Source organism: Phyllobates terribilis, unplaced genomic scaffold (assembly GCF_046119375.1).
Source record: "Phyllobates terribilis strain yellow unplaced genomic scaffold, ASM4611937v1 Scaffold_9__5_contigs__length_417890890, whole genome shotgun sequence".
Classification (NCBI taxonomy): Eukaryota; Metazoa; Chordata; class Amphibia; order Anura; family Dendrobatidae; genus Phyllobates; species Phyllobates terribilis.
In genome coordinates this window covers 82,461,005-82,749,362 of record NW_027362769.1, presented here as the reverse complement: position 1 = coordinate 82,749,362, position 288,358 = coordinate 82,461,005, and the positions used below count along the sequence as shown (strand labels likewise).

The window sequence follows — 288,358 nt, the reverse complement described above, 5'->3', positions numbered from 1 at the left end:
ATGCGCCCTATACATTCATTTGATGAGTGGGGAGGTGCCGCACAGCTGCTAATTTTCTTATTGGTTGACGAATCCTTTTTATATCACTTCCTTTCACTTCTCCTTATACTCCTTGACAAAGGCTGACCGCCAAAACGCGCGTCGGGGTTGGCGCGCACGTGGACAGACAATTAAGGTAATCTCCATTTAGAGGCAACATGCCTCTTTTAGACATGTTTTTCATGGTCGATCTATTGAATTAAGCTCCCATAAGCGACATATTTAATTAATGCACCTGCATACTAATGTTATAATAGGTGACTATATATACTATGTTAATTATGGTACTTATGGAGTGTTTTATTTCACTGTGCGCGCCATTTTAAGACACTGTGTGTCTTTCATGTATGTTTTTTCACCCCTAATTGTATTTATAAAATTTATACTATTTGCCCTCATATTTGTGATGGATCTTCTATTCAGAGCCTAGGCTCCTCCCCCTCTACCCCTCCTGTCCTGTAGGGGGCCTGGGTGCACCAGTGTGCTGCCCGGGCCCGGGATAGAGGAGACGGGGGGAACCAAAGATAGGGTGAACCATGTAGTGGGTGAGGGTGGAGGACACACTTTTAGGAAACTCTTATTGATTCATATTTACTCTACGGCCATCTTAAGTTCAAGGTCTTTGATTGTGATCTTCGTCTTCGATTGTGGTCTTCGTCTGTGATTGTGGTTTTCTGCCAGAGTCCAGCAAAAGTCTGCAGCTGACTGAAGATACACGGTCCTCGTACTCCGGCATTGAGACGAGGAGCGGGTCAGAGTTAACCACTGTCTCTACCCGGTCAAGGTCCTGACTTAAGAAAGCCTGGAGGGGAGCAGAAGAGATAGGCTCCACAGGCAAAAGGATCCCAGGGGATACGGACGGAGCGGAGTCGCCACCTGTATTCTTTATTCTGGCCTGGTCAGAGGGATTCCTGCTGCAAGAGGGGTGACCGGCCCCCGATATCTGACTTTGTCACTTCACGTCTAAGTCAGAAAAGCCCAGAGGCTTAGTGGATCCCAGGGGGATATGGACGGAGCGGCCGACGCCACCTGTATCTCTTACACTGCGTTTATCCAGTGGGACCCAGACTTACACCACGTTCTAACCACACACAGTCAGGAAAAGACTTAGTGGGAGAACTTACCAAGGAGAGGAACACACACACCAGAAGGGTCTCGACAGGTGCTCCTGATCTACCTGGAAAGTGCTGAACCCCCTTCCCGGTGGCCGCAGTACGCCGTGTGTAGCAGAGGGAAGCTTTGCGGCTAAAATTCATCAGAAAGTGAGTAAAAACCCTGGATGACTTCACACATCGCCTCAGCCTGTTATTTCCTGCATAGCACTGCACCCACCATTCCTTCTCACGCTGCCCTGAGGCCTGCTCCGCCTGCGGGGAGCCATCCCATCTTAGCTGCACGTAACACCGGCCTCAGTGGACTGAAGCAGCGCTGGTGTCCATCACCGGAAACCGCAGGTGGCGTAGTCAAAATACCACTCTTACTTGTAAGTCCAATATTTTTATGTGACGGCCCTGGGCATGGAACGGGTCCAGGCCACGACTGCCTCCCCCTACACCGACCCGGCTCTGAGTAACCCATTTCCCAGGGGGGGCTAGAGCGTCACACAGGGATTGCCAGCCAGTCACTGTAATGCCGCAGCCATGTTGTTTGTGGGCATTACAGTGATTGGCTGGCCGCACAGCATCACCTCGAGTATTTAAAACCGGGCGCCGCCATCTTGGACACAGTCGCTCCGGATCAGCCAGTGTAGGGTCAGTGCTGCTGAGCTAGGGAGAGATTTATACTCCGAAATAGTTAGTGTAGGGTCTCTAAAGCCTGCCAAATCAAACAAACAGTCCTTCTCAGGACTAATATTCATCCCAGATATCAGGGAGACAAGCTGTATAGGAGACGCAGTGGTTATACCAGCAAATGCTGCATTACAGTCCTGTGTGCTCCTGTTGGTCAAATTGCTAGACTTATCACCCCGGTCTCAGGGGCCAGGAAATTTTTTTTTTTTCATCTAAATCCTGTATTTTTTTTTTCCTCAGTCAGACTGTCCAAATACTCGTCTTATTAACTTTTTGGTATTCCCCCCCCCAAAAAAAAAAATTGAGTGTGTCTGTGACTGTTCAGACACCAATATATCTGTTTAAAAGAGTCTGGTGTAGGCCAGAAAAATATAACTGTGGTTTTGCAGTTCCACTGGTCAAATCTCTGTATTATCCTGTTTTTGGCATTTTTTGCCGTAACAAAAAACTGTAATAGTGTCTCCCTGACTGGTCAGACACCAATAAATCTGTTTAAAAGAGTCTGGTGTACGCCACATAACTATAACTGTGGTTTTGCAGTTCCACGGGTCAAATCTCTGTATTATCCTATTTTTGGCATTTTTTGTCGTAAAAAAAAAACGTAATAGTGTCTCCCTGATTGTTCAGACACAAATATAGCTGTTTGAAAGATTCTGGTGTAGGCCAGAAAAATATAACTGTGGTTTTGCAGTTCCACGGTTCAAATCTCTGTATTATCCAGCTTTTGGTATTTTTTCCGTAAAGAAAAACAATAATAGTGTCTCCCTGATTGTTCAGACAAAAATATACAGTACAGACGAAAAATTTGGACATACCTTCTCATTTAAAGATTTTTCTGTATTTTCATGACTTTGAAAATTGTACATTCACACTGAAGGCATCAAAACTATGAATTAACACATGTGGAATTATATACTTAACAAAAAAGTGTGAAACAACTGAAAATATGTCTTATATTCTAGGTTCTTCAAAGTAGCCACCTTTTGCTTTGATGACTGCTTTGCACACTCTTGGCATTCTCTTGATGAGCTTCAAGAGGTAGTCACCGGAAATGGATTTCACTTCACTGGTGTGCCCTGTCAGGTTTAATAAGTGGGATTTCTTGCCTTATAAATGGGGTTGGGACCATCAGTTGCGTTGTGCAGAAGTCAGGTGGATACAAAGCTGATAGTCCTACTGAATAGACTGTTAGAATTTGTATTATGGCAAGAAAAAAGCAGCTAAGTAAAGAAAAATGAGTGCCCATCATAACTTTAAGAAATGTAAGATAGGGAAAGGGGAAAGTAGGAAAAGTGTGGATATAAAGAAATATAAAATGCATAAACTTTATTGATTAATTAAAATCCTATAGATGTAAAATTGCTCATGCATCTATAGATGCATATAAGGTAACCACCTACTGATAGAAAAAGTGGTACCCACTAATAGATCTGGCTGGATGTAGTGTAGGGCAAATTATGGGACACCTCAGTCAAGTCCCTCTAATGTAGGACCGAGGTTGTATATATATATGTGATATCCCCATATATTGAAATAGCCTAAATATGAATGTCAGGTGGAACAATTAAAGTTGAAAATATATATTGCTATGTAGCAAAATGTACATGTATAAGTCTGCCTTAGGGCATTACTATTCAGCACCTGACGGACATATATATATATAGGCTTGCAAAAATCCAGTTGTTTTAAGTATTGTAACAGTGGGAGATATCAGACATCAGCACTCACTCTCTGCTCAATCACACAATTGCACAGTATATGTATTTAGACTGCTTATTAATGAGCCGGCACTGTTCAAAATCATTAGCAGGAGGAGATCACACTGTCAGTGTGGAGCAGTCCGCTGTCTCGTAGCTGCACACGTGTTTGATGCGTCCGACTCAGACAGCCGAACACTGCGGTTATACTCTTTATAATCCGCTACAGCTAAGAGTGCTGACACAGTGACACAGTATTCCTAGGGTTAATTCTCATTCCCCCCTACACTATCATGCAGCTGAGATAAGTTCCCTGACGCGCGTTTCGCCGGTATACCAGCTTTTTCCTAAGGGTATACCGGCGAAACGCGCGTCAGGGAACTTATCTGAGCTGCATGATAGTGTAGGGGGGAATGAGAATTAACCCTAGGAATATGCACATTATGGAAGGCATTTCAATAATAGGGAGAACTGTGTCAGCACTCTTAGCTGTAGCGGATTATAAAGAGTATAACCGCAGTGTTCGGCTGTCTGAGTCGGACGCATCAAACACGTGTGCAGCTACGAGACAGCGGACTGCTCCACACTGCAGCGATCAGCTGTTTGTGCTGGGCATGCCGACACGTGTGTGCAGGGAATGAGACAGGGGATAATAGATTATTCCTCACTCAGGCGATCAACCGTACAGCTAGACAGGCTGAATTACAGTGTGATCATTAACCTCTGACATGTGAGGAGTCTCTCGGGGCAGCGGACGGCTCTTCAGTGTAACAGAGGAGACGATCGCTTGACAGTGTGATCTCCTCCTGCTAATGATTTTGAACAGTGCCGGCTCATTAATAAGCAGTCTAAATACATATACTGTGCAATTGTGTGATTGAGCAGAGAGTGAGTGCTGATGTCTGATATCTCCCACTGTTACAATACTTAAAACAACTGGATTTTTGCAAGCCTATATATATATATATGTCCGTCAGGTGCTGAATAGTAATGCCCTAAGGCAGACTTATACATGTACATTTTGCTACATAGCAATATATATTTTCAACTTTAATTGTTCTACCTGACATTCATATTTAGGCTATTTCAATATATGGGGATATCACATATATATATACAACCTCGGTCCTACATTAGAGGGACTTGACTGAGGTGTCCCATAATTTGCCCTACACTACATCCAGCCAGATCTATTAGTGGGTACCACTTTTTCTATCAGTAGGTGGTTACCTTATATGCATCTATAGATGCATGAGCAATTTTACATCTATAGGATTTTAATTAATCAATAAAGTTTATGCATTTTATATTCCTTTATATCCACACTTTTCCTACTTTCCCCTTTCCCTATCTTACATGACTATTTTGGTGGTGCACACCTGTGGATATAGATCTGATGAGAATAGACCATTCTTTTGATTAACTTTAAGAAATGAAGGTCAGTCAGTGCGAAAAATTGGGCAAACTTTGAAAGTGTCCCCAAGTGCAGTTGCAAAAACCATCAAGCGCTACAAAGAAACTGGCTCACATGAGGACCGCCCCAGGAAAGGAAGACCAAGAGTCCCCTCTGCTACTGAGGATAAGTTTATCCGAGTCACCAGCCTCAGAAATCGCAGGTTAACAGCAGCTCAGATTAGAGGCCAGGTCAATGCCACACAGAGTTCTAGCAGCAGACACATCTCTTCAACAACTGTTAAGAGGAGACTTTGTGCAGCAGACCTTCATGGTAAAATAGCTGCTAGGAAACCACTGCTAAGGACAGGCAACAAGCAGAAGAGACTTGTTTGGGCTAAAGAACACAAGGAATGGACATTAGACCAGTGGAAATCTGTGCTTTGGTCTGATGAGTCCAAATTTGAGATCTTTGGTTCCAACCACCGTGTCTTTGTGCGACGCAGAAAAGGTGAACGGATGGATTCTACATGCCTGGTTCCCACCGTGAAGCATGGAGGAGGAGGTATGATGGTGTGGGGGTGCTTTGCTGGTAACACTGTTGGGGATTTATTCAAAATTGAAGACATACTGAACCAGCATGACTACCATAGCATCTTGCAGTGGCATGCTATTCCATCCAGTTTGCATTTAGTTGGACTATCATTTATTTTTCAACAGGACAATGACCCCAAACACACCTCCAGGCTGTGTAAGGGCTATTTGAACAAGAACGAGAGTGATGGGGTACTACGCCAGATGACCTGGACTCCACAGTCACCAAACCTGAACCCAATCGATATGGTTTGGGGTGAGCTGGACCGCAGAGCGAAGGCAAAAGGGCCAACAAGTGCTAAGCATCTCTGGGAACTTCTTCAAGATTGTTGGGAGACCATTTCCGGTGACTACCTCTTGAAGCTCATCAAGAGAATGCAAAGCAGTCATCAAAGCAAAAGGTGGCTACTTTGAAGAACCTAGAATATAAGACATATTTTCAGTTGTTTCACACTTTTTTGTTAAGTATATAATTCCCATGTGTTAATTCATAGTTTTGATGCCTTCAGTGTGAATGTACAATTTTCATACTCATGAAAATACAAAAAAATCTTTAAATGATAAGGTGTGTCCAAACTTTTGGTCTGTACTGTATCTGTTTAAAAGATTCTGGTGTAGGCCAGAAAAATATAATTGTGGTTTTGCCGTTCCACGGTTCAAATCTCTGTATTATCCAGCTTTTGGTATTTTTTCCGTAAAGAAAAACAGTAATAGTGTCTCCCTTATTGTTCAGACACAAATATATCTGTTTGAAAGATTCTGGTGTAGGCCAGAAAAATATAACTGTGGTTTTGCAGTTCCATGGTTCAAATCTTTGTATTATCCAGCTTTTGGTATTTTTCCGTAAAGAAAAAAAGTAATAGTGTCTACCTGATTGTTCAGACACAAATATATCTGTTTGAAAGATTCTGGTGTAGGCCAGAAAAATATAACTGTGGTTTTTCAGTTCCACGGTTCAAATCTCTGTATTATCCAGCATTTTGTATTTTTTCCGTAAAGAAAAACAGTAATAGTGTCTCCCTGATTGTTCAGACACAAATATATCTGTTTGAAAGATTTTGGCGTAGGCCAAAAAAATATAACTGTGGTTTTGCAGTTCCACAGTTCAAATCTCTGTATTATCCAGCTTTTGGTATTTTTTCCGTAAAGAAAAACAGTAATAGTGTCTCCCTGATTGTTCAGACACAAATATATCTGTTTGAAAGATTCTGGTGTAGGCCAGAAAAATATAACTGTGGTTTTGCAATTCACGGTTCAAATCTCTGTATTATCCAGCTTTTGGTATTTTTTCCATAAAGAAAAACAGTAATAGTGTCTCCCTGATTGTTCAGACACAAATATATCTGTTTGAAAGATTCTGGTGTAGGCCAGAAAAATATAACTGTGGTTTTGCAGTTCCATGGTTCAAATCTCTATATTATACAGCTTTTGGTATTTTTTCCGCAAAGAAAAACAGTAATAGTGTCTCCCTGATTGTTCAGACACAAATATATCTGTTTGAAAGATTCTGGTGTAGGCCAGAAAAATATAACTGTGGTTTTGCAGCTCCACGTTTCAAATCTTTGTATTATCCAGCTTTTGGTATTTTTTCCGTAAAGAAAAACAGTAATAGTGTCTCCCTGATTGTTCAGACACAAATTAATCTGTTTGAAAGATTCTGGTGTAGGCCAGAAAAATATAACTGTGGTTTTGCAGTTCCACGTTTCAAATCTCTGTATTATCCAGCTTTTTTTATTTTTTCCGTAAAGAAAAACAGTAATAGAGTCTCCCTGATTGTTCAGACACAAATATATCTGTTTGAAAGATTCTGGTGTAGGCCAGAAAAATATAACTGTGGTTTTGCAGTTCCACGATTCAAATCTCTGTATTATCCAGCTTTTGGTATTTTTTCAGTAAAGAAAAACAGTAATAGTGTCTCCCTGATTGTTCAAACACAAATATATCTGTTTGAAAGATTCTGGTGTAGGCAGGGGCGGACACAGACTGTAGTGGGCCCCTGTGCAAGAAATTTTGGGGGGCCCCCCCTGCCCTTCATAAGGCAACAAAGTTATGTAAACATAACCCCCCATGTGCATCTCTCACCCCCCCATGTGCAGCTCTCATCCCACCCATGTGCAGCTCTCACCCCCCGTGCATCTCTCATCCCCCCCATGTGCATCTCTCATCCCCCCCATGTGCATCTCTCATCCCCCCCATGTGCATCTCTCATTCCCCCATGTGCATCTCTCATCCCCGACATGTGCATCTCTCACCCCCCCATGTGCATCTCTCACCCCCCCATGTGCATCTCTCACCCCCCCATGTGCATCTCTCACCCCCCCATGTGCTTCTCTCACCCCCCCATGTGCATCTCTCACCCCCCCATGTGCATCTCTCACCCCCCCCATGTGCATCTCTCATCCCCCTGTGCATCTCTGATTCCCCCCACTCCTAGTTAATTAATTGTATTTAAAAAAAATAAAACTTGTTATACTTACCCCCATGCAATCCCTGCAGAATCCTGGCGCTCGTCCACGTCGCTGCCACCAGGTTCTCCTGATGTTCTGCCATGTGACGGCGCCACATACATAGCCATCAGCTTTTGTTTTGGCCAAAAGATTTTTAAAGCCGCCACCACGATAAGGTAGACTCTTCTGGGCGGGCCCTACTCTAACCTATTAAAATTTTCTTAAAATATCCAATACTCTTTTTAGATATATTTTTATTTAGTTTTCTTTAAGGGAATGTGTCATATACATTTTTTTTTAAATGACCAATAATACCACATACAGGGAATACCGCCACACCATGACCAGACCACATATTACCACAACATAGTGACCGAATAATACCACACAGAAGGGAGAAAAACTGCCACACCATGACCAGACCACATATTACCACTACATTACTAATATTACCACCACATTACTAATATTACCATAAGTGTCATTATACACGGGAGCTCTATACATGGTATGTATAACGTAAGTGTCCAGGTAATATAGTGATCACCAGTGACATTATACACAGGAGCTCTGTATATAGTGTCAGTGTACAGGTAATACAGTGATCATCAGTGACATTATACACAGGAGCTCTGTATATAGTGTCAGTGTACAGGTTATACAGTGATCACCAGTGACATTATACACAGTGTACATGTAATAGACTGACTCACCGGTGACGTCTCTAGGTGAAGTCCTTCATCTTCGCTTTTCTCCTTCATCCAGCACAGACCGCCATCACGTCTTCCAGCCAGGACTCGTCTCTGCATAAAATAACACAGTTATCTAGAGCACATTCCCCAACTTCTACATTACGCAGCTGAATACAGACGTGCATCCACCATCAATATATGGTTAGTTATTATGCAACCTACCATTCCAAATATAAATTGTAATCCACCACTGTGCCCCCATTAACTGTAAATAGGCACTTAATATATAATTTAATTAGAACCTCTACTCTTTCCGCCAATTTGTTACCAGTCACACTCCTGCATCCGCAACGCCCCCTACTCTATACTTCCTGCTCCCCGCATTCAATATTTACATGCACCCCCTGCCCCAATTCATTATATCATGTCCGTGCTCTCCCCACCCCATCATCATTTATCATTTACTCTCCCCCACCCCACATTCGTTATGTGCAGCTCATTATCCCCCTACTCCCAATTCCCCCATGTGCAGCTCTCAAACCCCCCCATGTGCAGCTCTCATCCCCCCCCATGTGCACATCTCTCACCCCCTCCCCCACATGTGCCCCTCTCGTCCCCCTCCCCCACATGTGCCCCTCTCTCATCCCCCTCCCCCACATGTGCCCCTCTCTCATCCCCCTCCACCACATGTGCACCTCTCTCACCCCCCCACATGTGCATCTCCCATCTCCCCCCCCACACATGTGCATCTCCCATCCCCCCCACCACATGTGCATCTCCCATCCCCCCCCACACATGTGCATCTCCCATCTCCCCCCCCCACACATGTGCATCTCCCATCTCCCCCCCCACACATGTGCATCTCCCATCTCCCCCCACACACACATGTGCATCTCCCATCTCCCCCCCACACACATGTGCATCTCCCATCTCCCCCCCCCATACACATGTGCATCTCCCATCCCCCCCCACACACATGTGCATCTCCCATCTCCCCCCCCACACACATGTGCATCTCCCATCTCCCCCCCCCCACACACACACATGTGCATCTCCCATCTCCCCCCCACACACACACACACGTGCATCTCCCATCTCTCCACTCCTAGTTAATTGTATTTTAAAAAAAATAAAACTTGTTATACTTACCCCCATGTGATCCCTGCAGAATCCTGGCGCTCGTCCAAATCGCTGACAGCAGGTTCTCCTGACTTCCGGCCATGTGACGGCACCGTCACATGACCGGAAGTCAGGGGAATCATGAAGGCGCTGCTGCAACAGCGCAGCTCAGCGCTGAAATGTCCCGGACCCGGCGCATAGCATGGGGCCGGGGGCCCCATGAGGAGAGAGACGCACAAGAGGGGGGGCCCCCGAGGGGGCCCCTACCGGCCGGACCCCATACTGGAGTCAGGGCAGTCATGCCCTGATGGCGGCCCTGCTGGAGGCTGGAGGGGCCCCCTCTCCCTCGGGGCCCCCGTTCAATGAACCGGCTGCACGGGCGGTAGTTCCGCCCCTGGGTGTAGGCCAGAAAAATATAACTGTGGTTTTGTAGTTCCACAGTTCAAATCTCTGTATTATCCTGTTTTTGGTATTTTTTCAGTAAAGAAAAACAGTATTAGTGTCTCCCTGATTGTTCAGATACAAATATATCTGTTTGAAAGATTCTGGTGTAGGCCAGAGAAATAGAACTGTGGTTTTCCTCTTCCACGGTTCTAATCTCCTTTTTATTTCCCTTTTTCCATTGATAGTGCGAGTGTAAGCTATTTTACTTAATTTACAATGGGCAAGGCGAGTGGCAAGGAACGTGGAACTGGACGTTTTGGTGATGGTGCGTGTAGAGGATGGGGCCGTGGCCAAGGTGAAAATGTGCCACAACCAACAGCCACATCTTCTCGCTCCCACTTCTTGACCTAATTACTAGGGAAGCACAGTACAACACCAGTATTGCGAACTGATCAGTGTGAACAGGTTATTAATTGGATAGCAGATAAAACTTCCAGTTACCTGGGCACCACCACCTCCGGTCTGTCTTCCACACGGTCAAGTTTTAGTAGCCGTGAGTCTCAACCGCATACTCCTCCTCACCCTGATGCTCCTTCCTCCCACCATGCCGAGTGTCGTCAGACAGCAACTGATCCCACACTTGGACACTCTGAAGAGCTGTTCACTGGTCCATTTCCATATTTGTGCCCCTCGCCTGCTCTGCTTGAAGTGGTGGAAGAGGAGATCCCATGTAGCGATGCCCAAATATTTGAACAGCCACGGCCAGAGGAAGTCGACGCTGGCAATTTGTCACAGGAGTTGGACGATGACGAGACACAATTGCCAGCGAAGTGAGGAGGAGGATCGTGGTGCGCAAGTGGAAGAGGAGGAGGTGGTGGATGATCTAGTAACTGACCCAACGTGGCAGGAGGACACATAGTGCAAGGCCAGCAGCACACAGGGGGAGGGAGGCAGAGTACCCCAACAGGCAGTAAGAAACAGTGTGGTGGCCGCACACAGAAGGCAGGCAACAGTTCCCCGTAACACCAACACGAGGGACATTGCCAGTACAACCGGTAGGTCTTCCAGAGTCTGGAATTTTTTTAAAGACTCAGCTGATAACCCCAAATAGGCCATTTGTACCACCTGCCATGCCAGCATCAGCAGGGGTGACAAAACTACCAGCCTGGCCACCACCAGCATGATCAGGCACATGGCAGCAAAGCACCCAACTTTGTGGGACGAACCCCAGGGTCCACGACCAGTGTCAGCGGGTGTCACCACTGCTTCTTCCGCTGTTGTGCGTGTAATAGAACCCCTGTTGTACGTGCAAGGCGATCCCGTGTCCATACTGCATGCAAAGATGCCCCCTCCTCTCAGTCTTCACTTGTTATGGGAGTTTCTCAAGAAACAGCATCAACGTCCACGTCCACATCCCACCGTAGCGCTCAATTGTCCATATCCCAGAACTTTGAACGAAAGCGGAAATTCGCAGCCAACGCCCCACAGGCCACAGTCCTAAATTCGCACATTTCACGACTGCTTGCGTTGGAAATGCTGCCTTTTAGGCTGGTGGAGATGGAATCCTTCCGCAACCTTATGGCGGTGGCCGTCCCTTGGTACTCTGTCCCCAGCCGACACTATTTTGCCCGGTGTGCCATCCCCGCACTACACAAGCACGTGTCCCAAAACATCTGCCGTGCCCTCAACAAAGCAGTTACTTGGAGAGTCAACCTGACAACGGACACGTGGACAAGTGCTTGTGGCCAGGGATGGTACATCTCGCTGACGGCACACTGGGTAAACATAGTGGAAGCCGGGACCCAGTTGGACATTGGGATGGAACACATCCTCCCCACACCGAGGATTGCGGGCCCTATGTCAGTCAGAGTTGCTCCCACAGTGTACAGCTCCTGCACCTCCTCCTCCTCCTCATGTTCAGCCTCCATCTCAGATATCACCACATCAGTTACAAGCTGGAAGCACTGCAGTACTGCCTCAGCCAAGCGGCAACAGGCTGTGCTGAATCTCATAAGCTTAGGTGATAAACCTCACAATGCTTGTGAGTTGTGGACAGCTGTGAAAGAGCAGGCAGATCTGTGGCTGAGACCGCTGAACCTACATCCAGGCATGGTCGTGTGTGACAATGGCCGTAACTTGGTGGCGGCTCTGAGGCGAAGCAAGATCAGACACGTACCATGCCTGGCTCATGTGCTTAACCTCGTGGTTCAGCGGTTTCTTAAATCGTACCCCGAGTTGCCAGCTTCCGCCGCCCTTGCTGTGTTGCAGCAGCGTTTGCAGCTTCTGGCACACCGACTGGTGTGTGATGTCCCCACACGTTGGAACTCTACCCTCCACATGTTGCAAAGTATTTGTGAGCAGAAGAGAGCAGTTGTGGAGTACCAGCTGCAACAATGCCGTCGATATTCAGGTCAGACTACACACATAAGACCTCAGGAGTGGACCTGGATGTCTGACATATGTACCATCCAGACAAACTTTGAGGAGTCCACCAAGATGGTGAGTGGCGATGATGCCATCATTAGCATCAGCATCCCACTTGTCTGTCTTTTGCAACGATTTCTGTAGAGAACTAAAGAGGAGGCATTGCAGCCAGAGTATGATGAGATGGATCAAGAAGCCGTAGCGGGCGATTACACACAGCCCAGCCTCATCTCATCCCAACGTGCACTGGGGGACAATGAGGGAGAGGAGGAGGAGGAGGAGGAGGAAGAACAGGAGCTGGTATCATGCACTGTAGACGGTAGTACCTGTACAACTGTCATACCGTCGGTTCAGCGTGGTTGGCCTGAGAACAGGGTGGAGGAGGAGGAGAGCATGATCAGTCGTCATCTTGGTGAGGACACGGAAGTCTTGCCCGTTACCAGTCTGGCACGCATGGCTGACTTTATGTTACGCTGCCTTAACCATGACCCTCGCGTTGCAAAAATGTTGGGTGACAGTCATTACTGGTTGGTGACACTTTTAGACCCCCGTTACAAGGAGAACTTTCACTCTCTTATTCCTGAGGTGGAGAGGTCTACAAAAATGGGGCAGTACCAGAAGGCCCTTGCTGCAGAACTGTTAAAAAAATTTCCATCTGAACACGCTAGCGGCAGAGGTCACAGTTCGTTGACCAACCAAGGCGTACAGGCGAGACAGACGCAATTCCAATCCAGCAGAGGCAGGGGAACACTGTCAACATTCTGGGACAGTTTTCTGAGACCCGCCCAGCTTACAGACGCGGCGTACTCTCACAAGGAGTGGAAAGTTTCAAAAGATGGTGAGGGAGTACCTTGCCGACCGTACCAGCGTCCTCCGTGATTCCTCTGTGCCTTTTAGTTATTGGGTATCCAAGCTGGACACTTGGAATGAACTCGCTCTGTACGCCTTGGAGGTCCTGTCCTGCCCTGCCGCTAGTGTGTTATTGGAGCGTGTTTTTAGTGCCGCTGGGGGAATTATAACTGATAAGCGCACGCGCCTGTCAACTGACAATGTTGACAAGCTGACCCTTATCAAAATCAACAAGGGCTGGATTGGGCCAGACTTCTCATCACCACCAAATGACAGCAGAGTAACATAAAGTCAAATCCACTGTGTTATTTTGGGATGTGTATTCTCATGCACCGCTTCACACCCACACATGGGTATATGTGGCACCCCAGGGGTCTGGTTGCCACAGTAATAGAAATATTACGTCTGAGAGCAGGTGGGAGGTTTCTCTGGTCAGGAGCCCTTAATCATCCAACACTTCCTGCCCAGACCTGGGAGGGGAGGAATCTGCCCTTATAAACTGGGTCTGGGGCGGGATTAGTGAGTTGAGTCAGAGCCTGGAGACAGTTTCAGACACAGGGAGAGTTACAGCAGGAGCTCTGTAGGAGCAGTAGCTGAAGACCAGTTGCTGGAGCTGAGCAGAGCTCGCCCTGGCAGAAGAATCTGATAACCGGACACCGGAGTCCGAGGCTGTGGGGACTGATATCCACCCAGCAGCAGAAACCAGCCGGCAGGGGATTCCAGGTCCTCTGGCCATAGAAGCCCGGAGGCTCAGTCACAAGGAAGGGACCAGCACCGCCATCCAGGAGCGGAGGCTAACAGAAGGCCCCAAGTCACCAGCCATACGGGTGAGCACCACACGGTATACTCAGGGACGTGGGCTACTTCTACCCGCTTACAGCAAGGTAGCCAGAAAGAGTGCAGATAGACGGGGAGGCCTACAACTCCACCTGGCCACGGGAACTCCTGTTTGCTCGCAGACTGACCAGGCCCCATATGCTAGCCAGTACACCCGGGAGGGTCTGCCTTAATATCACCAGTAAAGACCCTGAACTGCACTGCAAAGACTCTGAGTCGTTCCTGCTCATCGCCGCACCAGCACTACTAGTGCTGGGACGCCCGCGCACCATCACTCCCATCATCCACATTCCCTGCCCTGAGGCCATACTCCTCCCGTGGGGAGTTATCCCATCTTTTGCTGCGCACACCACACCAGCCTCAGCGGACTGCCTCGCAGCGGCGGTACACCCTGACCGCAATCCACGGGTGGCGTACTCGGACAATTAACCTAAAACCCCTAAAAGACTGCCATCGGCCTGACCACCCTGAGCCATGGGACCTGGTCGCCGCCACGGAGACTACAACCCCCAGAGACCCGGCTCCGGGTAACCCACACACGTCCACACTAGGCCCAGGGGGCGCGTCATATACGCTTCCTCATTTTGGCTGTATTTAGATCTTCTCCTTATCCTCAGCCTCCACCACCACTATACCACCAGGGTGACCTTGGTCCGTGTTGCCAGCATTACAAGTTTCTCCGTCCTAATTTTTGGCAGCTTTTGCTTGGAAGGCATAGGCAATGACTTTGGGAGACCCACTCCCCAATAATGGGAACAATGTTTTTAAGATGCTGTACTGCATGGCTCTTCCCAGGGGCATTTAAACCATCTTGTTAAGCTACTGCAACCTCCATGTATCTTCCAAGGGGCATTAAAACCGTCTTGTTAAGCTACTGCAACCTCCACGTCTCTTCCAAAGGGGATTAAAACCGTCTTGTTAAGCTACTGCGAACTCCACGTCTCTTCCAAGGGGCATTAAAACCGTCTTGTTAATCTACTGCGAACTCCACCACTTCTCCAAGGGGCATTAAAACCGTCTTGTTAAGCTACTGCGACCTCCACCACTTCTCCAAGGGGCATTACCATCTTTTTAAGCCACTGTCACCTCTACAACATTTTCAAGGGGCATTGATATTGTCTTTTTATTCCACTGCGACCTCCACGTCTCTACCAAGGGGCATTAAAACCATCTTGTTAAGCTACTGCGACCTCCACGTCTCTTCCAAGGGGCATTAAAACCGTCTTGTTAAGCTACTGCAACCTCCACGTCTCTTCCAAGGGGCATAAAAACCATCTTGTTAAGCTACTGCGATCTCCACCACTCTTCCAAGGGGCATTAAAACCGTCGTGTTAAGCTACTGCAACCTCCACCACTTCTCCAAGGGGCATTAAAACCGTCTTGTTAACCTACTGCGACCTCCACCACTTTTCCCAGGGGCATTGATATTGTCTTTTTATTCCATTGTGACCTCCACGTCTCTTCCAAGGGGCATTAAAACCATCTTGTTAAGCTACTGCGACCTCCATGTCTCTTCCAAGGGGCATTAAAACCGTCTTGTTAAGCTACTGCAACCTCCACATCTCTTCCAAGGGGCATAAAAACCATCTTGTTAAGCTACTGCGACCTCCACCACTTTTCCAAGGGGCATTAAAAATGTCTTAAGATACTGCGACCTCCATGTCTTTTCCAAGGGGCATTAAAACCGTCTTGTTAAGTTACTGCGACCTCCATGTCTCTTCCAAGGGGCATTAAAACCTTCTTGTTAAACCATTCTGAACTCCACAGCTCTTCCAAGGGCCACTGAAATGCTGTTTTTAATTAACTCTAACCTCCTTGACTCTTCCAACAGGCATTGCATTTCCTCCTAATTTTAGTCAGCTTTTGCTTTTCAATGCATAGGCGAACACTAAGGGAGACCCACTCCCCAATAATGGGTAGAAGGTTTAGTAGTATGCTGCAATCTACGTCTGTTTCAAGGGCCATTGCAGTTCCTCATAATTTTTGGAAAGCCTTCCATTCACTGCTTAGGCCAACAGTGCACAGGAGACCCAGTTGCTATAAATGGAAAAAACGGTTTAGTTAAGGCCCTCTGACATCCATGTCACTTCCAAGGGGCATTGGAGTGCCTCGAGATTTTTGGTAGGCATTGCACTCACTGTATGCCCTATAACAGTGTACCTGAACCACTCCTTTTGGTACAGAAACATATCCTAGAAGACATGTGTGGTTGACTGTCTTGATATTGATGTGAATGGTCCCTGTTCCTCCTGCTCTTTCTCCTTTGCCACCACCTCATCCATCATTCATCACCTGAAGCTTTGTTTTAACGGGAGTCATAGAACTGCGATAGTAGCAGGAAAACATCCAGCAATCCTCGGAGGAGGTAGGATATGCGCCAAAACGCTGACCACCTCAGGCCTAGCCGCTACTACATACATGCGCTTGCATTCCAAGGAACAGAAAGCTAAGGAGATGGATGGCCTCATGATCATGAATAATTTACTCGTTGTGTAGGATGCCGACCACTGCTGCGGTCTACCTTTTGAACTTTGTGTTGAAGCCTGATTGACCCAGGATCCGCAATCCTCTATGTCTGGAGGACGTGTTGCATCCCAGTGTCCAACTGTGTCCTGTCTTCCACAATATTAACCCAGTGTGAAGGCATAAGATGGACCATCCCTGGCCACATTCACTTGTCCACGTGTTTGTGGTTAGGCTGTCCTTCAAATAGGGGCGGTTGGGGACCGTTTATGGACACTCGGCCGCCCCCAGGCGGCTGGGGACCAAGCGTGGACACGCGGCCGCCGGGCGGCTGGGGACTGAATATGGATATCAGGCCACCGACGCAGCCATGATGTGGTGGCCAGATTCCGCCTCCACATGCCTAAAAGGCCCAATTTCATGTGCAAGCAAGCTAGCAGTATGGTATTGCAGCCTGGGGGTGGGTGGCTGGCATGTTGCACACTTACGCTTGCATTCCAAGAAAACAAAGCAGATGCTAACTTCTATCATCATCATGCTCCTCACTTTGGCACTCTCAACTCCCCTGATGGAGAAGCCAGGGCCCACGGGATGAGTCTGGTTCTCTGGTGGGCTCGTCCAATGCTGCCCTAAAGCTGGCCGGGCTAAGAAAAGTGTGTGGTGGGAAGTTGACAGGAGAAATAGGGGCGGCTGGGGACCGTTTATGGACACCCGGCCGCCCCCAGGCGGCTGGGGACCGTGTGTGGACACCAGGCCGCGGGGCGGCTAGGGACTGAGTATGGACACCCGGCCGCCCCCTGGTGGCTGGGGACCGAGCGTGGACACCCGGCCGCTGGGCAGCTGTGGACTGAGTATGTATACCAGGCCGCCTACGCAGCCATGACGTGGTGGCCAGATTCCGCCTCCACATGCATAAAAGACACAATTTCAAGTGCAAGCAAGCTAGCAGTATGGTATTTCAGCCTGGGGTGGGTGGGTGGCAGATTTTACACTTACGCTTGCATTCCAAGAAAACAAAGCAGATGCTAACTTCTATCATCATCATCATGCTCCTCACCTTGGCACTCTCAACTCCCCTGATGGAGAAGCCAGGGCCCACCAGAGGAGTCTGGTTCTCTGGTGGGCTCGTCCAATGCTGCCCTAAAGCAGGCCTGGCTAAGAAAAGTGTGGAGGGGGATGTTCCAAGGAGAAATAGGGCGGCTGGGGACTGTTTATGGACACCCGGCCGCCCCCAGGCAGCTGGGGACCGTGTGTGGACACCCGGCCGCGGGGCGGCTGGGGACCGAGTACGGACACCCGGCCGTCCCCTGGCGGCTGGGGACCGAGCGTGGACACCCGGCCGCTGGGCGGCTGGGGACTGAGTATGGATACCAGGCCACCGACGCAGCCATGACGTGGTGGCCAGATTCCGCCTCCACGTGCCTAAAAGGCTCAATTTCAAGTGCAAGCAAGCTAGCAGTATGGTATTGGAGCCTGGGGGTGGGTGGGTGGCAAGCTGCACACTTACGCTTGCATTCCAAGAAAACAAAGCAGATGCTAACTTCTATCATCATCATCATGCTCCTCACCTTGGCACTCTCAACTCCCCTGATGGAGAAGCCAGGGCCCACCAGAGGAGTCTGGTTCTCTGGTGGGCTCATCCAATGCTGCCCTAAAGAAGGCCAGGCTAAGAAAAGTGGGTGGGGGGATGTTCCAAGGAGAAATAGGGGTGGCTGGGGACCGTTTATGGACACCTGGCCGCCCCCAGGCGGCTGGGGACAGTGTGTGGACACCCGGCCATGGGGCGGCTGGGAACCGAGTATGGACTCCCCGCTGCCCCCTGGCGGCTAGGGACCGAGAGTGGACACCCGGCCGCAGGGCGGCTGGGGACTGAGTATGGATACCTCGCTGCCAAAGCAGCCATGAGGTAGTGGCCAGCTTAGGCCTCGTCCAAACTAAAAGGCCCCATTTCAAGTGCAAGCTAGCAGTACGGTATTACAGCCTGGGGGTGGGTGGGTGGCAGGCTGCATACTTGCGCTTGCATTGCAAGGAATGGGGGAGGTACAATTGAACACTGCCCTGGGACAAGAACTTGCACGGGGATAGTTGCAAGTCTGCATCTTCTGATGCGTCAAGGATCACTTCTGATGGGCACACTTTTAGGCAGTGACCTGGGTGTCAGAGATGCTTCCAGGGGTCTTCCCCATGCTGTTCCCATGTCTTTTCAGCACTGCATTTGACGCGCCCCCTGGGCCATGTTCAGGGGATACCCGGAGCCGGATCTGTATGGGGGTAGTAGTCCTTGTGGCGGTGACCCGGTCCGTGCCCAGGGTGTCAAACTAAGTGTGTGGCAGTCTTTGTAGATGTTGTTAAGTGTCGACTACGCCACCCGTTGAGTGCGGCTTTGAAGCCGCCGCTGCAGAGCAGTCCGCTGAGGCCGGTGGTATATGTGCAGCAGTGATGGTATAACCCCCAACGGGAGGGGTATGGCCTCAGGGCAGCAGGTGTGGATGATGGGGGTTGTGATGATGCAGGAAGGAGAGGCAGAGTCAGGAGATGCAGTTTCAGGGTTTTTTTACTCACTGATGTTGCTTTAGTCACTCTGGCCTTGAGTGACCACCCGAGCCGTGCTGCGTCCACCAGGTCCTGGACTCGGCCAACCTCCAGGCAGTCCGGAGCGTGGTCCTGAGCTTCCCTGTCTCTCTCTTCCTCCTGGCCGTTCCCACCAGGGATCCACCTTTGGCCGGCTCCCTCGGGTCTCTTGGTGGTCAAACCTCCTCTGGGTTCCCTGACCCTATGCTTGGTGTGCCTTTCTGGTGGATTTGGTGAGGGTCGTGGCAAATCTTGACCACGACCTCCGGTTCCTGGCTAAGGGTTACTTCTGCCTCTGCCAGCTTGGGTTCCGGTACCCGTGTCCGCCAACCCCTCACCCTTTCTGGTCTGTTTCTGGGTTCTTGGGGTTCCTTCTGTCTTTCTCTCTGGGTCCTTCTGACTCCTCTCTCTCTCTCTCTGCAGGCCTTGCTCTGGAGCTGGGCCCAGCCGGAGCCACAGCTCCCTGTCAGCCCTCCTGGCTGAGCTCCTCTGCTCTTCTCCTCCTGCCTGAACTGAACCCTGATCTAAGATGGTGCCCACCTTATATACTCCCTCTATGTGTGAGCCCAGGTGACCAGCACCCAATGGGCTCCTAGCTTTACCCAGACTACTCCCCCTATCTGCCCCTACACTACTGGGATGTTCCACCCCCCTCCCACTCCAGCCAGGGACAGACGCTGTCGTACCTGCACATTTACTGGTGGGAGTACCGTTGTTCTGTCCCCCGGAAATGGGATGTATGTAGTGCATGCAGCCTACTAAGCTCAGTTCCACACTCCATCCTTACCCGGGAGTGGAATGCCACACCTCTGGCTTGAGGTGTAATACCCCTGTAGCAGCCGAATCCTCAGGGTGCTACACATGCATGTGTCACACAGCACATGGCCAGATAAGGTTGTAAAATGTTAAAATGACATTTCCCAGTGAATGCATTTGCCACGGTTGAAAGCAATACAAAAGTGCAAAAACGCATGAAAACTGCTGCTTGTGAACATAGCGCAAGGTGTGGAGGAGTATTTTTGGTTTTGGTTATTTATTTTACCCTATACACAAGTCTTTACCCTGGAAAGGAAGTTCCTTAACATATTTCACAGGAAAACAGTTTCTGTTTAGTTTTTGAATGTTTTATTTTCAGCCCGTAAAAGTGGCTAAATACCTCTGACCACGTTGTTGACAGCAGTGACCTGGGGGTCAGAAATGCTTCCTGGGGCGATGCCCATGCTGTCCCCATGTCTTTTGAGCACTGTCACTATCGTTTTGGGCACTTTTTAGGCTTTCTACAGACTGCCGGGGGTGCTGCCGCAAAAATGCTCGGGTCTCCCATAGACTAACATTGGGCTCGTTGCTCGGGTCGAGCACCTGAGTATCACAGCGAGCTCGGCCTGAGCTTCGAGCACCCGAGCATTTGCGTGATATAACTATCTGGTTTAAGGGCATAAAAATTAGGAAATTGGGAAATTTTCAAAATTTTCACCAATGATAATTTCACATATAAACGCTAAAAATATTGACCTAAATTTACCACTACAATAAAGCACAATGTGTCATGAAAAAACAATCTCGGAATCACTGGGATAAGTTGAAACGTTCCAGATTTATTACCACATAAAGTGACACTCAGAATTGTGCAATTTGGCTTGGTCAGGAAAGTGAAAACAGGCTTGGGGTGAAGGGGTTAATGAAATTAAATAATGATATTTTTTTTAACCAAAATTTGTCAATTATTGTGAGTTTAGAATTGTGCCTTTTTTCCTTGTCTTTTGATGGAGTATTTATAAAACATAGGCCCTCAAAGCAATGTACCCATCCCTAAAACAAGTTTTTAAAAATTTCTTCAGGATATTTAACCCCTTTACCACCGAAGGTGGTTTGCACGTTAATGACCAGGCCAATTTTTACAATTCTGACCACTGTCACTTTATGAGGTAATTACTCTGGAACGCTTAAATGGATCCCATTGATTCTGAGATTGTTTTTCGTGACATATTGTACTTCATGATAGTGATAAAATTTCTTCGATATCACTTGCAATACTTTATGAAAAAATCTGTACTTTGGCAAAAATTTGGAAAATTTAGCAATTTTCAAACCTTGAATTTTCATGCCCTTAATTCAGAGACATACAGTACAGACCAAAAGTTTGGACACACCTTCTTATTTAAAGTTCTTATGTATTTTCATGAGTATGAAAATTGTACATTCACACTGAAGGCATCAAAACTATGAATTAACACATGTGAAATTATATACTTAATAGTGTTGAGCGAGCATTCTCGACACTGCTCGGTACTCGCCCGAGCATCTCACTACTTGGGATGTTCGGCGAGCACCGAGCATTTCCGGGTTTCTCGGGCGGGAGCTCGGGTCTCCGCCCTGCACGTTTGGCGCTCTTTACAGAGCCAATGAACATGCAGATGTGGTGCCCCTGAGGGTTCAGTCGCCACAGTGGTACTGCACCTCAGCTCGAGGTGTGGTATCTCCTCTTCCAGGTAAGGATGGAGCATCTCACAGGACCCCACTTTACCACTCATCACCACACCCCTCCTGCACCAATGTTGAGAAAGCTGACGATTTCTCCGACGCTAGTGGTCAGAAAATATATAAAATTAAGAAGCGCATTAACTGTCTTACCAAGAATGTAATATATCACGCTACATGTCCCTGTGGCCTTGTATATGTTGGTTTGACCACACGCCAATTTAAAATAAGAATCAGGGAACATGTACTTGGTATTTTCTCAGCATTGGAGCAGACAGACTTGTCCAGTCTAAAAACTATCCCTCGCCATTTTAAACAACATCACCAGTGCAATGGCAACTTACTAAGAGTTAAAGGGATTGATTGCATTGACATAGGGATATGCGGAGGTCAATACTCTAGACGCCTGGCCCAGCTGGAGGCCAGGTGGATTTGGACTCTAAACAACATCCACCCAAATGGACTCAACGAAAATTTAAGTTTCGTACCATTCCCCCCCCCCCTTCCCCCTCCTTCCCTCCCCCTCTCCCCCTTCCATCTTATCCCCTTCCTTCCTCATGCATACTGTTGACTCACTCAATTTTAATTATATATTTTTTATTAGGTACGTCTCCCATTATTTTTCTTGGTCTCTTTCATCCTTGTGCCTTTATGACGCCTTTATCCTCAAGAATTAATTTATCTATACATACAAGCAATACGTCTACATCTTCAATCAGCTATATTCTCCAATTATTGTCTACAATTAACTATTGACATGGTATATATGTATGTTGTGACAATCTTATGTGCACTATTGTTTTTTCTTGGGGAGCCTGTATATTTTGTGTCTATAAGGGGGCAAATATATAACAGATACTTATTATCCGATTAATATTATAATATACTACCATCTTTTATAACTATTTATAATGCTGGTTATTGTTACCCCCTATCAGTCACATAGATATTATGGTCCCTGTTCACACCCAAGTACATTGTCTATCCCCATACATTCTCCATGTCTCTAAAGTGTTCCTTGTTATGCATAGTAAGGTCGATTTCCCTCCCTCCCACCCCTCCTGGATGCATCGCTTACCTGCACGCGCGTGACCCATGGTCCCTGTGCGCCCCCCAGCTTGTGGCATCTTCCCTGATGCCGCTGCTGGTGTGCGTCCTGGTTACCGTGGGTACGGGTGCGTCACTTCCGGTTCGCGCTTTGCATCTCTGGGTTTACACTATGGTTTATGTCCTGCTTCTATGGTGATATGTTTCATCACTTCCTGTTGGCGCTTTGCATCTCTGGGTATTTCACAGCGCTACCATATATCCAATGAGCCCTATACATTCATTTGATGAGCGGGGAGGTGCCGCACAGCTGCTAATTTTCTTATTGGTTGACGTATCCTTTTTATATCACTTCCTTCCACTTCTCCTTATACCCCTTGACAAAGGCTGACCACCGAAACGCGAGTCGGGGTTGGCGCGCACGTGGACAGACATTTAAGGTAATCTCCATTTAGAGGCAACATGCCTCTTTTAGACATGTTTTTCATGGTCGATCTATTGAATTAAGCTCCTATAAGCGACATATTTAATTAATGCACCTGCATGCTAATGTTATAATAGGTGACTATATATACTATGTTAATTATGGTCCTTATGGAGTGTTTTATTCCAATGTGCGCGCCATTTTAAGACGCTGTGTGTCTTTCAAGTATGTTTTTTCACCCCTAATTGTATTTATAAAATTTATACTATTTGCCCTCATATTTGTGATGGATCTTCTATTCAGAGCCTAGGCTCCTCCCCCTCTACCCCTCCTGTCCTGTAGGGGGCCTGGGTGCACCAGGGTGCTGCCCGGGCCCGGGATAGAGGAGACGGAGGGAACCAAAGATAGGGGGAACCATGTAGTGGGTGAGGGTGGAGGACACACTTTTAGGAAACTCTTATTGATTCATATTTAATCTACGGCCATCTTAAGTTCAAGGTCTTTGATTGTGATCTTCGTCTTCGATTGTGGTCGTCGTCTGTAATTGTGGTTTTCTGCCAGAGTCCAGCAAAAGTCTGCAGCTGACTGAAGATACACGGTCCTCGTACTCCGGCCTTGAGACGAGGAGCGGGTCAGAGTTAACCACTGTCTCTACCCGGTCAAGGTCCTGACTTAAGAAGGCCTGGAGGGGAGCAGAAGAGATAAGCTCCACAGGCAAAAGGATCCCAGGGGATACGGACGGAGCGGAGTCGCCACCTGTATTCTTTATTCTGGCCTGGTCAGAGGGATTCCTGCTGCAAGAGGGGTGACCGGCCCCCGATATCTGACTTTGTCACTTCACGTCTAAGTCAGAAAAGCCCAGAGGCTTAGTGGATCCCAGGGGGATACGGACGGAGCGGCCTACGCCACCTGTATCTCTTACACTGCGTTTATCCAGTGGGACCCAGACTTACACCACGTTCTAACCACACACAGTCAGGAGAAGACTTAGTGGGAAAACTTACCAAGGAGAGGAACACACACACCAGAAGGGTCTCGACAGTAGAGATGAGCATTGTTCTACTCGAACTGTTCGCCAATCTCAAATTCGAGCTGTTTTGGGCGGTGTTCGAGCAGTTCGGCGAACACGAACAATTTGAGAAAAATTCGGCTGTTCGAGGTTATGTTCGATAACTGTTCGTGCACCAAAATCATATCTGGATTTTTTCTCAGTAATGATGAAAATTAATGTTAATACGCAGTTTGAGTGTACAGCGGGGTGGGGGGAGGGGCAGGGGATGGATCTCTGCAGGAACAATGAAGATCTCCATTTTTTTTTCTATTTCCCGCATTTACAGTGGGGAGGTGCAATCTGTCAGCCTATCAGCAGCGCACACACGGAGCGAAGTGCTTTTTTTCACACAAGCAAGGGCATGTGTCATTGGCAGTGTATGTCACATGTCCTTGCCCTATAAGACCAAGCCATTTTCCCCGTCGCCACCATTTTCTCACTGCTGCAGCTGCGTGTTAGACGGCACCGCTGTTGCTGTGTGCGCTATACCTTGTTAATTTCAAGCCAATTTTCGCACAAATATACAGATAGCTTGGGAGTAGGGAATAGTTGTGATTGCAGTCCTTTTAAGGACTAGGTTACAGCATTTCCTACGACTTTTATCAGGCAGGTCTGTGCTCTTAAATAGATAGGTTGTGGGAGTAAAGACTAATTGTAATTGGAGTCCTTTTCAGGACTAGGTTACATCAGTTCCTATCAGTTTTTGCCAGGCAGGTCTGTGCCAGTGCTGTGCAAGTTTTTTTCACAGCATTTGGCTGAATCTAGCAAAGCTAATCCTTTTTGGCCTATTGCAGAGTGTGTTAGTCAGTGGAGTAGCCTATCTGTGTTGCAAGATATACCACCTGTGTATAGAATACCAATTTTTTTACTGCACCTAGTGAAGTAAAATCTTTTGGGCATAGCATCATTCTATTAGTCCATCTATACTGACCTCCATCAGGTTGCAAACTGAATCTAATTTTTTTCTGCATCTAGCTCTGAAAAAATATTTGGCTTCTAGCTGTGTGTGGGTCTTGTTCTATTAATCCATCTATACTGACCTCCATCAGGTTGCAAACTGAATATAATTTTTTTCTGCATCTAGCTCTGAAAAAATATTGGGCTTCTAGCTGTGTGTGGGTCTTGTTCTATTAATCCATCTATACTGACCTCCATCAGGTTGCAAACTGAATATAATTTTTTTCTGCATCTACCTCTGAAAAAATATTGGGCTTCTAGCTGTGTGTGGGTCTTGTTCTATTAATCCATCTATACTGACCTCCATCAGGTTGCAAACTGAATATAATTTTTTTCTGCATCTAGCTCTGAAAAAATATTTGGCCTTCTAGCAGTGTGTGGGACTTGTTCTATTAGTCCACCTATACTGACCTCCATCAGGTTGCAAACTGAATATATTTTTTTCTGCATCTACCTCTGAAAAAATATTGGGCTTCTAGCTGTGTGTGGGACTTGTTGTATTAGTCCATCTATACTGACCTCCATCAGGTTGCAAACTGAATATATTTTTTTCTGCATCTACCTCTGAAAAAATATTGGGCTTCTAGCTGTGTGTGGGTCTTGTTCTATTAATCCATCTATACAGACCTCCATCAGGTTGCAAACTGAATATAATTTTTTTCTGCATCTAGCTCTGAAAAAATATTTGGCCTTCTAGTAGTGTGTGGGACTTTCTCTGTTAGTCCATCTATACTGACCTCCATCAGGTTGCAAACTGAATATATTTTTTTCTGCATCTACCTCTGAAAAAATATTGGGCTTCTAGCTGTGTGTGGGTCTTGTTCTATTAATCCATCTATACTGACCTCCATCAGGTTGCAAACTGAATATAATTTTTTTCTGCATCTAGCTCTGAAAAAATATTTGGCCTTCTAGTAGTGTGTGGGACTTTCTCTGTTAGTCCATCTATACTGACCTCCATCAGGTTGCAAACTGAATATATTTTTTTCTGCATCTACCTCTGAAAAAATATTGGGCTTCTAGCTGTGTGTGGGTCTTGTTCTATTAATCCATCTATACTGACCTCCATCAGGTTGCAAACTGAATATAATTTTTTTCTGCATCTAGCTCTGAAAAAATATTTGGCCTTCTAGTAGTGTGTCGGACTTTCTCTATTAGTCCATCTATACTGACCTCCATCAGGTTGCAAATTAAAAATAATTTTTATCTGCATCTACAGTACCTCTGAAAAAATATTTGGGCTTCTAGCTGTGTGTGGGACTTGTTGTATTAGTCCATCTATACTGACCTCCATCAGGTTGCAAACTGAATATATTTTTTTCTGCATCTACCTCTGAAAAAATATTTGGCCTTCTAGTAGTGTGTCGGACTTTCTCTATTAGTCCATCTATACTGACCTCCATCAGGTTGCAAATTAAAAATAATTTTTATCTGCATCTACAGTACCTCTGAAAAAATATTTGGGCTTCTAGCTGTGTGTGGGACTTGTTGTATTAGTCCATCTATACTGACCTCCATCAGGTTGCAAACTGAATATATTTTTTTCTGCATCTACCTCTGAAAAAATATTGGGCTTCTAGCTGTGTGTGGGACTTGTTGTATTAGTCCATCTATACTGACCTCCATCAGGTTGCAAACTGAATATATTTTTTTCTGCATCTACCTCTGAAAAAATATTGGGCTTCTAGCTGTGTGTGGGTCTTGTTCTATTAATCCATCTATACAGACCTCCATCAGGTTGCAAACTGAATATAATTTTTTTCTGCATCTAGCTCTGAAAAAATGTTTGGCCTTCTAGTAGTGTGTGGGACTTTCTCTGTTAGTCCATCTATACTGACCTCCATCAGGTTGCAAACTGAATATATTTTTTTCTGCATCTACCTCTGAAAAAATATTGGGCTTCTAGCTGTGTGTGGGACTTGTTGTATTAGTCCATCTATACTGACCTCCATCAGGTTGCAAATTGAATATAATTTTTTTCTGCATCTAACCCAGCCAATAGTTTTGGCCTAATACCACAGTTTGGCCACTCAGCTCTGCTCGGTTACCATCCATTGTTTTTTTGTGCAAACAACTCCAGAGTTGTGAATTAGTTAACCACCAAAATGAGTGGAAAAAGGCCTGCTGCTGGTGGAAAGGGGAATAGGCGTATTGGGAAGGGGAAAAAAGGTTGTGTCCGTGGGGTAGGTGTTAAAGCAACAGTAACATCTGCAGAAGAAAGACCATCTTCCAGCCAAACTAAAATGTCTACTTCTTTTAGCGGACAATGTGATAAGATCCCTTTCTTACGGCCACGCCAATCGCTACAAATTCCAGATGAGGCACAAAAACAGCAGGTGCTTCAACGGATATCAAGTGCTCCTTTAAGTGGGCTCTCCTCCACATCAACTTCAACATCACAAATACTCCAGTCCTCAAAGGTGTCACCCAAATCGCACTTGCTTCCTCACAGCTCCCAAATCTCCAGCTGCCCGTCTGAGTATGAGGTAGAACAGATGGTTGAGTCTGCAGAGCTGTTTACTCATACTATAGCCTGGGAATCAGAGGTCGACTCCAGCGCTTCTGTGAATCCAGACGAGGAAATGATCTGCACTGATGCCCAGAATCTTTATGAGTCGGATCCAGGACCAGACGCAGAAGGTTCTGACCATAATGTAGACCCTCATTCCCAAACTGTAACTCCTGTTGGTGGAGACAATGAGGAAGACGATGATAAGACTCAAATACCTGATTGGAGCGACAACTTTAGTTTTTTGTCAGGGCAGGAACAGGTTGGCTCTGAGGACGACGGGTGTGATAACACACAGGGTGATGATGATGAGGTTGGAGATCCCACTTACTGTCAACCCACAGTCAGCCAAGAGATGAGGTCAGCAGAGGAGGTGGAGGAAGATGCTAGTGACGACGAGGTCAGGTTGCACCTTCCTGGACAGAGACGTAGTACTGGAAGCACGTCAACAACTGCATCCTCAAACACAACTCTGCCTCTCACCACAAGTCGTGGTGGCTCTTCAGGTCGCATGGGTGCTAAGCCTTGCATAGCCTGGGCATTTTTTCAGATCGATAAAGATGACCCAACTCGTGTTATCTGTAACATTTGTCAGCAAAAACTAAGTAGAGGCCAAAAAATACATAGTTTGAGTACTTCATGCATGAACCGGCACATGGACATGAAGCATAAGTTGCAGTGGGAAGCTCAGTGTGCTACAATGCGGCCTAGCCGGCCGGGCCAACCACCGTCTGCCATATCTTGTGCATCCGCGGCCTCTTCATCCTCTGTGACTGGGGGGACAGCAGTCACACCTGTTTTGGGGCGCAGACCTGCCACCTCTTTACCCGCAACAGCCAGCGTGATTGGCAGGTCATCATTTTCTTTGGAGGTGGGAACACCAGCTGGTGTTGAGCGCTGTCCGACATCGATAGCACCACCTTTGGATCAAGGCAACCTAACATGTCCGCCTGCATCTTCCTCACAGACCGGCAGTTTGCCGGGGACACCCTTATCAACCCCGTCTAAGCACAATAGCCAGCCCTCGGTCCCTCAGATGTGGACAAGTAAAAGACCATTTCCTCCTAGCCATGAGAAAGCTAAGAGGTTGAATTTCACCATCTGCAAGCTCTTGGCTACAGAAATGCTGCCTTTCCGCCTGGTGGACACAGAGGATTTTCGAGACCTTATGTCCGTCGCAGTGCCCCAGTACCAGATGCCCAGTCGGCACTACTTCTCAAAGAAAGGTGTGCCTGCGCTCCACCAGCATGTCGCACACAACATCACCGCTTCTTTGAGAAACTCTGTGTGTGACAGGGTGCATTTCACCACAGACACTTGGACGAGTAGGCATGGACAGGGGCGTTACATGTCGCTGACTGGGCACTGGGTAACTATGGTGACAGCAGGACAAGGGGCTGCTGTCCAAGTCTTGCCGTCCCCACGAGTTGTGAGTCAATCCTCTTTATGTCAAAGTTCCTCCACTGCTTCTGCCTCCTCAACCTCCTCTCGGTCTTCCACCTGCACCCAAAGCCTGTCTGGTCATGCCACAAGCTTTCTAACTGCGCAGAAGGGATCCTGCACACCTCCTTACTATGCTGGCAGTAGGGCTCAACGTCATCAGGCGGTTTTTACATTGAAATGTCTGGGAAATGTGAGTCACACAGCTGAGGAGTTGTGGTCAGCTCTGGAGAACCAATTTCATGAATGGTTGTCTCCACTGGACCTGAAACCAGGGAAGGCCGTGTGCGACAATGCTGCAAACCTGGGTGCGGCCCTTCGCCGGGGCAATGTCACACACGTGCCTTGTATGGCTCACGTGTTGAACCTGGTTGTCCAGCAATTTTTAGCCCACTATCCCAGACTAGATGGCCTTCTGCAGAGGGCACGGTCGCTGTGTGCTCACTTCCGCCGTTCGCATCCCGCAGCTCAGCGACTTACATCTCTACAGAAGTCGTTGGGCCTGCCACTTCACCGGCTAAAATGCGATGTGCCTACCCGGTGGAATTCAACTCTGCACATGTTGCAGCGACTGTGGCAGCACCGACAAGCCCTGGTGCAATACGTTCTGACGTATAGCCTGGGCCAACGAGATTCAGAGGTGGGGCAAATCACGCTGGAGGAGTGGTCTCAGATCAGGGACCTATGCACCCTTCTGCACAGTTTTGAAATGGCGACGAAGATGTTTAGTGCTGACGATGCCATTATCAGCATGACTATTCCGGTGATTTACATGCTGGAGCACATGTTAAACAGAATTCGGAGTCAGGTGGTGGCACAAGAGGAGGTGGAGGAAGTAGAGGAGGAGGAGTTGTATGCGGAAGGGCTAACATCTGCAAGGTCCAGACGGTCGGCAGCACCAAGGCGGCAGGCATGTGAGGGTGGGGGAGATGGTTTTACCAGGGCGCATGGTAGCAGCCAAACTAGTGAGGAAGGTGCAGGAGCCCAGGAAGAAGTGGAGGACGAACTGATGGAAGACTCATCAGATGAGGGAGACCTTGATCACATTTCTGTTTTGCGAGGTTGGGGGGAGAGGACAGAGGAAGGAAGCATGATTGTTACCTCGCCACCAACACAACAGGGACTTGGTGCTCCTGGATGCGCAACACACATGAGTGCCTTCTTGCTGCACTACCTGCAACATGACCCTCGATTTGTGAGAATTAGAAATAATCCTGACTACTGGGTTGCCACACTGTTAGATCCCCGGTACAAAAGTAAATTTGCAGAAATTATTCCTGCCATAGAAAGGGATGCACGCATGCAGGAGTATCAGCAGAGACTGTTGCAGAATCTTACATGTGCTTTTCCACAAAATACCAGTGGTGCACGTAGTGAATCTCACAGTTCCAACTTGCCAACCGTGGGACCGTCAAGTGTTCAGCACTCAAACCGTAACAGAACCACAGTATCTGCTGGTAACATCAATTTTGCGGAATCATTTCACCACTTTTTTAGCCCATCCTTTGCAAGGCCACAGGAGACAAGAAGTCTGACACATAGTCAACGCCTAGAGACGATGGTACAGGAGTATCTCCAAGTAAACATTGAAGCCACGACTGTGTCACTGGACCCTTGCTCTTTTTGGGCTTCCAATCTGGATAAATGGCCGGAGCTAGCCACTTACGCCTTGGAGATCTTGTCATGCCCCGCAGCCAGCGTTCTGTCTGAACGTGTGTTCAGCGCTGCTGGTGGTGTGCTGACAGATAAGCGCACGCGGCTCTCCACTGATAATGTAGACAGACTCACGTTCATAAAGATGAACAAATCATGGATCCGAAACGACTTTTCTACCCCTGTGTCATCCTGGGGAGAGTAAAAGCTTGATGATTGGTTAAAATCACCCTACCAACCGTTTTAAGCTTTCAAATTACTAATCATGTTTATCTGTATCTTGACTGGAAAATAATTTGGGCTTTGTAGCAGTGTGCAGCACTGATCCTATTAGGCCATCTATACTAAAGCTTCACCAGATTTAAAATTAAAAATAATTTTTAGCTGCATCTAGCCCGGAAAATAATTTTGGGGCTCCGAGATGCGCAAGACACATAAGTGCCTTCTTGCTGCACTACCTGCAGCATGACCCTCATATTGTCAGAATTCGAAGTAATCATGACTACTGGGTTGCCACACTCTTAGATCCCCCAAACTTTTCGATCAACCTTTTCATTTTAATAAAGACCAAAAAAATGGTCATTTTTGAAATTATAAGCATTAGCAGGTTGTTAGAAACTGAAATCAAACAGTTTTCAACTCAAAACTTTATTCTAGGTGATGTTACATTTTCACATAGGACCCCTTGTTCGAAAGGAGCTTCTGAACTCTCTCGTCCATTGAATTTGTCAGGTTTTGGATGGTTTCTGCTTCAATTGTTTTGCATGAGGACAGAATACCCTCCCAGAGCTGTTGCTTAGATGTGAACTGCCTCCCGCCATCATAGACACTCCTTTTAATGATGCTCCAAAGGTTCTGAATGGGGTAGAGGTCAGGGGAGCATGGGGGTCACACCATAAGTTTGTCCCCTTTTATGCCCATATCAGCCAGAGATGCAGATGTTTTATGTGCAGCATGAGATGGTGCATTATCATGCAGAAAAATGATCTTGCTGTGAAATACACGGTTCTTCTTCTTGAACCATGGCAGGAAGTGCTGTTTGAGAAAATCCACATACATTATGGAGTTCATCTTTAGCGCCTTCAGGGATCCTAAAGGGGCCGACAATCTCTCTCCCCATGATTCCAGCCCAAAACATTACTCCACCTCCTCCTTGTTGGCGCTGTAGCCGTGTTTGCGTGGGGTGTCCATCAACCAGCCATCCTCCACTCCATCCATCTGGACCATCGAGCGCTGCACGGCACTCATCCGTGAACAAAACTGTTTTGAAATCAGTCTTCATGTAATGTTTGGCCCACTGGAGCCGTTTCTGCTTGTGTGAAGTGGATAGAGGAGGTCGACAGGATGGCGTATGCACAGCTGCAAACCTCTGAAGGACCCTGCATCTTGTTGTTCGGGGGACGTTGGAGGCACAAGCAGCTTCAAAAACTTGTCTGCTGCTATGACAAGGCTTTTTTGCCGCTGCTCTTTCAACCTGACGTAATTGCCTGTAGGAAAGAGTCCTCAATTTGCCCTTATCAGCACGCACACGTGTGTACTGTGAATCAGCTACATACTTCTTGATTGCCAAGACACTTCATCCTGATCATCGCACAATGTTGATTGTAGTCATGCCTTGACCTAAACACTCCACAATTTGTTGCTTCTCAGCAGCCGAAACATCCTTTTTCTTTCCCATTTTGGCAGAAAATGTAGGCTGCTTAATAATGTGAGAGAGCCTTCTTAAGTAGTCTTGCCTTTCATTGGACACACCTGCCAAACTAATTAGCACAGGTGTCTGCAATTGCTTACAGTGATATAAAGAGCCCTGACACACATCACCATCAATGAGTTTAACTGACAAACAAACAAATTCTTCCCTTATCACTCCTAAACACTTTTTGCATAATAATTTGGAACGCAGTGTACATGTGCTTTTCCACAAAACACCAGCGGTTCACGTAGTGAATCTTACAGTTCTAACTTGCCAACCGTGGTCTGTATGGAGTTGTTCAATAAAGGGCCCAAAATTAAGATAACATAGATGGGAGAGGTCTCTATGAATAGGAATTCCTAAGTATTTGATACCCTGTGAGGGCCAGGCAAAGGGAAAGTTGGACTGGATGGAATCCTATATGGATTTGGGGAGGGAGACATCGAGGGCCTCAGACTTCGCTGCATTGATTTTAAAATTTGACCATGTAACAAAGTGATCTATTTCAGCCATAACAGCAGGGATGGATATATGTGATTGAGTGATATATACTAGGACATCATCAGCAAATAGAGAGCACTTGTACTCGGTGCCTCCCACCTCAATTCACCTAATATTGGGGTTATGGCGAATTGATGAGAGCAGGTGCTCCGTCACTAGGATGTATAAGAGAGGGGACAGAGGACATCCCTGCCTTGTCCCATTGGTGATTGTGAAAGGTGATGAAAATGTTCTGACGCACCCCCTGGGCCTTGGGACACCCGGAGCCGGACCCTTTTTGGTGGATGCTGGTGGTTGTAGTCTTCGTGGCAGTGACCCGGTTCCGTGGCTCAGGGCGGTCAAACCAGTGGCGGAACAATTTATGTGGTTTTGATGTTTAAATGTACGACTACGCCACCCGTGGATTGCGGTCAGAGTGAACCGCAGCTACAGGGCAGACCGCTGAGGCTGGTGTTGTGGGTGCAGCAGAGCGTAGCATAACTCCCCACGGGAGGAGTATAGCCTCAGGGCAGTGTATGCGGAGGATGGGGGTGATGGTGCAGGGCAGCAGCAGTAACGACACGGAGTCAGTGATGCAGTTCAGGGCCTTTACTCACAGTTCTTATTATCCAAACCACGTCTGCAGGTAACGGCTGCCCACGTCGTACTGTGCTCACCAGGTGAGGGGCTCAGAGAACTCCCAGATAACTTTGGAGCACTTCACAGGACCCCCTTTGTGTGTCCTTTGTCTGGCCTTTCTTACCAACACTTCTGTCCGGCTGCCTCGGGCCTCCTCTTGGTAAACTTGGCGCCAGTTTCCCTGACCCTATGTGGTGCCTTCCTAGCGGGTTTAGTTCGGGGCTGCGCCACATAAAATGTCAGAGCCTCCGGTTTCTAGCTGAGGGTCGTTTCCTGCCTCCACTAGTTCGGGGACCGGTCTCCCCCTTTGGCCTGACCCCTCCACGCAGGTGGATTCGGGCGTGCGGTGGCGACTCGCCCGTCCGCACCCCTGGGATCCCTTCATTCCTCGTTCCTGGAGCCTTCTCCGCTCCTCTTCCTTCCTTCTCCCTCTTCCAGGCCTGGGCCTCTGTTACTAGGCCCGCCTCCGGAGCAGAGCTCATGCAGAGCCCCTGCTCCCTGCCACTTCTGCTCAGACTTCTCTGCACTGAACTAAGATGGTGCCCACCTTTTATACTCCCTTCTCAATGCACCCAGGAACTGCTTCCTCCCTGCTCCTGCACTACCGGGTTCCCCTTCCTCAGTATTCCCTCCCCCCACTCCAGCCAGGGACAGGGACTGTCGTGCCCATCTCAGGGGCATATTGGTCGCCCTGCCCCACGGCAATGTGGTGTAATGCATGCAGGTGTCGGGTCCTGATCCACACTCCATCCTTACCTGAGAGTGAGATATCACACCTCTGGGTGAGGTGAGGTGCAATACGTCTGTAGCAACCGAGCCCTCAGGGTGCTACAGTTCCATTTATCTTCAGCCTAGGTGACGTATTGCGATACAGGGCCGTGATTTTGGCTATAAAAGGGTCCCCTAGACCCCTACCCCAAGCTTTTTAAGAGAATCATATATGGCGTGCCAGGAGACTCTATGGAATGCTTTCTCAGCATCCAACGAGAGTATCTAATTACAAATTTTTAACTGCATCTAGCCCAGGAAATACTTTGTGCCTAGTAGCAGTGTCTGCTAGTCAGCGGATTATCCCGGCTGTTAAGCAAGCTACACCACCTGTAGTTTAGACACTTAATTTTTTCAAAGGAAATGCTTCGGGACCATGGGATACTTAGTGAAGAGCATCAGGAGGCACCCCAAGGCATAGGGGCTGGGACTGGCAGTAGGATGCCTTGCGGTGGACAGCTGAGCTCGATCCTTATAAAAGCTTTTTAACTGCAGCAGCTTTAGTGGACGCTACTGGAGCTGGAATTACGCGGCTGCTGGCATGAGACTTGCCCTCCAATAGATCCTTGTAAATGGATTTAAAGTGTATTCATTCAAATTAGAGAGACAATTTAAATTAAAAAGCTTAGAGCTGCCTCCACCACAGGGTGGCTCGCTCGACCCACCAGCGGACAGACACCAGTATTGGGAGAGGGGGGGTTGCCATCAGGGTTCACCGCGGCTCTGGCACAAACCCGGCGACACGGAGGTGGCACGGGCAGGAGCGGACTGGCCGTGTCGGCTTCTCACTTTTTGGATTTTAGAAGGGCATGACATGCCTATATCTGTGTCTCCTCCTCCTTTTACTCCTCCACCTCTTTTATTTTCGCATGACTATATGTACTTGTCACTTTTCCATGTGTTAGTTATGTCTTCTGAGCAGTTTGTCAGCTTTTGGACACCTTTGAAGGTGTTTTCTATGTGTTTCTATGTGTTTTTGTTTGCCTGCCATTGGTTTTAACGGTGTTCGAAGGTGTTCGACGAACAGTTCGACGAACAGTTCGGCGAACACACGGGTGTTCGACGAACCGAACCGAACTCGAACACTACGGGGGTGGCTCAACACTACTCGACAGGTGCTCCTGATCTACCTGGAAAGTGCTGAACCCCCTTCCCGGTGGCCGCAGTACGCCGTGTGTAGCAGAGGGAAGCTTTGCGGCTAAAGTTCATCAGAAAGTGAGTAAAAACCCTAGATGACTTCACACATCGCCTCAGCCTGTTATTTCCTGTGCGGCACTGCACCCGCCATTCCTTCTCACACTGCCCTGAGGCCGGCTCCGCCTGCGGGGAGTTGTCCCATCTTAGCTGCCCGTAACACCGGCCTCAGTGGACTGAAGCAGCGCTGGTGTCCATCACCGGAAACCGCAGGTGGCGTCGTCGAAATACCACTCTTACTTGTAAGTCCAATATTTTTATGTGACGGCCCTGGGTATATAACGGGTCCAGGCCACGACTGCCTCCCCCTACACCGACCCGGCTCTGAGTAACCCATTTCCCAGGGAGGGCTAGAGCGTCACGCAGGGATTGCCAGCCAGTCACTGTAATGCCGCAGCAATGTTGTTTGTGGGCATTACAATGATTGGCTGGCCGCACAGCATCACCTCGAGTATTTAAAACCGGGCGCCGCCATCTTGGACACAGTCGCTCCGGATCAGCCAGTGTAGGGTCAGTGCTGCTGAGCTAGGGAGAGATTTATACTCCGAAATAGTTAGTGTAGGGTCTCTAAAGCCTGCCAAATCAAACAAACAGTCCTTCTCAGGACTAATATCCATCCCAGATATCAGGGAGGCAGGCTGTATAGGAGATGCAGTGGTTATACAAGCAAATGCTGCATTACAGTCCTGTGTGCTCCTGTTGGTCAAATTGCTAGACTTATCACCCCGGTCTCAGGGGCCAGGAAAAAAATTTTTTTTGATCTATATCCTGTATTTTTTTTTCCTCAGTCAGACTGTCCAAATACGCGTCTTATTAACTTTTTGGTATCCCCCCCCCCCCCAAAAAAAAAAATTGAGTGTGTCTGTGACTGTTCAGACACCAATATATCTGTTTAAAAGAGTCTGGTGTAGGCCAGAAAAATATAACTGTGGTTTTGCAGTTCCACGGTTCAAATCTCTGTATTATTCTGTTTTTGGCATTTTTTGCTGTAACAAAAAACTGTAATAGTGTCTCCCTGACTGGTCAGACACCAATAAATCCGTTTAAAAGAGTCTGGTGTACGCCACATAACTATAACTGTGGTTTTGCAGTTCCACGGGTCAAATCTCTGTATTATCCTATTTTTGGCATTTTTTGTCGTAAAAAAAAAACGTAATAGTGTCTCCCTGATTGTTCAGACACAAATATATCTGTTTGAAAGATTCTGGTGTAGGCCAGAAAAATATAACTGTGGTTTTGCAGTTCCACGGTTCAAATCTCTGTATTATCCAGCTTTTGGTATTTTTTCCGTAAAGAAAAACAATAATAGTGTCTCCCTGATTGTTCAGACACAAATATATCTGTTTGAAAGATTCTGGTGTAGGCCAGAAAAATATAACTGTGGTTTTGCTGTTCCACGGTTCAAATCTCTGTATTATCCAGCTTTTGGTATTTTTTCCGTAAAGAAAAACAGTAATAGTGTCTCCCTTATTGTTCAGACACAAATATATCTGTTTGAAAGATTCTGGTGTAGGTCAGAAAAATATAACTGTGGTTTTGCAGTTCCACGGTTCAAATCTCTGTATTATCCAGCTTTTGGTATTTTTTCCGTAAAGAAAAAAAGTAATAGTGTCTCCCAGATTGTTCAGACACAAATATATCTGTTTGAAAGATTCTGGTGTAGGCCAGAAAAATATAACTGTGGTTTTTCAGTTCCACGGTTCAAATCTCTGTATTATCCAGCATTTTGTATTTTTTCCGTAACGAAAAACAGTAATAGTGTCTCCCTGATTGTTCAGACACAAATATATCTGTTTGAAAGATTTTGGTGTAGGCCAAAAAAATATAACTGTGGTTTTGCAGTTCCACGGTTCAAATCTCTGTATTATCCAGCGTTTGGTATTTTTTCCGTAAAGAAAAACAGTAATAGTGTCTCCCTGATTGTTCAGACACAAATATATCTGTTTGAAAGATTCTGGTGTAGGCCAGAAAAATATAACTGTGGTTTTGCAGCTCCACGTTTCAAATCTTTGTATTATCCAGCTTTTGGTATTTTTTCCGTAAAGAAAAACAGTAATAGTGTCTCCCTGATTGTTCAGACACAAATATATCTGTTTGAAAGATTCTGGTGTAGGCCAGAAAAATATAACTGTGGTTTTGCAGTTCCACAGTTCAAATCTCTGTATTATCCAGCTTTTGGTATTTTTTCAGTAAAGAAAAACAGTATTAGTGTCTCCCTGATTGTTCAGATACAAATATATCTGTTTGAAAGATTCTGGTGTAAGCCAGAGAAATAGAACTGTGGTTTTCCTCTTCCACGGTTCTAATCTCCTTTTTATTACCCTTTTTTCATTGATAGTGCGAGTGTAAGCTATTTTACTTAATTTACAATGGGCAAGGCGAGTGGCAAGGGACGTGGAACTGGACGTTCTGGTGATGGTGCGTGTAGAGGATGGGGCCGTGGCCAAGGTGAAAATGTGCCACAACCAACAGCCACATCTTCTCGCTCCCACTTCTTGACCTAATTACTAGGGAAGCACACTACAACACCAGTATTGCGAACTGATCAGTGTGAACAGTTTATTAATTGGATAGCAGATAAAACTTCCAGTTACCTGGGCACCACCACCTCCGGTCTGTCTTCCACACGGTCAAGTTTTAGTAGCCGTGAGTCTCAACCACATACTCCTCCTCACCCTGATGCTCCTTCCTCCCACCATGCCGAGTGTCGTCAGACAGCAACTGATCCCACACTTGGACACTCTGAAGAGCTGTTCACTGGTCCATTTCCATATTTGTGCCCCTCGCCTGCTCTGCTTGAAGTGGTAGAAGAGGAGATCCCATGTAGCGATGCCCAAATATTTGAACAGCCACGGCCAGAGGAAGTCGACACTGGCAATTTGTCACAGGAGGTGGACGATGATGAGACCCAATTGCCAGCGAAGTGAGGAGGAGGATCGTGGTGCGCAAGTGGAAGAGGAGGAGGTGGTGGATGATCTAGTAACTGACCCAACGTGGCAGGAGGACACATAGAGCAAGGCCAGCAGCACACAGGGGGAGGGAGGCAGAGTACCCCAACAGGCAGGAAGAAACAGTGTGGTGGCCGCTCACAGAAGGCAGGCAACAGTTCCCCGTAACACCAACACGAGGGACATTGCCAGTGCAACCGGTAGGTCTTCCAGAGTCTGGAATTTTTTTAAAGACTCTGCTGATAACCCCAAATAGGCCATTTGTACCACCTGCCATGCCAGCATCAGCAGGGGTGACAAAACTACCAGCCTGACCACCACCAGCATGATCAGGCACATGGCAGCAAAGCACCCAACTTTGTGGAACGAACCCCAGGGTCCACAACCAGTGTCAGCGGGTGTCACCACTGCTTCTTCCGCTGTTGTGCGTGTAATAGAACCCCCTGTTGTACGTCCAAGGCGATCCCGTGTCCATACTGCATGCAAAGATGCCCCCTCCTCTCAGTCTTCACTTGTTATGGGAGTTTCTCAAGAAACAGCATCAACGTCCACGTCCACGTCCCACCGCAGGGTTCAATTGTCCATATCCCAGACCTTTGAACGAAAGCGCAAATTCGCAGACAACGCCCCACAGGCCACAGTCCTAAATTCGCACATTTCACGACTGCTTGCGTTGGAAATGCTGCCTTTTAGGCTGGTGGAGATGGAATCCTTACGCAACCTTATGATGGTGGCCGTCCCTCGGTACTCTGTCCCCAGCCGACACTATTTTGCCCGGTGTGCCATCCCCGCACTACACAAGCACGTGTCCCAAAACATCTGCCGTGCCCTCAACAAAGCAGTTACTTGGAGAGTCCACCTGACAACGGACACGTGGACAAGTGCTTGTGGCCAGGGACGGTACATCTCGCTGACGGCACACTGGGTAAACATAGTGGAAGTCGGGACCCAGTCGGACCTTGGGACGGAACACATCCTCCTCACACCGAGGATTGCGGGCCCTATGTCAGTCAGAGTTGCCCCCACAGTGTACAGCACCTGCACCTCCTCCTCCTCCTCATGTTCAGCCTCCATCTCAGATATCACCACATCAGTTAAAAGCTGGAAGCACTGCAGTACTGCCTCAGCCAAGCGGCAACAGGCTGTGCTGAATCTCATAAGCTTAGGTGATAAACCTCACAATGCTTGTGAGTTGTGGACAGCTGTGAAAGAGTAGGCAGATCTGTGGCTGAGACCGCTGAACGTACATCCAGGCATGGTCGTATGTGACAATGGCCGTAACCTGGTGGCGGCTCTGAGGCGAAGCGAGATCAGACACGTACCATGCCTGGCTCATGTGCTTAACCTCGTGGTTCAGCGGTTTCTTAAATCGTACCCCGAGTTGCCAGCTTCCGCCGCCCTTGCTGTGTTGCAGCAGCGTTTGCAGCTTCTGGCACACCGACTGGTGTGTGATGTCCCCACACGTTGGAACTCTACCCTCCACATGTTGCAAAGGATTTGTGAGCAGAAGAGAGCAGTTGTGGAGTACCAGCTGCAACAATGCCGTCGATATTCAGGTCAGACTCCACACAGAAGACCTCAGGAGTGGACCTGGATGTCTGACATATGTACCATCCAAACAAACTTTGAGGAGTCCACCAAGATGGTGAGTGGCGATGATGCCATCATTAGCATCAGCATCCCACTTGTCTGTCTTTTGCAACGATCTCTGTAGAGAATTAAAGAGGAGGCATTGCAGCCAGAGTATGATGAGATGGATCAAGAAGCCGTAGCGGGCGATTACACACAGCCCAGCCTCATCTCATCCCAATGTGCACTGGGGGACAATGAGGCAGAGGAGGAGGAGGAGGAGGAGGAAGAACAGGAGCTGGTATCATGCGCTGTAGACGGTAGTACCTGTACAACTGTCATACCGTCGGTTCAGCGTGGGTGGCCTGAGGACAGGGGGGAGGAGGAGGAGGAGGAGAGCATGATCAGTCGTCATCTTGGTGAGGACACGGAAGTCTTGCCCGTTACCAGTCTGGCACGCATGGCTGACTTTATGTTACGCTGCCTTAACCATGACCCTCGCGTTGCAAAAATGTTGGGTGACAGTCATTACTGGTTGGTGACACTTTTAGACCCCCGTTACAAGGAGAACTTTCACTCTCTTATTCCTGAGGTGGAGAGGTCTACAAAAATGGGGCAGTACCAGAAGGCCCTTGCTGCAGAACTGTAAAAAAAATTTCCATCTGAACACGCTAGCGGCAGAGGTCACAGTTCGTTGACCAACCAAGGCGTACAGGCGAGACAGACGCAACTCCAATCCAGCAGAGGCAAGGGAACACTGTCAACATTCTGGGACAGTTTTCTGAGACCCGCCCAGCTTACAGACGCGGGGTACTCTCACAAGGAGTGGAAAGTTTCAAAAGATGGTGAGGGAGTACCTTGCCGACCGTACCAGCGTCCTCCGTGATTCCTCTGTGCCTTTTAATTATTGGGTATCCAAGCTGGACACTTGGAATGAACTCGCTCTGTACGCCTTGGAGGTCCTGTCCTGCCCTGCCGCTAGTGTGTTATCGGAGCGTGTTTTTAGTGCCGCTGGGGGAATTATAACTGATAAGCGCACTCGCCTGTCAACTGACAATGCTGACAAGCTGACCCTTATCAAAATCAACAAGGGCTGGATTGGGCCAGACTTCTCATCACCACCAAATGACAGCAGAGTAACATAAAGTCAAATCCACTGTGTTATTTTGGGAGGTGTATTCCCATGCACCGCTTCACACCCACACATGGGTATATGTGGCACCCCAGGGGTCTGGTTGCCACAGTAATAGAAATATTACGTCTGAGAGCAGGTGGGAGGTTTCTCTGGTCAGGAGCCCTTAATCATCCAACACTTCCTGCCCAGACCTGGGAGGGGAGGAATCTGCCCTTATAAACTGGGTCTGGGGCGGGATTAGTGAGTTGAGTCAGAGCCTGGAGACAGTTCCAGACACAGGGAGAGTTACAGCAGGAGCTCTGTAGGAGCAGTAGCTGAAGACCAGTTGCTGGAGCTGAGCAGAGCTCACCCTGGCAGAAGAATCTGATAACCGGACACCGGAGTCCGAGGCTGTGGGGACTGATATCCACCCAGCAGCAGAAACCAGCCGGCAGGGGATTCCAGGTCCTCTGGCCATAGAAGCCCGGAGGCTCAGTCACAAGGAAGGGACCAGCACCGCCATCCAGGAGCGGAGGCTAACAGAAGGCCCCAAGTCACCAGCCATACGGGTGAGCACCACACGGTATACTGAGGGACGTGGGCTACTTCTACCCGCTTACAGCAAGGTAGCCAGAAAGAGTGCAGATAGACGGGGAGGCCTACAACTCCACCTGGCCAGGGGAACTCCTGTTTGCTCGCAGACTGACCAGGCCCCTTATACTAGCCAGTACTCTCGGGAGGGTCTGCCTTAATATCACCAGTAAAGACCCTGAACTGCACTGCAAAGACTCTGAGTCGTTCCTGCTCATCGCCGCACCAGCACTACTAGTGCTGGGACGCCCGCGCACCATCACTCCCATCATCCACATTCCCTGCCCTGAGGCCATACTCCTCCCGTGGGGAGTTATCCCATCTTTTGCTGCGCACACCACACCAGCCTCAGCGGACTGCCTCGCAGCGGCGGTACACCCTGACCGCAATCCACGGGTGGCGTACTCGGACAATTAACCTAAAACCCCTAAAAGACTGCCATCGGCCTGACCACCCTGAGCCATGGGACCTGGTCGCCGCCACGGAGACTACAACCCCCAGAGACCCGGCTCTGGGTAACCCACACACGTCCACACTAGGCCCAGGGGGCGCGTCATATATGCTTCCTCATTTCGGCTGTATTTAGATCTTCTCCTTATCCTCAGCCTCCACCACCACTATACCACCAGGGTGACCTTGGTCCGTGTTGCCAGCATTGCAAGTTTCTCCGTCCTAATTTTTGGCAGCTTTTGCTTGGAAGGCATAGGCAAAGACTTTGGGAGACCCACTCCCCAATAATGGGAACAATGTTTTTAAGATACTGTACTGCATGCCTCTTCCCAGGGGCATTTAAACCATCTTGTTAAGCTACTGCAACCTCCATGTATCTTCCAAGGGGCATTAAAACCGTCTTGTTAAGCTACTGCAACCTCCACGTCTCTTCCAAAGGGCATTAAAACCGTCTAGCTAATCTACTGCGAACTCCACCACTTCTCCAAGGGGCATTAAAACCGTCTTGTTAAGCTACTGCAACCTCCACCACTTCTCCAAGGGTCATTACCATCTTTTTAAGCCACTGTCACCTCTACAACATTTTCAAGGGGCATTGATATTGTCTTTTTATTCCACTGCGACCTCCACGTCTCTACCAAGGGGCATTAAAACCGTCTTGTTAAGGTACTGCGACCTCCACCACTTTTCCCAGGGGCATTGATATTGTCTTTTTATTCCACTGTGACCTCCACGTCTCTTCCAAGGGGCATTAAAACAGTCTTGTTAAGTTACTGCGACCTCCACGTCTCTTCCAAGGGGCATTAAAACCATCTTGTTAAGCTACTGCAACCTCCACGTCTCTTCCATGGGGCAAAAAACCGTCTTGTTAAGCTACTGCGACCTCCACCACTTTTCCAGGGGGCATTAAAACCGTCTTGTTAAGATACTGCGACCTCCACGTCTTTTCCAAGTGGCATTAAAACCGTCTTGTTAAGTTACTGCGACCTCCATGTCTCTTCCAAGGGGCATTAAAACCGTCTTGTTAAACCATTCTGAACTCCACAGCTCTTCCAAGGGCCACTGAAATGTTGTTTTTAATTAACTCTAACCTCCTTGACTCTTCCAACGGGCATTGCATTTCCTCCTAATTTTAGTCAGCTTTTGCTTTTCAATGCATAGGCGAACACTAAGGGAGACCCACTCCCCAATAATGGGTAGAAGGTTTATTAGTATGCTGCAATCTACGTCTGTTTCAAGGGCCATTGCAGTCACTCATAATTTTTGGGAAGCCTTCCATTCACTGCTTAGGCCAACAGTGCACAGGAAACCCAGTTGCTATAAATGGAAAAAATGGTTTAGTTAAGGCCCTCTGACCTCCATGTCACTTCCAAGGGGCATTGGAGTGCCTCGAAATTTTTGGTAGGCATTGCACTCACTGTATGCCCTATAACAGTGTAGCTGAACCACTCCTTTCGGTACAGAAACATATCCTACAAGACATGTGTGGTTGACTGGCCTGATATTGATGTGAATGGTCCCTGTTCCTCCTGCTCTTTCTCCTTTGCCACCACCTCATCCATCATTCATCACCTGAAGCTTTGTTTTAATGGGAGTCATAGAACTGCGATAGTAGCAGGAAAACATCCAGCAATCCTCGGAGGAGGTAGGATATGCGCCAAAACGCTGACCACCTCAGGCCTAGCCGCTACTACATACATGCGCTTGCATTCCAAGGAACAGAAAGCTAAGGAGATGGATGGCCTCATGATCATGAATAATTTACTCGTTGTGTAGGATGCCGACCACTGCTGCGGTCTACCTTTTGAACTTTGTGTTGAAGCCTGATTGACCCAGGACCCGCAATCCTCTATGTCTGGAGGACGTGTTGCATCCCAGTGTCCAACTGTGTCCTGTCTTCCACAATATTAACCCAGTGTGAAGGCGTAAGATGGACCATCCCTGGCCACATTCAGGTTGCACACTTACGCTTGCATTCCAAGAAAACAAAGCAGATGCTAACTTCTATCAAAATCATGCTCCTCACCTTGGCACTCTCAACTCCCCTGATGGAGAAGCCAGGGCCCACGGGAGGAGTCTGGTTCTCTGGTGGGCTCGTCCAATGCTACCCTAAAGCAGGCCGGGCTAAGAAAAGTGTGGGGGGAAGTTGACAGGAGAAATAAGGGCAGCTGGGGACTGTTTATGGACACCCGGCCGATCCCAGGCGGCTGGGGACCGAGCGTGGACACCCGGCCGCCGAGCGGCTGGGGACTGAATATGGATACCAGGCCATCGACGCAGCCATGACGTGGTGGCCAGATTCCGCCTCCACATGCTTAAAAGGCCCAATTTCAAGTGCAAGCAAGCTAGCAGTATGGTATTGGAGCCTGGGGGTGGGTGGGTGGCAGGTTGCACACTTACACTTGCATTCCAAGAAAACAAAGCAGATGCTAACTTCTATCATCATCATCATGCTCCTCACCTTGCCACTCTCAACTCCCCTGATGGAGAAGCCAGGGCCACCAGAGGAGTCTGGTTCTCTGGTGGGCTCGTCCAATGCTGCCCTAAAGAAGGCCGGGCTAAGAAAAGTGGGTGGGGGGATGTTCCAAGGAGAAATAAGGGTGGCTGGGGACCGTTTATGGACACCTGGCCGCCCCCAGGCGGCTGGGGACAGTGTGTGGACACCCGGCCACGGGGCGGCTGGGGACCGAGTATGGACTCCCGGCTGCCCCCTGGCGGCTGGGGACCGAGAGTGGACACCCGGCCGCAGGGCGGCTGGGGACTGAGTATGGATACCTCGCTGCCAAAGCAGCCATGAGGTAGTGGCCAGCTTAGGCCTCGTCCAAACTAAAAGGCCCCATTTCAAGTGCAAGCTAGCAGTACGGTATTACAGCCTGGGGGTGGGTGGGTGGCAGGCTTCATACTTGCACTTGCATTGCAAGGAATGGGGGAGTTACAATTGAACACTGCCCTGGGACAAGGACTTGCACGGGGATAGTTGCAAGTCTGCATCTTCTGATGCGGCAAGGATCACTTCTGATGGGCACACTTTTAGGCAGTGACCTGGGTGTCAGAGATGCTTCCAGGGGTCTTCCCCATGCTGTTCCCATGTCTTTTCAGCACTGTATGCTTGTGTCACACAGCACATGGCCAGATAAGGTTGTAAAATGTTAAAATGACATTTCCCGGTGAATGCATTTGTCACGGTTGAAAGCAATACAAAAGTGCAAAAACGCATGAAAACTGCTACTTGAGAACATAGCGCAAGGTGTGGAGGAGTATTTTGGTTTTTGGTTATTTATTTTACCCTGTACACAAGTCTTTACCCTGGAAAGGAAGTTCCTTAACATATTTTACAGGAAAACCGTTTCAGTTTAGTTTTTGAATGTTTTATTTTGAGCCCGTAAAAGTGGCTAAATACCTCTGACCACGTTGTTGACAGCAGTGACCTGGGGGTCAGAAATGCTTCCTGGGGCGATGCCCATGCTGTCCCCATGTCTTTTGAGCACTGTCACTATCGTTTTGCGCACTTTTTAGGCTTTCTACAGACTGCCGGGGGTGCTGCCGCAAAAATGCTCGGGTCTCCCATAGACTAACATTGGGCTCGTTGCTTGGGTCGAGCACCCGAGTATCACGGCGAGCTCGGCCTGAGCTTCGAGCACCCGAGCATTTTAGTACTCGCTCAACACTAATACTTAACAAAAAAGTGTGAAACAACTGAAAATATGTCTTATATTCTAGGTTCTTCAAAGTAGCCACCTTTTGCTTTGATGACTGCTTTACATACTCTTGGCATTATCTTGATGAGCTTCAAGAGGTAGTCACCGGAAATGGTCTTCCAACAATCTTGAAGAAGTTCCCAGAGATGCTTAGCACTTGTTGGCCCTTTTGCCTTCACTCTGCGGTCCATCTCACCCTAAACCATCTCGATTGGGTTCAGGTCTGGTGACTGTGGAGGCCAGGTCATCTGGCGTAGCACCCCATCACTCTCCTTCTTGGTCAAATAGCCCTTACACAGCCTGGACGTGTGTTTGGGGTCATTGTCTTGTTGAAAAATAAATGATGGCCCAACTAAACGCAACCGGATGGAATAGCATGCCGCTGCAAGATGCTGTGGTAGCCATGCTGGTTCAGTATGCCTTCAATTTTGAATAAATCCCCAACAGTGTCACCAGCAAAGCACCCCCACACCATCACACCTCCTCCTTCATGCTTCATGGTGGGAACCAGGCATGTAGAGTTCATCTGTTCACCTTTTCTGCGTCGTACAAAGACACGGTAGTTGGAACCAAAGATCTCAAATTTGGACTCATCAGACTAAAGCACCGATTTCCACTGGTCTAATGTCCATTCCTTGTGTTCTTTAGCCCAAACAAGTCTGTTCTGCTTGTTGCCTGCCCTTAGCAGTGGTTTCCTAGCAGCTATTTTACCATGAAGGCCTGCTGTACAAAGTCTCCTCTTAACAGTTGTTGAAGAGATGTGTCTGCTGCTAGAACTCTGTGTAGCATTGACCTGGTCTCTAATCTGAGCTGCTGTTAACCTGCGATTTCTGAGGCTGGTGACTCGGATAAACTTATCCTCAGAAGCAGAGGTGACTCTTGGTCTTCCTTTCCTGGGGCGGTCCTCATGTGAGCCAGTTTCTTTGTAGCGCTTGCTGGTTTTTGCAACTGCACTTGGGGACACTTTCAAAGTTTTTCAAATTTTTCGGACTGACTGACCTTCATTTCTTAAAGCAATGATGGCCACTCGTTTTTCTTTGCTTAGAATTTGTATTATGGCAAGAAAAAAGCAGCTAACAGTCTATTCAGTAGGACTATCAGCTGTGCATCCACCTGACTTCTGCACAACACAACTGATGGTCCCAACCCCATTTATAAGGCAAGAAATCCCACTTATTAAACTTGACAGGGCACACCTGTGGAGTGAAAACCATTTCCGTTGACTACCCCTTGAAGCTCATCAAGAGAATGCCAAGAGTTTGCAAAGCAGTCATCAAAGCAAAAGGTGGCTACTTTGAAGAACCTAGAATATAAGACATATTTTCAGTTGTTTCACACTTTTTTGTTAAGTATATAATTCCACATGTGTTAATTCATAGTTTTGATGCCTTCAGTGTGAATGTACAATTTTCAAAGTCATGAAAATACAGAAATTTCTTTAAATGAGAAGGTGTGTCCAAACTTTTGGTCTGTACTGTATACAATTCCACATGTGTTAATTCATAGTTTTGATGCCTTCAGTGTGAATGTACAATTTTTAAAGTCATGAAAATACAGAAAAATCTTTAAATGAGAAGGTGTGTACAAACTTTTGGTCTGTACTGTATTTCACACAAAATAGTTGATAAATAACATTTCCCATATGTCTACTTTACATCAGCACAATTATGGAACCAAAATTTTGTGTTAGGAAACGCAAAAAATTTACAAAACCATTTTTTTAGGGACCACATCACATTTGAAGTGACTTTGAGGGGCCTTTATGACAGAAAATACCCAAAAGTGACACCATTCTAAAAATTGCACCCATCAAGGTGCTCAAAACCACATTCAAGAAGTTTATTAACCCTTCAGGTGCTTCGCAGGAATTTTTGGAATGTGGAAGAAAACAATGAACATTTAACATTTTCTCACAAAAATGTTACTTTGGACCCAAATTTTTTTATTTTTGTAGGGGTAACAGGAAAAAAAGGGCCACAAAATTTGTTTTGCAATTTCTCCTGAGCATGCTGATACCCCATATGTGGTGGAAAACCACTGTTTGGGCACATGGAAGGGCTCAGAAGGGAAGGTGTGCCATTTGTTTTTTTGAATGTAAAATTTGCTTAAATAATTAGCGGACGTGTTTGGAGAGCCCCTGATGTGCCTAAACAGTGGAAGCCCCCCACAATTGACACCATTTTGGAAACTAGATCCCTCAAGGAACTTATCTAGATGTGTGGTGAGCACCTTGAACCCCTAGGTGCTTGACAGAAGTTTATAACATTGTGCCGTAAAAATAAAATTTTCACATTTTTCCCACAAAAAAATTTTTCTGCCCCCAGTTTTGCATTTTTATAAGGGTAACAGGAGAAATTGCACCATACTATTGTTGTGCAATTTCTTCTGAGTAAGCCAATACCCCATATGTGTGGGAAAAACACTGTTTGGGCGCACTGCAGGGTTCAAATGGGAAGGAGTGCCATTTGACTTTTTGAATGTAAAATTTGCTTGAATAATTAGCGGATGCCATATCTCATTTGGGGAGCCCCTGATGCGTCTAAACAGTGGAAACCCCCCCACAAGTGACTAGACCCCTCAAGGAACTTCTCTAGATGTGTGGTGAGCACCCTGTGCCCCCATGTACTTCACTGACGTTTATAACTTAGAGCCGTGAAAATAAAAAAATCAAACTTTTTCCACAAAAATGATCTTTTCGCTCCAAATTTTTTATTTTCACAAGTGTAAGAGGAGAAAACTGTTGTGAAATTTCTCCTGAGTACGCCAATACCACATATGTGGGGAAAATACACTGTTTGGGTGCACGGCAGGGTTCAGAAGGGAAGGAGCACTGTGTGACTTTTTGAACGAAAAATTGGCTGCAATCGAGAGCGGACGCCATGTCGCGTTTGGAGAGTTCCTGATGCGCCTAAACAGTGGAATCCCCCACAAATGACCCCATTTTGGAAACTAGACCCCTCAAAGATTTTATCAAGGGGTATATTGTACATTTTGAACCCAGAGGTACGACACAGAATTTGATAATATTAGGTCATCATATTGAATAAGTTGTCATTAGTCTTGAGCGAAAGTGCTCGCTACTTGACTTTTCATCGGGTACTCGGGTATGCACCATGTATCGTGGGTGCTCAAGTGACATGCTCGAGTCCCTGCCCTGCATGTTTCACGGTTGTTAGATACCCAAAAAAAAACATGCGTGGATTACTCGTGCATGGCATGCAATCCCCGTAAGGTTTTTTTGGCTGTATAACAGTCGCGAAACATATGGGGCGGAGACTCGAGCATGTCACTCGAGCACCCGTGATACTCTGTGCACACTCAAGCACCCGATGCAAACTCAAGTAGTGAGCACTTGCGCTCAACACTAGTCGCCATATTGTCATCATTTTTAATTCTTTAACTTTTGAAAATATCCCAACCCCAACATAACTCTAACCCAAACCCTAATACAACCCCAACCCTAGCACAACCCTAACCCTAGCACAACCCTAACCCTAGAGTTTATTTTTTACAACGTTCCTCGTGCCGTATAAGTGATTATACAACTTTATTCTTCGGGTCGGTGTGATTACAGCAATACCAGATTCATATCGGTGGATTTTTATGTTTGGCAGCTGTCACACACTATAAAACGTCATGTAAGGGCTTGTTTATTGCGGGACAAGTTGACGTTTTTATTGGTACCATTTTCAGGGCAAATTACAGTTTTTGATTGCTTTCTATTCAGATTTTTGGGAGGCGGAATAAACAGAAACCAACAATTCAGGAATTGTTTTTTTTTGTTTTTTTTCTAATGCCATTTCCAGTGTGGTAAAATTTATAAGGCAGCATTATTCTTTGGGTCAGTACATTTACTATTACTACATTTATATTGTTTTTTAATTTTTTGGCGCTTTTACACAATAAAAACTATTTTATAGAAAAAATATTTTTTTTGCATGGCTTTATGCTGAGAGCTATAACTTTTTTTACTTTTTGACTGATGTATCTGTATGGCAGCTTGTTTTTTGCAGGACAAGATGACTTTTTCAGCAGTACCATTTTTATTTACATTCGTCTTTTTTATTGCGTTTTGTTCCATTTTTTGTTTGGCAGTATGATGATAAAGAATCGTTTTTTGCTTCGTTTATTTTTCTTATTATTTATTTATTCATGGGTACAGTATATTTTTATTATTTTGGATTATTTTGTCATTTTTTTTAAATATTTTTACAATTTTTAATTTTTTTTTCACTTTAACACTTTTTTTTAACATTTACACTTTGTTCCAACTATGGGATGTTCATTTTTTGCAGGCTGATCGCTTGCATAGCATGGGGATGCAGCAGCATCCCCTATGCTATGCAGGCTGTCAGCCCTGCAGACACAAGTAAGATAGATCGTGCACTGAGCACGATCTACCTAACTTCCTGATGCCTGGTGACCCGGATGTCACCATGGCAACGATTGGGACCCCGTGCTCACAACACGGGATCGCCTATCCAAGGTAAGAGGGGCGCTCTTACCTCTGCTTGCCCCGGAAATGCGGCAATCGACTTCGATCGCAGCATTTCCGGCGGGGTTAATATGATGGCGGGGCGGGACTGCTCCTGGCACATAGTACCGGGTGTCAGCTGTAAGAATCAGCTGACACCCGGCAGCAATCAAGTCCGCACAGCCTCTGTACCTGGTCATTAAGGCTCAGTCCACAGGTACATATTATTACGCCCTGCGTCAGAAAGGGGTTAAAAAACTAATTATGCCAGCATTAATTTTTCACTTGATATCACTATTGCGAGGGCAGGGAAATTACAATAAGTTTCAAATTTACAGAATGTGTATTTTTTCTCTCTAAATAAATTCTAAACATATCAGAGTAAAATTTACCCCAAATCCAATCTACAAAAAAAAAGTGCCATGAAAGGAATGCTAATAGTAGATGTGGCAGGATTGTGTTAAAAGTCTACCTATAGCATGTAAATGTTAGTGTCCAGGAGTTGCAAAGACACTTTTTGCAGAAATTATAAGAAAAAACAACACAACGCTCTACTCTGAATATTTGCATCTAACAGGTCTCCATGTTATTGCTTGCAAGCAAGGACACAGTAATGTTTCATGGTCATGTTCATTTGGGCAGAATCAGCCTCTTCTCCAAGTACCTCTCGAAATCTGTAACAAGAAGGTAAATTCAGCAACATCATAGAAATGTAGTAATTGCTTTATAAGAATTATGTGTGCTTAGTAAACTTCATACTGTGATATGATGCTACAGAACGCATCTTTATTAGTTATTTTGCACCTAATATTGTAGAGTTGGATGATTCCGCATATGTACATGGACAGATGATGGGTTTTTAAGGGGATGTTGGTTCCCAAGTGTGTTGGTATCCACCATGAATGGCAAAGTTCCCCTCCTTCTCAGGACATTCCAAATGTTACCTTTTTTAGGGTAGAGGCTTTGTATTAAACAAGTAAATATTCATTTTATTTTGATAATACAAGGTACCAGGCAACAACATGGCACAGTGGTTAGACTTGCAGCGCTGGGGTCCTGGGATCAAATCCCACCAAGGATAACGTCTGCAAGGAGTCTGTATAGTCTCCCTGTAATTAAGGGGGTTTCCTCCCACATTCAAAAGACATACTCATAGGGAATTTAGGTTGGATTGTGATACCCAATGGGGACAGTGATGAAATCAGTAAATTGCTATAGAATTAATGGTACTATGCAAGTGAGTAAAATAAATAAATAGACTTGTTACTGGCATTAAGAGCCTGGCTCTGTAATACCTGATTATAATCCCAGAAGTACACCCTGACACCCCATTGTATTCCTTGATAGAAAATACATGAATCTACGAGAATCTACCACAGCAAAGTAACTACTGCGATGAAAGGGTTGTCGAATCGAACACGGATATAATGATGAATGGCAGATAAAATGGCAGTTCTTGACAGCGGCTATTAAACAGTTTACAGAGCTGTAGAGTCCCACTCGATACATCTTTAAATATCCTTTTACAAAAGACCAGCTGGTGGTACAATATGACGACAGTTCGGGATCGGTAAACTGTTAACAATCAACGTTTTTTTTTAAAGCCTGTTTGCATAAGCAGACCAAAGAAAGGCACGAGCACTGAGCAATCTATATTAGCGATCTATTAGATCGCTCATTGCGCTTAGTCTACTATGGCTCTTGGCAGCGCGACTTCTGTTTACACAGGGCGATGCACCGCCAAGGAGATGAGCTTTTCACCCCGTGAACGAGTGGTTTGTGTGTTAATTGGGTGATCGGCAGCCTGTTTGTTTGGCAGGATAATTGTGAATTGAGCGTTTTTAACAATACTCCTTTACGATTATCTTGCAGTGTAAATGCCCCTTTAGATCACTTCCAGAGCAGATATCAGCTGGTTAGTGAGGTGACGTCTGTCAGCGCCCCCAGTGATCTCATATTGATGCCTGATCCTATGTCAGACCCAAACGACCCCTTTAATATAATTTTCTGTTATCACTACAGGTCTAAAATATAGTCAGTGCCTAAACTCAGGATAACTTTTTTTTTTTTTAACTTCTGTATCTTTAGGGTTCACATTATACATTTAAAATTTCTAGTCCCTGAAAACTGTGTTAGACCACAGCCCCACTATCAGTATTTGGTCAGTATTCTGTCAGTATTTTTTCTCAGGAGTGGGAGCCAAAACCAGGAGTGGGTGATAAATGCAGAATTGGTGACTTGTTTCTATTTTACCTTTTCTCTGATTGTTTCTCACCTGGTTTTGGCTCCCACTCCTGAGAAAAAATACTGACTGAATACTGATAGTGGGGCTGTGGCCTTATAAGGAACATTAGTGTGATTCCTCGTGTGTCTCTTCTTTAGTACAGGTAATCTAATTATACTGGACCTTTTTTCAGTATCTGTTAGAAATTGCTCTGCTCTTTTCTCGTCTTTTTCTTTGATTTTCTGAAACATAACAATTGACTGAATGAACCCAATGATTTCTGGAATTGACAGCTGAATCTTGACCGGTATATCTGTGATACTGGAAGAGAAGAATAGGTGCTTGTGATACATTTTTATCTTTCAAAAGACACAAAGTTGAATATTTTAATCAGCATAGTAAAACAACAGTAGTAAGAACTGAGTGTGTTTTGGCTTTGGGCGAGAACACTTTGTTCTCAGCTTCTTGCTTCATTCAGTCGATGCTCAGAGTGTGCACTTTGGGGTTGAGGAACACGTGCATACCTGCCCAGTGACTAACCATCGCTCTTAGGTAATTCTATCTCGTGCTACTATGAACCACCAAAGTGATTCTGACAGTGCCAATAGATCCCTACAGGTTACCGGTTTGATTATATTCTATTGCCTTTGTGCACATAATCTCCTTGTTACTTTAGGAATACTAGCTTATCAATATATGTCACATCTTCAATTTGATAGCTACTTGACTATTGGAGATATACATTTAAGCACTTTGCACTTTCATTTTGAGTATTATTTCTTAAACGATTGGATGCACTGTCACTTTACCTAATATAGGCTTATGAGATACAGTACAGACCAAAAGTTTGGACACACCTTCTCATTTAAAGATTTTTCAGTATTTTCATGAATTAACACATGTGGAATTATATACTTAACAAAGAAGTGTGAAACAACTGAAAATATGTCTTATATTCTAGGTTCTTCAAAGTAGCCACCTTTTGCTTTGATGACTGCTTTGCACACTCTTGGCATTGTCTTGATGAGCTGCAAGAGGTAGTCACCGGAAATGGTCTTCCAACAATCTTGAAGGAGTTCCCAGAGATGCTTAGCACTTGTTGGCCCTTTTGCCTTCACTCTGCGGTCCAGCTCACCCCAAACCATCTCGATTGGGTTCAGGTCTGGTGACTGTGGAGGCCAGGTCATCGGGCATAGCACCCCATCACTCTCCTTCTTGGTCAAATAGCCCTTACACAGCCTGGAGGTTGAAAAATAAATGATGGTCCAACTAAACGCAAACCGGATAGAATAGCATGCCGCTGCAAGATGCTCTGGTAGCCATGCTGGTTCAGTATGCCTTCAATTTTGAATAAATTCCCAACAGTGGCACCAGCAAAGCACCCCCACACCATCACACCTTCTCCTCCATGCTTCACGGTGGAAACCAGGCATGTAGAGTCCATCCGTTCACCTTTTCTGTGTCGCACAAAGACACGGTGGTTGGAACCAAAGATCTCAAATTTGGACTCATCAGACCAAAGCACAAATTTCCACTGGTCTAATGTCCATTCCTTGTGTTCTTTAGCCCAAACAAGTCTCTTCTGCTTGTTGCCTGTCCTTAGCAGTGGTTTCCTAGCAGCTATTTTACCATGAAGGCCTGCTGTACAAAGTCTCCTCTTAACAGTTGTTGAAGAGATTGTGGTATTGACCTGGTCTCTAATCTGAGCTGCTGTTAACCTGTGATTTCTGAGGCTGGTGACTTGGATAAACTTATCCTCAGAAGCAGAGGTGACTCTTGGTCTTCCTTTCCTGGGGCGGTCCTCATGTGAGCCAGTTTCTGTGGCACCCCTGAGGGTTCAGTCGCCACAGAGGTACTGCATCTCACCCAGAGGTGTGGTATCCAACTCTCAGGTAAGGATAGAGTGCTGCCCGGGACCCTAACACCTGCATCCAACACGTCCACTTCAGTAGGGCAGGGCGAGATTGCTCCTAAGGGAGAGCACAATCCCTCGTCCCTGGCTGGAGTGGAGGGGAACCTAGTGAGGGGGAACCATGTAGTGGGTGTGGGTGGAGGAAGCAGGTTAGGTGAGCATGAAAGGAAGTTGTCTAAAAAGGGGAGCCATCTTAGACAGACAAGCCAGTCAGAGGAGGAGAAGTGAAAGGAGCAGAGGCTCTGCAGGAGCTCTGCTCCGGAGGCAGGCCTAGTGAGAGGCCCAGGAGAAGGAGAGAAGAGAGGAGAGGGAGCAGGAGAAAGGCTCCAGGAACAGAAGGGATCCTAGGGGTACGGGAAGTGCTGGAGGCCACCCGTACGCCCGAATATGCCAGGCGGTGGAGGGATCGAGCCGCAGAAGGGACCGGTCCCTAAACTAGTACGCCACGGCCCAGGGGGCGCGTCATTTCTTGGTAGCGCTTGATGGTTTTTGCAACTGCACTTGGGGACACTTTCCAAGTTTTCCCAATTTTTCGCACTGACTGACCTTCATTTCTTAAAGTAATGATGGCCACTCGTTTTTCTTTACTTAGTTGCTTTTTTCTTGCCATAACACAAATTCTAACAGACTATTCAGTAGGCAAGAAATCCCACATATTAAACCTGACAGGGCACACCTGTGAAGCGAAAACCATTTCCGGTGACTACCTCTTGAAGCTCATCAAGAGAATGCCAAGAGTGTGCAAAGCAGTTATCAAAGCAAAAGGTGGCTACTTTGAAGAACCTAGAATATAAGACATATTTTCAGTTGTTTCACACTTTTTTGTTAAGTATATAATTCCACATGTGTTAATTCATAGTTTTGATGCCTTCAGTGTGAATGTACAATTTTCATAGTCATGAAAATACAGAAAAATCTTTAAATGAGAAGGTGTGTCCAAACTTTTGGTCTGCACTGTAGTTTACGATTATTTTTAGCATATGCAAAATTCTGCCACATGAACTGTTACTTAAAATGAAATTTATTTGCTATGCATGTGCATATTTATTTTATGTATGTTTACTAATTTGAGCTATATATGGTTATTGTCTTTGTGCACAGACATAGGGTATTGCCATTATTCGTCCCTCACATTTCAGCTACTGTATTTTTAATATTGTTGTTTTAAAATATTTAAATAAAATTTATACTGTTAATAATGATTGAAGTGGTCATGCTTTTGATTACTCCACCAGGGCTCTGGATGAGGTGTTTCAAATTTTGATTTTTGGCTCATCTATGACACTATTTGCAGCAGAAAGTTTTACACCAAAAACACGTCTCGATGCACAAAAAAATGCTACGTAAAATATGCGTTTTTTTATGTTATTTCCTCTATTCATTTCCATGCTGTAGACTTGAAACTGCTTCAACTCTGCAACAAAAAAATAGGCAGCGTGTGCATGATGTTGCAGGATGCTCATTAATTTTGTTGGTACTGTACTCTGCAATTTTTTGGTGCAGAAATTTCTGCTGCAAATACTCATTGTGTGCATATACCTAAATTCCTCCGATTGACATTAACTCCTTCCTGACATTGGACGTACTTGTATGTCCAATATTGGGTCATCTTGTATGATGCGGATTTCAGGAGCAGAGTCTGAACCTTACCCAACAGAGGCTGCTGGTTGTGTCACAAAAAAACCCACCACTTCTGATCAAAGGGTTTAAATGGAATCAATCAGTGAATTATCGGAAAACTAATATTTTATTTCAAATTTTAGTTGTGAATTCTGCACTAAAATCTTCTACTATTTAAAGTAAACCCTTTCAAAACAACATCCATAAATAGCAAAAAAATACTTATATATTTTGAAAGTTTCGTGGACTGAACTTTTGCAATGCAAAGGGTGAGATATATAAAAAATCTGAAAAAAAATCCATTTGAAGCACATAATTTGCGTGGCCTGAGAGAGGCCGCGCCCACTGGACGGCCGCGTCACTAGATGGGACGCAGCCTCGCTCCATACAACTGTATGGAGAGAGGCCATGCCAACTAGACAGGCTCTGCCCCGAAGCATGTATAGCGCATACATAACCGCTGTTCCAAGCTCAGAAACAGGCAAATCCTCACAGCGCTCAGTGCCTGCACTCGGGGGATTCACAGATTCACAAGTCTGCAGTCACACAGAGTGATTGCAGACTTATCAATTTAGACTGGACAACGCATTTACCTGTATCTGTAAAAAAGCAGTCTTATAAAACCTGTGTGCAAGAATGGAGGACTGGACATTAAATAAAAACGTACCGTTCCTTGTCTTTTAATGGAATTGTCTCAAATATATTTTGATACTGAGAAAGCATTTCATCTCCAGATTTATCAATGTGCTGCATCAATGTATTCCACACCTGCAAAATAAAAAAAATAAAAAATACCAATGTTTTTAACAATCTTTTAGGGGGCTCAACATTGTATCAAAACTTTAGCACACAATATAACAGTCTTTAAAGGGGTTGTCCACTACTTTGACATTGATGCCCTATCTATAGGATAGGGCACCAATGTATGATCGGCCGGGGTCCCGCACACGGCACCCCCGTCAATTAGTTGTTATGGGTGCCGGCGGCTGTGGAGCCCAGCTGCGCTTGGTACCACAGATCCTAGAAGGGTGTATTAATGGAATCCTCCACAAGAGGCCCCCATAAACATTCACACATCTCCACCTTCCACCTCAGACCAGCAGAGGGAGCCCGTTAGGGATATAAATAGGGAAGGTGGAGCTAGGCAGTTAGTTAGTCTGGAGTGCACAGAGAGTAAAACGCTGTGTATGCAGAGAAGCACGTGGGTTGCTGTGTAGGCAAGCTAGGCCTCCAGCGGTCCTGAAGCCCAGTCTAGACTCAGGAGCTCAAGTAAGTGAGCCCAAGGTGTGCCGACGCCTGTAAGAGCGGTGAAGAGCGGCAAGCTGCTGTTAGTGTGAGTAGTCTAGTGAGGGCCCGAGCGTGGCCGAAGGAGAGTGGAAAGTTAGTAGCAGTGGGGGCAGAGGAGCTTACCCAGCTCACCCCGAAACATATACAGGACACCGGGTCCGAGCTTACTGGGATCTCTACGACCAAGTAAGGCATAACCGGAATCCCTGGAGAACTACAGGTCCCAGGTTCACCAGAGAGCTGATACGTAACAGAGCCAGGAGACACATAGGCCCCGTAAGCTGGGAGCGTGGACTCCAAGAGAAGGCCCTACCACAACATCAGCCGGTGCAGGACAGAGATAAAGTTAGGCCTAGCTTTAGGCAGGTCAGAAACTTACTACGCAGAGGCAAGAAACAGGAGGCCCTACACCCGCTCATTGGGGAGGATTCTGATATGGGAGGATTCTGATATGCACCCTTCACCCTACAGTGCTCCGGGATGTGCTTGAACTACCATCAGTAAAAGGTACTGAAGTGACTACCATGTCCATCCCCGTTCTTGCTCTGACCCGGCTGGGTCTCACCTGTCCTGCATCCCCCCTCTCGGTAAGCTGCCCTGAGGCCTAGCTCCACCTGTGGGGAGCTATACCATCTAGCTGCCTTACCACCGGCCTCAGTGGACTGCCGCAGCACTGGTGATTCTCACCAGAAACCACAGGTGGTGTCACAAACTTTCATAGAGTTAACCAATAATCCCCTTTTAAAAGCTGACCCCAGGGTACGGGCCCGGGAGCCGACCACCGCGACATCCCCAAGGCCAGGCAAAGGCGCGGGTACCGAGTCGTCCCCATCCCCTTTGGCTGGTCACGGCCGCCGGCCGGAAGTTCTTACCTGCGGTGTTTGGCCATCCATCTCTAGTGGCAGCCGCTTGTAACTGCACATCTGTCTCCCATTCAACTGAATAGGGGGCAGATGTGCAGTTACAAGCGGCACCACAAGCAATATTCGAGTACAATTTAATTCCACTTAGATATATTCGCTCATCTCTAGACACTAGTCAAATCTCATTATACAGTAGGAAAGGAGTATAGATGCTACCTATATGTTATACAGCGAGTGAAATAAGTATTGTACACGTCACCAATATTCTAAGTAAATATATTTCTAAAGGTGCTATTGACATGAAATGCTCACCAGATGTTGGTAACAAATCCAATCCACACAGACAAAGACACTGTAGCATCGGCGTCTCTGCTCCCTGCCAGGCAGAGACGCCGTCCCTCTCACCGCTGCGCTCCCCGCCCGGCATCTTCCAGCGCTCCTCTTCCTGGTTCTGCTGGCGCGCGCAGCTTCCCGGGCACTGTGCTTAGGGCGCGCGCGCGCTCCCTCCCTCTTAAAGGGGCCACGCGCGTCGCCCTAAGGAGTCCCCGGCCAATTGACGGAGGTCCTCCCATATATAAAGCACCTCCTCCAATAAGAAGGTGCCCGAGCAATAGTTGATGCACAGTGTACTTACCTCTGCTTCAGCCCTCAGGTCCCGCTGCTATCCTGACTACTAGTCCTGCCCGCCAGCCTGACTACCAGTCCAGTCCTCCAGCCTGACTACTCTCCAGCCCGACAGTCTGTCTTCCGTTCAGTCCGCCAGTCCGTCTATGGGCTTTGCCCGCCTGCTTACCTGGAAGCACCTGCCCGCTATCTACCGTGCCTGCCTGGAGGCTCCTGCTTGTTTCCTGCCATGCCTACCTGGAGGCTCCTGCTTGCTACCTGCCGTGCCTAACTGAAGGCTCCTGCTGTCACTTGCTGTGACCACCTGACAGCCTACCTAGAGGCTCTTGCCTGTCACTTGCCGTGACCACCTGTCAGCCTACCTGGAGGCTCCTGCCCGTCACTTGCCGTGACCACCTGACAGCCTACCTAAAGGCTCCGCCTGTCGCCTGCCGTGTCTGCCAGTCCATCCACCAGGACCACTCGTCAGCCTGCCTGCTGTGCCCATCTGCTATACCGGTCAGTCCCTGCCATCTGACCCGTGGGAGTCACCTGCTCTCTTACAAGGTCATCCCCAGAGTAGCACCTGGTCCCTCTGCTCGGTCCCTCCCTGGTCATGGAGTCGTCGGTCTGAGTTGATACTTAGTTACGCCCCTCTGGGTCCCTCCTTGCACCGTAGCACAGAGGTTCCACCGCCCGGATCCGTAACAGACATAAAACCATAGATGTCCATAAATTATGTGTAAAAATGAGGAATGACACAGGCAAAAAGTATTGAACACATGAAGAAAGAGAGGTGCAAAAAGCCATGGAAAGTCATGACACCAGCTGAAATCTATAAGTAATTAGAAAATAACCCTGTCACTTAGTGAAAAATATCAGCTGGTTCAACTGATGGCCTATAAAAAGGAGTCTCATTACCAAGGTACCATACAAGAAACAATTAACGATGGGTAAAACCATTAAGCTGTTTAAAGACCGTCACAACCTTATTGTTGCAAAACATACTGATGGCATTTACATAAAAATTTCTAAACTACTGAAGCTTCCAGTGAGCACTATTGTGGCCATAATCTGGAAGTGGAAAGAACATCATTTCACCAATAAACCGGCCACGACCAGATGCTCCCCACAAGATTTCAGACAGAAGAATGAAAAGAATTCTCAGAAGAGTTGTCTAAGAGCCAAGAACCACCTGTGAAGAGCTAGAGAAAGACCTGGAATCAGCAGGTACAAATATTTCAAAGAAAACTATAAGTAATGCACTCAAGCTCCATGGCCTGTATGCAAGTAGAGACAATGTACTTTGGTGCCCTAGGCAGATGAATATTGCAGTGCCCCCCGTGCATGGTGCCTCCCTCCTCACACCACATACACACTCCGCAATGCCCTCCCTATCTCCCTCTTCATTTACAGACATGCACACATACAGTACGCAGACATTTGCACACACACACACAGACATCAGTATAAGAGTACATGACCTGAACCACCATCAGTACATGGTACATCAATTGTAATGTCAGGTCAGACCCATATACATTTGTACCGCATAAACCTATAACTCCCAGTATGTCCTTAACAATGGTAATGAGATACTAGGAGTTGTTATCATTCATCATCAGACTTGGAACCATACAAGAATCACAGCATTTACATTCAGGTACCTTACAGGTGACATTTTCTATGATTAGAGTTGTTCTCTTTATTTTCTTCTCCATCTTGTCCAGATGCTATGATAACTTTTCCCATTCACAACTCTTCTCTGTAGACTTTCATCTTCTCTGGTCTTCTGCAGCACATCCCGACATGGTGCCCTTAAAATATCAGTGTCATTATAATGCTCCTGAATAAAAATATCTGCTCTATGCTAAGCCCCTAAGTAAATTGTTGCCTCTCACTGTGTTCCCTGTACAAAATATGACCCACACACTGTCCCTCTTATGGTACATGCCCTCCACACTGCCCTCTCATTTCCATACTGCCCCCCCCCCCCTTTACACTGTCTTCTCACACTGTGTCCCTCATATGCTGCCCAAGGAAAAAAAATTTGAACGAATCTCCACCAGCACGCACTGTCAATGCTGCTGCACTGTGTGCTAGTGTCCTGTTAACCTGATGCGCTCATTAGCGCTGTCATTAGCACTGCTGCCTATGTTGCTACAGGAGAGTGCCATCAGTCCTGGCAACTCTGAACTCTGCTTGGCACTTCTTACATACGTCCTGAGCGCGCACACCGGGCACACCGCAGACGGACTGCAGAACACTGCCTCAGAAGAGAAGTAGTGTTCAGCCGTCAATCTGTGCCTGGTGCCGGCACTCAGGACATAAGCAGCATCAAGTAGAGCTCAGAGTTGCATGGACCGATGGCAGTCTACTGTGGCGACATAGGCAGCAGTGCTAATGACAGCGCTGATGAGCACATTAGGTTAATAAGACACCAGCACACAGTGCAGCAGCAGTGACAGTGCATGCATGTGGAGATTCGTTCAAATTTTTTTTTCCTTTAAAATTGCGCCCCTTCCTGCTTCACCTGAGGTGGCATGCTAAGCAGCCACCTACCCTGCCTACCCCTTGTCCAGGCCCTGCCTGTATGCACGCTCACCACGCAAGACTCCATTGCTGAACAAAAAGCATGTTCAAGCAAGTTTAAAGTTTGTTCAACAACATTTAGACAAGCCTGTGAAATACTGGGACAATGTAGTCTAGTCAGATGAGACCCAAATTGAACTCTTTGGATGCCATAATACTCACCATGTTTTGAGGTCAAAAGACACTGCCAAAAACACCATACCAACAGTGAAGTTTGGAGGTGGGAACATCATGGTGTGGGGCTGTTTTTCAGCATTTGGCACTGGCATACTTCATGTTGTTGAAGGAAGGATGAATGGACAAATGTACCAAGATATTCTTGATAAAAATCTGCTGCCATCTACCAGGATGATGAAGATAAAATGAGTGTGGACATTTCAGAAAGACAATGATCCCAAACACACAGCCAAGGAAACTCTCAAATAATTTCAGAGAAAGAAAATAAAGCTGCTAGAATGGCCCAGCCAATAACCTGACCTGCATCCAATAGAAAATGTATGGAAGGAACTAAAGCCAAAATCACACCTGAGCAATGCATGCCACTAGTTTCTCCTTACAGGAGGGGTCTTGAAGCTGTCCTCACCAACAAAGGCTTTTGTGCAAGGTATTAAATATATTTCAGTAAGTGTATTCAATACTTTTTCCCTGTCAGTTCTCATTATTATGCATAACTGAATTTATAGACATCTATGGTTTTATTTCTTTGCCTGTGTTGATTGGATGGATTGTTACTGACATCTGGTGAGAATTTCATGTCAATAGCACCTTTAGAAATATTATTACATAGAGAATTGGTGACATATTCAATATTTATTTCACCCGCCGTATGTAATCAGTAAATTACCTCAGACATTACCACAGTCAGGTCTTCTGACAAATTTTTGTATTCGAGCTCAGAAGATGGTACAAAACCATGGGCAGCCAAGCATCCTCTCGTCTTCAGGACTCGAACTGTCTCATCGAGAAACTTGTCTAATATAAACCAATGTGCAGCAAGTCCAGCATGTAACAGGTCCACAGAAGCATCCTTCAGAGGTAACTTCTCAGCCGGGGCCACCCTACAAACAGAGGACAGACGACTACCAGTGTCACTCATGTAATACTCATATCAGCAGAATTAGGAAATCCAGTTAGTACTCACATGTATGACACATTTTCTACCAAAGTCATTTGTTCACCCACACGTATTTGGGATTCACTGATATCTAGTCCCAGGACCTTCTTGAAGTGAGGAGCTAAAGGTAAAGTGTAACGTCCGGTTCCACAGCCAATATCCACCGCCATTTCAAGGGGTTGCCCATTTGTCTTTGTAATGAGTAGAGTACATTTAGTAAAACTAGAACTCTTTCTACATTCACTATGTTTATTATACTGATAAATGCAAATGTTATGTACAATCATTTGGTATTTTTTGGCCATTTAGGTACATTATACAATCACTTAAATAAATTGGCGCACATTCCTACAGAATTGCTTGTTTACACCAGAATCAATAATATAACATCGGTATCTACAAAGGAAAATATTGGCCTGAAATGTATTCTTTATCACAGGACTCCAGCTTCCATGTATTAGTGCAGAAAATCTATAGATCTAAGACATATATTGTAAACTGTTATGACAAATAGAAAGCTGAGACAGAGGAGGTTTTTAGAGGGGTCTTCACACTGGAGAGTTGACTTTGGGTCACAGGTGTGTCTGGGTTGACATACAGTCATACGGTGTCCGGCTGTAGAAGGTTGCTGTGTTTGGCCTTACAAACATCTCCCTGATCCTTTTATGATTCCTCTATCTTTAGGACCCAGCAGTGATCCTCACCTTGCTTGGGGATTATACCTTTCCCTTTAGGACCCTGAGGTATCTTCACCTTTCTGATGTTAATCAGCACTTCCTTGCTGCGTCCTTAAATACACTCAGATCCTCAGAGAGTTGCTGGTGATAGCGTGTTTTACTTATTCAGGCCTGGGATTCTAATTGTCGACTAGAAATACCTTGTAGTTCCTTCGTGGATTGTTGCTGTGCTTTCACCAGTGTCATCTTTGAGCTAAGTGTTTGTTTCCCCTGTGTGTACTTTAGTTGGTAGTGGGGCTGACTTAGTGCTCATTTATCCTGCTCCCTACCTAGGGCCTAGCCTTAGGGTCAGCTAGGGCCAGGTTTCCTGCTTAGCGATAGGTGCAGAACCTATTTAGGGTCTATATGGGAGTCAGGGTTGGTCGTTATATCTGTTTAGGGGTCTCCACTCTCTTTTTCCCTAGTTGTAGGGCTCCCTCCCCTTTTCCCATCGTTCAATGCTGGGTTCTCCCCATACATAGGTGACAGGTATAAAGTGGTATCTGTGGATTTTTCTTTATCCCTAAGCAAAATAATAGCCCTGAAGGGTGAGAAAATGTCTAAACTCATGTACATGGGCAGACTACAGCAGGTACTGCACATATACACTGCTCAAAAAAATAAAGGGAACACTCAAATAACACATCCTAGATCTGAATGAATGAAATATTCTCTTTGAATACTTTGATCTGTACAAAGTTGAATGTGCTGACAACAAAATCACACAAAAATCATCGATAGAAATCACATTTATTAACCAATGGAGGCCTGGATTTGGAGTCACCCCCAAAATTAAAGTGGAAAAACACACTACAGGCTCATCCAACTTTGATGTAATGTCCTTAAAACAAGTCAAAATGAGGCTCAGTATTGTGTGTGGCCTCCACGTGCCTGTATGACCTCCCTACAATGCCTGGGCATGCTCCTGATGAGGTTGCGGATGGTCTCTTGTGGGATCTCCTCCCAGACCTGGACTAAAGCTTCCGCCAACTCCTGGACAGTCTGTAGTGCAACGTGACGTTGGTGGATGGAGGGAGACATGATGTCCCAGATGTGCTCAATCGGATTCAGGTCTGGGGAACGGGCGGGCCAGTCCATAGCTTCAATGCCTTCATCTTGCAGGAAATGCTGACACACTCCAGCCACATGGGGTCTGGCATTGTCCTGCATTAGGAGGAACCCAGGGCCAACTGCACCAGCATATGGTCTCACAAGGGGTCTGAGGATCTCATCTCGGTATCTAATGGTAGTCAGGCTACCTCTGATGAGCACATGGAGGGCTGTGCAGCCCTCCAAAGAAATGCCACCCCACACCATTACTGACCCACTGCCAAACCTGTCATGCTGAAGGATGTTGCAGGCAGCAGATCACTCTCCACAGCGTCTCCAGACTCTGTCACGTCTGTCACATGTGAGCAGTGTAAACCTGCTTTCATCTGTGAAGAGCACAGGGCGCCAGAGTCCTGGTGTTCTGCACGGTGTTGGGCTGTGAGCACAACCCCCATCTGTGGACGTTGGGCCCTCATACCACCCTCATGGAGTCGGTTTCTAACCGTTTGTGCAGACACATGCACATTTGTGGCCTGCTGGAGGTCATTTTGCAGGGCTCTGGCAGTGCTACTCCTGTTCCTCCTTGAACAAAGGCAGAGGTAGCTGTCCTGCTGCTGGGTTGTTGTCCTCCTACGGCCCCCTCCACGTCTCCTGGTGTACTGGCCTGTCTCCTGGTAGCGCCTCCAGCCTCTGGACACTACGCTGACTGACACAGGAAACCTTATTGCCACAGCTCGCATTGATGTGCCATCCTGGATGAGCTGCACTACCTGTGCAACTTCTGTGGGTTGTAGAGTCCGTCTCATGCTACCATGAGTGTGAAAGCACAACCAACATTCAAAAGTGACCAAAACATCAGCCAGAAAGCATTGGTACTGAGATGTGGTCTGTGGTCCCCACCTGCAGAACCACTCCTTTATTGAGTGTGTCTTGATAATTGCCAATAATTTCCATCTATTGTCTATTCCATTTGCACAACAGCAGGTGAATTTGATTGTCAATCAGTGTTGCTTCCTAAGTGGACAGTTTGATTTCACAGAAGTTTGATTTACTTGGAGTTATATTCTGTTGTTTAAATGTTCCCTTTATTTTTTTGAGCAGTGTATTTGATTTTATCCACACAGGCTCCATTTTCTCCCATGGCCGTCTATGCACACTGAGTGTTAAATTTTAATTATGATAATCCCTGTACATTGTACATATATGTATTTGCTGACATACATGTAATATTTCTGTACATTTAGCATGGGTGGATGGTAATGTCATACTATAGGCTCAGGATGCCACACCAGGTGCTAGGTTGAGTGTACAGTGTCTTGAAAATGTATTCATACAATGTGAACTTTTCCATAATTTTTCATGTTACACCTACAAGCATTATGTATTTTACTGGGATTTTATGTGATATACCAACACAAAATAGCAAGTATTTGTGAAGTGTAAAGTAAATGATACATAGTTTTCTAATTATTTAAAAATATTAATCTAAAAAATTGTAACATGCATTTGTATTGAGCCCCCTATAGTCTGATACCCCTAAATAAAATTCTGAGTGACCAATTGCCTCCAGAAGTTACATAATTAGTAAATTGAGTCCACCTGTGTATAATTTATTCTCAGTATAACCACAGATGTTCTGTGAAGGCTTCAGAGGTTGATTTGAGACCATTTAGGATCAAACAGCATAAAAAAACAAGTCTTTAACATTCCAAAAGGGTAGGAGAAGCTTAGAGGTTTTTTTTTAACATATACGAGAAGAACGGATTCCACATTGATGGTAGAAACTGACACACTTGCAAAAAGAAAAATGAAATTTGGATTAAACTTGTACAATGAGAATACAGGTTGCTTTAGTCTGCAAACTGTCAAATAACGGTCTTCAGATTATGTAAGACATAAGTAATTTTTTTCTACTTCTGTAAAACTCCCTTTATTAGAGACATATCCTACTTAACATGCAAAGTTTGAAGAAAAGATGCCCCAGAATCATTATTTTGTGGGCAATACAAGTGTATTGTAAAGAAAAAAATGCAACATAACTGAAAGGATTTTGTCATATCCCACGACTTGGGAATCATACAGTATTATAATGCATTTTTGCTGTTACGTTGCTATGTAATAAGGTTTGCCCCTTTTTTGAAATGTGTCCTTCCTCTCTCCCTGTAGCCCAGCTCTGATGTAAGCTCTGATGTCAGTATCTCCTCACTTCTTCCCAAGTCAATGTATCCAAGCCATGTTAAGAGGCTCATGTCTTTGCATCTCTGGTTCACAATTGCCTCTTTAACATATTGTAATTGGATATAACTACAATAATTCAGCTTGGAAATAAACCTCCTTCGGGAATATTCATACGTGCATTCTGCTGTTAAGCTAAGCTATCTGATGAAATCACTTTGTGTGAGTACTGGTACATAAAGACAGCCATAAAGACAGGTGTCTCAAGAGCTCCACACTGGCAGCCTAGTAATGAGTCAGAATACTTTACTTTTTGCATAACATATAAATAGGATTGGAATACTTCATTCAATGGATTACCTTCTTATTATACTTACTTTTCTTTTCACATAGGATAAAACCATATTGTTGATTTCATCAGAGACTGGAATCATGTACTTTTGATATTTTAAGGAATATGTCATCTTCTTGAACATGTTGACTAACATGATGATCTGTGCTTGGATGAATTGTTTCTAGTTCGGGTCTAAAAAGCTGTTAAAAAAATTAAAAATGTTATTATTGCAGTGAAGGAGTGGATAGCTTTTAACCTTTTCAAAAGACTTTTTTTTAAAAAAACGTAGAAAAGAGCCCAAAGAATATAAATAGTATAGTCAGCAGCTTTAGAGATGAGTTTCTGCTCTATTCAAATGCTAAAGATATATTCCATTACAATCATTAATTGGGCAAGGCTTGGACTGAACCATCGGAAAGCCAGTAATTTCCCCGGTTAGTCCTTGAGCCAACTAATGTGCCTCCCTGTAGAAACTTCTCTCACTGGTGCGGCCATCCTCTACATCCAAAAAAGCTGAGTAGTTTATTTACTACCTAAATGCAGAAACTGAGACAAGATCCTGTCTAACTCCTGGTTTGGCAAAAAGAGGTACATCCCTTGATCCTCTCCATGGCACGCGTCACCCACTATTCATCTACTTCCCGCTCAGGTGGCAGGCAGCGCAACAGATAGATGCAATAACATATGTTCTTTACTGAGATTTTATAAATGTTTTCTAAACCGATACAAAAAAATGCATAATTACTGAGATCTCAATTGCAGCAAAAAAAACAAACCCAAAATTACTGCTTCTTGTGAACTTACCAAAAGTCAGGAAAAAGGTCAGGGGTCTGAACGTGTTGATAGCACGGAGGATCTTTCTGAAAAACAAATGCAGTATGACAGCAAACTGCAGGGAAAAAAAAATGACGGAGGCAGCTCAGTGCAGTCATCCAAGATTTACTCACAGTTCTTAGACAGTCCACAGGTGCACTGTACTGGTGCAAGCCTCCTGCGTCACACTGCGTTCACCGGGAGGCGTTCAGTCCTTCCTCAGGCAGCTTGGGTGTACCTGGCAGAACCCAACTTTCTTATGTACCTCCCTAGATCGACTTCACGCTGGGTCTTACTCCCTCCTGCCCTGCGCTTCCCACTGTGAATCCTGTTCGGGTGCTGCGAGGTCCCCCCTGTCCGTCGGAGTTGCACAGACCTGCTTGACCTTACTTGGATTGAAGTGAGGGTTTGGCTTGTGGCTCTAGAAGCCAGAAGCCTCCGGTTTTTCCAGCCGAGGCTTGAAGCTGCACGACTGGGCCAGGGGCCGGTCTCCTTGCGGCATAGATACTCCTGAAACTTGGCAGGTTCGGGGTGTACGGGTGCCGCCTGCAGTCGCCGTACCCTCTAGGATCCCCTCTGCAGAACGGAGCTTACTCCCTGCTCCCCTCCTGGGCCTCAGTCCTAGGCCCTTGAGGTGGAGCAGAGCTCCTACAGAGACTCTGCTCCCAGACTGTTCCCACTCAACCAACACTACTCTTCTCCTTTTCTACGTTAAGATGTCTACCTTTTATATATCTACTGTATGAGTGCTCCCATAAACTACTTCCTCCACCCACAGCCACTACTGGTTCCCCCTGCCTTTGGGTTCCCCCCACCCCAGCCAGGGACAGGGCTCAGCAGAAAACTACATTGCGTCTTGCCCCTCCTGCTGGCCTGGAGCAGTGTAGTGTTGGATGTAGGTGTTGGGGTTCCGTGCAGCACCCCTCCTTACCTGAGAGAAGGGAGACACCACACCTCTGGGTGAGGTGCAGTACCTCTGTGGCGACCGAACCCTCAGGGGCGCCACAAAAACTTAAGGGCATGTCAACATGATGCATTTGCGCTGCGTTTTTTTGCTTCAATTTTTCAAGATAACTGTAAAAACAAATCTTTTTTTGTCAGTTTTCAGTAAATGATGGGGGGTAGAAGAGAAAAAAAAGGAGAGGAGGTGTTGGGACTTTTGAAAGAATGTGCATAAAACACTGAAGATCAAAAAGGAAAATTGCATGCTTTAAATTACTAAATTACTACATTACTAAAATGTAAAGTAAGCAATTCACTAGGGTTGCATTCCCACGGTGAGTTTTTGCCGCTGCGTATTTTCACTGTGTAAAAAAAGGAGCATTTTACAGCTGCAGCAAAGTGAATGGGATTTAGAGAAATTTCATACTCATTTTTTTTCTTTTTACACTACCTAAACCACATATATCAAACACTGGCCCCCAGGTAGGGTATATTTGGCCCACGACGCCATTATACTGTATGGAGCACTTTTTGTGGCCATCATACTGTATGGAGCACTATGTGGGACAATTTTATAATATATAGATCACTATGTCGGGCCATCACGCCATCACACTGTATAGAGCACTGGAATTGTGAGTGAAGAATAGTCCCAGTGGCCAGCTTCAAAACGTGCAAGATTGGTATTTTTTATGCAGACTTTGATATAAAAAAATATCGCTGAAAAAATATGAAAAAAGTGTAACTAACACAAAAATCTGATTTATCCTGTCCCCTATTGGACAATTTACCATTTTTGCACTTCTGCTTTTTTTGTCCCCTTCTTCCAAGAGCCATAGCTTTCTTATTTTTCTGTCAAAATAGATGTATGAGGGCTTGTGTTTTTTGTGGGACCAGTTGTAGTTTGGGACCATTCATTTTACCATACAATTTACTAGAGAATGAGAAGAAAAATAACCAGAGGGGTGAAATGGTGAAAAAAAACGCAAACTGCAATTCTACCTTTTTTTGTTGTTGGGGAAGGGGCTATTTTTATGGTATTCATTTAAATACAAATATATAAATGACCTATCAACATGAATCTCTAGGTTAGTATGATTATTAAGATACCATACTTACATGTATTTTTTTTTATTTAAAATGATGGAAAAGGGTTTGTTTTTTTGCATGATGAGCTGATCATTTTATTGATACCAATCTGGAGTACATATAACATTTTGATCGCTTTTTAATGTGGAAGGGAAGTGTGACCTAAAAACTAACATTCTGGCGGTTTGATTTTTTTTTTCTTTCTAGCGCTTTGTATAGTATTTATTAGTGATGAGCGAGCACTAAATTGCTCGGGTACTCGTTGCTCAGGTCAAGCAAATTGGAATACTCGGGCGCTCGACCCGAGCAACGAGCCCAATGTAAGTCTATGGGGAACTCAAGCATTTTTCAGGCGGCTCCCCCTGGCGGTCTGCAGAGGGCCTAAAAATTGCCCAAATCAATGGGAACAGTGCTCAAATGACATGGGAACAGCATGGGGAAGACCCCAGAAAGCATTTCTGACTCCCATGTCACTGCTGTCAACAACATTGTCAGAGTATTACGCCACTTTTACGGACTCACAATAAAGCATACAAAAACAAAACCAAAATGGATTTTCCTGGGAAATATATTAAGGAACGTCCTTTCCAGGGTAATGACTAGTATATAAGGCAAAATAAATAACCAAAACCAAATATACTCCTCCACACCTTGGGCTATGTTCACATGTAGCGTTTTTGATGCATTTTTGCACTTTTGCATTACTTTCAACAAAGACAAATGCATTCACTGGCAAATGTCATTTTAACATTTTACAACCTTATCTGGCCATGTGGTGTGTGATGACGCGCCCCCGGGGACGTGGGGTACTCCGCAGCCGGGCCTCTGGTTGCTGGGGGATATCACGGTAGCTGGCCCGGTCCGTGACCCAGGGCGGTCAGTAAAAGGGGGTTTATTTATAAGGGATTTAAAGTGTTTGTGACGCCACCTGTGGAATGCGGCTAAGGTGTGCCACCACTGCGGAGCAGTCCTCTGGAGCTCGTGTTACGGCAGCAGGGATGGTGTGGCTCTCCACAGCTAGAGCTAGCTCCAGGGCAGCGTGGAATGTAATGGATGGTGGTGCAGGGGAGATGGGACCCAGCCGGGTCAGAGGAAGAACAGACACACACACCGGGGCTAGTTTCAGTACCTTTACTGCAGATGATAGTCAGGTACGCTCCGGGGTACTTGTAGGTGGTGTGCGCTTCTGGTCTTGCACCCCAGTGAGCGGGTGTAAGGCCTCCTTTCTGTATCTTCCTGTCTCTCTCCCTGGAGCTTCTGACCTGCCTGGAACAGGGTCTAGCTCCCTTGATGTTTCTCTCACCCGTATGCTTGGTGGCGAGGGCTTTCCCACTGGTTACCACGATCCCTGGACGCTGGGGCCTCCGTGGTACCTAGCCCTCTGAGTGTGCGCTCTTCACGGGTGGACTGAGGGATATGAAATCCTCCTCAGTATGCCGGATTCCCTACTGAGCATAGAGATCCCAATAGGCTCGGGCCCGGTGCCCGGCTTGCATCAGGGGACAAACCCTCTGTGGTTCCTCTGTCCCTCATGGCTCTTCTCTTCTCCTTGCCTTCTAGCCCACTCTAGGCTCTCACTGGCCAGACATGATGCATTTGCGCTGCGTTTTTTTGTTTCAATTTTTCAAGATAACGGTAAAAACAAATCTTTTTTTGTCAGTTTTCAGTAAATTATGGGGGGTAAAAGAGAAAAAAAAAGGAGAGGAGGTGTTGGGACTTTTGAAAGAATGTGCATATGTGACGCCCAGCTGCGCTTGGTATCACAGATCCTGGAAGGGTGCATTCATGGATTCCTCCACAAGAGGCCCCCACAACCATTCACACATATGCACCCTTTCAAAGAGTGACCCCAGAGTATGGGCCCGGGAGCCGACCACCGCGACATCCCCAAGGCCAGGCTAAGGCCCGGGTACCGAGTCATGCCCATCCCCTGGGCTGGTCATCTCTTTTCTGGCGTCACGAACAGGATAGCTTGCCCGCTGCAACGACGGAGTGTTATGCCCGTTGCCACCGGGTACTGTGCGCCTTTATTAAAGTGAACTGTGCATTTGACTGTGGTGAAGATTGCCTCCATTGTTGGGCTGCCGAGCGAGAAGAAGGGCGTAACCGCGGGAAACTGAGGGGCGTACCTGCAAAAGAGCGCGAAGCCCCGGACACACCCCACGCCTCGACGTCAGACCAGGAAGCACCAGGTCCTTTAAGGAGCGTCGCTGAATGCTCTGACGTAGGATGCAAGCGACGCAAGGTCCTGAAGACGACCGTCACCTGCGGAGCTGCGGCCTATCGGAAGAAAAACTAGAAGGTAGGCCATGGTTAGCTAGGGGGGCGCCATGTCCGACGAACAGCACAACGCCGGAATACCGGCCAATGTCCCTGAGGTTCAACCCGCGCCCGACGATGAGCAGGCCGAAGCGGCCGCTCCACCAGCAGCGCCTGTAACCCCTGTCATTCCCATAACTCTAGCGTACATTCCTGGAGCAAAGTGGCTTCCCCAGTACAACGGCAAACCAGATACCCTGTCTGGATTCAAACGGAAGATATGTGGTATCTTGGACATGTATTCCATGACAGGCAAGCAAAGAGCCGCTGTTATATTGGGACAACTGACTGGTGCTGCTGAACGGGAAGTGGAAACATGGTCGGCCGCAGACCAGGAGTCAGTGTCCGCAATCTTTCAAAAGCTACAGACTGTCTTTGAGGATCTTACTGAGGCGGACCTCCGGATGAGGTTCTACAGCTGTTCCCAACAGCCGGAGGACAATGTTCGGGACTATGCATGGCATCTACAGGGGGCCCCGTGGGCTCTGAACCAGGTTAGTCCAACCAGCATCGAAAATGAGAACAAAATGCTGAAGGAACAGTTTGTCCGGGGACTGAGGTCTCCAGAGGAGAGCAGGACTGTGCGTTGGTGGTCCCTGGATCATCCAGATGCCACCTTTGACAATCTTAAGGACTTGGCTATAAAAGGACTGCAGCCCCTGGAAACAAATGCCATCCAATGTTACCAGGGTGGGGCTACACCAGTGCCTGCTACACCCACCTTTTCCCCAGTGGCTGCTGAAGCTAAGGTTCCAGCAACGTCCCCTAAAGAACTGGACAGTTTGCGCTGAGAAGTGCGCCAGTTGAGCAAAACCCTGACCACTGTGCTGAGTGCCCTGCAGCTGCGGACGGAGCCCGAGGAAGGAGGGAAAATCCTGTTAGCCGATAGCCCTGAGGATGTCCCCTGGATGCAAGGGAGGAGGAGGCCAACACCACCCTCACCAAGGACCAGTGACCAGCGCCGTCCACAGAAGGACCCTACCTGCTACCGCTGCCGCAAGACCGGACACATCGCCCAGAATTGTCCTTTAAACGAGAAAAGCCTGGGTCCGAGGGCCGACACCCAGGAGTAAACTCACCAGGCCCATCAGACTGGTACAACAGGTTCGTCGGAGGAAGACCTTTCCATTGTACTTGACGGGATCCCGACGCATGCTCTGCTGGACACAGGATCTCAGATAACCATCATGCCTGATGTCCTCTACAAGAGGTTCTGGTCCATGGACGATCTATGTCCGCCGGCTCCAAATCTTTCTGTATATGCCTCAAATGGACTCCCCCTTAACCTACTCGGGGTTAAGAATGTTACTGTAAAGGTGGGGAGAGTGGAGCTGAAGGACCAGGGGCTAATTGTAATAGAGACTAATCCTGATGACACCAACCCGTATATGGTACTAGGCACTAACATTGTTGGTAACTGTTTGGGAGAAGTTGTGTTCTTGCTCCAACAGATAGCCGACACTGCCAGACCAAGACAGAGGAGGGCACTGCAGAAGGAGATCCGAGTCCTGATGTATCAACAGCAAGTAAGGTTAACAAACGGTGAAATCGGTAACGTGCGGGTGATGGACCCAATACCCATTGTCATCCCCCCAATGAGTGAAATGCTCATCTGGTGTAGAGCTGCTATAGGTCTTAGAGGACAGAGCTATCAGGCGGTAGTAGAACCCCTTTGCTCCGAGCATAGACCCACGCTCTTAACCGCCAGGGGAGTGGTAGATGTACGTAATGGGAGGGTGCCCATCCGTCTTCTCAACTGTGGGGAAGATGAGGTCAGATTGCCACGTTATACCACTGTTGCAAATTACATGCTGTAAATAACAACTGTATTTACGAGGCGGAGTCCTTAACCTCACCAGATGAAGAGGAGGAGAATGACCCTGCAACCCAGGTGGAGGATTGGTGTCAACAGCTCCATGTTGGGACAGACACCACTCCTACCCATCAAAAACAGGGTGTACACCGGGTGGTTCAAGAATACTCGCAGGTGTTCAGTAAACATCCACTTGACTTCGGGAGGGTTAAGGGGGTTCAACATCATATCCCCACAGGTGACCATTCCCCAATCAAAGAACGTTACAGGCCTATACCACCAGCTCACTACCAGAAGGCTAATGAAATGTTGTATGACATGAGAAAGGCGGGAGTGATAAGGGATAGTTGTAGTCCCTGGGCAGCTCCCCTAGTGCTAGTTAGGAAAAAGGACGGGAGCATGAAAATGTGTGTAGATTACAGACAAGTAAATTGCATTACACATAAAGATGCATACCCTTTGCCATGCATAGAGGAGTCCCTAGCTGCCTTAAAGTCTGCAAATTACTTTTCCACCCTTGATCTCACTAGTGGGTACTGGCAAGTAGCTGTGGCTGAGGAGGATCGGGAGAAGACGGCCTTCACTACCCCGATGGGACTCTGCGAGTTCAACAGTATGCCGTTTCGACTCTGCAATGCCCCTGGAACGTTCCAGAGATTGATGGAGTGCTGCCTGGGACACCGCAATTTCGAGACTGTGCTACGTTACCTGGACGATGTAATAGTGTACTCCAGAACGTACGAGGACCACTTGAAACACCTGGCTGAGGTATTTGAGTCACTGTCCCGGTACGGTATGAAGTTGAAGCCCTCAAAGTGCCACCTGCTCAAGAGAAAGGTACAGTACCTGGGTCTCGTTGTCAGTCCGGAAGGGGTAGCACCAGACCCGGAGAAGGTCACTGCCATCCAGAAGTGGCCGGAGCCGAAGAACCTCAAGGAGGTGCGTCAGTTCTTGGGACTAGTAGAATACTACCGGAGGTTTGTAAAAGACTACACCAAGAAAGCAGCTCCTCTGCAAGACCTCCTGATAGGGCAGTCCCCCAAAGGCAGAAATCCCCCATTCCACTGGGGTAAGGAGCAAGCCGAGTCGTTTCAGGAGATGAAGGAGATCCTGACAGGCGAGGAGATCCTAGCCTACCCTGATTACAGCCAACCGTTCCTGCTGTATACAGATGCAAACAACGAAGGGCTGGGCGCTGTCCTAAGTCAGAAGCAGAATGGCCAAGAAAAAGTGATCGCATACGCAAGCAGGAAGCTCCGCCCGACTGAGAGGAACCCAGAGAACTATAGCAGCTTTAAGTTGGAGTTCCTGGCCTTAGTCTGGGCCATCACTGAGAGATTTAAGCACTATCTAGCCTCCAGTAAGTTCACTGCCTTCACTGATAACAACCCCTTGACCCATCTTGAAACAGCTAAGCTCGGGGCACTGGAACAGCGATGGATGTCGCGGTTGTCGAATTACCAATTTACGATTAAATACCGGGCGGGCTGCAAGAACGCCAACGCCGATGCCCTGTACAGGATGCCTCACCAGTCAGACACAGAAGAAGAAGTGGATGACTTGCCACAGCTGGAAAGAGACCCAGGACAGTGACCCGGTTGTCAGCCGCATCAAGGAGCTGATAACCCAGGAAGGTGCCTCCCTGGAAAAGGAAGAGTCTCTCCAAGCAAAGCAGCTGTGGAACGAGAGAAGCCGGCTGTTTATCTACCGCGAGAAGCTGTGCCGGAGGTACGTCAATCCAAAAACCCATGAGATGGTATGGCAGATAGTGGTCCCGAGGACAGACATCCAGATGGTATTAGAAGCTTACCATGATCAAGCGGGGCACTTTGGCTGGAAAAATCTAGAGACCCTGCTGAAGTGTCGATTCTACTGGGTAGGAATGCGCAGCTCCATTGAAAGGTGGTGGCAGGACTGTGGACCCTGTGGCCTAAGAAGAAAAGACTTCAGCAGCCAGAAGGCACCCTTGCAACCCATCAAGACGACTCGACCCCTGGAGATCGTGGCCCTGGACCATGTCAAGTTGTCACCCGGCAGGTCAGGGTACTCCTACGCCCTGACCATGGTGGATCACGGCAGAGACAGCAGCAAAGACGTTCCAAGCGTACTTCTGTAGACCCCATGGTTATCCTGATCAGGTGCTGACGGACCAGGGCCCGGCCTTTGAGGCTGAGTTGTTCAAGGAATTCTGCCATCTCTACGGGTGTAAAAAGATAAGAACTACACCGTACCACCCACAAACTAACGGTTTCTGCGAAAAGATGAACAACATCATCATCGACCGGCTAAAGACCATACCACTTGAGGAGAGAAATCAGTGGCCCGACCTACTACCAGACCTAGTGGATCTGTATAATCATATACCAGTAAGTTCCACCAATTGCACTCCGGCATATCTCATGCGGGCAAGGCCAGGAAAGCTGTCCATGGATCTGGAGCTTGGTGTTGTCGAACCTGAAGTGGATATGACCACTGAGGACTGGGACACCACCAGTCAAGAGCAGTGCAGAAGGGTACAAGCTTGTGTCGAGGACAGTCTTACTCGGGTGAGAGAAAAGCAGGAAGTGCAATACAACAAAAACGCACCCGCAGAACCCTTCACACCTGGTGAAACAGTATTGAAAAGGAAAAGACGAAACCATAAACTTGACGATCAGTGGGAGAAAGAACCCTATACTGTATTGAATTCAAGATTTGACAATAAGAAGACATGCTTAATCAGTCGAGATGGAGGAAAAACGTCTGCTACAGTGTCCAGGGACCACCTAAAGTTGTGTCCAGACCTACTGAAATCCCAAGAGGAAGTGCCTCTCACCAAACCGGAAGAGCCTAAAGAAGAAGTGATCCACACTGATTTAGAAGATTTCCCGGCAGATTGGCCTCAAATAGGAGGAGCAGTAGTCATCCCTGTAATTACCTTCTACCCACAGCAAGAAGAACCTATAAGTGCTGCAGAAGTGCCTGCTCAAGCAGAATCCCCGGAAGAAGGATCCCCCGATGGAACAGAGCCAGAAGGCCCTGCCAATGGTATGCTTGCTAGTCCAGTAGAGAGGTCAATACAGTTATGTAGCCCCTCCACACCTAGTGCTGACACATTGGGAGGTAGTGCACCTACTAGTACTTCAAGCATCCCAGTATTACGCAAATCAACATGTAGCACGAGAGGTAAACCCCCTGTCAGATACACTGAGTAAATAGCTAAACTTCTGACAAGTGTAGATAGTTACCCCTGGGGTATTGTGTATTAATGTACAGTATTAATTGTGTATATTCATGCATATGTATGTTACTCTGTGCTTTACCTCATTAATTCCTTTATTGTTTACCCAAGAACTTCGTGGCTGAGGACTATGTGCAGCCCAAAAACTGCTGCTTGTAAATATTTGCACTCCCTGGAGTGCCCTTTTAGGTGACCTCAGAAGGAAAACCTGTCAGGAGTGGCTCTACTGGAGGTCCAACTCTGGATCTTCATGCCCTGCAGCCACCCCAGGGCCTACGTTGAGGGTTTGGGACAGGTCCCTCAAAAACCACCAAGTACTCCACCCTGTGAGATGGACATCCTGTTTGGGAACCTCACCACAAGAGACTTGAATTCTGAGGACACTTTGTATTTGATATTGTTATGCAACGTTTAAGAAATGTGCCTCCCATAAAGGGAAGATCGTTCATGCTGTTATTGTTGTTTTATAAAATGTACATCAGCCCAGGAGTGCGGAGCTTTGCTAGGGGGGAATGTGACTCCCGGCTGCACTTGGTATCACAGATCCTGGAAGGGTGCATTGATGGATTCCTCCGCAAGAGGTCCCCACAACCATTCACTCATATCCACCCTTTCAAAGAGTGACCCCAGGGTACGGGCCCGGGAGCCGACCACCGCGACATCCCCAAGGCCAGGCAAAGGCCAGGGTATCGAGTCATCCCCATCCCCTGGGCTACTCACATAAAACATACACTGAAGATCAAAAAGGAAAATTGCATGCTTTAAATTACTAAATTACTATTAAATTACTACATTACTAAAATGTAAAGTAAGCAATTCACTAGGGTTGCATTCCCACGGTGAGTTTTTGCCGCTGCGTATTTTCACTGTGTAAAAAAAGCAGCATTTTACAGTTGTAGCAAAGTGAATGGGATTTAGAGAAATTTCATACTCACTGATTTTTTTTCTTTTTACACTACCTAAACCACATATTTCAAACACTGGCCCCCAGGTAGGGTATATTTGGCCCACGACGCCATTATACTGTATGGAGCACTTTTTGTGGCCATCATACTGTATGGAGCACTATGTGGGACCATTATAATATATAGATCACTATGTCGGGCCATCACACTGTATAGAGCACTGGAATTGTGAGTGAAGAATAGTCCCAGTGGCCAGCTTCAAAACGTGCAAAATTGGTATTTTTTATGCAGACTTTGATATAAAAAAATATCGCTGAAAAAATATGAAAAAAGTGTAACTAACACAAAAATCGGATTTATCCTGTCCCCTATTGAACAATTTACCATTTTTGCACTTCTGCTTTTTTGTCTCCTTCTTCCAAGAGACATAGCTTTCTTATTTTTCTGTCAAAATAGATGTATGAGGGCTTGTGTTTTTTGTGGGACCAGTTGTAGTTTGGGACCATTCATGTTACCATACAATTTACTAGAGAATGAGAAGAAAAATAACCAGAGGGATGAAATGGTGAAAAAAAACGCAAACTGCAATTCTACCTTTTTTTGCTGTTGGGGAAGGGGCTATTTTTATGGTATCCATTTTAATAAAAATATATAAATGACATATCAACATGAATCTCTAGGTTAGTATGATTATTAAGATACCATACTTACATGTATTTTTTTTTATTTAAAATGATGGAAAAAGGTTTGTTTTTTTTGCATGATGAGCTGATCATTTTATTGATACCAATCTGGAGTACATATAATATTTTGATCGCTTTTTAATGTGGAAGGGAAGTGTGACCTAAAAACTAAGATTCTGGCGGTTTGATTTTTTTTCTTTTTTAGCGCTTTGTATAGTATTTATTAGTGATGAGCGAGCACTAAATTGTTCGGGTACTCATTGCTCAGGTCAAGCAAATTGGAATACTCGGGCGCTCGACCCGAGCAACGAGCCCAATGTAAGTCTATGGGAAACTCAAGCATTTTTCAGGTGGCTCCCCCTGGCGGTCTGCAGAGGGCCTAAAAATTGCCCAAATCGATGGGAACAGTGCTCAAATGACATGGGAACAGCATGGGGAAGACCCCTGAAAGCATTTCTGACTCCCAGGTCACTGCTGTCAACAACGTTGTCAGAGTATTACGCCACTTTTACGGACTCACAATAAAACATACAAAAACAAAACCAAAATGGATTTTCCTGGGAAATATATTAAGGAACGTCCTTTCCAGGGTAATGACTAGTATATAAGGCAAAATAAATAACCAAAACCAAATATACTCCTCCACATCTTGGGCTATGTTCACATGTAGCGTTTTTGATGCATTTTTGCACTTTTGCATTGCTTTCAACAAAGACAAATGCATTCACTGGGAAATGTCATTTTAACATTTTACAACCTTATCTGGCCATGTGGTGTGTGATGACGCGCCCCCGGGGCCGTGGGGTACTCGGGGGCGGGCCTCTGGTTGCTGGGGGATATCACGGTAGCTGGCCCGGTCCGTGACCCAGGGCGGTCAGTAAAAGGGGGTTTATTTATAAGGGATTTAAAGTGTTCGTGACGCAACCTGTGGAATGCGGCTAAGGGGTGCCGCCGCTGCGGAGCAGTCCTCTGGAGCTCGTGTTATGGCAGCAGGGATGGTGTGGCTCTCCACAGGTAGAGCTAGCTCCAGGGCAGCGTGGGGTGTAATGGATGGTGGTGCAGGGGAGATGGGACCCAGCCGGGTCAGAGAAAGAGCAGATACACACACACCGGGGCTAGTTTCAGTACCTTTACTGCAGATGATAGTCAGGTACAGTCCGGGGTACTTGTAGGTAGTGTGCACTTCTGGTCTTGCTCCCTAGTGAGCGGGTGTAAGGCCTCCTTTCTGTATGTTCCTGTCTCTCTCCCTGGAGCTTCTGACCTGCCTGGAACAGGGTCTAGCTCCCTTGATGTTTCTCTCACCCGTATGCTTGGCGACGAGGGCTTTCCCACTGGTTACCACGATCCCTGGATGCTGGGGCCTTCGTGGTACCTAGCCCTCTGAGTGTGCGCTATTCACGAGTGGACTGAGGGATATGAAATCCTCCTCTGTATGCCGGATTCCCTACTGGGCATAGAGATCCCAATAGGCTCGGGCCCTGTGCCCGGCTTGCATCAGGGGACGAACCCTCTGTGGTTCCTCTCTCCCTCATGGCTCTTCTCTTCTCCTTGCCTTCTAGCCCACTCTAGGCTCTCACTGGCCAGACCTAGCCCGCAGCTTGGGCCTAGCCTGGCTTTCAGCCACACAGACTTCAGCTTGTCTGGTGCTGCAGCATCGTGTTACACTCACTACTTCCCACTGACTGACTTCCTGAACTCCATCCCCCAGTATATATATACCTGACAGGGTTCCATCTAGTGGACTTGGGAGGAGGTGTCTGCATGTATTGAGGCCACTGGGGAGAATCCCATCTGTGCAACACCCAGGAGTTCTGTGACAGCCTGCAGCCGCAGGGCGTCGCATTCCCCCCTAGTAAAAGTCAGTACACCCGGACTGAAACAAATTTTTGTATAACAGGTAACACAAGGATAACATATTTTTAAACATTACAATTTTCTTCCCTTTATAGGAGGCACGTAGCTTGAACATTGCAATAACAGGTTTAATAAACATTATTTATGCTCTACTGTAGCAACCAGTTTTGATGAGATCCCTCCTCGGGTGTGTCCCTCTCATCCGAGTAAGCTGGCTTGTGGGGGACCTGCTCCCAACCTCCAACGAAGGTCCTGGGTGGGCTGAAAGACTGGTGTAGGACCACTGGTTCGGCCACGCCAAGCAGGTTTTAGTGGTGGTGGTCTTGTGAAAACCACCAGGGGGCACCTCAGGAGGTGCAGACTATGTACAATGCAGGTCGTTCACAGTTCACGGACTCCACGTGCAGGTTAACTTATACATAACATGAGAGCTACCGGGGAACTAGTAGCTCAAGGGCGCCCCCTCCTGGGATGCGCCTGGGGATGGGAGGTAGGTGAACCGTCCTGGTCATCCTCCCTTTCAGTCAGGGTGTCCTCCTGCAGAAGTTCCGTCACCCTCTGAACATCTAGGGCATACGGCAGAGCCATGGGTATCAACGGGGTCACGACCCCTGCTGGGGGAGTGGCCGCTCCGGCCTGTGCAGCGCCGGGCGCAGGTTGGGCATCTGGAGCGTTAACTGGTGCTCCGGCAGCTTGCTGGTCGTCGGCCATGGTTGCGCCCCCCCCTAGTGAACTGGAGTCTACCTTCTTCACTTTCTTTATCAGGTAGGCCGCAGCTCTGCGGGTGACGGTCTTCTTCCAGGACCTTGCGTCGCTCGCGTCTGACGTCAGAGCGTCCTCCGGGCTCCGTCCAGGACCTGACGCTTCCTGGTTTGATGTCAGGGGCGGGGCGTGTCCAGGGCTTCGTGCGCTTCCAGTGGTTACGCCTTTCCGATTCCCGCGGTTACGCCCCTCTTCTTACCGCGTGGTGACAGCAAGACGGTGGACAATGGCGGGAAATCTAGGGAATGGCGGGAAAACTTCACCACAGTGAGTATTGCAGTCTGTTAAGGCGCACAGTACCCGGTGGCAAAGGGTACGGAATCCTGTTCGTGACGCCAGAGCTGATGCGCCCCCGGGGCCGTGGGGTACTCGGCAGCCGGGCCTCTGGTTGCTGGGGGATATCACGGTAGCTGGCCCGGTCCGTGACCCAGGGCGGTCAGTAAAAGGGGGTTTATTTATAAGGGATTTAAAGTGTTCATGACGCCACCTGTGGAATGCGGCTAAGGGGTGCCGCCACTGCGGAGCAGTCCTCTGGAGCTGGTGTTACGGCAGCAGGGATGGTGTGGCTCTCCACAGCTAGAGCTAGCTCCATGGCAGCGTGGGGTGTAATGGATGGTGGTGCAGGGGAGATGGGACCCAGCCGGGTCAGAGGAAGAACAGACACACACACACCGGGGCTAGTTTCAGTACCTTTACTGCAGATGATAGTCAGGTACGCTCCGGGGTACTTGTAGGTGGTGTGCACTTCTGGTCTTGCTCCCCAGTGAGCGGGTGTAAGGCCTCCTTTCTGTATCTTCCTGTCTCTCTCCCTGGAGCTTCTGACTTGCCTGGAACAGGTTCTAGCTCCCTTGATGTTTCTCTCACCCGTATGCTTGGCGGCGAGGGCTTTCCCACTGGTTACCACGATCCCTGGATGCTGGGGCCTTCGTGGTACCTAGCCCCCTGAGTGTGCGCTATTCACGGGTGGACAGAGGGATATGAAATCCTCCTCAGTATGCCGGATTCCCTACTGGGCATAGAGATCCCAAATAGGCTTGGGCCCGGTGCCCGGCTTGCATCAGGGGACGAACCCTCTGTGGTTCCTCTGTCCCTCATGGCTCTTCTCTTCTTGCCTTCTAGCCCACTCTAGGCTCTCACTGGCCAGACTAGCCCGCAGCTTGAGCCTAGTCTGGCTTTCAGCCACACAGACTTCAGCTTGTCTGGTGCTGCAGCATCGTGTTACACTCACTGCTTCCCACTGACTGACTTCCTGAACTCCACCCCCCAGTATATATATACCTGACAGGGCTCCATCTAGTGGACTTGGGTGGAGATGTCTGCATGTATTGAGGCCACAGGGGAGAATCCCATCTGTGCAACACCCAGGAGTTTTGTGACAGCCTGCAGCCGCAGGGTGTCACATGTGACACATCATCAGACACATGCATATGATGCGCACCCTGGGCCGTGGGGTACTCGGTGCCGGGCCAGTCATTGCTAGGGGAGATATCACAGTGGCGCTGACCCGGTCCGTGACCCAGGGCGGTCAACAAAAGGGGTTATTTACAGGGGATTTATAGTTTTTATATACAGTTCGTGACGCCGCCTGTGGTATGCGGCTAAAGGGAGCCGCCACTGCGGAGCAGGTCCTCTGGAGCTTTGTTAATGCAGCAGAGTTGGTTTTGCTCTCCACAGGTACAGCTTAGCTCCAGGGCTGTGCTGAGATGTTATGGATGGTGCTATAGCAGTTGTAGTGCAGGGGGTGATGGCGCGGCAGGAATAATTCACAGAGACAGTGGGGTGCAGTCTTCAGGGTTTACTCACAGTAATTAAGTTCCTCAGGTTACACTTTCTGGACTACGACCTCCCACGCCGCACTGCGTTCACCAGGCAGGGGTTCAGCAAACTCCCAGGTGTTTCAAGAGTACCTGACAGGACCCTGTTCTATATGACCTTCTCAGCCGTCTTTCTGCGCTGGCCCTCACCCTTCTTGCCCTGCGCCTCGGCAAACAATGTCCCAAGCCGGTATCCTCGGATCTTTCTGGGCAATCTGGAGTTTCCTGGATCCTATGTGGTTACCTTTTTGGCGACTTGAGTGCGGATGTGGCAACTGCACCCTGAAAGTACAGAAGCCTCTGGTTTCTAGCTGAACATTGCAATTCTCACTAGTTAAGGGCCGGTCCCCTCTGCGGCTCGATCCCTCCACCGCCTGGCAGATTCGGGCGTACGGGTGGCCTCCAGCACTACCCGTACCCCTGGGATCCCTTCTTCGTTCTTGGAGCCTTCTCTCTGCTCCCTTTCCTTCCTCTTCTCCTTCTCAGTCTGTCCTGGGCCTCTCTCTAGGTCCTCCTCCTGAGCAGAGCTCCTATAGAGCTCTTGCTCCTCTCACTGTCCTCCTCTGACTGAACTGAACTCCCACACCCAAGATGGCTTCCCTCTTTATACTATTCCTAACCAGTGCTATCCTGAACTACTTCCTCTACCCACACCCACTACATGGTTCCCCCTCACTTTGGTCCCCCCCACTCCAGCCAGGTACAGGGCTCAGCAGGGAAGCAAAGCATCTTGCCCCTCCTGCTGGTCTGGAGTAGTGTAGTGTTGGATGCAGGTGTTAGGGTCCCGAGCAGCACTCTATCCTTACCTGAGAGTGAGATACCACACCTCTGGGTGAGATGCTGTACCTCTGTGGAGACTGAACCTGCAGGGGCGCCACACATACAGTGCTGAAGACCTCTGGAAGCATTTCTGACTCCCAGGTCACTGCCTAAAAGTGTGCCCATCATAAGTGATCCTTGGCGCATGCGAAGATGCCTCCCGCCATGCACCTGTCACTGAAGACTTGCAACAATTACCCTCCATGTCTTTGTCTCAGTGCAGCGTTCAGTTTTCCCTGCCCCATTCCTTGGAATGCAAGCGCAAGTATGCAGCCAGCCACACACCCACAGGCTGCAATACTATACTGACAATTTTTTGACAGCTGCTTGCACTTGAAATGTGGCCTTTTAGGCTCGTGGAGGCGGAAGCTTTCCATAACCTCATGCCAGCGGCGGCCAGGTGTCCATACTTGGTCCCCAGCCGCCACTATTTCTCCCGGTATCTTCTCCGCCTTCCACAAGCACGGGTCCCACAACATTACCCATTCCCTCCCCAGAGCACTTACTGGGAAGGACCGCCTAACCACAAACACGTGGACAGGTGAATGTGGCCAGGGACGGTACAGAGCCAGTCCACAGCTTTTTTTGATGACAGTCGTATTTAGCTCAGTGAAAGGACTGGCATGGAGGGAAACCGTATCTACCCTGCGTGTCATTTCTCCCAGGAAGACCTCTAATGCAGCTTGTTGCAGAAGCAATGGCAGCCCGTCCAACATCAACTCGCACTTGTTGGTGGTGCTTTGACACACAAACATCTATCTTTGCGCATTTAATTTCATGAATAGAGTTGGACAATGTCCTGATCTGCAATGCTGTTTAAGAAATAACATGCATAAGCATGTCCGATCCACATTAAAAAGCAGCCATAGAGTGTCCGGGAACCTTCCCCCACACTTTTCTTAGCCAGGGCTGCTTCTCGGCAGGGTTGGACGGGCCCACCAGAGAACTGGAGACTCCTCCTGTGGGCCCTGGATTCTCCTTCAGGAGAGTTCATAGTGCCTAGGTGATGCCATGATGATGATAGAGGCCACCATCTGCTTAGTTTTCTGTTACTTGGAATGCAAGCGCAAGTATGCAGCCAGCCACCCACCCACCCACCCACCCAAAGGCCGCAACACTAAACTGCCAGATTTCTGGGCAGCTGATTGCACTTGAAATATGTCCTTTTAGGCTCGTGGAGGCGGAAGCTTTTCACAACCTCATGCCGGCGGCGGCCGGGTGTACATACTCGGTTCCCAGCCGCCACTGTTTCTCCTGGTGTCGTCTCTACCTTCCACAAGCACGGGTCCCATAACATTACCCATGCCCTCCCCAGTGCACTTACTGGGAAGGACCGCCTAGCCACAAACACATGGACAGGTGAATGTGGCCAGGGACGGTACGGAGCCAGTCCACAGCTTTTTTTGATGAGAGTTGTATTTAGCTCGGTGAAAGGACTGGCATAGAGGGAAACCGCATCTACTCTGGGTGTCATTTCTCCCTCACCAGGTTCCATTCATTGTCACACATGACCATGCCTGGCTGTATGTTCAGCGGTGAGAGCCACAGATCAGGCTGCTGTATAACAGCTTTCAACAACTTTGCAGCGCTGGGTGGTTTGTCAATTAAGCATTAAGCATGTTATCTTCAGCACAGCCTGTTGCCGCTTGGCCAAGGCAGTGCTGCAGTGCTGTCAGCTTACGTTATTTTTTAAGACAAATGCATTCACCGGGAAATGTCATTTTAACATTTTACAACCTTATCTGGCAATGTGGTGTGTGAAACATCATCAGACACATCTTATTTTATTTATGATGGAGGGACTCTGAAAGTAATAAAGCCTATTTTTATAGTGCCATTAGACAGCCCTTACTATTCTTAAAAGGCCAGCAGTCGGCCCTCCCTATTGTTAGAGAGCCATCAGCCAGCTATGCTTTGATGTTCCCATTATTAACAAGTGGGTTTCCTATACTGTTATTGCGTATCCAGTGACTGCAAGGGCTGCCAACAATTTGGACGCAACCCAATACCGCTTTGAAGAGACATAGAGGAGGTTCTCAGTAAAAAAAATGTTCCCATTATAAAGGAGCATGTATCCTATAGTGGTAATGCCCATGCTGTGACTGCAAGGGCTGCCAAAATTTGGGAAAAACCCCACTAAGAATTTAAAGACACATAGAGCAGGGCCACAGTAATGACAAATTCCCATTAGAAAGGAGAGAGTCTGCTATACAGTTATAGGGTATGCAGTGAGTCCAACGGCTGACCAATTTTAGGAAAAACCCCACTAAGAATTTAAAGACACATAGAGCAGGGCCACAGTAACAAGTACGACATGTTCCCATTAGAAAGGAGAGGGTCTGCCATAGTGTTGGCCTATGCAGTGAATGCAAGGGCTGCCAAAAATTTGGAGGCACTTCAATGCCCCTTGGAAGAGACGTGGAGGAGGGCCTCATAAAAAAATGTTCCCATTAGAAAGGAGCGGGCCTCCTATACTTGTAATGCCCATGCACTAAGTGTATGGGCTGACTAACATTTACCCCTGGGGGCTATACATGAACATACTGCATATTTTTTTTTTTTATGGGCATCATAAAAACCCTTTAAAAAAATTATGTGGGTGTTGCATCACGGACCACGGTCACCCTGGTGATATGGTGGTGGAGGATGAGGAGAAGGAGGAGGACAAGAGCAAATAGCCAAAATCAGGAAGCGTATACCCATGTGTGGGTGTGAAAAGGTGCATGGGAATATACCTCCCAAGAAAAGACACTGGATTTGAGTTTGAAACTAGCTCCTGTCCTTCCTCCTCCTCCTCCCCCTGTTTCTCATTGTCACCCAATCCACTTTGGGATGAGATGAGGCTTGGCTGTGTGTAATCACCCTGTATGGTTCCTTGTTCCATCTCATCGTGCACTGCTTGTAATGCATCCTCTTTGATTGTGAGCAGAGAGGGTTTCAGAAGACAGAGAAGCGGGATGGTGATGCTAATTATGGCGTCATCTAAGCTCACCATCTTGGTGGAGTCCTCAAAGTTTTGGAGGATGGTACATATGTCTGACATCCGTGTCCACTCCTGAGGTCTTATGTGTGGAGTCTGAACTGAATACCGACGGCCTTGTTGATGCTGGTACTCAACAACTGCCCTCTTCTGCTCACAAATCCTTCCAAACATCTGCAGTGTAGCGTTCCAACGTGTGGGGACATCACACACCAGTCTGTGAGTCGGAAGCTGCAAACGCTGCTGAAACACGGCAAGGGCGGCGGAAGCTGTAGCTGACTTTCTAAAATGAGCACACAGGCGGCGTACTTTAACAAGCAGATCCGGCAGCTCCGGGTAGGATTTGATAAACCGCTGAACCACGAGGTTAAGCACATGGGCCAGGCATGGTACGTGTGTGAGCTCGCCTCAGAGCCGCCACAAGGTTCCGGCCATTGTCACACATGACCATGCCTGGCTGTAGGTTCAGCGGTGTGAGCCACAGATCTGCCTGCTCTTTCAGAGCTGTCCACAACTCTTCAGCATTGTGCGGTTTGTCACCTAAGCATATTAGCTTCAGCACAGCCTGTTGCCGATTGGCCGAGGCAGTGCTGCAGTGCTTCCAGCTTGTGACTGATGTGGTCATTTTGGATATGGAGGCTGAGGAGGATGAGGTGCAGGAGCTGTAGACCGTGGGGGCAACCCTGATTGACCTAGGGCCCGCAATCCTTGGTGTCGGGAGGACGTGTTCCGTCCCAAGGTGCAACTGGATCCCGGCTTCCACTATGTTAACCCAGTGTGCCGTCAGCGAGATGTACCGTCCCTGCCCACAAGTACTTGTCCATGTGTCCGTGGTTAGGTGGACTTTCCTGGTAACTGTGTTGTTGAGGGCACGGCTAATGTTTTTGGACACGTGCTTCTGTAATGCGTGGACAGCACACTGGGAGAAATAGTGTCGGCTGGGGACCGAATACCGAGGAACGGCCGCCACCATCAGGTTGTGGAATGCTTCCATCTCCACGAGCCTAAAAAGCAACATTTCGAGCGCAAGCAGTCATGAAATGTGAGAATTTAGTAGTGTGGCCTATGGGGCGTTGGCTGCATATTTGCGCTTGTGTTCCAAGGACTGGGGTATGGACAACTGAATGCTGCGCTGGGACAAGGACATGGACATGCTTCCTGATGCTGCTACTTGAGAGTGTGCAACGACAGGTGCAGGGCAGGAGGCATCTTCTCATGCACCATGGACAGGGGATTGGCTTGCATGCACAACAGCGGAAGAAGCAATGGTGCCACCTGCAGACACTGTTCCTGGACCCTGGGGTTCGGCCCACAAAGTCGGGTGCTTTGCTGCCATGTGCCTGATCATGCTGGTGGTGGTCAGGCTGGTCATTTTGCCACCCCTGCTGATGCTGGCCTGGCAGGTGGTGAAAATGGCCTTTTTGGGGTTATCGGCAGAGTCTTTAAAAAACAACCAGACTCGGGAAGACCTAACAGTTGTACTGGCAACTTCCTTTGTGTTGGTGTTACAGGGAACGGTTGCCTGCCTTCTGTCTGCGGCCACCACACTGCTTCTTCCTGCCTGTTGGGGTGCTCTGCCTCCCTCCCCCTGTGTACTGCTGCTCTCGCTCTGAATGTCCTCCTGCCAGGTTGGGTGAGTTACTATATCATCCACCACCTCATCTTCCACTTCTGCACCCTGGTCCTCCTCCTGACTTTCTGGCAATTGTGTCTCATCATCGTCCACCTCCTGTGACACTTTCCCACCGTCGCCTTCGTGTGACCGTGGCTGCTCAAATATTTGGGCATCGCTACACGCGATCTCCTCTTGCCTCGCTTCAAGTGGACCGGGCGAGAGGCCCGAATCTATAAATGGAAAAGTGAACAGCTCTTCAGAGTGTCCGAGTGTGGGATCAGTTGTCTCTGGGAACTCGGCATGGTGGGAGGAAGGAGGTTCAGGGTGAGGAATATGCGGTCCAGACTCACGGCTACTGAGACTTGACCGTATGGAAGACAGGGTGGTGGTGGTGGTGGTGGCTAAGTGACTGGAAGCATTATCCGCTATCCAACCAACAACCTTTTGACACTGCTCTGGGTTCAATAGTGGTGTGCTGCGGTTCCCTAGAAATTGGGACAGGAAGGTCAGGCGAGAAGATGTGGGTGTTTGTTGTGGCACAATTTCAGCTTGCCCACGGCCTTGTCCTCGGCCTCTGCATGCACCATTACCATCACGTCAAGTTCCCCGTCCCTTGCCACGTGCCTTGCCCATTTTTAAATGGAGGACAGTATCTTCCACACTCACTACAAATGACTGAGTTTGGAGCGAACTTATATGTGATCCGTGTGACGGAGAAAACAGAGTTTCAAATAGCTGGCCTGTAGGTAAGTAGTTTGAACAGCAAACTGCTGTGAATTGCTTCACTGACACACTGAAATAAATTTTTAATGGAGGCCAGAAATAGCAGTATTTTCTGACAACGTATATGTGATCCGTGTGATGGAGAAAACAGAGTTTTAAATACCTGGCCTGTAGGTAAGTAGTTTGATCAGCAAACTGCTGTGAATTGCTTCACTGACACACTAAAGGAAATTTTTAATGGAGGCCAGAAATGGCAGTATTTTCTGACAACGTATATGTGATCCGTGTGACAGACAAAACAAAGTTTTAAATACCTGGCCTGTAGGTAAGTAGTTTGAACAGCAAACTGGTGTGAATTGCTTCACTGACACACTAAAGGAAGTTTTTAATGGAGGCCAGAAATGGCAGTATTTTCTGACAACGTATATGTGATCCGTGTGATGGAGAAAACAGAGTTTTAAATACCTGGCCTGTAGGTAAGTAGTTTGAACAGCAAACTGGTGTGAATTGCTTCACTGACACACTAAAGGAAATTTTTAATGGAGGCCAGAAATGGCAGTATTTTCTGACAACGTATATGTGATCCGTTTGACGGAGAAAACACAGTTTTAAATAACTGGATTTCTAGCGCTGTAATATGGAAAGGACCTGGCTGTATTCCGCAGTGCCAACAAGCAAATGGCGCAGAAAAACGGTGTTCTCTGGATTGCTTTTTAAGCAAATAATGAGGATTAAGATTCAAAGAAGCGTATATATACACCTGCCTATATACACTGCCTGCCTGATATCTCTGCAGATGGATTAGTCCTCAAAAGGACTGTTTGTTAAGATGGATATGTGTAATGTATGTTTTTTTCTCCCTACACTACCTAATACACAAGCAAATCTGTCCCTGACGCAGCAGCACCTCTCCTTACACTGTCTGATTCCGGAGTGACTGTGATGAGCATGGCGGAGCCAGGTCTGATATAGACCCGATGACGCTATGCGGCCAGCCAATCAATGTAATGCCACAACCAACATGGCTACGGCATTACAGTGAGTGGCAGGCAATCCCTGCATGTTCATTGGCTCTGTAAAGAGCGCCAAACATGCAGGGAGGAGAACCGAGCTCCCGCCAAGCATCTCGAGAAGTGAGATGCTCGGGTGAGTACCGAGCAGTGGCGAGCACGCTCGCTCATCTCTAGTATTTATTAGTGTTGAGCGAACATGTTCGACACTGCTCGGTACTCGCCCGAGCATCGTGCTACTCGGGATGTTCAGCGAGCACCGAGCAATTCCGGGTTACTCGGGCGGCAGCTCGAGTCTCCGCCCTGCATGTTTGGCGCTCTTTACAGAGCCAATGAACATGCAGGGATTGCCAGCCAGTCACTGGTAATGCCGCAGCCATGTTGATTGTGGGCATTACATTGATTGACTGGCTGCACAGCGTCACCTCGAGTATTTTAAAACCGGGCGCCGCCATCTTGGACACAGGCGGCTGGGATCAGACAGTGTAGGGACAGCGCTGCTGATTTAGGGAGAGATATATACTGCGAAATAGTTAGTGTAGGGTCTGTAAAGGCTGCCAGATCAAACAAACAGTCCTTCTCAGGACTAATATCCATCCCAGATATCAGGCAAGCACGCAGTGATTATACCAGCAAACGCTGCATTACAGTCCTGTGTGCTCCTGTTGCTGAAATTGCTGGACTTGGCTCCAGGTCTCGGGGGCCAGGAAAAATCCTTTATTTTTCATCTAAATCCTCTTTTTTTTTTCCTCCTTCACACTGTACAAATACCCATCGTATTAACCTTTTGGCGTCCCCCCCCTCAAAAAAAAAAAAAGTTCGTGTGACAGTTCAGACACAAATATATTTTTTTAAAAGAGTCTGGTGTAGGCCAGAGAAATAGAAGTGTGGTTTTCTAGTTCCACGGTTCAAATCTCTGTATTATCCACTTTTGGGCCATTTTTACCTAAAAAAAAAAACAGTTTGAGTGTGTCGCTCACTGTTCAGCGGCAAATATATCTATTTAAAAAATTCTGGTATACACCAGTAAATTATAACTGTGGTTTTGCCGTTCCACGGTAAAAAATCTCTATTATCCTGCTTTTGGTATTTTTTGCCGTAAAAAAAAAACTGTAATAGTGTCTCCCTGATTGTTCAGACACAAATATATTTGTTGAAAATAGTCTGGTGTAGGCCAGAGAAATAGAAGTGTGGCTTTGCAGTTCCACGGTTCAAACCTCGGTATTATCCACTTTTGGGCCATTTGTACCTAAAAAAAACCAGTTTGAGTGTGTTGCTCACTGATCAGCCGCAAATATATCTATTTAAAAAAGTCTGGTATACACCAGTAATTTCTAGCTGTGGTTTCGCCGTTCCACGGTAAAAAAACTCTATTATCCTGCTTTTGGCAATTTTTGCCGTAAAGAAAAACAATAATAGTGTCTCCTGATTGTTCAGACACCAATATATCTGTTTAAAATAGTCTGGTGTATCCCCGAGAAATAGAACTGTGGTTTTGCAGTTCCACGGGTCAAATCTCTGTATTATCCTGCTTTAGGCATTTTTTGCCATAAAGAAAAACAGTAATAGTGTCTCCTGATTGTTCAGACACCAATATATCTGTTTAAAATAGTCTGGTGTAGGCCCCAGAAATAGAACTGTGGTTTTGCAGTTCCACGGGTCAAATCTCTGTATTATCCTGCTTTTGGCATTTTTTGCCATAAAGAAAAACAATAAAAGTGTCTCCTGATTGTTCAGACACAAATATATCTGTTGAAAATAGTCTGGTGTAGGCCCCAGAAATAGAACTGTGGTTTTGCAGTTCCACGGGTCAAATCTCTGTATTATCCTGCTTTTGGCATTTTTTGCCTTAAAGAAAAACAGTAATAGTGTCTCCTGATTGTTCAGACACCAATATATCTGTTTAAAATAGTCTGGTGTAGGCCCCGGAAATAGAACTGTGGTTTTGCAGTTCCACGGGTCAAATCTCTGTATTATCCTGCGTTTGGCATTTTTTGGCGTAAAGAAAAACAATAATAGTGTCTCCTGATTGTTCAGACACCAATATATCTGTTGAAAATAGTCTGGTGTAGGCCCCAGAAATAGAACTGTGGTTTTGCAGTTCCACGGGTCAAATCTCTGTATTGTCCTGCTTTTGGCATTTTTTGCCATAAAAAAAAAAAAATTTTATAGTGTCTCCCTGATTGTTCAGACACAAATATATTTGTTGAAAATAGTCTGGTGAAGGCCAGAGAAAAAGAAGTGTGGTTTTGCAGTTCCACGGTTCAAACCTCTGTATTATCCACTTTTGGGCCATTTTTACCTAAAAAAAACTGTTTGAGTGTGTTGCTCACTGTTCAGCCGCAAATATATCTATTTAAAATTGTCTGGTATACCCCAGTAAACAATAACTGTGGTTTTGCCATTCCACGGTAAAAAATCTCTATTATTCAGCTTTTGGTATTTTTTCCGTAAAGAAAATCAGTAATAGTTTCTCCCTGATTGTTCCGATTGTTTAAGAGTCGGGTGTAGGCCAGAGAAATAGAACTGTGGTTTTCCTCTTCCACGGTTCTAATCTACTTTTTATTACCCTTTTTCCATTGATAGTGCGAGTGTAAGCTATTTTAATTCCTTTACAATGGGCAAGGCGCGTGGACAAGTGCTTGTGGCCAGGGACGGTACATCTCCCTGACGGCACACTGGGTAAACATAGTGGAAGCCGGGACCCAGTCGGACCTTGGGAAGGAACACATCCTCCCCACACCGAGGATTGTGGGCCCTATGTCAGTCAGAGTTGCCCCCACAGTGTACAGTTCCTGCGCATCTTCCTCCTCCTCCTCATGTTCAGCCTCCATCTCAGATATCACCACATCAGTTACAAGCTGGAAGCACTGCAGTACTGCCTCCGCCAAGCGGCAACAGGCTGTGCTGAAACTCATAAGCTTAGGTGAGAAACCTCACACTGCTTGTGAGTTGTGGACAGCTGTGAAAGAGCAGGCAGATCTGTGGCTGAGACCGCTGAACCTACATCCAGGCATGGTCGTGTGTAACAATGGCCGTAACCTGGTGTCGGCTCTGAGGCGAGGCGAGATCAAACACGTACCATGCCTGGCTCATGTGCTTAACCTCGTGGTTCAGCAGTTTCTTAAATCGTACCCCGAGTTGCCAGATCTGCTCGTCAAAGTACGCCGCCTGTCCGCTCATTTTCGCAAGTCGGCTTCAGCTTCCCCCGCCATTGCTGTGTTGCAGCAGCGTTTGCAGCTTCCGGCACACCGACTGGTGTGTGATGTCCCCACACGTTGGAACTCTACCCTCCACATGTTGCAAAGGATTTGTGAACAGAAGAGAGCAGTTGTGGAGTACCAGCTGCAACAAGTCCGTCGATATTCAGGTCAGACTCCACACATAAGACCTCAGGAGTGGACCTGGATGTCTGACATATGTACCATCTTGACAAACTTTGAGGAGTCCACCAAGATGGTGAGTGGCGATGAAGCCATCATTAGCGTCAGCATTCCACTTGTCTGTCTTATGCAACGCTCTCTGCAGAGAATTAAAGAGGAGGCATTGCAGCCAGAGTATGATGAGATGGATCAAGAAGCCATAGTGGTCGATTACACACAGCCCAGCCTAATCTCATCCCAACGTGCATTGGGGGACAATGAGGGAGAGGAGGAGGAGGAGGGGGAGGAGGAAGAACAGGAGCTTGTATCAGGCGCTGTAGACGGTAGTACCTGTACAACTGTCATACCGTCGGTTCAGCGTGGGTGGCCTGAGGACAGGGGGGAGGAGGAGGAAGAGGAGAGCATGATCAGTCGTCATCTTGGTGAGGACACGGAAGTCTTGCCCGTTACCAGTCTGGCACGCATGGCTGACTTTATGTTACGCTGCCTTAACCGTGACCCTTGCGTTGTCAAAATGTTGGGTGACAGTCATTACTGGTTGATGACACTTTTAGATCCCCGCTACAAGGAGAACTTTCACTCTCTTATTCCTGAGTTGGAGAGGTCTACAAAAATGGGTCAGTACCAGAAGGCCCTTGCTGCAGAACTGTTAAAAAAATTCCCATCTGAACACGCTAGCGGCAGAGGTCACAGTTCGTTGCCCAACCAAGGAGTACATGCGAGAGAGATGCAACTCCAATCCAGCAGAGGCAGGGGAACACTGTCAACATTCTGGGACAGTTTTCTCAGACCCTCCCTTCGGACAGACCCTGAGGCGCGGGGTACTCTCACAAGGAGTGCAAAGTTTCAAAAGATGATGAGGGAGTACCTTGCCGACTGTACCAGCGTCCTCCGTGATTCCTCTGTGCCTTTTAATTATTGGGTATCCAAGCTGGACACTTAGGTTGAACTCGCTCTGTAAGCCTTGGAGGTCCTGGCCTGCCCTGCCGCTAGCGTTTTATCGGAGCGTGTTTTTAGTGCCACTGGAGGAATTATAACAGATAAGCGCACTCGCCTGTCAACTGACAATGCTGACAAGCTGACCCTTATCAAAATGAACAAGGGCTGGATTGGGCCAGACTTCTCATCACCACCAAATGACAGAAGAGTAACATAAAGTCAAATCCACTGTGTTATTTCGGGACGTGTATTCACATGCACCGCATCACACCCACACATGGGTATACGGTTCCTCATTTCGGCTGTTTTATGTTCTTCTCCTTATCCTCAGCCTCCACCACCACTATACCACTAGGGTGACCGTGGTCCATGTTGCCATTATTGAAAGTTCCTCCGTCCTTATTTTTGTCAGCTTTTGTTTGGAAGGCATAAGCAAAGACTGTGGGAGACCCACTCCCCAATAATGGGAGTGATATTTTTAAGATGCTGCACTGTATGGCTCTTGTAAGGGGCATTAAAACCGTCTTGTTAAGCTACTGCGACCTCCACCACTTTTCCAAGTGGCATTCAAACCGTCTTTTTAAGCTACTGTGACCTCCACCACTTTTCCAAGGGGCATTAAAACCATCTTGTTAAGCTACTGAAACCTCCACGTCTCTTCCGAGGGACATTAAAACCATCTTGTTAAGCTACTGGGACCTCCACGTCTCTTCCGAGGGGCATTAAAAGCGTTTTGTTAAACCACGCTGAGCTCCACAGCTCTTCCAAGGGGCATTGAAATGTTGTTTTTAATTAACTCTAACTTCCACGACTCTTCGAACGGGCATTGCATTTCCTCCTAATTTTTGGCAGCTTTTGCTTGGAAGGCATAAGCAAAGACTATGGGAGACCCACTCCCCAATAATGGGAATAATGTTTGTAATATGCTGTACTGCATGGCTCTTGTAAGGGGCATTGCAAGTTCCTCCATCCTAATTTTTGGCAGCTTTTGCTTGGAAGGCATAAGCAAAGACTATGGGAGACCCACTCCCCAATAATGGGAATAATGTTTGTAATATGCTGTACTGCATGGCTCTTGTAAGGGGCATTGCAAGTTTCTCCATCCTAATTTTTGGCAGCTTTTGCTTGGAAGGCATAAGCAAAGACTATGGGAGACCCACTCCCCAATAATGGGAATAATGTTTTTAAGATGCTGTACTGTATGGCTCTTGTAAGGGGCATTAAAACCGTCTTGTTAAGCTACTGCGACCTCCACCACTTTTCCAAGGGGCATTCAAACCGTCTTTTTAAGCTACTGTGACCTCCACCAATTTTTCAAGGGGCATTAAAATCGTCTTGTTAAGCTACTGGGACCTCCACGTCTTTTCCGGGGGGCATTAAAAGCATCTTGTTAAACCACTCTGAGCTCCACAGCTCTTCCAAGGGGCATTGAAATGTTGTTTTTAATTAACTCTAACCTCCACGACTCTTCGAACGGGCATTGCATTTCCTCCTAATTTTTGGCAGCTTTTGCTTGGAAGTCATAAGCAAAGACTATGGGAGACCCACTCCCCAATAATGGGAATAATGTTTTTAAGATGCTGTACTGTATGGCTCTTGTAAGGGGCATTAAAACGTCTTGTTAAGCTACTGCGACCTCCACCACTTTTCCAAGGGGCATTAAAACCGTCTTGTTAAGCTACTGCGACCTCCACGTCTCTTCCGAGGGGCATTAAAACCGTCTTGTTAAGCTACTGTGACCTCCACCACTTTTCCAAGGGGCATTCAAACCGTCTTGTTAAGCTTATGCGACCTCCACGACTCTTCCAATGGGCATTGCATTTCCTCCTAATTTTAGTCACCTTTTGCTTTTCAATGCATAGGTGAACACTAAGGGAGACCCACTCCCCAATAATGGGTATAAGGTTTTTAGTAAGCTGTAATCGACGTCTGTTTCAGGGGGCATTGCAGTTCCTCATAATTTTTGGAAAGCCTTCCATGCACTGCTTAGGCCAACAGTGCACAGGAGAGCCAGTTGCTATAAATGGAAAAAATGGTTTTGTTAAGGCCCTCTGACCGCCATGTCACTTCCAAGGGGCATTGGAGTGCCTCGAAATTTTTGGTAGGCATTGCACTCACTGTATGCCCTATAACTGTGTAGCAGAACCGCTCCTTTTGGTACAGAAACATATCCTACAAGACATGTGTGGTTTACTGGCCTGATATTGATGTGAATGGTCCATGTTCCTCCTGCTCTTTCTCCTTTGCCACCACCTCATCCATCATTTATCACCTGAAGCTTTGTTTTAACGGGAGTCATAGAACTAGGATAGTAGCAGGAAAACATCCAGCAATCCTCGGAGGAGGTATGATATGCGCCAAAACGCTGACCACCTCAGGCCTAGCCGCTACTACATACATGCGCTTGCATTCCAAGAAAACAAAGCAGATGCTAACTTCTATCATCATCATGCTCCTCACCTTGGCACTCTCAACTCCCCTGATGGAGAAGCCAGGGCCCAGCGGAGGAGTCTGGTTCCCTGGTGGGCTCGTCCAATGCTGCCCTAAAGCAGGCCAGGCTAAGAAAAGTGTGTGGGAAGGTGACAGGAGAAATAGGGGCGGCTGGGGACCATTTATGGACACCCGGCCACCGGGCGGCTGAGGACTGAGTATGGATACCAGGCTGCAGAAGCAGCCATGAGGTAGTGGCCAGCTTCGGCCTCCTCCAAACTAAAAGGCCCCATTTCAAGTGCAAGCTAGCAGTATGGCATTGCAGCCTGGGGGTGGGTGGCAGGCTGCACACTTACGCTTGCATTAAAAGAAAACAAAGCAGATACTAACTTCTATCATCATCATCATGCTCCTCACCTTGGCACTCTCAACTCCCCTGATGGAGAAGCCAGGGCCCAGCGGAGGAGTCTGGCTCTCTGGTAGGCTCGTCCAATGCTGCCCTAAAGCAGGCCAGGCTAAGAAAAGTGTGTGGGAAGGTGACAGGAGAAATAGGGGCGGCTGGGGACCGTTTATGGACACCCGGCCGCCCACTGGCGGCTGGGGACCGAGATTGGACACCGGGCCGCCAGGCGGCTGGGGACTGAGTATGGATACCTCGCTGCCGAAGCAGCCATGAGGTATTGGCCAGCTTCGGCCTCCTCCAAACTAAAAGGCCCCATTTCAAGTGAAAGCTAGCAGTATGGTATTGCAGCCTGCGGGTGGGTGGGTGGTTGGCTGCATATTTGCGCTTGCATTGCAAGAAATGGGGGAGGTACAATTGAACACTGCCCTGGGACAAGGACTTGCACATGGATAGTTGCAAGTCTGCATCTTCTGATGCAGCAAGGATCACTTCTGATGGGCACACTTTTAGGCAGTGACCTGGGAGTCAGAGATGCTTCCAGGGGTCTTCCCCTTGCTGTTTTCATGTCTTTTCAGCACTGTATGCATGTGTCACACAGCACATGGCCAGATAAGGTTGTAAAATGTTAAAATGACATTTCCCGGTGAATGCATTTGTCACGGTTGAAAGCAATACAAAAGTGCAAAAACGCATAAAAAATCCTACTTGTGAACATAGCCCAAGGTGTGGAGGAGTATTTTTGTTTTTGGTTATTTATTTTACCTTATACACAAGTCTTTACGCTGGAAAGGAAATTCCTTAACATATTTCACAGGAAAACCGTTTCAGTTTCGTTTTTGAACGTTTTATTGTGAGCCCGTAAAAGTGGCTTAATACCTCTGACCAGGTTGTTGACAGCAGTGACCTGGGGGTCAGAAATGCTTCCAGGGGTGATCCCCATGCTGCCCCCATGTCTTTTGAGCACTGTCACTATCGTTTTGGGCACTTTTTAGGCTTTCTACAGACTGCCGGGGGTGCCGCCGCAAAAATGCTCGGGTCTCCCATAGACTAACATTGGGCTCATTGCTCGGGTTGAGCACCCGAGTATCACGGTGAGCTCGGCCTGAGCATTTTAGTGCTCGCTCAACACTAGTATTTATATATCAGGTTAATTAATTTAATATATTGTGACAAAGTCACTGGCAGAGTACTGGGAGATATGTTTCACTGTGGCTGTTAGCTACAGTGAATTGAAACCTATAAGTTTTCTCCAGCATGTTATGTGTTGGGGGGTTAAACTATCATTTTAAAAGGGATTGGTTGTTGTGAATGACCATATTGCGGGTGGGCGTTCATTCACTATATCTCCATCCCAGGGTGTGGTTTGAGCTAAAAATAACCAGCTTTTTGACTCAGAAGTTGTTCAGTGTATGGAGAGGCTAACTTCTGAGAGAGAGGAGCTTGTGATTTGTGCTAACCTGTACCATATGTTATTGTTAACCCTGAGTGGCCAGACCCCGGCCGACGTAAGGACTGTTCTGTACCTTTTTCTTTTTTTTACTGTTATGCCAGAAAGGCCATGTTTATTTTATGAACTTTATCATGGTTTATGCTGTTTTAAATAAACCACCAATAAATTTAAAGAAACAGTGTTCTGTGCCTACCTCCGAGTGCAGCAGAGCGAGCCAATATACCACTATATATATATATTTTTCTTTATAAATTTAGATTTTTCTCTGTATATAATATAAACATAAAATATGACTAACATAAATTCTGACCTGTATCTACAACAATTGCAATATTCAGTATGAAAAAACAAAACAAATACGTTAAAGTGTGGTATCCCTGTACCCATTCTACTACCGCTAAGCGAAATGATTGTTGTGTGGCAGTAGATCTGTTTCAGTGTGTCAGAATTACTTTGGGCACAGTGAGTTAGGAGATGTATAATATATTGTATGTGCATACATTCAGGACTGATAAATGTGCATTGTGCTTTGTACTTTTCTGCCATCTACTGGTCAATGTATGTATAGTTAGGTATTCAATCTCCTCACAGCAAGCAACTATAGAAACAGCTGGGAGGAGCCTCCCAGTTCAGTGCTGATACACATCCTGTAAACTGATACACATCAGTCTTGTTGCCACGGCCGTAACTCGTATGCATTCCCACTGCCATGCTTCTCACTGCATTCACCGTTCACCACTCTGCTTATCCTCATGTCTGGTCATGCTGAGTCCAGGCAGCACTTTCAACTCTGCTGCATATCTCTGATGTCTCCACATGGCTATTGGGGGGCGCAGGCAGATTCTGCAGGAATTTAACCCTGCTGTGTCCTGCAGGGTTTGGATTCCCTAGCCAATCACCAACCAGCAGATGCTATTCCAGGCTGTTCCGCCCTCCAAACCTTACCTAAGCTTAGGTTTCAGTTTGCTGTTAGCCTCTAGTTGTCAGTGTGCTTTGTTGTTTATCCCTCCCGTTACTGACCCGGCTTGTCTTCTCGTCCTGTCTGTTCTCTCTGCTTCTGACCTCAACTATGTATCCTGAACCTGTGCTGCTTGCCCTGACCCCGGATCGTCTGACTATGCTTCTGTCTCGGCCCTCTGTATGCCACATACCTGCTCTGATCTGTGGGTCAGCTGCTCCAGGTCCTGACACTGCCCTGGAATGCCACCTGGTGGCTATCCTGTAGCCCATGTCTTTCCTCACCATCAGGATAAGTTCGACCAGAGGCACAGTGGGTCCACACCCACCAGAGACAAAGGAAGCACTACTACTCCTAAAATTTATATTCCAGTCCATGCTGATGGGACATTATTCTCCACATAATTTCCTCCTCAAAGTGAAGCTTCATAAAGTCAGGAGAGATATTGCTGAATAAGTGCTCTCTTGAATGCTGGTGTCTCTATGCATCTCCAGTAGGAGCCATTACAATATGACTTCCATGTCACAAGCTTCGTCCAATCCAGCCTTAAACCTATGGGACTTAACCCCTTATAGGGGTTTGGTTCCCACCACAACGACAGATTATCGTCTGGGATGTCTTCCTGATCCCTTTGGATCCTTTGGATACCACTTATATCCTGATTTAACCCGCCGCATCCCATCCGCAGCTGTAACAGTAGCCCTGCTGTCGGACCATTACCTCATTGCCTTTAATATACCGGAGGATTACTGTGATCCATTATACTATCTCCATTATCCTGGAAGCCTCCTAACACCTGGAAGATACCGGAGTTACACAGATTAGTCCGCCCACCATTTGACGCGATTATCCAGAGCCTGGAGTGAAGATCACAAAATGGCGGCGGCGATTTACCTCAGCGCTACACTGCTGTGATTCTGACAGGAGACTGTCAAATAATCTCTGAACTGGACTGAACCTTCTACTCTAAAACCACTGAAAAAGGAATTTGGACTCCTCAACCCTTAGATGATCGCAATCAGGACCGACCTCTCACTGAAGCCTTGGATTAGGTCTTATATTGTGATAGTTATTCTCACTTCTTCTCTATCTTAACCCTTTCCTGTTCTTCTTCCTTTTTAAAGTAATTAATACAACTGTTTGCCTTAACTGCCCGTTGCACGTATAGCTTGATAATTTGCCATTGCTTAGTATAAAACGATTTTCATATACTATATCTGGAGTATTGTTACTAGTGTCGAACTGTTGAGTTATTGAGTAATTGTTTATCTAAATTTAGCACCTGAGACTTACTCTCCTATTTACTCATTTGATCATCCTTACCTTACTGTGTAACTGATAAGTAGTATAGACATATTTGCATATATCTACAATATATCAATGTAAACTCTAATATTTGGGAAGGCTCTCTGAAAACCATGGCGTCCCAGAAATCCAAGCTAGATAAAACCAAACCCACTTATAAAGACTCAGCTCAACTAGGAAACCCACATAGGAACAGATCTAGATCCCCAATAAACAGAGTGATAATGACTCAAGGTCAAGGGATCGGGGCATGAAATCTGATGACTCCACAAATTCAGAATTTGATCCCCAGAAACAAAGGAGAGAAAAGAGGAAGGAGTCGGCCTCTAAACTAGCATCTGCACAAAAACCGACAGTGCAGGAGAACTCTGACTCAGATGAAGACTCGTCCCTTATAACTAGTCCTCCTAAGCAACGGATAAGGACAGACAGCCCTCCCTCTTTAGACATTACGGACCCGTTGCAGAACTTTGATTGGAAGCAGCCAATTGACCAATAATTTTTTAAAGGTATATTCTCTGCTTTCAAGGAGTCCCTTCGCATGGACTTCGACACTAGGTACGATAAACTCCAGAAACAAATTGACTCAGTTACCAACAGAATAGATAAGACTGAGTCTGAGATTTTTGAATTGGAGCAAAAAAATAACAGACTAGAAAAAGAGTGCCACCTCCTCAGGGAGGAATTTAGAACAGTTAAAAATAAGCTCACTGACCTGGAGGACAGAGGTAGACGACAGAACTTAAAATTCAGAGCTATACCAGAGTCTGTCAAATCTGACCAACTTGCCCCCTACATCGAAAATTTGATTAAAACGGCAATTTCATCTTTATCTGACCTAAAAGTAACACTGGACAGGACACATCGGCTTCCCAAGCCCAAACACTTGAAACCTGATGTCCCAAGGGACGTTATCACTAAGTTCCATTTTTACCAGACCAAAGAGCAGCTCATGGAGTTTCTTAGGCACAAAAAATCCTTCCCTAAACCATACGACTCCATCAAGGTCTTTGCTGACTTGTCGAGAGAGACAATGACCCAACGTAAAAACCTAACTAAGGTCACTGACGTACTATGAAATAATCAGATCCCTTATAAATGGGGATTCAACCCCACAAAGGTCCTGTTTTACCACCAGGGGAAAAATTACAGTATTTCTGACATTGTGGATGGGGGGAAACTCTTCAGGGGCTTAGAAATTAACATCACCTGACGTTCCAAGCTAATTAATGGGCTGAGGCATTAGGCCATAACTTTAGTCCCGCCTAGGAGGTCGTCATCGAAACGTTAGTCCCTCCTTGTTTGAAACTCGGTATTTAGTTATTGGATTTAGACCTGTATTAAGGTATTTTATCTCTCAAGTTAAGTTTTTTTTAATTTTTTTTTATTTTAACTTCTATCTTTGTCTAAGGTTGTAGACTTGATCTGATTTATATTCTTTCTGGATATTTTATAGTTAATTTTTGAAAACATGCTTTGGAAAAAACAATGGACGATTTATTTCACCAAATATTGAGTTTTTACCATTTCCTGTACAGTATAAATCATGTCACTTAGATTTCTAACACATAATGTCAATGGCCTCAACACTCCACAGCGCCGTTTCTTTGCCTGGAAGACAATTAAGGACTATAATGCTGATATAGTAGCTCTCCAGGAGACTAAATTCTCCTCTGTCAAGCCACCCCGTTTCGCTCATGAAGAATTCCAAAATATATTTTACGCTAATAATATCAAGAAAAAGTGGGGAGTAGCCCTGTTAATCAAAAATTCTGTCTCGTTTGAATTAATCTCAATCCTTAAAGATCCAAATGGGAGGTATATTATATTAATCTGCAAACTGATCCACCAAATTTTCACCCTCGCTAATGTATATGTACCCAACCAAGGCCAAATATCCTTCCTGTTAAGGGGACAATTGCAAACAACTTTATTTATAATGGAAAGCAACCGACCCCGGGGTCCGCGATGCAGCCTGGTGGACTGCGGCAGAACACCTTCCGGGTGAGAAGGTAAGACAACCAACTTAAATGACAATCCCTTCAATGTTACAGCACACCGGAATGGGAATAGGGATTCGCACTATCTCCGTTAACAGCACGAGAGATGTGCGATAAATAATATATCTGTAGTCCTGTTGCAGCACAGGGACTACACAGATGGCGCTAGGATGCGTGTGTGACGCACGCCGGCGAATACGTACTCCCAGCCGGCATGCTACCGGACTGAGGAGGATCCCTCCACGTGGCTTACAGGTGGTACTGGGAATAGGGTGTTTGCAGACTGCTCGGGGTGTAAGGCAACCCCTTTGTCAGAGCCAGGCTGTCAGATGAAGCTACCTTCCTATTTCATCTAAGCCTGCCTATTTCCACTAAACCTGCCTGACAGAAACTAAAGCACACGTGGAGCCCAAGAGACCAAGCGTCCACACAACACCATCACTGCTCAATGATCAGAGCGCACCGCCATGTTTGTGGGCGGGCTTTTTAAAGATTAAGCCCTGCCCACCATCGCACCATTGGTGACGTCACCCGCGACCAATCAGGCGGTGCCAGGTCACCGGATCAGCTGACTCCCAAACCACCAATCACGGTCCGCCATGTCACGGGCATGCTCAGTACAGAGAATCCTGGACTTAGGCTTTAACAGCCCTGTCTCCCTCCGCAACCTATTCTTCATGTTGCTAGGAACGAAGACCCGAGAGTCAACCTGTACATCTCGTGCACCAGCTAGGCGTTGGGACTGATGATGATGCTGAGCAGCATCTGCCCCAGCTGGATTGGAATGAGAGACCACAGAGTCCACTGATGGTTCTGAACCCATTTCGAATCCAGCAAACGCCCGACGCCTAACACTTACTGAATAAAATAATGCGTACTATTACCCAAAATAAACAAGGTGATTTAATTCTCTCTGGAGACTTTAACATTGTCCCAAATTCTCTCTCCTGGACTCTTCTAATAAGTCAAGGTGCCAATCTTCCTCACTAGGCCCATGGTTGCTCAGAATGGATCTATACGACGTTTTTAGATGCCTTCATTCGTCTTCCCTGGAATTCACTCATTACTCTGGTACTCACAACTCCCACTCTAGGATAGATCTAATTCTCACTTCCCAAATTCAAAAATATGCTAATAGCACCCAGAGTATGGTCAGATCACTCCCCTGTAATATTCGAAGTAACAAACCCCCAAAATACCTCGGTAGAAAAACTCTGCCGTAATAATAGTTTCTTCTATAACCACCCTGTCTACAAAAAAGAAATCGACAAAGTCATCCAGAACTACTTCAATGAGAATGACAAAGATGATATCTCTATATTCACACTTTGGTCGGCCTTCAAGGCAGTACTTAGAGGCAAGCTTATACAATTAAACTCACAACTAAACAAATCTAATAGAGAAAAAGCTCAAAAATTAGTTCATGAAATTCATGCTTTAGAGCAAAAACAAGTCTCCAATCCTTCATTTGACTATTCAAAAGATATCCTTAAATTGAGAACAAACCTTAAACCTCTCCTGACCACCGAGTATGACAAATTTATACAGACTACTAAATCTAGGTACTATTTCTCTGCTGACAAACCATCGAAACTGCTTGCAGCTAAGATTAGACATTACAAAACTAAGTCACGTATTAGTGAGATTAGAGACCCCCTAGGCCATTCCTATAACCATCCTAAAGATATAGTCAGTTTTTGCAAATTTTTATAATTCCCTATATAACCTGAAAGATGACTCAGACATTAATAATTATTTACACAAATTACATTTACCCACACTAACCGACCAAGACCTACAAGATTTGAACCTCCCATATTCACCGAAAGAGATTTCGGGAGTAATCAAAGGACTTAAACTGGGCAAATCTCCAGGCCCCGATGGACTACAGAATGAGCTGTATAAAACTTTTGAAACTCGTTTAGTTCCCTACCTCACCAAATTAGCCAACCATACAACACAACAGGCCTATCTTCCTCAGGATATGCTTGAAGCGATAATAACCATAATCCCAAAAGAAAAAGGTGACCCACTCGACACAAAGAACTTTAGGCCCATATCCCTCCTAAATTCGGATACAAAAATTTTAGCGAAGTTGGCTGCGGAAAGATTAAAAATTCATATCGGTAAACTGGTGCATGAGGATCAGGCGGGTTTTATTCCTGGCAGAACTACTGCCGATGCCACCAGAAGAGCAGTCAATCTCTTTACCCTAGTTGAGCGTACCAACCTTCCTTCGGCCTTCCATGCACTGGATGCAGAGAAGGCTTTCGACAGGGTCTACTGGCCATTCCTATTTAACACACTACAAAAATTTGGTCTCAAGGGTAATATTCTCAACATAATTAAGTCAATGTATTCTGCTCAATCAGCTCGTGTCTATTCCAATAGTTCTTTGTCACAAAGATTTTCCCTGTCTAATGGCACTAGACAGGGATGCCCTCTTTCCTCCATTCTTTTTGCCCTGTTTATAAAGCCATTTGCTTCTTCTATTAGAGGAAACATTAACATTACTGGCATCCCTGCCAATACTAAGCAAAGCAAAATAGCCCTATTCGCGGATGATATTTTACTCACCATCTCAAATCCCCTTAAGTCCCTGAGGCATATTACCACCACAATTGACAAATTCTCACACCTATCACTATACAAAGTTAATAAGTCTAAATCTCAAATAATTGACTTTAACATAGAAAACACATTTCTACACTACCTAAAAAAAGAATTTGAGTACATATGGGAGGAGAATAAAATTATATATCTGGGAATTAAGTTGACTAAACCTTCTTCAGATCTAGTCTCAGAAAATTTGACCACACTATTCAACACTTTTCATTTAGATTACATTCACCTGGCTAAGTTAGAAATCTCATGGCTAGGTAGAATTGAAGCGTTCAAGATACTCTTACTCCCCAAATTTATCTATGTCATAAGATCTATTCCCATTTTTAAACCAAAACAATGGTTCAAGAAACTACAATCTCAACTTAGAAAATATATTTGGAACCATAAAAAGGCAAGAATCCCTACCCTCTCATTATTAAAACATAAAAAGATGGGAGGACTGGGTGTTCCCAATTTATATAATTATTACCTGGCCACCACATTAAAGCTTTCTCAGGGATGGTTAATTGAATCTAATAACACATCCTGGATCAACATAGAGACGTCAGCTGCTAAAACTGAACAATTAAGGTCCCTAATTCTCTCCCACCTTATTGAGCCTTCTAGGCCCCCGCCAAACTACCCCACCTTAAAAGCCGTTATTCTGGCCTGGAGAGACTTGGTAAACAAATCCTCTACACATTTCCCTTTAATTAAAGTTAAAAATATCCCTTTGGTTGTACTAGAAATCTTAATTACAAACCTCGACCTGTCGACCTGGCTAGATAAAGGCATAAATACTGTTAATGACCTCATTTCTGATGATACCCTGTTACCCTTTTACACATTACAAACTAGATACTCTCTCTCAAGAGATGAGAGGACGAATTGGAAGCTTATCTCTAATTTGCTTACGAAACCTTCCCTCACGTTCGCCATACCACAAATAGTAGTACAATTAATAAATAATCCAGAGAAAACATCCATTTGGAAGACAAATGCATTGTATAAAATTTTCAATGAGGAAGTGAATTTGCCTTACCACCCCTTTTTTAAAACTTGGGAGAAAGAACTTAATATTAAAATAGATCTGGATAAAATGAGTAAGACCTTAAACATAACATACTCTCACACAGTTTCAGCGACAATGCATGAGTCTTACTTCAAGGTTCTTTCACGGTGGTACTGGACTCCAATAAAACTTCATCGCATTAACCCCACCAATTCGCCTTCTTGCTGGAGGAAATGCAATAATCAAGGCACATTAAAGCACATGCTCTGGGGATGTCCTAGACTGCTTAAATTTTGGATGGATACTAAACTCTTAATATCAGATGTCACAGGAATGACCATATTCATTACTCCACAATTAGCCCTCTTGTCAATTGGAATAGAAGACTTGCCAAAGCAGTTACGATTTATAATTTCGCATATTATAGTGACTACTAGACTCATCATTGCTACGAGATGGCCCAAACCTGATCCACCCGATATAGATGTACTTATAGACCGAATTACCCAACATAGCGTGTATGAACACAATATAGCAATTAGAAGCAACTCTTTCTCAAAATACCTAGATCGTTGGACCCTCTGGATCTCTAAATACTTACCGCTACTCTTACATAAGGCCAATTGACATCCCATATATTATCAAGTGAAGCAATTGTTTGACTCTTTCCTTTGTTCTTTTAAATGGTAATACAGAACTTCCTTTAGCTCAAATAAAATCTAAATTCTTTACGAATCTTCTACTTTTTTTTTTTTTGACACATTTAATGTATATTTCTTTGACAAACCTAAAGTTTATGACTTCATAGGTTTTATGTCTAGACTCATTAATAGAGTACTTATCTATTTTCTGGTTGTATTTGAAATTATACTATATTGTACAATACAGTGATTTCCAAACCTTTTTGTCTACAATATGTAGATTGTTTGTTCCCCCCCCTCTCTCCCTCCCCTTCCCTCCTTTTTTATTTATGTACCCTTTTCCTTCCCATCCCCTGGAAACTTTAAAAACTTTTTCAACAAAAATATTTTGAAACACAAGCTTTGTCCACCCGACCCCCTGACATAGGGAAAAGTAGTCCCCAAACCTTAACTCCAAACTACTAGTGTGTCGCCATGGGGATCCTACCCATGAAGGTCCCTCCATAAGCTAAGTGTTACATGGACTGTGTTTTCTTATAACAATTCCTCCAATAGCAAATGAAGTGAATTGTACTCAGCTGCTCTGAGGGGCCCTAATCCTGCTGCTTCACAATGAGATGAAACCTCCATTCATGTGCAAAATACTGAGTGTATCCTATTCTGTGAACTACATCCACTGTGCCTTTAAGACAAACTGTAACCTGTTATTTTCTTAAGTAAAGAAGTATTATGTTTGCCAGTTCCCAAGTGTAGAAACTAAGAAGAAAAGTGAGCAAATACGCTGTAGTAAGAACATGAACAAATAGTAATAGTACATGGTACACCTTTTCACAGTGGAATGGCTTTTACACTTTTTTCATCAAAACAGTGTTAAGTACCCTATGTTATTTACATGTACTATTACTATTTATTCATTTTCTTACTACAGGGTAGTTGCTCAGTTTTTTTTTTTTTAGGTTCTGTCTGTTAAATGGCCAAACGGCAGGGCCGGCTCCAGGTTTTTATGGGCCCTGAGAAAGAGTCTCAGTGGGCCCCTTTAACACATACCATGATTCATGATGCACAGATACCGCAGAGAAAGGTTATATATATATACATACATATACAGTACAGACCAAAAGTTTGGACACACTTTCTCATTTTAAAAATTTTTCTGTATTTTCATGACTATGAAAATTGTACATTCACACTGAAGGCATCAAAACTATGAATTAACACATGTGGAATTATATACTTAACAAAAAAGTGTGAAACAACTGAAAATATGTCTTATATTCTAGGTTCTTCAAAGTAGCCACCTTTTGCTTTGATGACTGCTTTGCACACTCTTGGCATTCTCTTGATGAGCTTCAAGAGGTAGTCACCGGAAATGGTTTTCACTTCACAGGTGTGCCCTGTCAGGTTTAATAAGTGGGATTTCTTGCCTTATAAATGGGATTGGGACCATCAGTTGTGTTGTGCAGGAGTCTGGTGGATACACACCTGATAGTCCCACTGAATAGACTGTTAGAATTTGTATTATGGCAAGAAAAAAGCAGCTAAGTAAAGAAAAACGAGTGGCCATCATTACTTTAAGAGATGAAGGTCAGTCAGTCCGAAAAATTGGGAAAACTTTGAAAGTGTCCCCAAGTGCAGTTGCAAAAACCATCAAGCGCTACAAAGAAACTGGCTCACATGAGGACCGCCCCAGGAAAGGAAGACCAAGAGTCACCTCTGCTTCTGAGGATAAGTTTATCCGAGTCACCAGCCTCAGAAATCGCAGGTTAACAGCAGCTCAGATTAGAGACCAGGTCAATGCCACACAGAGTTCTAGCAGCAGACACATCTCTGCAACAACTGTTAAGAGGAGACTTTGTGCAGCAGGCCTTCATGGTAAAATAGCTGCTAGGAAACCACTGCTAAGGACAGGCAACAAGCAGAAGAGACGTGTTTGGGCTAAAGAACACAAGGAATGTGGAAATCTGTGCTTTGGTCTGATGAGCCCAAATTTGAGATCTTTGGTTCCAACCACCGTGTCTTTGTGAGACGCAGAAAAGGTGAACGGATGGACTCCACATGCCTGGTTCCCACCGTGGAGCATGGAGGAGGAGGAGGTGTGATGGTGTGGGGGTGCTTTGCTGGTGACACTGTTGGAGATTTATTCAAAATCGAAGGCATACTGAACCAGCATGGCTACCACAGCATCTTGCAGTGGCATGCTATTCCATCCGGTTTGCGTTTAGTTGGACCATCATTTATTTTTCAACAGGACAATGACCCCAAACACACCTCCAGACTGTGTAAGGGCTATTTGACCAAGGAGGAGAGTGATGGGGTGTTACGCCAGATGACCTGGCCTCCACAGTCACCAGACCTGAACCTAATCGAGATGGTTTGGGGTGAGCTGGACCGCAGAGTGAAGGCAAAAGGGCCAGCAAGTGATAAGCATCTCTGGGAACTCCTTCAAGATTGTTGGAAGACCATTTCCGTTGACTACCTCTTGAAGCTCATCAAGAGAATGCCAAGAGTGTGCAAAGCAGTCATCAAAGCAAAAGGTGGTTACTTTGAAGAACCTAGAATATAGGACATATTTTCAGTTGTTTCACACTTTTTTGTTAAGTATATAATTCCACATGTGTTAATTAGTGTTGAGCCACTCCCATAGTGTTCAGGTTCGGTTCGGTTCGTCGAACACCGGGATGTTCATGGAACTGTTCGTCGAACACCTTAGAACACCGTCGAACACCGTTAAAACCAATGGCAGGCAAACAAAAACACATAGAAAACACCTTCAAAGGTGTCCAAAAGCTGACAAACTGCTCAGAAGACACTCTCTTTAAAAAAGCCGGCCGGCAATTCAGCAGCGGCATACACCGGTACCCGACAATTTAGACAAGAAGGAATAGAGCATCACACCTAGATTAGATACATAGAAACATGTCAGTCACATATATAAGAAGTACAGTGACAGTGTTGGTTACTGTACTTGTCATTTAGTGTTAAAATAAAGGATTTATTAAAAAAAAAAATTGGCGTGGGGTTCCCCGTAATTTTAGTCTCTAGCGGAGGTTAAGCAGATGGCTGAGGCAGATGTTTGAAGCTTGGGAAGGGGGTAATACCCACGGAGCTTCCCAGGCTACTAATATCAGCCCCCAGCTGAACACCTAGCCTTTACTAGCTATTAAAATGGGGGACCCCAAAAAAAATGATGTGGGGTCCCCCCTATTTTAATAGCTAGCAAAGGCTAGGCAGACAGCTGGGGGCTGATATTAATAGCCCAGGAAGGGTGCCATGAATATTGGCCCCCTCCCAGGCTAGAAACACCAGCCGTCAGCCGCCCCAGAAATGGAGCATCCATAGGATGCGCCAATTCTGGCACTTGGCCTCGCTCTTCCCACTGCCCTGTAGCGGTGGCAGTGGGGTAATAGGGTTGGGGTTGATGTCAGCTTATAATGCCAGCTGACATCAAGCCCAGGTTAGTAATGGACAGGCGTCTATAAGACACCCCCATTACTAACCCCATAGTCAAAGTTACAAAAAAACACAAACACCCAGAATAAAGTCCTTTAATTGAAATAAACACACAATTCTTTATTGTTCTAAATTAAACCATACTTACCGTCACGCCCATTCCAGCTGAAGCCAACGATCTCCTGCAATAAAAGTAAAATAATAAAGCAACATCATCCTTACCTTTCCATGGTTCCCACGACAGCTTCAGCTCTGCTACATTCACATGACAGGCTGGACCGCAGCAGAACGCTGCCATCCAGCTTGCCATGTGGCAGACACTGAGAAGCGCAGGCATGCTTGTGCTCCTCAGTGTCTGGCTGTGACGGCATCCAGATGAGCCGAGTTCATGTCCAATTGACCAATAATTTTTTAAAGGTATATTCGCTGCTTTCAAGGAGTCCCTTCGCATGGACTTCGACACTAGGTACGATAAACTCCAGAAACAAATTGACTCAGTTACCAACAGAATAGATAAGACTGAGTCTGAGATTTTTGAATTGGAGCAAAAAAATAACAGACTAGAAAAAGAGTGCCACCTCCTCAGGGAGGAATTTAGAACAGTTAAAAATAAGCTCACTGACCTGGAGGACAGAGGTAGACGACAGAACTTAAAATTCAGAGCTATACCAGAGTCTGTCAAATCTGACCAACTTGCCCCCTACATCGAAAATTTGATTAAAACGGCAATTTCATCTTTATCTGACCTAAAAGTAACACTGGACAGGACACATCGGCTTCCCAAGCCCAAACACTTGAAACCTGATGTCCCAAGGGACGTTATCACTAAGTTCCATTTTTACCAGACCAAAGAGCAGCTCATGGAGTTTCTTAGGCACAAAAAATCCTTCCCTAAACCATACGACTCCATCAAGGTCTTTGCTGACTTGTCGAGAGAGACAATGACCCAACGTAAAAACCTAACTAAGGTCACTGACGTACTACGAAATAATCAGATCCCTTATAAATGGGGATTCAACCCCACAAAGGTCCTGTTTTACCACCAGGGGAAAAATTACAGTATTTCTGACATTGTGGATGGGGGGAAACTCTTCAGGGGCTTAGAAATTAACATCACCTGACGTTCCAAGCTAATTAATGGGCTGAGGCATTAGGCCATAACTTTAGTCCCGCCTAGGAGGTCGTCATCGAAACGTTAGTCCCTCCTTGTTTGAAACTCGGTATTTAGTTATTGGATTTAGACCTGTATTAAGGTATTTTATCTCTCAAGTTAAGTTTTTTTTAATTTTTTTTATTTTAACTTCTATCTTTGTCTAAGGTTGTAGACTTGATCTGATTTATATTCTTTCTGGATATTTTATAGTTAATTTTTGAAAACATGCTTTGGAAAAAACAATGGACGATTTATTTCACCAAATATTGAGTTTTTACCATTTCCTGTACAGTATAAATCATGTCACTTAGATTTCTAACACATAATGTCAATGGCCTCAACACTCCACAGCGCCGTTTCTTTGCCTGGAAGACAATTAAGGACTATAATGCTGATATAGTAGCTCTCCAGGAGACTAAATTCTCCTCTGTCAAGCCACCCCGTTTCGCTCATGAAGAATTCCAAAATATATTTTACGCTAATAATATCAAGAAAAAGTGGGGAGTAGCCCTGTTAATCAAAAATTCTGTCTCGTTTGAATTAATCTCAAGCCTTAAAGATCCAAATGGGAGGTATATTATATTAATCTGCAAACTGATCCACCAAATTTTCACCCTCGCTAATGTATATGTACCCAACCAAGGCCAAATATCCTTCCTGTTAAGGGGACAATTGCAAACAACTTTATTTATAATGGAAAGCAACCGACCCCGGGGTCCGCGATGCAGCCTGGTGGACTGCGGCAGAACACCTTCCGGGTGAGAAGGTAAGACAACCAACTTAAATGACAATCCCTTCAATGTTACAGCACACCGGAATGGGAATAGGGATTCGCACTATCTCCGTTAACAGCACGAGAGATGTGCGATAAATAATATATCTGTAGTCCTGTTGCAGCACAGGGACTACACAGTTGGCGCTAGGATGCGTGTGTGACGCACGCCGGCGAATACGTACTCCCAGCCGGCGTGCTACCGGACTGAGGAGGATCCCTCCACGTGGCTTACAGGTGGTACTGGGAATAGGGTGTTTGCAGACTGCTCGGGGTGTAAGGCAACCCCTTTGTCAGAGCCAGGCTGTCAGATGAAGCTACCTTCCTATTTCATCTAAGCCTGCCTATTTCCACTAAACCTGCCTGACAGAAACTAAAGCACACGTGGAGCCCAAGCGTCCACACAACAGCATCACTGCTCAATGATCAGAGCGCACTGCCATGTTTGTGGGCGGGCTTTTTAAAGATTAAGCCCTGCCCACCATCGCACCATTGGTGACGTCACCCGCGACCAATCAGGCGGTGCCAGGTCACCGGATCAGCTGACTCCCAAACCACCAATCACGGTCCGCCATGTCACGGGCATGCTCAGTACAGAGAATCCTGGACTTAGGCTTTAACAGCCCTGTCTCCCTCCGCAACCTATTCTTCATGTTGCTAGGAACGAAGACCCGAGAGTCAACCTGTACATCTCGTGCACCAGCTAGGCGTTGGGACTGATGATGATGCTGAGCAGCATCTGCCCCAGCTGAATCGGAATGAGAGACCACAGAGTCCACTGATGGTTCTGAACCCATTTCGAATCCAGCAAACGCCCGACGCCTAACACTTACTGAATAAAATAATGCGTACTATTACCCAAAATAAACAAGGTGATTTAATTCTCTCTGGAGACTTTAACATTGTCCCAAATTCTCTCTCCTGGACTCTTCTAATAAGTCAAGGTGCCAATCTTCCTCACTAGGCCCATGGTTGCTCAGAATGGATCTATACGACGTTTTTAGATGCCTTCATTCGTCTTCCCTGGAATTCACTCATTACTCTGGTACTCACAACTCCCACTCTAGGATAGATCTAATTCTCACTTCCCAAATTCAAAAATATGCTAATAGCACCCAGAGTATGGTCAGATCACTCCCCTGTAATATTCGAAGTAACAAACCCCCAAAATACCTCGGTAGAAAAACTCTGGCGTAATAATAGTTTCCTCTATAACCACCCTGTCTACAAAAAAGAAATCGACAAAGTCATCCAGAACTACTTCAATGAGAATGACAAAGATGATATCTCTATATTCACACTTTGGTCGGCCTTCAAGGCAGTACTTAGAGGCAAGCTTATACAATTAAACTCACAACTAAACAAATCTAATAGAGAAAAAGCTCAAAAATTAGTTCATGAAATTCATGCTTTAGAGCAAAAACAAGTCTCCAATCCTTCATTTGACTATTCAAAAGATATCCTTAAATTGAGAACAAACCTTAAACCTCTCCTGACCACCGAGTATGACAAATTTATACAGACTACTAAATCTAGGTACTATTTCTCTGCTGACAAACCATCGAAACTGCTTGCAGCTAAGATTAGACATTACAAAACTAAGTCACGTATTAGTGAGATTAGAGACCCCCTAGGCCATTCCTATAACCATCCTAAAGATATAGTCAGTTTTTGCAAATTTTTATAATTCCCTATATAACCTGAAAGATGACTCAGACATTAATAATTATTTACACAAATTACATTTACCCACACTAACCGACCAAGACCTACAAGATTTGAACCTCCCATATTCACCGAAAGAGATTTCGGGAGTAATCAAAGGACTTAAACTGGGCAAATCTCCAGGCCCCGATGGACTACAGAATGAGCTGTATAAAACTTTTGAAACTCGTTTAGTTCCCTACCTCACCAAATTAGCCAACCATACAACACAACAGGCCTATCTTCCTCAGGATATGCTTGAAGCGATAATAACCATAATCCCAAAAGAAAAAGGTGACCCACTCGACACAAAGAACTTTAGGCCCATATCCCTCCTACATTCGGATACAAAAATTTTAGCGAAGTTGGCTGCGGAAAGATTAAAAATTCATATCGGTAAACTGGTGCATGAGGATCAGGCGGGTTTTATTCCTGGCAGAACTACTGCCGATGCCACCAGAAGAGCAGTCAATCTCTTTACCCTAGTTGAGCGTACCAACCTTCCTTCGGCCTTCCATACACTGGATGCAGAGAAGGCTTTCGACAGGGTCTACTGGCCATTCCTATTTAACACACTACAAAAATTTGGTCTCAAGGGTAATATTCTCAACATAATTAAGTCAATGTATTCTGCTCAATCAGCTCGTGTCTATTCCAATAGTTCTTTGTCACAAAGATTTTCCCTGTCTAATGGCACTAGACAGGGATGCCCTCTTTCCTCCATTCTTTTTGCCCTGTTTATAAAGCCATTTGCTTCTTCTATTAGAGGAAACATTAACATTACTGGCATCCCTGCCAATACTAAGCAAAGCAAAATAGCCCTATTCGCGGATGATATTTTACTCACCATCTCAAATCCCCTTAAGTCCCTGAGGCATATTACCACCACAATTGACAAATTCTCACACCTATCACTATACAAAGTTAATAAGTCTAAATCTCAAATAATTGACTTTAACATAGAAAACACATTTCTACACTACCTAAAAAAAGAATTTGAGTACATATGAGAGGAGAATAAAATTATATATCTGGGAATTAAGTTGACTAAACCTTCTTCAGATCTAGTCTCAGAAAATTTGACCACACTATTCAACACTTTTCATTTAGATTACATTCACCTGGCTAAGTTAGAAATCTCATGGCTAGGTAGAATTGAAGCGTTCAAGATACTCTTACTCCCCAAATTTATCTATGTCATAAGATCTATTCCCATTTTTAAACCAAAACAATGGTTCAAGAAACTACAATCTCAACTTAGAAAATATATTTGGAACCATAAAAAGGCAAGAATCCCTACCCTCTCATTATTAAAACATAAAAAGATGGGAGGACTGGGTGTTCCCAATTTATATAATTATTACCTGGCCACCACATTAAAGCTTTCTCAGGGATGGTTAATTGAATCTAATAACACATCCTGGATCAACATAGAGACGTCAGCTGCTAAAACTGAACAATTAAGGTCCCTAATTCTCTCCCACCTTATTGAGCCTTTTAGGCCCCCGCCAAACTACCCCACCTTAAAAGCCGTTATTCTGGCCTGGAGAGACTTGGTAAACAAATCCTCTACACATTTCCCTTTAATTAAAGTTAAAAATATCCCTTTGGTTGTACTAGAAATCTTAATTACAAACCTCGACCTGTCGACCTGGCTAGATAAAGGCATAAATACTGTTAATGACCTCATTTCTGATGATACCCTGTTACCCTTTTACACATTACAAACTAGATACTCTCTCTCAAGAGATGAGAGGACGAATTGGAAGCTTATCTCTAATTTGCTTACGAAACCTTCCCTCACGTTCGCCATACCACAAATAGTAGTACAATTAATAAATAATCCAGAGAAAACATCCATTTGGAAGACAAATGCATTGTATAAAATTTTCAATGAGGAAGTGAATTTGCCTTACTACCCCTTTTTTAAAACTTGGGAGAAAGAACTTAATATTAAAATAGATCTGGATAAAATGAGTAAGACCTTAAACATAACATACTCTCACACAGTTTCAGCGACAATGCATGAGTCTTACTTCAAGGTTCTTTCACGGTGGTACTGGACTCCAATAAAACTTCATCGCATTAACCCCACCAATTCGCCTTCTTGCTGGAGGAAATGCAATAATCAAGGCACATTAAAGCACATGCTCTGGGGATGTCCTAGACTGCTTAAATTTTGGATGGATACTAAACTCTTAATATCAGATGTCACAGGAATGACCATATTCATTACTCCACAATTAGCCCTCTTGTCAATTGGAATAGAAGACTTGCCAAAGCAGTTACGATTTATAATTTCGCATATTATAGTGACTACTAGACTCATCATTGCTACGAGATGGCCCAAACCTGATCCACCCGATATAGATGTACTTATAGACCGAATTACCCAACATAGCGTGTATGAACACAATATAGCAATTAGAAGCAACTCTTTCTCAAAATACCTAGATCGTTGGACCCTCTGGATCTCTAAATACTTACCGCTACTCTTACATAAGGCCAATTGACATCCCATATATTATCAAGTGAAGCAATTGTTTGACTCTTTCCTTTGTTCTTTTAAATGGTAATACAGAACTTCCTTTAGCTCAAATAAAATCTAAATTCTTTACGAATCTTCTACTTTTTTTTTTTTGACACATTTAATGTATATTTCTTTGACAAACCTAAAGTTTATGACTTCATAGGTTTTATGTCTAGACTCATTAATAGAGTACTTATCTATTTTCTGGTTGTATTTGAAATTATACTATATTGTACAATACAGTGATTTCCAAACCTTTTTGTCTACAATATGTAGATTGTTTGTTCCCCCCCCTCTCTCCCTCCCCTTCCCTCCTTTTTTATTTATGTACCCTTTTCCTTCCCATCCCCTGGAAACTTTAAAAACTTTTTCAACAAAAATATTTTGAAACACAAGCTTTGTCCACCCGACCCCCTGACATAGGGAAAAGTAGTCCCCAAACCTTAACTCCAAACTACTAGTGTGTCGCCATGGGGATCCTACCCATGAAGGTCCCTCCATAAGCTAAGTGTTACATGGACTGTGTTTTCTTATAACAATTCCTCCAATAGCAAATGAAGTGAATTGTACTCAGCTGCTCTGAGGGGCCCTAATCCTGCTGCTTCACAATGAGATGAAACCTCCATTCATGTGCAAAATACTGAGTGTATCCTATTCTGTGAACTACATCCACTGTGCCTTTAAGACAAACTGTAACCTGTTATTTTCTTAAGTAAAGAAGTATTATGTTTGCCAGTTCCCAAGTGTAGAAACTAAGAAGAAAAGTGAGCAAATACGCTGTAGTAAGAACATGAACAAATAGTAATAGTACATGGTACTTAGTTAACACTGTTTTAGATAAAAAAAGAGTAAAACCAACCACTGCAACAAGGTGTACCCAGTTGGTATGATACCTAACTCTTGTAGTTCACCTCGCTATGTATCAGTAGACGTCAAAATAGATATGGGCTGAGCAGGACTTGGGTCCCGACTGTGAAGACACCTGCCTGTGGAAAGCTATATAAACAAAATGAACAGCCCAAAAAGGGGGAGCCAAGTCCATTTGTACAAAGTAGGTAAAACTAGAACAAAACCAAAATAATTGAGCCAGAGCATATGTTGGTATAAGAGCAATGCAATGATGTCTGCTGACACATTGTGAGGTCAACTTCAAGAGTTAAGTAATTTCCCAACTGGGTACACCTTTTCACAGTGGAATGGCTTTTACACTTTTTTCATCAAAACAGTGTTAAGTACCCTATGTTATTTACATGTACTATTACTATTTATTCATTTTCTTACTACAGGGTAGTTGCTCAGTTTTTTTTTTTTTTTAGGTTCTGTCTGTTAAATGGCCAAAGGGCAGGGCCGGCTCCAGGTTTTTATGGGCCCTGAGAAAGAGTCTCAGTGGGCCCCTTTAACACATACCATGATTCATGATGCACAGATACCGCAGAGAAAGGTTATATATATATACATACATATACAGTACAGACCAAAAGTTTGGACACACTTTCTCATTTTAAAGATTTTTCTGTATTTTCATGACTATGAAAATTGTACATTCACACTGAAGGCATCAAAACTATGAATTAACACATGTGGAATTATATACTTAACAAAAAAGTGTGAAACAACTGAAAATATGTCTTATATTCTAGGTTCTTCAAAGTAGCCACCTTTTGCTTTGATGACTGCTTTGCACACTCTTGGCATTCTCTTGATGAGCTTCAAGAGGTAGTCACCGGAAATGGTTTTCACTTCACAGGTGTGCCCTGTCAGGTTTAATAAGTGGGATTTCTTGCCTTATAAATGGGATTGGGACCATCAGTTGTGTTGTGCAGAAGTCTGGTGGATACACACCTGATAGTCCCACTGAATAGACTGTTAGAATTTGTATTATGGCAAGAAAAAAGCAGCTAAGTAAAGAAAATCAAGTGGCCATCATTACTTTAAGAGATGAAGGTCAGTCAGTCCGAAAAATTGGGAAAACTTTGAAAGTGTCCCCAAGTGCAGTTGCAAAAACCATCAAGCGCTACAAAGAAACTGGCTCACATGAGGACCGCCCCAGGAAAGGAAGACCAAGAGTCACCTCTGCTTCTGAGGATAAGTTTATCCGAGTCACCAGCCTCAGAAATCGCAGGTTAACAGCAGCTCAGATTAGAGACCAGGTCAATGCTACACAGAGTTCTAGCAGCAGGCACATCTCTGCAACAACTGTTAAGAGGAGACTTTGTGCAGCAGGCCTTCATGGTAAAATAGCTGCTAGGAAACCACTGCTAAGGACAGGCAACAAGCAGAAGAGACGTGTTTGGGCTAAAGAACACAAGGAATGTGGAAATCTGTGCTTTGGTCTGATGAGCCCAAATTTGAGATCTTTGGTTCCAACCACCGTGTCTTTGTGAGACGCAGAAAAGGTGAACGGATGGACTCCACATGCCTGGTTCCCACCGTGGAGCATGGAGGAGGAGGAGGTGTGATGGTGTGGGGGTGCTTTGCTGGTGACACTGTTGGGGATTTATTCAAAATCGAAGGCATACTGAACCAGCATGGCTACCACAGCATCTTGCAGTGGCATGCTATTCCATCCGGTTTGCATTTAGTTGGACCATCATTTATTTTTCAACAGGACAATGACCCCAAACACACCTCCAGACTGTGTAAGGGCTATTTGACCAAGGAGGAGAGTGATGGGGTGTTACGCCAGATGACCTGGCCTCCACAGTCACCAGACCTGAACCCAATCGAGATGGTTTGGGGTGAGCTGGACCGCAGAGTGAAGGCAAAAGGGCCAACAAGTGATAAGCATCTCTGGGAACTCCTTCAAGATTGTTGGAAGACCATTTCCGTTGACTACCTCTTGAAGCTCATCAAGAGAATGCCAAGAGTGTGCAAAGCAGTCATCAAAGCAAAAGGTGGTTACTTTGAAGAACCTAGAATATAGGACATATTTTCAGTTGTTTCACACTTTTTTGTTAAGTATATAATTCCACATGTGTTAATTAGTGTTGAGCCACTCCCATAGTGTTCGGGTTCGGTTCGGTTCGTCGAACACCGGGATGTTCATGGAACTGTTCATCGAACACCTTAGAACGCCGTCGAACACCGTTAAAACCAATGGCAGGCAAACAAAAACACATAGAAAACACCTTCAAAGGTGTCCAAAAGCTGACAAACTGCTCAGAAGACACTCTCTTTAAAAAAGCCGGCCGGCAATTCAGCAGCGGCATACACCGGTACCCGACAATTTAGACAAGAAGGAATAGAGCATCACACCTAGATTAGATACATAGAAACATGTCAGTCACATATATAAGAAGTACAGTGACAGTGTTGGTTACTGTACTTGTCATTTAGTGTTAAAATAAAGGATTTATTAAAAAAAAAAATTGGCGTGGGGTTCCCCGTAATTTTAGTCTCTAGCGGAGGTTAAGCAGATGGCTGGGGCAGATGTTTGAAGCTTGGGAAGGGGGTAATACCCACGGAGCTTCCCAGGCTACTAATATCAGCCCCCAGCTGAACACCTAGCCTTTACTAGCTATTAAAATGGGGGACCCCCAAAAAAATGATGTGGGGTCCCCCCTATTTTAATAGCTAGCAAAGGCTAGGCAGACAGCTGGGGGCTGATATTAATAGCCCAGGAAGGGTGCCATGAATATTGGCCCCCTCCCAGGCTAGAAACACCAGCCGTCAGCCGCCCCAGAAATGGAGCATCCATAGGATGCGCCAATTCTGGCACTTGGCCTCGCTCTTCCCACTGCCCTGTAGCGGTGGCAGTGGGGTAATAGGGTTGGGGTTGATGTCAGCTTATAATGCCAGCTGACATCAAGCCCAGGTTAGTAATGGAGAGGCGTCTATAAGACACCCCCATTACTAACCCCATAGTCAAAGTTACAAAAAAACACAAACACCCAGAATAAAGTCCTTTAATTGAAATAAACACACAATTCTTTATTGTTCTAAATTAAACCATACTTACCGTCACGCCCATTCCAGCTGAAGCCAACGATCTCCTGCAATAAAAGTAAAATAATAAAGCAACATCATCCTTACCTTTCCATGGTTCCCACGACAGCTTCAGCTCTGCTACATTCACATGACTGGCTGGACCGCAGCAGAACGCTGCCATCCAGCTTGCCATGCAGCAGACACTGAGAAGCGCAGGCATGCTTGCGCTCTGCAGAGTCTGGCTGTGACGGCATAAAGATGAGCCGAGTTCATGTCCAATGAACTCAGCTCACCTCATGCACGTCACTGACAGCCTCTGCAGAACGCAAGCATGCCTGCGCTTCTCAGTGTCCGCTGCATGGCAAGCTGGATGGCAGCTCGAATTTGAGATTGGCGAACAGTTCTAGTCGAACACCGCTCATCTCTAGTGTTAATTCATAGTTTTGATGCCTTCAGTGTGAATGTACAATTTTCATAGTCATGAAAATACAGAAAAATCTTTAAATGAGAAGGTGTGTCCAAACTTTAGGTCTGTACTGTATATATATAGTGCTTCTTACATTACATGAGCGATATTTATAGTAAATTCTACAAAAGCTCAGAAACCAGTTAATCCTTGCAGCGCACAGTGCAGACCGGACAGTATAGTCCTCCATACAGTATTATGGGCCCCATATAACGCTCCATGCAGAATACTGGCCCCCATATAATGCTCCATACAGAATACTGGCCCTCATATAACGCTCCATACAGGATACTGGCCCCCATATAGAGCTCCATGCAGGCTGTGCCCCCCTTCACCTAATTCCCCATGCAGGCTGTCCCCCCGACACACACAATGCCCCATGCAGGATGTCACTTCCCCCCCATATAATGCCCCATGCAGGCTGTCCCCCCCCCACACACACACATAATGCCCCATGAAGGCTGTTTTCCCCCACATAATGCCCCATGCAGCAGCCACACAGATACGCACACGGCACACCATTAAGTATAGCCCTCCAGTCCCCTCCTATAGCAGCTGCAGAGCAGACAGACTAGGCATGCCTAGGAGGGGACTGGAGGGCTATATTTAATGGTGTGCCGTGTGCGTATCTATGTGTGGCTGCACTGACCGGTCCCTTCTTCTGGCACGGTCTGACCATGACCCACTGGTGCCATTCCATTTCCACTATGTGGAGACTGTCACTGGGTGAATTACTGCCATTGCTCCTCCTGTCAGCACACTGCAGTATAAACAGGAAGCCCTGTCTGTGAGAAATGGCAGAGAAGGAATGGAACGGGTAGGGATGTTCGTGATGGTGGGTCAGGGTCTGACCATTACGTATAGCCCTCCAGTCCCCCCCTATAGCAGCTGCAGAGCAGCCAGGCACCATCATGCGGCATGCCTACCTCAGCCCAAACTGCTGCCCCTTCCTTCTCTGCTATTCCACACAGTCAGACAGGATTTCCTAAGATACTGCAGACAGTGCTGTGCTTAGCAGTAGTGTGTGTGCTGCTGTGCTGAGTTGACTTAGATAAATATATAGTATAGTCAAGTTATGTCTTTCTATTTATAGATTATAGATACATGATGATGCGTGTGACTATCACTGTGACATCATGTATCTATAGATAGAAAGACATTGATAAGAGTAAGATGTGCACAGAAAAAGTTACCGGCGGTCGGTCGCAGTGTGTGCTGGCTGTGGCTGGCTCTTGGTTTCCGAGGAGCACGAGCTCGGAGGAGGGACCCAGTCAGAAGGCAATGCAGTTGCGGTAAGAATAGATGGTGCACAGCACTGCCACCATCTGGCTGGAAGTCTGCAGCGCTGAGCATTCAATAGCCGGAGGAGAGAGGAAGCTAAGGATGCATGTGCCTGCCGGCGGTAACCCAGGACGCGGCGGGCAGCGCTCACATAGCAACCGAGGTGAGTGTGGGCCCCCCGCTCTCCAGAAGAGGATCTGCCGGCCGGCAGTAACCAAGGACGCTGCGGGCAGTACCGCAGAGCCGCTCACACACATGACACATAGCGATAGATTAGCCAGCAACCCAGATGAGTGGGCCCCCCTTTCTGTCCACGGCCCCGGCACTTGCCCGGGTGCGCTGCGTGGTGATGCCGGCCCTGGGTGAATGCACACCTACGCATTGCACTTATACCAACACATGCCCTGGATCAATTTTTTGGGGGCTTTGTCTTAGTTTTTTGTAATTTGTACAAACAGGGTCATGGCTCCCCTTTTTTGGCAGTTAATTTTGTTTTTATAGCTTTCCACGGGCAAGTGCCTGAACAGTCAGGACAGGGTATTTGCTCATTTTGTTTTTATCTTAGGTTATGTCTGTTAAATGGCCACAGTGTGAATGCACACCTATACATTCCACTTATACCAACTGTAGGAAAGCCAGGTTGGCTAGGGGTTAATTCCTAGCACTACAGGTCCTGATTAGGTTTACTTGGATAGCTATGACTAAAACCAGGCCATGTGTTCACTGTTGGCAGTCAGCTGGGGGAAGCTGAGCAGAGTGGGTTATGTTGGAGCTGGAGACAGATAAGCCAGAATCTCTATGAGAAGAGACTCCACAAACTGTGTGCACCAAACAGCAGGTATCACTGGTTGCTATGGACGATAGCTGTTTTGTCTGTGGCCAAGCTGTGGCTAGCTCGGCCGTGTCTAAATAGCCAGGGTCTATATTGTTTAGTTAGTTTCTGGACAAGATTAGGGATTTTAGGTTTATAGTTTTGCTTTTGGTACTGTACAACCAGAGGAAGTTAACACTATTCCGTGTGTATTACAAAACCCAATGACTTTGTGTTCCAAGCAGCTACCCAGGAGAATGAACCCCCACACAACATATAGTCTGGCTCAATATTTTTGGTTTTGTGTTACGTTCACACGTGTGTCTGGTAGTTTCCAATTGAACTAACCTCATCAGCCCTCCCAACACTTGCACCCAAACATCACATCTATAGGAGCGTTCCCGGGGGTGTCCTATACTGTCTCCGTAAGTGCCATATCCCGCTATTGACAATTGTTGTTAACACTAGGGAAGTGTTTAGGGGTCCAGCTGCCCATATCAGCTATTGTGACATTACCATCTGCTGCTAGTGGAACTACATGTCCAATTAAACTGCAACCAGAAGAACCTCCCAAATCTCTATTACATGTATTGTTTGAAACAAAGCTTCCTAACCAATCCCAAAGTAAATTAATATATCATCCACAAACGAAATAATGCAGAAGCAGAAATAAAGGTAGCACTCACCACCAGTTCCGAAGATGTCCTTTATTTGTACTCACAGTACATGTTCACTAGCGGCATAGGACGGAGACCCCTAAGGGTGTGCGGGGGAGTGAGAGAGAGGACGATGTTGGTGAGTGCTACCTTTATTTCTGCATTATTTAGATTGCTTACTTGGACATGCACCACCATATATCCAGGAGTTTCATTACATTGAAGGAAAGGTGTATTTAAAGCAGAGGTGGTGCCTGATATCTTCTCTATCACTACGTGATATCATCCACAAACATTGACACTTTCTCATAATGAGAAACATATTTGGAATCTTCAATATTTTCATTTTCTTGGATATATTTTGCCAGCAGTTCAACTGCAATAGCAAACAGTAGTGGCTAGACAGCTCTTCCCTGGTGAGAACCTTGTTAATTTGAACATTGAGGATATTTCCCCCATTCACATAGATAGCGGCCTTAGGTCTCTATAAATTCACTTAAGCCATTTGAGGAAATTGGGACAAAAGCAAAATCTTTCCAATACTAGCCTTAAATAAAACCATTCAAGACAGCATCCAGGGTGTCCGAGATTCACAGGGACGACACCAGGGAGATCACACAATATCAGACTGCTGCCGTCACTCTGTCAGAATTGAGCAGGGATTCGCGCACACACGATTCTGGTTACTCACTACGTATCTATCGGCAAGCGAGCAGAAAGAGTATGGCACATACAACTCCGGATTCCAATGCATGGAATATGTGTATACGCCCCCGTATGGTTACTACCAGCTTCACAATAGTCCAATTATTATTATTTGCTGCCACCACTGACCCAATTTGAAATATAATACAGGCCGGGTCGGACGCCTGCTTTCTGGTAGCATATATGGCTGCGGGGGAGGGAACGATTACAGAACAAAAGAAATGAAACTATTACATTTTATATTTAATCCAAAAGGGAAGCAGTGTTTATGAAAAATATACAAAAGGTTTTACAAAAGTAGACATTCACTACAGAATATACAGTTACACAAATAAAACAGGATTAAAGAAGAAACCTACTATAAAGTTGCAGAGATGACTCAGTATAACTGGATTGGGCGCCCCAATTTGACCGTTATCGAACGTGATCCTTTGCTTATAGTCTCTATACCTCCGGCAATGAATACTCCCCCTATCCTCAGTGAGATCTTTAATGCCGAATGAGAAGACCTGCCCACACACCCCCTGTAATGACCTCATGTGGGCTGGCCTCCAGCCTTCATATTTTTATTAGAATCTCTAACTTCTGGGATAACTTATCACTAGTGATGGGCGAGCACTAAAATGCTCGGGTGCTCGATGCTCGGGTCGAGCAAATTGGAATACTCGGGTGCTCGACCCGAGCAACAAGCCTAATGTAAGTCTATGGGAAACTCAAGCATTTTTCAGGCGGCTCCCCCGGCGGTCTGCAGAGGGCCTAAAAATTGCCCAAATCGATGGGAACAGTGCTCAAATGACATGGGAACAGCATGGGGAAGACCCCTGGAAGCATTTCTGACTCCCATGTCACTTCTGTCAACAACGTTGTCAGAGGTATTACGCCACTTTTACGGACTCACAATAAAACATACAAAAACGAAACCAAAATGGATTTTCCTGGGAAATATGTTAAGGAACATCCTTTCCAGGGTAATGACTTGTATATAAAGCAAAATAAATAACCAAAAACAAAAATACTTCTCCACACCTTGGGCTATGTTTATGACGCGCCCCCTGGGCCATATTCAGGGGATACCCGGAGCCGGATCTGGATAGGGGTAGTAGTCCTTGTGGCGGTGACCCGGTCCGTGCCCAGGGTGTCAAACTAAGTGGCAGTCTATGGCAGTAGATGTTAACTTGGATGTCGACTACGCCACCCGTTGAGTGCGGCTTTGCAGCCGCCGCTGCAGAACAGTCCGCTGAGGCCGGTGGTATGGGTGCAGCGATGATGTTATAACCCCCAACGGGAGGGGTATGGCCTCAGGGCAGCAGGAAAAGATGATGGGGGTTGTGACGGTGCAGTAAGAAGAGTCAGAGTCAGGAGATGCAGTTTCAGGGTTTTTTACTCACGGGTGTTCTCTCAGTCACTCTGGCCTTGAGTGACCACCCGAGCCGTGCTGCGTCCACCAGGTCCTGGACTCGGCTAACTCCCAGGCAGTTCCGGAGCGTGGTCCTGAGCTCCCTTCTCTCTCTCTGTCTCTGGCCGTTCCCACCAGGGATCCACCTTTGGCCGGCTCCCTCGGGTCTCTTGGTGGTCAAACCTCCTCTGGGTTCCCTGACCCTATACTTGGTGTGCCTTTCTGGTGGATTTGGTGAGGGTCGTGGCAAATCTTGACCACGACCTCCGGTTCCTGGCTGAGGATAAGTGGCCTCCACCAGTTCGGGTTCCGGTACCCGTGTCCGCCAACCCTTCACCCTTTTTGGTCTGATTCTGGGTTCTTAGGGTTCCCTCTGGTCTTCCACTCTGGGCCTTTCTTTCTCCTCTCTCCTCTGCAGGCTTGGCTCTGGAGCTGGGCCCAACTGGAGCCACAGCTCCCAGTCAGCCCTCCTGGCTGAGCTCCTCTGCTCTGCTCCTCCTCAGGCTGAACTCGACCCTCTTCTAAGATGGTGCCCACCTTATATACTCCCTCTATGTGTGAGCCCAGGTGACTAGCACCCAATGAGCTCCTAGCTTTACCCAGAGTACTCCCCCTATCTGCCCCTACACTACTGGGATGTTCCACCCCCCTCCCACTCCAGCCAGGGACAGACGCTGTCGTACCTGCACATATACTTGGTGGGAGTACCATAGTTCTGTCCCCCGGAAATGGGATGTATGTAGTGCATGCAGCCTACTGAGCTCAGTCCCACACTCCATCCTTACCCGGGAGTGGAATACCACACCTCTGGGTCGAGGTGCAATACCCCTGTAGCAGCCGAGTCCTCAGGGTGCTACATTCCCCCCTGGTAAATCACAGCACGTCCTCGGGCTGTAAAAGAATAAAATATCCAAAAACATACAATTTTTTTTTCAAAACATACAAGAACATATCAAACATTAAACATTATCAGATTTAAACAAGATAAACTTTTTCTTTCATATAAAACTCTTTCATAATAATGTTCTTTGAGTTACTGGCCACTGTGCGCTTGTGACCAGGTAGAAGTGCAACAGTCAGTTCAAGAACAACAGTTTCCTATAAAACCAGTAGGGGGCGCCTTAGAAAGCGCAACTATATACAAGGGGAGGTGGCCGCTCTCAGTCCTCGGCCAGTGGGGGAAAAGGAATGGCTGTTCACAGTCCTCAGCCTGTTAAGGGATAGGGGACTCACGGGTTTAAGTTCACACTTGTCCCAACGGGGAACATATTTAAATTAGCAGCAGTTCTTATACCCTTACGGATAACTATGTACAGTTCTTTTTTTACCGTACTCTAATAACGGCGTCCTCCTGATGCTTCCTCCCTGTATTCTTCAGACCCGTCCGGGTCCTCTTGCTCCTCCTGACACCTCAGCTCTTCCTCCGTCAACCGGTGTACATGAAGGGCATAGGGTCCTTTGGCACATTGGTGCCGGGTAAAGGTGACCTCATCACCCAGGTATAGGTCACGACCTCTGTGTCCCTCCGGCAGGTGGGACTCGACATCCCTGCGGGTCACGAAGACGTCGCCAGGGGTGCGGTGATCCCGGATGAAGCCCCAACCGTGCTGCAGTTGGAATTTAATTACAGTTCCGGTGGCACGGGGACCGTGGGCTGCACGGGGGTTCCGTCGGGTCCGGCTCTTCTGTTCTGCACTCCTCACTTGCAGCCGCTCCTCGCGGACCCGCCTCGCTCGTCGTTCCCGGTTGAAAACCTCTAATTGCTGCCGGCAGCACTCCGCACGCTCAGCTGCAGCCGCCCGGGTCTCTTGAGTGAACCCGATGAGGTCTCCTCCAGTGGGGTCCCACGCAAACTGCGCTTCCTCCAGCAAGAGTGGAGTGATCTTGGCGGGTGCCGGAGCCGGGATCAGGGGCTCATCCAGGGGTCTTTCTTTCCGGAGTCGGGGATGGTAGTACTCCGGTGACCACTCAAAGGGCTGCCCATCCGGGCAAATATGCTGGGTTAACAAGTCTTCACCCAGGTGCGGCACTGTGGAGGTTGAGGGCGCGGTGGTGGTAGCGGCGCCCGGGTTCACCAGGCCTTGCGACCAGGCCTGGGGCACCCTGAAGGTGAAGGGCACCGTGAAGACGGCGGCGCCCGGGTGTACTTGACTTTGCGACCAGGCCGGTGGCTCGGTAGAGGGCGCTGTTGGTACTGCGGCGCCCGGGGGTACTCGGCCCTGCGACCAGGCCGGTGGCGTCTCCTGCTTGGCCGCGCTCAGGGTTGAGGCGCGTGACGTCACAAGAGGCGTGGCCGCGGCTCCTGCTTGAGGCCTAGTCTGGAGCGGTAACGGTGCGGCAACGGGCACGATCGGTGGGATTTCGGGCTCTGCGACGGGGAGCGGGGGTAGGCTTACGGTGGCTGGGCTTGGGGTAGTGACGTCCCCTTTACTTGCCTCCGTCTCTTCAGCTCCCTCTGCGGCGTCGTCTCCGGCCTCCGTCCCTTCTGCATCCTCTTCAGGGGCAGGCGTGCTCCTCGTTGCGGGTGGTGTGCTTCGCTGGCGGGTTCCAGCCTGCTGGGCCATCTCCCTGCTCCACTCCGTCAGCGTTTCTCGCTGCACCTGGGCCATCCTCCGTGCGAGGCCCTCCAGCGCGGTCTGTGCACGCTCCCGGTCTCGGGGGAGCTGTGCCAGGATCTCCACCAGGTCTTGTGGAGTGGTAGCTTGCAACAGGCTCCTGACCACAGGGTCGGTGCTGCCTGACTCTCCCTCCATCTCCGGGTACGGCTTCTCTAGACTCCTCCAGGCTGCACCCATCTTCTCTGTTTTGTTCTGTATCCGCCCCCATTGAGGGCGGTCCTGGGGCAACTTGGTGATTGTCAGTTCCAGGGGCAGACCCCCCACGCTGATGGACATCTCAATCATTGCAGTCTCTGCGGGTGGGGGCGGTCTTCGTTTTTGGCGCCATTCTTGGTCCTGGCCCACGATGGGAGGTGGCCTCTTGCCACCCTCTGGCACGCCCATAATGGCGTCCGCTCTGCCAGGGCGGGAAATCTTCTCAGATGGCGGGAACCGCTTCCCAATGGCGGGAAACTCTGTGGATGGCGGGAAAAGACTGCAGATGGCGGGCAAACGGCGGGAAACGATCCGAGATGGCGTCCGATGGCGGGGACCCTCCGGAATTGGCGGGAGACTTCTTTTTACGGTAAATATGAACTTTTCTTCAGGCACGCAGTACCCGGTGGTTGCGGGCACGTGATCCTGCCGACTACGCCAAAAGTTGACGCGCCCCCTGGGCCATATTCAGGGGATACCCGGAGCCGGATCTGGATAGGGGTAGTAGTCCTTGTGGCGGTGACCCGGTCCGTGCCCAGGGTGTCAAACTAAGTGGCAGTCTATGGCAGTAGATGTTAACTTGGATGTCGACTACGCCACCCGTTGAGTGTGGCTTTGCAGCCGCCGCTGCAGAACAGTCCGCTGAGGCCGGTGGTATGGGTGCAGCGATGATGTTATAACCCCCAACGGGAGGGGTATGGCCTCAGGGCAGCAGGAAAAGATGATGGGGGTTGTGACGGTGCAGTAAGAAGAGTCAGAGTCAGGAGATGCAGTTTCAGGGTTTTTTACTCACGGGTGTTCTCTCAGTCACTCTGGCCTTGAGTGACCACCCGAGCCGTGCTGCGTCCACCAGGTCCTGGACTCGGCTAACCCCCAGGCAGTTCTGGAGCGTGGTCCTGAGCTCCCTTCTCTCTCTCTGTCTCTGGCCGTTCCCACCAGGGATCCACCTTTGGCCGGCTCCCTCGGGTCTCTTGGTGGTCAAACCTCCTCTGGGTTCCCTGACCCTATACTTGGTGTGCCTTTCTGGTGGATTTGGTGAGGGTCGTGGCAAATCTTGACCACGACCTCCGGTTCCTGGCTGAGGATAAGTGGCCTCCACCAGTTCGGGTTCCGGTACCCGTGTCCGCCAACCCTTCACCCTTTTTGGTCTGATTCTGGGTTCTTAGGGTTCCCTCTGGTCTTCCACTCTGGGCCTTTCTTTCTCCTCTCTCCTCTGCAGGCTTGGCTCTGGAGCTGGGCCCAACTGGAGCCACAGCTCCCAGTCAGCCCTCCTGGCTGAGCTCCTCTGCTCTGCTCCTCCTCAGGCTGAACTCGACCCTCTTCTAAGATGGTGCCCACCTTATATACTCCCTCTATGTGTGAGCCCAGGTGACTAGCACCCAATGAGCTCCTAGCTTTACCCAGAGTACTCCCCCTATCTGCCCCTACACTACTGGGATGTTCCACCCCCCTCCCACTCCAGCCAGGGACAGACGCTGTCGTACCTGCACATATACTTGGTGGGAGTACCGTAGTTCTGTCCCCCGGAAATGGGATGTATGTAGTGCATGCAGCCTACTGAGCTCAGTCCCACACTCCATCCTTACCCGGGAGTGGAATACCACACCTCTGGGTCGAGGTGCAATACCCCTGTAGCAGCCGAGTCCTCAGGGTGCTACATTTACACTTAGCGTTTTTTTATGCATTTTTGCACTTTTGCATTGCTTTCAACCGTGACAAATGCATTCACCAGGAAATGTCATTTTAACATTTTACAACCTTATCTGGCCATGTGGTGTGTGAGATATTATTAGACACATCCTGTTTCATTTATGATGGAGGGACTCAAAGTCACAGAGCCTATTTTTATAGAGCCATCAGGTGGACTTTACAATTCTTAAAGGGCCAGCAGTCGACCCTCACTATTCTTAGAGAGCCATCAGCCGGCTATGTTTTATTGTTCCCATTACTAAAGGGTGGGTCTCCTATACTGTTATTGCGTATGCAGTGAGTGGCAGGGCTGCCCAAAATTTGGACGCACCCCAATACCCCTTTAAAGAGACTTAGAGGAGGACCTCCTGAAAACAATGTTCCCATTATTAGGAAGTGGCTCTCCCATTGTGTTTGCCTATGAAGTGAATGCAAGGGTTGCCAAAAATTTGGAGGCACTCTCTTGGAAGAGACATGAAGGTCAGAGGGCCTCCTGAAAACAATGTTCCCATTATTAGGAAGTGGGTCTCCCATTATGTTTACCTATGCAGTGAATGCAAGGATTGCCAAAAATTTGGAGGCACTCCAATGCCCCATGGAAGAGACGTAGAGGAGGGCATCCGTAAAAAAAATGTTCCCATTATTAGGAAGTGGGTCTCTTATTGTGTTTGCCTATGCAGTGAATGCAAGGGCTGCCAAAAATTGGGAGGCACTCCAATGCCCCTTGGAAGAGACGTGGAGGAGAGCCTCATAAAAAATGTTCCCATTAGAAAGGAGCGGGTCTCCTATACTTGTAATGCCCATGCACTAAGTGTATGGGCTGACAAACATTTACCCCTGGGGGGAATACATGAACATACTGTATAAAAAATATTTTTTACGGGCATTTGTTTTTTTATGGGCATCATAAACACCCTTTAAAAAAATTATGTGGGTGTTGCATCAGGGACCATGGTCACCCTGGTGATAAGGTGGTGGAGGATGAGGATGAGGAGAAAAAGGAAACAAGAACAAATAGCCAAAATCAGGAAGCGTATACCCATGTATGGGTGTGAAGAGGTGCATGGGAATACACCTCCAAAAAAAACCCACTGGATTTGAATTTATATTACGCTGCTATCATTCAGTGGTGTTGAGAAGTCTGGCCCAATCCAGCCCTTGTTCATTTTTATAAGAGTCAGCCTGTCAACAATTTCAGTTGACAGGCGGATGCGTTTATCAGTTATAATTCCACCAGCGGCACTAAAAACCCGCTCTGATAAAACGCTAGCGGCAGGGCAGGCCAGGACCAGTGGCGTACCGCCAATGGCGGCAGACCACGCCACTGCTATGGGGCCCTTGACCGCAGGGGGCCCGTGAGCCGATGGGCACCAAGCAGCGGGGGGACCCAAGCAGCGTGGGGACGAGTTGTATAGGTGAGTATTGGTGGATAGTGGTGGGGGGAGGGAGGTTGCAGCGGAGCGGAGCACACACAGTAGCCGCTGAAGCTGCTATCACGTGTGCCCACTGCTAAAGGGACATGAATATTCCCTCTTCTCCACTCCCATGGGCGTGGAGAAGAGGGAATATTCTCTTTAGTAGTGGGCATGGAGGAGCGCTGAGTCGCAGCTCCTGCTGACAGTGCCTGCTACTAAAGAGAATGCATATTCACGCTTCTCCACGCCCATAGTCCTGGCGTGGAGAGGAGTGAATATGGCGGCAGCAGCAGCTCACCTTGGGATCTGAGAATGCGCGTTGCTCAGATGCCGACATGAGCTGCAGCAGACCGGACGCAGAGCTGGAGGAGAGGTGAGGAAGGAAGGTGAGTATTAGTGTTTATTTTTTTTGTGTGTGCAGTGATTGGGGGATGAGGGGGCCATATATACCATGATTGGGGGCTTGGGGGGGCCACACATACCAAGATTGGGGGATTGAGGGGACCACATATACCAGGAATGGGGGATTGAGAGGGCCATGCATACCAGGTTTGGGGGATTGAGGAGGCCATGCATATCAGGATTGGGGGATTGAGGAGGCCACGCATACCAGGATTGGGGGATTGAGGAAGCCACGCATACCAGGATTGGGGGATTGAGGAAGCCACACATACCAGGATTGGGGGATTGGGGAGGTCACGCATACCAGGATTGGGGGATTCAGGAGGCCACACATACCAGTATTGGGGGATTAAAGAGGCCACACATACCAGGATTTGGGGATTGAGGAGGCCACACATACCAGGATTTGGGGATTGAGGAGGCCACACATACCAGTATTGGGGGATTGAGGAGGCCACACATACCAGGATTGAGGAGGCCACACATACCAGGATTGGGGGATTGAGGAGGCCACACATACAGGGATTGGGGGATTGAGGAGGCCACACATACCAGGATTGGGGGATTGAGGAGGCCACACATACCAGGATTGGGGGATTGAGGAGGCCACACATACCAGGATTGGGGGGATTCAGGAGGCCACACATACCAGGATTGGGGGATGAGGGGTGCCATACGTACCAGGATTGGGGGATGAGGGGTGCCATACGTACCAGGATTGGGAAATTTACTATTAGCTGCTGCATTTCCCACCCTAGGCTTACACTCAAGTCAATACGTTTTTCCAGTTTTTTTGTAGTAAAATTAGGAGCCTCGGCTTATACTTGGGTGAGTTTATTTAAAATATACGGTATTTTAAAAATCAGTGAGTACGTGGTGCCCATAATACTGCAGAACTGTGGGGTGCATTATACTAGATGGGGGCTGCATTTTACCCTATGGGGTGTGTAATATACTGTATGGAGGACTGTGGGGAGTGAATTATATTCTATGGAGGACCATGGAAAGTTCATTATACTATATGGAGGATTATGGGGGCGCATTATACGATATGGAGGATTGTGGGGGCGCATTATACTATATGGAGGATTATCAGTGGCGTATTATACTATATGGAAGGCTATGTGGGGCCATTATCATATTTTGAGGGCTATGTGGGGGGCCATTATACTGTTTGGAGGGCTAGTGCAGGCCATTATACTGTATGTAAGCCCATTATAGTGTATGGAGGGCTCTGTGGGGGTCACAGTTGCGGGATCATACTGTGTTGGTGTCACCATACTTTGCCTTGGGAGTTGAAGTGGGGTACTGTAGGGTCATTATACTGAGCATGTGGAGGCTAATGTGGAGGAATGCACCATGGGGGTATCATACTGTGTTTGGGGGGCATTTTTGTTGGCATCATAATTTATGGGGAAATGAAAGAGGGATCTAGGACTTTAGCAGGAGAAAAATTACTATGTAAAGGCTGGAAAGTTGTGAGATCTGCTCTTCTGTGACACAGACAAATATTTATTTATTTATTTTTGGGGGGGCCCAATTAGAGCTTCTGCTATGGGGCCCCAACATTTCTATGTACGCCCCTGGCCAGGACCTCCAAGGCGTAGAGAGCCAGTTCATTCCATGTATCCAGCTTGGATACCCAATAATTATAAGGCACAGAGGAATCATGGAGGACGTTAGTACGGTCGGCAAGGTACTCCCTCAGCATTTTCCCAAACTTTGCACTCCTTATGAGAGTACCCCACGCCTCAGGGCTTGTGCGATGGGAGGGGCTGAGAAAATTCTCCCAGAACTTTGACAGTGTTCCCCTGCCTCTGCTGGATTGAAGTTGTGTCTCTCTCGCCTGTACTCCTTGGTTGTCCAACGAACTATGACCTCTGCCACCAGCGTTTTCAGATGGGAATTTTTTTAATAGTTCTGCAACAAGGGCCTTCTGGTACTGCCCCATTTTTGTAGACCTGTAAGCCTCAGGAATAAGAGATATAATGTTCTCCTTGTAGCGTGGGTCTAGAAGTGTCACCAACCAGTAATGACCGTCACCCAAAATTTTGAGAATGCGAGGGTCATGGGAAAGGCAGCGTAACATAAACGCAGCCATGCGTGCCAGACTGCTAACAGGGAAGACTTACGTGTCCTCACCAAGAGGATGACTGACCATGCTCTCCTCCTTCTCCTCCTCTCTGTCCTGTGGCCATCCACGCTGAACAGACTGTATGACAGTTGTGCAGGTAGTACCGTCAATAGCGCATGAAATTAGCTCCTGTTATTCCTCCTCCTCCTCTTCCTCATTGTCATCCAATTCACATTGGGATGAGATGAGGCTGGGCTGTGTGTAATCACCCTGTATGGTTCCTTGCTCCATATCATCGTGCTCCGTCTGCAATGCATCCTCTTTGATCGTGAGCAGAGAGCATTTCAGAAGACAGAGAAGCGGGATGGTGACACTAATTATGGCGTCATCGTCGCTCACCATCTTGGTGGAGTCCTCAAAGTTTTGGAGGATGGTACATATGTCTGACATCCATGTCCACTCCTGAGGTCTAATGTGTGGGGTCTGAACTGAATACCGACGGCCTAGTTGATGCTGGTACTCAACAACTGCCATCTTCTGCTCACAAATCCTTCTCAACATCTGCAGTATAGAGTTCCAACGTGTGGGGCATCACACACCAGTCTGTGAGCCGGAAGCGGCAAACGCTGCTGAAACACGGCAAGGGCGGCGGAAGCTGTAGCTGACTTTCTAAAATGGTCACACAGGCGGCGTACTTTAACAAGCAGATCCGGCAGCTCCGGGTAGGATTTGAGAAACCGCTGAACCACGAGGTTAAGTACATGGGCCAGGCATGGTACGTGCGTGAGCTCGCCTTGACTCAGAGCCGCCACCAGGTTCCGGCCATTGTCACACACGACCATGCCTGGCTGTAGGTTCAGCGGTGTGAGCCACAGATCCGCCTGCTCTTTCAGAGCTGTCAACAACTCTTCAGCATTGTGCGGTTTGTCACCTAAGCATATTAGCTTCAGCACAGCCTGTTGCCGAGGCCGTGCTGCAGTACTTCCAGCTTGTGACTGATGTGGTAATTTCGGAGATGGAGGCTGAAGACAGGAGGAGGCTGAGGAGAATGAGGTGCAGAAGCTGTAGACTGTGGGGGCAATCCTTGGCGTCGGGAGGACGTGTTCCGTCCCAAGGTTCCGACTAGGTCCCGGCTTTCACTTTGTTAACCCAGTGCGCCGTCAGCGAGATGTACCGTCCCTGCCCACAAGCACTTGTCCACGTGTCTGTCGTTAGGTGGACTTTCCCGGTAACTGTGTTGTTGAGGGCACGGCTAATGTTTTGGGACACGTGCTTGTGTAATGCGTGGACGGCACACCGGGAGAAATAGTGGCGGCTAGGGACCGAGTACCAAGGGATGGCCGCCGCCATCAGGTTGCGGAATGCTTCCATCTCCACGAGCCTAAAAGGCAACATTTTGAGCGCAAGCAGTCGTGAAATGTGGGAATTTAGTAGTGTGGCCTGTGGGGTGTTGGCTGCATATTTGCGCTTGTGTTCCAAGGACTGGGGTATGGACAACTGAATGCTGCGCTGGGACAAGGACGTGGACGTGCTTCCTGATGCTGCTACTTGAGAGTGTGCAACGACAGGTGCAGGACAGGAGGCATCTTCGCATGCACCATGGAAAGGGGATTGGCTTGCATGAACAACAGCGGAAGAAGCAATGGTGCCACCCGCAGACACTGTTCCTGGACCCTGGGGTTTGGCCCACAAAGTCGGGTGCTTTGCTGCCATGTGCCTGATCATGCTGGTAGTGGTCAGGCTGCTAGTTTTGCCACCCCTGCTGATTCTGGCCTGGCAGGTGGTGCAAATGGCCTTTTTGGGGTTATCGGCAGAGTCTTTAAAAAACAACCAGACTCGAGAAGACCTAATAGTTGTACGGGCAACTTCCTTCGTGTTGGTGTTACGGTGAATGGTTGCCTACCTTTTGTCTGCGGCCACCACACTGCTTCTTCCTGCCTGTTGGGGTGCTCTGCTTCCCTCCCCCTGTGTGCTGCTGTCCTCACTCTGCATGTCCTCCTGCCAGGTTGGGTCAGTTACTATATCATCCACCACCTCGTCTTCCACTTCTGCACCCTTGTCCTCCTCCTGACTTTCTGGCAATTGTGTCTCATCATCGTCAACCTCTTGTGACACTTTCTCACCGTCGCCTTCGTGTGACCGTGGCTGCTCAAATATTTGGGCATCGCTACATGCGATCTTCTCTTGCCCTGCTTCAAGTGGACCAGGCGAGAGGCCCTAATCTATAAATGGAAAAGTGAACAGCTCTTAAGAGTGTCCAAGTGTTGGATCAGTTGTTTCCGGAAACTCAGCATGGTGGGAGGAAGGAGGATCAGGGTGAGGAATATGCAGTCCAGACTCATGGCTACTGAGACTTGACTGTGTGGAAGACAGGGTGGTGGTGGTGGTGGCTAAGTAACTGGAAGCATTATCCGCTATCCAACCAACAACCTTTTGACACTGCTCTGGGTTCAATAGTGGTGTGCTGTGGTCCCCTAGGAATTGGGACAGGAAGGTCGAGCGAGAAGATGTGGGTGTTTGTTGTGGCACAATTTCAGCTTGCCCGTGGCCTCAGCCTCTGCATGCACCATCACGTCCAGTTCCCGTCCCTTGCCACGCGACTTGCCCATTTTTTTTTAATGGAGGACAATATCTTCCACGCTCACTACAAATGGCTGAATTTGGAGCGAAGTTATATGTAATCCGTGTGATGGAGTAACCACTGCTTTAAATACCTGGCATGTAGGTAACTATTTTGAACAGCAAACTGGTGTCAAAAACTTTGCTGACACACTGAAAGAAAAATTTAATGGAGGCCAGAAATGGCAGTATTTTCTGAAAACATATATGTGATCCGTGTGACGGACGGAGAAACCACAGTTTTAAATACCTGACCTGTAGGTAACTATTTTGAACAGCAAACTGGTGTCAATTGCTTCACTGACACACTGAAACAAATTTTTAATGGATGCCAGAAATAGCAGTATTTTCAGTGCAATTATATGTGACGGACAAACCACAGTTTTAAACAGCTGGAATTTTAGCACAGTAATATGGAAAGGACCTGGCTGTATTCTGCAGTGCCAACAAGCAAATGGCGCAGAACAACGTTGTTCTCTGGATTGCTTTTTAAGCAAATAATGAGGATTAAGATCCCCAAAAAAATTATTCCTGGCCCCTGAGACCTGGGCCTACTTTTAGAAATATCTAACAGCAGCAGCAGACAAAACTGGAATGGAGCCTCTTGTGCTATGTACACTGCCTGCCTGATATCTCTGCAGATGGATTAGTCCTCAGAAGGACTGTTTGTTGAGATGGATATGTGTCTCTAATATAGTTTGGTACACCTACACTAACTAGAAACAAGCAAATCTCTCCCTAGCTCAGCAGCACCTCTCCCTACACTGTCTGATTCCGAAGTGACTGTGACGAGCATGGTGGCGCCAGGTCTGATGCAGACCTGATGACGCTCTACGGCCAGCCAATCACTGTAATGCCACAACCAACATGGCTGCGGCATTACAGTGACTGGCAGGCAATCCCTGCATGTTCATTGGCTCTGTAAAGAGTGCCAAACATGCAGGGAGGAGACCCGAGCTCCCGCCGAGCAACCCCGGAAATACTCGGCGAGCGACGAGCATCTTGAGCAGTGAGATGCTCAGGTGAGCACCGAGCAGTAGCGAGCATGCTTGCTCATCACTACTTATCACTGGTTGATCGCAGAAGCTTGCGACACCATATTTTCCGTTATGAATTTAGCTGACCCTGGCACTAAAAATATGGGCCCCATTATTATCGGAAGTATAGAACTCCAGATATTACATATTTTGCCCGGCTGCAGATTTCTGCTGAATTCTTTTGAAGCCCGGGATTAATCTTCCTCAGCTAGATATTAATTGTCACAGGTCTGTGTCACTGGAAACTACACTCGCATGTTTTTTGGGTCAATAGCACCTTTTGTGCTAGCATTTGCTTACAAGCTATTTCTGCTGTGTGGGCTAATTTGCATGGAGTCACTGGCCAAGTGTCAGCTCTTCTCCTTTGACAAATACTATAGGGGGGGGGGGGGGATTTCAGGAGGAGAGAGAAATCATTAATATTTCTTCATATTTTCTATGACATCTCCCCCTCTTTGAGATAGCGTAGGGGCTGATTCACAGATCGCCCCCTTAGCCTACCTCATGGCCCACCCTTCTTGTTAATCCAACAAGCTGTGGACCGAACTCGTACACCACCCTGACCGACTGGGGATCCAGCTTTCCGATCACCCTGACCGGTTAGGGATACATTTTTCCCACACCCCTTACGGGCTATGGGTACCTTCTTCCCATGCCCCTGACAGACAGTGGGCACTCATTTCTTTAACCTTCACCAGTTGTGGGGCTTACCCTTCCTGCCATCATGTTTACATTGGGAGTTGCGCTCACTATGGGGCAGCCACGACCGGCCATGTCACAGTCCATCGTTGCACTGGTCGGCGGCACGGGACCACTTTCCCTATGATCCCTGTGCTTCTCCCGAACCTTTCCCATTACCTCTGGAACTGTGCTAGTCATGGGGCTGCTACCACTTCACCATCTGACGTGACCCGGTCACCAGCACGGGATGACCTGCTTCCTGATCTCCATGCCTGCTCCTGTGGCACCCCAGGAGTCCATTTACCATAGTGGCATTGCCTCCCTCACAAGGGGTGATGCCATGCCTGGAAGCAAGGAGGGGTCCCCTAATCAGGTTTTGCTAGCATGCATCACTTTCCTGGCTCCAGACCAGCAAGGGGAGCTCCTCCCCTTAGCAACTGGGATCTGGAGGCGGGGTTAGTTAGTATGAGGAGAGCAGAGAGGAGTTGAAGTCAGGACGTCAACAAGGAAAGACCTAGGGAGTGGAGCTGCACAGCAGTTCACCCCTGAGGGACGCGCAGAAGAACCGGACACCGGAGTCCGAGGTTGTGGGGCACCGAAAGCACAGCAGCAGAAACCAGAGGGCAGGAGACTGCAGGTCTCCTGGCCCCATCAGACGCCCGGAGGCTCAGCAGCATCATAGGGCCCAGCACCGCCATGTGGGAGCGACACTCCAGGAAGGCCCAAGCTGCCTGCCATATGGGTGAGCACAAAGACATTTTACTCAGGGATGAGGGCCGCAGCATAGCTATACACAGCAGGGCCACAGAGGTAGCGCAAAGGGAAGGCCTACAACTCCACCTGGCTAGGTGGATCCCCCAACTTGCTTCCAGGCCGCCCGGACCTCTACTACCAGCTAGTACCCGTGCCCCGGTCAGCCTAACCACCGCAAGTAAAGATAAGAGGAAACCGCCATTAGTGTGGACTGATTATTAACTGCGCCATCACCCCCTACACTACACTGCACCACGAGTGCTACTTCCATAACAGCAACATCTACACTGCCCTGGAGCTAAGCTCTGCCTGTGGAGAGCTGAACCAACTCTGCTGCATTCACACCAGCTCCAGAGGACCTGCTCCATATAGCTGCATACCACAGGTGGCGTCTCGAACTGTATATAAGAAGTTTAATAATCACCTTTTTATTGACCGCCCTGGGTCACGGACCGGGTCACCGCCACTGTGACATCTCCCCCAGCAATAACCGGCCCGGCACCGAGTACCCTACGACCCAGGGGGCGAGTCACTCCCATTGCCCATAGCGCTTATGCTGGCTTGCTTTAGGGCATCCTCAGCAGCATCACCCCACGGTGTGAGGTGGCTGAGTTCCCCCTTTCCACAACACACATTTTTATTATGCATGACATTGACAATATTGACAGTGGCATTACATGACCTTTCAGATCTGGGAGGGTTGTCAGGAATGTATCGGGCAACCAACCGTCCCAGTTCAGTTCCCAATAGCACATTAGTGAGGAGAATCTCCAACACCCCTACTTCCCTTAAGCCCCTCCCCACACCCCAGTCTGGGAAAACTTGGGCCATCGGTATGGGACTGCGAACACCCCCAAACCCGGTGACAGTCAGGGTCTTCCCAAGAATAAGTTCTTCTGGTAACACAAACTCAGGGCAGATGAGGATGCGTTCTGCGCCAGTGTCCTTGAGGCTAACAGTAACAGTGTTGCCCACAGTAACCGGTTGTAAGTTGTCACGGCCCGGCCAACCTCCCCACCCACAAAATGAATGGCTGTAGTAGGCCCTGGGGCCTCAGGTGTGGTGTTCATCTTCTGCCTCTCCGGGCAGACAAGGCTGATGTGACCAGTTTGGTCACAAGTATAACACTTACGGGAGTCAAATGCAGTCCGGGTGCTGGGAGATGAGTCAGAACCCGCTGAGGGCCGGCTAGCTGGAACACTTGGGGTCGCTGTAGGCTTACCCTTTCCAGCTGGCGGCGGCCGACTTCTGCACCTCTGGTGTGTGGTTGGCCTCATAGGCATCTGCTATCTGGGCTGCTTTGGCGGCCTCCTTTGGCTCCCGGTCCAGCACAAACTGTCGCACTTCCACTGGGCAAAGACAAAGAAACTGGTCCTTCACCATTACATCCTTCAGGACCTCGAAGGTGGTGTCTGACAGTCCCTGGACCCACTGCTCAAAGTTGGTCCTGAGCTCATCCACCACATCACTGTAGCTATCATGTGGTCCACGTTGGAGGGCTCTGAACTTTCTCCGGTAAACCTCCGGAGTCAGCTGGTACTTTTTTTTTTATCAGGGCCTGTTTGACGGCCTCATAGTCTCCATCTTGTTCTTGAGGGAGAGAAGCAAACACCTCCAGGGCTTTTCCTCTGAGCCCTGGAATTAAGTACCTGGCCCACTGGCCGCGGGAAGCTGGTACTGTCTGCAGGCCTTTTCAAATCCTTGCAGAAATGTGTCCACGTCTCTATCCTTTTCCATCACAGGAAAATGCTCAGGACGGGGTTTAAAGCTTTTGGTGTTTCCGGGTTTCACTGCCTGATGGGGTGGATCTCGACAGCTGGATTTGGGCAAACTCCAGCTGGTACTGCTGCTCATCTTGCCACTTTCGCTCAGCAGCCTCTCGGTCAGCTTTGGCCTGTAGCTCGGCTCTCTCAGCCTGGGCCTGTAGCTCAACTCTCTTAGCCTGGGCCTGTGACTCAGCAGCCTCTTGGTCAGCTTGGGCCTGTCGCTCAGCAGCCTCTCAGTCAGCTTGGGCCTGTCGCTCAGCAGCCTCTCAGTCAGCTTGGGCCTGTCGCTCAGCAGCCTCTCAGTCAGCTTGGGCCTGTCACTCAGCAGCCTCTCGGTCAGCTTGGGCCTGTCGCTCAGCAGCCTCTCAGTCAGCTTGGGCCTGTCGCTCAGCAGCCTCTCAGTCAGCTTGGGCCTGTCGCTCAGCAGACTCTCGGTCAGCTTGGGCCTGTCGCTCAGCAGACTCTCAGTCAGCTTGCGCCTGTCGCTCAGCAGCCTCTCGGTCAGCTTGCGCCTGTCGCTCAGCAGCCTCTCGGTCACCTTGTGCCTGTCGCTCAGCAGCCTCTCGGTCAGCTTGGGCCTGTCGCTCAGCAGCCTCTCGGTCAGCTTGGGCCTGTCGCTCAGCAGCCTCTCGGTCAGCTTGGGCCTGTTGCTCAGCAGCCTCTCGGTCAGCTTGCGCCTGTCGCTCAGCAGCCTCTCGGTCAGCTTGGACCTGTCACTCAGCAGCCTCTCGGTCAGCTTGGGCCTGTCGCTCAGCAGCCTCTCGGTCAGCTTGGGCCTGTTGCTCAGAAGCCTCTCGGTCAGCTTGGGCCTGTCGCTCAGCAGCCTCGCAGTCAACTTGGGCCTGTCGCTCAGCATCCTCTCAGTCAACTTGGGCCTTTCGCTCAGCAGCCTCTCAGTCAGCTTGGGACTGTTGCTCAGCAGCCTCTCAGTCAGCTTGGGACTGTCGCTCAGCAGCCTCTCAGTCAGCTTGGGCCTGTCGCTCAGCAGCCTCTCAGTCAACTTGGGCCTGTCGCTCAGCAGCCTCTCAGTCTGCTTGGGACTGTTGCTCAGCAGCCTCTCAGTCAGCTTGGGCCTGTCCCTCAGCAGCCTCTCAGTCAGCTTGGACCTGTAGTTCGGCTTTCTCAGCCTGGGCCTGTCGCTCAGCAGCCTCTCGGTCAGCTTGGGCCCGTTGCTCTGCTTGCTCCTGGAATTTCAGGATCATCTGCAGTTGTTTGTCACGGTCATATGCGGCGAGCTGCTCCAAGGCCATCTGCAGGTGGGGGTCCACACTACCCTGGCTGCGGGTATGGCTGGCAATCACAGATGGGACCCCTGCAGCAGCAGCATCTGGGCCTTTGCTGGCTGCCCCATCATCAGGGCTCTGCTGTCGGATGGGCTCTGCAGCACCTTGCAATAGTAGAGCAATCATTTGGGCCTTGGTTTTGCCCATGGGGTCAACCTGTCTCCGCTCACAGAGGGCAGTGATTGTGGCCTTTGTGCTACACGCACGCCGCTATGTTCAGATAGGGGCGAGACAGGTTACATGAATTCTTTGGAATCCTGGGGGAACTGTTACTCAGGGCAACCATAGACCATGTGCTGCAGCTTCTCTCAGGCACACAGGGGTATTGACCCTCAGGCACAGACACGTAGGTTGTTTCACTTGCTGACCAGACACACTGGACAAGAGTCCTCATAAACGGAAGAACAGTAGCATTTAATAGTGCAAGTTAAGTCTTATAAGCAACAGGCTCCAGTGACAAACAGTACAGTTTCCTTAGCAGCACAGCAGTTCACAGTCTTCCCAGTAGCACAGGACAGCACAGTTCTAATGCAAAGACACATTAATAAACACAGCATTTTTTACAGCACAGTGAGATGGAGGAGGGGGAAGGGTTTGCCGAGGGAGATGATCCCTGTGACACAATTTCTTCCAGTCCTTATCTTTCTGCCTGACAATACTCTGCACTGTTAGTTCAGGAACTCTACCTGACCTGTGCTTAGCTTCACTCCTGACTTGAATCATTTTCACTTGCAGGGGCCCTTCTGTGAGATACAGATCACACACACCACCTTTCTCTTCGGCTCCAGCCAGACAGTAAACAACTTCCCCACAATCCCCCTGGGGCTCTGCTGTGCTTGTGTTACTTCTAATAGTTGCTGAATGCTTTTAAAGCAACAGCACTACTTCTCCATGTCACATTCGCCTTCTGGTGATACATGTACAGTAATGTCTCAGATAAAAAATATTAACAACATAGTCTGATTTCTTAAAACTTTGCACAGAATTCTTGCAAGAACCGTGCAAGATTTCAGTTACAGGAACGATTGCTCAATCCAGCCACTGATGTTCTGTAATATCCCACTGCTTGTCACCAATTTATCAGGGATTCACAGGGATAACACCGGGGAGATCACACAATATCCCACCGCTGCTGTTACTCTGTCAGGATTGAGCAGGGATTCGCGCACACACAATCCCGATTATTCACTACGTAGCTATCGGCAAGCCAGCAGAAAGAGTATGGCATATACACTTCCGGATTCCAAAGCATGGAATATGTGTATTCGCCCCCGTACGGTTACTGCCAGCTTCACGATAGCCCAATTATTATTCGCTGCCACCACCGACCCAATTTGAAATATAATACAGGCTGGGTCGGATGCCTGCTTTCTGGTAGCATATATGGCTTTGGGAAGGGAACGATTACAGAACAAAAGAAACAGGACTATTTACAAAAGGAGACATTCACTACAGAATATACAGTTACACAAATAAAACAGGATTAAAGAAGAAACTTACTGTAAAGTTCGCAGAGACGACTCAGTATAGCTGAAGGGAGGAACGCCCTATTTTGACCGTTATCGAAAGTGATCCTTTGCTTATAGTCTCTATACCACCAGCAATGAATACTTCCCCCATCCTCAGTGGGATCTTTTATGCTGAATGGGGAGACCTGCCCACACACCCCCTGTAATGACCTCATGTGGGATGGCCTCCAGTCTTCATATTTTTATTAGAATCTCTAACTTCTGAGATAGCTTATCACTGGTTGATCGCAGAAGCTTGCAAGCGACACCATATTTTCCGTGATGAATTTACCTTTCTTTAGAGACCACACATGACCTGGCTGCGATCCGTTATTCTGGTACTTTTGCACCACAGCTCACTGAAGTGGCTTACTGTTACGGGAAAATAAGCATATCGTTCCTTAGCTGACCCTGGCACTAAAATTATGGGTCCCATTATTATCAGAAGTATAGAACTCCAGATATTCCATATTTCGTGTCGGAGGCCGGCCCGGCTGCAGATTTCTGTTGAATTCTTTTGAAGCCCAGGATTAATCTTCCTCAGCTAGATGTAAATTGTTACAGGTCTGTGTCACTGGAAACTGGGTCAGTAGCACCTTTTGTGCTAGCATTTGCTTACAAGCTACTTCTGCTGTGTGGGCTAATTTGCATGGAGTCACTGGCCAAGTGTCAGCTCTTCTCCTTTGACAAATACTATGGGGGAAGGGGAAAGAGTGGTTTCAGGGGGAGAGAGAAATCATTAATATTTTCTATGACACAGGGATAGCACAACTGTGTCACCAATATTGACTGCCTTGTCTGTCAAGTTCATCTGAAGTCACCTGACATTGTCCACCATTTAAATTCCCTCCATAAATCCCCTCTGATCCTCATGAACAATGTCAATCATCACTTGGCTCCATCTACCCACCAACATCTTTGCAAGAATTTTAATATTGGCATTCAAGAAGGAGATTGGTCTACAGTCATGGCCAAAAGTATTGAGAATGAGACAAATAGTAATTTTTCCAAAGTTTACTGCTTCATTTATTGTAATGGCAATTTGCATATTGTAATGCACACGCCCGGGCTGAGTGGCGTGTGCGTGTGTATGTAGTGATTCCACTGTGCCATGAACCGGAGAGTGCCTGGAGGGGCGTAACTAAGTATCTGCCCGATCCGACCAAGGTCGCACGACGGCATACGACGCCAGTGCACCAGGGAGGAACCGAGCAGAGGGACCAGGGTCTACTCCAGGTCAGACTCCGGACACGGCTGTTGACCCACACCGGGGAATACAGGAACAGGCAGACTAGAGCGCAGGCTGGGTAGGGTCCAGTACAGACTGGGAGACAAATTCAAAACCGCAGACGCGGTGGACAGGGCAGAGCAAAGCGAAACCGCAGACGCGGTGGACAAGGCTGAGCAAAGCGAAACCGCAGACGCGGTGGACAAGGCAAAGCAAAGCGAAACCACAGACGCGGTGGACAGGGCAAAGCAAAGCGAAACCGCAGACGCGGTGGACAGGGCTGAGCAAAGCGAAACCGCAGACGCGGTGGACAGGGCTGAGCAAAGCGAAACCGCAGACGCGGTGGACAGGGCTGAGCAAAGCGAAACCGCAGACGCGTTGGACAGGGCTGAGCAAAGCGAAACCGCAGACGCGGTGGACAGGGCGGAGCAAAGCGAAACCGCAGATGCGGTGGACAGGGCAGAGCAAAGCGAAACCGCAGACGCGGTGGACAGGGCAGAGCAAAGTGAAACCACAGACGCGGTGGACAGGGCTGAGCAAAGCGAAACCGCAGACGCGGTGGACAGGGCTGAGCAAAGCGAAACCGCAGACGCGGTGGACAGGGCTAAGCAAAGCGAAACCGCAGACGCGGTGGACAGGGCTGAGCAAAGCGAAACCGCAGACGCGGTGGACAGGGCTGAGCAAAGCGAAACCGCAGATGCGGTGGACAGGGCTGAGCAAAGCGAAACCGCAGACGCGGTGGACAGGGCTGAGCAAAGCGAAACCGCAGACGCGGTGGACAGGGCTGAGCAAAGCGAAACCGCAGACGCGGTGGACAGGGCTGAGCAAAGCGAAACCGCAGATGCGGTGGACAGGGCTGAGCAAAGCGAAACCGCAGACGCGGTGGACAGGGCTGAGCAAAGCGAAACCGCAGACGCGGTGGACAGGGCTGAGCAAAGCGAAACCGCAGACGCGGTGGACAGGGCTGAGCAAAGCAAAACCGCAGACGCGGTAGACAGGGCTGAGCAAAGCGAAACCGCAGACACGGTGGACAGGCCTGAGCAAAGCGAAACCGCAGACGCGGTGGACAGGGCTGAGCAAAGCGAAACCGCAGACGCGGTGGACAGGGCTAAGCAAAGCGAAACCGCAGATGCAGTGGACAGGGCTGAGCAAAGCGAAACCGCAGATGCGGTGGACAGGGCTGAGCAAAGCGAAACCGCAGACGCGGTGGACAGTGCTGAGCAAAGCGAAACCGCAGACGCGGAGGACAGGGCTGAGCAAAGCGAAACCGCAGACGCAGAGGGGACAGGGCTCTGTTCACACGGAACAGACTGGAAGGGAAAGGCAGAACCAGATACACACAGGATACTTGCAATGAAGTAGAGAGTGGACTCCAAACTCACAAACGGGCGTACAAAGACAATGAGTAGGAGATAGGTACGGGATCAGATTCTGCAAGAAAAGGGAAGGTACGGACATAGAGAAAAACATATAATAGGCTAGAAGAGTATACAAACAAGAGCAGGCAAGATACAGGAACGGGTCTAGGTATGCGGCCCCTAGAAGGCGGAAAGAACAGGCTAGGAGCGTGTTCACACTGGCCTGGAAATACAGCCTCCAGGATAGGCAGAAGACAACAGGTTAGAGAGCGTGTACAGACTGCAGGTTAGAGTACACAGGTAGGACACAGTACAGACACGGGAACAAATACTGCAAGACAGGTAACATACACAGGACCTGACATGTCAGAGACAAAAAGCCAACTGACAGGGCAAGATGCTCAGGCATGGGTTAATTGGAGCAGCTGGTTTAAATACCAGGTGACAGACAGGAAAGTGATCGGGCGCTGCCCTTAAGCAGCCGAAACAGAGAAAAACAAACAGCATGGAGGGAAGCCAGAGAGACATTCTGAATTGGAGATCAAGTGCGCTCTCTTGCACAGTGGGAGATGGACCACTATGCAAGGACGCCGCCAGGTATGTTACACATATACTCCTGAATGTCAGAGTGATCAGCTTAACAGCAATTACTGTACTTTCAAAGTCAATATTTGCCCAGAAAATGAACTTTAACCCCCAAAACACATTTCAACATCATTGCAGTCCTGCCTTAAAAGGAGCAGCTAACATCGTTTTAGTGATTGATCCATTAACACAGGTGTGGGTGTTGATGAGGACAGGGCTGGCGATCAATCAGTCATGATTAAGTAAGAATGACATCACTGGACACTTTAAAAGGAGGCTGGTTCTTGGTATCATTGTTTCTCTTCAGTTAACCATGGTTATCTCTAAAGAAACATGTGCAGCCATCATTGCACTGCACAAAAATGGCCTAACAGGGAAGAGTATCGCAGCTACAAAGATTGCACCTCAGTCAACAATCTATCGCATCATCAAGAACTTCAAGGAGAGAGCTTCCATTGTTGTCAAAAAGGCTCCAGGGCGCCCAAGAAAGACCAGCAAGCGCCAGGACCATATCTTAAAACTGTTTCAGCTGCGGGATCGGACTACCAGCAGTGCCGAGCTTGCTCAGGAATGGCAGCAGGCTGGTGTGAGTGCTTCTGCACGCACTGTGAGGCGGAGACTCTTTGAGCAAGGGCTGGTTTCAAGGAGGGCAGCAAAGAAGCCACTTCTCTCCAGAAAAAACATCAGGGACTGACTGATATTCTGCAAAAGGTACAGGGAGTGGACTGCTGAGGACTGGGGCAAAGTCATTTTCTCTGATGAATCCCCTTTTCGATTGTTTGGGACATCTGGAAAACAGCTTATTCGGAGAAGAAGAGGTGAGCGCTACCACCAGTCTTGTCTCATGCCAACTGTAAAGCATCCTGAAACCATTCATGTGTGGGGTTGCTTCTCAGCCAAGGGAATCGGCTCACTCACAGTCTTGCCTAAAAACACAGCCATGAATAAAGAATGGTACCAGAATGTCCTCCAAGAGCAACTTCTCCCAACCGTCCAAGAGCAGTTTGGCGCCCAACAATGCCTTTTCCAGCATGATGGAGGCACCTTGCCATAAAGCAAAGGTGATAACTAAATGGCTCATGGAACAAAACATAGAGATTTTGGGTCCATGGCCTGGAAACTCCCCAGATCTTAATCCCATTGAGAACTTGTGGTCAATCATCAAGAGACGGGTGGACAAACAAAAACCAACAAATTCTGGCAAAATGCAAGCATTGATTATGCAAGAATGGACTGCTATCAGTCAGGATTTGGTCCAAAAGTTGATTGAGAACATGCCAGGGAGAATTACAGAGGTCTTGAAGAAGAAGGGGCAACACTGCAAATATTGACTTGCTGCATTATCTCATTCTAACTGTCAATATAACCTATTGGTACTCATAATATGATTGCAATTATATTTCTGTATGCGATATAAACATCAATCACTAATAAAAACCAGAGGCCAGCAGATCATGTGAAAATATAATTTTGGTGTCATTCTCAAAACTTTTGGCCATGACTGTACAAGAATCCCAAGATTGAACATCCTTCTAAGGCTTGCAGAACAAAACATTCGAGGCTTCATACATTGAAGAAGAGGAAAAATAGAAGGAACCGATTTCAAAGACACAGTGAAAAAGCCAGTGAAAAAGCTCCTTAATAGTGTTGAGCGAACATGTTCGGATAACGTGTTATGAGAGCATTCTCGGCATACTCGGCTGCCTGCTCCTGTCTGCATGTTTCCCTGTGGTAGACAGGCGCAACACATGCGAGGATTGCCTAACAAACGGGCAATCCCCGCATGTGTTGTGTCTGCCTACTGCCGAAAAACATGCAGCCGTGGGGAGGCAAACATATTAGCCGAGCACGCCGAGAATACTCGGATAAGACCGAGCATGCTCAGATAACACGTTATCCGAGCACGTTCACTCAACACTACTGCTTAACCAATACTTTACAATATTTAGTATATATTTTGAATAGAAGGCCATCACTTCTAGGTGTTTTATCCTGTTTTACCAATTTAAGTACAGCCTCATCTTCTGACTTTATAATAGAGGCCGCTAGGATTTGAAAGTTCTTGTGGGAAATAATTTGGTTAATTAATCTAATATATATAATCGTCTTATCCCGTCTGTCTGTCCTTCTGTCCAGGAAATCCCGCGTCGCTGATTGGTCTGGCCGCGGCCAATCAGCGACGCGGGATTTCAGAAAAAGATGGCGGCGGTTAGCGGCTCATCTGCCGCACGGAGGTCAGTGGCGATGCAGCCGGGAGATGACTGGTCATCTCCCGGCCACTCGCAGCAGAAGTACCCCGACCGGCGGCGCCGATGACCTCCATGCAGCTACCGTCGGGAGATCAGCGGCTACGGCCGCTGATCTCCCGATGGCAAGTATGAAGGGAGGACCAGGGAGCGGCGCCACCGGTCGGGATACTTCTGCTGCGAGCAGCCGGTCATCTCCCGGCTGCTCGCAGTGGAAGTACCCGCACAGGCAGCGCCGCTCCCCGGTCTTCACTAATACGATTCGCTGATTGGTCGCGGAGCCAAATTTAAACACCGCTCTGCTGTGCGTGATTTTGGCGCCAAATTTAAACACGCTCTCCGGTCCTCACCAATACGGTTTGCTGATTGGTCGCGGCCGCCAGCCGCGACCAATCAGCGATATTGGCGCCAAATTTAAACACCGCTCTGCTGATTGGTCGCGACCGCCGGCCGCGACCAATCAGCGATTTTGGCACCAAATTTAAACATGCTCTCCAGTCCTCACCAATACGGTTCGCTGATTGGTCGCGGCCGCCAGCCGCGACCAATCAGCGATATTGGCGCCAAATTTAAACACCGCTTTGCTGATTGCGACCAGTCGGCCGCATACATATTCTAGAATACCCGATGCGTTAGAATCGGGCCACCATCTAGTACTATATAACAAAGTATACAAATCCTCTAAGGCAGGGTTGTGGGATTCATTTTTCCTAGGGACCACTGTGACTGTTGTGGAGGACTGCACCTACTGGCTAAACTTAATTTTGCTTATTATGGTTTTATATTCATTTTTATCAGTTAATATTGAGTGACTCACTGCTACTGTTAAAACATGTTACGATAGAGCTTACCTGTAGCAGCGAATCAAAACCATGTAATTCACTGCTTTTTATAAAGTTTATAGAAATCCGTAAATCATATGCTCCTGTTATGCAGTCCTTGTACCTTGATCAACAACTTCCAACACATTATGATGCCCCAACAGTCCTCACGCACAGTAAAATGTTCTCACATAGTATTAGGTTATCATACAGCCCCTAAAAAAGTAAGATGTCCCCTGAAACAGTCCCCTTACAAAGTATTGTGTCCCCACACAGCCCCCTCACACAGTATTATGTCCTAACACAGCCCCCTTGCAGAATACTGTCCCCACACTACCCCCATATACAGTATAAAGTTGCCCATACAGCCCTATGTGCAGTATGATGTCCCCCACACAAGCCCCCATTTGCAGTAAGATGTAAAAAAAAAAACTAGTCCCCTCATCCCGTTCCCCCAAAGCTACAGTCTGCGCTGTGTTCTGAGGCTCAGCTGGAGTGATGTAGTGACGTCATTGCTCCTGCTGCGCTATCAGATGCACAGGTTCAGTGATGGAAGAGGGAGTCATCTGCTCCCTGTTCCTTCATTGATTTCACCAGTATCCGTATCCTGAGGATACAGATAGCAATGAAAGTTAGGCGGAGGGCAGCCGCGTGATGCGGGATGCCACTGAATAAAGCCCTTTGGCTGTCCCAGTCTGTGGGCCGAACCAGATCAGCCAAAAGGCCACATGTGGCCTGCAGGCCACAGTGTTCCCACGTCTGCTGAAGGAATATTGCACTGTCAACATATATAAATGTCTTTATTGCTTCATTGGAGGACACAGGTAACCATGGGTGTATGCTGCTGTCGCTAGGAGGCTGACACTGGGTAAAAAAAGAATTAGTTCCTCCTCAGCGGTATACAATACCTACACATCCCGATTTGGGCATCACATCAGAGGTTCCTTCTAGTGATGAGCGAGCATGCTCGCTACTGCTCGGTGCTTGCCCGAGCATCTCACTACTCGAGATGCTCGGTGCTCGCCGAGTATTTCCGGGGTTGCTCGGCGGGAGCTCGGGTCCCCTCCCTGCATGTTTGGCGCTCTTTAGAGCGCCAATCAACATGCAGGGATTGCCTGCCACTCACTGTAATGTCGTAGCCATGTTGGTTGTGGCATTACAGTGATTGGCTGGCCGCTCAGCGTCATCAGGTCTATATCATACTATTATATTGCTAGTATATTACTGCGGCCCTGCTCTATGTGTCTTTAAATTCTTAGTGGGGTTTTTCCCAAATTTTGGCAGCCCTTGCAGTCACAGCATGGACATTACCACTATAGGAGACCCGCTCCTTTATAATGGGAACATTTTTTTTACTGAGACCCTCCTCTATGTCTCTTCAAAGGGGTATTGGGCTGCGTCCAAATTTTTGGCAGCCCTTGCAGTCACTGGTTATGCAATAACAGTATAGGAGACCCCCTTGTTAATAATGGGAACAACAAAGCATAGCTGGTTGATGGCTCTCTAACAATAGCAAGGGCCGACTGCTGGCCTTTTAAGAATAGTAAGGGCCGTCTGATGGCCCTAAAAAATAGGCTTTATGACTTTCAGAGTCCCTCCATCATAAATAAAACAGGACGTGTCTGATGATGTGTCACACACCACATTGCCAGATAAGGTTGTAAAATGTTAAAGTGACATTTCCAGGTGAATGCATTTGTCTTAAAAAATAACGTAAAAAAATAGGATCTTTCTTTAGTATAAAAAACAGCCCCACCAATTTAACCTCAATGTAATCACATTGTTCAGCTCCTGCACCTCCTCCTCCACATCAGTCACAAGCTGACAGCACTACAGCACAGCCTTGGCCAAGCGGCAACAGGCTGTGCTGAAGATAACATGCTTAATGCTTAATTGACAAACCGCCCAGTGCTGCAGAGTTGTTGAAAGCTGAAACACAGCAGCCTGATCTGTGACTCTCACTGCTGAACACAAAGCCAGGCATGGTCGTGTGTGACAATGGGCGGAACCTGGTGACGGAGAAATGACACCCAGAGTAGATATGGTTTCCCTCTATGCCAGTCCTTTCACCGAGCTAAATACAACTCTCATCAAAAAAAGCTGTGGACTGGCTCCGTACCGTCCCTGGCCACATTCACCTGTCCACGTGTTTGTGGGTAGGCGGTCCTTCCCAGTATGTGCACTGGGGAGGGCACGGGTAATGTTGTGGGACCCGTGGTTGTGGAAGGCGGAGACGATACCGGGAAAAATAATGGTGGCTGGGGACCGAGTATGGATTCCCCGCCTGCCGCCGGCATGAGGTTGTGAAAAGCTTCCACCTCCACGAGCCTAAAAGGCCATATTTCAAGTGCAAGCAGCTGCCCAGAAATCTGGCAGTTTAGTATTGCGGCCTGTGGGTGGGTGGATGGCTGGCTGCATACTTGCGCTTGCATTCCAAGTAACAGAAAACTAAGCAGATGGTGGCCTCTATCATCATCATGGCCTCACCTCGGCACTATGAGCTCTTCTGAAGGAGAAGCCAGGGCCCACCGGAGGAGTCTCTGGTTCTCTGGTGGGCCTGTCCAACCCTGATGAGAAGCAGCCCTGGCTAAGAAAAGTGTGGGGGAAGGTTCCCGGACACTCTATGGCTTCTTTTTTTTAATGTGGATCGGACATGCTTATGCATGTTATTTCTTAAAGTGCATTGCAGATCAGGCCATTGTCCAACTCTGTATTCATGAAATTAAATGCGCAAAGAAAGATGTTTGTGTGTCAAAGCTTCACCGACAATGATGTTGGATGGGCTGCCATTGCTTCTGCAACAAGCTGCATTAGAGGACTTCCTGGGAGAAATGACACCCAGGGTAGATATGGTTTCCCTCTATGCCAGTCCTTTCACCGAGCTAAATACAACTCTCATCAAAAAAAGCTGTGGACTGGCTCTGTACCGTCCCTGGCCACATTCACCTGTCCTCGTGTTTGTGGTTAGACGGTCCTTCCCAGTAAGTGCACTGGGGAGGGCACGGGTAATGTTGTGGGACCCGTGCTTGTGGAAGGCGGATACGATACCGGGAGAAATAGTGGCGGCTGGGGACCAAGTATGGACACCCGGCCTCCGCCGCCATGAGGTTGTGAAAAGCTTCCCCCTCCACGAGCCTAAAAGGTCACATTTCAAGTGCAAGCAGCTGTCAAAAATTTGGCAGTATAGTATTGCAGCCTGTGGGTGAGTGGGTGGCTGGCAGCATACTTGCGCTTGCATTCCAAGGAATGAGGTAGGGACAACTGAATGCTGCACTGGGACAAGGACGTGGACGGTGATTGTTGCAAGTCTGCAACGACAGGTGCATGGCGGGAGGCATCTTCGCATGCGCCAAGTATCACTTATGATGGGCACACTTTTAGGCAGTGACCTGGGAGTCAGAAATGCTTCCAGAGGTCTTCCCCATGGTGTTCCCATGTATTTTCAGCACAGTATACATGTGTCTGATGATGTGTCACACACCACATGGCCAGATAAGGTTGTAAAATGTTAAAATGACATTTCCCAGTGAATGCATTTGTCTTTGTTGAAAGCAATGCAAAAGTGAAAAAAACGCATCAAAAACGCTATGTGTGAACATAGCCCAACATGTGGAGGAGTATTTTTGGTTTTGGTTATTTATTTTGCCTTATATACACAAGTCATTACCCTGGAAAGGATGTTCCTTAATATATTTGCCAGGAAAATCCATTTTGTTTTTGTTTTTGTATGTTTTATTGTGAGTCCGTAAAAGTGGCATAATAATCTGACAACGTTGTTGACAGCAGTGACCTGGGAGTCAGAAATGCTTCCAGGGGTCTTCCCCATGCTGTTCCCATGTCATTTGAGCACTGTTCCCATCGATTTGGGCAATTTTTAGGCCCTCTGCAGACCACCGGGGGAGCCGCCTGAAAAATGCTCGAGTTTCCCATAGACTTACATTGGGTTCGTTGCTCTGGTCGAGCACCCGAGTATTCCAATTTGCTCGACCCGAGCAATGAGTACCCGAGCATTTTAGTGTTCGCTCATCACTAGTTCCTTCGTTTTGCAGTTCAGGGGAACCATTACCAATTCACAGCATTCCCCTTCGGCCTTGCCTCCGCGCCAAGGGTCTCCACAAAAGTAATGGCGACAGTAATGGCCATCCTGCTCTCCAGGGGATTGTGGTTATCCCCTATCTTGATGATCTGGTGATCAAGGGCCCCTCTCTCAGGGACTGTCACCAAAGCCTTCAGATCACTCTGGACACTCTCGTCCGGCTGGGCTGGAGTGTCAATATAGACAAATCGTCACTAATTCCATCTTAACGTCTGACCTTCCTGGGCATGTTGTTCGAAACAGCCCGCGCCAAAGTTTTTCTCCCAGGCGAAAACATTTCCTCTCTCGGTTGGGGGATTCGCATTCTAAGGAATCCATCTCCTCACTCCTTTTGCCTCTTAATGAGCGTTTTGGGGAAGATGATTGCCGCCATGGAAGCAGTGCCGTTTTCCCAGTTCCATACCCGCCCCCTCCAGTAGATCCTCCTGTCTGCTTGGGACAAGAGGATCTTGTCTCTGGATTGACCCATCACTCTGCCCCCTCGCGTGAGGCAGTCTCTGGCATGGTGGATTCTGTCATCCTGCATTTGCAACGGGAGATCTTTTCTTCCTCTTCAGTGGCAGGTAGTCACGACCGACACCAGCCTTCTCAGCTGGGGGGTGGTCTTCCTTCACCACACGGTACAGGATCACTGGAACTCTCAGGAAGCCTCTCTACCGATCAATCTCCTGGAAATCAGGGCGATCTACCTCTCCATGACTCACTGGCAGGATCTCCTCTTAGGATCTCCGGTTCGCATTTAATCGGACAATGCCACAGCCGTGGCATACATAAACTACCAGGATGAGACACACAGCAAGTCCGTCATGAAGGAAGTCTCAAGAATCCTAAGGTGGGCCGAGAGGAGCGTCCCGGCTATCTCAGCGGTATACATCCCCGGGGTGGACAACTGAGCCGCCGACTTTCTCAGTCACCAGGCTCTCGCCTCAGGAGAGTGGTCACTCAACCCCGACGTGTTCCGTCAGAACTGTCAGCGATGGGGCACTCCTGACGTCTATCTGATGCCATTTCGAGTAAATCACAAAGTTCCCAACTTTGTAATCAGGTCATGTCCCACGATCCTCTAGCGATTGGTCAGGACACTCTGGTCATGTCATGGTCTCGGTTTCAACTACCTTACCTCTTTCCCCTTCTTCCATTGATCCCACAAGTTGTCAAAAAGATCAAGGCAGGAGGGGTACCCGTAATGCTGGTAGTCCCAGACTGGCCCAGACGGGCATGGTACGCAGAGTTAGTCAACCTGCTTGCTGACTCTCCCTGGAAGCTCCCAGACTGTCCAGATCTACTCTCGCAGGGCCCTCTCTTCCATCAGAATTCTCGGACTCTGAATTTAATGGCAAGGCCATTGAAGCCGCAGTTTTGAAGAAAGCCATGATTAGTGCTAGAAAGCCTGCCACTTCTCGCATTTATCATAGAACCTGAACCTTGTTTCGCTGATGTGAAGAAAAACAGCGGTCTCCCTTGTTCTTTTCTCTTGCTACCATCTTAGCCTTTTTACAGTCAGGCCTTGATGCCGGCCTGTCTCTTAGTACACTTAAGAGCCAGATCTCTGCTCTTTCAGTTCTCTTTCAGTGAAACTTGGCTTCCCGACCACAGGTCAAGATATTCTTTTAGGGAGTCGCTCATCTCGCACCGCCTTATCGCCCTCCTGTGGAACTGTTGGATCTTAATTTGGTCCCAAGCATTCTTCAACAATCTCTGTTCAAACACATCCAGTATATCATGCTATCGCTCATTTCCTGGAAGGTTGCCTTCCTGGTGGCAGTTACTTCTATCAGAAGAGTTTGTGAGCTGGCTGCACTCTCATGTTGTTCTCCTTTTCTCATTCTCCATCAGAACAAGGTGGTCCTCAGACCCGTTCCTTTCTTCTTACCTAAGGTGGTTTTCTCTTTCCTTATCAATGAGGACATTGTTTTACCTTCGTTCTACCCGGCTCCAGTTCATCCCCTTGAAAAGTCGCTTCACAAGCTGGACCCTGTCAGAGCTTTACGCGTCTATCTTGAAAGGACCGCTTCTTTTGGCGTTCGGACACCTTATTTGTCATTCCTGAGGATCCGTTCGGCCATACTGGAGGCATATTGTGTTAGAGATAGGCCTCCTCCTCCAGGAGTAAGGGCTCACTCTACCCAAGTGATGGGGGCTTCCTGGGCCGCTCGCCACCTATCCTCTGCTTCTCAAAGTTGCAGTTCTGTGACTAGCTTCATACTTTCACGAGGTTTTAAAGAGTTTATACTTATGCCTCCGCTGATGCCAGTCTAGGACGGAAGGTTCTGCAAGCAACGATCGCCCGCCGTCTGACCTAGTCTGTATCTTACTACTCTGCTTCCTCCCTATCGACTGATTTAGGACGTCCCATGGTTACCTGTGTCCCCCAATGAAGCGATAAAGAAAGAGGGATTTTTGGTACTCACCGTAAAATCTCTTTCTTGGAGCCTTCATTGGGGTACACAGCACCCTCCCTGGTTTGTGCCTATGTTGGCCTTGTTGTGCCTATGTTAGGCCTATGGGCCTGTTCATAGTTACATCTTGTTGTAGTTCCTCCTACTGCTTTTATCACTAACTGATGAGCTTTGTGCTTGTCAGTGGGTGTATACTGCTGAGGAGGAGCGAATTCTTTTTTTGCCTAGTGTCAGCCTCCTAGAGACAGCAGCGTACACCCATGAATACCTGTGTCCCCCAATGAAGGCTCCAAGAAAGAGATTTTACGGTGAGTACCAAAAATCCCTCTTTTCAAAGTAATCCTTGAATACTTCTATTACATTTTTGTGACTATTTACTAATATACCCTCTTGATCTTTTATAGCCTCATCTTTTTTACTACTTAGCAACATTTTAACTAGCACAGAGAACAGAGAAATGTAAATGAGCTTACTAATGCAGGCCTGGGCAAACTGCAGCCTGCTGACAGGCACAGCGAAGGGTCCGCAAAGGGACTGATTCATGATTTTGATTTTAGTCAGAATTGTCATTCCGATTGTAGCCCCAGCCTCTGTCCTCTCATTGGTGGATGCAGGATGCTGAGCTACTTGTTTGCAGAGCTGCTAAATCTTCTGCAGGAGCGCTGAGGGGGAAAGCTGGGACTGCCACACCCATCTGCTGCATGTATTGGGCAAGTAGTCAGTAGTACAGTGGCTTGTGAAAGTATTCACCCCCTTGGCATTTTTCATGTTTTGCTACCTCACAACCTGAATTTTCACAGTTTTTTTTTTGAGAATTTGCATCAGTTCATGTAAAAAATATACCTACAACTGTGAACATTTGGTTTTCTTTTTATTATGAAGCAAACAACAAATAGGCAGCAGGTTTCCGGCTGGGACTCTGCCCCTCCCCTCTCCTCACCACCCACGCCACATCTGATGCCGCAAGGGAAAGAATACCCATCCGGCCCACAACCCACGCAGACTCTCATACTCAGAGAGTCAACCACCGATGGGACGACTGCAGCACAACTGTGAGTTATCAACTGTTTTTACTCTCTCCACGTGCAGACTTTGGACTAGCACGTGGCACCTTATCTATTTATCTTAGTGCCTTAACACCAAGTTTTCTTCCCATACCAAGGGATAAGCTACTCTACCTAGGGGACAATCCCCATCCAAGCCTTGGGACCATCACCTGGTGCCAAGATAGGCACGGACCAGCGCATGAATTGCGCTGCAGAATCTTCATTTTAATTAACCTTCATTTTAATTAACCACACAGGGAGCCTATCCAGCCAAAGAGTCAGTCTCGGGTGTCACCCACACCCGTTTCGTGACTGAGCAACCCCCCCCCCCCTCTTCTTTTCAAGGGACGGCTCCCAGGGTATTTCTAGGAACTACTCAACTCCAGTGATTGACCGAGGAACTACTCACTTTTGCCACCTGGGACAGGCCTACCTGTCGACCCGCCTTTCTACCCCATCCCCCTCCATCAGAATCTACACGTTCTATTTACAGGATTACGCCTTCTTCAGAAAGATTCTTTTGGCATGTCCTTCCTTCTCCTATAAACTCTCCCTCAACCAGGATTCCTGCTCCACAGGTATATTACTGATCCCAAAGAATAATTCATTAACTGCACAGCCGTAGGTCACAAACCTATGTACTAAATATTTGCAGCCTTTCCCCAATCTGGGAACCTCGCATTAGGCTGGACCTAAACCACCCGTCATCTATTCAAAATTCAGGTAAATATCTGCTCGCAATATTTTTCCACAGGTTATCCTACCTCAACCTCCTTCTAAACAAAGAAGCCTCTCTCTTATTCCAAAGGGATCTCTTCCACGCAGAACCCTCTGCTACATTGAAAATAAAAATCACCCGTCTTCCATCTAAAGAACTCAGGTAATTATTTGTCTCCAATTACCCCCTCATAGGCTAATTAACCTGAACTTGTTTCTAAAATAAATAACATATTTCCTAGGGGATCTCTACACACAAAAAAGAAGCCCAGCGCACCTTATCCAGGACCAACAGGACCTACCCCAAAAGTCCTTAGTATTTATATCCTCTTTTAAGTAATCCTCAAAAAAACCTCTCCTTTTTTAAGTTTTCTTAAGTCTTTTAATCGTATATTAATAAATTAGTATTTTACCACTTGGTTATTGTCATCCCCTTGTGTTCTAAGTTTTCCGATTCTACCCTATGCTACCAGCGCAAATTTATATATATACACTGCTCAAAAAAATAAAGGGAACACTTAAACAACAGAATATAACTCCAGGTGAATCAAACTTCTGTGAAATCAAACTGTCCACTTAGGAAGCAACACTGATTGAAAATCAACTTCACATGCTGTTGTGCAAATGGAATAGACAATAGATGGAAATTATTGGCAATTATCAAGACCCACTCAATAAAGGAGTGGTTCTGCAGGTGGGGACCACAGACCACACACATATATATATATATATATATATATATATATATATATATATATATATATATATATATATTGTACAGACCAAAAGTTTGGACACACCTTCTCATATAAAGATTTTTCTGTTCAAATGCAAGAGAAACATTCTGGCACCACGCTGTTTTTTCAAAGGATCAATCACCAGGGCATAATTCAGACTGTGTGCTTCAAGACTTAAACGGTGGTGCACATCCAAGAAATATTTCAATCACAAGCAAGAATAGAAGGAAAGGCAGCACTCACCCAGTCTTCTTTAAAACGTTCCTTTATTTTTGTGTGCGAAGCATTTCAGCATGCAGCATTTGACTGAGACCCCGAAGGGTATGCGGGGGAGAGGAAAAAAGGGACAACGGCCGTTTCGCTGCCTTTCGGCGCTTCAACGGGTCCAAAGTAAGTGACACACCTGTTCACTTCCTTTTAAACCAATACAAACACATGTGTGAATAAATTAAAACATAATGATATACATAAAAACATTTTCCATCATTAAGCTGAAAAAACATTATAAGATGAAGCAAACAAGTAAATAGTGGTATCATAAGAAAACTGACAGATCTACCTTCTCATTCAACCCTAATGGGCCCTGGGCTACAGAATTTAATATCCATCTAGCCTCATGTTGCAATAGTATTTTTTTGCGGTCTCCTCTTTCCCTTGGCAGTCTAACATGTTCTAACCCTGCAAAACGTAACACAGTCGGGTCGGCATTATGGCATTCAGACCTTTCTTTGATACTATAGAATTATAGTGTTCCCTGAACCGAATAAATAAAGGTCTGATAGTTTTGCCAATATAATAAAACTGGCAGGGACATGTAATTATGTAAACTACATAATTCGCTCTACAAGAAAAGAAATCCTTGACTGTGTGTGTTAAAGGTCCTATTCTAAAAGATTTATCGATTCTATGAAATTTACAAAAGGAGCAATGCCCACACTTAAAGTTCCCCTTTGGAGTACCACTTTCTAACCAGTTAACAGAATCCTCTTGGAATCTGTTGTGCATCAGGATGTCTCCCAGACTGCAGCTCCGTCTATAGGAAACAATTGTTTTTTTGCTGGCTCTTTCAGTCAGATCTTTGTCACTCTCCAGAAGGTGCAATAATAAAGATGAATTAGAGATTATTGGCAGTAAATCTCTAGAATCAAAGATGACTTCTCTAGCGGAAAAAGAAATAAGACTGTTTTGGACAGTTAAATCCCTAAAATCTTATATTGACTCAGACAGAGTTCCACGAGGACTCCGAGTCTATCAGGAGATTTCCCAGTTTAAGGCTGTGTGCACACGACGCGTTTTTAATGCGTTTCCGCAGCGTTTTTGCAGCTGCGGAAACGTTGCGGAAACGCATTAAAAACGCATGGTAGAAGGGCAGCAATGTTCCACAATGATAATCCGCATGTGCTGTGCCCATGCTGTGGATTTTTCTGCAGCGTTTATGCTGCGCTCTGCAGCATGTCCATTAATTTTGCGGAAACGCGGCGTTTTCGCCGCCATTGACTTGCATTAGAACGCGCCAATACCGCAAGACTGCATTTGTACTTGCTTTATTGGCGCGTTCTAATGTGCGGATGGTACCCGAGTGTGGAGAAGATGAGACTCTCCTCCACACCCAGGTACCATAAAAAAGCTGGAAAACAAGAATAAAATAAAAAATAAATGTATACTTACCTTCTGTCGGCCCGCGCACAGCTCCTGCTTGGTTCCCGGCACTTTGCAGTGGGTTGAAGGACCTGCGCTGACGTCAGAGTCATGTGACGGGTCACGTGACGCTGACGTCGGCAGGTCTTTTCAATTCACTGTTGCCGGCAAGGGAGAACGGAGTGTAAAGCAGGACACCGGGGGCCATTAGAGGGTAAGTATATATTTATTTTTTTATTTTTACCACTCTCTCGGGTCACACTATATAAATCCATGCTGTTCAAATCCACCTTTGTTCCACCAGTGAATCCAGGCAACGTGATTGATCTGTTCCAAGGGAAAGTTGGGCAAGCTGAAGATATGGATGAACTCTTTATGTATCAAATGACCAAGTTCTCCAAAAAATATGACGTAGTGGTCATGGGAGATTTCAACTATCCAGACATTTGTTGGGAATCTCTCTTAAGTAAAACTAACAGGTCAAGCAAATTCTTATCCTCTCTTGCTGACAACTTTATCTTCCAAAAGGTAGGGGAGAAAACAAGGGGATCTGCTACTTTGGATCTAATTCTTATAAACAGGGAGGAAATGGTTGAGGAGGTAAAGGTGGCTGGGACCCTAGGAGGCAGCGATCATGCTATTATAGAATTTTGGATAACTAGAGGAGGAAGACATGTGAAGACTCAAACTTCAAGGTTAGATTTTAGAAAGGCAGATTTTAAGAGACTCAGAAAGAGAATAGGAGGGATCCAATGGCTGGATGTCCTTAAGGACAAAAATGTCCAGGAAGGATGGGAAATTTTTAAAAATGAGATTCTCAAAGCACAATCGTTAACAATCCCGAAAAGTAGGAAGAATGGGAAGCATTTAAGGAAACCAGGATGGATGAACACAGAACTTAAACACATGCTAAAAAGAAAGAAAGAAATGTTTATTAAATGGAAAGAGGGAGGCATATCTAAAGAAGATTATAATGCAGTCTGCAGATCCTGTAGGGCACGTATCAGGTTAGCTAAAGCTGACAATGAATTAACGCTTGCAAGAGATGTCAAAAGCAATAAAAAAGGATTTTGGGGGTATGTCAAAAGTAAAAGAAAAGTCAAAGATGCTATAGGATTTTTACAGGATGAAAATGGAGAAATGGTAAGAGAGGATGTTGAGAAGGCCGAACTTTTTAATTCCTATTTTGCATCTGTTTTCTCTCAGAAAGAAAATGTAACATCAACTGATCTTCACTGTCCTTTTAAAGGAATAGAGGAATCCAAGTTATCAGTAAACAGAAAGATTGTGAGGGAATATTTAGCTAACATAAATGAGTTCAAGTCTCCAGGTCCAGATGAATTACACCCCAGAGTACTGAAGGAGATTGTAGAAGAAATTTTAGAACCACTCTCCATAATCTTTGAAAATTCTTGGAGAACAGGAGAAGTCCCAGAAGACTGGAGAAGAGCAAATGTTGTTCCTATCTTCAAAAAGGGGAAGAAGGTGGACCCAGGGAACTATAGGCCGGTGAGTCTGACTTCTATACCAGGAAAGATCTTTGAACAAATTATTAAACAACATGTATGTAAGTACATGGATAAGAATGAAGTGATTAACCAGAGTCAGCATGGGTTTGTAACTAACAAGTCATGTCAGACTAACTTAATTTCCTTCTATGACAGAATCACTGACTGGGTGGATCAGGGAAATGCTGTAGATATAGTATATCTTGACTTCAGCAAAGCATTTGACAAAGTATCTCACATCATCCTTATTGAAAAAATGACCAAGTATGCAATGGACCAGGCAACTGTTAGGTGGATTCATAACTGGCTTAGTGATCGGACTCAAAGGGTGGTTGTAAATGGCTTCACATCCAGCTGGATGAATGTCTCAAGTGGGGTACCACAGGGCTCCGTCCTGGGACCTGTATTGTTCAACATCTTTATCAATGATTTAGATGAAGGAATTGAGGGTAAACTGATTAAATTTGCTGATGACACAAAGCTAGGAGGAATAGCTAATACTAGAGAAGAGAGAGAGAGGATTCAAAAAGACCTAAATAAACTGGAGCAGTGGGCAGCAACCAACAGAATGGTTTTTAACAGGGAAAAATGCAAAGTACTACATCTGGGCAATAAAAATGAAAAAAGCATATACAGAATGGGAGGAATAGAGCTAAGCAACAGTACATGTGAAAAAGACTTAGGTATACTAATAGATCATAGACTGAACATGAGTCAACAGTGTGATGCAGCAGCAAAAAAGGCAAATACAATTCTGGGATGTATTAACAGAAGCATACAGTCTAGATCACGTGAAGTCATTATCGGTCTTTACTCCTCTTTGGTCAGACCTCATCTGGAATACTGTGTACAGTTTTGGGCACCACATTTTAAAAAAGACATAGACAAACTGGAGCAAGTTCAGAGAAGAGCGACCAGAATGGTGACTGGTCTGCAAACCATGTCCTATGAGGAACGGTTGCAGGATTTGGGAATGTTTAGCTTGCAAAAAAGAAGACTGAGAGGAGACTTAATAGCTGTCTACAAATATGTCAAGGGCTGTCACATTGTAGAAGGATCATCTTTATTCTCATTTGCACAAGGAAAGACTAGAAGCAATGGGATGAAACTAAATGGGAGGAGACACAGATTAGATATTAGAAAAAACTTTTTGACAGTTAGGGTGATTAATGAGTGGAACAGGCTGCCACGAGAGGTGGTGAGTTCCACTTCAATGGACGTCTTCAAACAGAGGCTGGACAGACATCTGTCTGAGATGATCTAGTGAATCCTGCTTTGAGCAGGGGGTTGGACCAGATGACCCAGGAGGTCCCTTCCAACTCTACCATTCTATGATTCTATGATTCTATGATTCTATGAAAGTTATTACAGATGTACAAGCATTGATCTATAAAAAAAACGGTAGATAATTTAACCATAAGAGAGAAAGGGGCTATAAAAGAATTAAGAAACTGGAATGATGTGATATTCCGTAAAGCAGATAAAGGGGGAAATATAGTTCTACTAAAAAAATCAGATTATTTAAGGGAGGCTCTGAGACAGCTATCAGATGAACATACTTATAAAAAATTGTCAGGGGACCCTACGCACAAATATAAAGAGCAGTTAGGTTCATTATTGAGGAGGGCTATTGATAATGGTACTTTATCAAAAAAAGCGGCTGATAAATTATTACCAGACTTTCCACGCAAACCGCATTGGTACTATTTGCCTAAAGTGCATAAAAATCCACATAAGCCCCGGGACGCCCGATAATCTCGGGGATAGGCTCCCTCACAGAACCTCTATCAAAATATATAGATTGGTTATTGAAACCATTATTAAAAGAGATACCTTCATATGTAAAAGATACAGGAGATTTTTTAAACATCTTGCAGGAGATTGAATGGCAAGATGATTGGTCGTTAGCATCCCTTGACATTTTCTGGATGTCGTATACTTGTAAGTAGAGATGAGCGGTGTTCGACTAGAACTGTTCGCCAATCTCAAATTCGAGCTGTTTTGGGCGGTGTTCGAGTTGTTCGACGAACCCGAACGATTTGCAAAAAATTCGGCTGTTCGAGGTTATGTTCGATAACTGTTCGTGCACCAAAAGCGTGTCCTGCATGTCTGGCGCTATTTAGAGCACCAATCATGCAGGGATTGTCTGCCACTCGCTGTAATGCCACAGCAATGGTGGTTGTGGCATTACAGTGATTGCCCAAATCGATGGGAACAGTGCCAACAGTGAAACATGAAAAGCCGGCAATTCAGCAGCGGCATACACCTGTACCCGACAATTTAGAACCGAAAGAATAGAGCTTCACACATAGATTAGATAGATATAAACATGTCAGCCACATATATACGAAGTACAGTGACAGTGTTGCTTACTGTACTTGTCATTTAGCGTAAAGGATTTATCAAAAAAAATAATAGTGTTTTCATGCACCGTCTCTTTAAAAAAGCCGGCCGGCAATTCAGCAGCGGTACCCGACAATTTATAACAGACAGAATAGAGCTTCACACATAGATTAGATAGATAGAAACATGTCAGTCATATATATATGAAGTACAGTGATAGTGTTGGTTACTGTACTTGTCATTTAGTATTAAAATAAAGGATTTATTATTAAAAAAATTGGCGTGGGGTTCCCCTTAATTTTAGGCTCTAGCGGAGGTTAAGCAGACGGCTGGGGCAGATGTTTGAAGCCTGGGAAGGGGGTAATACCCACGGAGCTTCCCAGGCTACTAATATCAGCCCCCAGCTGAATACATAGCCTTTACTAGCTATTAAAATGGGGGACCCCCCCAAAAAAATGACGTGGGGTCCCCCCTAATTTAATAGCTAGCAAAGGCTAGGCAGACAGCTGGGGGCTGATATTAATAGCCCAGGAAGGGAGCCATGAATATTGGCCCCCTCCCAGGCTAGAAACACCAGCCGTCAGCCGCCCCAGAAATGGCGCATTCATAGGATGCGCCAATTCTGGCACTTAGCCTCGCTCTTCCACGCTGCCCTGGTGCGGTGGCAGGGGGTAATAGGGTTGGGGTTGATGTCAGCTTATAATGCCAGCTGACATCAAGCCCAGGTTAGTAATGGAGAGGCGTCTATAAGACACCCCCATTACTAACCCCATAGTCAAAGTTAAAAAAAGCACAAACACCCAGAATAAAGTCCTTTAATTGAAATAAAGACACAATCCTTTATTGTTCTAAATTAAACCATACTTACCGTCACGCCCATTCCAGCTGAAGCCAACGATCTCCTGCAATAAAAGAAAAATAATAAAGCAACCTCATCCTTACCTTTCCATAGTTCCCACGACAGCTTCAGCTCTGCTACATCGAGATGACAGGCTGGACCGCAGCAGAACGCTGCCATCCAGCCTCTCATCCCGCAGACACTGAGAAGCGCAGGCTTGCTTGCGCTGCTCAGCGTCTCTCTGTGACGACATCCAGATGAGCCAAGTTCATGTCCAATGAACTCGGCTCACCTCATGCACGTCACTGACAGCGTGGGAAAATTCTCAAGCTGAAGCGGTGAGTGCAGGAGAATTCTCCCACGCTGTCAGTGACGTGCATAAGGTGAGCTCATGTCCAATGAACTCAGCTCACCTCCTGCACGTCACTGACAGCGTGGGAGAATTCTCCTGCACTCAGCGCTTCAGCGTGAGAATTCTCCCGCTGAAGCGCTGAGTGCAGGAGAATTTTCCCACGCTGTCAGTGACGTGCATAAGGTGAGCTCATGTCCAATGAACTCAGCTCACCTCCTGCACGTCACTGACAGCGTGGGAGAATTCTCCTGCACTCAGCGCTTCAGTGTGAGAATTCTCCCACGCTGAAGCGCTGAGTGCAGGAGAATTTTCCCACGCTGTCAGTGACGTGCATGAGGTGAGCCGAGTTCATTGGACATTAACTCGGCTCATCTGGATGCCCTCACAGAGAGACACTGTGGAGCGCAAGCAAGCCTGCGCTTCTCAGTGTCTGCGGGATGACAGACTGGATGGCAGCGTTCTGCTGCGGTCCAGCCTGTCATCTCGATGTAGCAGAGCTGAAGCTGTCATGGGAACCATGGAAAGGTAAGGATGATGTTGCTTTATTATTTTTCTTTTATTTCAGGAGATCGTTGGCTTCAGCTGGAATGGGCGTGATGGTAAGTATGGTTTAATTTAGAACAATAAAGAATTGTGTGTTTATTTCAATTAAAGGACTTTTTTCTGGGTGTTGTGTTTTTTTTAAATACTTTACTAGAAATTCATGGTGGTCATGTCTAATATTGGCGTGACCCCATGAATTTCGGGCTTAGGGCCAGCTGATAATGCCAAGCTGGCCCTAACCCCTTTATTACCCAGTGAGCCACCGCATCAGGGCCCTGGATGAGTTGGGTACAGCGCCAGAAGATGGCGCTTCTATGAACGCGCCATTTTCCGGGGTGGCTGCGGACTGCAATTTGCAGCGGGGGTGGCCCAGAAAGCTTGGGCCTCCCTGCGCTGCGGATTCCAGCCCCCAGCTGCCTAGTTGTACCTGGCTGGACACAAAAACAGGGCGAAGCCCCACGTCAATTTTCTTTAAATTATTTCATGAAATAATTAAGAAAAAAAGGGCTTCCCTATATTGTTGTGTCCGGCCAGGTACAAATAGGCAGCTGGTGGTTGGGGGCAGTCCGTTCCTGCCTGCTGTACCTGGCTGGACACAAATATAGTGCGAAGCCCCACGTCAATTTTTTTTAAATTATTTCATGAATTTCCTGAAATAATTAAAAAAAAATTGAAGTGGGGCTTCGCACTATATTTGTGTCCAGCCAGGTACAGCAGGCAGGAACGGGCTGCCCCCAACCACCAGCTGCCTATTTGTACCTGGCCGGACACAACAATATAGGGAAGCCCTTTTTTTCTTAATTATTTCATGAATTTCATGAAATAATTAAAAAAAAAGTACGTGGGGCTTCGCCCTATTTTTGTGTCCAGCCAGGTACAACTAGGCAGCTGGGGGCTGGAATCTGCAGCGCAGGGAGGCCCAAGCTTTCTGGGCCCCCCCCCGCTACAAATTGCAGTCCGCAGCCACCCCGGAAAATGGCGCGTTCATAGAAGCGCCATCTTCTGGCGCTGTACCCAACTCATCCAGGGCCCTGGTGCGGTGGCTCACTGGGTAATAAAGGGGTTAGGGCCAGCTTGGTATTATCAGCTGGCCCCAAGCCCAAAATTCATGGGGTCACGCCAGTATTAGACATGACCGCCATGAATTTCTAGTAAAGTATTTAAAAAAAACACAACACCCAGAATAAAGTCCTTTAATTGAAATAAAGACACAATTCTTTATTGTTCTAAATTAAACCATACTTACCATCACACCCATTCCAGCTGAAGCCAACGATCTCCTGCAATAAAAGAAAAATAATAAACCAACCTCATCCTTACCTTTCCATGGTTCCCACGACAGCTTCAGCTCTGCTACATCGAGATGACTGGCTGGACCGCAGCAGAACGCTGCCATCCAGTCTGTCATCCCGCAGACACTGAGAAGCGCAGGCATGCTTGCGCTCCTCACTGTCTCGCTGTGACGGCATCCAGATGAGCCGAGGTCATGTCCAATGAACTCGGCTCACCTCATGCACGTCACTGACAGCGTGGGAAAATTCTCACGCTGAAGTGCTGAGTGCAGGAGAATTCTCCCACGCTGTCAGTGATGTGCATGAGGTGAGCTCATGTCCAATGAACTCAGCTCACCTCCTGCACCTCACTGACAGCGTGGGAAAATTCTCCTGCAATCAGCGCTTCAGCGTGAGAATTTTCCCACGCTGTCAGTGACGTGCATGAGGTGAGCCGAGTTCATTGGACATGAACTCGGCTCATCTGGATGTCGTCACAGAGAGACGCTGAGCAGCGCAAGCAAGCCTGCGCTTCTCAGTGTCTGCGGGATGACAGGCTGGATGGCAGCGTTCTGCTGCGGTCCAGCCTGTCATCTCGATGTAGCAGAGCTGAAGCTGTCGTGGGAACCATGGAAAGGTAAGGATGAGGTTGCTTTATTATTTTTCTTTTATTGCAGGAGATCGTTGGCTTCAGCTGGAATGGGCGTGATGGTAAGTATGGTTTAATTTAGAACAATAAAGGATTGTGTCTTTATTTCAATTAAAGGACTTTATTCTGGGTGTTTGTGTTTTTTTTAACTTTGACTATGGGGTTAGTAATGGGGGTGTCTTATAGACGCCTCTCCATTACTAACCTGGGCTTGATGTCAGCTGGCATTATAAGCTGACATCAACCCCAACCCTATTACCCCCTGCCACCGCACCAGGGCAGCGTGGAAGAGCGAGGCTAAGTGCCAGAATTGGCGCATCCTATGAATGCGCCATTTCTGGGGCGGCTGACGGCTGGTGTTTCTAGCCTGGGAGGGGGCCAATATTCATGGCTCCCTTCCTGGGCTATTAATATCAGCCCCCAGCTGTCTGCCTAGCCTTTGCTAGCTATTAAATTAGGGGGGACCCCACGTCATTTTTTTGGGGGGGTCCCCCATTTTAATAGCTAGTAAAGGCTATGTATTCAGCTGGGGGCTGATATTAGTAGCCTGGGAAGCTCCGTGGGTATTACCCCCTTCCCAGGCTTCAAACATCTGCCCCAGCCGTCTGCTTAACCTCCGCTAGAGCCTAAAATTAAGGGGAACCCCACGCCAATTTTTTTAATAATAAATCCTTTATTTTAATACTAAATGACAAGTACAGTAACCAACACTATCACTGTACTTCATATATATGTGACTGACATGTTTCTATCTATCTAATCTATGTGTGATGCTCTATCTTTCTGTTCTAAATTGTCGGGTACCGCTGCTGAATTGCCGGCCGGCTTTTTTAAAGAGACAGTGCATGAAAACACTATTATTTTTTTAAATAAATCCTTTACACTAAATGACAAGTACAGTAAGCAACACTATCACTGTACTTCATATATATGTGACTGACATGTTTCTATCTATCTAATCTATGTGTGAAGCTCTATTCTGTCTGTTATAAATTGTCGGGTACAGATGCTGAATTGCCGGCCGGCTTTTTTAAAGAGACGGTGCATGAAAACACTAATATTTTTTTTAATAAATCCTTTACACTAAATGACAAGTGCAGTAACCAACACTGTCACTGTGCTTCTTATATGTGTGACTGACATGTTTCTATCTATCTAATCTATGTGTGATGCTCTATTCCTTCTTGTCTAAATTGTCGGGTACCGGTGTATGCCGCTGCTGAATTTGCCGGCCGGCTTTTTTAAAGAGAGTGTCTTCTGAGCAGTTTGTCAGCTTTTGGACACCTTTGCAGGTGTTTTCTATGTGTTTCTATGTGTTTTTGTTTGCCTGCCATTGGTTTTAACGGTGTTCGACGGTGTTCTAAGGTGTTCGACGAACAGTTCGACGAACAGTTCCTCGAACATCCCGGTGTTCGACGAACCGAACCGAACCCGAACACTACGGGGGTGGCTCAACACTACTTGTAAGCAGTGTCAGTGACCAGCCATTTTGTATGAGGTATGTCCTATATTATCATATGGGTAAGCCAGCCTTCGACTGCAGGCTCTATTATATATCACTATTTTCCCTTTGACGCTGACCACGGGTGACTCAGGGGCATCCCAGGCTCTCTTGGACTGGCCACCCACCTGTCGCCTGGTTGTATGCCCCTGGCCGCCACTGTGGTCGGCATTAATCTTCTTTTTGGATGCATCTGACTCCCCGTGTCTCTGGCGTCGGAGGCGGGCCTGGGTTGCCGTGACAGCAGGCTGATTGTTGTTACTTCCGCCGTGCTCTGCACGGAGTGCTCGGGACCCGCCCGGCTGCCGGAGGGGGCGCGGCATCGAGATTTACTCCGCATCCATTGGTCGGTCCTCACGCTGATTCGTATATATACATCCACCTGCACACCACTAAGCCACGCCTCCTGACAAAGCCACGCAGGTGAAACGCGCGTTGAGGCGCGCCATCAGTTCCCCGTTGGCTGTACCTACACACCGCATATCCAATATGTCTCAAGGTAATATTGTCACTGTCGGTATTACTAATCGCTTATAGCCTTGTTTGACACTTACAAACGCATACTGTGCTGCATTATGTGTGATCATTTCTGGCTGCTGAGCTACACTTAGGGCTTTTGTCATACATCACTGATTAGCTGGGCATATATCCCTGGTGACTTACTGATGGTATTATTGATTGTAGTATAGCCCAACCTCAGCCCTGCTAGGATACAATCTGATCTAATCACTGCAGCACTGATTATTAAATTGATTTTAATTAAATGACATCGTACTATTTGATCAAACCTGGTCTTAGTGCAATCTCCTTTCCTGTATACGTTTGTTACATACTTTTGCGGTTGCTGTTAGGGTCTGCCTACAGGGGATTGGTCTCCTTCCTTTTGCTCCCTTTCATCTGCCTCATCTAGTCGTGCTTCTCACCTTAGCCACTTTATACCCATGGTAATTTTATACTGTCTTTTGATATGTCCTCTATTTAAGGTTCAATAAACGGATAAATTGTTTAATAGCTTTTTTCTCTGGCTATCTTTTTTTGAATTTATTGGCTATTATTAACTTTATTGATATTTTTCCCACATATTTCCTTTTTTTCTTGGTTCAGAGTTATATAGATTTTGTAAAAAAACAGCCTCTCATTTATACTCACCCATAATGCTTTCAAATTTGGGAATGAATGGTATACACAAACAACAGGCACTGCAATGGGTACGCTTGTACCTTCGCTAACTTATTTTTAGCTGTCTTGGAAGAAACATTTATTCTGAGTGGTGTTAATCCTTACCTGAGATATATTAAGGCATACCACAGATATGTGGATGACATTTTCTTGGTATGGGCTGGACAAGAGTGCAATTTGAAGAATTTGTGACTCTTCTTAATTCAGAGAATTTAGAGAATATGAGGTTCACCTCTACTTTTGGAGGTCATGTGTTAAATTTTTTAGACGTGCATGTATCCATTCAGGAAGGTAATATTGTGACAGAATCGTTTCGGAAAGACACTGCCACTAATATGTTATTACATTTTAATAGTTATCATCCGTATCATGCAAAACGTGGACTGCCTTACAGTCAATTTTTAAGACTTCGAAAAATTAATAACTCTAATAAAAAATTTGAAGAAACATCAGATGACCTGTCAAAAAGATTTCTTGATAGAGGTTATCCCATTCAAGAAGTAAATTCAGCTTGCGCTAAAGCCGATAAAAAAACTCAAAAAGAATTATTAAAAGGACAAAAAAGAGTGTCCAAAAAAGATCAAAAATTCATTCTAACTTTCAAATTTAGTCCGATGTCAGATATAATTAAAAAAGCTATTAACAATAATTGGCACCTTCTGGAGAGTGACAAAGATCTGACTGAAAGAGCCAGCAAAAAAACAATTGTTTCCTATAGATGGAGCTGCAATCAGGGAGACATCCTGGTGCACAACAGATTCCAAGAGGATTCTGTTAACTGGTTAGAAAGTGGTACTCCAAAGGGGAACTTTAAGTGTGGGCATTGCTCCTTTTGTAAATTACATAGAATCGATAAATCTTTTAGAATAGGACCTTTAACACACACAGTCAAGGATTTTATTTCTTGTAGAACGAATTATGTAGTTTACATAATTACATGTCCCTGCCAGTTTTATTATATTGGCAAAACTATCAGACCTTTATTTATTCGGTTCAGGGAACACTATAATTCTATAGTATCAATGAAAGGTTCCCCTAGATTAATTCAACATATCTCTGAATGTCATAATGCTGACCCGACTGTGTTACGTTTTGCAGGGTTAGAACATGTTAGACTGCCAAGGGAAAGAGGAGACCACAAAAAATACTATTGCAACATGAGGCTAGATGGATATTAAATTCTGAAGCCCAGGGCCCATTAGGGTTGAATGAGAAGGTAGATCTGTCAGTTTTCTTATGATACCACTATTTACTTGTTTGCTTCATCTTATAATGTTTTTTCAGCTTAATGATGGAAAATGTTTTTATGTATATCATTATGTTTTAATTTATTCACACATGTGTTTGTGTCACCCCAGGCCTGGATGCCACAAATATTAAAGGCTGTGTCTGAGAGCAGGAGGGAGGTTCACTGGTCAGGGACAATTAGCATACAGCACCTCCTGTCCCAGGCCAGTAGGGGGAGCTGGCTGCCCCTATAAAAGCTGGTACTGGGGGCAGGGTTAGAGAGAATTGGATGACCTAGCTCAGGATTGAGACTAGTCCCAGAGAAGGAGGGACAGTTCAGCTGTAGCCAAGGAGTCCGTGAGGCAGAGGAGAAGCGGCGAGCCAGGGACAGAGGCGACGAGAGCTGGTCCTGGCTGAGAGAACTACATTACTGGACATTGGGGTCCAAGGCTGTCAGGGTTGCAAGCCCAGCAGCAGAGAACCAACCCGCGAGGGATTTCAGGTCCCTTGGCCTAAGAAGCCTGGAGGCTCCGCCACACAGGGGGACCAGTACAGCACGGAGAAGCAAAATGTACCTAAGGCCCGAGTCGCAAGCCATACAGGCAAAGTACACGGCCAGCTCAGGGATGTGGGCTATTACACCACAAAAAGGGGGATAGTCAGCAAGAGCATAGAGAGAGAACTGTAGGCATTCACACTCACTCTGACCAGTGGGGCTCGGCCGAATGCTCTCAGACACCCAGGCCCATTCCTACTCGGTACTCCTGTTGGGTCAGTAGTAATACCTACAATAAAGACCCTGGACTGTTTGAAGCGGACTCTGAACTCTTATTAGTGCAGGCCGCAGTATCACCCCCAGCATTCACATATGCTGCCCTGAGGCTACACTCTTCCCGTGGGAAGTTATCCGACCCCTGTGCTGCACACCAACACCAGCCTCCCCGGTCTGCCTTACAGCCGCGGTCATCCCTGACCGCAATCCACGGGTGGCGTAGTCGGACATTCAAAACACTGACAAATAGACTGCCACAATTTGGTCTGACCACCCTGAGCCACGGGATCGGTTTGCCACTACTACCCCCATCATCACATAGAAGCCCGGTTCCGGGTGCCCCACGGCCCAGGGGGCGAGTCAGCTTTGGCGTAGTCAGCAGGATTGTGACCAACCCACCACAAACGGGTATTGCGTGCCTGAAAAAGACTTTATACTTACCTGAGTGAAGTTTCCCGCCATTCGGGGCCGTTTCCCGCCATTCGGAGCCGTTTCCCACCATCGGGCGCAATCTTTGGGATGCTGCGCGGGAAGAAGAGGGGCGTGGACATCAAAACCGCACGAGACCAGAAGCCCCGCCCTACGCTGAGACGCTGCGCAAGATCCTGGAAGGAAATCCAGCGGACGCCGACGTCATCGCCGAGCGACGCAAGGTTCTCGCCCGGAGCAGCACCAGCGGAGCCGCGGCCTACGGAAGAGGATCAACGGAAGGTAGGCCACGGTTAACTAGGGGGGAGGAAGATGTCGGAAGCGGAGGCCCCCTCTACCACCAGCGTGGCTGCAGCTGCGGTGATGCCGTTCTCCATGCCCTACATCCCCGGAGCGGCCTGGCTGCCCCAATACTCAGGGGAATCCCATACATTAACTGACTTTAAGGAAAGACTGCACAGTTTATTTAAAGTTTATCCCCTGACAGAAGAACAGAAAGTGAGCATTCTGACGGGGCAGCTAACCTGTGCAGCCCAGCGGGAAGTGAAATCATGGTCAGATGAGGAGAAAAGGACTGTAAAGGACATTCTGACCCGACTGCGGGGTACCTTTGACGCCCGTACCTGAGAAGAAATCAAAATGTGGTTCTATGGCTGTAAGCAGCGAGCCCAAGATAGTACAGAGACTATGCCTTGAACCTGCAAGAAGCTCTGGGAGCAATCAAGCAAGCTGACCCTGGCAGCGTGCAGGACACCGATAAACTGTTGACTGACCAGTTCATAGAAGGTCTGCTGTCCAGCGCCCACAGAACCCAGCTGCGCCTCATGGCCCTACAGAACCCCGATTTGACTTTCACGCAGTTCAAGGATAGGGCCATCCGGGTGCTCCGAGAACCCGCACCTGGTGGCGCTGTAGCTTCCCGGCGCCCTGCCATCACTTACCACCAGGGGGCGGCGCCCTACCCCGCAGACCTTGTGGGGGCTGATGCACATGCCCTAAATCCATCCCAGCCTGCAAACCTGCACCATCAGGTCCAAGAAATAAAGAGTGTGGCGGCACTGACCAGGACCGTACAGTCGTTGCAGATGGAACCGTCAAGACCAATCAAGCTGGCTTCCAGTCCAGAGGATGTCCCGTGGCGTCGACAGAGGAGGATCCCGTCATTCAAAGGGAGGCCCGCCGACCGTTACACCGAGGATGGACAGCCGATTTGCCGCCGTTGTAGCCAGCCAGGACACATAGCCAGGTACTGTACTTTAAATGGGTCCGACCTGGGGCAGAGGGCCAACCCCCAGGCATAAGGTCATCAGGCCCATCTAATTCGCGCGATAAGTACGTGGGGGGACGCCCGGTCTTACCCGTAGTGCTGGACGGTATCCCCATGAGTGCACTGCTGGACACCGGGTCTCAAGTGACTACCATCCCCTACGTACTTTTCAAGCGGTACTGGAGTGACGCGGATATAACCCGTTATCCAGACGATGACTTAAGCATCATCGCCAACAATGGCCAGCCCGTGCCGCAGGTGGGGTTCAGAGAGATGACCATTAAGATTGGTAAAGTTGAACTGCGGGCACAGGGAGTGATCATTGTGGACATTGACCGTCGAGAAAGTCACCCTAAAATAATCTTGGGTACTAACGTGATTGAAAATTGTCTTTCAGAAGTGATTGTAATTTTGCAGCAGGTGGCGATGAATGCGAGCTCCAGCCAACAGAGGGTCCTCCAGAAAGAGATAAGAGCCCTGATGAGACGGCAACAGGTAGAACTGTCTGGTGGTGAGATCGGTAGCGTGAGGATGAGCGACCCGTTCCCCATTGCCATGCCTCCCAAAAGTGAAATGATGATCTGGTGTCGTACTGAAATCGGGTTAAGAGGGAGAGACTACCAAGCCATGGTAGAACCCGTGTACTCAGACAGCAGGCCCACCATTTTGACAGCCCGGGGGGTGGTTGATGTCCACCATGGAAGGGTGCCTGTCCGGATCTTAAACATCGGGGAAAGGGAAGGACACTTGCCCCAGTACGCTACACTAGCCAAATTGTATACTGTTGAGCACAATGCTGTCAGGGCCGTGGAACCCTTGCCTCCATCTCCCCAGGCAGAGGGTAATGGCTCCCAGAAACCTAAGGAGGACTGGTGCCAGAAACTCCACGTGGGTGCTGACTCCACTCCCTTGCACCAAAAACAAGGAGTCTACCGGGTGGTTCAGAAGTACGAGAGAATCTTTAGTAAGCACTCGCTAGACTTCGGCAGGGTGAAAGGGGTAGAACACCACATCCCCACGGGGAGCCACCCACCAATAAAAGAGAGATACAGACCTGTACCCCCTGCAAATTATCAGAACGCAAAGGGCATGCTGAGAGAAATGAAAGAAGCCGGGGTCATTAGAGACAGCTGTAGCCCCTGGGCAGCCCCCTTGGTTCTGGTAAAAAAGAAAGACGGTACCATGAGAATGTGCGTGAACCATAGACAAATCAATCGTATCACCCATAAAGACGCGTACCCATTACCTAGGATAGAGGAGTCTTTGGCCGCACTAAAATCAGCTAACTTCTTTTCTACTTTGGACCTTACTAGCGGGTACTGGCAGGTTCCTGTGGCAGAGGCTGACAAGGAGAAGACCGCCTTCACCACCCCAATGGGATTGAGTGAATTCAACTGTATGCCATTCGGGCTCTGCAATGCACCCGGGACCTTCCAGAGGCTGATGGAATGCTGTCTAGGGCACCGAAACTTCGAGACGGTCCTACTTTACCTGGACGACGTGATTGTCTATTCGAAGACTTACGAGGACCATCTAAAGCACCTGGCCGAGGTGTTCGAAGCCCTGGAAGGCTATGACCTGAAAGTGAAGCCCTCAAAGTGTCACCTGTTAAAACTGAAGGTACAGTACCTAGGGCACGTGGTGAGTGCTGAGGGAGTAGCCCCCAACCCCGACAAGGTTACAGCAATCAAGAACTGGCCAAGCCCCTCAAACATCAAAGAAGTGAGGCAGTTCCTCGGGTTGGTCGGCTACTACTGAAGGTTCATCCCCGGGTTCACTAAGATGGCAGCCCCTATGCAGGACCTCCTGATTAGTGTTGAGCCACCCCCGTAGTGTTCGGGTTCGGTTCGGTTCGTCGAACACCGGGATGTTCGAGGAACTGTTCGTCGAACTGTTCGTCGAACACCTTAGAACACCGTCGAACACCGTTAAAACCAATGGCAGGCAAACAAAAACACATAGAAACACATAGAAAACACCTGCAAAGGTGTCCAAAAGCTGACAAACTGCTCAGAAGACACTCTCTTTAAAAAAGCCGGCCGGCAAATTCAGCAGCGGCATACACCGGTACCCGACAATTTAGACAAGAAGGAATAGAGCATCACACATAGATTAGATAGATAGAAACATGTCAGTCACACATATAAGAAGCACAGTGACAGTGTTGGTTACTGCACTTGTCATTTAGTGTAAAGGATTTATTAAAAAAAATATTAGTGTTTTCATGCACCGTCTCTTTAAAAAAGCCGGCCGGCAATTCAGCATCTGTACCCGACAATTTAGAACAGAAAGAATAGAGCTTCACACATAGATTAGATAGATAGAAACATGTCAGTCACATATATAATAAGTACAGTGATAGTGTTGCTTACTGTACTTGTCATTTAGTGTAAAGGATTTATTTAAAAAAATAATAGTGTTTTCATGCACTGTCTCTTTAAAAAAGCCGGCCGGCAATTCAGCAGCGGTACCCGACAATTTATAACAGACAGAATAGAGCTTCACACATAGATTAGATAGATAGAAACATGTCAGTCACATATATATGAAGTACAGTGATAGTGTTGGTTACTGTACTTGTCATTTAGTATTAAAATAAAGGATTTATTATTAAAAAAATTGGCGTGGGGTTCCCCTTAATTTTAGGCTCTAGCGGAGGTTAAGCAGACGGCTGGGGCAGATGTTTGAAGCCTGGGAAGGGGGTAATACCCACGGAGCTTCCCAGGCTACTAATATCAGCCCTCAGCTGAATACATAGCCTTTACTAGCTATTAAAATGGGGGACCCCCCCAAAAAAATGACGTGGGGTCCCCCCTAATTTAATAGCTAGCAAAGGCTAGGCAGACAGCTGGGGGCTGATATTAATAGCCCAGGAAGGGAACCATGAATATTGGCCCCCTCCCAGGCTAGAAACACCAGCCGTCAGCCGCCCCAGAAATGGCGCATTCATAGGATGCGCCAATTCTGGCACTTAGCCTCGCTCTTCCACGCTGCCCTGGTGCGGTGGCAGGGGGTAATAGGGTTGGGGTTGATGTCAGCTTATAATGCCAGCTGACATCAAGCCCAGGTTAGTAATGGAGAGGCGTCTATAAGACACCCCCATTACTAACCCCATAGTCAAAGTTAAAAAAAACACAAACACCCAGAATAAAGTCCTTTAATTGAAATAAAGACACAATCCTTTATTGTTCTAAATTAAACCATACTTACCGTCACGCCCATTCCAGCTGAAGCCAACGATCTCCTGCAATAAAAGAAAAATAATAAAGCAACCTCATCCTTACCTTTCCATGGTTCCCACGACAGCTTCAGCTCTGCTACATCGAGATGACTGGCTGGACCGCAGCAGAACGCTGCCATCCAGCCTCTCATCCCGCAGACACTGAGAAGCGCAGGCTTGCTTGCGCTGCTCAGCGTCTCTCTGTGACGACATCCAGATGAGCCGAGTTCATGTCCAATGTACTCGGCTCACCTCATGCACGTCACTGACAGCGTGGGAAAATTCTCACGCTGAAGCGGTGAGTGCAGGAGAATTCTCCCACGCTGTCAGTGACGTGCATAAGGTGAGCTCATGTCCAATGAACTCAGCTCACCTCCTGCACGTCACTGACAGCGTGGGAGAATTCTCCTGCACTCAGCGCTTCAGCGTGAGAATTCTCCCACGCTGAAGCGCTGAGTGCAGGAGAATTTTCCCACGCTGTCAGTGACATGCAGGAGGTGAGCTGAGTTCATTGGACATGAGCTCACCTCATGCACATCACTGACAGCGTGGGAGAATTCTCCTGCACTCAGCACTTCAGCGTGAGAATTTTCCCACGCTGTCAGTGACGTGCATGAGGTGAGCCGAGTTCATTGGACATGACCTCGGCTCATCTGGATGCCGTCACAGCGAGACAGTGAGGAGCGCAAGCAAGCCTGCGCTTCTCAGTGTCTGCGGGATGACAGACTGGATGGCAGCGTTCTGCTGCGGTCCAGCCAGTCATCTCGATGTAGCAGAGCTGAAGCTGTCGTGGGAACCATGGAAAGGTAAGGATGAGGTTGGTTTATTATTTTTCTTTTATTGCAGGAGATCGTTGGCTTCAGCTGGAATGGGTGTGATGATAAGTATGGTTTAATTTAGAACAATAAAGAATTGTGTCTTTATTTCAATTAAAGGACTTTATTCTGGGTGTTGTGTTTTTTTTAAATACTTTACTAGAAATTCATGGCGGTCATGTCTAATACTGGCGTGACCCCATGAATTTTGGGCTTGGGGCCAGCTGATAATACCAAGCTGGCCCTAACCCCTTTATTACCCAGTGAGCCACCGCACCAGGGCCCTGGATGAGTTGGGTACAGCGCCAGAAGATGGCGCTTCTATGAACGCGCCATTTTCCGGGGTGGCTGCGGACTGCAATTTGTAGCGGGGGGGGCCCAGAAAGCTTGGGCCTCCCTGCGCTGCAGATTCCAGCCCCCAGCTGCCTAGTTGTACCTGGCTGGACACAAAAATAGGGCGAAGCCCCACGTACTTTTTTTTTAATTATTTCATGAAATTCATGAAATAATTAAGAAAAAAAGGCCTTCCCTATATTGTTGTGTCCGGCCAGGTACAAATAGGCAGCTGGTGGTTGGGGGCAGCCCGTTCCTGCCTGCTGTACCTGGCTGGACACAAATATAGTGCGAAGCCCCACTTCAATTTTTTTTAATTATTTCATGAAATTCATAAAATAATTAAGAAAAAAAGGGCTTCCCTATATTGTTGTGTCCGGCCAGGTACAAATAGGCAGCTGGTGGATGGGGGCAGCCCGTTCCTGCCTGCTGTACCTGGCTGGACACTAATATAGTGCGAAGCCCCACTTCAATTTTTTTAAATTATTTCAGGAAATTCATGAAATAATTTAAAAAAAATTGACGTGGGGCTTCGCACTATATTTGTGTCCAGCCAGGTACAGCAGGCAGGAACGGGCTGCCCCCAACCACCAGCTGCCTATTTGTACCTGGCCGGACACAACAATATAGGGAAGCCCTTTTTTTCTTAATTATTTCATGAAATAATTTAAAGAAAATTGACGTGGGGCTTCGCCCTGTTTTTGTGTCCAGCCAGGTACAACTAGGCAGCTGGGGGCTGGAATCCGCAGCGCAGGGAGGCCCAAGCTTTCTGGGCCACCCCCGCTGCAAATTGCAGTCCGCAGCCACCCCGGAAAATGGCGCGTTCATAGAAGCGCCATCTTCTGGCGCTGTACCCAACTCATCCAGGGCCCTGATGCGGTGGCTCACTGGGTAATAAAGGGGTTAGGGCCAGCTTGGCATTATCAGCTGGCCCTAAGCCCGAAATTCATGGGGTCACGCCAGTATTAGACATGACCACCATGAATTTCTAGTAAAGTATTTAAAAAAAACACAACACCCAGAAAAAAGTCCTTTAATTGAAATAAACACACAATTCTTTATTGTTCTAAATTAAACCATACTTACCATCACGCCCATTCCAGCTGAAGCCAACGATCTCCTGAAATAAAAGAAAAATAATAAAGCAACATCATCCTTACCTTTCCATGGTTCCCATGACAGCTTCAGCTCTGCTTCATCGAGATGACAGGCTGGACCGCAGCAGAACGCTGCCATCCAGCCTGTCATCCCGCAGACACTGAGAAGCGCAGGCTTGCTTGCGCTCCACAGTGTCTCTCTGTGAGGGCATCCAGATAAGCCGAGTTATTGTCCAATGAACTCGGCTCACCTCATGCACGTCACTGACAGCGTGGGAAAATTCTCCTGCACTCAGCGCTTCAGCGTGGGAGAATTCTCACACTGAAGCGCTGAGTGCAGGAGAATTCTCCCACGCTGTCAGTGACGTGCAGGAGGTGAGCTGAGTTCATTGGACATGAGCTCACCTTATGCACGTCACTGACAGCGTGGGAAAATTCTCCTGCACTCAGCGCTTCAGCGGGAGAATTCTCCCGCTGAAGCGCTGAGTGCAGGAGAATTCTCCCACGCTGTCAGTGACGTGCAGGAGGTGAGCTGAGTTCATTGGACATGAACTCGGCTCATCTGGATGTCGTCACAGAGAGACGCTGAGCAGCGCAAGCAAGCCTGCGCTTCTCAGTGTCTGCGGGATGAGAGGCTGGATGGCAGCGTTCTGCTGCGGTCCAGCCTGTCATCTCGATGTAGCAGAGCTGAAGCTGTCGTGGGAACCATGGAAAGGTAAGGATGAGGTTGGTTTATTATTTTTCTTTTATTGCAGGAGATCGTTGGCTTCAGCTGGAATGGGCGTGATGGTAAGTATGGTTTAATTTAGAACAATAAAGGACTGTGTCTTTATTTCAATTAAAGGACTTTATTCTGGGTGTTTGTGTTTTTTTTAACTTTGACTATGGGGTTAGTAATGGGGGTGTCTTATAGACGCCTCTCCATTACTAACCTGGGCTTGATGTCAGCTGGCATTATAAGCTGACATCAACCCCAACCCTATTACCCCCTGCCACCGCACCAGGGCAGCGTGGAAGAGCGAGGCTAAGTGCCAGAATTGGCGCATCCTATGGATGCGCCATTTCTGGGGCGGCTGACGGCTGGTGTTTCTAGCCTGGGAGGGGGCCAATATTCATGGCTCCCTTCCTGGGCTATTAATATCAGCCCCCAGCTGTCTGCCTAGCCTTTGCTAGCTATTAAATTAGGGGGGACCCCACGTCATTTTTTGTGGAGGGTCCCCCATTTTAATAGCTAGTAAAGGCTATGTATTCAGCTGGGGGCTGATATTAGTAGCCTGGGAAGCTCCGTGGGTATTACCCCCTTCCCAGGCTTCAAACATCTGCCCCAGCCGTCTGCTTAACCTCCGCTAGAGCCTAAAATTAAGGGGAACCCCACGCCAATTTTTTTAATAATAAATCCTTTATTTTAATACTAAATGACAAGTACAGTAACCAACACTATCACTGTACTTCATATATATGTGACTGACATGTTTCTATCTATCTAATCTATGTGTGAAGCTCTATTCTGTCTGTTATAAATTGTCGGGTACCGCTGCTGAATTGCCGGCCGACTTTTTTAAAGAGACAGTGCATGAAAACACTATTATTTTTTTTGATAAATCCTTTACGCTAAATGACAAGTACAGTAAGCAACACTGTCACTGTACTTCGTATATATGTGGCTGACATGTTTATATCTATCTAATCTATGTGTGATGCTCTATTCTTTCTGTTCTATATTGTCGGGTACCGGTGTATGCCGCTGCTGAATTGCCGGCTTTTCATGTTTCACTGTGAGCACTGTTCCCATCGATTTGGGCAATCACTGTAATGCCACAACCACCATGGCTGTGGCATTACAGTGAGTGGCAGACAATCCCTGCATGATTGGTGCTCTAAATAGCGCCAGACATGCAGGACACGCTTTTGGTGCACGAACAGTTATCGATCACAACCTCGAACAGCCAAATTTTTTGCAAATCGTTCGGGTTCGTCGAACAACTCGAACACCGCCCAAAACAGCTCGAATTTGAGATTGGCGAACAGTTCTAGTCGAACACCGCTCATCTCTACTCCTGATAGGGCAATCCAAGACCAGAAGCCAAAAGCCACCCTTCAAGTGGGACAAGCCGGAAGAGTAGTCCTTCCGCCAGTTGAAGGTGGCCCTCACGGGGTATGAGATCCTGGCCTACCCCGATTATGGCCAGCCTTTTATCCTCCACACAGACGCCAGTAATGTGGGGCTAGGAGCCGTACTGTCCCAAAACCAACAGGGCAGAGAAAGGGTGATCGTGTACGCCAGCCGGAAGCTGAGGCCCACTGAAAGGAACCCGGAGAATTACAGCTCCTTGAAGCTAGAATTCTTGGCAGTGGTGTGGGCCGTCACAGAACGGTTTAAACATTACCTGGCCTCCGCAAAGTTCATTGTGTACACGGACAACAACCCATTGACACACCTGGACAATGCAAGACTTGGTGCCCTAGAACAGCGGTGGATGGACCGGCTATCAAATTATGACTTCACAATCAAATACCGGGCAGGCAGAGCCAACGCAGACACCCTATCAAGAATGCCCCACCTACCTGAAGGAGAAGAAGGCTCGGAAGAGCTGGAGGAAGTAGAGCTCCCTGCGTTGCACCGGTATGGGGCCACTCAGTATTCTCACCAGGTAAGAGACAAAGACCTAACTACCGTCATGTTCAACCCCTTACCCCACCACAGCTGGGCTGAAATGCAAGATAGTGACCCTACAACTCACCTGGTGAAAGACATGTTAACCCAGGCAGACGCTAGCCCTGGCCCGGACGCTCCAGAGTAAGCCAAGCAGTTATGGAAGGAGAAAAGCAGGCTATTCCTCTACGAAGGTAAGCTGTGCAGAAGGCTTGTCAACCACCGGACGCACGAGCTGACCTGGCAGGTAGTGGTCCCGAGACGGGATGCAGCAATGGTCCTGGAGGCCTACCATGACAGAGCGGGACACTTCGGGTGGAAGAAACTGGAGTTCCTACTGAGAGAGCGGTTCTCCTGGATCGGTATGAGAGGGGTCATCGAGAAGTGGTGCAGGGACTGCGGCCCATGTCACCTCAGAAGGAACGACCGTACCAGCCAGAAGACACCCTTGAGGCCCATCGTCACCAGGCAGCCTCTTGAGCTGGTAGCTCTGGACCATGTGAAGTTGGCTCCAAGCCGGTCCAGCTACATCTATGCCCTCACGATTGTGGACCATTACTCCCGGTTCTTGGTGGTGGTCCCGGTTAAAGACTTGACGGCCCAAACGGCGGCCAGAGCCTTCCAACAACACTTCTGCAGTCCACACGGGTATCCGGAACAGGTCTTGACAGATCAAGGTCCAGCGTTTGAGGCGGAAGTCTTCCAGGAGTTCTGCAACCTCTACGGCTGTAGGAAGATTCGGACAACGCCTTACCACCCGCAAACCAACGGGCTGTGTGAGAAAATGAACAATATCGTCATTGATCTCCTCAAGACGTTGCCCCTGGAAGAACGCAGCCTATGGCCGAAGAAGCTGCCAAACCTGATAGACTTGTACAACCATATCCCGGTGAATGCTACAAACTGCACCCCGGCTTACCTGATGCGAGAAAGACCAGGTAAGCTGCCTATGGACCTGGAGATGGGAGTCCTGACACCCGAGGACACCTCCCCAGATGCGGACTGGGATACGGAACGGCGGCTACAGTACAAGAAGGTACAGGAGAGTGTAGAGAGGAGTCTGGCTCAAGCGAGAGAAAAGCAAGAGAGGCTCTTCAACCAACACGCCCCTGCTGGTCCCCTGGAACCTGGAGAGCAGGTCCTGAAGCGGAAGAGAAGGCTTCACAAGCAAGATGACCAGTGGGAGAGCGATCCGTACACAATACTGCCGTCCAACCACAACAACCCGAAGGTATGTGTAATTACCAAGGATGGAGGAGAAACTACTAGCACTGTCTCCAGAGGCCACCTAAAACGGTGCCCCGAGCAACTACAGAGTCCAAGTGAAGATCAAGATGACCTTGAACCCTGGACTCGGATAAACGATGCCATAGTGGTACCCGTCCTACACTTCCTTCAACCTACCCAGCAGGAGCCTACAGGAGAGCAGGAAGAACAAGAAGAACAAGCAGCCCCGGAGGCAGAAGAACCCATGCCAGCAGCCCAGGAGAGTCAACCCTCTGCTGACAGTGAGCCTGCCATGACTGCGGTAAACCAAATGACCCGTAGACAGCTGCCTGCCCTGCCTGTAAACCCAGCTAGTAGCTGTACCCTAATTGCTAGTGGGGAAAGCCAGGTTAGACCACCACCAGACAGTGGGTTACGCAGGTCAACCCGGAGCACTAGGGTCAAATACCAGCTCGCTGGAAGATCTAAATGCACAGTGTATATATTTAATGTTTTATGTTTGTACCCTGGTTATTAATAATGTTTTTCCAGTTTCCCTAGATACAATGGACTGTGAATAACCGGAACTACCATGTAGATAGTTGCACCTGGTGCCCTCTTTCGAAGATGACCACGGAAGAAAAACCTGTCCGGCCTGGCCCTCTTGTGGTCCAAAGTAGGTAGCTCAGCCTTGCCGCCACGCCCAAGGCCAGGAACTTGGGGTTTATATGGACAGGTCCCCACACTGTGGAAAACTTCACCTTGTTGGGTGATATGGACACCCGGTCACGGAAGAGCCGTGACCTTAAGGACAAAATGTACTTGTATATATGTTATGTTGTTATTTATACCCTATATTTGTGTTTCCTGTTTAGTCCCGGAGTACTAAATTTTACTAGGGGGGAATGTGTCACCCCAGGCCTGGATGCCACAAATATTAAAGGCTGTGTCTGAGAGCAGGAGGGAGGTTCCTTGGTCAGGGACAATTAGCATACAGCACCTCCTGTCCCAGGCCAGTAGGGGGAGCTGGCTGCCCCTATAAAAGCTGGTACTGGGGGCAGGGTTAGAGAGAACTGGACGACCTAGCTCAGGACTGAGACTAGTCCCAGAGAAGGAGGGACAGTTCAGCTGTAGCCAAGGAGTCCGTGAGGCAGTGGAGAAGCCGCGAGCCAGGGACAGAGGCGACGAGAGCCGGTCCTGGCTGAGAGAACTACACTACCGGACATTGGGGTCCGAGGCTGTCAGGGTTGCAAGCCCAGCAGCAGAGAACCAACCCGCGAGGGATTTCAGGTCCCTTGGCCTAAGAAGCCTGGAGGCTCCGCCACACAGAGGGACCAGTACAGCACGGAGAAGCAAAAGGTACCTAAGGCCCGAGTCGCAAGCCATACAGGCAAAGTACACAGCCGGCTCAGGGACGTGGGCTATTACACCATGAAAAGGGGGATAGTCAGCAAGGGCAGAGAGAGAACTGTAGGCCTTCACACTCACCCTGACCAGTGGGGCTCGCCCGAATGCTCTCAGACACCCAGGCCCATTCCTACCCGGTACTCCTGTTGGGTCAGTAGTAATACCTACAATAAAGACCCTGGACTGTTTGAAGCGGACTCTGAACTCTTATTAGTGCAGGCCGCAGTATCACCCCCAGCATTCACATACGCTACCCTGAGGCTACACTCTACCCGTGGGGAGTTATCCGACCCCTGTGCTGCACACCAACATCAGCCTCAGCGGTCTGCCTTGCAGCGGCAGTCATCCCTGACCGCAATCCACGGGTGGCGTAGTCGGACATTCAAAACACTGACAAATAGACTGCCACAATTTGGTCTGACCACCCTGAGCCATGGGATCGGGTTGCCACTACTACCCCCATCATTGCATAGAAGCCCGGTTCCGGGTGCCCCACGGCCCAGGGGGCGAGTCATGTTTGTATTGGTTTAAAAGGAAGTGAACAGGTGTGTCACTTACTTTGGACCCATTGAAGCGCCGGAAGGCAGCGAAACGGCCGTTGTCCCTTTTTTCCTCTCTCCCGCATACCCTTCGGGGTCTCAGTCCAATGCTGCACGCTGAAATGCTTCGCACACAAAAATAAAGGAACGTTTTAAAGAAGACTGGGTGAGTGCTGCCTTTCCTTCTATTCTTGCTTGTGATTGAAATATTTCTTGGATGTGCACCACCGTTTAAGTCTTGAAGCACAGTCTGAATTATGCCCTGGTGATTGATCCTTTGAAAAAACAGCGTGGTGCCAGAATGTTTCTTTTGCATTTGAACTGACTGACCTTGGACTTTGAAACAGGCACACCCTGTATTGTTAAAGAGCATATTCTAAAGGTAAAATCCTTAATGCTTTTTTTTCACCATGGACTCAGAAACTTCTTTCGTTTCTAGTGGTTTGTCAGCTGGACGTGAGAATGCGGGGGAGTTTTTTTGCTGAATGCAATAATAAAGATGAATTAGAGATTATTGGCAGTAAATCTCTAGAATCAAAGATGACTTCTCTAGCGGAAAAGGAAATAAGACTGTTTTGGACAGTTAAATCCCTAAAATCTTATATTGACTCAGACAGAGTTCCACGAGGACTCCGAGTCTATAAGGAGATTTCCCAGTTTAAAGAAGATGAAACCTTCCAGAGAGAATGGGAAAAGGCACATCTGAACTGTTCCCTAGAATTGCTAAAACTAATTTTGGCCAGAAATGAGCAAGAACTAATTAATATCACCACACTTTTAGATAAAGCTAAATCAGAACTTGCTTCTAGATTTATGGAAAACCAAATGAAAACCTTTCTGACCAAACTTGATAAGAAATTAGTTCCCCTGCAAGCAGACATAAAACAGAGGAAAAAACAAAAATTCCTCAGAGATAAAAAGGACTATGAAGCGAATATGGTATTTAAATGGAATAAAAATTTGCAAAACACAAATAAGAAGACGTTCAGAACACGCAGATTTTTTAATATCAATTTCAGGAAGAAGAGAAGAATGTATTATGATGGTTGGACCACTGACTCAGATTCAAGTGGGATTGAGGAAAATCATCGGATGGAATGTATGGATATAGCACAATTAGAATCTGGTTCAAAAAGCTTCAATCCCCCTCCAAGCGGATCCGGAGAGGAGGGAAACATTGGAAAAGGAGGAAGAAACATGTCAGTAGGTGGCACGGAACGCAAGCAAGTTTCCTGGAGGAAATAACAGACACAAATATTGTGAATAATGAAATCATTAATTTAAGAGACCGGACACTATCTTCTGATCATCTGAACATACTAAAAAAGGGTTTTAATTTTTGAATCCCTGAACAGTTCGATTTAACAGACTTTAAAATAGATCTTTATAAATCCACGCGAAAAATGCATTTGCACAAATTGTTTATAAATAAAGATCACAGCACAATAATCCCCGCTATAGGTGAAATTCCCACCACTATTGATAAATTTGGATTTAGTACGTTAGCTCAAGATCACATACCACGAGAGGAAGTAGAGTTGCTACTTAGTCTGAACGATCCCGCTTCCACAAATAATAAAAGCCCTGCATCTGCACAATACACACCATTCACAGGTGGTATCAAATCCACCTTTGTCCCACCAGTGAATCCAGGCAACGTGATTGATCTGTTCCAAGAGAAAGTTATTACAGATGTACAAGCATTGATCTATAAAAAAACCGGTAGACAATTTAACCATAAGAGAGAAAGAGGCTATAAAAGAATTAAGAAACTGGAATGATGTGATATTCCGTAAAGCAGATAAAGGGGGAAATATAGTTCTACTAAAAAAATCAGATTATTTAAGGGAGGCTCTGAGACAGTTATCAGATGAAAATACTTATAAAAAATTGTCAGGGGACCCACCGCACAAATATAAAGAGCAGTTACGTTCATTATTGAGGAGGGCTATTGATAATGGTACTTTATCAAAAAAAGCTGATAAACTATTACCAGACTTTCCATGCAAACCGCATTGGTACTATTTGCCTAAAGTCCATAAAAATTCACATAAGCCCCCGGGACGCCCGATAATCTCGGGGATAGGCTCCCTCACAGAACCTCTATTAAAATATATAGATTGGTTATTGAAACCATTATTAAAAGAGATACCTTCATATGTAAAAGATACAGGAGATTTTTTAAACATCTTGCAGGAGATTGAATGGCAAGACGATTGGTCGTTAGCATCCCTTGACGTTGAAAGCCAGTACACGCGCATCCCTCAGCATGCGGGTGTACAGGCGATTGGTATAATCCTGGAAAAAGCTGGCAATGAAACGAGTTATATAGATTTTGTAAAAAACAGCCTCTCATTTATACTCATCCATAATGCTTTCAAATTTGGGAATGAATGGTATACACAAACAACAGGCACTGCAATGGGTACGCCCGTCGCTTGTACCTTCGGTAACTTATTTTTAGCTGTCTTGGAAGAAACATTTATTCTGAGTGGTGTTAATCCTTACCTGAGATATATTAAGGCATACCACAGATATGTGGATGACATTTTCTTGGTATGGGCTTGGACAAGAGTGCAATTTGAAGAATTTGTGACTCTTCTTAATTCAGAGAATTTAGAAAATATGAGGTTCACCTCTACTTTCGGAGGTCATGTGTTAAATATTTTAGACGTGCATGTATCCATTCAGGAAGGTACTATTGTGACAGAATCGTTTCGGAAAGACACTGCCACTAATATGTTATTACATTTTAATAGTTATCATCCGTATCATGCAAAACGTGGACTGCCTTACAGTCAATTTTTAAGACTTCGAAAAATTAATAACTCTAATAAAAAATTTGAAGAACAATCAGATGACCTGTCAAAAACATTTCTTGATAGAGGTTATCCCATTCAAGAAGTAAATTCAGCTTGCGCTAAAGCCGATAAAAAAACTCAAAAAGAATTATTAAAAGGACAAAAAAGAGTGTCCAAAAAAGAAGATCAAAAATTCATTCTAACTTTCAAATTTAGTCCGATGTCAGATATAATTAAAAAAGCTATTAACAATAATTGGCACCTTCTGGAGAGTGACAAAGATCTGACTGAAAGAGCCAGCAAAAAAACAATTGTTTCCTATAGACGGAGCTGCAATCAGGGAGACATCCTGGTGCACAACAGATTCCAAGAGGATTCTGTTAACTGGTTAGAAAGTGGTACTCCAAAGGGGAACTTTAAGTGTGGGCATTGCTCCTTTTGTAAATTACATAGAATCGATAAATCTTTTAGAATAGGACCTTTAACACACACAGTCAAGGATTTTATTTCTTGTAGAACGAATTATGTAGTTTACATAATTACATGTCCCTGCCAGTTTTATTATATTGGCAAAACTATCAGACCTTTATTTATTTGGTTCAGGGAACACTATAATTCTATAGTATCAAAGAAAGGTTCCCCTAGATTAATTCAACATATCTCTGAATGCCATAATGCCGACCCGACTGTGTTACGTTTTGCAGGGTTAGAACATGTTAGACTGCCAAGGGAAAGAGGAGACCGCAAAAAAATACTATTGCAACATGAGGCTAGATGGATATTAAATTCTGAAGCCCAGGGCCCATTAGGGTTGAATGAGAAGGTAGATCTGTCAGTTTTCTTATGATACCGCTATTTACTCGTTTGCTTCATGTTATAATGTTTTTTCAGCTTAATGATGGAAAATGTTTTTATGTATATCATTATGTTTTAATTTATTCACACATGTGTTTGTATTGGTTTAAAAGGAAGTGAACAGGTGTGTCACTTACTTTGGACCCGTTGAAGCGCCGGAAGGCAGCAAAACGGCCGTTGTCCCTTTTTTCCTCTCCCCCCGCATATCCTTCGGGGTCTCAGTCCAATGCTGCACGCTGAAATGCTTTGCACACTAAATTACAGGAACGTTTTAAAGAAGACTGGGTGAGTGCTGCCTTTCCTTCTGTTCTTGCATGTGATTAAAGATTTTTCTTTTTTTTCATGACTATAAAAATTGTACATTCACATTCAAGGCATCAAAACTATGACATTCTAGGTTCTTCAAAGTAGCCACCTTTTGCTTTGATGACTGCTTTGCACACTCTTGGCATTCTCTTGATGAGCTTCAAGAGGTAGAAACCGGAAATGGTTTTCACTTCACAGGTGTGCCCTGTCAGGTTTAATAAGTGGGATTTCTTGCCTTATAAATGGGGTTAGGACCATCAGTTGTGTTGTGCAGAAGTCTGGTGGATACACAGCTGATAGTCCTACTGAATACACTGTTAGAATTTGTATTATGGCAATAAAAAAGCAGCTAAGTAAAGAAAAACGAGTGGCCATCATTACTTTAAGAAATGAAGGTCAGTCAGTCCGAAAAATTGGGCAAACTTTGAATGTGTCCCCATGTGCAGTTGCAAAAACCATCAAGCGCTACAAAGAAAGTGTCTCACAAGAGGACCGCCCCAGGAAAGAAAGACCAAGAGTCACCTCTGCTTCTGAGGATAAGTTTATCCGAGTCACCAGCCTCAGAAATTGCAGGTTAACAGCAGCTCAGATTAGAGACCAGGTCAATGCCACACAGAGTTCTATAAGCAGACATATATCTACAACAACTGTTAAGAGGAGACTTTGTGCGGCAGGTCTTCATGGTAAAATAGCTGCTAGGAAACCACTGCTAAGGACAGGCAACAAGCAGAAGAGACTTGTTTGGGCTAAAGAACACAAGGAATGGACATTAGACCAGTGGAAATCTGTGCTTTGGTCTGATGAGTCCAAATTTGATATCTTTTATTCCAACCACCGTGTCTTTGTGCGACGCAGAAAAGGTGAACAGATGGACTCTACATGCCTGGTTCCCACCGTGAAGCATGGAGGAGGAGGTGTGATTGTGTGGGGGTGCTTTGCTGGTGACACTGTTGGAGATTTATTCAAAATTGAAGGCATACTGGACCAGCATGGCTACCACAGCATCTTGCAGCGGCATGCTATTCCATCCGGTTTGCGTTTAGTTGGACCATCATTTATTTTTCAACAGGACAATGACCCCAAACACACCTCCAGGCTGTGTAAGGGCTATTTGACCAAAAAGGAGAGTGATGGGGTGCTACGCCAGATGACCTGGCCTCCACAGTCACCAGACCTGAACCCAATCGAGATGGTTTGGGGTATGCTGGACCGCAGAGTGAAGGCAAAAGGGCCAACAAATGCTAAGCATCTCTGGGAACTCCTTCAAGATTGTTGGAAGACCATTTCCGGTGACTACCTCTTGAAGCTCATCAAGAGAATGCCAAGAGTGTGCAAAGCAGTCATCAAAGCAAAAGGTGGCTACTTTGAAGAACCTAGAATATAAGACATATTTTCAGTTGTTTCACACTTTTCTGTTAAGTATATAATTCCACCTGTGTTAATTCATAGTTTTGATACCTTCAGTGTGAATGTACAATTTTCAAAGTCATGAAAATACAGAAAAATCTTTAAATGAGAAGGTGTGTCCAAACTTTTGGTCTGTACTGTATATATTAAATTAACAAATAGGACAAAATAACTGAAAAATTCAGTGTGCATAACTGTTCACCCCCTTTATGTCAGTACATTGTAGAGCCTCCTTTTGCAGCAAATACAGCTGCAAGTCACTTTGGATAAGTTTGTATGAACTTTCCACATCTAGCCATTGGGATTTTTGCCAATTCCTCAAGGCAAAACTGCACCAGCTCCTTCAAGCCAACATTATGTTTCACTGTAGGGATGGTGTTTTTGGGGTGATGAGCTGTGTTGGTTTGGCACCAGACATAGCGCTTATCTTGGCGGCTCATGGGCAGCGTTCATAGGAGATAGTGATTTTTGCTATACATATCACAGACGATCGAACGATCGCAGGTTCAAGTCTCCTAAGGGGACTATTAATTACACAAAAATTCAAATCTCCCCCATTTTGACCCCTTAAAAATAAAACAAATAAAAAAATGAAAACTACACACATGTGGTATCACCGCTATCAGAAATATTCAATCTATCAAAATATTGAATCGTAAATCTTTATGAGAAAAAAACTCAAAATGCCAGAATTATGTTTTTTTGGTCACCGCAACATTGCAATAAAATAAAAGGCGATCGAAATATCGTATCTACCCCAAAATGGTATCAATAAATATGTCAGCGCAGGGCGCAATAAATAAGCCTTCACATAGGCCCAGATCCTGAAAAATGAAAACGTTATGGCTCTCGGAAAATGGAGATAAAAAACAAAAATTTTTATTTTTTTACATATTTCTGAATTTTTTTTCATCACTTAAATATAAAAAAAAACTATACATGTTTAGTATCTGCGTAATTGTACTGACCTGGGGAATCATATTGCCAGGTCAGTTTTACAATATATTGAACATGGCATATACAAAACCCAAAAACCATTGTGGAATTGCACTTTTTTTGCAATTTCACAGCACATGTAATTTTTTTACAGTTTTCCAGTACACTATGTGGGAGAATAAATAATGTAATTCAAAAGTACAATTTGTTCTACAAAAAACAAGCCCTTATATAGCTATATGGCTGGAAAAGTAAAAAAAGATATGGCTCTTGGAAGAAGGGGAGGAAAAAACGAAATATGGAAAATCGCCCAGGAATGAGGGGGTTAAGTGAAGCCCTTCACAGCAGTGCCAGTATCTCATGTAGCCCTTTGGGAACATTAATTGCCCACCCCTGTTCTAATGGATATATATTAATTATTTTGCCTTAAGCACACAGTCCTCAGATATAGACCAAATTAATATACCTTTATGCAATAGAACCTCAGTTGTTCTTATCTTGAATAAGAGTTGATGGGACTTGTTTTTCCAAGCTGGATACGTTTCTCTGTCACAATATTCAGTACTTGCTTGTATTTGAGTCTGAGCACAGATAACAGGACATGGAAGGCGGAATATTAATGACGCAGAGAACTTCAGGGACACACCCTGCAGAAAAGGTCATGCAATAAAACAAATGGTTGGCAGAAATATTTTAGACACCTTGTCACTGATGGAAACAGTTTACCTGTACTATACAGAATCCAGAGCTATAACAAGGGCTTGAGACTTGCAAGAGTCGGAGACAGTGCAGGAGATCACCACCACAGAACTTAAGGATACAGAAGATCAGATCAGCACTTGGTAGTTAAAGGGGTTTTCCCATGAACAAAGTACATATTAATCAATAGATTTTGGAATAATAATAAATTACACAATTAGAGTTTAAAAAAATGTTCCTGTGCTGAGATAATCTTATAAATGTATTCCTCCTATATACTGTGTAATGGCCATGTCCAACTATGCAGGAACATGGTCAGCAGATACTACATCTCCTGGCTAGGGGAGGAAACATCAGTGAATATACTGACCACCCTGCAGATGCTCACAGTTACTTCTTTCTGTGAGGTAACACAATTCCCTGTCTGTTTTATCACAGGAGTGACTGTTCTGCAGATCACCAGTCCTGTGAGGTCATCATAAATAAAATAAATGACATACAAGTTCAGCGGCCACCGAAGATTGTACGTAAGGTTTGGCTGCAACATTATATTTGGCAGCCATTTAAATTGTATTTTGTGTTAGACTTTTCTGTTATTTGTTCTGCTTAATAGCTGAAATTGCAGGCTCCTCTTTTTTTACCACTTCGCATCATTTTAGCTAACACAGGAGTGAGTGTTTCTGCTGGTCACTTTATGTGATTGCAGGCTTCTTAATCCTCAGTGTGCACATTGCACGTTGTCAGGATTCTCCAGTGCCGATGGCAAGTGTGGGCCATCATGTGACTGCTAGTATTCAATTTATATATTTCCAGTCACATTCTGACTTGACCTGCGTGGCTTCACTTAATACAAGAGAAGAGGAGCAGAATGGTGCTGTATCCCAGAGAAAGCGGCAGTATGTGAGTATATTATTACACACACTACACTCAGGGGTGGATTAAGAGTAGCCAGGGCCCCGGGCAGTTTAGAAGGCGTGGGCCCCCCCATGTACTCAATATAACATGTGACATGTCACTTGATCCCTTTTTGAGTGATCATGTGATAGATCATGTGAGTAACATACAGGTGCTCTGGTGCACATTTGTAGATGGAAAAAGATAGAGATAGTGGAGCGCGTACCACACCGTGCAGATTCTTCCTTTGTGTACAGCACTATGCAAAACATAGCGCTATACAAATTAGAGCAGGGGTGGGGGATTCATTTTCCCAAGGGGTCACATGAGAGACCGTGACTGTTGTGGAAGCCGAACCAATAGGTTGAAATTAATTCTACTCAATATTAATATTAACATATTAATTATAATTATGTTTTTACATTAATTGTATGACTTAATATTGAGTGCAATTAAGTATGCTGACATCCCTTATATACAATATGAACCCCCATATAGCCTCCTACATACAGTATGAGCCCTCATATAGCTCCCTATATACAGTATGAGCCCCCATATAGCCTCCTAAATACAATATGAGCCTTCGCATAGTCTCCTATATACAGCATGAGACCCCGGATAGCCTCCTAGATACAGTATGAACCACCGCATAGCCTCCTAGATACAGTATGAGCCCCCGCATAGCCTCCAAGATACAGTATGAGCCCCCACATAGCCTCCTAGATACAGTATGAGCACTCGCATAGTCTCCTAGATACAGTATGAGACCGCGCATAGCCTTCTAGATACAGTATGAGCTCCCATAGCCTCCTAGATACAGTATGAGCCCCCGCAAGGCCTCCTAGATACAGTATGAGCCCCCAAATAGCCTCCTAGATTCAGTATGAGCCCCCACATAGTTCCCTAGATACAGTACACACACGCAGTCTTATACACACACATGCAATCAGACACCAGCAGGCACGCACATGCAGTCACACACATACATACACACACACATGCAGTCACACATATGTGGCACCCCAGGGGTCTGGTTACCACAGTAATAGCAATATTACGTCTGAGAGCAGGTGGGAGGTCTCCTGGTCAGGAACCCTAAGCATGCAACACTTCCTGCCCAGTCCTGGGAGGGGAAGAACTTCCCCTATATAAACTGGGGCTGAGGCGGGGTTAGAGGAGAAGAAGAGGAGTCCCAGACAGAGACACAGTCTGGTCTGGAGTGGAGCAGATACAGGGAGAGCAAGATCAGGAGCTATGTGGGAGCAGTGATAAAAGGGGTCAGAGACTGGAAGCTATAGAGCTCGTCCTGACTGAAGAGATCTCACCGGACACGGAGTCCGAGGCAGTGGGGACTGATCCATACCCAGCAGCAGAAACCGACCGGCAGGGGATTTCAGGTCCTCTGGCCAAGAAACCCGAAGGCACGGTCACACGCAAGGGACCAGCACCGCCGTTGTGGAGCGGAGGCTACCAGAAGGCCCCGAGTCACCGGCCATACGGGTGAGCACCACACGGTACACTCAGGGACGTGGGCTACTTTTACCCGCTTCTAGCAAGGTAGCCAGGGAGAGTACAATAAGTTGGGGAGGCCTACAACTCCGCCTGGCCGGGGGAGATCCTATCTGCTCACGGACTGACCAGGCCCCGATCGCTAGCCAGTACTCCCGGGAGGGTCTACCTTTGCCACCAGTAAAGACCCTGAACTACACCGCACCGTCTCTGAGTGGTTCCTGGTGCCTGCGTGCAATTCTGCTATCCCCATCATCCACGTCCGCTGCCCTGAGGCCATACCCCTCCCGTTGGGGGTTATACTATCCACGCTGCACAACTGTACCACCGGCCTCAGCGGTCTGCCCTGCAGCGGCGGCTTCATAACCGCATTCAACGGGTGGCGTAGTCGAACACTATAACATCTTCTACTAAATTCTGCCACTTGGTTTGACACCCTGGGCACGGACCGGATCGTCGCCACGAGGACTACTACCCCTATCAGATCCGGCTCCGGGTAGTCCCCGCGTGCGCAACGCTACACAACAGAGGCCCAGGGGGCGCGTCACATACATGCAGTCAGACACCAGCAGGCATTCACACATGTAGTCAAACACAAACAAATGCAGTCACACACTCACACATGCAGTCACACACGTAGTCATGCGCACACACAGTCATGCACATGCAGTCGCACACACAGTCATGTATACACATGCAGACTTGCACATATATGGGTCGCAGAAATGTGCACACACAAACATATACAGACATATAAAAAAGACACATACAGAAAAAATCCAATAAAAATACGGCCTATATTGCTGCACTTCCAACTTAAGCACATTCCGAAAAAATCAGAAAGCTGAAACAGCTCTTAAGTGGTGTTGAGCGAGCACTAAAATGCTCGGGTGCTGGAAGCTCGGGCCGAGCTCACCGTGATACTCGGGTGCTCGACCCGAGCAACGAGCCCAATGTTAGTCTATGGGAGACCCGAGCATTTTTGCGGCGGCACCTCCGGCAGTCTGTAGAAAGCCTAAAAAGTGCCCAAAACGATAGTGACAGTGTTCAAAAGACATGGGGATAGCATGGGGATCGCCCCAGGAAGCATTTCTGACCCCCAGGTCACTGCTGTCAACAGCGTGGTCAGAGGTATTAAACCATTTTTACGGGCTCACAATAAAACGTTAAAAAACGAAACTGAAACGGTTTTCCTGTGAAATATGTTAAGGAACTTCCTTTCCAGGGTAAAGACTTCTGTATAAGGTAAAATAAATAACCAAAAACAAAAATACTCCTCCACACCTTGGGCTATGTTCACAAGTAGCATTTGTTATGCGTTTTTGCACTTTTGTATTGCTTTCAACCGTGACAAATGCATTCACCGGGAAATGTCATTTTGACATTTTACAATCTTATCTGGCCATGTGCTGTGTGACACATACATACAGTACTGAAAAGACATGGGAACAGCATGGGGAAGACCCCTGGAAGCATCTCTGACACCCAGGTCACTGCCTAAAAGTGTGCCCATAAGAAGTGATCCTTGCCGCATCAGAAGATGCAGACTTGCAACTATCCCCGTGCAAGTCCTTGTCCCAGGGTAGTGTTCAATTGTACCTCCCCCATTCCTTGCAATGCAAGCGCAAGTATGCAGCCTGCCACCCATCCACCCTCAGGCTGCAATACCATACTGCTAGCTTTCACTTGAAATGGGGCCTTTTAGTTTGGACGAGGCCGAAGCTGACCATTACCTCATGGCAGCGAGGAATCCATACTCAGTCCCCAGCCACCCGGCGGCCAGGTGTCCGCGCTCGGTCCCCAGACACCAGGGGGCGGCCAGGTGTCCACACTCGGTCCCCAGCCGCCCGGGGGCGGCCGGGTGTCCATAAACGGTCCCCAGCCGCCCCTATTTCTCCTGTCAACTTCCCCCACACTTTTCTTAGCCTGGCCTGCTTTAGGGCAGCATTGGACGAGCCCACCAGAGAACCAGACTCCTCCGGTGGGCCCTGGCTTCTCCATCAGGTGAGGAGCATGATGATGATGATAGAAGTTGGCATCTGCTTTGTTTTCTTGGAATGCAAGCGCATGTATGTAGTAGGGTCTAGGCCTGAGGTGGTCAGCGTTTTGGCGCATATCCTACCTCCTCCCAGGATTGCTGGATGTTTTCCTGCTACTATCCCTGTTCTATGACTCCCGTTAAAACAAAGCTTCAGGTGATGAATGATGGATGAGGTGGTGGCAAAGGAGAAAGAGCAGGAGGAACAGGGACCATTCACATCAATATCAGGCCAGTCAACCACACATGTCTTGTAGGATATGTTTCTGTACCAAAAGGAGCGGTTCGGCTACACAGTTACAGGGCATACAGTGAGTGCAATGCCTACCAAAAATTTCGAGGCACTCCAATGCCCCTTGGTAGTGACATGGAGGTCACAGGGCCTTAACTAAACCGTTTTTTCCATTTATAGCAACTGGGTCACCTGTGGAATGTTGGCCTAAGAAGTGAATGGGAGGCTTTCCAAAAATTGTGAGGAACTGCAATGCCCCTTGAAATAGACGTGGATTACAGCATACTAAAAACCTTCTACCGATTATTGGGGAGTGGGTCTCCCTTAGTGTTCGCCTATGCATTGAAAAGCAAAAGTGGACTAAAATTAGGAGGAAATGCAATGCCCGTTGGAAGAGTCGTGGAGGTTAGAGTTAAATAAAAACAACATTTCAATGCCCCTTGAAGAGCTGTGGAGTTCAGAGTGGTTTAACAAGACGGTTCTAATGCCCTTGGAAGAGTCATGGAGGTCGCAGTAGCTTAACAAGACGGTTTTAATGCCCCTTGGAAGAAAGGTGGAGGTCGCAGTCCAATAAAAAGACAATATCAATGCCCCTTGGAAAAGTGGTGGAGGTCGCAGTAGCTTAACAAGACGGTTTTAATGCCCCTTGGAAGAGACGTGGAGGTCGCAGTAGCTTAACAAGACGGTTTTAATGCCCCTTGGAAGAGACGTGGAGGTCGCAGTAGCTTAACAAGACGGTTTTAATGCCCCTTGGAAAAGTGGTGGAGGTCGCAGTAGCTTAACAAGACGGTTTTAATGCCCCTTGGAAGAGACGTGGAGGTCGCAGTAGCTTGACAAGACGGTTTTAATGCCCCTTGGAAAAGTGGTGGAGGTCGCAGTAGCTTAACAAGATGGTTTTAATGCCCCTTGGAAGAGACGTGGAGGTCGCAGTAGCTTAACAAGACGGTTTTAATGCCACTTGGAAGAATGGTGGAGGTCGCAGTGGAATAAAAAGACAATATCATTGCCCCTTCGAAAAGTGGTGGAGGTCGCAGTAGCTTAACAAGACGGTTTTAATTCCCCCTGGAAAAGTGGTGGAGGTCGCAGTAGCTTAACAAGACGGTTTTAATGCCCCTTGGAAGAATGGTGGAGGTCGCAGTGGAATAAAAAGACAATATCAATGCCCCTTGGAAAAGTGGTGGAGGTCGCAGTAGCTTAACAAGATGGTTTTAATGCCCCTTGGAAGAGACGTGGAGTTCAGAGTAGCTTAACAAGACGGTTTTCATGCCCCTTACAAGAGCCATGCAGTACAGCATTTTAAAAACATTATTCCCATTATTGGGGAGTGGGTCTCCCATAGTCTTTGCCTATACCTTCCAAGCAAAAGCTGCCAAAAATTAGGACGGAGGTACTTGCAATTCTGGCAACATGGACCACGGTCACCCTGGTGGTATAGTGGTGGTGGAGGCTGAGGATAAGGAGAAATGCAAAATACTTCCAAAATGAAGAAGCATATACCCATGTGTGGGTGTGAAGCGGTGCATGGGAATATACCTCCCGAAATAACACAATGAATTTGACTTCATGTTACTCTGCTGTCATTTGGTGGTGATGAGAAGTCATTTTGATATGGGTCAGCTTGTCAGCATTGTCAGATGACAGGCGAGTGCGCTTATCAGTTATAATTCCCCCAGCGGCACTAAAATACGCTCTGATAACACGCTAGCGGCAGGGCAGGCCAGGACCTCCAAGGCGTACAGAGCGAGTTCATTCCAAGGGTCCAGCTTGGATACCCAATAATTAAAAGGCACAGAGGAATCACGGAGGACACTGATACGGTCAGCAAGGTACTCCCTCACCATCTTTTGAAACTTTCCACTCCTTGTGAGAGTACCCCGCGCCTCAGGGTCTGTAAGCTGGGCGGGTCTCAGAAAACTGTCCCAGAACGTTGACAGTGTTCCCCTGCCTCTGCTGGATTGGAGTTGCGTCTCTCTCGCCTGTACGCCTTGGTTGGTCAACGAACTGTGACCTCTGCCACTAGAGTGTTCAGATGGGAATTTTTTTAACAATTCTGCAGCAAGGGCCTTCTGGTACTGCCACATTTTTGTAGACCTCTCCACCTCAGGAATAAGAGAGTGAAAGTTCTCCTTGTAGCGGGGGTCTAAAAGTGTCACCAACCAGTAATGACTGTCACCCAACATTTTGACAACGCGAGGGTCACGGTAAAGGCAGCGTAACATAAAGTCAGCCATTCGTGCCAGACTGGTAGCGGGCAAGACTTCCGTGTCCTCACCAAGATGACGACTGACCATGCTCTCCTCCTCCTCCTCTCCCCTGTCCTCAGGCCACCCACGCTGAACCGACTGTATGACAGTTGACAGGTACTACCGTCTACAGCGTATGATACCAGCTCCTGTTCATTCTCCTCCTCCTCCTCCTCTCTCTCATTGTCCCCCAATGCACGTTGGGATGAGATGAGGCTGGGCTGTGTGTAATCGTCCATTACGGCTTCTTGATCCATCTCTTCATACCCTGGCTGCAATTCCTCCTCTTTAATTCTCTGCAGAGAGCGCTGCAAAAGGCAGACAAGTCGGATGCTGATGCTAATGATGGACCATCTTTGTGGACTCCTTAAAGTTTGTCAGGATGGTACATATGTCAGACATCCAGGTCCACTGCTGAGGTCTTATGTGTGGAGTCTGACCTGAATATCGACGGCCTTGTTGCAGCTGGTACTCCACAACTGCTCTCTTCTGCTCACAAATACTTTGCAACATGTGGAGGGTAGAGTTCTAACCTGTGGGGACATCACACACCAGTCGGTGTGACGGAAGCTGCAAACGCTGCTGCAACACAGCAAGGGCGGCTGAAGCTGTAGCCGACTTCCGAAAATGAGCTGACAGGCGGCGTACTTTGACGAGCAGATCTGGCAACTCGGGGTACGATTTAAGAAACCGCTGAACCACGAGGTTAAGCACATGAGCCAGGCATGGTACGTGTGTGATCTCGCCTCACCTCAGAGCCGCCACCAGGTTACGGCCATTGTCACACACGACCATGCCTGGATGTAGGTTTAGTGGTCTCAGCCACAGATCTGCCTGCTCTTTCACAGCTGTCCACAACTCACAAGCAGTGTGAGGTGTATCACCTAAGCTTATGAGTTTCAACACAGGCTGTTGCTGCTTGGCTGAGGCAGTACTGCAGTGCCTCAATCTTGTAACTGATGTGGTGATATCTGAGATGGAGGCTGAACATGAGGAGGAGGATGATGCTCAGGAGCTGTACACTGTGGGGGCAACTCTGACTGACATAGGGCCCGCAATCCTCGGTGTGGGGAGGATGTGTTCCGTCCCAAGGTCCGACTGGGTCCCGGCTTCCACTATGTTTACCCAGTGTGCCGTCAGGGTAATGTACCATCCCTGGCCACAAGCACTTGTCCACGTGTCCGTTGTCAGGTGGACTCTCCCAGTAACTGCGTTGTCGAGGGCAAAGCAGATGTTTTGGGACACGTGCTTGTGTAGTGCGGGGATGGCACACCGGGCAAAATATAGTCGGCTGGGGACCGAGTACCGAGGGACGGCCACCGCCATAAGGTTGTGGAAGGATTCCGTCTCCACCAGCCTAAAAGGCAGCATTTCCAACGCAAGCAGTCATGAAATATGCGAATTTAGGACTGTGGCCTGTGGGGCGTTGGCTGCGAATTTGCGCTTTCGTTCAAAGCTCTGGGATATGGACAATTGAATGCTGCGGTGGGACGTGGACGTTAATGCTGTTTCTTGAGAAACTGCCATAACAAGTGAAGACTGAGAGGAGGGGGCATCTTTGCATGCAGTATTGACAGGGGATTGCCTTGCACGCACAACAGGGGGTTCTATTACATGCACAACGGCGGAAGAAGCAGTGGTAACACCCGCTGACACTGGTCGTTGACCCTGGGGTTCGCCCCACAAAGTTGGGTGCTTTGCTAACATGTGCCTGATCATGCTGGTGGTGGTCAGGCTGGTAGTTTTCTCACCCCTGCTGATGCTGGCATTGCAGGTGGTACAAATGGCCTCTTTGGGGTTATCAGCAGAGTCTTTAAATAAATTCCAGACTCTGGAAGACCTACCGGTTGTACTGGCAATGTCGCTCGTGTTGGCGTTATGGGGAACTGTTGCCCGCCTTCTGTGTGCAGCCACCACACTGCTTCTTCCTGCCTGTTGGGGTACTCTGCCTCCCTCCGCCTGAGTGCTGCTGGCCTCGCTCTGCGTGTCCTCCTGCCACGTTGGGTCAGTTACTAGATCATCCACCACCTCCTCCTCTTCTACTTGCGCACCACGATCCTCCTCCTGACTTCGTGGCAATTGTGTCTCGTCATCGTCCTCCTCTTGTGACAAATTGGCAGCGTCGACTTCCTGTGGCCGTGGCTGTTCAAATATATGGGCATCGCTACATGGGATCTCCTCTTCCACCACTTGAAGCGGAGCAGGCAAGGGGCACAAATATGGAAATGGACCAGCGAACAGCTCTTCAGAGTGTCCAAGTGTGGGATCAGTTACTGTCTGACGACACTCGGCATGGTGGGAGGAAGGAGCATCAGGGTGAGGAGGAGTATGCGGTCGAGACTCACGGCTACTAAAACTTGCCCGTGTGGAAGACAGACCGGAGGTGGTGGTGCCCAGGTAACTGGAAGTATTATCTGCTATCCAATTAATAACCTGTTCGCACTGATCAGTTCACAATACTGGTGTTGTAGTGTGCTTCCCTAGTAATTCGGTCAAGAAGTGGGAGCGAGAAGATGTGGCTGTTGGTTGTGGCACATTTTCACCTTGGCCACGGCCCCATGCTCTACACGCACCATCACCAGAATGTCCAGTTCCACGTCCCTTGCCACGCGCCTTGCCCATTGTAAATGAAGTAAAATAGCTAACACTCGCACTATCAATGGAAAAAGGATAATAAAAAGGAGATTAGAACCGTGGAAGAGGAAAACCACAGTTCTATTTCTCTGGCCTACACCAGACTCTTTTAAACAGATATATTGGTGTCTGAACAGTCAGGGAGACACTATTACAGTTTTTTTTTTACGGCAAAAAATGCCAAAAGCAGGATAATACAGAGATTTGACCCGTGGAACTGCAAAACCTCAGTTCTATTTCTCTGGCCTACACCAGACTCTTTTACATAGGTATATTGGTGTCTGAACAGTCAGGGAGACACTATTACTGTTTTTTTTTACGGCAAAAAATGCCAAAAGCAGGATAATACAGAGATTTGACCAGTGGAACTGCAAAACCACAGTTCTATTTCTCTTGCGTACACCAGACTCTTTTAACGACTTCGCGCCAGAGCCTGTTTTTGTCTTCGTGACCGGGCCAATTTTTCCAATTCTGACCACTGTCACTTTATGAAGTAACTACTCTGGAACGCTTCAACGTATTTCCCTGATTCTGAGATTGTTTTTCATGACATATTTTACTACATGATAGTGGTAAAATTTCTTCGATATCACTTGCGTTTATTTGTGAAAAAATCAGAAATTTGGCGAAAATTTTGAAAACTTTGCAATTTTCAAACTTTGAATTTTCATGCCCTTAAATCAGAGAGATATGTCACACAAAATAGTTAATAAATAACATTTCCCACATGTCTACTTTACATCAGCACAATTTTGGAACCAAAATTTTTTTTTGTTAGGAAGCTATAAGGGTTAAAAGTTGACCAGCGATTTCTCATTTTTCCAACAAAATTTACAAAAACAGTTTTTAGGGACCACATCTTATTTGAAGTGACTTTGAGGCGCCTTTATGACAGAAAATACCCAAAAGTGACACCATTCTAAAAACTGCACCCCTCAACGTGCTCAAAACCACATTCAAGAAGTTTATTAACCCTTCAGGTGTTTCACGGGAATTTCATGAGCGTGCTGATACCCCATATGTGAGGGAAAACAACTGTTTGGGCGCACTGCATGGTTCGGAAGGGAAGGAGTGCCATTAGACTTTTTGAATGTAAAATTTGCTTGAATAATTAGCGGACGCCATGTTGCATTTGGGGAGCCCCTGATGTGCCTAAACAGTGGAAACGCCCCACAAGTGACACCATTTTGGAAACTAGACCCCTTAGGGAACTTATCTAGATGTGTGGTGAGCACCTTGCACCCCCAGGTGCTTCACAGAAGTTTATAATATTGAACCGTAAAAATAAAATTTTAACATTTTTCCCACAAAAAAATGTTTTTCATTCCCTAATTTTGCATTATCGTAAGGATAACAGGAGAAATTGCACCATGAAATTTATTGTGCAATTTCTCCTGAGTATGCCGATACCCCATATGTGGGGGAAAACCACTGCTTTGGTGTACGGCAGGGTTCGGAAGAGAAAGGAGCGCTATGTTGGCTGGGATAGGTTGCAGACACCATGTCACATTTGAAGAGTTGCTGACATGCCGAAACAGCAGAAACCCCCACAAGTGACCCCATTTTGTAAACTACACCTCTCAAGGAATTCATCTAGGGAAGTAGTGGGTATTTTTTAATTTTTAAATTTATACCATTGGGCAGTGAAGAAAGCATAATTATATTTTTACCACAAAAAAATGTTTTACCCTCAGATTTTACATTTTCACACAGGGCAATGGGTAAAAATGGTGCCGAAATGTGTCACACAATTTCTTCTAAAAGTGGCAATACCCCATATGCGGCTGTATCGTACCGCTTAGCCATACGGCGAGATCTGGGAGGGACAGAGCACTATTTGACAATTGGAGAGCAAATTATTGTAGAATTGGCATTTGGATTTGGGAGCACAAAATTTTCTGAATTTCTTTTGGGGGTGCAAGGGCCATTTCGCTTTTCCAGAGCCTTTCTGCTACCAGTAACTTGGAATATTTTTAACAGATGACGGACCTGAGTGGGGACTAGCTTTTTTTGAGGACTGAGTTGAAGCTTTTATTGGGAACATTTTACGTAACATTTATCCGGCGCTCGAGGCTGAGCACTTACATCGGGGTTTCCATCTAAATTTCCAAGTGATGTAATTCAGATGAAACCCCTGTGGGACCCATTCACTGTAATGAGGCAGCCGAGTTACTCTGGACTCCGTCTGGCCTCTGTTTAGCGGTGTCCTTTTTTTCAGAAGTGCACAAAACTGTGGCCAACCGCACTTTTATGCACGCCTAAAAAACCTGACACCGTTGGATCACAGGCCAGACGGCATCCACAGTGGCCTATATCTGCCTCATTACAGGGAATCTTCCGTCATGGGTTCCGTCTGAATCACGTATTTCAGAGATTTACACGGAAACTCTGGTGTAAGCGCTCTGCGCAGAGCGCAGGATAAATGTGAGCAGAGCCTTACTGCGATCTTTGGGAGACATAATAAACAAATCAGTAGCAGGTGAAGAATTGGTTTTATTTATTTGTTACGCCATTCCTCGTACGGTATAAGTGATGAGATTACTTTATTCTTCGGGTCGGTGCGATTACAGAGATACCAGATTTTTATATTGGGTTTTTATGATTGACAGCTGTCACACACTAAGAGACGCTTTTTTTTGCAAAATCTAGTTTTTGCATCGCCATATTTTGAGAGCTATAATTTTTCCATATTTTGGCCGACAGAGTCATGTGACAGCTTGTTTTTTGCGGGACGAGTTGACATTTTTATTAGTACCATTTTTGGGTACATGACATTTTTTGATCGCTTTCTATTCCGTTTTTTGGGAGGTAAAATTAACAAAAACCAACAATTCGGGAATTGCTTTTTGAGGTTTTTTTTTATGCCGTTCTGCATGTGGTAAAAGTGATGAGGCAGCGTTATTCTTCGGGTCAGTACGTTTACAGCGATACTACACTTAATGTATTTTTTTTTTATGTTTTGGCGCTTTTACACAAAACAATTTTATAGAAAAAATATTTTTTTTGCATCGCTTTATTCTGAGAGCTATAACTTTTTTATTTTTTGGCTGATGGAGCTGTATGGTGGCTTTTTTTTTGCGGAACAAGATGATGTTTTCAGCGGTAACATTTTTATTTCCATTTTGCTTTTTTATCGCATTTTTTTCCACTTTTTGTTTGGTGATATGATGAAAAAGCATAGTTTTTTGCTCCGTTTTTTATTACGGTGTGCACAGAAGGAGTTAATTAGTTTGACAGTTTTATAGATCGGGTTGTTTCAGACGCGGCGACACCAAATATGTGTACTTTTTTTGTTTTTGCATAAATATACGGATTTATTGGTTTAATATTTTATTTATTTATTTTTATTTATTTTGTGATTTTTTTTAACAGTTTGAAAACATTTTTTTTGACTTTTTTTACATTTTTACTTAGTCCCTGTATGGGACATTAATTTTTATTTTTCTAATGACTGATCTCATGCAATGTAATAGACATGTATTACATTGGATGAGATCTTTGCTGACAGTTTTACGCTGTCTGTCTCCTGCTAGAGTTCAGCTGCTGGCTGACCCTAGCAGGACACCATATATGGCAGATCTGGAGGCGGTCATGTGACCTCCAGCTGCCATAACAACGGCAGGTCCTGGAAGGCATGAGGGGGCCGTCGGAGAGGTAAGTTGACGACCCCCTCTCTTCTCACTATCTTCTATAAGCCGCGTTTACTATAGATCGCGGCATATAGAAGATAGGAAAGGGTTAACATCATTGGGACCTGATCCAAACAGGTCCCGATGATGTCACCTGTCAGAGCTATCGCTCTGCATCGGAACCGCAGCACTTGCAGGACCCTGGGGGTCCTGAGGGCTTCAGGACCACCCACCATTTTTAAACATCGGCGCTGCACAGAGCCCAGGCAGCGCCGACGTTTATGTACAGTGGGCGGTCCTGAATCGGTTAAACAGATATATTGGTGTCTGAACAGTCAGGGAGAGACTATTACAGTTTTTTTTTATGGCAAAAAATGCCAAAAGCAGGATAATACAGAGATTTGACCCGTGGAACTGCAAAACCGCAGTTCTATTTCTGTGGCCTACACCAGACTCTTTTAAACAGATATATTTGTGTCTGAACAGTCAGGGAGACACTATTACTGTTTTTTTTATGCCAAAAAATGCCAAAAGCAGGATAATACAGAGATTTGACCCGTGGAACTGCAAAACCACAGTTCTATTTCTCTGGCCTACACCAGACTCTTTTAAACAGATATATTGGTGTCTGAACAGTCAGGGAGACACTATTACTGTTTTTTTTTACGGAAAAAATGCCAAAAGCAGGATAATACAGAGATTTGACCTGTGGAACTGCAAAACCACAGTTCTATTTCTCTGGCCTACACCAGACTCTTTTAAACAGATATATTGGTGTCTGAACAGTCAGGGAGACACTATTACAGTTTTTTTTATGGCAAAAATTGCCAAAAGCAGGATAATACAAAGATTTGACCCATGGAACTGCAAAACCACAGTTCTATTTCTCTGGCCTACACCAGACTCTTTTTAACAGATATATTGGTGTCTGAACAGTCACAGACACACTCATTTTTTTTTGGGGGGGGGGGGATACCAAAAGGTTAATAAGATGCATATTTGTACAATCTGACTGAGGAAAAAAAATAAATACAGGATTTAGATGAAAAAAAAATGGATTTTTCCTGGCCCTTGAGACCGGGAGATAAGTCTAGCAATTTGACCAACAGGAGTACACAGGACTGTAATGCAGCGTTTGCTGGTATAACCACTGCGTTTCCTATACAGCCTGCCTGCCTACCTGATATCTGGGATGGATATTAGTCCTGAGAAGGACTGTTTGTTTGATTTGGCAGGCTTTAGAGACCCTACACTACCTATTTCACACTATATATCTCTCCCTAACTCAGCAGCACTCTCCCTACACTGTCTGATCCGGAGCGTCTGTGTCCAAGATGGCGGCGCCCGGTTTTAAATACTCGAGGTGACGCTGTGCGGCCAGCCAATCACTGTAATGCCCACAAACAACATGGCTGCGGCATTACAGTGACTGGCTGGCAATCCCTGCATGTTCATTGGCTCTGTAAAGAGCGCCAAACGTGCAGGGCGGAGGGAGACCCGAGCTCCCGCCCGAGTAACCCGGAAATGCTCGGTGCTCGCTGAACATCCCGAGTAGTGAGATGCTCGGGCGAGTACCGAGCAGTGTCGAGCATGCTCGCTCAACACTACTCTTAAGATAAAATCATGATATTTTAAGGACAATATTAAAAGCCAATAAAACTAATAAACCAACAAAAGGGGAATAAATATGACAAAGAGACCTCATTCATTCAGGAAGTACAATTGAAGATAATTAATACAGAAAAATTAATCCTAAAATGGATAGAATCTATGAAGTGATGACGTATATGTATGCACTATAGGGTGTGATGGCTTGTGGACAGTGGATTTACCTAGGCACAAAAAGCCTATAGGAACAAGACCATTATACAGCCACATACAAAGTTCAATAATAGCAGCCAAAGAGGTATCATATTTTCCGGAGTATAAGACCACTGGGTGTATAAGACGACCCCCAACTTTTCCAGTTAAAATATAGAGTTAGGGATACACTCGCCGTATAAGACTACCCCTCTTCTAATGCACATACGGTAAAAAAAAAAAAAAAATCTGATTTGATTTCAACATGGTATATTTAAAGTGATGAACCTTACCTGCTTGGATTGTTCAGCTCTCCCTGCCTGCCCATCCCTCCTTGTTTCCAAGACTATCAGAGCGGTAGCGCATCCCTCTGGCCTGCCCTTGTATCCTATTACCGGTACCTCCTTCTCTGCCTCTCTGATCTCGCTCCTGAGGACTGCAGTGATGAGGTGAGGGGCGCCTCACCGGGAAGGTGTAAGTGAAGCAAGCTGCAGGCGTCCGGGAAGCATGGAGTATGGAAAAAAGAGAAAGAGCGGCGCTGTGCCCAGAAAAACACGCCTCTTTCACTCATTTGGCCCGCCCTTGTATTACCTCCTTCTCTGCCTTTCAGATCTCGCACATGCGCGCCTGCAACGCTTCCTACAGTGCTCAGGAGCGAGATCTGAGAGGCAGAGAAGGAGGTAATACAAGGGCAGGCCTGACGCGTGGAAGAGGCGTGTTTTTCTGGGCACAGCGCCGCTCTCTCTTTTTTCCATACCCCGGGCATCCCGGACGCCTGCAGCTTGCTTCACTTACACCTTCCCGGTGAGGCGCCCACCTCGTCACTGCAGTCCTCAGGAGCGAGATCAGAGAGGCAGAGAAGGAGGTACCAGTAATAGGATACAAGGGCGGGCCAGAGGGATGTGCTACCACTCTGATAGTCTTGGAGACAGGAAGGGCTTATAAATTACATAATTATACGCCCTATAAAATGACACCCAGCGTATAAGACAACTCCTGACTTTTGAGAAGATTTTCAGGGGTTAAAAAGTCGTCTTATAAGCCGGAAAATACGGTACTTTATGCAGGAAAAATCCTAATGGAGTATGCTGATGAAGACGTAAGTATACAAAAAGTCTAATTGCAAGTGGCATATGAGGTAGAAAATGCACATACACCGAACATCATGTCCCAAATAGGTAATCAGTTCACATATAAATATACTGTATATCTACAAGATCAGTGCCACCATGTAGACAAGTATAATGCATAAATACAGGCTAGAAATTGCTATGAATCAGGACAAGTTCCTAAATAAGAGTATGCGGTTATATTAATCATATGGTGCTAGTGCACATCAGGCATACATATGAATAGCATATATGGTAGAGTGTATATATATATCTATATATATATATATATATATATCTATATATATATATATATATATATATATATATATATATATACAGTCATGGCCAAAAACGTTGGCACCCTTGAAATTGTTAAAGGAAAATGAAGTATTTCTCTCAGAAAATTATTGCAACTACATGTTTTGTTATACATATGTTACACATTCCTTTGTATGTATTGGAACAACACAAAAAAACAGAGAAAAAAAGGCAAATTGTACATAATTTCACACTAAACCCCAAAAATTGGCCAGACAAAAATTGTTACCACCTTTCCAAAAATATCGTCAAACAACTTTGTTTCAAGCATGTGATGCTCGTTCAAACTCACCTGTGGCAAGTAACAGGTATGGGCAATATTAAAATCACACCTTAAACCAGATAAAAAGGGGAGAAGTTGACTCAATCTTTGCATAGTGTGTCTGTGTGTGCCACACTAAGCATGGAGAACAGAAGAAGAAGAAGAAGAAGAAGAAGAGAACTGTCTGAGGACTTAAGAACCAAAATTGTTGAACAATATCAACAATCTCAAGGTTGCAAGTTCATCTCCAGAGATAATGATGTTCCTTTGACCACGGTGCGCAACACAATCAAGAAGTTTACAAACCATGGCACTGTAGCTAATCTCCCAGGACGTGGACTGACGAAATATTGCAACACAGGATAGTCCAGATGGTGGATAAGAATCCCTAATCAAGTTCCAAAGAAATTCAAGCTGTCCTACAGACTCATGGTGCATCAGTGTCAGTAAAAGCTATCTGTCGACATTTGAATGAAATGAAACGCTATGGCAGGAGAACCAGGAGGACCCCACTGCTAACCCAGAGACATAAAAAAGCTAGACTGCTGTTAGTATGTGAGTAAGTCAAAATCCTTCTGAAAAAAGCATCTTGTGGACAGATGAGACCAAGATAGAGCTTTTTGTTAAAGCACATCATTCTACTCTGTTTACTGAAAATTGAAAGAGGCCTACAAAGAAATGAACACAGTACCTACAATCAAATATGGTGGAGGTTCAAAGATGTTTTGGGGTTGTTTTGCTGCCTCTGGCACTGGGTGCCTTGACTGTGTGCAAGGCATCATGAAATCTGAAGATTAGCAAAGGATTTTGGGCTTCAATGTAGTGACCAGTGTCAGAAAGCTGAGTTTGCGTCCTAGGTCATGGGTCTTCCAGCAGGACAATGACCCCAAACATACTTCAAGAAGCACCCAGAAATGGATGAAAACAAAGCACTGGAGAGTTCTGAAGTGGCCAGCAATGAGTCCAGATCTAAATTCCATTGAACACCTGTGGAGAGATCTTAAATAGTGTTGAGCGAGCAAGATCGACACTGCTCGGTACTCGCCTGAGCATCTCGTTACTCGGGATGTTCGGCGAGCACCGAGCATTTCCGGGTTACTCGGGCAGGAGCTCGGGTCTCCGCCCTGCATGTTTGGCGCCCGTTACAGAGCCAATGAACATGCAGAGATTGCCAGCCAGTCACTGTAATGCCGCAGCCATGTTGTTTGTGGGCATTACAGTGATTGGTTGGCTGCACAGCGTCACCTCGAGTATTTAAAACCGGGCGCTGCAATCTTGGACACAGTCGCCCGGGATCAGACAGTGTAGGGTCAGTGCTGCTGAGTTAGGGAGAGATATACAGTGCGAAATAGGTAGTGTAGGGTCTCTAGAACCTGCCAAATCAAACAAACAGTCCTTCTCAGAACTAATATCCATCTCAGATATCGGGCAGGCAGGCAGGCTGTATAGGAGACGCAGTGGTTATACCAACAAAAAGTGCATTACAGTCCTGTGTGCTCCTGCTGATTAAATTGCTAGACTTATCCCCCGGTCTCAGGGGCCAGGAAAAATCCTCTTTTTTTTAATCTAAATCCTGTATTTTTTTTTCCTCAGTCAGACTGTACAAATACACGTCTTATTAACCTTTTGATACCCCCCCCCCCAAAAAAAAAAAAAAAATTGATTGTGTCTGTGACTGTTCAGACACCAATATATCTGTTTAAAAGATTCTGGTGTAGGCCACATAACTATAACTGTTGTTTTGCAGTTCCACGGTTCAAATCTCTGTAGTATCCAGCTTTTGGCCTTTTTTTCCGTAAAAAAAACAGTAATGGTGTCTCCCTGACTGTTCAGACACAAATATATCTGTTTAAAAGATTGTGGTGTAGGCCACATAACTATAACTGTGGTTTTGCAGTTCCATGGTTCAAATCTCTGTATTATCCAGCTTTTGGCCTTTTTTCCATAAAAAAAAACAGTAATAGTGTCTCCCTGACTGTTCAGACACAAATCTATCTGTTTAAAAGATTCTGGTGTAGGTCACATAACTATAATTGTGATTTTGCAGTTCCATGGTTCAAATCTCTGTATTATCCAGCTTTTGGCCTTTTTTCTGTAAAAAAAAAAAACAGTAATAGTGTCTCCCTGACTGTTCAGACACAAATATATCTGTTTAAAAGATTCTGGTGTAGGCCACATAACTATAACTGTGGTTTTGCAGTTCCACGGTTCAAATCTCTGTATTATCCAGCTTTTGGCCTTTTTCCGTAAAAAAAAACAGTAATAGTGTCTCCCTGACTTTTCAGACACAAATATATCTGTTTAAAAGATTCTGGTGTAGGCCAGAGAAATAGAACTGTGGTTTTCCTCTTCCACGGTTCTAATCTCCTTTTTCTTACCCTTTTTCCATTGATAGTGCGAGTGTTAGCTATTTTACTTCACTTACAATGGGCAAGGCGCGTGGCAAGGGACGTGGAACTAGATGTTCTGGTGATGGTGCGTGTAGAGGACGGGGCCGTGGCCAAGGTGAAAATGTGCCACAACCAACAACCACATCTTCTCGCTCCCACTTCTTGACCGAATTACTAGGGAACTACACTACAACACCAATATTGCGAACTGATCAGTGTAAACAGGTTATTAATTGGATAGCAGATTATACTTCTAGTTACCTGGGCACCACCACCTCCGGTCTGTCTTCCACACGGTCAAGTTTTAGTAGCCGTGAGTCTCGACCGCATACTCCTCCTCACCCTGATGCTCCTTCCTCCCACCATGCCGAGTGTCATCAGACAGCAACTGATCCCACAGTTGGACACTCTGAAGAGCTGTTCACTGGTCCATTTCCATATTTGGGCCCCTCGCCTGCTTCGCTTGAAGTGGTGGAAGAGGAGATCCCATGTAGCGATGGCCAAATATTTGAACAGCTACGGCCAGAGGAAGTCGACGCTGGCAATTTGTCACAAGAGGTGGACGATGACGAGACACAATTGCCACAAAGTGAGGAGGAGGATCGTGGTGCGCAAGTGAAAGAGGAGGAGGTGGTGGATGATCTAGTAACTGACCCAATGTGGCAGGAGGACATGCAGACCCCAACAGGCAGGAAGAAGCAGTGTGGTGGCTGCACACAGAAGGCGGGCAACCATTCCCCGTAACACCAACACGAGGGATGTTGCCAGTACAACTGGTAGGTCTTCCAGAGTCTGGAATTTTTTTAAAGACTCTGCTGATAACTTCAAAAAGGCCATTTGTACCACCTGCCATGCCAGCATCAGCAGGGGTGACAAAACTACCAGCCTGACCACCACCAGCATGATCAGGCACATGTCAGCAAAGCACCCGACTTTGTGGGGCGAGCCCCAGGGTCCACGACCAGTTCTTCCGCTGTTGTGCGTGTAAGAGAACCCCCTGTTGAGCATGCAAGGCAATCCCCTGTCCATACTGCATGCAAAGATGCCCCCTTTTCTCAGTCTTCACTTGTTATGGCAGTTTCTCAAGAAACAGCATCAACGTCCACTTCCACGTCCCACCGCAGCGCTCAATTGTCCATATCCCAGACGTTTGAACGAAAGCGCAAATTCGCAGCCAACGCCCCACAGGCCACAGTCCTAAATTCGCACAACTCACGACTGCTTGCATTGGAAATGCTGCCTTTTAGGCTGATGGAGACGGAATCCTTCCGCAACCTTATGGCGGTGCCGTCCCTCGGTACTCGGTCCCCTGCCGACACTATTTTGCCCGGTGTGCCATCCCCGCACTACACAAGCACGTGTCCCAAAACATCTGCCGTGCCCTCAACAACGCAGTTACTGGGAGAGTCCACCTGACAACGGACACGCGGACAAGTGCTTGTGGCCAGGGACGGTACATCTCCCTGACGGCACACTGGGTAAACATAGTGAAAGCCGGGACCCAGTCGGATCTTGGGACGGAACACATCCTCCCCACACTGAGGATTTCTGGCCCTATGTCAGTCAGAGTTGCCCCCACAGTGTACAGCTCCTGCGCATCATCCTCCTCCTCCTCCTCATGTTCAGCCTCCATCTCAGATATCACCACATCAGTTACAAGCTGGAAGCACTGCAGTACTGCCTCAGCCAAGCGGCAACAGGCTGTGCAGAAACTCATAAGCTTAGGTGATAAACCTCACACTGCTTGTGAGTTGTGGACAGCTGTGAAAGAGCAGACAGATCTGTGGCTGAGACCGCTGAACCTACATCCAGGCATGGTCGTGTGTGACAATGGCCGTAACCTGGTGGCGGCTCTGAGGCGAGGCGAGATCACACACGTACCATGCCTGGCTCATGTGCTTAACCTCGTGGTTCAGCGGTTTCTTAAATCATACCCCAAGTTGCCAGATCTGCTCGTCAAAGTACGCCGCCTGTCAGCTTCTGCCGCCCTTGCTGTGCTGCAGCAGCGTTTGCAGCTTCCGTTACACCGACTGGAACTCTACCCTCCACATGTTGCAAAGGATTTATGAGCAGAAGAGAGCAGTTGTGGAGTACCAGCTGCAACAAGGCCGTCGATATTCAGGTCAGACTCCACACATAAGACCTCAGGAGTGGACCTGGATATCTGACATATGTACCATCCTGACAAACTTTGAGGAGTCCACCAAGATGGTGAGTGGTGATGACGCCATCATTAGCGTCAGCATCCCACTTGTCTGTATTTTGCAACGCTTTCAGCAGGGAATTAAAGAAGAGGCATTGCAGCCAGAGTATGATGAGATGGATCAAGAAGCCGTAATGGGCGATTACACACAGCCCAGCCTCATCTCATCCCAACGTGCATTGGGGGACAATGAGGGAGAGGAGGAGGAGGAGGAAGAACAGGAGCTGGTATCATGCGCTGTAGACGGTAGTACCTGTACAACTGTCATACCGTCGGTTCAGTGTGGGTGGCCTGAGGACAGGGGGGAGGAGGAGGAGGTGGAGGTGGAGGAGAGCATGGTCAGTCGTCATCTTGGTGAGGACACGGAAGTCGTGCCCGTTACCAGTCTGGCACGCATGGCTACTTTATGTTACACTGCCTTAACCGTGACCCTCGCGTTGTCAAAATGTTGGGTGACAGTCATTACTGGTTGGTGACACTTTTAGACTCCCGCTACAAGGAGAACTTTCACTCTCTTATTCCTGAGGTGGAAAGATCTGCAAAAATGGGGCAGTACCAGAAGGCCCTTGCTGCAGAACTGTTAAAAAAATTCCCATCTGAACACTCTAGCGGCAGAGGTCACAGTTCGTTGCCCAACCAAGCCGTACAGGTGAGATAGACGCAACTCCAATCCAGCAGAGGCAGGGGAACACTGTCAACATTCTGGGACAGTTTTCTGAGACCCACCCAGCTTACAGACCCTGAGGCACGGGGTACTCTCACAAGGAGTGGAAAGTTTCAAAAGATAGTGAGGGAGTACCTTGCCGGCCGTACCAGGGTCCTCCGTGATTCCTCTGTGCCTTTTAATTATTGGGTATCCAAGCTGGACACTTGGAATGAACTCGCTCTGTACGCCTTGGAGGTCCTGGCCTGCCCTGCCGCTAACGTGTTATCGGAGCATGTTTTTAGTGCCGCTGGGGGAATTATAACTGATAAGCGCACTCGCCTGTCAACTGACAATGCTGACAAGCTGACCCTTATCAAAATGAACAAGGGCTGGATTGGGCCAGACTTCTCATCACCACCAAATGACAGCAGAGTAACATAAAGTCAAATCCACTGTGTTATTTCGGGAGGTGTATTCCCATGCACCGCTTCACACCCACACATGGGTATATGCTTCCTCATTTCGGCTGTTTTTTGTTCTTCTCCTTTCCTCAGCCTCCACCACCACTATACCACCAGGGTGACCGTGGTCCGTGTTGCCAGCATTGCAAGCTCCTCCATCCTAAATTTTGGCAGCTTTTGCTTGGAAGGCATAGGCAAAGACTATGGGAGACCCACTCCCCAATAATGGGAATAATGTTTTTAATATGCTGTACTGCATGGCTCTTGTTTGCCAGCATTGCAAGTTCCTCCGTCCTAATTTTTGGCAGCTTTTCCTTGGAAGGCATAGGCAAAGACTATGGGAGACCCATTCCCCAATAATGGGAATAATGTTTTTAATATGCTGTACTGCATGGCTCTTGTTTGCCAGAATTGCAAGTTCCTACGTCCTAATTTTTGGCAGATTTTGCTTGGAAGGCATAGGCAAAGACTATGGGAGACCCACTCCCCAATAATGGGAATAATGTTTTTAATATGCTGTACTGCATGGCTCTTGTTTGCCAGAATTGCAAGTTCCTACGTCCTAATTTTTGGCAGATTTTGCTTGGAAGGCATAGGCAAAGACTATGGGAGACCCACTCCCCAATAATGGGAATGATGTTTTTAATATGCTGTACTGCATGGCTCTTCTAAGGGGCATTGAAAGTTCCTCCATCCTAATTTTTGACAGCTTCTGCTTGGAAGGCATAGGCAAAGACTATGGGAGACCCACTCCCCAATAATGGGAATAATGGTTTTAATATGCTGTACTGCATGGCTCTTGTAAGGGGCATTAAAACCGTTTTGCTAAACCACTCTGAACTCCACAGCTCTTGTAATGGGCATTAAAACTGTCTTGTTAAGCTACTGTGACCTCCACGTCTCTTCCAAGGGACATTAAAACAGTCTTGTTAAACCACTCTAAACTCCACAGCTCTTCCAAGGGGCATTAAAACCATCTTGTTAAGCTACTGTGACCTCCACCACTCTTCCAAGGGGCATTGATATTGTCTTTTTATTCCACTGCGACCTCCACCACTCTTCCAAGGGGCATTAAAACTGTCTTGTTAAGCTACTGTGACCTCCACGTCTCTTCCAAGGGGCATTAAAACCGTCTTGTTAAACCACTCAACTCCACAGCTCTTCCAAGGGGCATGAAAACTGTCTTGTTAAGCTACTGTGACCTCCACGTCTCTTCCATGGGGCATTAAAACCGACTTGTTAAACCACTCTGAACTCCACAGCTCTTCCAAGGGGCATTAAAACCATCTTGTTAAGCTACTGTGACCTCCACCACTCTTCCAAGGGGCATTGATATTGTCTTTTTATTCCACTGCGACCTCCACCACTCTTCCAAGGGCCATTAAAACTGTCTTGTTAAGCTACTGTGACCTCCACGTCTCTTCCAAGGGGCATTAAAACCGTCTTGTTAAACCACTCTGAACTCCACAGCTCTTCCACGGGGCATTAAAACCGTCTTGTTAAGCTACTGTGACCTCCACCACTCTTCCAAGGGGCATTGATATTGTCTTTTCATTCCACTGCGACCTTGACCACTCTTCCAAGTGGCATTAAAACTGTCTTGTTAAACTACTGTGACCTCCACGTCTCTTCCAAGGGGCGTTAAAACCGTCTTGTTAAACCACTCTGAACTCCACAGCTCTTCCAAGGGGCATGAAAACTGTCTTGTTAAGCTACTGTGACCTCCACATCTCTTCCATGGGGCATTAAAACTGTCTTGTTAAACCACTCTGAACTCCACAGCTCTTCCAAGGGGCATTAAAACCGTCTTGTTAAGCTACTGTGACCTCCACCACGCTTCCAAGGGGCATTGATATTGTCTTTTTATTCCACTGCGACCTTCACCACTCCTCCAAGGGCCATTAAAACTGTCTTGTTAAGCTACTGTGACCTCCACGTCTCTTCCAAGGGGCATTAAAAACGTCTTGTTAAACCTCTCTGAACTCCACAGCTTTTCCAAGGGGCATTAAAACTGTCTTGTTAAGCTACTGTGACCTCCACCACTCTTCCAAGGGGCATTGATATTGTCTTTTTATTCCACTGCGACCTCCACCACTCTTCCAAGGGGCATTAAAATTGTCTTGTTAAGCTACTGTGACCTCCACGTCTCTTCCAAGGCTCATTAAAACCGTATTGTTAAACCACTCTGAACTCCACAGCTCTTCCAAGGGGCATTAAAACCGTCTTGTTAAGCTACTGTGACCTCCACATCTCTTCCAAGGGGCATTAAAAACGTCTTGTTAAGCTACTGTGACCTCCACCACTTTTCCAAGAGGCATTGATTTTGTCTTTTTATTCCACTGTGACCTCCACGTCTCTTCCAAGGGGCATTAAAACAATCTTGTTAAACCACTCTGAACTCCACAGCTCTTCCAAGGGGCATTAAAACTGTCTTGCTAAGCTACTGTGACCTCCACCACTCTTCCAAGGGGCATTAAAACCGTCTTGTTAAGCTACTGTTACCTCCACGTCTCTTCCAAGGGGCATTAAAACCGTCTTGTTAAACCACTCTGAACTCCACAGCTCTTCCAAGGGGCATGAAAACTGTCTTGTTAAGCTACTGTGACCTCCACGTCTCTTCCATGGGGCATTAAAATTGACTTGTTAAACCACTCTGAACTCCATAGCTCTTCCAAGGGGCATTAAAACCTTCTTGTTAAGCTACTGTGACCTCCACCACTTTTCCAAGGGGCATTGATATTGTCTTTTATTCCACTGCGACCTCCACCACTCTTCCAAGGGGCATTAAAACTGTCTTGTTAAGCTACTGTGACCTCCACGTCTCTTCCAAGGGGCATTAAAACCGTCTTATTAAACCACTCTGAACTCCACAGTTCTTCCAAGGGGCATTAAAACAGTCTTGTTAAGCTACTGTGACCTCCACCACTCTTCCAAGGGGCATTGATATTGTCTTTTTATTCCACTGCGACCTCCACGACTCTTCCAAGGGCCATTAAAACTGTCTTGTTAAGCTACTGTTACGTCCACGTCTCTTCAAGGAGCATTAAAACCATCTTGTTAAACCACTCTGAACTCCACAGCTCTTCCAAGGGGCATTAAAAACGTCTTGTTAAGCTACTGTGACCTCCACGTCTCTTCCATAGGGCATTAAAACCGTCTTGTTAAACCACTCTGAACTCCACAGCTCTTTCAAGGGGCATTAAACTGTCTTGTTAAGCTACTGTGACCTCCACCACTCTTCCAAGGTGCATTGATATTGTCTTTTTATTCCACTGCGACCTCCACCACTGTTCCAAGGGGCATTAAAACTGTCTTGTTAAGCTACTGTGACCTCCACGTCTTTTCCAAGGGGCATTAAAACCGACTTGTTAAACCACTCTGAACTCCACCAATCTTCCAAGGGGCATTGATATTGTCTTTTTATTCCACTGCGACCTCCACCACTCTTCCAAGGGGAATTAAAACTGTCTTGTTAAGCTACTGTGACCTCCACGTCTCTTCCAAGGGGCATTAGAACCGTCTTCTTAAACCACTCTGAACTCCACAGTTCTTCCAAGGGGCATTAAAACCATCTTGTTAAGCTACTGTGACCTCCACCACTCTTCTAAGGGGCATTGATATTGTCTTTTTCATCCACTGCGACCTCCACCACTCTTCCAAGGGGCATTACGACTGTCTTGTTAAGCTACTGTGACCTTCACGTCTCTTCCAAGGGGCATTGAAATCGTTATGTCAAACCACTCTGAACTCCACAGCTCTTCCAAGGGGTATTAAAACCGTCTTGTTAAGCTACTTTGACCTCCACCACTCTACCAAGGGGCATTGATATTGTCTTTTTATTCCACTGCGACCTCCACCACTCTTCCAAGGGGCATGAAAACTGTCTTGTTAATCTACTGTGACCTCTACGTCTCTTCCAACGGGCATTGATATTGTCTTTTTATTCCACTGCGACCTCCACCACTCTTCCAAAGGGCATGAAAACTGTCTTGTTAAGCTACTGTGATCTCCATGTCTCTTCCAGGGGGCATTAAAACCGTCTTGTTAAACCACTCTGAACTCCACAGCTCTTCCAAGGGGCATTAAAACCGTCTTGTTAAGCTACTGTGACCTCCACCACTCTTCCAAGGGGCATTGATATTTTCTTTTTATTCCACTGCAACCTCCACCACTCTTCCAGTGGGCATTAAAACCGTATTGTTAAACCACTCTGAACTCCACAGCTTTTCCAAGGAGCATTAAAACCGTCTTGTTAAGCTACTGTGACCTCCACGTCTCTTCCAAGGGGCATTAAAACCGTCTTGTTAAACCACTCTGAACTTCACAGCTCTTCAAATGGGCATTAAAACAGTCTTGTCAAGCTACTGTGACCTCCACCACTCTTCCAAGGGGCATTGATATTGTCTTTTTATTCCACTGTGACCTCCACCACTCTTCCAAGGGGCATTAAAACTGTCTTGTTAAGCTACTGTGACCTCCACATCTCTTCCAAGGGGCATTAAAACCGTCTTATTAAACCACTCTGAACTCCACAGTTCTTCCAAGGGGCATTAAAACAGTCTTGTTAAGCTACTGTGACCTCCACCACTCTTCCAAGGGGCATTGATATTGTCTTTTTATTCCACTGCGACCTCCACGACTCTTCCAAGGGCCATTAAAACTGTCTTGTTAAGCTACTGTTACGTCCACGTCTCTTCAAGGAGCATTAAAACCATCTTGTTAAACCACTCTGAACTCCACAGCTCTTCCAAGGGGCATTAAAAACGTCTTGTTAAGCTACTGTGACCTCCACGTCTCTTCCATAGGGCATTAAAACCGTCTTGTTAAACCACTCTGAACTCCACAGCTCTTTCAAGGGGCATTAAACTGTCTTGTTAAGCTACTGTGACCTCCACCACTCTTCCAAGGTGCATTGATATTGTCTTTTTATTCCACTGCGACCTCCACCACTGTTCCAAGGGGCATTAAAACTGTCTTGTTAAGCTACTGTGACCTCCACGTCTTTTCCAAGGGGCATTAAAACCGACTTGTTAAACCACTCTGAACTCCACCAATCTTCCAAGGGGCATTGATATTTTCTTTTTATTCCACTGCGACCTCCACCACTCTTCCAAGGGGAATTAAAACTGTCTTGTTAAGCTACTGTGACCTCCACGTCTCTTCCAAGGGGCATTAGAACCGTCTTCTTAAACCACTCTGAACTCCACAGTTCTTCCAAGGGGCATTAAAACCATCTTGTTAAGCTACTGTGACCTCCACCACTCTTCTAAGGGGCATTGATATTGTCTTTTTCATCCACTGCGACCTCCACCACTCTTCCAAGGGGCATTACGACTGTCTTGTTAAGCTACTGTGACCTTCACGTCTCTTCCAAGGGGCATTGAAATCGTTATGTCAAACCACTCTGAACTCCACAGCTCTTCCAAGGGGTATTAAAACCGTCTTGTTAAGCTACTTTGACCTCCACCACTCTACCAAGGGGCATTGATATTGTCTTTTTATTCCACTGCGACCTCCACCACTCTTCCAAGGGGCATGAAAACTGTCTTGTTAATCTACTGTGACCTCTACGTCTCTTCCAACGGGCATTGATATTGACTTTTTATTCCACTGCGACCTCCACCACTCTTCCAAAGGGCATGAAAACTGTCTTGTTAAGCTACTGTGATCTCCATGTCTCTTCCAGGGGGCATTAAAACCGTCTTGTTAAACCACTCTGAACTCCACAGCTCTTCCAAGGGGCATTAAAACCGTCTTGTTAAGCTACTGTGACCTCCACCACTCTTCCAAGGGGCATTGATATTTTCTTTTTATTCCACTGCAACCTCCACCACTCTTCCAGTGGGCATTAAAACCGTATTGTTAAACCACTCTGAACTCCACAGCTTTTCCAAGGAGCATTAAAACCGTCTTGTTAAGCTACTGTGACCTCCACGTCTCTTCCAAGGGGCATTAAAACCGTCTTGTTAAACCACTCTGAACTTCACAGCTCTTCAAATGGGCATTAAAACAGTCTTGTCAAGCTACTGTGACCTCCACCACTCTTCCAAGGGGCATTGATATTGTCTTTTTATTCCACTGTGACCTCCACCACTCTTCCAAGGGGCATTAAAACTGTCTTGTTAAGCTACTGTGACCTCCACATCTCTTCCAAGGGGCATTAAAACCGTCTTATTAAACCACTCTGAGCTCCACAGTTCTTCCAAGGGGCATTAAAACAGTCTTTTTAAGCTACTGTGACCTCCACCACTCTTCCAAGGGGCATTGATATTGTCTTTTTATTCCACTGCGACCTCCACCACTCTTCCAAGGGCCATTAAAACTGTCTTGTTAATCTACTGTGACCTCCACGTCTCTTCCAAGGGGCATTAGAACCGTCTTCTTAAACCACTCTGAACTCCACAGTTCTTCCAAGGGGCATTAAAACCATCTTGTTAAGCTACTGTGACCTCCACCACTCTTCTAAGGGGCATTGATATTGTCTTTTTCATCCACTGCGACCTCCACCACTCTTCCAAGGGGCATTACGACTGTCTTGTTAAGCTACTGTGACCTTCACGTCTCTTCCAAGGGGCATTGAAATCGTTATGTCAAACCACTTTGAACTCCACAGCTCTTCCAAGGGGTATTAAAACCGTCTTGTTAAGCTACTTTGACCTCCACCACTCTACCAAGGGGCATTGATATTGTCTTTTTATTCCACTGCGACCTCCACCACTCTTCCAAGGGGCATGAAAACTGTCTTGTTAATCTACTGTGACCTCTACGTCTCTTCCAACGGGCATTGATATTGACTTTTTATTCCACTGCGACCTCCACCACTCTTCCAAAGGGCATGAAAACTGTCTTGTTAAGCTACTGTGATCTCCATGTCTCTTCCAGGGGGCATTAAAACCGTCTTGTTAAACCACTCTGAACTCCACAGCTCTTCCAAGGGGCATTAAAACCGTCTTGTTAAGCTACTGTGACCTCCACCACTCTTCCAAGGGGCATTGATATTGTCTTTAAATTCCACTGCGACCTCCACCACTCTTCCAAGGGGCATTAAAACTGTCTTGCTAAGCTACTGTGACCTCCACGTCTCTTCCAAGGGGCATTAATACCGTCTTGGTAAAGCACTCTGAACTCCAAAGCTCTTCCAAGGGGCATGAAAACTGTCTTGTTAAGCTAATGTGACCTTCACGTCTCTTCCAAGGGGCATTAAAATCGGTATGTCAAACCACTCTGAACTCCACAGCTCTTCCAAGGGGTATTAAAACCGTCCTGTTAAGCTACTTTGACCTCCACCACTCTTCCAAGGGGCATTGATATTGTCTTTTTATTCCACTGCGACCTCCACCACTTTTCCAAGGGGCATTAAAACTATCTTGTTAATCTACTGTGACCTCTACGTCTCTTCCAACGGGCATTGATATTGACTTTTTATTCCACTGCGACCTCCACCACTCTTCCAAGGGGCATGAAAACTGTCTTGTTAAGCTACTGTGATCTCCATGTCTCTTCCAGGGGGCATTAAAACCGTCTTGTTAAACATCTCTGAACTCCACAGCTCTTCCAAGGGGCATTAAAACCGTCTTGTTAAGCTACTGTGACCTCCACCACTCTTCCAAGGGGCATTGATATTGTCTTTTTATTCCACTGCAACCTCCACCACTCTTCCAGTGGGCATTAAAACCGTATTGTTAAACCACTCTGAACTCCACAGCTTTTCCAAGGAGCATTAAAACCGTCTTGTTAAGCTACTGTGACCTCCACGTCTCTTCCAAGGGGCATTAAAACCGTCTTGTTAAACCACTCTGAACTTCACAGCTCTTCAAATGGGCATTAAAACAGTCTTGTCAAGCTACTGTGACCTCCACCACTCTTCCAAGGGGCATTGATATTGTCTTTTTATTCCACTGTGACCTCCACCACTCTTCTAAGGGGCATTAAAACTGTCTTGTTAAGCTACTGTGACCTCCACGTCTCTTCCAAGGGGCATTAAAACCATCCTATTAAACCACTCTGAGCTCCACAGTTCTTCCAAGGGGCATTAAAACAGTCTTTTTAAGCTACTGTGACCTCCACCACTCTTCCAAGGGGCATTGATATTGTCTTTTTATTCCACTGCGACCTCCACCACTCTTCCAAGGGCCATTAAAACTGTCTTGTTAATCTACTGTGACCTCCACGTCTCTTCCAAGGGGCATTAAAACCGTCATGTTAAACCACTCTGAACTCCACAGCTCTTCCAAGGGGCATTAAAACCGTCTGGTTGAGCTACTGTGACCTCCACGTCTCTTCCAAGGGGCATTAAAACCGTCATGTTAAACCACTCTGAACTCCACAGCTCTCCCAAGGGGCATTAAAAAAAGTCTTGTTAAGCTACTGCGACCTCCACCACTCTTCCAAGGGGCATTGATATTGTCTTTTTATTCCACTGCGACCTCCACCACTCTTCCAAGGGGCATTAAAACTGTCTTGTTAAGCTACCGTGACCTCCACGTCTCTTCAAGGGGCTTTAAAACCGTCTTGTTAAACCACTCTGAACTCCACAGCTCTTCCAAGGGGCATGAAAACCGTCTTGTTAAACCACTCAACTCCACAGCTCTTCCAAGGGGCATGAAAACTGTCTTGTTAAGCTACTGTGACCTCCACGTCTCTTCCATGGGGCATTAAAACCGACTTGTTAAACCACTCTGAACTCCACAGCTCTTCCAAGGGGCATTAAAACCATCTTGTTAAGCTACTGTGACCTCGACCACTCTTCCAAGGGGCATTGATATTGTCTTTTTATTCCACTGCGACCTCCACCACTCTTCCAAGGGCCATTAAAACTGTCTTGTTAAGCTACTGTGACCTCCACGTCTCTTCCAAGGGGCATTAAAACCGTCTTGTTAAACCACTCTGAACTCCACAGCTCTTCCACGGGGCATTAAAACCGTCTTGTTAAGCTACTGTGACCTCCACCACTCTTCCAAGGGGCATTGATATTGTCTTTTCATTCCACTGCGACCTCCACCACTCTTCCAAGTGGCATTAAAACTGTCTTGTTAAACTACTGTGACCTCCACGTCTCTTCCAAGGGGCGTTAAAACCGTCTTGTTAAACCACTCTGAACTCCACAGCTCTTCCAAGGGGCATGAAAACTGTCTTGTTAAGCTACTGTGACCTCCACGTCTCTTCCATGGGGCATTAAAACTGTCTTGTTAAACCACTCTGAACTCCACAGCTGTTCCAAGGGGCATTAAAACCGTCATGTTAAGCTACTGTGACCTCCACCACTCTTCCAAGGGGCATTGATATTGTCTTTTTATTCCACTGCGACCTTCACCACTCTTCCAAGGGCCATTAAAACTGTCTTGTTAAGGTACTGTGACCTCCACGTCTCTTCCAAGGGGCATTAAAACCATCTTGTTAAACCACTCTGAACTCCACAGCTCTTCCAAGGGGCATTAAAACTGTCTTTTTAAGCTACTGTGACCTCCACCACTCTTCCAAGGGGCATTGATATTGTCTTTTTATTCCACTGCGACCTCCACCACTCTTCCAAGGGGCAATAAAATTGTCTTGTTAAGCTACTGTGACCTCCACGTCTCTTCCAAGGCTCATTAAAACCGTATTGTTAAACCTCTCTGAACTCCACAGCTCTTCCAAGGGGCATTAAAACCGTCTTGTTAAGCTACTGTGACCTCCACGTCTCTTCCAAGGGGCATTAAAAACGTCTTGTTAAGCTACTGTGACCTCCACCACTTTTCCAAGAGGCATTGATTTTGTCTTTTTATTCCACTGTGACCTCCACGTCTCTTCCAAGGGGCATTAAAACAATCTTGTTAAACCACTCTGAACTCCACAGCTCTTCCAAGGGGCATTAAAACTGTCTTGCTAAGCTACTGTGACCTCCACCACTCTTCCAAGGGGCATTAAAACCGTCTTGTTAAGCTACTGTTACCTCCACGTCTCTTCCAAGGGGCATTAAAACCGTCTTGCTAAACCACTCTGAACTCCACAGCTCTTCCAAGGGGCATGAAAACTGTCTTGTTAAGCTACTGTGACCTCCACGTCTCTTCCATGGGGCATTAAAATTGACTTGTTAAACCACTCTGAACTCCATATCTCTTCCAAGGGGCATTAAAACCTTCTTGTTAAGCTACTGTGACCTCCACCACTCTTCCAAGGGGCATTGATATTGTCTTTTTATTCCACTGCGACCTCCACCACTCTTCCAAGGGGCATTAAAACTGTCTTGTTAAGCTACTGTGACCTCCACGTCTCTTCCAAGGGGCATTAAAACCGTCTTATTAAACCACTCTGAACTCCACAGTTCTTCCAAGGGGCATTAAAACAGTCTTGTTAAGCTACTGTGACCTCCACCACTCTTCCAAGGGGCATTGATATTGTCTTTTTATTCCACTGCGACCTCCACCACTCTTCCAAGGGCCATTAAAACTGTCTTGTTAAGCTACTGTTACGTCCACGTCTCTTCAAGGGGCATTAAAACCATCTTGTTAAACCACTCTGAACTCCACAGCTCTTCCAAGGGGCATTAAAAACGTCTTGTTAAGCTACTGTGACCTCCACGTCTCTTCCATAGGGCATTAAAACCGTCTTGTTAAACCACTCTGAACTCCACAGCTCTTTCAAGGGGCATTAAACTGTCTTGTTAAGCTACTGTGACCTCCACCACTCTTCCAAGGTGCATTGATATTGTCTTTTTATTCCAATGCGACCTCCACCACTGTTCCAAGGGGCATTAAAACTGTCTTGTTAAGCTACTGTGACCTCCACGTCTTTTCCAAGGGGCATTAAAACCGACTTGTTAAACCACTCTGAACTCCACCAATCTTCCAAGGGTCATTGATATTGTCTTTTTATTCCACTGCGACCTCCACCACTCTTCCAAGGGGAATTAAAACTGTCTTGTTAAGCTACTGTGACCTCCACGTCTCTTCCAAGGGGCATTAGAACCGTCTTCTTAAACCACTCTGAACTCCACAGTTCTTCCAAGGGGCATTAAAACCATCTTGTTAAGCTACTGTGACCTCCACCACTCTTCTAAGGGGCATTGATATTGTCTTTTTAATCCACTGCGACCTCCACCACTCTTCCAAGGGGCATTACGACTGTCTTGTTAAGCTACTGTGACCTTCACGTCTCTTCCAAGGGGCATTGAAATCGTTATGTCAAACCACTCTGAACTCCACAGCTCTTCCAAGGGGTATTAAAACCGTATTGTTAAGCTACTTTGACCTCCACCACTCTTCCAAGGGGCATTGATATTGTCTTTTTATTCCACTGCGACCTCCACCACTCTTCCAAGGGGCAATGGAAACTGTCTTGTTAATCTACTGTGACCTCTACGTCTCTTCCAACGGGCATTGATATTGACTTTTTATTCCACTGCGACCTCCACCACTCTTCCAAAGGGCATGAAAACTGTCTTGTTAAGCTACTGTGATCTCCATGTCTCTTCCAGGGGGCATTAAAACCGTCTTGTTAAACCACTCTGAACTCCACAGCTCTTCCAAGGGGCATTAAAACCGTCTTGTTAAGGTACTGTGACCTCCACCACTCTTCCAAGGGGCATTGATATTGTCTTTAAATTCCACTGCGACCTCCACCACTCTTCCAAGGGGCATTAAAACTGTCTTGCTAAGCTACTGTGACCTCCACGTCTCTTCCAAGGGGCATTAATACCGTCTTGTTAAAGCACTCTGAACTCCAAAGCTCTTCCAAGGGGAATGAAAACTGTCTTGTTAAGCTACTGTGACCTTCACGTCTCTTCCAAGGGGCATTAAAATCGGTATGTCAAACCACTCTGAACTCCACAGCTCTTCCAAGGGGTATTAAAACCGTCCTGTTAAGCTACTTTGACCTCCACCACTCTTCCAAGGGGCATTGATATTGTCTTTTTATTCCACTGCGACCTCCACCACTTTTCCAAGGGGCATTAAAACTATCTTGTTAATCTACTGTGACCTCTACGTCTCTTCCAACGGGCATTGATATTGACTTTTTATTCCACTGCGACCTCCACCACTCTTCCAAGGGGCATGAAAACTGTCTTGTTAAGCTACTGTGATCTCCATGTCTCTTCCAGGGGGCATTAAAACCGTCTTGTTAAACAACTCTGAACTCCACAGCTCTTCCAAGGGGCATTAAAACCGTCTTGCTAAGCTACTGTGACCTCCACCACTCTTCCAAGGGGCATTGATATTGTCGTTTTATTCCACTGCAACCTCCACCACTCTTCCAGTGGGCATTAAAACCGTATTGTTAAACCACTCTGAACTCCACAGCTTTTCCAAGGAGCATTAAAACCGTCTTGTTAAGCTACTGTGACCTCCACGTCTCTTCCAAGGGGCATTAAAACCGTCTTGTTAAACCACTCTGAACTTTACAGGTCTTCAAATGGGCATTAAAACAGTCTTGTCAAGCTACTGTGACCTCCACCACTCTTCCAAGGGGCATTGATATTGTCTTTTTATTCCACTGTGACCTCCACCACTCTTCCAAGGGGCATTAAAACTGTCTTGTTAAGCTACTGTGACCTCCACGTCTCTTCCAAGGGGCATTAAAACCATCTTATTAAACCACTCTGAGCTCCACAGTTCTTCCAAGGGGCATTAAAACAGTCGTTTTAAGCTACTGTGACCTCCACCACTCTTCCAAGGGGCATTGATATTGTCTTTTTATTCCACTGCGACCTCCACCACTCTTCCAAGGGCCATTAAAACTGTCTTGTTAATCTACTGTGACCTCCACGTCTCTTCCAAGGGGCATTAAAACCGTCATGTTAAACCACTCTGAACTCCACAGCTCTTCCAAGGGGCATTAAAACCGTCTGGTTGAGCTACTGTGACCTCCACGTCTCTTCCAAGGGGCATTAAAACCGTCATGTTAAACCACTCTGAACTCCACAGCTCTCCCAAGGGACATTAAAAAAAGTCTTGTTAAGCTACTGCGACCTCCACCACTCTTCCAAGGGGCATTGATATTGTCTTTTTATTCCACTGCGACCTCCACCACTCTTCCAAGGGGCATTAAAACTGTCTTGTTAAGCTACTGTGACCTCCACGTCTCTTCAAGGGGCTTTAAAACCGTCTTGTTAAACCACTCTGAACTCCACAGCTCTTCCAAGGGGCATGAAAACCGTCTTGTTAAGCTACTGTGACCTCCACGTCTCTTCCATGGGGCATTAAAACCGTCTTGTTAAACCACTCTGAACTCCACAGCTCTTCCAAGGGGCACTAAACTGTCTTGTTAAGCTACTGTGACCTCCACGTCTCTTCCACGGGGCATTGATATTGTCTTTTTATTCCACTGCGACCTCCACCACTCTTCCAAGGGGCATTAAAACCGTCTTGTTAAACCACTCTGAACTCCACAGCTCTTCCAAGGGCCATTGAAAGGTTGTTTTTAATTACATCTAACCTCCACGACTCTTCCAACGGGCATTGCATTTCCTCCTAATTTTAGGCAGCTTTTGCTTTTCAAAGCATATTCAAAAACTAAGGGAGACCCACTCCCCAATAATGGGTAGAAGGTTTTTAGTACGTTGTAATCCACGTCTGTTTCAAGGGGCATTGCAGTTCCTCGTAATTTTTGTATGCAAATTGCCTGTTCAGAGAAAAAGAGGACTTTGGAAAGCCTTCCCCATTCACTGCTTTGGCTAACATTGTACAGGAGACCCAGTTGCTATAAATGAAAAAGGCCCTGTGATCTCCATGTCACTTCCAAGGGGCATTGGAGTGCCTCGAAATTTTTGGCAGGCATTGCACTCTCTGTATGCCCTACAACTGTGTAGCCGAACCGCTCCTTTTGGTACAGAAACATATCCTACAAGACATGTGTGGTTGACTGGCCTGATATTGATGTGAATGGTCCCTGTTCCTCCTGCTCTTTCTCCTTTGCCACCTCCTCATCCATCATTCATCACCTGAAGCTTTGTTTTAACAGGAGTCATAGAACTGGGATAGTAGCAGGAAAACATCCAGCAATCCTCGGAGGAGGTAGGATATGCGCCAAAACGCTGACCACCTCAGGCCTAGCCGCTACTTCTTACATGCGCTTGCATTCCAAGGAACAGAAAGCTAAGGAGATGGATGGCCTCATGATCATGAATAATTTACTCGTTGTGTAGGAGGCCGACCACTGCTGCTGTCTACCTTCTTAACTTTGTGTTGAAGCCTGATTGACCCAGGATCCGCAATCCTCTATGTCTGGAGGACGTGTTGCACCCCAGTGTCCAACTGTGTCCCGGCTTCCACAATATTAACCCAGTGTGAAGGCGTCAGTCAGATAGACCATCCCTGGCCACATTCACTTGTCCATGTGTTTGTGGTTCGGCTGTCCTTCTAATAGGGTTGGCTGGGGAGCGTTTATGGACACCCGGCTGCCCCCAGGTGGCTGGGGACCGTGTGTGGGCACCCGGCCACGGGGCGACTGGGGACCGAGTATGGACCCCCGGCCGCCCCCTGGTGGCTGGGGACCAAGCGTGGACACCCGGCCGCCGGGCGGCTGGGGACTGAGTATGGATACCAGGCCGCTGACGCAGCCATGACGTGGTGGCCAGATTCCGCCTCCACATGCCTAAAAGGCCCAATTTCAAGTGCAAGCAAGCAGTATGGTATTGCAGCCTGGGGGTGGGTGGGTGGCAGGCTGCATACTTGTGCTTGCATTGCAAGGAATGGGAGAGGTACAATTTAACACTGCCCTGGGACAAGGACTTGCACGGGGATAGTTGCAAGTCAGCATCTTCTGATGCGGCAAGGATCACTTCTGATGGGCACACTTTTAGGCAGTGACCTGGGCGTCAGAGATGCTTCCAGGGGTCTTCCCTATGCTGTTCCCATGTCTTTTCAGCACTGTATGCATGTGTCACACAGCACATGGCCAGATAAGGTTGTAAAATGTTAAAATGACATTTCCCGGTGAATGGATTTGTCACGGTTGAAAGCAATACCAAAGTGCAAAAATGCATAAAAAATGTTACTTGTGAACATAGCCCAAGGTGTGGAGGAGTATTTTTGTTTTTGGCTATTTATTTTACCTTATACACAAGTCTTTACCCTGGAAAGAAAGTTCCTTAACATATTTCACAGGAAAACCGTTTCAGTTTCGTTTTTGAACGTTTTATTGTGAGCCCGTAAAAGTGGCTTAATACCTCTGACCACGTTGTTGACAGCAGTGACCTGGGGGTCAGAAATGCTTCCTGGGACGATCCCCATGCTGTCCCCATGTCATTTGAACACTGTCACTATCGTCTTGGGCACTTTTTAGGCTTTCTACAGACTGCCGGGGGTGCCGCCGCAAAAATGCTCGGGTCTCCCATAGACTAACATTGAGCTCGTTGCTCGGGTCGAGCACCCGAGTATCATGGTGAGCTCGGCCCGAGCTTCGAGCACCCAAGCATTTTAGTGCTCGCTCAACACTAATCTTAAAATTGCTGTTGTGAGACGGCATGCTTCAAATATGAGAGACGTACAGCAGTTTGCAAAAGAAGAGTGGTATAAAATTTCAGTTGAGAGGTGTAAGAAGCTTGTTGATGGTTATAGGCAGTGATTTATTGCAGTTATTTTTTCCAAAGGGTGTGCAACCAAATATTAAGTTAAGGGTGTCAACAATTTTGTCAACAATTTTGTCTGGCCCATTTTTGCCGTTTTGTGTGAAATTATGTTCAATTAGCCTTGTTTTCTCAGTTTCTTTGTGTTGTTCCAACACACACAAAGGAAATAAATATGTATATAACAAAACATGTACTTGTGATAATTTTCTGGGAGAAATATTTCATTTTCTGGATCAATTTCAAAGGTGCCAACACTTTTGGCCATAACTGTATATATATATTATACACACACAGACACACACACACACACACACACACTTCAACATACATAAATATATTCACATATATACGCAAAAACATACATTTACAGATATACAGTGGGTACGGAAAGTATTCAGACCCCTTTAAATTTTTCACTCTTTCTTTCATTGCAGCCATTTGGTAAATTCTAAAAAGTCTTTTTTTTTCTCATTAATGTACACTCTGCGCCCCATCTTGACTGAAAAAAACAGAAATGTAGAAATTTTTGCAAATTTGTTAAAAAAGAAAAACTGAAATATCACATGGTCATTAGTATTCAGACCTTTCGTCAGTATTGAGTAGAAGAACCCTTTAGAGCTAGTACAGCCATGAGGCTTCTTTGGAATGATGCAACAAGTTTTTCACACCTGGATTTGGGGATCTTCTGCCATTCTTCCTTGAAGATCCTCTCCAGTTCCATCAGATTGGATGGTGAACGTAGGTGGACAGCCATTTTCAGGTCTCTCCAGAGATGCTCAATTGGGTTTAGGTCAGGGCACTGGCTGGGCTAGTTAAGAATGGTCACAGATTTGTTCTGAAGACACTTCTTTGTTAATTTAGCTGTGAGCTTAGGGTCATTGTCTTGTTGGAAGGTAAACCCTCGACCAAGTCTGAGGTCCAGAGCACTCTGGAAGAGGTTTTCATCCAGGATATCTCTGTACTTGGATGCATTCATGATTCCTTCAATTGCAACCAGTTGTCCTGTCCCTGCAGCTGAAAAACACCCCCATAGCATGGTGCTGCCATCACCATGTTTCACTGTTGGGATTGTATTGGGCATGTGATGAGCAGTGCCTGGTTTTCTCCGCACATACCGCTTAGAATTATCACCAAAAAGTTCTATCTTCGTCTCATCAGAGCAGAGAATCTTATTTCTCATAGTCTGGGAGTCCTTCATGTGTTTTTGAGCAAACTCTATGCGAGTTTTCATATGTCTTGCACTGAGGAGAGGCTTCCGTCAGGCCACTCTGCCATAAAGGCCCCACTACATCGCTGGAGCTCAACCACAGTGATCTTGGGGCTCTTCTTTACGTCTCTCACCAAGGCTCCTCTCCCACAATTGCTCAGTTTGGCTGGACAGCGATCTACCTCTCCTTGACTCACTGGCAGGATCTCCTCTTAGGATCTCCGGTTCGCATTCAATCGGACAATGCCACAGCCGTGGCATACATAAACTACCAGGATGGGACACACAGCAAGTCCGCCATGAAGGAGGTCTCAAGAATCCTAAGGTGGGCCGAGAGGAGCGTCCCAGCTATCTCAGCGGTACACAACCCCGGGGTGGACAACTGGGCCGCCAACTTTCTCAGTCACAGGGCCTCGCCTCAGGAGAGTGGTCACTCAACCCCAACGTGTTCCGTCAGATCTGTCAGCGATGGGGCACTCCCGACGTCGATCTGATGGCATTTCGACTAAATCACAAAGTTCCCAACTTTGTAATCAGGTCATGTCCCACGATCCTCTAGCGATTAGTCAGGATGCTCTGGTCATGTCATGGTATCGCTTTCAACTACCTTACCTCTTTCCCCCTCTTCCATTGATCCCACAAGTCATCAAAAAGATCAAGGCAGAAGGGGTACCCACAATGCTGGTAGTCCCAGACTGGCCCAGACAGGCATGGTACGCAGAGTTAGTCAACCTGCTTGCTTACTCTCCCTGGAAGCTCCCAGACCATCCAGATCTACTCTCGCAGGGCCCTCTCTTCCATCAGAATTCTCAGTCTCTGAATTTAATAGAAAGGCCATTGAAGCCGCAGTTTTGAAGAGAGCAGGCTTCTCTCCCCAGGTCATTCACACCATGATTAGTGCTAGAAAGCCCACCACTTCTCGCATTTATCATAGAACCTGAACCTTGTTTCTCTGGTGTGAAGACAAAGAGCGGTCTCCCTTGTCCTTTTCTCTTGCTGCCATCTTAGCCTTTTTACAGTCAGGCCTTGATGCCGGCCTGTCTCTTAGTACACTTAAGAGCCAGATCTCTGCTCTTTCAGTTCTCTTTCAGTGAAACTTGGCTTCCCGACCACAGGTCAAGACATTCCTTCAGGGAGTCGCTCATCTCGCACCGCCTTATCGCCCTCCTGTGGAACTGTTGGATCTTAATTTGGTCCAAAGCATTCTTCAACAATCTCTGTTCAAACCCATCCAGGAAATCACGCTATCGCTCATTTCCTGGAAGGTTGCCTTCCTGGTGGCAGTTACTTCTATCAGAAGATTTTCTGAGCTGGCTGTAGTCTCAAGTCGTTCTCCTTTTCTCATTCTCCATCAGGACAAGGTGGTCCTCAGACCCGTTCCTTCCTTCTTACCTAAGATGGTTTCCTCTTTCCTTATCAATGAGGTCATTGTTTTACCTTCGTTCTGCCCGGCTCCAGTTGATCCCCTTGAAAAGTCACTTCACAAGGTGGACCTTGTCAGAGCTTTACGCGTCTATCTTGCAAGGACCGTTTCTTTTCGGCATTCGGCATTATTTGTCATTCCTGAGGATCCGTTCAGCCATACTGGAGGCATATCGTGTTAGAGATGGGCCTCCTCACTCTACCCAGGCGATGGGGGCTTCCTGGGCCTCTCGCCACCAAGCCTCTGCTTCTTAAATTTGCAGGGCTGCGACTTGGTCCTCACTTCATACTTTCACGAGGTTTTACAGAATTCATACTTATGCCTCTGCTGATGCCAGTCTAGGACGGAAGGTTCTGCAAGCGACGGACGCCCGCCGTCCGACCTAGTCTGTATCTCACTACTCTGCTTCCTCCCTAGGGACTGCTTTAGGACGTCCCATGGTTACCTGTGTCCCCCAATGAAGCGATAAAGAAAGAGGGGTTTTTGGTACTCACCGTAAAATCTCTTTCTTGGAGCCTTCATTGGGGGACACAGCACCCTCCCTGGTTTGTGCCTATGTTGGCCTTGTTGTGCCTATGTTTGGCCTATGGGCCTGTTCATAGTTACATCTTGTTGTAGTTCCTCCTACTGCTTTTATCACTAACTGATGAGCTTTGTGCTTGTCAGTGGGTGTATACTACTGAGGAGGAGCTAATTCTTTTTTCGCCTAGTGTCAGCCTCCTAGAGACAGCAGCGTACACCCATGATTACCTGTGTCCCCCAATGAAGGCTCCAAGAAAGAGATTTTATGATGAGTACCAAAATTCCCTCTTTTCATAGTAATCCTTGAATACTTCTATTACTTTTTTGTGACTATTTACTAATTTACCCTCTTGATCTTTTATAGCCTCATCTTTTTTACTACTTAGCAACATTTTAACTAGCACAGAGAACAGAGAAATGTAAATGAGCTTACTAATGCAGGCCTGGGCAAACTGCAGCCTGCTGACAGGCACAGCGAAGGGTCCGCAAAGGGACTGATTCATGATTTTGATTTTAGTCACAATAGTCATTCCGATTGTAGCCCCAGCCTCTGTCCTCTCATTGGTGGATGCAGGGTGCTGAGCTACTTGTTTGCAGAGCTGCTAAATCTTCTGCAGGAGCGCTGAGGGGGAAAGCTGGGACTGCCACACCCATCTGCTGCAGGTATTGGGCAAGTAGTCAGTAGCACAGTGGCTTGTGAAAGTATTCACCCCCTTGGCATTTTTTGTGTTTTTCTTCCTCACAACCTGAAATTTCACAGTTTTTTTTTTGAGAATTTGCATCAGTTCATGTAAAGAACATGCCTACAACTGTGAACATTTGGTTTCCTTTTTATTATGAAGCAAACAACAAATAGGCAGCAGGTTTCCGGCTGGGACTCTGCCCCTCCCCTCTCCTCACCACCCACGCCACATCTGATGCCGCAAGGGAAAGAATACCCATCCGGCCCACAACCCACGCGGACTCTCATACTCAGAGAGTCAACCACCGATGGGACGACTGCAGTACAACTGTGAGTTATCAACTGTTTTTACTCTCACCACGTGCAGACTTTGGACTAGTGCAGAGCTCTTTATCTGCACCATCTCTTAGTGCCTTAACACCAAGTTTTCTTCCCATACCAAGGGATAAGCTACTCTACCTAGGGGACAATCCCCATCCAAGCCTTGGGACCATTGTGGCGCCCCTGAGGATTCAGTCACCACAGAGGTACTGCACCTCACCCAGAGTTGTGGTGTCTCCTTCTCTCAGGTAAGGAGGGAGTGCTGCCTGGAACCCCAACACCTGCATTCAACACTGCACTGCTCCAGGCCAGCTGGAAGGGCAAGACGCAATGTATCTTTCTGCTGAGCCCTGACCCTGGCTGGAGTGGGGGGAACCCAAAGGTAGGGGGAACCAGTAGTGGGTGTGGGTGGAGGAAGTAGTTAGGGGGAGCACTTTGGTAGGAGTATATATAGGGAAGCCATCTTAGGGTGGCAGGTCAGATAGTGGAGTAGTGAGAGGACAGTTCAGAAGAACAGTCCGGGAGCAGAGTCTCAGTAGGAGCTCTGCTCCACAAGTAGGGCCCAGTCCTAGAGGCCCAGGTGGGGAGCAGAGGAGTAGGCTCCGTTCTAAGGCTATGTGCCCACGTTGCATTTATGAAGCAGAAAATTTCTGCTGCATAAATGCAAGTCCTCTCCCGGAAAAACGCATGCGGAATTCCGCACGCGTTTATCGCGCTTTTCTCGCGCGTTTATCACGCGTTTTCCACATGCGGAATTGCCTTGCGTTTTTTATGCATTGGACAAAGGCAATTCCGCTTGCGGAAACGCAAAATTAAATGACATGCTGCGGATTTTTGAACGCGGCATAAACGCTGCGGAAAAATCCGCAGCATGTGCATAGAACTTGCGGAATCCCATTGGGGACCATGGGGTGCGGATATACATGCGTTTTTCAAGCATTTACGCTGCGGAAATTCCGCAGCATATACGCTTGAAAAATGCTACGTGGGCACACAGCCTCAGAAGGGATCCTAGGGGATACGGCGAGTGCAGGAAGGCACCCGTACGCCCCGCACCTGTCAGAAGACAGAGGGATCGTAGGCTGCAAGAAGGGGACCTTCCCCTGGCCCAGTCGTGTACTTCAAGTCTCGGCTGGAAAAACCGGAGGCTTCTGGCTTCTATAGTCAGTTGCCAAAGCCTCATTCTAATCCCCGTGAGGGTCAAGCAGGTCTGTGAACTCCGACGGACAGGAGGGACTTCAGAGTACCCGAGCGGGATTGAGAGTGGGAAGTGCAGGGCAGGAGGGAGAAAGACCCAGAGTGAAGACGGTCTAGCTAGGAAAAGGAGAAAGTGGGGTTCTGTCAGGTACGCCGAACCTGCCTGAGGAAGAACTGAGCCCCTGCCTGGTGAACACAGCGCAACGTGGGAGTCTAGCACCCGTACAGTGCACCAGTGGAACTGTTATAAGAACTGTTAATAAAGACTCGGATGACTGCACCGCACTGCCTCCGTCCATTCTTTAATCTGCGCCATCGTTCCCTCTCTGCACTACAAAGCCCAGCACAACCACCATTTTCCTACACTGCCCTGGAGCTTGCTCTACCTGTGGAGAGCCACACCACCCCTGCTGCCATAACATCAGCTCCAGAGCACTGCTCCGCAGGGGCGGCTCCTTTTGGCCGCAATCCACAGGTGGCGTCACGAACAATCCCCCCCAAAAAACCCATATAAAAGTACCCCCCTGTGCACTGACCGCCCTGGGTCACGGACCGGGCCAGCCACCATAATACTCCCCTACCGGCATACACAAAGGCTCGGCTGCCGAGTACCCCACGGCTCTGGGGGCGCGTCACCATCACCTGGTGCCAAGATAGGCACGGACCAGCACATGAATTGCGCTGCAGAATCTTCACTTTAATTAACCACACAAGGAGCCTATCCAGCCAAAGAGTCACTCTTGGGTGTCACCCACACCCATTTCGTGACAGAACAACCCCCCCTCTTCTTTCCAAGGGACGGCTCCCAGGGTATTTCTAGGAACTACTCAACTCCAGTGATTGACCGAGGAACTACTCACTTTTTCCACCTGGGACAGGCCTACCTGTCGACCCGCCTTTCTCCCCCCCACCCCCCTCCATTAGAATCTACACTTTCTATTTACAGGATTACGCCTTCTCCAGAAAGATTATTTTGGCATGTCCTTCCTTCTGCTATAAACTCTCCCTCAACCAGGATTCCTGCTCCACAGGTATATTACTGATCCACAAGAATAATTCATTAACTTGTGACACAAGTCACAAACCTATGTACTAAATTTTTGCAGCCTTTCCACAATCTGGGGACCTCGCATTAGGCTGGACCTAAACCACTCGTCATCTATTCAAAATTCAGGTAAATATCGGCTTGCATTATTTTTCCACAGGTTATCCTACCTCAACCTCCTTCTAAACAAAGAAGCCTCTCTCTTATTCCAAAGGGATCTCTTCCACGCAGAACCCTCTGCTACATTGAAAATAAAAATCACCCGTCTTCCATCTAAAGAACTCAGGTAATTATTTGTCTCCAATTACTCCCCCATAGGCTAATTAACCTGAACTTGTTTCTAAAATAAATAACATATTTCCTAGGGGATCTCTACACACAAAAAACCTTCTACCACAAAAAAGAAGCACAGCGCACCTTATCCAGGACCAACAGGACCTACACTAAGTGTCCTTAGTGTTTATATCCTCTTTTAGGTATTCCTCAAAAAAACCCCTCCTTTTTTAAGTTTTAAGTCTTTTCATCGTAGCTTAATAAATTTGTATTTTACCACTTGGTCATTGTCATCCCCTTGTGTTCTAAGTTTTCCGATTCTACCCTATGCTACTGACGCGCCCCTGGGCCTGTGTCGCGCTGCGTTGCGCACGCGGGAGCCTACCCGGAGCCGGATCAGTGGAGGGTCGTAGTCTCGTGGCGGTGACCCGGTCCGTGCCCAGGGAGTCAAACTAGACGGCAGTCTATTAGTAGTAAATAGTTGATGACTACGCCACCCGTTGAGTGCAGCCAGGAAGCTGCTGCTGCAGGGCAGACCGCTGAGGCCGGTGGTAGGATTGTGCAGCGTGATAGTATAACCCCCAACGGGAGGGGTATGGCCTCAGGGCAGCCGACGTGGATGATGGGGGTAGCAGGAACCACTCAGAGACGGTACGGTGTAGTTCAGGGTCTTTACTGGTAACAACGACAGACCCTCCCGGAGTACTTGCTAGCAAACGGGGCCTGGTCAGTCTTTGAGCAGATGGGATCTCCCCTGGCCAGGCGTAGTTGTAGGCCTCCCAAACTGACTGTACTCTTCTGGCTACCTTGCTAGAAGCTGATGTAAGTAGCCCACGTCCCTGAGTGTACCGTGTGGTGCTCACCCGTATGGCCGGTGACTCGGGGCCTTCTAATGGCTTCCGCTCCACGATGGCAGTGCTGGTCCCACGCGTGTGACCGTGCCTTCGGGCTTCTGGGCCAGAGGACCTGAAATCCCCTGCCTGACGGATTCTGCTGCTGGGTAGGAGTTAGTCCCCACAGCCTCGGACTCCGGGTCCGGTAAAGAATCTTCTTAGTCAGGGCGAGCGCTGCAGCTGCCAGCCCCTGACTCCTTGGAACTCTGCTGTTTCCTATGCTGCTTCTTGTCTCCACTCTCCTTGTCTGACTCTCCCTGCCTCAGCCCCGGGTTTTTACAGGGGAAGCTCTTCCCCTCCCAAGACTGGGCAGGAGGTGTGGCATGCACAGGATCCCTGACCAAAGGACCTCCCACCTGCTCTCAGACATAACATTACATTACTGTGGAAAACCAGACCCCTGGGGTGCCACATTCCCCCCTAGTGAAATTTAGTACTCCGGGACTAAACACATTTAGAAAAACATAACAAAGTATAACAATAACAACACAATAAGAAAAACACATAAGATGGTTGCGGCGTGTCCGCAACCGGGTGCAGTCTTTGAAGAAAAGCAAAGGTGTCCATTTCACCAACACAGGGAGACGTAACCAGGTAGGGGTCTGTCCTACCCCGAGTCCTTAACAGTCTCTAGTCCATCCTGGGTTACGCTCCAACTATATACAAGGATTCCCGGTAAATCCACCAAGGTTTCCTAAAAACAACTGGAAACACAAAATTATTCACAAGCAACAATACACAGAAAAAAAACATAAATAGAACAATTTATACACTTTAAATTCTCCAGCGTGCGGGTAACTGGCCTCTAGTGGCCCGAGTGGACCTACGGAGCTGACTGTCTGGCCCTGAACTACAGGGTGTAGGAGCTGTCAAGGGTAAACTGGGCAGCTGTCTACCGGCTCTTTGTCTCACTAGGGGTACGGCAGGCTCACTATAAGCAGAGGGTTGATTCTCCTGTTCTGCTTGTGTGGAGTCTTCTGCCTCCTGGACCGGCTGTTCTTCCAGCTCTACCCGTTGCTCCGTAGGTTCTTGGGATGATGGTTGGAGGAAGGTGAGTACGGGTACCACAACTGCACCATTGACTTGAGTCCAAGACTGAGGGAAGTCCCCGAGCACGGTACTAACCATATCTTCCCTTTCTTCCACGGGTCGATGGTCTTCTTGTTCCTCTTCAGGGTTCCTCAGTTGTTCGGGACACTTCTTCAGGTGGTCCCGGGATACAATGGCTGTGGTTTCCCCTCCGTCTTTACTGATGGTACAGACCTTCGGGTTCTCGTGGCTTGAGGGCAGTACGGTGTACGGGTCCTCCTCCCACTGGTCATCCAACTTGTGGAGCCGTCTTTTCCTCTTCAAGACCTGCTCTCCGGGTACCAGGGGAACAGCGGGAGCATACTGGTTGTAAGTCTTCTCTTGTCTTTCCCTAGCCTGACAGAGACTTCGCTCCACGCTCTCTTGTACTCTCCGGTACTGCTGCTGCCTCTCTGTGTCCCAGTCTGTTTCTGGTGAAGTGTCCTCAGGTGTCAGGACTCCCATTTCCAGGTCAACAGGTAACTTACCAGGTCTCGCCCTCATTAGGTAAGCCGGGGTACAGTTGGTGGAACCTACCGGGATGTGGTTGTATAGGTCCACCAGATCGGGCAACTTCTCAGGCCACAGACTGCGTTCTTCCAGGGGCAATGTTTTTAGCAGATCCATTACCACCTGGTTCATTTTTTCACAAAGTCCATTAGTTTGCGGATGGTAGGGTGTCGTCCTTATCTTCCGGCAGCCATACAGATTGCAGAATTCCTGGAAGACCTCCGCTTCAAAGGCAGGTCCCTGGTCCGTCAGCACTTGGTCCGGGTACCCGTGTGGACGGCAGAAGTGCTGCTGGAAGGCTCTAGCTGCTGTTTGAGCCGTTAAGTCCTTGACGGGGACGACAACCAAGAACCGGGAGTAATGATCCACGATGGTTAACGCGTAGACGTAGCCACTTCTGCTTGGGGTCAGTTTTACATGATCCAAGGCTACCAGTTCCAACGGTTGCCGGGTGACGATGGATTGCAGGGGAGTCTTCTGGCTGGCCCGGTCCTTCCTTCTCAGATTGCACGGGCCACAGTCTCTGCACCACTTCTCGATGGTTCCCCTCATGCCTACCCAGTGGAACCGCTCGCGCAGCAGGAACTCCAGCTTTTTCCACCCGAAGTGTCCAGCTCCGTCGTGGTATGCCTCCATCACCATGGCTGCGTCTCTTCGTGGCACCACTACTTGCCAGAGTAGTTCATGCGTCCGGGAGTTGACCATTCTGCGGCACAACTTCCCCTTGTAAAGGAATAGTCGACTCTTCTCCGCCCATAGTTGTTTGGCTTCCTCCGGAGCGTCTGGTTCAAGTCGAGCCTCCGGCCGAGTCAGCATCTCCTTCACCAGTCGGACGGCAGGGTCGCTGTCTTGCGTTTCCGCCCAGTTGTAGTGGGGTAAGGGGTTCAATGTAGCAGCCTGTTTACCCCTTACCCGGTGGGAATACTGGATAGTCCCATGACGGTGGAACGCAGGGAGTTCAACTTCTTCCAGTCCCTCCGGATCTTCTCCTTCGTCCGGCAGGTTGGGCATCCTGGACAGGGCATCCACGTTAGTATTGGAGCGTCCTGCCCGGTATTTGATTGTGAACTCGTAGTTGGACAGACGGGCCATCCACCTCTGCTCCAGGGCACCGAGTCTTGCCGTGTCCAGGTGTATCAACGGGTTGTTATCCGTGTATACGGTGAACCGGGAAGAAGCGAGGTAATGCCTAAAGCGCTCGGTGACTGCCCATACCACGGCCAGGAACTCTAGCTTAAATGAGCTGTAATTCTCGGGGTTCCTTTCCGTGGGTCGCAGTTTTCGGCTGGCATAGGAGATCACTCGTTCTCTCCCCTGCTGAATCTGGGATAGTACGGCTCCTAGCCCGATGTTACTGGCGTCGGTGTAGAGGATGAAGGGCTGGCTATAGTCTGGGTACGCCAAGATTTCATCCCCCGTGAGGGCCATCTTCAGCTGGCGGAAGGACTCTTCTTCTGGCTCTTCCCATTTGAAGGGCGGCTTCTGGTTCTTGGCCTTCCGGGACTGGCCTATCAGGAGGTCCTGCATAGGCGCTGCCTTTTTGGTGAAACCGGGAATAAACCTTCGGTAGTAGCCTACCAACCCTAGGAACTGCCGCACTTCTTTTACGCTGGAGGGGCTTGGCCATCCCTTAATTGCGGTGATCTTATCGGGGTCGGGAGCCACTCCGTCAGCGCTCACCACGTGTCCCAGGTATTGCACCTTTGGTTTCAGGAGGTGACACTTGGAGGGTTTCACCTTTAGGCCGTAACTCGCCAGAGCTTCGAACACCTCCGCCAGGTGTTTCAGGTGGTCCTCATAAGTTTTGGAGTATACGATGACATCGTCCAGGTACAACAGGACCGTCTCGAAGTTTCTGTGGCCCAGACAGCACTCCATTAATCGTTGGAAGGTTCCTGGGGCGTTGCAGAGTCCGAACGGCATGCAGGTGAACTCGCTAAGTCCCATCGGGGTGGTGAATGCGGTCTTCTCCCGGTCCGCCTCTGCTACAGGAACCTGCCAGTACCCGCTAGTGAGATCCAAGGTAGAGAAGAAGTTAGCAGATCTTAAAGCAGCCAATGACTCCTCTATCCTTGGTAAGGGGTACGCATCCTTGTGTGTGATACGGTTGATTTTCCGGTAATCTACACACATCCTCATGGTGTTGTCTTTCTTTTTGACTAAAACTAGTGGGGCTGCCCAGGGGCTACAGCTATCCCGGATTACCCCAGCCTCCTTCATGTCTCTAAGCATCCCCTTGGCGTGTTGGTAATGTGCAGGCTGTACGGGTCGATACCTCTCTTTTATGGGAGGATGATCTCCCGTGGGGATGCGGTGTTCTACCTCCTTGACTCGCCCGAAGTCTAACGGGTGTTTACTAAACACTCTCTCATACTCTTGAACCACCCGATAGACTCCTTGTTTCTGATGTGAGGGAGTGGAATCAGTACCCAAATGTAGTTGCTGACACCAGTCCTCCATGTCTTTCTTAGAGCCGTTACCTTCCTCCGGGTGAGATGGAGGCAAGGGTTCCACAGATTGTATAGAATTTTGATTAGTGGTATATAATTTGGCTAGCGTGGCATACCGGGGCAGGTACACTTCCCTCTCCCCGATATTTATTATGCGAATGGGCACCCTCCCATGGCGTACATTGACCACCCCCCGTGCTGTCAAAATGGTGGGCCTACTGTCTGAGTAAACTGGTTCTACCATTGCCTGGTAATCTCTTCCTCTCAGACCAATAGCTGCCCGGCACCAAATCATCATTTCACTTTTTGGGGGCATGGCAATAGGAAAAGGGTCACACATTCTTACGCTACCAATCTCACCGCCGGAGAGTTCCACTTGTTGCCGTTGCATCAGTGCCCGGATCTCTTTCTGGAGCACCCGCTGCTCGCCGGAGCTGGCGTTCTTGGCAACCTGCTGTAAAAGGAAAATCACCTCTGCAAGACAATTTTCAATTACGTTAGTTCCTAGAGTTATTTTTGGGTGACTCTCATGTTTATCAATATCTACAATGATCAGTCCCTGTGCGGCCAGTTCGACTCTACCGATTTTGAGGGCCACCTCCTTAAATCCGATCTGTGGCACGGGCTGGCCATTGCTGGCGATGATACTCAAGTCGTCGTCAGGGTAGTGGGTAATATCCGAGTCATTCCAGTACTGCTTGAAGAGCACGTACGGGATGGTGGTGACCTGTGACCCGGTATCCAGTAGGGCACTCATGGGAATGCCATCCAGTACCACAGGCAAGACTGGACGTCCTCCCACATATCTGTCGCGCCAGTTCGATGGGCCTGGTGATCTTTTTCCTGGGGGTTGGCCCTCTACCCCAGGTTGTGCCCGTTTAAAGAACAGTACCTTTCCATATGTCCGGGTTGATTGCAGCGGCGGCAGATGGGTCGTCCGTCCTCGCTGTATCGGTCACTGGGTCTTCCTCTGGCCGGTGGGGTCCTCCTTGGTCGACGCCACGGGATGTCCTCCGGTCCGGATGCCAGCTGGATCTTCCCCTGGGGTGGAAACCTGTAAAGACTGCACAGTTCGGGTTAGCGCAGCAACGCTCTTAACTAGCTCTTGGACCTGATGGTGTAGGTCTGGAGCCGGGTCATTGTCCAAAGCCTGCGCATCAGCTCCCACAGGCCCTGCTGACAAGGGCGCCGCCTCCTGGTAGTAAGTGGTAGTGGGGCGTCTGTGGGTCACAACGCCACCTGGTGCCGGTTCTCGGAGCACCCGGATGGCTCTGTCCTTGAACTGTGCAAAGTCCAGATGGGGATCCTGTAAGGCCATTGCCCGCAACTGGGTTCGGTGGGCATTGCAATATAAACCCTCTATAAATTGTTCAGTCAACAGCCTGTCCTCGTTTCCCACCCCATCAGGGTCGGTCTGCTTTATGGCCCTCAGGGCCTCTTGTAGGTTTAGTGCATAGTCCCTTATACTCTCATGCGCTCGCTGCTTGCACCCGTAGAATCTAAGCTTAATCTCGGCTGAGGTGCGGGTATCAAAGGTGTCCTTCAGCCGGGTTAGTATCCCTGCGACAGTCTTCCTCCCAGGTGGCCAGGATTTTACTTCCCTTTTGGCTGCCCCGGTTAGTTGGGCCACCAGGATACTCACTTTTTGCTCTTCTGTGAGGGGGTACACCTGGAAGAGGCTATCCAGCTTTTCTCTAAAGTCATGCAGGGTATGTGACTCCCCTGAATACTGGGGTAGCCAAGCTGCTCCCGGGATATAGGGCATGGTGAAGGGCATAACTGCAGCAGCGGTAGCGCTGGCGGGGGTTGGGGCAGTGAAGCTCTCCTCCGTATCCGACATCTTCCTCCCCCCTAGTGGACCGTGGCCTACCTTGCGATGATCCTCTTCCGTAGGCCGCGGCTCCGCAGTGGATCGTCAGGGTTGAGGACCTTCCGTCGCGCTCCTGTGACGTCGGCGTCTGCTGGGCTCCTTCCAGGACCTTACGCAACGTCCGGACGTGAGGCGGAGTTTCAGTTCTCGCGCGCTTTCGGAGTCCACGCCCCTCTTCTTCCCGCGCGGCGTCCCCAAGATGGCGTCCAACGGCGGGAAAACTCCACGGATGGCGGGAAGAAGGCCGAAGATGGCGCCGGATGGCGGGAAACTTCACCGATAGCGGGAAGAAGGTAGAAGATGGCGCCGGATGGCGGGAAACCTCCACGGATAGCGGGAATCTTCACCACTGGTAAGTTTGAACAGTCTTTGCTTTTCAGGCACGCAGTACCCGGTGGTTGCGGGCACGAAATCCTGCCGACTACGCCAAAGTTGACGCGCCCCTGGGCCTGTGTCGCGCTGCGTTGCGCACGCGGGAGCCTACCCGGAGCCGGATCAGTGGAGGCTCGTAGTCTCGTGGCGGTGACCCGGTCCGTGCCCAGGGAGTCAAACTAGACGGCAGTCTATTAGTAGTAAATAGTTGATGACTACGCCACCCGTTGAGTGCAGCCAGGAAGCTGCTGCTGCAGGGCAGACCGCTGAGGCCGGTGGTAGGATTGTGCAGCGTGATAGTATAACCCCCAACGGGAGGGGTATGGCCTCAGGGCAGCCGACGTGGATGATGGGGGTAGCAGGAACCACTCAGAGACGGTACGGTGTAGTTCAGGGTCTTTACTGGTAACAACGACAGACCCTCCCGGAGTACTTGCTAGCAAACGGGGCCTGGTCAGTCTTTGAGCAGATGGGATCTCCCCTGGCCAGGCGTAGTTGTAGGCCTCCCAAACTGACTGTACTCTTCTGGCTACCTTGCTAGAAGCTGATGTAAGTAGCCCACGTCCCTGAGTGTACCGTGTGGTGCTCACCCGTATGGCCGGTGACTCGGGGCCTTCTAATGGCTTCCGCTCCATGATGGCAGTGCTGGTCCCACGCGTGTGACCGTGCCTTCGGGCTTCTGGGCCAGAGGACCTGAAATCCCCTGCCTGACGGATTCTGCTGCTGGGTAGGAGTTAGTCCCCACAGCCTCGGACTCCGGGTCCGGTAAAGAATCTTCTTAGTCAGGGCGAGCGCTGCAGCTGCCAGCCCCTGACTCCTTGGAACTCTGCTGTTTCCTATGCTGCTTCTTGTCTCCACTCTCCTTGTCTGACTCTCCCTGCCTCAGCCCCGGGTTTTTACAGGGGAAGCTCTTCCCCTCCCAAGACTGGGCAGGAGGTGTGGCATGCACAGGATCCCTGACCAAAGGACCTCCCACCTGCTCTCAGACATAACATTACATTACTGTGGAAAACCAGACCCCTGGGGTGCCACACTACCAGCGCAAATTTATATATATACACTGCTCAAAAAAATAAAGGGAACACTTAAACAACAGAATATAACTCCAAGTGGATCAAACTTCAGTGAAATCAAACTGTCCACTTAGGAAGCAACACTGATTGAAAATCAATTTCACATGCTGTTGTGAAAATGGAATAGACAATAGATGGAAATTATTGGCAATTATCAAGACCCACTTAATAAAGGAGTGGTTCTGAAGGTGGGGACCACAGACCACATCTCAGTACCATTGCTTTCTGGCTGATGTTTTGGTCACTTTTGAATGTTGCCTGTGCTTTCACACTCGTGGTAGCATGAGACTGACTCTAAAACCCACAGAAGTTGCTCAGGTAGTGAAGCTCATCCAGGATGGCACATCAATGCGAGCTGTGGCAATAAGGTTTGCTATGTCTGTCAGCGTAGTGTCCAGAGGGTGGAGGCGCTACCAGGAGACAGGCCAGCACACCAGGAGACGTGGAGGGGGCCGTAGGAGGGCAACAACCCAGCAGCAGGACAGCTACCTCTGACTTTGTGCAAGCAGGAACAGGAGGAGCACTGCCAGAGCACAGCAAAATGACCTCCAGCAGGCATCAAATGTGCATGTGTCTGCATAAACAGTTAGAAACCGACTCCATGAGGGTGGTATGAGGGCCCGACGTCCACAGATGGGGGTTGTGCTCACAGCTCAACACCGTACAGGATGCTTGGCATTTGCCACAGAACACCAGGATTGGCAAAGTCGCCACTGGTGCCCTGTGCTCTTCACAGATGAAAGCAGGTTCACACTGAGCACATGTGACAGACGTGACAGAGTCTGGAGACGCCATAGAGAGCGATCTGCTGCCTGCAACATCCTTCAGCATGACAGGTTTGGCAGTCGGTCAGTAATAGTGTGAGGTGGCATTTCTTTGGATGGCTGCACAGTCCTCCATGTGCTCGCCAGAGGTAGCCTGACTGCCGTTAGGTACAGAGATGAGAACCTCATACCCCTTGTGAGACCATATGCTGGTACAGTTGGCCCTGGGTCCCTCCTAATGCAGGACAATGCCAGACCTCATGTGGCTGGAGTGTGTCAGCAGTTCCTGCATGATGAAGGCATTGAAGCTATAGACTGGCCCGCTCGTTCCCCAAACCTGAATCCGATTGAGCACATCTGGGACATCATGTCTTGCTCCATCCACCAACGTCATGTTGCACCACAGACTGCCTAGGAGTTGGCGGATGCTTTAGTCCAGGTTTGGGAGGAGATCCCATAGGAGACCATCCGCAACCTCATCAGGAGCATGCCCAGGCGTTGTAGGGAGGTCATACAGGCACGTGGAGGCAACTCACAATACTGAGCCTCATTTTGACTTGTTTTAAGGACATTACATCAAAGTTGGATCAGCCTGTAGTGTGTTTTTTCACTTTATTTTGGGGGTGACTCCAAATCCAGGCCTCCATTGGTTAATAAATTTGATTTCCATTGATGATTTTTGTGTGATTTTGTTGTCAGCACATTCAACTTTGTACAGAATAAAGTATTCAATGAGAATATTTCATTCATTCAGATTTAGGATGTGTTATTTGAGTGTTCCCTTTATTTTTTTGAGCAGTATATATTTATTATATATACATTACCGTTCAAAAGTTTGGGGTCATTTAGAAATTTCATTATTTTTGAAAGAAAAGCACATTTTTTTTCAATGAAGCTAACATTAAATGAATCAGAAATACACTCTATACATTGTTAATGTGGTAAACGACTATTCTAGCTGCAAACGTCTTGTTTTTATTGCAATATCTACATATGTGTATAGAGGCCCATTTCCAACAACCACCCTCCAGTGTTTTAATGGTACATTGTGTTTGCTAACTGTGTAAGAAGGCTAATGGATGTTTAGAAAACCCTAGAAAACCCTCGCACAAGTATGTTAGTCCAGCTGAAAACGGTTTGGCTGATTTGAGAAGCTATAAAATTGACCTTCCTTTGAGCTAGTTGAGAATCTGGAGCATTACATTTGTTTGTTCTATGAAACTCTCAAAATGGGCAGAAAAAGAGAATTTTCATGTGAAACTCGACAGTCTATTCTTGTTCTTAGAAATGAAGGCTATTCCATGTGAGAGATTGCCAAGAAACTGAAGATTTCCTACAACGGTGTGTACTACTCCCTTCAGAGGAGAGCACAAACAGGCTCTAACCAGAGTAGAAAGAGAAGTGGGAGGCCCCGCTGCACAACTGAGCAACAAGAAAAGTACATTAGAGTCTTTAGTTTGAGAAATCGACGCCTCACAGCTCCTCAACTGGCAGCTTCATTAAATAGTACACGCAAAACGCCAGTGTCAATGTCTACAGTGAAGAGGTGACTCCGGGATGCTGGCCTTCAGGGCAAAGTGGCAAAGAAAAAGCCATATCTGAGACTGGATAATAAAATGTAAAGATTAATGTGGGCAAAAGAACACAGACATTGGACAGAGGAAGATTGGAAAAAAGTTTTATGGACAGACGAATCAAAGTTTGAGGTGTTTGGATCACACAGAAGAACATTTGTGAGATGCAGAACAACTGAAAAGATGCTGGAAGAGTTCCTGACGCCATCTGTCAAGCATGGTGGAGGTAATGTGATGGTCTGGGGTTGCTTTGGTGCTGGTAAAGTGGGAGATTTGTACAAGGTAAATGGGATTTTGAATAAGGAAGGCTATCACTCCATTTAGAAACGTCATGCCATACCCTGTGGACAGCGCTTGATTGGAGCCAATTTCATCCTACAACAGGACAATGACCCAAAGCACACCTCCAAATTATGCATGAACTATTTAGGGAAGAAGCAGGCAGCTGGTATTCGATCTGTAATGGAGTGGCCAGCGCAGTCACCAGATCTCAACCCCAGTGAGCTGTTGTGGGAGCAGCTTGACCGTATGGTTAGTAAAAAGTGCCCATCAAGCCAATCCAACTTGTGGGAGGGGCTTCAGGAAGCATGGGGGGAAATTTCTCAAGATTACCTCAGAAAATTAAAAGCTAGAATGCAAAAGGTCTGCAATGCTGTAATTGCTGCAAAGGGAGCATTCTTTGACGAAAGCAAAGTTTGAAGGAGAAAATTATTCTTTCAAATAAAAATCATTATTTCTAACCTTGTCAATGTCTGGACTATATTTTCTATTCATTTTGCAACTCATTTGATAAATAAAAGTATGAGTTTTCTTGGAAAACACAAAATTGTCTGGGTGACCCCAAACTTTTGAACGGTAGTGTATACACAGTATATACATACACACATGTATATATATATATATATCTATCTATCTATATATATATATATATATATATATATATATATATATATATATATATATATAGTACAGACCAAAAGTTTGGACACACCTTCTCATTTAAAGATTTTTCTGTATTTTCATGACTATGAAAATTGTACATTCACACTAAAGGCATCAAAACTATGAATTAACACATGTGGAATTATATACTTAACAAAAAAAGTGTGAAACTACTGAAAATATGTCTTAAGTTCTAGGTTCTTCAAAGTAGCCACCTTTTGCTTTGATGATTGCTTTGCACACTCTTGGCATTCTCTTGATGAGCTTCAAGAGGTAGTCACCGGAAATGGTTTTCACGTCACAGGTGTGCCCTGTCAGGTTTAATAAGTGGGATTTCTTGCCTTATAAATGGGGTTGTGTTGTGCAGAAAGTCAGGTGGATACACAGCTGATAGTCCTACTGAATAGACTGTCAGAATTTGTATTATGGCAAGAAAAAAGCAGCTAAGTAAAGAAAAACGAGTGGCCATCATTACTTTAAGAAATGAAGTCCGAAAACTTGGGCAAACTTTGAAAGTGTCCCCAAGTGCAGTTGCAAAAACCATCAAGCGCTACAAAGAAACTGGCTCACATGAGGACCGCCCCAGGAAAGGAAGACCAAGAGTCACCTCTGCTTCTGAGTATAAGTTTATCCGAGTCACCAGCTTCACAAATCGCAGATTAACAGCAACTCAGATTAGAGACCAGGTCAATGCCACATAGAGTTCTAACAGCAGACACATCTCTACAACAACTGTTAAGAGGAGACTTTGTGCAGTAGGCCTTCATGGTAAAATAGCTGCTAGGAAACCACTACTAAGGACAGGCAACAAGCAGAAGAGACTAGTTTGGACTGAAGAACACAAGGAATGGACATTAGACCAGTGGAAATCTGTGCTTTGGTCTGATGAGTCCAAATTTGAGATCTTTGGTTCCAACCACCGTGTCTTTGTGCGACGCAGAAAAGATGAACAGATGGACTCTGCATGCCTGGTTCCCACCATGAAGCATGGAGGAGGAGGTGTGATGGTGTGGGGGTGCTTTGCTTGTGACACTGTTGGGGATTTATTCAAAATTGAAGGCATACTGAACCAGCATGGCTACCACAGCATCTTGCAGCGGCATGTTATTCCATCCGGTTTGCGTTTAGTTGGACCATCATTTATTTTTCAACAGGACAATGACCTCAAACACACCTCCAGGCTGTGTAAGGGCTATTTGACCAAGAGGGAGAGTGATGGGGTGCTACGCCAGATGACCTGGCCTCCACAGTCACCAGACCTGAACCCAATCGAGATGGTCTGGGGTGAGCTGGACCACAGAGTGAAGGCAAAAGGGCCAACAAGTGCTAAGCATCTCTGGGAACTCCTTTAAGATTGTTGGAAGACCATTTCCGGTGACTACCTCTTGAAGCTCATTAAGAGAATGCCAAGAGTGTGCAAAGCAGTCATCAAGGCAAAAGGTGGTTCTGATGCCTTCAGTGTGAATGTACAATTTTCATAGTCAAGAAAATACAGAAAAATCTTTAAATGAGAAGGCGTGTCCAAACTTTTGGTCTGTACTGTACATATATATACACACACACATACATATACATACACACATATATATATTAAATTAGCAAATAGGAGAAAATAACTGAAAACTTTAGTGTGCATAACTGTTCTCCCCCTTTATGTCAATAGTTTTTAGAGCCTCCTTTTGCAGCAAATACAGCTGCAAGTCACTTTGGATAAGTCTGTATGAACTTTCCACATCTTGCCATTGGGATTTTTGCCAATTCCTCAAGGCAAAACTGCACCAGCTCCTTCAAGCCAACACTATTTTTCATTGTAGGGATGGTGTTCTTGGGGTGATGAACTGTTTTGGTTTGGCACCAGACATAGCGCTGCCAGCTCTCTGTAAGCAGTACCTGCACATCGACAGGCCCAATATGTCTCAAGGTAATTAATATTACTTCCAACATAATATATTCAATATAACCTTGATCATTCACACGTGTACACTATGTGTCATTCCTAATCTCTTTTTTGTCTTGCTTAAGTAATACTTAGGCTACATACCATATGGCTTAGCAAGACTTATAGATCTTCATACTTATTAATAGTATCAACTGCTACTTACCTTTATTGTTAGACATTCTGAATGACTACTATTATATTACTTTGTCTAGGATTATCCTATCATATATATTTCAACTGACTTATATATAGGGTACATTTGTATGTTCAGTTACTAGTTGAGCATCTTTGTCCTATACACATGTGATTAATTTGGACTTATGGGTGTGTTTGGATTCTGTGGACAGGGATTTGGTCTCCCTTCTCTTGGCACTTTTCCATCTGCCTTGATCTAGTTATGCTTCTCACATTACCACGTTCACTTATTGTAACTCTCAACTAGAGAATATCTATTTTATTGTTATGATTAATTAATAAAAACGTATATATTGTTCAATAGCTCACTCTCCGGCTATCTCTTTTTTTGGAATGTGGTCTTTATTCTGAATACCATAGACATCCCCTTTATCTCATTCCTCCCCCTTTTTTGGTCTTATATTCTTAATAGGAGTTAATTCTTAATAGGCGTTGTACTTATTGTAATTACAGAAACCTCAACAGGTTTTATGGATTATAGGTTAACGTGATAGAGCCTGGGTTAACCAACTCGGGGTGGTTTTTGGAGAGAGGCCCACTAGTGAGGAGACCTGTGATACTAAGGACCTGAAGCTTAGAATTTGTGAATTACTTAAAAAACGCACCAAAATCTGGTGGAATAAAGCTGTCTTAGAAAACCACTTACAGAAATATATTGTAATGCACACGCCCGAACTGACTGGCATGTGCGTGTTTATGTAGTGATTCCACTGTGCCATGAACCGGAGAGTGCCTGGAGGGGCGTAACTAAGTATCTGCCCGATCCGACCAAGGTCGCACGACGGCATACGACGCCAGTGCACCAGGGAGGAACCGAGCAGAGGAACCAGGGTCTACTCCAGGTCAGACTCCGGACACGGCTGTTGACCCACACCGGGGAATACAGGAACAGGCAGACTAGAGCGCAGGCTGGGTAGGGTCCAGTACAGACTGGGAGACAAATTCGAAACCGCAGACGCGGTGGACAGGGCCGAGCAAAGCGAAACCGCAGACGCGGTGGACAGAGCTGAGCAAAGCGAAAACCGTAGACGCGGCGGACAGAGCTGAGCAAAGCGAAAACCGCAGACGCGGCAGACAGAGCTGAGCAAAGCGAAAACCGCAGACACGGCGGACAGAGCTGAGCAAAGCGAAAACCGCAGACGCGGCAGACAGAGCTGAGCAAAGCGAAAACCGCAGACGCGGCGGACAGAGCTGAGCAAAGCGAATACCGCAGACGCGGCGGACAGAGCTGAGCAAAGCGAAAACCGCAGACACGGCGGACAGGGCCGAGCAAAGCGAAACCGCAGACGCGGTGGACAGAGCTGAGCAAAGCGAAAACCGTAGACGCGGCGGACAGAGCTGAGCAAAGCGAAAACCGCAGACGCGGCGGACAGAGCTGAGCAAAGCGAAAACCGCAGACGCGGCAGACAGAGCTGAGCAAAGCGAAAACCGCAGACGCAGCGGACAGAGCTGAGCAAAGCGAAAACCGCAGACGCGGCGGACAGAGCTGAGCAAAGCGAAAACCGCAGACGCGGTGGACAGAGCTGAGCAAAGCGAAAACCGCAGACGCGGTGGACAGAGCTGAGCAAAGCGAAAACCGCAGACGCGGCGGACAGAGCAGAGCAATGCGAAAACCGCAGACGCAGAGGGAACAGGGCTCTGTTCACACGGAACAGACTAGAAGGGAAAGGCAGAACCAGATACCCACAGGGTACTTGCAGAGAAGTAGCGAGTGGACCACAAACTCACAAACGGAAGTACAGTGACAACGAGCAGGAGTTAGGTACGAGTTCAGACTCTGCCGAAAAAGGAAAGGAGAGAAAAAAACAGATAAAAGATAGGAGAGAGTTCAGACTGGAACTGAGTGTATGGAAAGACCGACACTGCAGCGGGATACAGGAGCGGGTCTGGGAATACGGCCCCCAGAGAGGCGGGACGAACAGGCAAGGAGCGTGTTCAGACTGGCTGGAAATACAGCCTCCAGGAAGGCGGAACGAACAGGCAAGGAACGAGTACAGACTGCAGGTTAAGGTACACAGATAGGACACAGTACAGACATGGGAACAGATACTGCAAGACAGGTAACATAGACAGGACCTGGCATGTCAGAGACAAAAGCCAACTGACAGGGCAAGATGCTCAGGCATGGGTTAATTGGAGCAGCTGTTTTAAATACCAAGTGACAGACAGCAATAGGCTGAGGACGCACAAGGGGTGTGCCTGCAGCAGGTACAAAAAGCAGGAAGTGATCGGGCGCCGCCCTTAAGCAGCAGACACAGAGGCAAACAGACAGCATGGAGGGAAGCCAGAGAGACATTCTGGACTGGAGATCAAGTGCGCGCTCTTGCACAGTGGGAGATGGACCACTATGCAAGGACGCCGCCAGGTATGTTACAGTACCCCCCCCTTTACGCCCCCTCTTCTTCAGGCCTGCCAAAATATTCCGCAGGGAATTCGAGGGCCAATCCTTCACTTCAAGGAGATCACTTCCACTGTCCACTGGAGAAACTGGTCTCATCTGGTTAGCTAGGATGCTACCTCCTATCCAGCCATCCTCAGCAACAGACAAAAAGGGTGGAGTACCAGGAACATCACACAGGGAAGTCTCTCTCCACTTATTATCAGGTAGCACCCCAGAGGGTTCAGGAGACAACTGGAAGTCCTCCGATGGGTTGGAGGTTGGAGGGGTGCAGAGACTCGGGGGTTACCTCTGCTTCGGGGTACATCTTGTCAAGCTCACAGGATGAAATGGGCGAGGTATCAGGTATAAGGTGTAGAAAAGTCCCTGTTACCTTGTTATCTGGTGGTACCCAGGAGGATTCAGGAAACAACTGGGGATCCTCCGCCGGGTCGGAATAGTACAGAGACTCGGGGGTAACCTCTGCTTCGGAGTACACTAGATTGGTATCAGGTACAGAGTATAGGAAAGTACCTGTCCATTCGTTATCAGGTAGCACCCCGAAGGGTTCAGGAGACAACTGGAGCTCCTCCGCCTGGTTGGAGGGGTGTAGAGACTCAGGGATAACCTCCGCTTCGGAGTACACTAAGTCGGACTCACTGGAAGAAGCGGCCGAGGTAACAGGTACCGAGTATAGGAGAGTCTCAGTCCATTCGCTATCAGGTAGCACTTCGAAGGGTTCAGGAGACAACTGGAGGTCCTCCGCCTGGTCGGAGGGGTGTAGAGACTCGGGGATAACCTCTGCTTCGAGGTACATCTTGTCAAATTCACAGGAAGAAATAGACGGGTTATCAGGTACAGGGTGAGAAAAAGTCACTGTCTCTTTGTTATCTGGTGGTACCCCGGAGGAGTCAGGAAACAACTGGAGGTCCTCTGCCGGGTCAGAAGAGTGCAGAGGCTCGGGGAAAACATCTGCTTCAGAGTACACTAGGTCGGACTCACTGGACGAAGCAGGCGAGGTATCGGGTACCGAGTATTGGAAAGTCTCTGTCCATTCACCACCAGGTGGCACCCCAAAGGGTTCTGGAGACAACTGGAGGTCCTCCGCCTGGTCAGAGGGGTGTAGAGACTCATGGGTAACCTCTGCTTCAGAGTACACTAGGTCGAACTCACTGGACGAAGCAAGCGAGGTATCAGATCCAGGATATAGGAAAGTCTCTGTCCATTCACCACCAGGTGGCACCCCGAAGGGTTCTAGAGACAACTGGAGGTCCTCCACCTGGTCGGAGGGGTGTAGAGACTCGGGAGTAATCTCTGCTTCGGAGTACACTAGGTGGGACTCACTGGACGAAGCGAGCAAGGTTTCAGGTACAGAGTATAGGAGAGTCTCTGTCCTTTCGCTACCAGGTAGCACCCCGAAGGGCTCAGGAGACAACTGGAGGTCCTCCGCCAGGTCGGAGGGGTGAAGAGACTCATGGGTAACCTCTGCTTCAGAGTACACTAGGTTGGACTCACTGGATGAAGCAGCCGAGGTATCAGGTACCGAGTATAGGAAAGTCTCTGTCCATTCGCTACCAGGTAGCACCCCGAAGGGTTCAGGAGACAACTGGAGATCCTCCACCTGATCGGAGGGGTGTAGAGACTCAGGGGTAACCTCTGCTTCGGAGAACACTAGGTCGGACTCACTGGACGAAGCGGGCGAGGTATCAAGTGCAGGGTATAGGGAAGTCTCTCTCCAATTGTCCTCAAGTGGTATCCCGGGGGATTCAGGAGGCAACAGGGGGTCCTCCGGTGTGAATTCTGGGTGGGCAGCAGTCTCTTCAGGCAGGAGAACTGGTGCACTACCCACGCACATTACCCGTTGGGGCTTCTCCGGGATACAGGGAGATGAAGCTTCAGTAGAGACTTCAAGGTTGGGGTCAGGAGGTCTCAGGGAGGACAGACCCTGGCGTGACGGCTTGCCTCTACGTCTAGCACGTCTGGACTGCCTCTTGAGGTTGGGAGAAGTATTCCGGAGAGTGTAGTCACCCTGTGAGGATTCTGGGTGGGCAGTAGTCTCATTGGGCTGGAGCACTATTGCGCTACCCACACACATTACCCATTGGGGCTGCTCCGGGATACTGGGAAGTGAAGCTTCAGCAGGAGCCTCCGGGTTAGGATCATCGAAGACCATTAGAAAGGCCACCAGGAAGGCCATTATGTCCAGGACGATAGGATCCTGTGTTTCCCATAGGGGGTTGATCCATTCCAAGGCATCACCCGCTAGGTTAGACATAATGAATCCCACCTTAACCCGATCGGTGGGAAAACAAAGAGGGTAGAACTTGAAGTGCAGCATGCATTGCTCCACAAATGCACGACTCTGTCTTGGATCCCCATAGTAACGTGGCGGATCCGCAGGAACGAGAGCTGATAGATCCATCTGGACGGGTGCGTAATTCGCCTGGAACTCAGCTAGAGAAAAATTTTTTTTTTTTTTAAATTTATTTTTAATGCACGTATTCGCTGGAAAAAGTCTCAAAGAGCGAAGGCCGTGGGGCTCAACGGGAACCATGGCCTGAGCATGCTGTAATGCACACGCCCGAACTGACTGGTGTGTGCGTGTTTATGTAGTGATTCCACTGTGCCATGAACCGGAGAGTGCCTGGAGGGGTGTAACTAAGTATCTGCCCGATCCGACCAAGGTCGCACGACGGCATACGACGCCAGTGCACCAGGGAGGAACCGAGCAGATGAACCAGGGTCTACTCCAGGTCAGACTCCGGACACGGCTGTTGACCCACACCGGGGAATACAGGAACAGGCAGACTAGAGCGCAGGCTGGGTAGGGTCCAGTACAGACTGGGAGACAAATTCGAAACCACAGACGCGGTGGACAGGGCCGAGCAAAGCGAAACCGCAGATGCGGTGGACAGAGCTGAGCAAAGCGAAAACCGTAGACGCGGCGGACAGAGCTCAGCAAAGCGAAAACCGCAGACGCGGCGGACAGAGCTGAGCAAAGCGAAAACCGCAGACGCGGCGGACAGAGCTGAGCAAAGCGAAAACCGCAGACGCGGCAGACAGAGCTGAGCAAAGCGAAAACCGCAGACGCGGCGGACAGAGCTGAGCAAAGCGAAAACCGCAGACGCGGCGGACAGAGCAGAGCAAAGCGAAAACCGCAGACGCGGCGGACAGAGCTGAGCAAAGCGAAAACCGCAGACGCGGCGGACAGAGCTGAGCAAAGCGAAAACCGCAGACGCGGCGGACAGAGCTGAGCAAAGCGAAAACCGCAGACGCGGCGGACAGAGCTGAGCAAAGCGAAAACCGCAGACGCGGCGGACAGAGCTGAGCAAAGCGAAAACCGCAGACGCGGCGGACAGAGCTGAGCAAAGCGAAAACCGCAGACGCGGTGGACAGAGCTGAGCAAAGCGAAAACCGCAGATGCGGTGGACAGAGCTGAGCAAAGCGAAAAGGAAAACCGCAGACGCGGTGGACAGAGCTGAGCAAAGCGAAAACCGCAGACGCGGCGGACAGAGCAGAGCAAAGCGAAAACCGCAGACGCAGAGGGAACAGGGCTCTGTTCACACGGAACAGACTAGAAGGGAAAGGCAGAACCAGATACCCACAGGGTACTTGCAGAGAAGTAGCGAGTGGACCACAAACTCACAAACGGAAGTACAGTGACAACGAGCAGGAGTTAGGTACGAGTTCAGACTCTGCCGAAAAAGGAAAGGAACGGACATAGAGAAAAAAACAGATAAAAGATAGGAGAGAGTTCAGACTGGAACTGAGTGTACGGAAAGACCGACACTGCAGCGGGATACAGGAGCGAGTCTGGGAATACGGCCCCCAGAGAGGCGGGACGAACAGGCAAGGAGCGTGTTCAGACTGGCCTGGAAATACAGCCTCCAGGAAGGCGGAACGAACAGGCAAGGAACGAGTACAGACTGCAGGTTAAGGTACACAGATAGGACACAGTACAGACATGGGAACAGATACTGCAAGACAGGTAACATAGACAGTAGAGATGAGCGTTGTTCTACTCGAACTGTTCGCCAATCTCAAATTCGAGCTGTTTTGGGCGGTGTTCGAGCCGTTCGGCGAACACGAACAATTTGAGAAAAATTCGGCTGTTCGAGGTTATGTTCGATAACTGTTCGTGCACCAAAATCATAACTGGATTTTTTCTCAGTAATGATGAAAATTAATGTTAATACGCAGTTTGAGTGTACAGCGGGGTGGGGGGAGGGGCAGGGGATGGATCTCTGCAGGAACAATGAAGATCTCCATTTTTTTTTCTCTTTCCCGCATTTGCAGTGGGGAGGTGCAATCTGTCAGCCTATCAGCAGCGCACACACGGAGCGAAGTGCTTTTTTTCACACAAGCAAGGGCATGTGTCATTGGCAGTGTATGTCACATGTCCTTGCCCTATAAGACCAAACCATTTTCCCCGTCGCCACCATTTTCTCACTGCTGCAGCTGCGTGTTAGACGGCACCGCTGTTGCTGTGTGCGCTATACCTTGTTAATTTCAAGCCAATTTTCGCACAAATATACAGATAGCTTGGGAGTAGGGAATAGTTGTGATTGCAGTCCTTTTAAGGACTAGGTTACAGCATTTCCTACGACTTTTATCAGGGAGGTCTGTGCTCTTAAATAGATAGGTTGTGGGAGTAAAGACTAATTGTAATTGGAGTCCTTTTCAGGACTAGGTTACATCAGTTCCTATCAGTTTTTGCCAGGCAGGTCTGTGCCAGTGCTGTGCAAGTTTTTTTCACAGCATTTGGCTGAATCTAGCAAAGCTAATCCTTTTTGGCCTATTGCAGAGTGTGTTAGTCAGTGGAGTAGCCTATCTGTGTTGCAAGATATACCACCTGAGTATAGAATACCAATTTTTTTACTGCACCTAGTGAAGTAAAATCTTTTGGGCATAGCATCATTCTATTAGTCCATCTATACTGACCTCCATCAGGTTGCAAATTAAAACTAATTTTTATCTGCATCTACAGTACCTCTGAAAAAATATTTGGGCTTCTACCTGTGTGTGGGACTTGTTGTATTAGTCCATCTATACTGACCTCCATCAGGTTGCAAACTGAATATATTTTTTTCCTGCATCTACCTCTGAAAAAATATTGGGCTTCTAGCTGTGTGTGGGTCTTGTTCTATTAATCCATCTATACTGACCTCCATCAGGTTGCAAACTGAATATAATTTTTTTCTGCATCTAGCTCTGAAAAAATATTTGGCCTTCTAGTAGTGTGTCGGACTTTCTCTATTAGTCCATCTATACTGACCTCCATCAGGTTGCAAACTGAATATAATTTTTTTCTGCATCTAGCTCTGAAAAAATATTTGGCCTTCTAGTAGTGTGTCGGACTTTCTCTATTAGTCCATCTATACTGACCTCCATCAGGTTGCAAATTAAAACTAATTTTTATCTGCACCTACAGTACCTCTGAAAAAATATTTGGGCTTCTAGCTGTGTGTGGGACTTGTTCTATTAGTCCATCTATACTGACCTCCATCAGGTTGCAAACTGAATATATTTTTTTCTGCATCTACCTCTGAAAAAATATTGGGCTTCTAGCTGTGTGTGGGACTTGTTGTATTAGTCCATCTATACTGACCTCCATCAGGTTGCAAACTGAATATATTTTTTTCCTGCATCTACCTCTGAAAAAATATTGGCTTCTAGCTGTGTGTGGGTCTTGTTCTATTAATCCATCTATACTGACCTCCATCAGGTTGCAAATTCAAAATAATATTTTTCTGCATCTAACCCAGCCAATAGTTTTGGCCTAATACCACAGTTTGGCCACTCAGCTCTGCTCGGTTACCATCCATTGTTTTTTTGTGCAAACAACTCCAGAGTTGTGAATTAGTTAACCACCAAAATGAGTGGAAAAAGGCCTGCTGCTGGTGGAAAGGGGAATAGGCGTGTTGGGAAGGGGAAAAAAGGTTGTGTCCGTGGGGTAGGTGTTAAAGCAACAGTAACATCTGCAGAAGAAAGACCATCTTCCAGCCAAACTAAAATGTCTACTTCTTTTAGCGGACAATGTGATAAGATCCCTTTCTTACGGCCACGCCAATCGCTACAAATTCCAGATGAGGCACAAAAACAGCAGGTGCTTCAATGGATATCAAGTGCTCCTTTAAGTGGGCTCTCCTCCACATCAACTTCAACATCACAAATACTCCAGTCCTCAAAGGTGTCACCCAAATCGCACTTGCTTCCTCACAGCTCCCAAATCTCCAGCTGCCCGTCTGAGTATGAGGTAGAACAGATGGTTGAGTCTGCAGAGCTGTTTACTCATACTATAGCCTGGGAATCAGAGGTCGACTCCAGCGCTTCTGTGAATCCAGACGAGGAAATGATCTGCACTGATGCCCAGAATCTTTATGAGTCGGATCCAGGACCAGACGCAGAAGGTTCTGACCATAATGTAGACCCTCATTCCCAAACTGTAACTCCTGTTGGTGGAGACAATGAGGAAGACGATGATAAGACTCAAATACCTGATTGGAGCGACAACTTTAGTTTTTTGTCAGGGCAGGAACAGGTTGGCTCTGAGGACGACGGGTGTGATAACGCACAGGGTGATGATGATGAGGTCGGAGATCCCACTTACTGTCAACCCACAGTCAGCCAAGAGATGAGGTCAGCAGAGGAGGTGGAGGAAGATGCTAGTGACGACGAGGTCAGGTTGCGCCTTCCTGGACAGAGACGTAGTACTGGAAGCACGTCAACAACTGCATCCTCAAACACAACTCTGCCTCTCACCACAAGTCGTGGCGGCTCTTCAGGTCGCATGGGTGCTAAGCCTTGCATAGCCTGGGCATTTTTTCAGATCGATAAAGATGACCCAACTCGTGTTATCTGTAACATTTGTCAGCAAAAGCTAAGTAGAGGCCAAAAAATACATAGTTTGAGTACTTCATGCATGAACCGGCACATGGACATGAAGCATAAGTTGCAGTGGGAAGCTCAGTGTGCTACAATGCGGCCTAGCCGGCCGGGCCAACCACCGTCTGCCATATCTTGTGCATCCGCGACCTCTTCATCCTCTGTGACTGGGGGGACAGCAGTCACACCTGTTTTGGGGCACAGACCTGCCACCTCTTTACCCGCAACAGCCAGCGTGATTGGCAGGTCATCATTTTCTTTGGAGGTGGTAACACCAGCTGGTGTTGAGCGCTGTCCGACATCGATAGCACCACCTTTGGATCAAGGCAACCTAACATGTCCGCCTGCATCTTCCTCACAGACCGGCAGTTTGCCGGGGACACCCTTATCAACCCCGTCTAAGCACAATAGCCAGCCCTCGGTCCCTCAGATGTGGACAAGTAAAAGACCATTTCCTCCTAGCCATGAGAAAGCTAAGAGGTTGAATTTCACCATCTGCAAGCTCTTGGCTACAGAAATGCTGCCTTTCCGCCTGGTGGACACAGAGGATTTTCGAGACCTTATGTCCGTCGCAGTGCCCCAGTACCAGATGCCCAGTCGGCACTACTTCTCAAAGAAAGGTGTGCCTGCGCTCCACCAGCATGTCGCACATAACATCACCGCTTCTTTGAGAAACTCTGTGTGTGACAGGGTGCATTTCACCACAGACACTTGGACGAGTAGGCATGGACAGGGGCGTTACATGTCGCTGACTGGGCACTGGGTAACTATGGTGACAGCAGGACAAGGGGCTGCTGTCCAAGTCTTGCCGTCCCCACGAGTTGTGCGTCAATCCTCTTTATGTCAAAGTTCCTCCACTGCTTCTGCCTCCTCAACCTCCTCTCGGTCTTCCACCTGCACCCAAAGCCTGTCTGGTCATGCCACAAGCTTTCTAACTGCGCAGAAGGGATCCTGCACACCTCCTTACTATGCTGGCAGTAGGGCTCAACGTCATCAGGCGGTTTTTACATTGAAATGTCTGGGAAATGTGAGTCACACAGCTGAGGAGTTGTGGTGAGCTCTGGAGAACCAATTTCATGAATGGTTGTCTCCACTGGACCTGAAACCAGGGAAGGCCGTGTGCGACAATGCTGCAAACCTGGGTGCGGCCCTTCGCCGGGGCAATGTCACACACGTGCCTTGTATGGCTCACGTGTTGAACCTGGTTGTCCAGCAATTTTTTTTCTGCAGAGGGCACGGTCGCTGTGTGCTCACTTCCGCCGTTCGCATCCCGCAGCTCAGCGACTTACATCTCTACAGAAGTCGTTGGGCCTGCCACTTCACCGGCTAAAATGCGATGTGCCTACCCGGTGGAATTCAACTCTGCACATGTTGCAGCGACTGTGGCAGCACCGACAAGCCCTGGTGCAATACGTTCTGACGTATAGCCTGGGCCAACGAGATTCAGAGGTGGGGCAAATCACGCTGGAGGAGTGGTCTCAGATCAGGGACCTATGCACCCTTCTGCACAGTTTTGAAATGGCGACGAAGATGTTTAGTGCTGACGATGCCATTATCAGCATGACTATTCCGGTGATTTACATGCTGGAGCACATGTTAAACAGAATTCGGAGTCAGGTGGTGGCACAAGAGGAGGTGGAGGAAGTAGAGGAGGAGGAGTTGTATGCGGAAGGGCTAACATCTGCAAGGTCCAGACGGTCGGCAGCACCAAGGCGGCAGGCATGTGAGGGTGGGGGAGATGGTTTTACCAGGGCGCATGGTAGCAGCCAAACTAGTGAGGAAGGTGCAGGAGCCCAGGAAGAAGTGGAGGACGAACTGATGGAAGACTCATCAGATGAGGGAGACCTTGATCACATTTCTGTTGTGCGAGGTTGGGGGGAGAGGACAGAGGAAGGAAGCATGATTGTTACCTCGCCACCAACACAACAGGGACTTGGTGCTCCTGGATGCGCAACACACATGAGTGCCTTCTTGCTGCAGTACCTGCAACATGACCCTCGAATTGTGAGAATTAGAAATAATCCTGACTACTGGGTTGCCACACTGTTAGATCCCCGGTACAAAAGTAAATTTGCAGAAATTATTCCTGCCATAGAAAGGGATGCACGCATGCAGGAGTATCAGCAGAGACTGTTGCAGAATCTTACATGTGCTTTTCCGCAAAATACCAGTGGTGCACGTAGTGAATCTCACAGTTCCAACTTGCCAACCGTGGGACCGTCAAGTGTTCAGCACTCAAACCGTAACAGAACCACAGTATCTGCTGGTAACATCAATTTTGCGGAATCATTTCACCACTTTTTTAGCCCATCCTTTGCAAGGCCACAGGAGACAAGAAGTCTGACACATAGTCAACGCCTAGAGACGATAGTACAGGAGTATCTCCAAGTAAACATTGAAGCCACGACTGTGTCACTGGACCCTTGCTCTTTTTGGGCTTCCAATCTGGATAAATGGCCGGAGCTAGCCACTTACGCCTTGGAGACCTTGTCATACCCCGCAGCCAGCGTTCTGTCTGAACGTGTGTTCAGCGCTGCTGGTGGTGTGCTGACAGATAAGCGCATGCGGCTCTCCACTGATAATGTAGACAGACTCACGTTCATAAAGATGAACAAATCATGGATCCGAAACGACTTTTCTACCCCTGTGTCATCCTGGGGAGAGTAAAAGCTTGATGATTGGTTAAAATCACCCTACCAACCGTTTTAAGCTTTCAAATTACTAATCATGTTTATCTGTATCTTGACTGGAAAATAATTTGGGCTTTGTAGCAGTGTGCAGCACTGATCCTATTAGGCCATCTATACTAAAGCTTCACCAGATTTAAAATTAAAAATAATTTTTAGCTGCATCTAGCCCGGAAAATAATTTTGGGGCTCCGAGATGCGCAAGGCACATAAGTGCCTTCTTGCTGCACTACCTGCAGCATGACCCTCATATTGTCAGAATTCGAAGTAATCATGACTACTGGGTTGCCACACTCTTAGATCCCCCAAACTTTTCGATCAACCTTTTCATTTTAATAAAGAACAAAAAAATGGTCATTTTTGAAATTATAAGCATTAGCAGGTTGTTAGAAACTGAAATCAAACAGTTTTCAACTCAAAACTTTATTCTAGGTGATGTTACATTTTCACATAGGACCCCTTGTTCGAAAGGAGCTTCTGAACTCTCTCGTCCATTGAATTTGTCAGGTTTTGGATGGTTTCTGCTTCAATTGTTTTGCATGAGGACAGAATACCCTCCCAGAGCTGTTGCTTAGATGTGAACTGCCTCCCGCCATCATAGACACTCCTTTTAATGATGCTCCAAAGGTTCTGAATGGGGTAGAGGTCAGGGGAGCATGGGGATCACACCATAAGTTTGTCCCCTTTTATGCCCATATCAGCCAGAGATGCAGATGTTTTATGTGCAGCATGAGATGGTGCATTATCATGCAGAAAAATGATCTTGCTGTGAAATACACGGTTCTTCTTCTTGAACCATGGCAGGAAGTGCTGTTTGAGAAAATCCACATACATTATGGAGTTCATCTTTAGCGCCTTCAGGGATCCTAAAGGGGCCGACAATCTCTCTCCCCATGATTCCAGCCCAAAACATTACTCCACCTCCTCCTTGTTGGCGCTGTAGCCGTGTTTGCGTGGGGTGTCCATCAACCAGCCATCCTCCACTCCATCCATCTGGACCATCGAGCGCTGCACGGCACTCATCCGTGAATAAAACAGTTTTGAAATCAGTCTTCATGTAATGTTTGGCCCACTGGAGCCGTTTCTGCTTGTGTGAAGTGGATAGAGGAGGTCGACAGGATGGCGCATGCACAGCTGCAAACCTCTGAAGGACCCTGCATCTTGTTGTTCTGGGGACGTTGGAGGCACAAGCAGCTTCAAAAACTTGTCTGCTGCTATGACAAGGCTTTTTTGCCGCTGCTCTTTCAACCTGACGTAATTGCCTGTAGGAAAGAGTCCTCAATTTGCCCTTATCAGCACGCACACGTGTGTACTGTGAATCAGCTACATACTTCTTGATTGCCAAGACACTTCATCTTGATCATCGCACAATGTTGATTGTAGTCATGCCTTGACCTAAACACTCCACAATTTGTTGCTTCTCAGCAGCCGACACATCCTTTTTCTTTCCCATTTTGGCAGAAAATGTAGGCTGCTTAATAATGTGAGAGAGCCTTCTTAAGTAGTCTTGCCTTTCATTGGACACACCTGCCAAACTAATTAGCACAGGTGTCTGCAATTGCTTACAGTGATATAAAGAGCCCTGACACACATCACCATCAATGAGTTTAACTGACAAACAAACAAATTCTTCCCTTATCACTCCTAAACACTTTTTGCATAATAATTTGGAACGCAGTGTACATGTGCTTTTCCACAAAACACCAGTGGTTCACGTAGTGAATCTTACAGTTCTAACTTGCCAACCGTGGTCTGTATGGAGTTGTTCAATAAAGGGCCCAAAATTAAGATAACATAGATGGGAGAGGTCTCTATGAATAGGAATTCCTAAGTATTTGATACCCTGTGAGGGCCAGGCAAAGGGAAAGTTGGACTGGATGGAATCCTATATGGATTTGGGGAGGGAGACATCGAGGGCCTCAGACTTCGCTGCATTGATTTTAAAATTTTACCATGTAACAAAGTGATCTATTTCAGCCATAACAGCATGGATGGATATATGTGATTGAGTGATATATACTAGGACATCATCAGCAAATAGAGAGCACTTGTACTCGGTGCCTCCCACCTCAATCCACCTAATATTGGGGTTATGGCGAATTGATGAGAGCAGGTGCTCCGTCACTAGGATGTATAAGAGAGGGGACAGAGGACATCACTGCCTTGTCCCATTGGTGATTGTGAAAGGTGATGAAAATGTTCTGACGCACCCCCTGGGCCTTGGGACACCCGGAGCCGGACCCTTTTTGGTGGATGCTGGTGGTTATAGTCTTCGTGGCGGCGACCCGGTTCCGTGGCTCAGGGCGGTCAAACCAGTGGCGGAACTATTTATGTGGTTTTGATGTTTAAATGTCCGACTACGCCACCCGTGGATTGCGGTCAGAGTGAACCGCCGCTACAGGGCAGACCGCTGAGGCTGGTGTTGTGGGTGCAGCAGAGCATAGCATAACTCCCCACGGGAGGAGTATAGCCTCAGGGCAGTGTATGCGGAGGATGGGGGTGATGGTGCAGGGCAGCAGCAGTAACGACACGGAGTCAGTGATGCAGTTCAGGGCCTTTACTCACAGTTCTTATTATCCAGACCACGTCTGCAGGTAACGGCTGCCCACATCGTACTGTGCTCACCAGGTGAGGGGCTCAGACAACTCCCAGATAACTTTGGAGCACTTCACAGGACCCCCTTTGTGTGTCCTTTGTCTGGCCTTTCTTACCAACACTTCTGTCCGGCTGCCTCGGGCCTCCTCTTGGTAAACTTGGCGCCAGTTTCCCTGACCCTATGTGGTGCCTTCCTAGCGGGTGTAGCGAGGGGCTGCGCCACATAAAATGTCAGAGCCTCCGGTTTCTAGCTGAGGGTCGTTTCCTGCCTCCACTAGTTCGGGGACCGGTCTCCCCCTTTGGCCTGACCCCTCCACGCAGGTGGATTCGGGCGTGCGGTGGCGACTCGCCCGTCCGCACCCCTGGGATCCCTTCATTCCTCGTTCCTGGAGCCTTCTCCGCTCCTGTTCCTTCCTTCTCCCTCTTCCTGGCCTGGGCCTCTGTTACTAGGCCCGCCTCCGGAGCAGAGCTCATGCAGAGCCCCTGCTCCCTGCCACTTCTGCTCAGACTTCTCTGCACTGAACTAAGATGGTGCCCACCTTTTATACTCCCTTCTCAATGCACCCAGGAACTGCTTCCTCCCTGCTCCTGCACTACAGGGTTCCCCTTCCTCAGTGTTCCCTCCCCCCACTCCAGCCAGGGACAGGGACTGTCGTGCCCATCTCAGGGGCATATTGGTCGCCCTGCCCCACGGCAATGTGGTGTAATGCATGCAGGTGTCGGGTCCTGATCCACACTCCATCCTTACCTGAGAGTGAGATATCACACCTCTGGGTGAGGTGCAATACGTCTGTAGCAACCGAGCCCTCAGGGTGCTACAGTTCCATTTATCTTCAGCCTAGGTGACGTATTGCGATACAGGGCCGTGATTTTGGCTATAAAAGGGTCCCCTAGACCCCTACCCCAAGCTTTTTAAGAAAATCATATATGGCGTGCCAGGAGACTCTATGGAATGCTTTCTCAGCATCCAACGAGAGTATCTAATTACAAATTTTTAACTGCATCTAGCCCAGGAAATACTTTGTGCCTAGTAGCAGTGTCTGCTAGTCAGCGGATTATCCCGGCTGTTAAGCAAGCTGCACCACCTGTAGTTTAGACACTTAATTTTTTCAAAGGAAATGCTTCGGGACCATGGGATACTTAGTGAAGAGCATCAGGAGGCACCCCAAGGCATAGGGGCTGGGACTGGCAGTAGGATGCCTTGCGGTGGACAGCCGAGCTCGATCCTTATAAAAGCTTTTTAACTGCAGCAGCTTTAGTGGACGCTACTGGAGCTGGAATTACCGCGGCTGCTGGCATGAGACTTGCCCTCCAATAGATCCTTGTAAATGGATTTAAAGTGTATTCATTCAAATTAGAGAGACAATTTAAATTAAAAAGCTTAGAGCTGCCTCCACCACAGGGGGGCTCGCTCGACCCACCAGCGGACAGGCACCAGTATTGGGAGAGGGGGGCTGGCCGTCAGGGTTCACCGCGGCTCTGGCACAAACCCGGCGACACGGAGGTGGCACGGGCAGAAGCGGACTGTCCGTGTCGGCTTCTCACTTTTTGGATTTTAGAAGGGCATGACATGCCTATATCTGTGTCTCCCCCTCCTTTTACTCCTCCACCTCTTTTATTTTCGCATGACTATATGTACTTGTCACTTTTCCATGTGTTAGTTATGTCTTCTGAGCAGTTTGTCAGCTTTTGAACACCTTTGAAGGTGTTTTCTATGTGTTTCTATGTGTTTTTGTTTGCCTGCCATTGGTTTTAACGGTGTTCGAAGGTTTTCGACGAACAGTTCGACGAACAGTTCGGCGAACACACGGGTGTTCGACGAACCGAACCGAACTCGAACACTACGGGGGTGGCTCAACACTAATAGACAGGACCTGGCATGTTAGAGACAAAAGCCAACTGACAGGGCATGATGCTCAGGCATGGGTTAATTGGAGCAGCTGTTTTAAATACCAGTTGACAGACAGCAATAGGCTGAGGACGCACAAGGGGTGTGCCTGCAGCAGGTACAAAAAGCAGGAAGTGATTGGGCGCCGCCCTTAAGAAGCAGACACAGAGGCAAACAGACAGCATGGAGGGAAGCCAGAGAGACATTCTGGACTGGAGATCAAGTGCGCGCTCTTGCACAGTGGGAGATGGACCACTATGCAAGGACGCTGCCAGGTATGTTACAGATATCCTGCCAAGAGGTTTGCGTATTCAGCTTTTTCCTACCTTGGCAACTGATGACCCTCTATTTGTTAACAAATGGGAGGACACGCTGACTAAGTGTTCTAGGACACTCCTGGAGCTGCTGATTGGGCAGGATAAAAAAGCTCTTGAACCTGTGGAAAAGGAGATCGACGATATCCGGGAAAAGCTATATTCTATACTCTCCTCAGAAGAAAGTAAATGCTTTGATCAGGCACTCGAGGAGGACCTCAATAAGTGGGAGAGCGAAATCCCAAAAATTAAGACAAAAAAATACACCCGAGATTTGAATGACTATCAATCTAATAATATTTACCGGTGGAAAACCAAGGGTAAAAACAGATTTCGCTCTCGTTCAGTCTCAAGTGCCTCGATCAATTCGGAAGAAGAATGTGGTGGTGGAGTAGGGCGTTTTTTAGACAAGCGCCCCCCTCCAAACGTAGAAGACATCCCGACCACATCTCATCTACAACCAAGAACTCCATCTATAAAAACGAAATATCGGCCTTACAACTTCAGAGAGAAAAGACCCAAGAAACTCTAAAGGTAATTAATTTATCAAAAAATCCCTTATCTACAGTACAGTCTGAGGTTCTATCCAAAGGACTCTCTTTCTCGCCTGTAGAGAGATTTGATTGCTTCACAGCAATCAAAGATCTGGAACTATTCGCCAGAAAATTAAACTTTAAGAAATTTTTTCGGGTCCAGAGGTTCCCCTATCCACAGTCGAGGCACTCGCGCTCCAAGACTTAGAAGCACTAGAAGCGGAACAAACAACACAGCCGCCTCCGAACGTACCCGTGCACCTCCACCGGAGCTCCAGGGCTCCCCCCCCTGTCTTCATGCCCACAAATTGAAATTTTTGTAAAATTAGTACGGGAAGATCTTATTAGAATGGATTCTAAAATCCACTCGGACAATCTTTCATCATCCCAACGTCGTGCAATTAAGGAATTACAGAACATGAAAAATATTGTCATTAAAAGAGCAGACAAGGGGGGGAATGTGGTCATCTGGCCGGTAGAGTTATACGAAGTGGAGGCATTTAAACACCTAGACTGTGTTGATAAATATAGGAGATTAGAAAATATTCCACTTAATATCTTCCGCAGGGAACTTGTGGACCTGATTGATGATGCTCTGAAATCTAAAGTAGTTACACCAAAGATGGCTGAAGCACTCGTTCCGGACTTCCCAGTGAACCCTACCTTTTATCTATTGCCCAAGGTCCACAAGGACACCCTTTTTCCTCCGGGCAGACCTATTGTCTCGGGAATCGGGGGTCTTTGTGGACCTGCTTGCGGATTTATTGATTTCTACCTGCAGCAATGCGTTGAGACTCTTCCATCCTTTGTTAGGGATACCACGGATGTCTTGAGAAGACTCGATGGTGTCACACTTGAGGAGGATATGTGGCTGGTAACCTGCGACGTGGAGTCCCTCTATACGTCTATACGGCATGACCAGGGTATAAAAGCCGCGAAATTCTTCCTTTACATGACTAACTTGGAGGTTGAACTCATTGAGTTTATTCTAAAATTATTGAGATGACATCCTCACACACAATTATTTTGTATTCAAGGACCGTCCCTTCCTACAGCTCCAGGGGACTGCAATGGGGGCGGCCTGTGCGCCCTCATATGCAAATCTGTTCCTGGGCCTGTGGGAGAGGGAGGTTGTCCTGAACACTCCTGGACACGATGGGGTTGCTCTCTGCTCACGCTATATAGACGACGTGCTCTTTATATGGCAGGGCTCCACGTCGCAGTTGGAAATGTTTCTTGGCAATCTGAACGCCAATGACCTTAATATAAAACTGATCTGGAAATATAACCAGCAACAGGTCGATTTCCTGGATCTATTTATTTCAAAGAACTCGGATGGTACATTGGGTACGAACATCTTTCGCAAAGAAACATCGACCAATTCGCTTCTTCACTTCTCCTCCTCCCACCCTCCTAAACTTAAGAGTTCTATACCGATTGGGCAGTTCCTGAGGGCACGCAGGATCTGCTCAAGTGATGATGGGTTTAGAGACCAAGCAAATGAGCTGGCTGGGAGATTTCGGAGCAGAGGCTATAGACAGCGTGACATCAATAGGGGCCTGACTAGAGCTATTTCTACCTCTAGGCAGGCCTTTCTTGATTCGTCCTCCAGGTTACACAACACACGTAGATCCAATCAAGCGGACGGAAATCCGAGATTTGTCTCCACATTTAACGCTAATTGGAGAAAAGTCAAAGATACCCTATCTAAATATTGGTCAATCCTCCTCACAGATAGGGATTTAAGCAAACACTTGGCGCCCCAACCATGCATTTCTTGGCGCAGATCGAAGACACTGGGTGATTTACTCTCAAAAAGTCATTATATACCCCCCGGTAACCGCTTTATCTTTGGCAGCAAAGGCCCACCATGGGGTAGCTTCTCTTGCAGTAGATGTTCTATTTGTAAATTTGTTCCAAAGACTATGGAATTTTGGAACTCAAGTCATGATAAATCTTTTAAAATTGTACATCACATATCTTGTGATACCGCATCCGTGATATATCATCTCACTTGCCCCTGCGGATTGATTTATGTGGGAATGACCACAAGACTGCTTAAAATTCGCATTCAAGAACACATTCGTGATATAAAAAAAGCAATCACATGCCTAGAACCGGAGTCACTTAAAACTATTCCTAAGCACTACTATACAGCTCACAAATGCAACCCTAAAGGTACAGTAGTCTGTGGCATTGACCATATTTCGCTCGGCATTAGAGGCGGCAATGTTAAACAGAAACTACTGCAAAGAGAGACACGCTGGATCATGATTTTGGATACAGTTGCCCCCAAAGGTCTTAACGAAAATGTTAGCTTTAAGCCCTTCTTGGCTTAAATAGAATCAGTGTCCTTATTTTTAACAGCAGACTTGGTTTTTATATTGTATAACATTTCCACTTTTAACTGCTTTGTTTGCCTCATTTCAGTGTATATGACTCATTTGAAGTGCATGGCCTTATTGATGGAAGTACGCGGGTCTGGATGTCCATATCAATCAACATGGATTTTATTACGCTGATCTACGACATATGCCGCCAAAGACTGTGTACTCTGATGTATATTAACATATTATGCCATATTAGATATTTATATGCGAGTGTGCAATATATGCGGGTTGTCGCATTTCCCCCTTTTTTTTTTTTTTTTTTTTATCTCCAGCACCATACGTGCTATAGATATGGGCGCGTTTTGTCAGTTTGTCAGGGCCCGAACATTAGTATAATTCAATTATGAATGTAATTTTATAATATATTTAACGCTCACTGTGCCTATGTTACTTGTACATTTAGCATATTGCATTGACTTAATTAATTATTTACTTTCATTATTCTATTGATATTGACATGGATAGGGACGATGTTTCACTATGACATGCGCTTATGATAGCCCCGTAGAGTGCATACTATCTTCCCTATACATCTCTGTTGATACGCACAGACCTCATTCTTTCTTACTCCTTCTATTCACTCGCAGACCACCCTGGAGCTCCACTGGCATGGGCGGACTGGCCACCCGCCTGTTGCCGGGGTGACCGCTCCAGAGTGCGACTGCGATTGATACATAACGCTTTGCGAGATGTATCTGTGGCACCCCAGGGGTCTGGTTTCCACAGTAATAGCAGTATTACGTCTGAGAGCAGGTGGGAGGTCTCTTGGTCAGGAATCCTATGCATGCCACACCTCCTGCCCAGTCCTGGGAGGGGAAGAACTTCCCCTATATAAAACTGGGGCTGAGGCAGGGTGAGTTAGTTAAGAAGAGGAGAAGCAGCTATAGGAAAAAGAGATCAGGAGCTCTGGGGAAGTCGTGCTAAAAGGAATCAGGGGCTGGCAGCTGTAGAGCTCGCCCTGATTGAAGAGTTACCACCGGACCCGGAGTCCGAGGCTATGGGGACTAATCCTTACCCAGCAGCAGAAACTGACCAGCAGGGAATTTCAGGTCCTCTGGCCAAGAAACCCGAAGGCACGGTCACACGCGTGGGACCAGCACCGCCGTCGTGGAGCGGAAGCCACTAGAAGGCCCCGAGTCACCGGCCATACGGGTGAGCACCACACGGTACACTCAGGGACGTGGGCTACTTTTACCCGCCTCTAGCAAGGTAGCCAGTAGAGTACAATTAGTTGGGGAGACCTACAACTCCGCCTGGCCAGGGGAGATCCCATCTGTTCAAGGACTGACCAGGCCCCGACTGCTAGCCAGTACTCCGGGAGGGTCTATTTTTGTCACCAGTAAAGACCCTGAACTACACCGCATCGTCTCTGAGTGGTTCCTGCTACCCCCATCATCCACGTCGGCTGCCCTGAGGTCATACCCCTCCCGTTGGGGGTTATACCATCCACGCTGCACAATCCTTCCACCGGCCTCAGCGGTCTGCCCTGCAGCGGCAGCTCCATAGCTGCATTCAACGGGTGGCGTAGTCGTCCAACATCTACTGCTAATACTCAGCCACACAGTTTGACTCCCTGGGCACGGACCGGGTCACCGCCACGAGACTACTACCCCCAACAGGCCCGGCTCCGGGTAGTCCCCGCGTGCGCAACGCTACACCAAGTAGGCCCAGGGGCGCGTCAACTTTGGCGTAGTCGGCAGGATTTCGTGCCCGCAACCACCGGGTACTGCGTGCCTGAAAAAGACTGTTCAAACTTACCAGTGGTGAAGATTCCCGCCATCCGGCGCCATCTTCTGCCTTCTTCCCGCCATCCGCGAAGTTTTCCCGCCATCCGGCGCCATCTTCTGCCTTCTTCCCGCCATCCGTGGAGTTTTCCCGCCGTTGGACGCCATCTTGAAGACGCCGCGCGGGAAGAAGAGGGGCGTGGACTCCGAAAGCGCGCGAGAACTGAAGCCCCGCCTCACGTCCGGACGTTGCGTAAGGTCCTGGAAGGAGCCCAGCAGACGCCGACGTCACAGGAGCGCGACGGAAGGTCCTCAACCCTGACGATCCACTGCGGAGCCGCGGCCTACGGAAGAGGATCATCGCAAGGTAGGCCACGGTCCACTAGGGGGGGAGAAAGATGTCGGATACGGAGGAGAGCTTCACTGCCTCAACCCCCGCCAGCGCCACCGCTGCTGCAGTCATGCCTTTCACCATGCCCTATATCCCGGGAGCAGCCTGGCTACCCCAGTACTCAGGGGAGTCACATACCCTGAATGACTTTAAAGAAAAGCTGGATAGCCTCTTCCAGGTGTACCCCCTCACAGAAGAGCAGAAAGTGAGCATTCTGGTGGCCCAACTAACCGGGGCAGCCCAAAGGGAGGTAAAGTCCTGGCCACCTGGGAGGAGGACTGTCGCAGGGATACTAACCCGGCTGAGGGACACCTTTGATACCCGCACCTCAGCCGAGATTAAGCTTAGATTCTATGGGTGCAAGCAGCGAGCACATGAGAGTATAAGGGACTATGCACTAAACCTACAAGAGGCCCTGAGAGCCATTAAGCAGACCGACCCTGACAGCGTGGGAAACGAGGACAGGCTGTTGACCGAGCAATTTATAGAGGGACTATATTGCAATGTCCACCGAACCCAGTTGCGGGCCATAGCCTTACAGGATCCTCATCTGGACTTTGCACAGTTCAAGGACAGAGCCATCTGGGTGCTCCGAGAACCGACACCGGGTGGCGTTGTGACCCACAGGCACCCAGCTATCACTTACCACCAGGAGGCGGCGCCCTTGTCGGCAGGGCCTGTGGGGGCTGATGCGCAGGCTTTGAACAATGACCCGGCTCCAGACCTGCACCATCAGGTCCAAGAGCTAGCTAAAAGCGTTGCTGCGCTAACCCGAACTGTGCAGTCTTTACAGGTTTCCACTCCAGGGAAGATCCAGCTGGCATCCGGACCGGAGGACATCCCGTGGCGTCGACCAAGGAGGACCCCACCGGCCAGAGGAAGACCCAGCGACCGGTACAACGAGGACGGACAACCCATCTGCCGCCGCTGCAATCAACCCGGACATATGGCAAGGTACTGTCCTTTAAACTGGCACAACCTGGGGTAGAGGGCCAACCCCCAGGAAAAAGATCACCAGGCCCATCGAACTGGCGCGACAAATATGTGGGAGGACGTCCAGTCTTGCCTGTGGTACTGGATGGCATCCCTATGAGTGCCCTACTGGACACCGGGTCACAGGTCACCACCATCCCGTACGTGCTCTTCAAGCAGTACTGGAATGACTCGGATATCACCCGCTATCCAGACGACGACTTGAGTATCATCGCCAGTAATGGTCAGCCCATGCCACAGATCGGATTTAAAGAAATGACCATTAAAATCGGTAGAGTCGAACTGGCAGCACAGGGACTGATCATTGTAGACATTGACAAGCGCGGGAGTCACCCAAAGATAACTCTAGGAACTAATGTGATTGAAAATTGTCTTGCAGAGGTGATTTTCATTTTACAGCAGGTTGCCAAGAACGCCAGCTCCGGCCAGCAGCGAGTGCTCCAGAAAGAGATCCGGGCACTGATGCGACGGCAACAGGTGGAACTCTCCGGTGGTGAGATTGGTAGCGTAAGAATGTGTGACCCTTTCCCTATTGCCATGCCCCCGAAAAGTGAAATGATGATTTGGTGCCGGGCAGCTATTGGTCTGAGAGGTAGAGATTACCAGGCCATGGTAGAACCAGTCTACTCAGACAGTAGGCCCACCATTTTGACAGCATGGGGGGTAGTTGATGTACGCCATGGGAGGGTGCCCGTTCGTATAATAAATATCGGGAAAAGGGAAGTATACCTGCCCCGGTATGCTACGCTAGGCAAATTATATACTATCAACCAAAATTCTATACAGTCTGTGGAACCCTTGCCTCCATCTCACCCGGAGGAAGGTAACGGCTCTACGAAAATAATGGAGGATTGGTGTCAGCAACTACATTTGGGTACTGACTCCACTCCCTCCCACCAGAAACAGGGAGTCTACCGGGTGGTTCGAGAGTACGAGAGAGTGTTTAGTAAACACCCGTTAGACTTCGGGCGAGTCAAGGGGGTAGAACACCACATCCCCACGGGAGACCATCCTCCCATAAAAGAGAGGTATCGACCCGTACCCCCTGCACACTACCAACACGCCAAGGGGATGCTTAGAGACATGAAGGAGGCTGGGGTAATCAGGGATAGCTGTAGCCCCTGGGCAGCTCCACTAGTCTTGGTCAAAAAGAAAGACAACACCATGAGAATGTGTGTAGATTACCGGAAAATTAACCGTATCACACACAAAGATGCGTACCCCTTACCAAGAATAGAGGAGTCTTTGGCTGCTTTAAAATCTGCTAACTTCTTCTCCACCTTGGATCTCACTAGCGGGTACTGGCAGGTTCCTGTAGCAGAGGCGGACCGGGAGAAGACCGCATTCACCACCCCGATGGGACTTAGTGAGTTTACCTGCATGCCGTTCGGACTCTGCAACGCACCAGGAACCTTCCAGCGATTGATGGAATGCTGTCTGGGACACCGAAACTTTGAGACGGTCCTGTTATACCTGGACGATGTCATCGTCTATTCCAAGACCTACGAGGACCACCTGAAACACCTGGCGGAAGTGTTCGAAGCTCTGGCAAGTTACGGCCTAAAGGTGAAACCCTCCAAGTGTCACCTCCTGAAGCCGAAGGTGCAGTACCTGGGACACGTGGTGAGTGCTGACGGAGTGGCTCCCGACCCTGATAAGATCACCGCAATTAAGGAATGGCCAAACCCCTCCAGCGTAAAGGAAGTGAGGCAGTTCCTCGGGTTGGTAGGCTACTACCGAAGGTTCATTCCCGGTTTCACCAAAAAGGCAGCTCCTATGCAGGACCTCCTGATAGGCCAGTCCAGGAAGGCCAAGAACCAGAAGCCACCCTTCAGATGGGAGAAGCTGGAAGAAGAGTCCTTCCACCAGCTGAAGATGGCCCTCACGGGTGATGAAATCCTGGCGTACCCTGATTATAGCCAGCCCTTTATCCTCTACACCGACGCCAGTAACATCGGGCTAGGAGCCGTACTGTCCCAGATCCAGCAGGGGAAGGAACGGGTAATTGCTTACGCCAGCCGAAAACTGCGACCCACCGAAAGAAACCCTGAGAATTACAGCTCATTTAAGCTAGAGTTCCTGGCAGTGGTGTGGGCAGTCACCGAACGCTTTAAGCACTACCTCGCTGCTTTCCGGTTCACCGTGTACACGGATAACAACCCGTTGACACACCTGGACACTGCAAGACTCGGTGCCCTAGAGCAGAGATGGATGGCCCGCTTGTCCAACTATGAGTTTACAATCAAATACCGGGCAGGACGCTCCAATACCAACGCGGACGCCCTGTCCAGGATGCCGAACCTACCGGACGTAGGGGAAGATTCAGAGGAACTGGAAGAAGTTGAACTCCCCGCGTTCCACCGTCATGGGACTATCCAGTATTCCCACCGTGTAAGGAGTAAGCAATCCGCTACGTTCAACCCATTACCTCATTACAACTGGGCGGAGACGCAAGACAGTGACCCTGCCGTCCGACTGGTAAAGGAGATGCTGACTCGGCCAGATGCACGCCTTGACCCAGACGCTCCGGAGGAAGCCAAGCAACTGTGGGCTGAGAAGAGTCGACTGTTCCTTTACAAGGGGAAGTTGTGCCGCAGAATGGTTAACTCCCGGACGCATGAACTAATCTGGCAAGTAGTGGTGCCAAGAAGAGACGCAGCTATGGTGATGGAGGCATACCACGACGGAGCTGGGCACTTCGGATGGAAGAAGCTGGAGTTCCTGCTGCGCGGGCGGTTCCATTGGGTAGGCATGAGAGGAACCATCGAGAGGTGGTGCAGAGACTGTGGCCCATGCAACCTAAGAAGGAGGGACCGTGCCAGCCAGAAGACTCCCCTGCAGTCCATCATCACCAGACAGCCGTTGGAACTGGTAGCCTTGGATCATGTAAAACTGACCCCAAGCAGAAGTGGCTACGTCTACGCGTTAACCATCGTGGATCACTACTCCCGGTTCTTGGTTGTCGTCCCCGTCAAGGACTTAACGGCTCAAACAGCAGCTAGAGCCTTCCAGCAGCACTTCTGCCGTCCGCACGGATACCCGGAGCAGGTGCTGACGGACCAGGGGCCTGCCTTTGAAGCGGAAGTCTTCCAGGAGTTCTGCACCCTGTATGGCTGCCGGAAGATAAGAACAACACCCTATCACCTGCAAACTAATGGATTTTGTGAGAAAATGAACCAGGTGGTGATAGATCTTCTGAAAACATTGCCCCTGGAAGAACGTTGTCTGTTGCCTGAAAAGCTGCCCGACCTGGTGGACCTATACAACCACATCCCTGTAGGTTCCACCAACTGTACCCCGGCTTACCTAATGAGGGCAAGACCTGGTAAGCTTCCTGTTGATCTGGAGATGGGAGTCCTGACACCCAAGGACACTTCACCAGAAGCAGACTGGGACACAGAGAGGCAGCAGCAGTACCGGAAAGTACAGGAGAGCGTGGAGCGAAGTCTCTGTCAAGCTAGGGAAAGACAAGAGAAAACTTACAACCAGTATGCTCCCGCTGTTCCCCTGGTGCCCGGAGAGCAGGTCTTGAAGAGGAAAAGACGGCTCCACAAGTTGGACGACCAGTGGGAGAAGGACCCGTACACCGTACTGCCCTCAAGCCATGACAACCCAAAGATCTGTACAATCAGTAAAGACGGGGGGGAAACCACAGCCATTGTATCCCGGGATCACCTGAAGAAGTGTCCCGAACAGCTACAGAACCCTGAAGAGGAACAAGAAGACCCTCGACCCGTAGAGGAAAGGGAAGATATGGTTAGTACTGTGCTCGGAGACTTCCCTCGGTCTTGGACTCAAGTCAATGGTGCTGTTGTGGTACCCGTCCTCACGTTCCTCCAACCAGCATCCCAAGTGCCTACGGAGACACAGGTAGAGCTAGAAGAACAGCCGGTCCAGGAGGCAGAAGACCCCACGCAAGCAGACCAGGAGAATCAACCCTCTGCTTATAGTGAGCCTGCCATACCCCTAGTGAGCCAAAGAGTCCGTAGACGGCTGCCCAGTTTACCCTTGACAGCTCCTATACCCTGTAGCTCAGGACCAGTCAGCCAGCTCCGTAGGTCCACTAGGGTCACTAGAGGCCAGTTGCCCATACGGTGGAGGATCTAAATGTTCAAGCTATTTTATTAATGTTTACCTGTTTATTGTTGCTTGTGTATAATTATGTGTTTCTAGTTATTTGTAGGAGTCTTTGGTGGATTTACCGGGAATCCTTTGTGCATATAGTTGGAGCGTAACCCAGGACTGACTAAAAGACTGATAAGGACTCGGGGCAGGACAGACCCCTACCTGGTTACGTCTCCCTGTTTTGGTGAAATGGACACCTTTGTTTTCCTCAAAAGTTACACCCGGTTGCGGACACGCCGTGACCACCGTATGTGTTGTCTCTACCAGAACGTTATTGTTTATACCTTGTTATGTTTACAAAAGTATGTTTAGTCCCGGAGTACTAAATTTCACTAGGGGGGAATGTGGCACCCCAGGGGTCTGGTTTTCACAGTAATAGCAGTATTATGTCTGAGAGCAGGTGGGAGGTCTCTTGGTCAGGAATCCTATGCATGCCACACCTCCTGCCCAGTCCTGGGAGGGGAAGAACTTCCCCTATATAAAACTGGGGCTGAGGCAGGGTGAGTTAGTTAAGAAGAGGAGAAGCAGCTATAGGAAAAAGAGATCAGGAGCTCTGGGGAAGTCGTGCTAAAAGGAATCAGGGGCTGGCAGCTGTAGAGCTCGCCCTGATTGAAGAGTTACCACCGGACCCGGAGTCCGAGGCTGTGGGGACTAATCCTTACCCAGCAGCAGAAACTGACCGGCAGGGGATTTCAGGTCCTCTGGCCAAGAAACCCGAAGGCACGGTCACACCTGTGGGGCCAGCACCGCCGTCGTGGAGCGGAAGCCACTAGAAGGCCCCGAGTCACCGGCCATACGGGTGAGCACCACACGGTACACTCAGGGACGTGGGCTACTTTTACCCGCCTCTAGCAAGGTAGCCAGTAGAGTACAATTAGTTGGGGAGGCCTACAACTCCGCCTGGCCAGGGGAGATCCCATCTGTTCAAGGACTGACCAGGCCCCGACCGCTAGCCAGTACTCCGGGAGGGTCTATCTTTGTCACCAGTAAAGACCCTGAACTACACCGCATCGTCTCTGAGTGGTTCCTACTACCCCCATCATCCACGTCGGCTGCCCTGAGGCCATACCCCTCCCGTTGGGGGTTATACCATCCACGCTGCACCATCCTTCCACCGGCCTCAGCGGTCTGCCCTGCAGCGGCAGCTCCATAGCTGCATTCAACGGGTGGCGTAGTCGTCCTACATCTACTGCTAATATACTGCCACTCAGCTTGACTCCCTGGGCACGGACCGGGTCACCGCCACGAGACTACTACCCCTATCAGATCCGGCTCCGGGTAGGCTCCCGCGTGCGCAACGCTACTCAGCACAGGCCCAGGGGCGCGTCAGATCTTCATACTTATTAATAGTATCAACAGCTACTTACCTTTATTGTTAGACATTCTGAATGACTACTATTATATTACTTTGTCTAGGATTATCCTATCATATATATTTCAACTGACTTATATATAGGGTACATTTGTATGTTCAGTTACTAGTTGAGCATCTTTGTCCTATACACATGTGATTAATTTGGACTTATGGGTGTGTTTGGATTCTGTGGACAGGGATTTGGTCTCCCTTCTCTTGGCACTTTTCCATCTGCCTTGATCTAGTTATGCTTCTCACATTACCACGTTCACTTATTGTAACTCTCAACAAGAGAATATCTATTTTATTGTTATGATTAATTAATAAAAACGTATATATTGTTCAATAGCTCACTCTCCGGCTATCTCTTTTTTTGGAATGTGGTCTTTATTCTGAATACCATAGACATCCCCTTTATCTCATTCCTCCCCCTTTTTTGGTCTTATAGCGCTTATCTTGGCGGCTCATGGGCAGCGTTCATAGGAGATAGTGATTTTTGCTATACATATCACAGACGATCGAACGATCGCAGGTTCAAGTTTCCTAATGGACTATTAAATACAGTTTTTTTTTAAAAAACACAAAAATTCAAATCACCCCCATCTTGACCCCTTAAAAATAAAACAAATAAAAAAAATGAAAAATACACACATGTGGTATCACCGCTATCAGAAATATCCGATCTATCAAGATATTAAATCGTAAATCGTTATGAGAAAAAAAATCAAAATGCCAGAATTATGTTTTTTTGGTCACCGCAACATTGCAATAAAATAAAAGGCAGTCAAAACATTGTATCTACCCCAAAATGGTATCAATAAATATGTCAGCTCAGGGCGCAATAAATAAGCCTTCACATAGGCCGAGATCCTGAAAAATGAAAACGTTATGGGTCTCGGAAAATGGAGACAAAAGCAAAAAATTAGTTTTTTTACATATTTCTGAATTTTTTTTCATCACTTAAATATTAAAAAAAACTATACATGTTTAGTATCTGCGTAATTGTACTGACCTGGGGAATCATATTGCCAGGTCAGTTTTACAATATATTGAACATGGTATATACAAAACCCAAAAACCATTGTGGAATTGCACTTTTTTTGCAATTTCACAGCACATGGAATTTTTTTTACAGTTTTCCAGTACACTATGTGGGAGAATAAATAATGTAATTCTAAAGTACAATTCGTTCTACAAAAAACAAGCCCTCATATAGCTATATGGCTGGAAAAGTAAAAAAAGATATGGCTCTTGGAAGAAGGGGAGGAAAAAACGAAATATGGAAAATCGCCCGGGATTGAGGGGGTTAAGTGAAGCCCTTCACAGAAGTGCCAGTATCTCATGTAGCCCTTTGGGAAAATTAATTCCCCACCCTGTTCTAATGGATATATATTAATTATTTTGTCTTAAGCACACAGTCCTCAGATATAGACCAAAGTAATATACCTTGATGCAATATAACCTCAGTTGCACTTATCTTGAATAAGAGTTGATGGGACTTGTTTTTCCAAGCTGGATACGTTTCTCTGTCACAATATTCAGTACTTGCTTGTATTTGAGTCTGAGCACAGATAACAGGACATGGAAGGCGGAATATTAATGACGCAGAGAACTTCAGGGACACACCCTGCAGAAAAGGTTATGCAATAAAACAAATGGTTGGCAGAAATATTTTAGACACCTTGTCACTGATGGAAACAGTTTACCTGGGAGAAAAAGTTCAGCAATAAAATACAGAATCCAGAGCTATAAAAAGGGCTTGAGGCTTGCAAGAGTCGGAGACAGTGCAGGAGATCACCACCACAGAACTTAAGGATACAGAAGATCAGATCAGCACTTGGTAGTTAAAGGGGTTTTCCCATGAACAAAGTACATATTAATCAATAGATTTTGGAATAATAATAAATTACACAGTTAGAGTTAAAAAAAATGTTCCTGTGCTGAGATAATCTTATAAATGTATTTGACGCGCCCCCTGGGCCGCGTGGGGAACCCGGAACCGGGCCCTTTTGTGGGATGCTGGGGGTTGTAGTCACCGTGGCGGCGACCTGATCCCGTGGCTCAGGGTGGTCAAACCAGTGGCAGTCTATTTATGTGGTTTTTATGATTAATGTCCGACTACGCCACCCGTGGATCGCGGTCAATAAGAACCGCCGCTGCGGGGCAGACCTCTGAGGCTGATGTTGTGAGGGCAGCAGAGTGTAGTATAACTCCCCACGGGAGGAGTATAGCCTCAGGGCAATGTAGAGTGAGACAGAGACAAGGTGTTGCAGTTCAGGTTCTTTACTCACAGTTCTCATCCAGGTCACTTGTGCACAGATAGGACCGCCCGGGCCGTGCTGCGTCCACCAGGCAGGGGGCTCGATCAACCCCCAGGCAATTCTGGAGTGTGGCACAGGACTCCCTTCTATCCTTTCGTCAGCCGTGCCCCACCAGTGACACTACCTCTGTCCAGCTGCCTCGGGTCTTCTCCTGGGAGGACTGGGTGTCCACTTCCCTGACCCTATGTGGTGTGCCTTTCTATTAGGTGTAGTGAGGGGTCGCACCAGTAAATAGTCACGACCGCCGGTTCTTGGTTAAGGATTAGTTGCCTCCACCAACTTGGGATCCGGTACCCTGTTCTGCCAACCCGTCACCCGCAATCTCCTGGGTCCTTAGGGTTCCTTCCGCCTTCGTGTCTCTGGGCCTCTCTTGGTGTTCTGTTCCTTTCTGTTTCTGTTCCTTTCTGTTCCCTTCTTCTGGCTCTGGCCTTCACTCTAGGCCTGCCTCGTAGAGCTGGGCCCAGACTGAGCCACAGCTCCCTGTCAGCCCTCTCTGGCTGAACTCCTTCTCTTCTCCTCCTGACTGTCTGACCTTCTTCTCTTCTCCCAGAACTAAGATGGTGCCCACCTTATATACCCTCCCCTAGTGTATGAGCCCAGGTGACTAGCAACCAATGGGCTCCTATCTATGCCCAGAAACCGTCCCCTCCTGCTCCTACATCACAGGGTTTTCCTCCCCCCTCCCCACTCCAGCCAGGGACATGATCTGTCGTGCCTGCATTACTGTACTAATGGGAGCACCGTTGAGCTGTCCCCTGGAAATGGGATGTGTGTGATGCATGCAGCTAACTGAGTCCCGGTCCACACACCATCCTTACCCGGGAGTGGGATATCAATCCTCTGGTTGAGGTGCAATACCTCTGTAGCGACCGAACCCTCGGGGCGCTACATTTCCCCCTGGTAAACCACAGCACGTCCTCGGGCTGGAAAAGAGGAAAGACAATTCAAAAACATATAAAATTTTTAGAATTCATTCGCATATAAGACAATAACCATTTAACCCATCCCTTCATGGGAAGCACTTTTCTCTTTTAACGTTACTGGTACACTTTTCTCTGTTAACAAGTATTACAAGACTTTCGTCACACATATAAAATACTATAAAACTCTTTTAGCAGCATATAAAACTTTTCAGTATAAAACATTCTCAAGTAAAACATATTCTTGGGTACTGGCCGCGGTGCAACTTGCGACCAGGTGTTCTTTCTTCTTAAAGGTGCAACAACTTCTTTTGAGGTAGACGTTGCAGTCTTTTTATAAAACCAGTAGGGGGTGCTTTAGGAAGCGCAACTATTTACAGGGGCTGCCACTCTCAGTCCTCGGCCAGGTAGGGAAAAGGGATGGCTGTTCTCAGTCCCCAGCCAGATAAGGGATATAGGGGCAACTTTCAAACAGGTAACAGTCCCAACGGGGACCACTCTTTCAGTGGAAACAGCTCCACAACAGTTCTGATACCCTGACGGGTAACTATATACATTTGTACGCTGCCACTTTTCAGTAGCGGTGTCCTCCTTGCGCACCTTCTTCCGGGTAGTCTTCAGGCCCGTCCTGGCCCTCTGGGTACTCGGGGTCCGAGTAGTACTGCTCCTCCTCTCCTACCACTCTATGGACGTGGAGGGCGTACAGTCCTTTTGCACCCTTGTGCCGGGTGTAGGTGACCACGTCACCAGGGTACAGGTCTCGTCCGCGATGTCCCTCTGGCAGGTGGCTCTCGACGTCCCTGCGGGTCACAAAGACGTCGTCGGTGGTTTCAGGGTCCTTGATGAAGCCCCAGCCGCGATCCATCTGAAACTTCACCATGGTCCCGGTGACTCTGGGACCGCTGGCAGCTCGGGGTTTCTGTCGGGCTCTCCTTTTCTGCTCTGCACTCTGTGCTTGGAGCCGCTCCTCCCTGACACGTCGCTCCCGCCGCTCCCTCTCAAATGTCGCCAGCTGCTGGTGGCAGGACTCCAGTCGACGGGCTGCGTCCGCCCGGGTTTCCTGGGTGAACCCCATCAGGTTTTCTCCAGTGGGGTCCCACTCGAACTGAGCGTCCTCCAGTGAGGGATGGCTTATCACTCTGGGCTCCGGAGCTGGTATCAGGGGTTCGCGTGGAGGCTGGTCTCTCCATTGGCGGCTGCTGATCAGGTCGGCTGGCCATACCAGGGGCAGTCCATCCGGGCTGGTGTGCTGGGTGAATAGATCCGCGCCCAGGGGCAGTATGGCAGGGGGCCCCGGTTGGGGAGCAGCGTCCGGGGGCACACGGCCTTGCGACCAGGCCGGTGGTCGCCTGCTGGTCGTGCCCGGGAGTGGCACCGTCAAGGAAGGGGGCGCTCGTGAGGCAGTGGCGCCCGGGTGCACTAGACTTTGCGACCAGGCCTGTGACGTCTCTCTCTTTATTGCGCCTGGGGTTAAAGGGCACGGCGCGGGGCGGGGCGTGACAGCAGCGCTTGCAGCCTGAGGCCTAGCTGGTAGCGGCGGAGGCGTGATGTCAGGTACGGTTCCCGGGGCTTCTGGTCCCGCAGCGGAAGGCGGGGGCAGGCTTGCGGCCTCAGGGCTTGGGGTGTTGATGTCCCCGTTACCTGCCTCGGTCTCTGTGGCCTCCTCCGCGGCGTCGTCCCCGGACTCCGGTCCACCTTCACCGCCCTCAGAGGCAGGCGTGCGGCTGAGCGGTGGTAGCGCCTCCTGCGGTCGGGTCATGGCTTGCCGGGCCAACTCCTCCCTCCACCCGGCGATCACATCCCGCTGTGCCCGGACCATCCTCTGGTCCAGGTCTTCTAGTGCGGCTTGCGCATGCCCAGGGTCTCTGGGGAGCTGTGCCAGCAACTCTGTCAGGCTGCATGGCCGTTCAGCCTGCAGCAGGCTTCGGGCCAGGGTGTTGGTGGGGTGCGGTGCTCCATCCATTCCCGGGTGCGGTCCGTCCAGACTGATCCAGACCGCACCCTGCCCCACGGTTTTCTTTCCTGTCCGCCCCCATTGGGGGTGGTCTTGGGGCCATCTGCTGACAATCACTTTCAGGGGCAGCCCCCCCCCCCATGTTGATGGACATCTCTACAGTTGCATTCATGGCTGTTGGGGGCAGGCCCTTCTTCGGCGCCATTCTGGGACCTGGCCCACGATGGGAGGTGGCTTCCTGTTGTCTTTTGGCGCGCACATTATGGCGTCCGTTCTGCTGGGGCGGGCGCCATTTTTCAACACAGCCAATTTCGATTAAACGGTCTCTTTCTCTTCAGACGCGCAACACCCGTTTGTGGCGGGTTGGTAACGATCCTGCCGACTACGCCAAAGTTGACGCGCCCCCTGGGCCGCGTGGGGAACCCGGAACCGGGCCCTTTTGTGGGATGCTGGGGGTTGTAGTCACCGTGGCGGCATCCCGGTCCCGTGGCTCAGGGTGGTCAAACCAGTGGCAGTCTATTTATGTGTTTTTTATGATTGATGTCCGACTACGCCACCCGTGGATCGCGGTCAATAAGAACCGCCGCTGCGGGGCAGACCTCTGAGGCTGATGTTGTGAGGGCAGCAGAGTGTAGTATAACTCCCCACGGGAGGAGTATAGCCTCAGGGCAATGTAGAGTGATGATGGTGGTGGTGGTGCGGGGCGTCCCAGTACTAGTAGTGCTGACGTGGTGAGAATGCACAGAGACAAGGTGTTGCAGTTCAGGTTCTTTACTCACAGTTCTCATCCAGGTTACTTGTGCACAGATAGGACCGCCCGGGCCGTGCTGCGTCCACCAGGCAGGGGGCTCGATCAACCCCCAGGCAATTCTGGAGTGTGGCACAGGACTCCCTTCTATCCTTTCGTCAGCCGTGCCCAACCAGTGACACTACCTCTGTCCAGCTGCCTCGGGTCTTCTCCTAGGAGGACTGGGTGTCCACTTCCCTGACCCTATGTGGTGTGCCTTTCTAGTAGGTGTAGTGAGGGGTCGCACCAGTAAATAGTCACGACCGCCGGTTCTTGGTTTAGGATTAGTCGCCTCCACCAACTTGGGATCCGGTACCCTGTTCTGCCAACCCGTCACCCGCAAACTCCTGGGTCCTTAGGGTTCCTTCCGCCTTCGTGTCTCTGGGCCTCTCTTGGTGTTCTGTTCCTTTCTGTTTCTGTTCCTTTCTGTTCCCTTCTTCTGGCTCTGGCCTTCACTCTAGGCCTGCCTCGTGGAGCTGGGCCCAGACTGAGCCACAGCTCCCTGTCAGCCCTCTCTGGCTGACCTCCTTCTCTTCTCCTCCTGACTGTCTGACCTTCTTCTCTTCTCCCAGAACTAAGATGGTGCCCACCTTATATACCCTCCCCTAGTGTATGAGCCCAGGTGACTAGCAACCAATGGGCTCCTACCTATGCCCAGAAACCGTCCCCTCCTGCTCCTACATCATAGGGTTTTCCTCCCCCCTCCCCACTCCAGCCAGGGACATGATCTGTCGTGCCTGCATTACTGTACTAATGGGAGCACCGTTGAGCTGTCACCCGGAAATGGGGTGTGTGTGATGCATGCAGCTAACTGAGTCCCGGTCCACACACCATCCTTACACGGGAGTGGGATATCACACCTCTGGTTGAGGTGCAATACCTCTGTAGCGACCGAACCCTCTGGGCGCTACATATTCCACCTATATACTGTGTAATGGCCGTGTCCAACCATGCAGGAACATGGTCAGCAGATACTACATCTCCTGGCTAGGGGAGGAAACATCAGTGAATATACTGACCACCCAGCAGATGCTCACAGTTACTTCTTTCTGTGAGGTAACACAATTTCCTGTCTGTTTTATCACAGGCGTGAGTGTTCTGCAGATCACAAGTCCTGTGAGGTCATCATAAATAAAATAAGTGACATACAAGTTCAGCGGCCACCGGCGAATGTACGTAAGGTTTGGCTGCAACATTAGATTTGGCAGCCATTTAAATTGTATCTTTTGTTAGACTTTTCTGTTATTTGTTCTGCTTAATAGCTGAAATTGTAGACTCCTCTTTTTTTACCACTTTGCATCAATTTAGCTAACACAGGAGTGAGTGTTTCTGCTGGTCACTTTATGTGATTGCAGGCTTCTTAATCCTCAGTGTGCACATTGCACGTTGTCAGGATTCTCCAGTGCCGATGGCAAGTGTGGGCCATCATGTGACTGCTAGTATTCAATTTATATATTTCCAGTCACATTCTGACTTTACCTGCGTGGCTTCACTTAATACAAGAGAAGAGGAGCAGAACAGTGCTGTATCCCAGAGAAAGCGGCAGTATGTGAGTATATTATTACACACACTACACTCAGGGGTGGATTAAGAGTAGCCAGGGCACCGGGCAGTTTAGAAGGCGTGGGCCCCCCCATGTACTCAATGGAACACGTGACATGTCGTTTGATCCCTTTTTGAGTGATCATGTGATAGATCATGTGAGTAACATACAGGTGCTCTGGTGCACATTTGTAGATGGAAAAAGATAGAGATAGTGGAGCGTGTACCACACCGCGCAGATTCTTCCTTTGTGTACAGCACTATGCAAAACATAGCGCTATACAAATTAGAGCAGGGGTGGGGGATTCATTTTCCCAAGGGGCCACATGAGAAACCGTGACTGCTGTTTCCAATAGGTTGAAATTAATTCAACTCAATATTAATATTAACATATTAATTATAATTATGTTTTTATACTAATTGTATGACTTAATATTGAGCACAATTAAGTATGCTGACATCCCCTATATACAATATGAACCCCCATATAGCCTCCTACATACAGTATGAGCCCTCATATAGCTCCCTATATACAGTATGAGCCCCCATATAGCCTCCTAGATACAACATGAGCCTTCGCATAGTCTCCTATATACAGCATGAGACCCCGCATAGCCTCCTAGATACAGTATGAACCCCCGTATTGCCTCCTAGATACAGTATGAGCCCCCACATAGCCTCCAAGATACAGTATGAGCCCCCACATAGCCTCCTAGATACAGTATGAGCCCCCACATAGCCTCCTAGATACAGTATGAGCACCCGCATAGTCTCCTAGATACAGTATGAGCCCCCTCATAGCCTTCTAGATACAGAATGAGCCCCCATAGCCTCCTAGATACAGTATGAGCCCCCACATAGCCTCCTAGATACAGTATGAGCCCCCACATAGCCTCCTAGATGAAGTATGAGCCCCCACATAGCTCCCTAGATACAGTACACACACGCAGTCTTGTACACACACATGCAGTCAG

At 47.4% G+C, this 288,358-nt stretch overlaps 1 protein-coding gene across 6 annotated transcripts; it reads right to left on the bottom strand.

The window, feature by feature from the left end:
- Nucleotides 1-48,690: 48,690 nt before the first annotated feature.
- Nucleotides 48,691-281,427, bottom strand: LOC141161608 (putative methyltransferase DDB_G0268948). Of its 6 annotated transcripts, none has more exons than XM_073646654.1 (9): nucleotides 281,307-281,427; nucleotides 193,134-193,314; nucleotides 67,770-67,825; nucleotides 67,009-67,165; nucleotides 62,718-62,881; nucleotides 62,433-62,634; nucleotides 56,899-56,999; nucleotides 52,883-53,020; nucleotides 48,691-51,149 (listed from the first exon to the last, which is right to left on the bottom strand). In XM_073646654.1, exons 4-9 carry the CDS (start codon nucleotides 67,117-67,119, stop codon nucleotides 51,062-51,064), a joined length of 804 nt encoding a protein of 267 aa, XP_073502755.1. In that variant the 5' UTR covers nucleotides 67,120-67,165; nucleotides 67,770-67,825; nucleotides 193,134-193,314; nucleotides 281,307-281,427; the 3' UTR covers nucleotides 48,691-51,061. The 6 variants fall into 6 exon arrangements, with proteins under 6 accessions (XP_073502755.1, XP_073502749.1, XP_073502750.1 ...); XM_073646648.1 differs by having other exon boundaries at nucleotides 62,421-62,634; nucleotides 281,307-281,424; XM_073646649.1 differs by having other exon boundaries at nucleotides 62,421-62,634; nucleotides 193,134-193,248; nucleotides 281,307-281,421.
- Nucleotides 281,428-288,358: the final 6,931 nt, after the last annotated feature.

Bases quoted from the DNA above. Each gene is read 5' to 3' on its own strand.
- LOC141161608 (XM_073646648.1), bottom strand. From the start codon at position 67,119: ATGTTAGTCAACATGTTCAAGAAGATGACATATTCCTTAAAATATCAA. The intron at 57,000-62,420 runs GTAATTTACTGA...TTTATTTTGCAG, and splicing joins TGACTGTGGTAATGTCTGAG to GTGTGGAATACATTGATGCA. The intron at 53,021-56,898 runs GTACGTTTTTAT...CTTCTCTTCCAG, and splicing joins CCATTAAAAGACAAGGAACG to TATCACAGATATACCGGTCA.